The 288358-nt window shown below is 46.7% G+C and overlaps 5 protein-coding genes across 6 annotated transcripts in view; 2 read left to right on the top strand and 3 right to left on the bottom strand.

The window, feature by feature from the left end:
* Positions 1-91817: 91817 nt before the first annotated feature.
* Positions 91818-163022, top strand: LOC306760294 (uncharacterized protein; the record flags this gene model as incomplete). Its single annotated transcript, XM_079246094.1, has 45 exons — positions 91818-91970; positions 109274-109345; positions 121392-121526; positions 121655-121699; positions 121803-121919; positions 122020-122088; positions 122157-122192; positions 123817-123879; positions 123976-124011; positions 124184-124225; positions 128750-128830; positions 129133-129195; positions 129266-129310; positions 129410-129463; positions 129574-129634; positions 129726-129856; positions 130494-130632; positions 132325-132480; positions 132560-132649; positions 132817-132977; positions 133048-133120; positions 134332-134438; positions 136460-136643; positions 136738-136806; positions 136885-136992; positions 137090-137158; positions 137385-137534; positions 143031-143192; positions 143258-143455; positions 143524-143667; positions 143753-143820; positions 144251-144429; positions 144508-144571; positions 144648-144722; positions 144823-144979; positions 145027-145134; positions 146387-146458; positions 146666-146794; positions 146862-146969; positions 147048-147203; positions 147431-147676; positions 151959-152075; positions 152274-152462; positions 162362-162645; positions 162747-163022. The coding sequence occupies 45 exons, from the start codon at positions 91818-91820 to the stop codon at positions 163020-163022; spliced, it is 5241 nt and encodes a 1746-aa protein (XP_079102220.1).
* Positions 163023-171297: 8275 nt separating this feature from the next.
* LOC306760509 (exocyst complex component 3-like protein 2) lies at positions 171298-234320 on the bottom strand. Its single transcript, XM_079246380.1, is given in 16 exon segments — positions 171298-171720; positions 171844-171965; positions 172038-172193; positions 172273-172395; positions 172697-172832; positions 173076-173192; positions 173694-173794; positions 174613-174723; positions 174805-174919; positions 176103-176221; positions 176329-176535; positions 176538-176582; positions 176660-176922; positions 191078-191316; positions 191529-192029; positions 233940-234320. Coding segments are annotated over 15 exon segments (2604 nt in total). The 5' UTR covers positions 191993-192029; positions 233940-234320; the 3' UTR covers positions 171298-171434.
* A 9281-nt stretch (positions 234321-243601) lies between these two features.
* Positions 243602-247862, bottom strand: LOC306760293 (claudin-19-like; the record flags this gene model as incomplete). The annotated part of the gene is made up of 4 exons (XM_079246093.1): positions 243602-243722; positions 243882-243963; positions 247400-247564; positions 247646-247862. 4 exons carry the CDS (start codon positions 247860-247862, stop codon positions 243602-243604), a joined length of 585 nt encoding a protein of 194 aa, XP_079102219.1.
* Positions 247863-276119: 28257 nt separating this feature from the next.
* Positions 276120-282149, bottom strand: parlb (presenilin associated, rhomboid-like b). Of its 2 annotated transcripts, none has more exons than XM_079246297.1 (9): positions 281990-282149; positions 279939-280155; positions 279716-279856; positions 279588-279636; positions 277918-278013; positions 277623-277843; positions 277434-277535; positions 277262-277359; positions 276120-276359 (listed from the first exon to the last, which is right to left on the bottom strand). In XM_079246297.1, exons 1-9 carry the CDS (start codon positions 282088-282090, stop codon positions 276239-276241), a joined length of 1146 nt encoding a protein of 381 aa, XP_079102423.1. In that variant the 5' UTR covers positions 282091-282149; the 3' UTR covers positions 276120-276238. The 2 variants fall into 2 exon arrangements, with proteins under 2 accessions (XP_079102423.1, XP_079102422.1); XM_079246296.1 differs by having other exon boundaries at positions 279939-280158; positions 281990-282146.
* Positions 282150-283334: 1185 nt separating this feature from the next.
* The window catches only part of LOC306760456 (nucleotidyltransferase MB21D2), an 8561-nt gene continuing 3537 nt past the window's right edge, over positions 283335-288358 (top strand). The window contains exons 1-2 of the mRNA XM_079246295.1: positions 283335-283667; positions 286977-288358. The exon at positions 286977-288358 is cut by the window's right edge and continues 3537 nt beyond it. Of these exons, the coding sequence (XP_079102421.1) occupies positions 283424-283667; positions 286977-288241 (1509 nt within the window). The 5' untranslated portion in view covers positions 283335-283423 and the 3' untranslated portion in view covers positions 288242-288358. The remainder of the gene's footprint in view (positions 283668-286976) is intronic.

Below are 288358 nucleotides of genomic sequence, written 5' to 3'. Positions count from 1 at the left end.
TCATTCCATCATCACTCCATCATCACTCCATCATCATTCCATCATCACTCCATGATCATTTCATCATCACTCCATCATCACTCCATCATCATTCCATCATCACTCCATTATCACTCCATCATCATTCCATCATCATTCCATCATCACTCATTATCACTCCATTATCATTCCATCATCATTCCATCATCACTCCATCATCAATTTATTATCACTCCAATATCATTCCATCATCTTTCATCATCACTCCATCATCATTCCATCATCACTCCGTCATTCTGGATCCTCCATCATCACTCCACCATCACTCCATCATTCTGGATCCTCCATCATCACTCCATCATCATTCCATCATCACTCCATCATCACTCCATCATTCTGGATCCTCCATCATCACTCCATCATCACTCCATCATCATTCCATCATCACTCCATTATCACTCCATCGTCATTCCATCATCACTCCATCATCATTCCATCATCACTCCGTCATCATTCCATCATCACTCCATCATCATTCCATCATCACTCCATCATCATTCCATCATCATTCCATCATCACTCTATCATCATTCCATCATCACTCCATCATCATTCCATCATCACTCCGTCATCATTCCATCATCACTCCATCATCATTCCATCATCACTCCATCATCATTCCATCATCACTCCATCATCATTCCATCATCATTCCATCATCACTCTATCATCATTCCATCATCACTCCATCATCATTCCATCATCATTCCATCATCACTCCGTCATCATTCCATCATCACTCCATCATCACTCCATCATCATTCCATCATCATTCCATCATCACTCTATCATCATTCCATCATCACTCCATCATCACTCCATCATCATTCCATCATCACTCCATCATTCTGGATCCTCCATCATCACTCCATCATCATTCCATCATCACTCCATTATCACTCCATCATCACTCCATCATTCTGGATCCTCCATCATCACTCCATCATCACTCCATAATCATTCCATCATCACTCCATTATCACTCCATCATCACTCCATCATTCTGGATCCTCCATCATCACTCCATCATCACTCCATCATCATTCCATCATCACTCCATTATCACTCCATCATCATTCCATCATCACTCCATCATCACTCCATCATCATTCCATCATCACTCCATCATCATTCCATCATCATTCCATCATCACTCTATCATCATTCCATCATCACTCCATCATCACTCCATCATCACACCATCATCACTCCATCATCACTCCATTATCAGTCCATCATCACTCCATCATCAATCCATTATCACTCCATCATCATTCCATCATCACTCCATCATCACTCCATCATCACTCCATCGTCACTCCATCATCATTCCATCATCACTCCATCATCACTCTATTATCATTCCATCATCACTCCATCATCACTCCATCATCATTCCATCATCACTCCATCATCACTCCATCATCATTCCATCATCAATCCATTATCACTCCATCATCATTCCATCATCACTCCATCATCACTCCATCATCACGCCATCATCATTCCATCATCACTCCATCATCATTCCATCATCACGACATCATCACTCCATCATCATTCCATCATCATTCCATTACCATTCCATTATCACTCCATCATCACTCCATCGTCACTCCATCATCATTCCATGATCACGCCATCATCACGCCATCATCATTCCATCATCATTCCATCATCACGCCATCATCACTCCATCATCACTCCATTATCACTCCATCGTCACTCCATCATCACTCCATCATCATTCCATCATCACTCCATCATCACTCTATCATCATTCCATCATCACTCCGTCATCATTCCATCGTCACTCCATCATCATTCCATCGTCATTCCATCATCACTCCATCATCACTCCATCATCATTCCATCATCACTCCATCATCATTCCATCGTCATTCCATCATCACTCCATCATCATTCCATCATCACTCCATCATCACTCCATTATCATTCCATCATCACTCCATCATCACTCCATAATCATTCCATCATCACTCCATCATCACTCCATCATCATTCCATCATCAATCCATTATCACTCCATCATCATTCCATCATCACTCCATCATCACTCCATCATCACGCCATCATCACGCCATCATCATTCCATCATCACTCCATCATCATTCCATCATCACGCCATCATCACTCCATCATCACTCCATTATCACTCCATCATCACTCCATCATCATTCCATTACCATTCCATTATCACTCCATCATCACTCCATCGTCACTCCATCATCATTCCATGATCACGCCATCATCACGCCATCATCATTCCATCATCATTCCATCATCACGCCATCATCACTCCATCATCACTCCATTGTCACTCCATCGTCACTCCATCATCACTCCATCATCACTCCATTATCACTCCATCATCACTCCATCATCATTCCATCATCACTCCATCATCATTCCATCATCACTCCATCATCACTCCATCATCATTCCATCATCACTCCATCATCATTCCATCATCACGCCATCATCACTCCATCATCACTCCATTATCACTCCATCGTCACTCCATCATCACTCCATCATCACTCCATTATCACTCCATCATCACTCCATCATCATTCCATCATCACTCCATCATCATTCCATCATCACTCCATCATCACTCCATCATCATTCCATCATCACTCCATCATCATTCCATCATCACTCCATCATCACTCCATCATCATTCCATCATCACGCCATCATCATTCCATCATCACTCCATCATCACTCCATCATCACGCCATCATCATTCCATCATCACTCCATTATCATTCCATCATCACTCCATCATCACGCCATCATCATTCCATCATCACTCCATTATCACTCCATCATCATTCCATCATCATTCCATCATCACTCCATCATCATTCCATCATCACTCAATTATCATTCCATCATCATTCCATCATCACTCCATCTTCATTCCATCATCACTCCATCATCACTTCATTATCACTCCATTATCATTCCATCATCTTTCATCATCACTCCATCATCACTCCATCATCACTCCATCATCATTCCATCATCACTCCATTATCATTCCATGATCATTCCATCATCACTCCATCATCATTCCATCATCACTCCATCATCACTTCATTATCACTCCATTATCATTCCATCATCTTTCATCATCACTCCATCATCATTCCATCATCACTCCATCATCACTCCATCATCATTCCATCATCACTCCATGATCATTTCATCATCACTCCATCATCACTCCATCATCACTCCATCATCATTCCATCATCACTCCATTATCACTCCATCATCATTCCATCATCATTCCATCATCACTCATTATCACTCCATTATCATTCCATCATCTTTCATCATCACTCCATCATCATTCCATCATCACTCCATCATTCTGGATCCTCCATCATCACTCCACCATCACTCCATCATTCTGGATCCTCCATCATCACTCCATCATCATTCCATCATCACTCCATTATCACTCCATCATCACTCCATCATTCTGGATCCTCCATCATCACTCCATCATCACTCCATCATCATTCCATCATCACTCCATTATCACTCCATCGTCATTCCATCATCACTCCATCATCATTCCATCATCACTCCATCATCATTCCATCATCACTCCATCATCATTCCATCATCATTCCATCATCACTCCATCATCATTCCATCATCACTCCATCATCCTTCCATCATCACTCCGTCATCATTCCATCATCACTCCATCATCATTCCATCATCACTCCATCATCATTCCATCATCACTCCATCATCACTCTATCATCATTCCATCGTCACTCCATCATCATTCCATCGTCATTCCATCATCACTCCATCATCACTCCATCATCACTCCATCATCATTCCATCATCACTCCATCATCATTCCATCGTCATTCCATCATCACTCCATCATCATTCCATCATCACTCCATCATCACTCCATCATCACTCATTATCACTCCATCATCTCTCTATCATCATTCCATCATCACTGCGTCATCATTCCATCATCACTCCATCATCATTCCATCGTCATTCCATCATCACTCCATCATCACTCCATCATCATTCCATCATCACTCCATCATCATTCCAGGGTCATTCCGTCATCACTCCATCATCATTCCATCATCACTCCATCATCACTCATTATCACTCCATCATCATTCCATCATCACTCCATTATCATTCCATCATCATTCCATCATCACTCCATCATCATTCCATCATCACTCCATCATCACTTCATTATCACTCAATTATCATTCCATCATCTTTCATCATCACTCCATCATCACTCCATCATCAGTCCATTATCATTCCATCATCACTCCATCATCACTCCAACATCATTCCATCATCACTCCATTATCATTCCATCATCATTCCATCATCACTCCATCATCATTCCATCATCACTCCATCATCACTTCATTATCACTCCATTATCATTCCATCATCTTTCATCATCACTCCATCATCATTCCATCATCACTCCATCATCACTCCATCATCACTCCATTATCATTCCATCATCACTCCATCATCACTCCATCATCATTCCATCATCACTCCATGATCATTTCATCATCACTCCATCATCACTCCATCATCATTCCATCATCACTCCATTATCACTCCATCATCATTCCATCATCATTCCATCATCACTCATTATCACTCCATTATCATTCCATCATCATTCCATCATCACTCCATCATCAATTTATTATCACTCCAATATCATTCCATCATCTTTCATCATCACTCCATCATCATTCCATCATCACTCCATCATTCTGGATCCTCCATCATCACTCCACCATCACTCCATCATTCTGGATCCTCCATCATCACTCCATCATCATTCCATCATCACTCCATCATCACTCCATCATTCTGGATCCTCCATCATCACTCCATCATCACTCCATCATCATTCCATCATCACTCCATTATCACTCCATCGTCATTCCATCATCACTCCATCATCATTCCATCATCACTCCGTCATCATTCCATCATCACTCCATCATCATTCCATCATCACTCCATCATCATTCCATCATCATTCCATCATCACTCTATCATCATTCCATCATCACTCCATCATCATTCCATCATCACTCCGTCATCATTCCATCATCACTCCATCATCATTCCATCATCACTCCATCATCATTCCATCATCACTCTATCATCATTCCATCATCACTCCATCATCATTCCATCATCATTCCATCATCACTCTATCATCATTCCATCATCACTCCATCATCATTCCATCATCATTCCATCATCACTCCGTCATCATTCCATCATCACTCCATCATCACTCCATCATCATTCCATCATCATTCCATCATCACTCTATCATCATTCCATCATCACTCCATCATCACTCCATCATCATTCCATCATCACTCCATCATTCTGGATCCTCCATCATCACTCCATCATCATTCCATCATCACTCCATTATCACTCCATCATCACTCCATCATTCTGGATCCTCCATCATCACTCCATCATCACTCCATAATCATTCCATCATCACTCCATTATCACTCCATCATCACTCCATCATTCTGGATCCTCCATCATCACTCCATCATCACTCCATCATCATTCCATCATCACTCCATTATCACTCCATCATCATTCCATCATCACTCCATCATCACTCCATCATCATTCCATCATCACTCCATCATCATTCCATCATCATTCCATCATCACTCTATCATCATTCCATCATCACTCCATCATCACTCCATCATCACACCATCATCACTCCATCATCACTCCATTATCAGTCCATCATCACTCCATCATCAATCCATTATCACTCCATCATCATTCCATCATCACTCCATCATCACTCCATCATCACTCCATCGTCACTCCATCATCATTCCATCATCACTCCATCATCACTCTATTATCATTCCATCATCACTCCATCATCACTCCATCATCATTCCATCATCACTCCATCATCACTCCATCATCATTCCATCATCAATCCATTATCACTCCATCATCATTCCATCATCACTCCATCATCACTCCATCATCACGCCATCATCATTCCATCATCACTCCATCATCATTCCATCATCACGCCATCATCACTCCATCATCATTCCATCATCATTCCATTACCATTCCATTATCACTCCATCATCACTCCATCGTCACTCCATCATCATTCCATGATCACGCCATCATCACGCCATCATCATTCCATCATCATTCCATCATCACGCCATCATCACTCCATCATCACTCCATTATCACTCCATCGTCACTCCATCATCACTCCATCATCACTCCATTATCACTCCATCATCACTCCATCATCATTCCATCATCACTCCATCATCATTCCATCATCACTCCATCATCACTCCATCATCATTCCATCATCACTCCATCATCATTCCATCATCACTCCATCATCATTCCATCATCACTCCATCATCATTCCATCATCACTCCATCATCACTCCATCATCATTCCATCATCACTCCATCATCACTCCATCATCATTCCATCATCACTCCATCATCATTCCATCATCACTCCATCATCACTCCATCATCATTCCATCATCACGCCATCATCATTCCATCATCACTCCATCATCACTCCATCATCACGCCATCATCATTCCATCATCACTCCATTATCATTCCATCATCACTCCATCATCACGCCATCATCATTCCATCATCACTCCATTATCACTCCATCATCATTCCATCATCATTCCATCATCACTCCATCATTCTGGATCCTCCATCATCACTCCACCATCACTCCATCATTCTGGATCCTCCATCATCACTCCATCATCATTCCATCATCACTCCATCATCACTCCATCATTCTGGATCCTCCATCATCACTCCATCATCACTCCATCATCATTCCATCATCACTCCATTATCACTCCATCGTCATTCCATCATCACTCCATCATCATTCCATCATCACTCCGTCATCATTCCATCATCACTCCATCATCATTCCATCATCACTCCATCATCACTCCATCATCATTCCATCATCACTCCATCATCATTCCATCATCACTCCATCATCACTCCATCATCATTCCATCATCACGCCATCATCATTCCATCATCACTCCATCATCACTCCATCATCACGCCATCATCATTCCATCATCACTCCATTATCATTCCATCATCACTCCATCATCACGCCATCATCATTCCATCATCACTCCATTATCACTCCATCATCATTCCATCATCATTCCATCATCACTCCATCATCATTCCATCATCACTCAATTATCATTCCATCATCATTCCATCATCACTCCATCTTCATTCCATCATCACTCCATCATCACTTCATTATCACTCCATTATCATTCCATCATCTTTCATCATCACTCCATCATCACTCCATCATCAGTCCATTATCATTCCATCATCACTCCATCATCACTCCATCATCATTCCATCATCACTCCATTATCATTCCATGATCATTCCATCATCACTCCATCATCATTCCATCATCACTCCATCATCACTTCATTATCACTCCATTATCATTCCATCATCTTTCATCATCACTCCATCATCATTCCATCATCACTCCATCATCACTCCATCATCATTCCATCATCACTCCATGATCATTTCATCATCACTCCATCATCACTCCATCATCACTCCATCATCATTCCATCATCACTCCATTATCACTCCATCATCATTCCATCATCATTCCATCATCACTCATTATCACTCCATTATCATTCCATCATCTTTCATCATCACTCCATCATCATTCCATCATCACTCCATCATTCTGGATCCTCCATCATCACTCCACCATCACTCCATCATTCTGGATCCTCCATCATCACTCCATCATCATTCCATCATCACTCCATTATCACTCCATCATCACTCCATCATTCTGGATCCTCCATCATCACTCCATCATCACTCCATCATCATTCCATCATCACTCCATTATCACTCCATCGTCATTCCATCATCACTCCATCATCATTCCATCATCACTCCATCATCATTCCATCATCACTCCATCATCATTCCATCATCATTCCATCATCACTCCATCATCATTCCATCATCACTCCATCATCCTTCCATCATCACTCCGTCATCATTCCATCATCACTCCATCATCATTCCATCATCACTCCATCATCATTCCATCATCACTCCATCATCACTCTATCATCATTCCATCGTCACTCCATCATCATTCCATCGTCATTCCATCATCACTCCATCATCACTCCATCATCACTCCATCATCATTCCATCATCACTCCATCATCATTCCATCGTCATTCCATCATCACTCCATCATCATTCCATCATCACTCCATCATCACTCCATCATCACTCATTATCACTCCATCATCTCTCTATCATCATTCCATCATCACTGCGTCATCATTCCATCATCACTCCATCATCATTCCATCGTCATTCCATCATCACTCCATCATCACTCCATCATCATTCCATCATCACTCCATCATCATTCCAGGGTCATTCCGTCATCACTCCATCATCATTCCATCATCACTCCATCATCACTCATTATCACTCCATCATCATTCCATCATCACTCCATTATCATTCCATCATCATTCCATCATCACTCCATCATCATTCCATCATCACTCCATCATCACTTCATTATCACTCACTTATCATTCCATCATCTTTCATCATCACTCCATCATCACTCCATCATCAGTCCATTATCATTCCATCATCACTCCATCATCACTCCAACATCATTCCATCATCACTCCATTATCATTCCATCATCATTCCATCATCACTCCATCATCATTCCATCATCACTCCATCATCACTTCATTATCACTCCATTATCATTCCATCATCTTTCATCATCACTCCATCATCATTCCATCATCACTCCATCATCACTCCATCATCACTCCATTATCATTCCATCATCACTCCATCATCACTCCATCATCATTCCATCATCACTCCATGATCATTTCATCATCACTCCATCATCACTCCATCATCATTCCATCATCACTCCATTATCACTCCATCATCATTCCATCATCATTCCATCATCACTCATTATCACTCCATTATCATTCCATCATCATTCCATCATCACTCCATCATCAATTTATTATCACTCCAATATCATTCCATCATCTTTCATCATCACTCCATCATCATTCCATCATCACTCCATCATTCTGGATCCTCCATCATCACTCCACCATCACTCCATCATTCTGGATCCTCCATCATCACTCCATCATCATTCCATCATCACTCCATCATCACTCCATCATTCTGGATCCTCCATCATCACTCCATCATCACTCCATCATCATTCCATCATCACTCCATTATCACTCCATCGTCATTCCATCATCACTCCATCATCATTCCATCATCACTCCGTCATCATTCCATCATCACTCCATCATCATTCCATCATCACTCCATCATCATTCCATCATCATTCCATCATCACTCTATCATCATTCCATCATCACTCCATCATCATTCCATCATCACTCCGTCATCATTCCATCATCACTCCATCATCATTCCATCATCACTCCATCATCATTCCATCATCACTCTATCATCATTCCATCATCACTCCATCATCATTCCATCATCATTCCATCATCACTCTATCATCATTCCATCATCACTCCATCATCATTCCATCATCATTCCATCATCACTCCGTCATCATTCCATCATCACTCCATCATCACTCCATCATCATTCCATCATCATTCCATCATCACTCTATCATCATTCCATCATCACTCCATCATCACTCCATCATCATTCCATCATCACTCCATCATTCTGGATCCTCCATCATCACTCCATCATCATTCCATCATCACTCCATTATCACTCCATCATCACTCCATCATTCTGGATCCTCCATCATCACTCCATCATCACTCCATAATCATTCCATCATCACTCCATTATCACTCCATCATCACTCCATCATTCTGGATCCTCCATCATCACTCCATCATCACTCCATCATCATTCCATCATCACTCCATTATCACCCCATCATCATTCCATCATCACTCCATCATCACTCCATCATCATTCCATCATCACTCCATCATCATTCCATCATCATTCCATCATCACTCTATCATCATTCCATCATCACTCCATCATCACTCCATCATCACACCATCATCACTCCATCATCACTCCATTATCAGTCCATCATCACTCCATCATCAATCCATTATCACTCCATCATCATTCCATCATCACTCCATCATCACTCCATCATCACTCCATCGTCACTCCATCATCATTCCATCATCACTCCATCATCACTCTATTATCATTCCATCATCACTCCATCATCACTCCATCATCATTCCATCATCACTCCATCATCACTCCATCATCATTCCATCATCAATCCATTATCACTCCATCATCATTCCATCATCACTCCATCATCACTCCATCATCACGCCATCATCATTCCATCATCACTCCATCATCATTCCATCATCACGCCATCATCACTCCATCATCATTCCATCATCATTCCATTACCATTCCATTATCACTCCATCATCACTCCATCGTCACTCCATCATCATTCCATGATCACGCCATCATCACGCCATCATCATTCCATCATCATTCCATCATCACGCCATCATCACTCCATCATCACTCCATTATCACTCCATCGTCACTCCATCATCACTCCATCATCACTCCATTATCACTCCATCATCACTCCATCATCATTCCATCATCACTCCATCATCATTCCATCATCACTCCATCATCACTCCATCATCATTCCATCATCACTCCATCATCATTCCATCATCACTCCATCATCATTCCATCATCACTCCATCATCATTCCATCATCACTCCATCATCACTCCATCATCATTCCATCATCACTCCATCATCACTCCATCATCATTCCATCATCACGCCATCATCACTCCATCATCACTCCATTATCACTCCATCATCACTCCATCATCACTCCATCATCACTCCATTATCACTCCATCATCACTCCATCATCATTCCATCATCACTCCATCATCATTCCATCATCACTCCATCATCACTCCATCATCATTCCATCATCACTCCATCATCATTCCATCATCACTCCATCATCACTCCATCATCATTCCATCATCACGCCATCATCATTCCATCATCACTCCATCATCACTCCATCATCACGCCATCATCATTCCATCATCACTCCATTATCATTCCATCATCACTCCATCATCACGCCATCATCATTCCATCATCACTCCATTATCACTCCATCATCATTCCATCATCATTCCATCATCACTCCATCATTCTGGATCCTCCATCATCACTCCACCATCACTCCATCATTCTGGATCCTCCATCATCACTCCATCATCATTCCATCATCACTCCATCATCACTCCATCATTCTGGATCCTCCATCATCACTCCATCATCACTCCATCATCATTCCATCATCACTCCATTATCACTCCATCGTCATTCCATCATCACTCCATCATCATTCCATCATCACTCCGTCATCATTCCATCATCACTCCATCATCATTCCATCATCACTCCATCATCATTCCATCATCATTCCATCATCACTCTATCATCATTCCATCATCACTCCATCATCATTCCATCATCACTCCGTCATCATTCCATCATCACTCCATCATCATTCCATCATCACTCCATCATCATTCCATCATCACTCTATCATCATTCCATCATCACTCCATCATCATTCCATCATCATTCCATCATCACTCTATCATCATTCCATCATCACTCCATCATCATTCCATCATCATTCCATCATCACTCCGTCATCATTCCATCATCACTCCATCATCACTCCATCATCATTCCATCATCATTCCATCATCACTCTATCATCATTCCATCATCACTCCATCATCACTCCATCATCATTCCATCATCACTCCATCATTCTGGATCCTCCATCATCACTCCATCATCATTCCATCATCACTCCATTATCACTCCATCATCACTCCATCATTCTGGATCCTCCATCATCACTCCATCATCACTCCATAATCATTCCATCATCACTCCATTATCACTCCATCATCACTCCATCATTCTGGATCCTCCATCATCACTCCATCATCACTCCATCATCATTCCATCATCACTCCATTATCACTCCATCATCATTCCATCATCACTCCATCATCACTCCATCATCATTCCATCATCACTCCATCATCATTCCATCATCATTCCATCATCACTCTATCACCATTCCATCATCACTCCATCATCACTCCATCATCACACCATCATCACTCCATTATCAGTCCATCATCACTCCATCATCAATCCATTATCACTCCATCATCATTCCATCATCACTCCATCATCACTCCATCATCACTCCATCGTCACTCCATCATCATTCCATCATCACTCCATCATCACTCTATTATCATTCCATCATCACTCCATCATCACTCCATCATCATTACATCATCACTCCATCATCACTCCATCATCATTCCATCATCATTCCATCATCACTCCATCATCATTCCATCATCACTCCATCATCACTCCATCATCACTCCTTCATCATTCCATCATCACTCCATCATCATTCCATCATCATTCCATCATCACTCCATCATCATTCCATCATCACTCCATCATCACTCCATCATCATTCCATCATCAATCCATTATCACTCCATCATCATTCCATCATCACTCCATCATCACTCCATCATCACGCCATCATCATTCCATCATCACTCCATCATCATTCCATCATCACGCCATCATCACTCCATCATCATTCCATCATCATTCCATTACCATTCCATTATCACTCCATCATCACTCCATCGTCACTCCATCATCATTCCATGATCACGCCATCATCACGCCATCATCATTCCATCATCATTCCATCATCACGCCATCATCACTCCATCATCACTCCATTATCACTCCATCGTCACTCCATCATCACTCCATCATCACTCCATTATCACTCCATCATCACTCCATCATCATTCCATCATCACTCCATCATCATTCCATCATCACTCCATCATCACTCCATCATCATTCCATCATCACTCCATCATCATTCCATCATCACTCCATTATCATTCCATCGTCACTCCATCATCACTCCATCATCACTCCATTATCACTCCATCATCACTCCATCATCATTCCATCATCACTCCATCATCATTCCATCATCACTCCATCATCACTCCATCATCATTCCATCATCACGCCATCATCACTCCATCATCACTCCATTATCACTCCATCATCACTCCATCATCACTCCATTATCACTCCATCATCACTCCATCATCATTCCATCATCACTCCATCATCATTCCATCATCACTCCATCATCACTCCATCATCATTCCATCATCACTCCATCATCACTCCATCATCATTCCATCATCACGCCATCATCATTCCATCATCACTCCATCATCACTCCATCATCACGCCATCATCATTCCATCATCACTCCATTATCATTCCATCATCACTCCATCATCACGCCATCATCATTCCATCATCACTCCATTATCACTCCATCATCATTCCATCATCATTCCATCATCACTCCATCATCATTCCATCATCACTCATTGTCACTCCATCATCATTCCATCATCACTCCATTATCATTCCATCATCATTCCATCATCACTCCATCTTCATTCCATCATCACTCCATCATCACTTCATTATCACTCCATTATCATTCCATCATCTTTCATCATCACTCCATCATCACTCCATCATCAGTCCATTATCATTCCATCATCACTCCATCATCACTCCATCATCACTCCATCATCATTCCATCATCACTCCATTATCATTCCATCATCATTCCATCATCACTCCATCATCATTCCATCATCACTCCATCATCACTTCATTATCACTCCATCATCTTTCATCATCACTCCATCATCATTCCATCATCACTCCATCATCACTCCATCATCACCCCATTATCATTCCATCATCACTCCATCATCATTCCATCATCACTCCATGATCATTTCATCATCACTCCATCATCACTCCATCATCATTCCATCATCACTCCATGATCATTCCATCATCATTCCATCATCACTACATCATCATTCCATCATCACTCCATCATCAATTTATTATCACTCCATTATCATTCCATCATCTTTCATCATCACTCCATCATCATTCCATCATCACTCCATCATTCTGGATCCTCCATCATCACTCCACCATCATTCCATCATCACTCCATTATCACTCCATCATCACTCCATCATTCTGGATCCTCCATCATCACTCCATCATCACTCCATCATCATTCCATCATCACTCCATTATCACTCCATCGTCATTCCATCATCACTCCATCATCATTCCATCATCACTCCATCATCATTCCATCATCATTCCATCATCATTCCATCATCACTCCATCATCCTTCCATCATCACTCCGTCATCATTCCATCATCACTCCATCATCATTCCATCATCACTCCATCATCATTCCATCATCACTCCATCATCACTCTATCATCATTCCATCATCACTCCGTCATCATTCCATCGTCACTCCATCATCATTCCATCGTCATTCCATCATCACTCCATCATCACTCCATCATCACTCCATCATCATTCCATCATCACTCCATCATCATTCCATCGTCATTCCATCATCACTCCATCATCATTCCATCATCACTCCATCATCACTCCATCATCACTCATTATCACTCCATCATCACTCTATCATCATTCCATCATCACTCCGTCATCATTCCATCATCACTCCATCATCAATTTATTATCACTCCATTATCATTCCATCATCTTTCATCATCACTCCATCATCATTCCATCATCACTCCATCATTCTGGATCCTCCATCATCACTCCACCATCACTCCATCATTCTGGATCCTCCATCATCACTCCATCATCATTCCATCATCACTCCGTCATCATTCCATCATCACTCCATCATCATTCCATCATCACTCCATCATCATTCCATCATCATTCCATCATCACTCTATCATCATTCCATCATCACTCCATCATCATTCCATCATCACTCCATCATCATTCCATCATCATTCCATCATCACTCTATCATCATTCCATCATCACTCCATCATCATTCCATCATCATTCCATCATCACTCTATCATCATTCCATCATCACTCCATCATCATTCCATCATCATTCCATCATCACTCCGTCATCATTCCATCATCACTCCATCATCATTCCATCGTCATTCCATCATCACTCCATCATCATTCCATCATCACTCCATCATCACTCCATCATCATTCCATCATCATTCCATCATCACTCTATCATCATTCCATCATCACTCCATCATCACTCCATCATCATTCCATCATCACTCCATCATTCTGGATCCTCCATCATCACTCCATCATCATTCCATCATCACTCCATTATCACTCCATCATCACTCCATCATTCTGGATCCTCCATCATCACTCCATCATCACTCTATAATCATTCCATCATCACTCCATTATCACTCCATCATCACTCCATCATTCTGGATCCTCCATCATCACTCCATCATCACTCCATCATCATTCCATCATCACTCCATTATCACTCCATCATCATTCCATCATCACTCCATCATCACTCCATCATCATTCCATCATCACTCCATCATCATTCCATCATCATTCCATCATCACTCTATCATCATTCCATCATCACTCCATCATCACTCCATCATCACACCATCATCACTCCATCATCACTCCATTATCACTCCATCATCACTCCATCATTCTGGATCCTCCATCATCACTCCATCATCACTCCATCATCATTCCATCATCACTCCATTATCACTCCATCATCATTCCATTATCACTCCATTACCACTCCATCATTCTGGATCCTCCATCATCACTCCATCATCACTCCATCATCACTCCATTATCACTCCATCATTCTGGATCCTCCATCATCACTCCATCATCACTCCATCATCACTCCATTATCACTCCATCATTCTGGATCCTCCATCATCACTCCATCATCATTCCATCATCACTCCATTATCACTCCATAATCATTCCATCATCATTCCATCATCACTACATCATCATTCCATCATCACTCCATCATCACTTTATTATCACTCCATTATCATTCCATCATCTTTCATCATCACTCCATCATCATTCCATCATCACTCCATCATTCTGGATCCTCCATCATCACTCCAACATCACTCCATCATTCTGGATCCTCCATCATCACTCCATCATCATTCCATCATCACTCCATTATCACTCCATCATCACTCCATCATTCTGGATCCTCCATCATCACTCCATCATCATTCCATCATTACTCCATTATCACTCCATCGTCATTCCATCATCATTCCATCATCACTCCATCATCACTCCATCATCTTTCCATCATCACTCCATCATCATTCCATCATCATTCCATCATCATTCCATCATCACTCCATCATCATTCCATCATCACTCCATCATCACTCCATCATCATTCCATCATCATTCCATCATCACTCCATCATCATTCCATCATCATTCCATCATCACTCCATCATCATTCCATCATCATTCCATCATCACTCCATCATCATTCCATCATCACTCCATCATCACTCCATCATCACACCATCATCACTCCATCATCACTCCATTATCACTCCATCATCACTCCATCATTCTGGATCCTCCATCATCATTCCATCATCACTCCATTATCACTCCATCATCATTCCATCATCACTCCATTATCATTCCATCATCATTCCATCATCACTCCATCATCATTCCATCATCACTCCATTATCACTCCATCATCACTCCATCATTCTGGATCCTCCATCATCACTCCATCATTACTCCATCATCACTCCATCTTTCTAGATCCTCCATCATCACTCCATCATCACTCCATTATCATTCCATCATCACTCCATCATCATTCCATCATCACTCCATCATCACTCCATCATCATTCCATCATCACTCCATCATCACTCCATTATCACTCCATTATCATTCCATCATCATTCCATCATCACTCCATCATCATTCCATCATCACTCCATCATCATTCCATCATCACTCCATCATCACTCCATTATCACTCCATCATTCTGGATCCTCCATCATCACTTCATTATCACTCAATCATCACTCCATCATTCTGGATCCTCCATCATCACTCCATCATCATTCCATCATCACTCCATCATCACTCCATTATCATTCCATCATCACTCCATCATCATTCCATCATCATTCCATCATCACTCCATTATCACTCCATCATCACTCCATCATCACTCCATTATCACTCCATCATCACTCCATCATTTTGGATCCTCCATCATCACTCCATCATCACTCCATCATAAATCCATCATCACTCCATCATTCTGGATCCTCCATCATCACTCCATCATCACTCCATCATCACTCCATTATCATTCCATCATCACTCCATCATCATTCCATCATCACTCCATCATCATTCCATCATCACTCCATCATCATTCCATCATCACTCCATCATCACTCCATTATCACTCCATTATCATTCCATCATCATTCCATCATCACTCCATCATCATTCCATCAACACTCCATCATCATTCCATCATCACTCCATCATCATTCCATTATCACTCCATCATCACTCCATTATCACTCCATCATCACTCCATCATCACTCCATCATCACTCCATTATCATTCCATCATCACTCCATCATCATTCCATCATCATTCCATCATCACTCCATTATCACTCCATCATCACTCCATCATCACTCCATTATCACTCCATCATCGCTCCATCATTTTGGATCCTCCATCATCACTCCATCATCACTCCATCATAAATCCATCATCACTCCATCATTCTGGATCCTCCATCATCACTCCATCATAAATCCATCATCACTCCATCATTCTGGATCATCCATCATCACTCCATCATCACTCCATCATCACTCCATTATCACTCCATCATCACTCCATCATTCTGGATCCTCCATCATCACTCCATCATCACTCCATCATCATTCCATCATCACTCCATTATCACTCCATAATCATTCCATCATCATTCCATCATCACTCCATCATCACTCCATCATCATTCCACCATCACTCCATGATCACTCCATCATCACTCCATCATCATTCCATCATCACTCCATCATCATTCCACCATCACTCCATGATCATTCCATCATCACTCCATCATCATTCCATCATCACTCCATCATCACTCCATCATCACTCCATCATCATTCCATCATCACTCCATCATCATTCCATCATCACTCCATCATCACTCCATCATCACTCCATCATCATTCCATCATCACTTCGTCATCATTCCATCATCATTCCATCATCATTCCATCATCACTCCATCATCATTCCATCATCACTCCATCATCATTCCATCATCATTCCATCATCACTCCGTCATCATTCCATCATCACTCCATGATCATTGCATCATCACTCCATCATCACTCCATCATCACACCATCATCACTCCATCATCACTCCATTATCACTCCATTATCACTCCATCATTCTGGATCCTCCATCATCACTCCATCATCACTCCATTATCACTCCATCATTCTGGATCCTCCATCATCACTCCATCATCACTCCATTATCACTCCATCATTCTGGATCCTCCATCATCACTCCATCATCATTCCATCATCACTCCATTATCACTCCATAATCATTCCATCATCATTCTGGATCCTCCATCATCACTCCATCATCATTCCATCATCACTCCATTATCACTCCATAATCATTCCATCATCATTCCATCATCATTCCATCATCACTCCATCATCACTCCATTATCACTCCATAATCATTCCATCATCATTCCATCATCACTCCATCATCACTCCATCATCATTCCATCATCACTCCATCATCATTCCACCATCACTCCATCATCACTCCATCATCATTCCATCATCACTCCATCATCACTCCATTATCACTCCATCATCACTCCATCATCATTCCACCATCACTCCATCATCATTCCATCATCACTCCATCATCATTCCACCATCACTCCATCATCACTCCATCATCATTCCATCATCACTCCATCATCACTCCATTATCACTCCATCATCACTCCATCATCATTCCACCATCACTCCATGATCATTCCATCATCACTCCATCATTCTGGATCCTCCATCATCACTCCATCATCATTCCATCATTACTCCATTATCACTCCATCGTCATTCCATCATCACTCCATCATCATTCCACCATCACTCCATGATCATTCCATCATCACTCCATCATTCTGGATCCTCCATCATCACTCCATCATCATTCCATCATTACTCCATTATCACTCCATCATCATTCCATCATCACTCCATCATCATTCCATCATCACTCCATCATCACTCCATCATCATTCCATCATCACTCCATCATCATTCCATCATCATTCCATCATCACTCCATCATCATTCCATCATCACTCCATCATCATTCCATCATCACTCCATCATCACTCCATCATCATTCCATCATCATTCCATCATCACTCCATCATCATTCCATCATCATTCCATCATCACTCCATCATCATTCCATCATCATTCCATCATCACTCCATCATCATTCCATCATCATTCCATCATCACTCCATCATCATTCCATCATCACTCCATCATCACACCATCATCACTCCATCATCACTCCATTATCACTCCATCATCACTCCATCATTCTGGATCCTCCATCATCACTCCATCATCACTCCATCATCATTCCATCATCACTCCATTATCACTCCATCATCATTCCATCATCACTCCATTATCATTCCATCATCATTCCATCATCACTCCATCATCATTCCACCATCACTCCATGATCACTCCATCATCACTCCATCATCATTCCACCATCACTCCATGATCATTCCATCATCACTCCATCATCATTCCATCATCACTCCATCATCACTCCATCATCACTCCATCATAATTCCATCATCACTCCATCATCATTCCATCATCACTCCATCATCATTCCATCATCATTCCATCATCACTCCATCATCATTCCATCATCATTCCATCATCACTCCATCATCATTCCATCATCACTCCATCATCACACCATCATCACTCCATCATCACTCCATTATCACTCCATCATCACTCCATCATTCTGGATCCTCCATCATCACTCCATCATCACTCCATCATCACTCCATCATCATTCCATCATCACTCCATCATCATTCCATCATCACTCCATCATCATTCCATCATCATTCCATCATCACTCCATCATCATTCCATCATCATTCCATCATCACTCCATCATCATTCCATCATCACTCCATTATCACTCCATCATCCCTCCATCATCACTCCATCATTCTGGATCCTCCATCATCACTCCATCATTACTCCATCATCACTCCATCTTTCTAGATCCTCAATCATCACTCCATCATCACTCCATTATCATTCCATCATCACTCCATCATCATTCCATCATCACTCCATCATCACTCCATCATCATTCCATCATCACTCCATTATCACTCCATTATCATTCCATCATCATTCCATCATCACTCCATCATCATTCCATCATCACTCCATCATCATTCCATTATCGTTCCATCATCACTCCATTATCACTCCATCATCACTCCATCATCATTCCATCATCACTTCATTATCATTCCATCATCACTCCATCATCATTCCATCATCATTCCATCATCACTCCATTATCACTCCATCATCACTCCATCATCACTCCATTATCACTCCATCATCACTCCATCATTTTGGATCCTCCATCATCACTCCATCATCACTCCATCATAAATCCATCATCACTCCATCATTCTGGATCCTCCATCATCACTCCATCATCACTCCATCATCACTCCATCATCATTCCATCATCACTCCATTATCACTCCATCATCATTCCATTATCACTCCATTATCACTCCATCATTCTGGATCCTCCATCTTCACTCCATCATCACTCCATCATCACTCCATTATCACTCCATCATTCTGGATCCTCCATCATCACTCCATCATCACTCCATTATCACTCCATCATTCTGGATCCTCCATCATCACTCCATCATCATTCCATCATCACTCCATTATCACTCCATAATCATTCCATCATCATTCCATCATCACTACATCATCATTCCATCATCACTCCATCATCACTTTATTATCACTCCATTATCATTCCATCATCTTTCATCATCACTCCATCATCATTCCATCATCACTCCATCATTCTGGATCCTCCATCATCACTCCAACATCACTCCATCATTCTGGATCCTCCATCATCACTCCATCATCATTCCATCATCACTCCATTATCACTCCATCATCACTCCATCATTCTGGATCCTCCATCATCACTCCATCATCATTCCATCATTACTCCATTATCACTCCATCATCATTCCATCATCATTCCATCATCATTCCATCATCACTCCATCATCATTCCATCATCACTCCATCATCACTCCATCATCATTCCATCATCATTCCATCATCACTCCATCATCATTCCATCATCATTCCATCATCACTCCATCATCATTCCATCATCATTCCATCATCACTCCATCATCATTCCATCATCACTCCATCATCACTCCATCATCACACCATCATCACTCCATCATCACTCCATTATCACTCCATCATCACTCCATCATTCTGGATCCTCCATCATCATTCCATCATCACTCCATTATCACTCCATCATCATTCCATCATCACTCCATTATCATTCCATCATCATTCCATCATCACTCCATCATCATTCCATCATCACTCCATCATCATTCCATCATCACTCCATCATCACTCCATCATCACACCATCATCACTCCATCATCACTCCATTATCACTCCATCATCACTCCATCATTCTGGATCCTCCATCATCATTCCATCATCACTCCATTATCACTCCATCATCATTCCATCATCACTCCATTATCATTCCATCATCATTCCATCATCATTCCATCATCACTCCATTATCACTCCATCATCACTCCATCATCACTCCATCATTCTGGATCCTCCATCATCACTCCATCATTACTCCATCATCACTCCATCTTTCTAGATCCTCCATCATCACTCCATCATCACTCCATTATCATTCCATCATCACTCCATCATCATTCCATCATCACTCCATCATCACTCCATCATCATTCCATCATCACTCCATCATCACTCCATTATCACTCCATTATCATTCCATCATCATTCCATCATCACCCCATCATCATTCCATCATCACTCCATCATCATTCCATCATCACTCCATCATCACTCCATTATCACTCCATCATTGTGGATCCTCCATCATCACTTCATTATCACTCAATCATCACTCCATCATTCTGGATCCTCCATCATCACTCCATCATCATTCCATTATCGTTCCATCATCACTCCATTATCACTCCATCATCACTCCATCATCATTCCATCATCACTCCATTATCATTCCATCATCACTCCATCATCATTCCATCATCATTCCATCATCACTCCATTATCACTCCATCATCACTCCATCATCACTCCATTATCACTCCATCATCACTCCATCATTTTGGATCCTCCATCATCACTCCATCATCACTCCATCATAAATCCATCATCACTCCATCATTCTGGATCCTCCATCATCACTCCATCATCACTCCATCATCACTCCATTATCATTCCATCATCACTCCATCATCATTCCATCATCACTCCATCATCATTCCATCATCACTCCATCATCATTCCATCATCACTCCATCATCACTCCATTATCACTCCATTGTCATTCCATCATCATTCCATCATCACTCCATCATCATTCCATCAACACTCCATCATCATTCCATCATCACTCCATCATCATTCCATTATCACTCCATCATCACTCCATTATCACTCCATCATCACTCCATCATCACTCCATCATCATTCCATCACTCCATTTTCATTCCATCATCACTCCATCATCATTCCATCATCATTCCATCATCACTCCATTATCACTCCATCATCACTCCATCATCACTCCATTATCACTCCATCATCACTCCATCATTTTGGATCCTCCATCATCACTCCATCATCACTCCATCATAAATCCATCATCACTCCATCATTCTGGATCCTCCATCATCACTCCATCATCACTCCATCATAAATCCATCATCACTCCATCATTCTGGATCATCCATCATCACTCCATCATCACTCCATCATCACTCCATTATCACTCCATCATCACTCCATCATTCTGGATCCTCCATCATCACTCCATCATCACTCCATCATCATTCCATCATCACTCCATTATCACTCCATAATCATTCCATCATCATTCCATCATCACTCCATCATCACTCCATCATCATTCCACCATCACTCCATGATCACTCCATCATCACTCCATCATCATTCCATCATCACTCCATCATCATTCCACCATCACTCCATGATCATTCCATCATCACTCCATCATCATTCCATCATCACTCCATCATCACTCCATCATCACTCCATCATCATTCCATCATCACTCCATCATCATTCCATCATCACTCCATCATCATTCCATCATCACTTCGTCATCATTCCATCATCATTCCATCATCATTCCATCATCACTCCATCATCATTCCATCATCACTCCATCATCATTCCATCATCATTCCATCATCACTCCGTCATCATTCCATCATCACTCCATGATCATTGCATCATCACTCCATCATCACTCCATCATCACACCATCATCACTCCATCATCACTCCATTATCACTCCATTATCACTCCATCATTCTGGATCCTCCATCATCACTCCATCATCACTCCATTATCACTCCATCATTCTGGATCCTCCATCATCATTCCATCATCACTCCATTATCACTCCATCATTCTGGATCCTCCATCATCACTCCATCATCATTCCATCATCACTCCATTATCACTCCATAATCATTCCATCATCATTCTGGATCCTCCATCATCACTCCATCATCATTCCATCATCACTCCATTATCACTCCATAATCATTCCATCATCATTCCATCATCACTCCATCATCACTCCATCATCACTCCATTATCACTCCATAATCATTCCATCATCATTCCATCATCACTCCATCATCACTCCATCATCATTCCATCATCACTCCATCATCATTCCACCATCACTCCATCATCACTCCATCATCATTCCATCATCACTCCATCATCACTCCATTATCACTCCATCATCACTCCATCATCATTCCACCATCACTCCATCATCATTCCATCATCACTCCATCATCATTCCACCATCACTCCATCATCACTCCATCATCATTCCATCATCACTCCATCATCACTCCATTATCACTCCATCATCACTCCATCATCATTCCACCATCACTCCATGATCATTCCATCATCACTCCATCATTCTGGATCCTCCATCATCACTCCATCATCATTCCATCATTACTCCATTATCACTCCATCGTCATTCCATCATCACTCCATCATCATTCCACCATCACTCCATGATCATTCCATCATCACTCCATCATTCTGGATCCTCCATCATCACTCCATCATCATTCCATCATTACTCCATTATCACTCCATCATCATTCCATCATCACTCCATCATCATTCCATCATCACTCCATCATCACTCCATCATCATTCCATCATCACTCCATCATCATTCCATCATCATTCCATCATCACTCCATCATCATTCCATCATCACTCCATCATCATTCCATCATCACTCCATCATCACTCCATCATCATTCCATCATCATTCCATCATCACTCCATCATCATTCCATCATCATTCCATCATCACTCCATCATCATTCCATCATCATTCCATCATCACTCCATCATCATTCCATCATCATTCCATCATCACTCCATCATCATTCCATCATCACTCCATCATCACACCATCATCACTCCATCATCACTCCATTATCACTCCATCATCACTCCATCATTCTGGATCCTCCATCATCACTCCATCATCACTCCATCATCATTCCATCATCACTCCATTATCACTCCATCATCATTCCATCATCACTCCATTATCATTCCATCATCATTCCATCATCACTCCATCATCATTCCATCATCACTCCATTATCACTCCATCATCCCTCCATCATCACTCCATCATTCTGGATCCTCCATCATCACTCCATCATTACTCCATCATCACTCCATCTTTCTAGATCCTCAATCATCACTCCATCATCACTCCATTATCATTCCATCATCACTCCATCATCATTCCATCATCACTCCATCATCACTCCATCATCATTCCATCATCACTCCATTATCACTCCATTATCATTCCATCATCATTCCATCATCACTCCATCATCATTCCATCATCACTCCATCATCATTCCATCATCACTCCATCATCATTCCATTATCGTTCCATCATCACTCCATTATCACTCCATCATCACTCCATCATCATTCCATCATCACTCCATTATCATTCCATCATCACTCCATCATCATTCCATCATCATTCCATCATCACTCCATTATCACTCCATCATCACTCCATCATCACTCCATTATCACTCCATCATCACTCCATCATTTTGGATCCTCCATCATCACTCCATCATCACTCCATCATAAATCCATCATCACTCCATCATTCTGGATCCTCCATCATCACTCCATCATCACTCCATCATCACTCCATTATCATTCCATCATCACTCCATCATCATTCCATCATCACTCCATCATCATTCCATCATCACTCCATCATCACTCCATTATCACTCCATTATCATTCCATCATCATTCCATCATCACTCCATCATCATTCCACCATCACTCCATGATCATTCCATCATCACTCCATCATTCTGGATCCTCCATCATCACTCCATCATCATTCCATCATTACTCCATTATCACTCCATCGTCATTCCATCATCACTCCATCATCATTCCACCATCACTCCATGATCATTCCATCATCACTCCATCATTCTGGATCCTCCATCATCACTCCATCATCATTCCATCATTACTCCATCATCACTCCATCATCATTCCATCATCACTCCATCATCATTCCATCATCACTCCATCATCACTCCATCATCATTCCATCATCACTCCATCATCATTCCATCATCATTCCATCATCACTCCATCATCATTCCATCATCACTCCATCATCACTCCATCATCACACCATCATCATTCCATCATCATTCCATCATCACTCCATCATCATTCCATCATCATTCCATCATCACTCCATCATCATTCCATCATCATTCCATCATCACTCCATCATCATTCCATCATCATTCCATCATCACTCCATCATCATTCCATCATCACTCCATCATCACTCCATCATCATTCCATCATCATTCCATCATCATTCCATCATCATTCCATCATCACTCCATCATCATTCCATCATCATTCCATCATCACTCCATCATCATTCCATCATCATTCCATCATCACTCCATCATCATTCCATCATCACTCCATCATCACACCATCATCACTCCATCATCACTCCATTATCACTCCATCATCACTCCATCATTCTGGATCCTCCATCATCACTCCATCATCACTCCATCATCATTCCATCATCACTCCATTATCACTCCATCATCATTCCATCATCACTCCATTATCATTCCATCATCATTCCATCATCACTCCATCATCATTCCATCATCACTCCATTATCACTCCATCATCCCTCCATCATCACTCCATCATTCTGGATCCTCCATCATCACTCCATCATTACTCCATCATCAGTCCATCTTTCTAGATCCTCAATCATCACTCCATCATCACTCCATTATCATTCCATCATCACTCCATCATCATTCCATCATCACTCCATCATCACTCCATCATCATTCCATCATCACTCCATTATCACTCCATTATCATTCCATCATCATTCCATCATCACTCCATCATCATTCCATCATCACTCCATCATCATTCCATCATCACTCCATCATCATTCCATTATCGTTCCATCATCACTCCATTATCACTCCATCATCACTCCATCATCATTCCATCATCACTCCATTATCATTCCATCATCACTCCATCATCATTCCATCATCATTCCATCATCACTCCATTATCACTCCATCATCACTCCATCATCACTCCATTATCACTCCATCATCACTCCATCATTTTGGATCCTCCATCATCACTCCATCATCACTCCATCATAAATCCATCATCACTCCATCATTCTGGATCCTCCATCATCACTCCATCATCACTCCATCATCACTCCATTATCATTCCATCATCACTCCATCATCATTCCATCATCACTCCATCATAATTCCATCATCATTCCATCATCACTCCATCATCATTCCATCATCACTCCATCATCATTCCATCATCACTCCATCATCATTCCATTATCGTTCCATCATCACTCCATTATCACTCCATCATCACTCCATTATCACTCCATTATCACTCCATCATTCTGGATCCTCCATCATCACTCCATCATCACTCCATTATCACTCCATCATTCTGGATCCTCCATCATCACTCCATCATCACTCCATTATCACTCCATCATTCTGGATCCTCCATCATCACTCCATCATCATTCCATCATCACTCCATTATCACTCCATAATCATTCCATCATCATTCTGGATCCTCCATCATCACTCCATCATCATTCCATCATCACTCCATTATCACTCCATAATCATTCCATCATCATTCCATCATCACTCCATCATCACTCCATCATCACTCCATTATCACTCCATAATCATTCCATCATCATTCCATCATCACTCCATCATCACTCCATCATCATTCCATCATCACTCCATCATCATTCCACCATCACTCCATCATCACTCCATCATCATTCCATCATCACTCCATTATCACTCCATCATCACTCCATCATCATTCCACCATCACTCCATCATCATTCCATCATCACTCCATCATCATTCCACCATCACTCCATCATCACTCCATCATCATTCCATCATCACTCCATCATCACTCCATTATCACTCCATCATCACTCCATCATCATTCCACCATCACTCCATGATCATTCCATCATCACTCCATCATTCTGGATCCTCCATCATCACTCCATCATCATTCCATCATTACTCCATTATCACTCCATCGTCATTCCATCATCACTCCATCATCATTCCACCATCACTCCATGATCATTCCATCATCACTCCATCATTCTGGATCCTCCATCATCACTCCATCATCATTCCATCATTACTCCATTATCACTCCATCATCATTCCATCATCACTCCATCATCATTCCATCATCACTCCATCATCACTCCATCATCATTCCATCATCACTCCATCATCATTCCATCATCATTCCATCATCACTCCATCATCATTCCATCATCACTCCATCATCATTCCATCATCACTCCATCATCACTCCATCATCATTCCATCATCATTCCATCATCACTCCATCATCATTCCATCATCATTCCATCATCACTCCATCATCATTCCATCATCATTCCATCATCACTCCATCATCATTCCATCATCATTCCATCATCACTCCATCATCATTCCATCATCACTCCATCATCACACCATCATCACTCCATCATCACTCCATTATCACTCCATCATCACTCCATCATTCTGGATCCTCCATCATCACTCCATCATCACTCCATCATCATTCCATCATCACTCCATTATCACTCCATCATCATTCCATCATCACTCCATTATCATTCCATCATCATTCCATCATCACTCCATCATCATTCCATCATCACTCCATTATCACTCCATCATCCCTCCATCATCACTCCATCATTCTGGATCCTCCATCATCACTCCATCATTACTCCATCATCACTCCATCTTTCTAGATCCTCAATCATCACTCCATCATCACTCCATTATCATTCCATCATCACTCCATCATCATTCCATCATCACTCCATCATCACTCCATCATCATTCCATCATCACTCCATTATCACTCCATTATCATTCCATCATCATTCCATCATCACTCCATCATCATTCCATCATCACTCCATCATCATTCCATCATCACTCCATCATCATTCCATTATCGTTCCATCATCACTCCATTATCACTCCATCATCACTCCATCATCATTCCATCATCACTCCATTATCATTCCATCATCACTCCATCATCATTCCATCATCATTCCATCATCACTCCATTATCACTCCATCATCACTCCATCATCACTCCATTATCACTCCATCATCACTCCATCATTTTGGATCCTCCATCATCACTCCATCATCACTCCATCATAAATCCATCATCACTCCATCATTCTGGATCCTCCATCATCACTCCATCATCACTCCATCATCACTCCATTATCATTCCATCATCACTCCATCATCATTCCATCATCACTCCATCATCATTCCATCATCACTCCATCATCACTCCATTATCACTCCATTATCATTCCATCATCATTCCATCATCACTCCATCATCATTCCACCATCACTCCATGATCATTCCATCATCACTCCATCATTCTGGATCCTCCATCATCACTCCATCATCATTCCATCATTACTCCATTATCACTCCATCGTCATTCCATCATCACTCCATCATCATTCCACCATCACTCCATGATCATTCCATCATCACTCCATCATTCTGGATCCTCCATCATCACTCCATCATCATTCCATCATTACTCCATTATCACTCCATCATCATTCCATCATCACTCCATCATCATTCCATCATCACTCCATCATCACTCCATCATCATTCCATCATCACTCCATCATCATTCCATCATCATTCCATCATCACTCCATCATCATTCCATCATCACTCCATCATCATTCCATCATCACTCCATCATCACTCCATCATCATTCCATCATCATTCCATCATCACTCCATCATCATTCCATCATCATTCCATCATCACTCCATCATCATTCCATCATCATTCCATCATCACTCCATCATCATTCCATCATCATTCCATCATCACTCCATCATCATTCCATCATCACTCCATCATCACACCATCATCACTCCATCATCACTCCATTATCACTCCATCATCACTCCATCATTCTGGATCCTCCATCATCACTCCATCATCACTCCATCATCATTCCATCATCACTCCATTATCACTCCATCATCATTCCATCATCACTCCATTATCATTCCATCATCATTCCATCATCACTCCATCATCATTCCATCATCACTCCATTATCACTCCATCATCCCTCCATCATCACTCCATCATTCTGGATCCTCCATCATCACTCCATCATTACTCCATCATCACTCCATCTTTCTAGATCCTCAATCATCACTCCATCATCACTCCATTATCATTCCATCATCACTCCATCATCATTCCATCATCACTCCATCATCACTCCATCATCATTCCATCATCACTCCATTATCACTCCATTATCATTCCATCATCATTCCATCATCACTCCATCATCATTCCATCATCACTCCATCATCATTCCATCATCACTCCATCATCATTCCATTATCGTTCCATCATCACTCCATTATCACTCCATCATCACTCCATCATCATTCCATCATCACTCCATTATCATTCCATCATCACTCCATCATCATTCCATCATCATTCCATCATCACTCCATTATCACTCCATCATCACTCCATCATCACTCCATTATCACTCCATCATCACTCCATCATTTTGGATCCTCCATCATCACTCCATCATCACTCCATCATAAATCCATCATCACTCCATCATTCTGGATCCTCCATCATCACTCCATCATCACTCCATCATCACTCCATTATCATTCCATCATCACTCCATCATCATTCCATCATCACTCCATCATAATTCCATCATCACTCCATCATCACTCCATTATCACTCCATTATCATTCCATCATCATTCCATCATCACTCCATCATCATTCCATTATCGTTCCATCATCACTCCATTATCACTCCATCATCACTCCATCATCACTCCATCATCATTCCATCATCACTCCATTATCATTCCATCATCACTCCATCATCATTCCATCATCATTCCATCATCACTCCATTATCACTCCATCATCACTCCATCATCACTCCATTATCACTCCATCATCACTCCATCATTTTGGATCCTCCATCATCACTCCATCATCAGTCCATCATAAATCCATCATCACTCCATCATCACTCCATCATCATTCCATCATCACTCCATCATCATTCCATCATCACTCCATCATCATTCCATCATCATTCCATCATCACTCCGTCATCATTCCATCATCACTCCATGATCATTGCATCATCACTCCATCATCACTCCATCATCACACGATCATCACTCCATCATCACTCCATTATCACTCCATTATCACTCCATCATTCTGGATCCTCCATCATCACTCCATCATCACTCCATTATCACTCCATCATTCTGGATCCTCCGTCATCACTCCATCATCACTCCATCATCACTCCATTATCACTCCATCATTCTGGATCCTCCATCATCACTCCATCATCATTCCATCATCACTCCATTATCACTCCATAATCATTCCATCATCATTCTGGATCCTCCATCATCACTCCATCATCATTCCATCATCACTCCATTATCACTCCATAATCATTCCATCATCATTCCATCATTCCATCATCACTCCATCATCACTCCATCATCACTCCATCATCATTCCATCATCACTCCATTATCACTCCATAATCATTCCATCATCATTCCATCATCACTCCATCATCACTCCATAATCATTCCATCATCATTCCATCATCACTCCATCATCACTCCATCATCATTCCATCATCACTCCATCATCATTCCACCATCACTCCATCATCACTCCATCATCATTCCATCATCACTCCATCATCACTCCATTATCACTCCATCATCACTCCATCATCATTCCACCATCACTCCATGATCATTCCATCATCACTCCATCATCATTCCATCATCATTCCATCATCACTCCATCATCACTCCATCATCATTCCATCATCACTCCATGATCATTCCATCATCACTCCATCATCATTCCATCATCAATCCATCATCACTCCATTATCACTCCATCATCACTCCATCATTCTGGATCCTCCATCATCACTCCATCATCACTCCATCATTCTGGATCCTCCATCATCACTCCATCATCACTCAATCATCATTCCATCATCACTCCATCATCACTCCATCATCATTCCACCATCACTCCATGATCATTCTATCATCACTCCATCATCATTCCATCATCACTCCATCATCACTCCATCATCATTCCATCATCAGTCCATCATCATTCCATCTTTATTCCATCATCAGTCCATCATCATTCCATCATCACTTCGTCATCATTCCATCATCATTCCATCATCACTCCATCATCACTCCATCATGATTCCATCATCACTCCGTCATCATTCCATCATCACTCCATGATCATTGCATCATCACTCCATCATCACTCCATCATCACACCATCATCACTCCATCATCACTCCATCATTCTGGATCCTCCATCATCACTCCATCATCACTCCATCATCATTCCATCATCACTCCATTATCACTCCATCATCATTCCATCATCACTCCATTATCATTCCATCATCATTCCATCATCACTCCATCATCATTCCATCATCACTCCATTATCATTCCATCATTCCATCATCACTCCATCATCACTCCATCATCATTCCATCATCATTCCATCATCATTCCATTATCACTCCATCATCACTCCATCATCACTCCATTATCACTCCATCGTCACTCCATCATCATTCCATCATTCTGGATCCTCCATCATCACTCCATCATTACTCCATCATCACTCCATCATCACTCCATCTTTCTAGATCCTCCATCATCACTCCATCATCACTCCATTATCATTCCATCATCATTCCATCATCACTCCATCATCACTCCATCATCACTCTATTTTCACTCCATCATCACTCCATCATCACTCCATTATCACTCCATCATCGCTCCATCATTCTGGATCCTCCATCATCACTCCATCATAAATCCATCATCACTCCATCATTCTGGATCCTCCATCATCACTCCATCATCACTCCATCATCATTCCATCATCACTTCATTATCACTCCATTATCATTCCATCATCTTTATCATCACTCCGTCATCATTCCATCATCACTCTATCATCACTCCATCATCACTCCATCATTCTGGATCCTCCATCATCACTCCATCATCACTCCATCATCACTTCATTATCACTCCATTATCATTCCATCATCTTTATCATCACTCCATCATCATTCCATCATCACTCCATCATCACTCCATCATCACTCCATTATCATTCCATCATCATTCCATCATCATTCCATCATCTCTCCATCATCATTTCATAATCATTCCATCATCACTCCATTATCATTCCATCATCACTCCATCATCATTCCATCATCACTCCATCATCATTCCATCATCACTCATTATCACTCCATTATATTTCCATCATCATTCCATCATCACTCCATCATCATTCCATAATCACTCCATCATCACTTCATTATCACTCCATTATCATTCCATCATCTTTCATCATCACTCCATCATTCTGGATCCTCCATCATCACTCCATTATCATTCCATCATCACTCCATCATCATTCCATCATCACTCCATCATCACTCCATCATCATTCCATCATCACTCCATCATCATTCCATCATTCCATCATCACTCCATCATCATTCCATCATCATTCCATCATCACTCCATCACTCCATCATCATTCCATCATCACTCCATCATCATTCCATCATTCTAGATCCTCCATCATCACTCCATTATCATTCCATCATCATTCCATCATCACTCCATCATCACTCCATCATCATTCCATCATCACTCCATTATCACTCCATTATCATTCCATCATCATTCCATCATCACTCCATCACTCCATCATCATTCCATCATCACTCCATCATCACTCCATTATCACTCCATTATCATTCCATCATCATTCCATCATCACTCCATCATCATTCCATCATCACTCCATCATCATTCCATTATCACTCCATCTTCACTCCATCGTCACTCCATCATCACTCCATCATCACTCCATCATTACTCCATCATCACTCCATCATTCTGGATCCTCCATCATCACTCCATCATTACTCCATCATCACTCCATCATCACTCCATCATTCTAGATCCTCCATCATCACTCCATTATCATTCCATCATCACTCCATCATCATTCCATCATCATTCCATCATCACTCCATCATCATTCCATCATCACTCCATTATCACTCCATTGTCATTCCATCATCATTCCATCATCACTCCATCACTCCATCATCATTCCATCATCACTCCATCATCACTCCATTATCACTCCATTATCATTCCATCATCATTCCATCATCACTCCATCATCATTCCATCATCACTCCATCATCACTCCATTATCGTTCCATCATCACTCCATTATCACTCCATCATCACTCCATCATCACTCCATCATCATTCCATCATCACTCCATTATCATTCCATCATCACTCCATCATCATTCCATCATCATTCCATCATCACTCCATTATCACTCCATCATCACTCCAATATCACTCCATCATCACTCCATCATTTTGGATCCTCCATCATCACTCCATCATCACTCCATCATTCTGGATCCTCCATCATCACTCCATTATCACTCCATCATCACTCCATCATTCTGGATCCTCCATCATCACTCCATCATCACTCCATCATCATTCCATCATCACTCCATCATCATTCCATTATCATTCCATCATCACTCCATCATCATTCCATCATCACTCATTATCACTCCATTATATTTCCATCATCACTCCATCATCATTTCATCATCACTCCATCATCTCTCCATCATCATTCCATAATCATTCCATCATCACTCCATTATCATTCCATCATCACTCCATCATCATTCCATCATCATTCCATCATCACTCCATCATCATTCCATCATCACTCATTATGACTCCATTATATTTCCATCATCATTCCATCATCACTCCATCATCATTCCATCATCACTCCATCATCACTTCATTATCACTCCATTATCATTCCATCATCTTTCATCATCACTCCATCATCATTCCATCATCACTCCATCATCACTCCATCATCACTCCATTATCATTCCATCATCACTCCATCATCATTCCATCATCATTCCATCATCACTCCATCATCATTCCATCATCACTCATTATCACTCCATTATATTTCCATCATCATTCCATCATCACTCCATCATCATTCCATCATCACTCCATCATCACTTCATTATCACTCCATTATCATTCCATCATCTTTCATCATCACTCCATCATCATTCCATCATCACTCCATCATCACTCCATCATCACTCCATTATCATTCCATCATCACTCCATCATTCTGGATCATCCATCATCACTCCATCATCACTCCATCATCACTCCATTATCACTCCATCATCACTCCATCATTCTGGATCCTACATCATCACTCCATCATCACTCCATCATCATTCCATCATCACTCCATCATCATTCCATAATCATTCCATCATCACTCCATTATCATTCCATCATCACTCCATCATCATTCCATCATCATTCCATCATCACTCCATCATCATTCCATAATCACTCCATCATCACTCCATCATCATTCCATCATCATTTCATCATCACTCCATCATCTCTCCATCATCATTCCATCATCACTCCATCATCATTCCATCATCACTCCATTATCACTCCATTATCATTCCATCATCACTTCATCATCACTTCATTATCACTCCATTATCATTCCATCATCTTTCATCATCACTCCATCATCATTCCATCATCACTCCATCATCACTCCATCATCACTCCATTATCATTCCATCATCACTCCATCATCATTCCATCATCACTCCATTATCATTCCATCATCACTCCATCATCATTCCATCATCACTCCATCATCACTCCATCATCACTCCATCATCATTCCATCATCACTCCATCATCACTCCATCATCACTCCATTATCATTCCATCGTCACTCCATCATCATTCCATCATCACTCCATTATCATTCCATCATCACTCCATCATCATTCCATCATCACTCCATCATCACTCCATCATCATTCCATCATCACTCATTATCACTCCATTATATTTCCATCATCATTCCATCATCACTCCATCATAATTCCATCATCACTCCATCATCACTTCATTATCACTCCATTATCATTCCATCATCTTTCATCATCACTCCATCATCATTCCATCATCATTCCATCATCACTCCATCATCATTCCATCATCACTCCATCATCATTCCATCATCATTCCATAGTCATTCCATAATCATTCCATCATCACTCCATTATCATTCCATTATCATTCCATCATCACTCCATCATCATTCCATCATCACTCATTATCACTCCATTATATTTCCATCATCATTCCATCATCACTCCATCATCATTCCATCATCACTCCATCATCACTTCATTATCACTCCATTATCATTCCATCATCTTTCATCATGACTCCATCATCATTCCATCATCACTCCATCATCACTCCATCATCACTCCATCATCATTCCATCATCACTCCATTATCACTCCATCATCACTCCATCATTCTGGATCCTCCATCATCACTCCATCATCATTCCATCATCACTCCATCATTCTGGATCCTCCATCATCACTCCATTATCATTCCATCATCATTCCATCATTCTGGATCCTCCATCATCACTCCATTATCACTCCATTATCATTCCATCATCACTCCATCATCATTCCATCATCACTCCATTATCATTCCATCATCACTCCATCATCATTCCATCATCACTCCATTATCATTCCATCATCATTCCATCATTCTGGATCCTCCATCATCACTCCATCATCACTCCATTATCACTCCATCATCATTCCATCATCACTCCATCATTCTGGATCCTCCATCATCACTCCATTATTCTTGATCCTCCATCATCACTCCATCATCATTCCATCATCATTCCATCATCACTCCATCATCACTCCATTATCACTCCATCATCACTCATCATCATTCCATCATCACTCCATTATCATTCCATCATCATTCCATCATCACTCCATCATCACTCATCATCATTCCATCATCACTCCATTATCACTCCATCATCACTCCATCATCACTCCATTATCATTCCATCATCATTCCATCATCACTCCATCATCACTCCATCATCATTCCATCATCACTCCATTATAATTCCATCATCATTCCATCATCACTCCATCATCACTCCATCATCACTCCATTATCATTCCATCATCACTCCATTATCACTCCATTATCATTCCATCATCACTCCATTATCATTCCATCATCACTCCATCATCATTCCATCATCACTCCATCATCATTCCATCATCATTCCATCATCATTCCATCATTCTGGATCCTCCATCATCACTCCATCATTACTCCATCATCACTCCATCATCACTCCATTATCACTCCATCATCATTACATCATCACTCCATCATTCTGGATCCTCCATCATCACTCCATCACCATTCCATCATCACTCCATTATCACTCCATCATCATTCCATCATCACTCCATTATAATTCCATCATCATTCCATCATCACTCCATTATCACTCCATCATCACTCCATCATCACTCCATTATCACTCCATCATCACTCCATCATCATTCCACCATCACTCCATGATCATTCCATCATCATTCCACCATCACTCCATGTTCATTCCATTATCACTCCATCATCATTCCATCATCACTCCACCATCACTCCATCATCATTCCACCTTCACTCCATGATCATTCCATCATCACTCCATCATCATTCCATCATCACTCCATCATCATTCCATCATCACTCCATTATCACTCCATCATCACTCCATCATTCTGGATCCTCCATCATCACTCCATCATCATTCCATCATCACTCCACCATCACTCCATCATCATTCCACCTTCACTCCATGATCATTCCATCATCACTCCATCATCATTCCATCATCACTCCATCATCACTCCATCATCATTCCATCATCAGTCCATCATCATTCCATCATCATTCCATCATCACTTCGTCATCATTCCATCATCATTCCATCATCACTCCATCATCACTCCATCATCATTCCATCATCACTCCATCATCACTCCATCATCACTCCATCATCATTCCATCATGATTCCATCATCACTCCGTCATCATTCCATCATCACTCCATCATCATTCCATCATCACTCCATCATCATTCCATCATCACTCCATTATCACTCCATCATCACTCCATCATCATTCCATCATCACTCCATTATCATTCCATCATCACTCCATCATCACTCCATCATCACTCCATCATTCTGGATCCTCCATCATCACTCCATCATCATTCCATCATCACTCCACCATCACTCCATCATCATTCCACCTTCACTCCATGATCATTCCATCATCACTCCATCATTCTGGATCCTACATCATCACTCCATCATCACTCCATCATCATTCCATCATCACTCCATCATCATTCCATAATCACTCCATCATCATTCCATTATCACTCCATCATCATTTCATCATCATTTCATCATCACTCCATCATCTCTCCATCATCATTCCATAATCATTCCATCATCACTCCATTATCATTCCATCATCACTCCATCATCATTCCATCATCATTCCATCATCACTCCATCATCATTCCATAATCACTCCATCATCACTCCATCATCATTCCATCATCATTTCATCATCACTCCATCATCTCTCCATCATCATTCCATAATCATTCCATCATCACTCCATTATCATTCCATCATCACTCCATCATCATTCAATCATCATTCCATCATCACTCCATCATCATTCCATCATCACTCATTATCACTCCATTATATTTCCATCATCATTCCATCATCACTCCATCATCATTCCATCATCACTTCATCATCACTTCATTATCACTCCATTATCATTCCATCATCTTTCATCATCACTCCATCATCATTCCATCATCACTCCATCATCACTCCATCATCACTCCATTATCATTCCATCATCACTCCATCATCATTCCATCATCACTCCATTATCATTCCATCATCACTCCATCATCATTCCATCATCACTCCATCATCACTCCATCATCATTCCATCATCACTCATTATCACTCCATTATATTTCCATTATCATTCCATCATCACTCCATCATCATTCCATCATCACTCCATCATCACTTCATTATCACTCCATTATCATTCCATCATCTTTCATCATCACTCCATCATCATTCCATTATCATTCCATCATCACTCCATCATCATTCCATCATCACTCCATCATCTCTCCATCATCATTCCATAGTCATTCCATAATCATTCCATCATCACTCCATTATCATTCCATCATCACTCCATCATCATTCCATCATCACTCATTATCACTCCATTATATTTCCATCATCATTCCATCATCACTCCATCATCATTCCATCATCACTCCATCATCACTTCATTATCAATCCATTATCATTCCATCATCTTTCATCATGACTCCATCATAATTCCATCATCATTCCATTATCACTCCATCATCACTCCATCATCACTCCATTATCACTCCATCATCACTCCATCATTCTGGATCCTCCATCATCACTCCATCATCATTCCATCATCACTCCATCATTCTGGATCCTCCATCATCACTCCATTATCATTCCATCATCATTCCATCATTCTGGATCCTCCAGCATCACTCCATTATCACTCCATTATCACTCCATTATCATTCCATCATCACTCCATCATCATTCCATCATCACTCCATTATCATTCCATCATCACTCCATCATCATTCCATCATCACTCCATTATCATTCCATCATCATTCCATCATTCTGGATCCTCCATCATCACTCCATCATCACTCCATTATCACTCCATCATTATTCCATCATCACTCCATCATTCTGGATCCTCCATCATCACTCCATTATTCTTGATCCTCCATCATCACGCCATCATCATTCCATCATCACGTCATTATCACTCCATCATCACTCCATCATCACTCCATCATCATTCCATCATCATTCCATCATCACTTCATTATCACTCCATCATCACTCCACCATCACTCCATCATCATTCCACCTTCACTCCATGATCATTCCATCATCACTCCATCATTCTGGATCCTACATCATCACTCCATCATCACTCCATCATCATTCCATCATCACTCCATCATCATTCCATAATCACTCCATCATCATTCCATTATCACTCCATCATCATTTCATCATCATTTCATCATCACTCCATCATCTCTCCATCATCATTCCATAATCATTCCATCATCACTCCATTATCATTCCATCATCACTCCATCATCATTCCATCATCATTCCATCATCACTCCATCATCATTCCATAATCACTCCATCATCACTCCATCATCATTCCATCATCATTTCATCATCACTCCATCATCTCTCCATCATCATTCCATAATCATTCCATCATCACTCCATTATCATTCCATCATCACTCCATCATCATTCAATCATCATTCCATCATCACTCCATCATCATTCCATCATCACTCATTATCACTCCATTATATTTCCATCATCATTCCATCATCACTCCATCATCATTCCATCATCACTTCATCATCACTTCATTATCACTCCATTATCATTCCATCATCTTTCATCATCACTCCATCATCATTCCATCATCACTCCATCATCACTCCATTATCATTCCATCATCACTCCATCATCATTCCATCATCACTCCATTATCATTCCATCATCACTCCATCATCATTCCATCATCACTCCATCATCACTCCATCATCATTCCATCATCACTCATTATCACTCCATTATATTTCCATCATCATTCCATCATCACTCCATCATCATTCCATCATCACTCCATCATCACTTCATTATCACTCCATTATCATTCCATCATCACTCCATTATCACTCCATCATCATTACATCATCACTCCATCATTCTGGATCCTCCATCATCACTCCATCACCATTCCATCATCACTCCATTATCACTCCATCATCATTCCATCATCACTCCATTATAATTCCATCATCATTCCATCATCACTCCATTATCACTCCATCATCACTCCATCATCACTCCATTATCACTCCATCATCACTCCATCATCATTCCACCATCACTCCATGTTCATTCCATTATCACTCCATCATCATTCCATCATCACTCCACCATCACTCCATCATCATTCCACCTTCACTCCATGATCATTCCATCATCACTCCATCATCATTCCATCATCACTCCATCATCATTCCATCATCACTCCATTATCACTCCATCATCACTCCATCATTCTGGATCCTCCATCATCACTCCATCATCATTCCATCATCACTCCACCATCACTCCATCATCATTCCACCTTCACTCCATGATCATTCCATCATCACTCCATCATCATTCCATCATCACTCCATCATCACTCCATCATCATTCCATCATCAGTCCATCATCATTCCATCATCATTCCATCATCACTTCGTCATCATTCCATCATCATTCCATCATCACTTCGTCATCATTCCATCATCACTCCATCATCATTCCATCATCACTCCATCATCACTCCATCATCACTCCATCATCATTCCATCATGATTCCATCATCACTCCGTCATCATTCCATCATCACTCCATCATCATTCCATCATCACTCCATTATCACTCCATCATCACTCCATCATCATTCCATCATCACTCCATTATCATTCCATCATCACTCCATCATCACTCCATCATTCTGGATCCTCCATCATCACTCCATCATCATTCCATCATCACTCCACCATCACTCCATCATCATTCCACCTTCACTCCATGATCATTCCATCATCACTCCATCATTCTGGATCCTACATCATCACTCCATCATCACTCCATCATCATTCCATCATCACTCCATCATCATTCCATAATCACTCCATCATCATTCCATTATCACTCCATCATCATTTCATCATCATTTCATCATCACTCCATCATCTCTCCATCATCATTCCATAATCATTCCATCATCACTCCATTATCATTCCATCATCACTCCATCATCATTCCATCATCATTCCATCATCACTCCATCATCATTCCATAATCACTCCATCATCACTCCATCATCATTTCATCATCATTTCATCATCACTCCATCATCTCTCCATCATCATTCCATAATCATTCCATCATCACTCCATTATCATTCCATCATCACTCCATCATCACTCCATCATCATTCCATCATCACTCCATTATCATTCCATCATCACTCCATCATCATTCAATCATCATTCCATCATCACTCCATCATCATTCCATCATCACTCATTATCACTCCATTATATTTCCATCATCATTCCATCATCACTCCATCATCATTCCATCATCACTTCATCATCACTTCATTATCACTCCATTATCATTCCATCATCTTTCATCATCACTCCATCATCATTCCATCATCACTCCATCATCACTCCATCATCACTCCATTATCATTCCATCATCACTCCATCATCATTCCATCATCACTCCATTATCATTCCATCATCACTCCATCATCATTCCATCATCACTCCATCATCACTCCATCATCATTCCATCATCACTCATTATCACTCCATTATATTTCCATTATCATTCCATCATCACTCCATCATCATTCCATCATCACTCCATCATCACTTCATTATCACTCCATTATCATTCCATCATCTTTCATCATCACTCCATCATCATTCCATTATCATTCCATCATCACTCCATCATCATTCCATCATCACTCCATCATCTCTCCATCATCATTCCATAGTCATTCCATAATCATTCCATCATCACTCCATTATCATTCCATCATCACTCCATCATCATTCCATCATCACTCATTATCACTCCATTATATTTCCATCATCATTCCATCATCACTCCATCATCATTCCATCATCACTCCATCATCACTTCATTATCAATCCATTATCATTCCATCATCTTTCATCATGACTCCATCATAATTCCATCATCACTCCATCATCACTCCATCATCATTCCATCATCACTCCATTAACATTCCATCATCATTCCATTATCACTCCATCATCACTCCATCATCACTCCATTATCACTCCATCATCACTCCATCATTCTGGATCCTCCATCATCACTCCATCATCATTCCATCATCACTCCATCATTCTGGATCCTCCATCATCACTCCATTATCATTCCATCATCATTCCATCATTCTGGATCCTCCAGCATCACTCCATTATCACTCCATTATCACTCCATTATCATTCCATCATCACTCCATCATCATTCCATCATCACTCCATTATCATTCCATCATCACTCCATCATCATTCCATCATCACTCCATTATCATTCCATCATCATTCCATCATTCTGGATCCTCCATCATCACTCCATCATCACTCCATTATCACTCCATCATTATTCCATCATCACTCCATCATTCTGGATCCTCCATCATCACTCCATTATTCTTGATCCTCCATCATCACGCCATCATCATTCCATCATCACTTCATTATCACTCCATCATCACTCCATCATCACTCCATCATCATTCCATCATCATTCCATCATCACTTCATTATCACTCCATCATCACTCCACCATCACTCCATCATCATTCCACCTTCACTCCATGATCATTCCATCATCACTCCATCATTCTGGATCCTACATCATCACTCCATCATCACTCCATCATCATTCCATCATCACTCCATCATCATTCCATAATCACTCCATCATCATTCCATTATCACTCCATCATCATTTCATCATCATTTCATCATCACTCCATCATCTCTCCATCATCATTCCATAATCATTCCATCATCACTCCATTATCATTCCATCATCACTCCATCATCATTCCATCATCATTCCATCATCACTCCATCATCATTCCATAATCACTCCATCATCACTCCATCATCATTCCATCATCATTTCATCATCACTCCATCATCTCTCCATCATCATTCCATAATCATTCCATCATCACTCCATTATCATTCCATCATCACTCCATCATCATTCAATCATCATTCCATCATCACTCCATCATCATTCCATCATCACTCATTATCACTCCATTATATTTCCATCATCATTCCATCATCACTCCATCATCATTCCATCATCACTTCATCATCACTTCATTATCACTCCATTATCATTCCATCATCTTTCATCATCACTCCATCATCATTCCATCATCACTCCATCATCACTCCATCATCACTCCATTATCATTCCATCATCACTCCATCATCATTCCATCATCACTCCATCATCACTCCATCATCATTCCATCATCACTCATTATCACTCCATTATATTTCCATCATCATTCCATCATCACTCCATCATCATTCCATCATCACTCCATCATCACTTCATTATCACTCCATTATCATTCCATCATCTTTCATCATCACTCCATCATCATTCCATTATCATTCCATCATCTCTCCATCATCATTCCATAGTCATTCCATAATCATTCCATCATCACTCCATTATCATTCCATTATCATTCCATCATCACTCCATCATCATTCCATCATCACTTCATCATCACTTCATTATCACTCCATTATCATTCCATCATCTTTCATCATCACTCCATCATCATTCCATTATCATTCCATCATCACTCCATCATCATTCCATCATCATTCCATCATCACTCCATCATCATTCCATCATCATTCCATCATCACTCCATCATCATTCCATCATCACTCCATCATCACTTCATTATCACTCCATTATCATTCCATCATCTTTCATCATGACTCCATCATCATTCCATCATCACTCCATCATCACTCCATCATCATTCCATCATCACTCCATTAACATTCCATCATCATTCCATTATCACTCCATCATCACTCCATCATCACTCCATTATCACTCCATCATCACTCCATCATTCTGGATCCTCCATCATCACTCCATCATCATTCCATCATCACTCCATCATTCTGGATCCTCCATCATCACTCCATTATCATTCCATCATCATTCCATCATTCTGGATCCTCCAGCATCACTCCATTATCACTCCATTATCAATCCATTATCATTCCATCATCACTCCATCATCATTCCATCATCACTCCTTTATCATTCCATCATCACTCCATCATCATTCCATCATCACTCCATTATCATTCCATCATCATTCCATCATTCTGGATCCTCCATCATCACTCCATCATCACTCCATTATCACTCCATCATCATTCCATCATCACCCCATCATTCTGGATCCTCCATCATCACTCCATTATTCTTGATCCTCCATCATCACTCCATCATCATTCCATCATCACTTCATTATCACTCCATCATCACTCCATCATCACTCCATCATCATTCCATCATCATTCCATCATCACTCCATCATCACTCCATTATCACTCCATCATCACTCATCATCATTCCATCATCACTCCATTATCATTCCATCATCATTCCATCATCACTCCATCATCACTCATCATCATTCCATCATCACTCCATTATCACTCCATTATCATTCCATCATCACTCCATTATCATTCCATCATCACTCCATCATCATTCCATCATCACTCCATCATCATTCCATCATCATTCCATCATCATTCCATCATTCTGGATCCTCCATCATCACTCTATCATTACTCCATCATCACTCCATCATCAATCCATTATCACTCCATCATCATTACATCATCACTCCATCATTCTGGATCCTCCATCATCACTCCATTATCACTCCATCATCATTCCATCATCACTCCATTATCACTCCATCATCATTCCATCATCACTCCATTATAATTCCATCATCATTCCATCATCACTCCATTATCACTCCATCATCACTCCATTATCACTCCATCATCACTCCATCATCATTCCACCATCACTCCATGATCATTCCATCATCATTCCACCATCACTCCATGATCATTCCATCATCACTCCATCATCATTCCATCATCACTCCATCATCACTCCATCATCACTCCATGATTCTGGATCCTCCATCATCACTCCATCATCATTCCATCATCACTCCACCATCACTCCATCATCATTCCACCTTCACTCCATGATCATTCCATCATCACTCCATCATCATTCCATCATCACTCCACCATCACTCCATCATCATTCCACCTTCACTCCATGATCATTCCATCATCACTCCATCATCATTCCATCATCACTCCATCATCATTCCATCATCACTCCATTATCACTCCATCATCACTCCATCATTCTGGATCCTCCATCATCACTCCATCATCATTCCATCATCACTCCACCATCACTCCATCATCATTCCACCTTCACTCCATGATCATTCCATCATCACTCCATCATCATTCCATCATCACTCCATCATCACTCCATCATCATTCCATCATCAGTCCATCATCATTCCATCATCATTCCATCATCACTTCGTCATCATTCCATCATCATTCCATCATCACTCCATCATCACTCCATCATCATTCCATCATCACTCCATTATCACTCCATCATCACTCCATCATCATTCCATCATGATTCCATCATCACTCCGTCATCATTCCATCATCACTCCATCATCATTCCATCATCACTCCATTATCACTCCATCATCACTCCATCATCATTCCATCATCACTCCATTATCATTCCATCATCACTCCATCATCACTCCATCATCACTCCATTATCATTCCATCATCACTCCATCATCATTCCATCATCACTCCATCATCATTCCATCATCACTCCATCATCACTCCATCATCACTCCATTATCACTCCATCATCACTCCATCATTCTGGATCCTCCATCATCACTCCATCATCATTCCATCATCACTCCATCATTCTGGATCCTCCATCATCACTCCATTATCACTCCATTATCACTCCATTATCATTCCATCATCACTCCATCATCATTCCATCATCACTCCATTATCATTCCATCATCACTCCATCATTCTGGATCATCCATCATCACTCCATCATCATTCCATCATCACTCCATCATCACTCCATTATCACTCCATCATCACTCCATCATTCTGGATCCTCCATCATCACTCCATCATTCTGGATCCTCCATCATCACTCCATCATCACTCCATCATCATTCCATCATCACTCCATCATCAGTCCATCATCATTCCACCTTCACTCCATGATCATTCCATCATCACTCTATCATTACTCCATCATCACTCCATCATCAATCCATTATCACTCCATCATCATTACATCATCACTCCATCATTCTGGATCCTCCATCATCACTCCATTATCACTCCATCATCATTCCATCATCACTCCATTATCACTCCATCATCATTCCATCATCACTCCATTATAATTCCATCATCATTCCATCATCACTCCATTATCACTCCATCATCACTCCATTATCACTCCATCATCACTCCATCATCATTCCACCATCACTCCATGATCATTCCATCATCATTCCACCATCACTCCATGATCATTCCATCATCACTCCATCATCATTCCATCATCACTCCATCATCACTCCATCATCACTCCATGATTCTGGATCCTCCATCATCACTCCATCATCATTCCATCATCACTCCACCATCACTCCATCATCATTCCACCTTCACTCCATGATCATTCCATCATCACTCCATCATCATTCCATCATCACTCCATCATCATTCCATCATCACTCCATCATCATTCCATCATCACTCCATTATCACTCCATCATCACTCCATCATTCTGGATCCTCCATCATCACTCCATCATCATTCCATCATCACTCCACCATCACTCCATCATCATTCCACCTTCACTCCATGATCATTCCATCATCACTCCATCATCATTCCATCATCACTCCATCATCACTCCATCATCATTCCATCATCAGTCCATCATCATTCCATCATCATTCCATCATCACTTCGTCATCATTCCATCATCATTCCATCATCACTCCATCATCACTCCATCATCATTCCATCATCACTCCATTATCACTCCATCATCACTCCATCATCATTCCATCATGATTCCATCATCACTCCGTCATCATTCCATCATCACTCCATCATCATTCCATCATCACTCCATTATCACTCCATCATCACTCCATCATCATTCCATCATCACTCCATTATCATTCCATCATCACTCCATCATCACTCCATCATCACTCCATTATCATTCCATCATCACTCCATCATCATTCCATCATCACTCCATCATCATTCCATCATCACTCCATCATCACTCCATCATCACTCCATTATCACTCCATCATCACTCCATCATTCTGGATCCTCCATCATCACTCCATCATCATTCCATCATCAGTCCATCATTCTGGATCCTCCATCATCACTCCATTATCACTCCATTATCACTCCATTATCATTCCATCATCACTCCATCATCATTCCATCATCACTCCATTATCATTCCATCATCACTCCATCATTCTGGATCATCCATCATCACTCCATCATCATTCCATCATCACTCCATCATCACTCCATTATCACTCCATCATCACTCCATCATTCTGGATCCTCCATCATCACTCCATCATTCTGGATCCTCCATCATCACTCCATCATCACTCCATCATCATTCCATCATCACTCCATCATCAGTCCATCATCATTCCACCTTCACTCCATGATCATTCCATCATCACTCCATCATCATTCCATCATCACTCCATCATCACTCCATCATCTTTCCATCATCAGTCCATCATCATTCCATCATCATTCCATCATCATTCCATCATCACTTCGTCATCATTCCATCATCATTCCATCATCACTCCATTATCACTCCATCATCACTCCATCATTCTGGATCCTCCATCATCACTCCATCATCATTCCATAATCACTCCATCATCATTCCATCATCACTCCATCATCACTCCATCATTCTGGATCCTCCATCATCACTCCATTATCATTCCATCATCATTCCATCATTCTGGATCCTCCATCATCACTCCATTATCACTCCATTATCACTCCATTATCATTCCATCATCACTCCATCATCATTCCATCATCACTCCATCATCATTCCATCATCACTCAATCATCATTCCATCATCACTCCATCATCATTCCATCATCATTTCATCATCACTCCATCATCTCTCCATCATCATTCCATAATCATTCCATCATCACTCCATTATCATTCCATCATCACTCCATCATCACTCCATCATCACTTCATTATCACTCCATTATCATTCCATCATCTTTCATCATCACTCCATTATCACTCCATCATCACTCCATCATCATTCCATCATCACTCCATCATCACTTCATTATAACTCCATTATCATTCCATCATCTTTCATCATCACTCCATTATCACTCCATCATCACTCCATCATCACTCCATCATCATTCCATCATCACTCCATCATCACTTCATTATAACTCCATTATCATTCCATCATCATTCCATCATCACTCCATCATCACTCCATTATCATTCCATCATCACTCCATCATCACTCCATCATCATTCCATCATCACTCATTATCACTCCATTATATTTCCATCATCATTCCATCATTACTCCATCATCATTCCATCATCACTCCATCATCATTCCATCATCACTCCATCATCACTTCATTATCACTCCATTATCATTCCATCATCTTTCATCATCACTCCATCATCACTCCATCATCAATCCATCATCATTCTATCATCACTCCATCATCATTCCATCATCACTCCATTATCATTCCATCATCACTCCATCATCACTCCATTATCACTCCATCATCACTCCTTCATCATTCCTTCATCACTCCATCATCATTCCATCATCATTCCATCATCACTCCATCATCACTCCATCATCACTCCATTATCACTCCATCATCACTCCATCATTCTGGATCCTCCATCATCACTCCATTATCACTCCATTATCACTCCATTATCATTCCATCATCACTCCATCATCATTCCATCATCACTCCATTATCATTCCATCATCATTCCATCATCATTCCATCATCACTCCATTATCATTCCATCATCACTTCATCATCATTCCATCATCACTCCATCATTCTGGATCCTCCATCATCACTCCATCATCACTCCATTATTCTTGATCCTCCATCATCACTCCATCATCATTCCATCATCACTTCATTATCACTCCATCATCACTCCATCATCACTCCATCATCATTCCATCATCATTCCTTCCTCACTCCATTTTCACTCCATCATCACTCATCATCATTCCATCATCACTCCATCATCATTCCATCATCACTCCATCATCACTCCATCATCATTCCATCATCACTCCATCATCATTCCATCATCATTCCATCATCACTCCATCATCACTCCATCATCATTCCATCATCACTCCATCATCACTCCATCATTCTGGATCCTCCATCATCACTCCATCATCACTCCATTATCACTCCATTATCATTCCATCATCACTCCATCATCATTCCATCATCACTCCATTATCATTCCATCATCACTCCATCATCATTCCATCATCACTCCATTATCATTCCATCATCACTCCATCATCATTCCATCATCACTCCATCATCACTTCATTATCACTCCATCATCATTCCATCATCTTTCATCATCACTCCATTATCACTCCATCATCACTCCATCATCACTCCATCATCATTCCATCATCACTCCATCATCACTTCATTATCACTCCATTGTCATTCCATCATCATTCCATCATCACTCCATCATCACTCCATTATCATTCCATCATCTCTCCATCATCATTCCATCATCATTCCATCATCACTCCATCATCATTCCATCATCACTCATTATCACTCCATTATATTTCCATCATCATTCCATCATTACTCCATCATCATTCCATCATCACTCCATCATCATTCCATCATCACTCCATCATCACTTCATTATCACTCCATTATCATTCCATCATCTTTCATCATCACTCCATCATCACTCCATCATCAATCCATCATCACTTCATTATCACTCCATTGTCATTCCATCATCATTCCATCATCACTCCATCATCACTCCATTATCATTCCATCATCACTCCATCATCATTCCATCATCATTCCATCATCACTCCATCATCATTCCATCATCACTCATTATCACTCCATTATATTTCCATCATCATTCCATCATCACTCCATCATCATTCCATCATCACTCCATGATCACTTCATTATCACTCCATTATCATTCCATCATCTTTCATCATCACTCCATCATCACTCCATCATCACTCCATCATCATTCTATCATCACTCCATCATCATTCCATCATCACTCCATTATCATTCCATCATCACTCCATCATCACTCCATTATCACTCCATCATCACTCCATCATCATTCCTTCATCACTCCATCATCATTCCATCATCATTCCATTATCACTCCATCAACACTCCATTATCACTCCATCATCACTCCATCATTCTGGATCCTCCATCATCACTCCATTATCACTCCATTATCATTCCATCATCACTCCATCATCATTCCATCATCACTCCATTATCATTCCATCATCACTTCATCATCATTCCATCATCACTCCATCATTCTTGATCCTCCATCATCACTCCATCATCACTCCATTATTCTTGATCCTCCATCATCACTCCATCATCATTCTATCATCACTTCATTATCACTCCATCATCACTCCATCATCACTCCATCATCATTCCATCATCATTCCATCATCACTCCATTTTCACTCCATCATCACTCATCATCATTCCATCATCACTCCATTATCATTCCATCATCATTCCATCATCACTCCATCATCACTCCATCATCATTCCATCATCACTCCATCATCATTCCATCATCACTCCATCATCATTCCATCATCACTCCATCATCACTCCATCATTCTGGATCCTCCATCATCACTCCATCATCACTCCATTATCATTCCATCATCACTCCATCATCATTCCATCATCACTCCATTATCATTCCATCATCACTCCATCATCACTCCATTATCATTCCATCATCACTCCATCATCATTCCATCATCACTCCATCATTCTGGATCTTCCATCATGACTCCATCATCACTCCATTATTCTTGATCCTCCATCATCACTCCATCATCATTCCATCATCACTTCATTATCACTCCATCATCACTCCATCATTTTTCCATCATCATTCCATCATCACTCCATTTTCACTCCATCATCACTCATCATCATTCCATCATCACTCCATTATTATTCCATCATCATTCCATCATCACTCCATCATCATTCCATCATCACTCCATTATCACTCCATCATCATTCCATCATCACTCCATTATAATTCCATCATCATTCCATTATCACTCCATCATCACTCCATCATCACTCCATTATCATTCCATCATCACTCCATTTTCACTCCATCATCACTCCATCATCATTCCATCATCACTCCATCATCATTCCATCATCACTCCATCATCATTCCATCATCATTCCATCATTCTGGATCCTCCATCATCACTCCATCATCATTCCATCATCACTCCATCATCATTCCATCATCACTCCATCATCATTCCATCATCACTCCATCATTCTGGATCCTCCATCATCACTCCATCATTACTCCATCATCACTCCATCATCACTCCATCATTCTGGATTCTCCATCATCACTCCATCATCACTCCATCATTCTGGATCCTCCATCATCACTCCATCATCATTCCATCATCACTCCATTATCATTCCATCATCACTCCATCATCACTCCATTATCACTCCATCATCACTCCTTCATCATTCCTTCATCACTCCATCATCATTCCATCATCATTCCATCATCACTCCATCATCACTCCATTATCACTCCATCATCACTCCATCATTCTGGATCCTCCATCATCACTCCATTATCACTCCATTATCACTCCATTATCATTCCATCATCACTCCATCATCATTCCATCATCACTCCATTATCATTCCATCATCACTCCATCATCATTCCATCATCACTCCATTATCATTCCATCATCACTTCATCATCATTCCATCATCACTCCATCATTCTGGATCCTCCATCATCACTCCATCATCACTCCATTATTCTTGATCCTCCATCATCACTCCATCATCATTCCATCATCACTTCATTATCACTCCATCATCACTGCATCATCACTCCATCATCATTCCATCATCATTCCATCATCACTCCATTTTCACTCCATCATCACTCATCATCATTCCATCATCACTCCATCATCATTCCATCATCACTCCATCATCACTCCATCATCATTCCATCATCACTCCATCATCATTCCATCATCACTCCATCATCACTCCATCATCATTCCATCATCACTCCATCATCACTCCATCATCATTCCATCATCACTCCATCATCACTCCATCATTCTGGATCCTCCATCATCACTCCATCATCACTCCATCATCATTCCATCATCACTCCATTATCATTCCATCATCACTCCATCATCATTCCATCATCACTCCATTATCATTCCATCATCACTCCATCATCATTCCATCATCACTCCATCATCACTTCATTATCACTCCATTATCATTCCATCATCTTTCATCATCACTCCATTATCACTCCATCATCACTCCATCATCACTCCATCATCATTCCATCATCACTCCATCATCACTTCATTATCACTCCATTATCATTCCATCATCATTCCATCATCACTCCATCATCACTCCATTATCATTCCATCATCACTCCATCATCATTCCATCATCATTCCATCATCACTCCATCATCATTCCATCATCACTCATTATCACTCCATTATGTTTCCATCATCATTCCATCATTACTCCATCATCATTCCATCATCACTCCATCATCACTTCATTATCACTCCATTATCATTCCATCATCTTTCATCATCACTCCATCATCATTCCATTATCATTCCATCATCACTCCATCATCATTCCATCATCACTCCATCATCTCTCCATCATCATTCCATAATCATTCCATAATCATTCCATCATCACTCCATCATCATTCCATCATCATTCCATCATCACTCCATCATCATTCCATCATCACTCATTATCACTCCATTATATTTCCATCATCATTCCATCATCACTCCATCATCATTCCATCATCACTCCATCATCACTTCATTATCACTCCATTATCATTCCATCATCTTTCATCATCACTCCATCATCACTCCATCATCACTCCATCATCATTCTATCATCAGTCCATCATCATTCCATCATCACTCCGTCATCATTCCATCATCACTCCATCATCACTCCATTATCACTCCATCATCACTCCATCATCATTCCTTCATCACTCCATCATCATTCCATCATCATTCCATTATCACTCCATCATCACTCCATCATCACTCCATTATCACTCCATCATCACTCCATCATTCTGGATCCTCCATCATCACTCCATTATCACTCCATTATCACTCCATTATCATTCCATCATCACTCCATCATCATTCCATCATCACTCCATTATCATTCCATCATCACTCCATCATCATTCCATCATCACTCCATTATCATTCCATCATCACTTCATCATCATTCCATCATCACTCCATCATTCTTGATCCTCCATCATCACTCCATCATCACTCCATTATTCTTGATCCTCCATCATCACTCCATCATCATTCTATCATCACTTCATTATCACTCCATCATCACTCCATCATCACTCCATCATCATTCCATCATCATTCCATCATCACTCCATTTTCACTCCATCATCACTCATCATCATTCCATCATCACTCCATTATCATTCCATCATCATTCCATCATCACTCCATCATCACTCCATCATCATTCCATCATCATTCCATCATCACTCCATCATCATTCCATCATCACTCCATCATCACTCCATCATCATTCCATCATCACTCCATCATCACTCCATGATTCTGGATCCTCCATCATCACTCCATCATCACTCCATTATCACTCCATTATCATTCCATCATCACTCCATCATCATTCCATCATCACTCCATTATCATTCCATCATCACTCCATCATCATTCCATCATCACTCCACTATCATTCCATCATCACTCCATCATCATTCCATCATCACTCCATCATTCTGGATCCTCCATCATCACTCCATCATCACTCCATTATTCTTGATCCTCCATCATCACTCCATCATCACTTCATTATCACTCCATCATCACTCCATCATCATTCCATCATCATTCCATCATCACTCCATTTTCACTCCATCATCACTCATCATCATTCCATCATCACTCCATTATCATTCCATCATCATTCCATCATCACTCCATCATCATTCCATCATCACTCCATTATCACTCCATCATCATTCCATCATCACTCCATTATAATTCCATCATCATTCCATTATCACTCCATCATCACTCCATCATCACTCCATTATCATTCCATCATCACTCCATTTTCACTCCATCATCACTCCATCATCATTCCATCATCACTCCATCATCATTCCATCATCACTCCATCATCATTCCATCATCATTCCATCATTCTGGATCCTCCATCATCACTCCATCATCATTCCATCATCACTCCATCATTCTGGATCCTCCATCATCACTCCATCATTACTCCATCATCACTCCATCATCACTCCATTATCACTCCATCATCATTACATCATCACTCCATCATTCTGGATTCTCCATCATCACTCCATCATCACTCCATCATTCTGGATCCTCCATCATCACTCCATCATCATTCCATCATCACTCCATTATCACTCCATCATCACTCCATCATTCTGGATCCTCCATCATCACTCCATCATCACTCCTTCATTCTGGATCCTCCATCATCATTCCACCATCACTCCATGATCATTCCACCATCACTCCATGATCATTCCATCATCACTCCATCATCATTCCATCATCATTCCATCATCACTCCATCATCACTCCATCATCATTCCATAATCACTCCATCATCACTCCATTATCACTCCATCATCACTCCATCATCATTCCACCATCACTCCATCATCATTCCATCATCACTCCATCATCACTCCATTATCACTCCATCATCACTCCATCATCATTCCATCATCATTCCATCATCACTCCATCATCACTCCATCATCACTCCATTATCACTCCATAATCACTCCATGATTCTGGATCCTCCATCATCACTCCATCATCACTCCATCATTCTGGATCCTCCATCATCACTCCATCATCACTCCATCCTTCTGGATCCTCTGTCATCACTCCATCATCACTCCATCATCACTCCATTATCACTCCATCATCACTGCATCCTTACTCCATCATCACTCCATTATCATTCCATCATCACGCCATCATCACTCCATTATCATTCCATCGTCATTCCATCATCACTACATCATCACTCCATCATCACTCCATCATCATTCCATCATCATTCCATCATCACTCCATTATAATTCCATCATCACTCCATCATCACTCCATCATCACTCCATTATCATTCCATCATCACTCCATCATCACTCCGTCATCATTCCATCATCATTCCATCATCATTCCATCATCACTCCATTATCACTCCATCATCACTCCATCATCATTCCATCATCACTCCATCATCACTCCATTATCACTCCATCATCACTCCATCATCACTCCATCATCCTGGATCCTCCATCATCACTCCATCATTCTAGATCCTCCATCATCACTCCATCATCACTCCATTATCATTCCATCATCACTCCATCATTCTGGATCCTCCATCATCACTCCATCATCACTCCATTATTCTTGATCCTCCATCATCACTCCATCATCACTTCATTATCACTCCATCATCACTCCATCATCATTCCATCATCATTCCATCATCACTCCATTTTCACTCCATCATCACTCATCATCATTCCATCATCACTCCATTATCATTCCATCATCATTCCATCATCACTCCATCATCATTCCATCATCACTCCATTATCACTCCATCATCATTCCATCATCACTCCATTATAATTCCATCATCATTCCATTATCACTCCATCATCACTCCATCATCACTCCATTATCATTCCATCATCACTCCATTTTCACTCCATCATCACTCCATCATCATTCCATCATCACTCCATCATCATTCCATCATCACTCCATCATCATTCCATCATCATTCCATCATTCTGGATCCTCCATCATCACTCCATCATCATTCCATCATCACTCCATCATTCTGGATCCTCCATCATCACTCCATCATTACTCCATCATCACTCCATCATCACTCCATTATCACTCCATCATCATTACATCATCACTCCATCATTCTGGATTCTCCATCATCACTCCATCATCACTCCATCATTCTGGATCCTCCATCATCACTCCATCATCATTCCATCATCACTCCATTATCACTCCATCATCACTCCATCATTCTGGATCCTCCATCATCACTCCATCATCACTCCTTCATTCTGGATCCTCCATCATCATTCCACCATCACTCCATGATCATTCCACCATCACTCCATGATCATTCCATCATCACTCCATCATCATTCCATCATCATTCCATCATCACTCCATCATCACTCCATCATCATTCCATAATCACTCCATCATCACTCCATTATCACTCCATCATCACTCCATCATCATTCCACCATCACTCCATCATCATTCCATCATCACTCCATCATCACTCCATTATCACTCCATCATCACTCCATCATCATTCCATCATCATTCCATCATCACTCCATCATCACTCCATCATCACTCCATTATCACTCCATAATCACTCCATGATTCTGGATCCTCCATCATCACTCCATCATCACTCCATCATTCTTGATCCTCCATCATCACTCCATCATCACTCCATCCTTCTGGATCCTCTGTCATCACTCCATCATCACTCCATCATCACTCCATTATCACTCCATCATCACTGCATCCTTACTCCATCATCACTCCATTATCATTCCATCATCACGCCATCATCACTCCATTATCATTCCATCGTCATTCCATCATCACTACATCATCACTCCATCATCACTCCATCATCATTCCATCATCATTCCATCATCACTCCATTATAATTCCATCATCACTCCATCATCACTCCATCATCACTCCATTATCATTCCATCATCACTCCATCATCACTCCGTCATCATTCCATCATCATTCCATCATCATTCCATCATCACTCCATTATCACTCCATCATCACTCCATCATCATTCCATCATCACTCCATCATCACTCCATTATCACTCCATCATCACTCCATCATCACTCCATCATCCTGGATCCTCCATCATCACTCCATCATTCTAGATCCTCCATCATCACTCCATCATCACTCCATTATCATTCCATCATCACTCCATCATCATTCCATCATTCCATCATCACTCCATCATCATTCCATTGTCACTCCATTATCACTCCATTATCATTCCATCATCATTCCATCATCACTCCATCATCATTCCATCATCACTCCATCATCAGTCCATCATCACTCCATTATCGTTCCATCATCACTCCATTATCACTCCATCATCACTCCATCATTCTGGATCCTCCATCATCACTCCATCATCATTTCATCATCACTCCATCATCACTCCATCATCACTCCATTATCATTCCATCATCACTCCATTATCACTCCATCATCACTCCATCATTCTGGATCCTCCATCATCACTCCATCATCACTCCATCCTTCTGGTTCCTCCATCATCACTCCATCATCACTCCATTATCACTCCATCATCACTCCATCCTCACTCCATCATCACTCCATTATCATTCCATCATCACGCCATCATCACTCCATCATCACTCCATTATCATTCCATCGTCCTTCCATCATCACTACATCATCACTCCATCATCACTCCATCATCATTCCATCATCATTCCATCATCACTCCATCATCACTCCATTATAATTCCATCATCACTCCATCATCACTCCATCATCACTCCATTATCATTCCATCATCACTCCATCATCACTCCTTCATCACTCCATCATCACTCCATCATCATTACATCATCACTCCATCATCACTCCATTATCACTCCATCGTCACTCCATCATCACTCCACCATTCTGGATCCTCCATCATCACTCCATCATTACTCCATCATCACTCCATCATCACTCCATCATTCTAGATCCTCCATCATCACTCCATCATCATTCCATCATTCCATCATCACTCCATCATCACTCCATCATCATTCCATTGTCACTCCATTATCACTCCATTATCATTCCATCATCATTCCATCATCACTCCATCATCATTCCATTATCACTCCATCATCAGTCCATCATCATTCCATCATCACTCCATTATCACTCCATCATCATTCCATCATCACTCCATCATCATTCCATCATCACTCCATCATCAGTCCATCATCACTCCATTATCGTTCCATCATCACTCCATTATCACTCCATCATCACTCCATCATCACTCCATCATCATTCCATCATCACTCCATCATCAGTCCATCATCACTCCATTATCGTTCCATCATCACTCCATTATCACTCCATCATCACTCCATCATCACTCCATCATCATTCCATCATCACTCCATTATCACTCCATCATCACTCCATCATCACTCCATCGTCACTCCATCATCACTACATCATCACTCCATCATAAATCTATCATCACTCCATCATTCTGGATCCTCCATCATCACTCCATTATCATTCCATCATCATTCCATCATTCTGGATCATCCATCATCACTCCATCATCACTCCATCATTCTGGATCCTCCATCATCACTCCATCATCACTCCATCATTCTGGATCCTCCATCATCACTCCATCATCATTCCATCATCACTCCATTATCACTCCATCATCATTTCATCATCATTCCATCATCACTCCATCATCACTCCATCATTCTGAATCCTCCATCATCAGTCCATCATCACTCCATCATCATTCCATCATCACTCCATCATCACTCCATCATCATTCCATCATCACTACATCATCATTCCATCATCACTCCATCATCATTCCATCATTCTGGATCCTCCATCATCACTCCATTATCACTCCATCGTCATTCCATCATCACTCCATCATCACTCCATCATTCTGGATACTCCATCATCACTCCATTATCACTCCATCATCACTCATCATCATTCCATCATCATTCCATCATCACTCCATCATCACTCCATCATCATTCCATCATCACTCCATCATCACTCCATCATCATTCCATCATCACTCCATCATCACTCCATCATCATTCCATCATCACTCCATTATCATTCCATCATCACTCCGTCATCATTCCATCATCATTCCATCATCATTCCATCATCACTCCATCATTCTGGATCCTCCATCATCATTCCATCATCATTCCATCATCACTCCATCATCATTCCATCATCACTCCATCATCACTCCATCATTCTGGATCCTCCATCATCACTCCATCATCATTCCATCATTCTGGATCCTCCATCATCACTCCATTATCACTCCATTACCATTCCATCATCACTCCATCATCACTCCATCATTCTGGATCCTCCATCATCACTCCATCATCACTCCATCATCATTCCATCATCACTCCGTTATCACTCCATCGTCATTCCGTCATCATTCCATCATCACTCCATCATCACTCCATCATCATTCCATCATCACTCCATCATCACTCCATCATCATTCCATCATCACTCCATTATCATTCCATCATCACTCCATCATTCTGGATCCTCCATCATCACTCCATCATCACTCCATCATTCTGAATCCTCCATCATCAGTCCATCATCACTCCATCATCATTCCATCATCACTCCATCATCACTCCATCATCAATCCATCATCACTACATCATCATTCCATCATTCTGGATCCTCCATCATCACTCCATTATCACTCCATCGTCATTCCGTCATCATTCCATCATCACTCCATCATCACTCCATCATTCTGGATACTCCATCATCACTCCATCATCACTCCATTATCACTCCATCATCACTCCATCATCATTCCATCATCACTCCATCATCACTCCATCATCATTCCATCATCACTCCATTATCATTCCATCATCACTCCATCATTCTGGATCCTCCATTATCACTCCATCATCACTCCATCATTCTGGATCCTCCATCATCACTCCATCATCACTCCATCCTTCTGCATCCTCCATCATCACTCCATCATCACTCCATCATCACTCCATTATCACTCCATCATCACTCCATCCTCACTCCATCATCACTCCATTATCATTCCATCATCACTCCATCATCACTCCATCATCACTCCATTATCATTCCATCGTCATTCCATCATCACTCCATCATCATTCCATCATTCCATCATCACTCCATCATCACTCCATCATCATTCCATCATCACTCCATCATCACTCCATTATAATTCCATCATCACTCCATCATCACTCCATCATCACTCCTTCATCACTCCATCATCATTCCATCATCACTCCATTATCACTCCATCATCACTCCATTATCACTCCATCGTCACTCCATCATCACTCCATCATCACTCCATCATTCTGGATCCTCCATCATCACTCCATCATTCTAGATCCTCCATCATCACTCCATCATCACTCCATTATCATTCCATCATTACTCCATCATCACTCCATCATCACTCCATCATTCTAGATCCTCCATCATCACTCCATCATCACTCCATTATCATTCCATCATCACTCCATCATCATTCCATCATTCCATCATCACTCCATCATCACTCCATCATCATTCCATTATCACTCCATTATCACTCCATTATCATTCCATCATCATTCCATCATCACTCCATCACTCCATCATCACTCCATCATCACTCCATTATCACTCCATTATCACTCCATTATCACTCCATCATCACTCCATCATCATTCCATTATCACTCCATTATCACTCCATTATCATTCCATCATCATTCCATCATCACTCCATCACTCCATCATCACTCCATCATCACTCCATTATCACTCCATTATCATTCCATCATCATTCCATCATCACTCCATCACTCCATCATCACTCCATCATCACTCCATTATCACTCCATCATCACTCCATCATCACTCCATCATCACTCCATCATCATTCCATCATCACTCCATCATCACTCCATCATTCTGGATCCTCCATCATCACTCATCATCATTCCATCATCATTCCATCATCACTCCATCATCACTCCATCATCATTCCATCATCACTCCATTATCATTCCATCATCACTCCATCATTCTGGATCCTCCATTATCACTCCATCATCACTCCATCATTCTGGATCCTCCATCATCACTCCATCATCACTCCATCCTTCTGCATCCTCCATCATCACTCCATCATCACTCCATCATCACTCCATCCTCACTCCATCATCACTCCATTATCATTCCATCATCACTCCATCATCACTCCATCATCACTCCATTATCATTCCATCGTCATTCCATCATCACTACATCATCATTCCATCATCACTCCATCATCATTCCATCATTCCATCATCACTCCATCATCACTCCATCATCATTCCATCATCACTCCATCATCACTCCATCATCACTCCATTATAATTCCATCATCACTCCATCATCACTCCATCATCACTCCTTCATCACTCCATCATCATTCCATCATCACTCCATTATCACTCCATCATCACTCCATTATCACTCCATCGTCACTCCATCATCACTCCATCATTCTGGATCCTCCATCATCACTCCATCATTCTAGATCCTCCATCATCACTCCATCATCACTCCATTATCATTCCATCATTACTCCATCATCACTCCATCATCACTCCATCATTCTAGATCCTCCATCATCACTCCATCATCACTCCATTATCATTCCATCATCACTCCATCATCATTCCATCATTCCATCATCACTCCATCATCACTCCATCATCATTCCATTATCACTCCATTATCACTCCATTATCATTCCATCATCATTCCATCATCACTCCATCACTCCATCATCACTCCATCATCATTCCATCATCACTCCATTATCATTCCATCATTACTCCATTATCACTCCATCATCACTCCATCATTCTGGATCCTCCATCATCACTCCATCATCACTCCATCATTCTGGATCCTCCATCATCACTCATCATCTTTCCATCATCACTCCATTATCATTCCATCATCATTCCATCATCACTCCATCATCACTCCATCATCATTCCATCATCACTCCATTATCATTCCATCATCATTCCATCATTCTGGATCATCCATCATCACTCCATCATCACTCCATCATCAATCAATTATCACTCCATCATCACTCCATCATCATTCCATCATCACTCCATTATCACTCCATCATCATTCCATCATCACTCCATTATCATTCCATCATCATTCCATCATCACTCCATCATCACTCCATCATCACTCCATCATTTTGTATCCTCCATCATCACTCCATCATCACTCCATCATTCTGGATCCTCCATCATCACTCCATTATCATTCCATCATCATTCCATCATTCTGGATCATCCATCATCACTCCATCATCATTCCATCATCACTCCATTATCACTCCATCATCACTCCATCATTCTAGATCCTCCATCATCACTCCATCATCACTCCATCATCATTCCATCATCACTCCATTATCACTCCATCATCATTCCATCATCATTCCATCATCACTCCATCATCATTCCATAATCATTCCATCATCACTCCATTATCATTCCATCATCACTCCATCATCACTCCATCATTCTGGATCCTCCATCATCACTCCATCATCATTCCATCATCACTCCATCATCATTCCATCATCACTCCATCATTCTGGATCCTCCATCATCACTCCATCATCATTCCATCATCACTCCATCATTCTGGATCCTCCATCATCACTCCATCATCATTCCATCATCATTCCATCATCATTCCATTATCATTCCATCATCATTCCATCATCACTCCATCATTCTGGATCCTCCATCATCACTCCATCATCATTCCATCATCACTCCATCATCATTCCATCATCACTCCATCATCAGTCCATCATTCTGGATCCTCCATCATCACTCCATCATCATTCCATCATCATTCCATCATCACTCCATCATCATTCCATCATCACTCCATCATCACTCCATCATCACTCCATCATTCTGGATCCTCCATCATCATTCCATCATCATTCCATCATCACTCCATCATCATTCCATCATCACTCCATCATCACTCCATCATCACTCCATCATTCTGGATCCTCCATCATCACTCCATCATCACTCCATCATCATTCCATCATCACTCCATTATCACTCCAACATCATTCCGTCATCATTCCATCATCACTCCATCATCACTCCATCATCATTCCATCATCATTCCATCATAACTCCATCATCACTCCATTATCACTCCATCATCATTCCATCATCACTCCATTATCATTCCATCATCATTCCATCATCACTCCATTATCATTCCATCATCACTCCATCATCACTCCATCAGCACTCCATCATCATTCCATCATCACTCCATTATCATTCCATCATCACTCCATCATCATTCCATCATCATTCCATCATCACTCCATTATCACTCCATCATCACTCCATCATCATTCCATCATCACTCCATCATTTTGGATCCTCCATCATCACTCCATCATGAATCTATCATCACTCCATCATTCTGGATCCTCCATCATCACTCCCATCATCACTCCGTCATCATTCCATCATCACTCATTATCACTCCATCATCATTCCATCATCACTCCATCATCACTCCATCATCACTTCATTATCACTCCATTATCATTCCATCATCTTTCATCATCACTCCATCATCATTCCATCATCACTCCATCATCACTCCATTATCATTCCATCATCACTCCATTATCACTCCATCATCACTCCATCATCATTCCATCATCACTCCATTATCATTCCATCATCACTCCATCATCATTCCTTCATCACTCCATTATCATTCCATCATCACTCCATCATCACTCCATCATCACTCCATTATCACTCCATCATCACTCCATCATTCTGGATCCTCCATCATCACTCCATCATCACTCCATCATTCTGGATCCTCCATCATCACTCCATCATCATTCCATCATCACTCCATTATCATTCCATCATCATTCCATCATTCTGGATCCTCCATCATCACTCCATTATCACTCCATTACCATTGCATCATCACTCCATCATCACTCCATCATTCTGGATCCTCCATCATCACTCCATCATCATTCCATCATCACTCCATTATCACTCCATCGTCATTCCGTCATCATTCCGTCATCACTCCATCATCACTCCATCATCATTCCATCATCACTCCATCATCATTCCATCATCACTCCATTATCACTCCATCATTCTGGATCCTCCATCATCACTCCATCATCACTCCATCATTCTGGATCCTCCATCATCACTCCATCATCACTCCATCATCATTCCATCATCACTACATCATCACTCCATCATCATTCCATCATCACTCCATCATCATTCCATCATCACTCCATTATCACTCCATGATCATTCCATCATCACTACATCATCACTCCATCATCATTCCATCATCACTCCATCATCATTCCATCATCACTCCATTATCACTCCATCATCATTCCATCATCACTACATCATCACTCCATCATCATTCCATCATCACTCCATCATCATTCCATCATCACTCCGTTATCACTCCATCATCATTCCATCATCACTCCATTATCACTCCATCATTCTGGATCCTCCATCATCACTCCATCATCACTCCATCATTCTGGATCCTCCATCATCACTCCATCATCACTCCATCATCATTCCATCATCACTCCATTATCACTCCATCATCATTCCATCATCACTCCATTATCATTCCATCATCATTCCATCATCACTCCATCATCACTCCATCATCACTCCATCATTTTGTATCCTCCATCATCACTCCATCATCACTCCATCATTCTGGATCCTCCATCATCACTCCATTATCATTCCATCATCATTCCATCATTCTGGATCATCCATCATCACTCCATCATCATTCCATCATCACTCCATTATCACTCCATCATCACTCCATCATTCTAGATCCTCCATCATCACTCCATCATCACTCCATCATCATTCCATCATCACTCCATTATCACTCCATCATCATTCCATCATCATTCCATCATCACTCCATCATCATTCCATAATCATTCCATCATCACTCCATTATCATTCCATCATCACTCCATCATCACTCCATCATTCTGGATCCTCCATCATCACTCCATCATCATTCCATCATCACTCCATCATCATTCCATCATCACTCCATCATTCTGGATCCTCCATCATCACTCCATCATCATTCCATCATCACTCCATCATTCTGGATCCTCCATCATCACTCCATCATCATTCCATCATCATTCCATCATCATTCCATTATCATTCCATCATCATTCCATCATCACTCCATCATTCTGGATCCTCCATCATCACTCCATCATCATTCCATCATCACTCCATCATCATTCCATCATCACTCCATCATCAGTCCATCATTCTGGATCCTCCATCATCACTCCATCATCATTCCATCATCATTCCATCATCACTCCATCATCATTCCATCATCACTCCATCATCACTCCATCATCACTCCATCATTCTGGATCCTCCATCATCATTCCATCATCATTCCATCATCACTCCATCATCATTCCATCATCACTCCATCATCACTCCATCATCACTCCATCATTCTGGATCCTCCATCATCACTCCATCATCACTCCATCATCATTCCATCATCACTCCATTATCACTCCAACATCATTCCGTCATCATTCCATCATCACTCCATCATCACTCCATCATCATTCCATCATCATTCCATCATAACTCCATCATCACTCCATTATCACTCCATCATCATTCCATCATCACTCCATTATCATTCCATCATCATTCCATCATCACTCCATTATCATTCCATCATCACTCCATCATCACTCCATCAGCACTCCATCATCATTCCATCATCACTCCATTATCATTCCATCATCACTCCATCATCATTCCATCATCATTCCATCATCACTCCATTATCACTCCATCATCACTCCATCATCATTCCATCATCACTCCATCATTTTGGATCCTCCATCATCACTCCATCATGAATCTATCATCACTCCATCATTCTGGATCCTCCATCATCACTCCCATCATCACTCCGTCATCATTCCATCATCACTCATTATCACTCCATCATCATTCCATCATCACTCCATCATCACTCCATCATCACTTCATTATCACTCCATTATCATTCCATCATCTTTCATCATCACTCCATCATCATTCCATCATCACTCCATCATCACTCCATTATCATTCCATCATCACTCCATTATCACTCCATCATCACTCCATCATCATTCCATCATCACTCCATTATCATTCCATCATCACTCCATCATCATTCCTTCATCACTCCATTATCATTCCATCATCACTCCATCATCACTCCATCATCACTCCATTATCACTCCATCATCACTCCATCATTCTGGATCCTCCATCATCACTCCATCATCACTCCATCATTCTGGATCCTCCATCATCACTCCATCATCATTCCATCATCACTCCATTATCATTCCATCATCATTCCATCATTCTGGATCCTCCATCATCACTCCATTATCACTCCATTACCATTGCATCATCACTCCATCATCACTCCATCATTCTGGATCCTCCATCATCACTCCATCATCATTCCATCATCACTCCATTATCACTCCATCGTCATTCCGTCATCATTCCGTCATCACTCCATCATCACTCCATCATCATTCCATCATCACTCCATCATCATTCCATCATCACTCCATTATCACTCCATCATTCTGGATCCTCCATCATCACTCCATCATCACTCCATCATTCTGGATCCTCCATCATCACTCCATCATCACTCCATCATCATTCCATCATCACTACATCATCACTCCATCATCATTCCATCATCACTCCATCATCATTCCATCATCACTCCATTATCACTCCATGATCATTCCATCATCACTACATCATCACTCCATCATCATTCCATCATCACTCCATCATCATTCCATCATCACTCCATTATCACTCCATCATCATTCCATCATCACTACATCATCACTCCATCATCATTCCATCATCACTCCATCATCATTCCATCATCACTCCGTTATCACTCCATCATCATTCCATCATCACTCCATTATCACTCCATCATTCTGGATCCTCCATCATCACTCCATCATCACTCCATCATTCTGGATCCTCCATCATCACTCCATCATCACTCCATCATCATTCCATCATCACTCCATTATCATTCCATCATTACTCCATTATCATTCCATCATTACTCCATTATCACTCCATCATCACTCCATCATTCTGGATCCTCCATCATCACTCCATCATCACTCCATCATTCTGGATCCTCCATCATCACTCATCATCTTTCCATCATCACTCCATCATCATTCCATCATCACTCCATTATCATTCCATCATCATTCCATCATTCTGGATCATCCATCATCACTCCATCATCAATCAATTATCACTCCATCATCACTCCATCATTCTGGATCCTCCATCATCACTCCATCATCATTCCATCATCACTCCATTATCACTCCATCATCATTCCATCATCACTCCATTATCATTCCATCATCACTCCATCATCATTCCATCATCACTCCATCATCACTCCATCATTCTGGATCCTCCATCATCACTCCATCATCACTCCATCATCATTCCATCATCACTCCATCATCACTCCATCATTCTGGATCCTCCATCATCACTCCATCATCACTCCATCATTCTGGATCCTCCATCATCACTCATCATCTTTCCATCATCACTCCATCATCATTCCATCATCACTCCATTATCATTCCATCATCATTCCATCATTCTGGATCATCCATCATCACTCCATCATCACTCCATCATCAATCAATTATCACTCCATCATCACTCCATCATTCTGGATCCTCCATCATCACTCCATCATCACTCCATCATCATTCCATCATCACTCCATTATCACTCCATCATCATTCCATCATCACTCCATAATCATTCCATCATCACTCCATTATCATTCCATCATCACTCCATCATCATTCCATCATCACTCCATCATCACTCCATCATTCTGGATCCTCCATCATCACTCCATCATCACTCCATCATCATTCCATCATCACTCCATCATCACTCCATCATTCTGGATCCTCCATCATCACTCCATCATCATTCCATCATCACTCCATTATCACTCCATCATCACTCCATCATTCTGGATCCTCCATCATCACTCCATCATCACTCCACCAACATTCCATCATCACTCCATTATCACTCCATCATCATTCCGTCATCATTCCATCATCACTCCATCATCATTCCATCATCATTCCATCATCACTCCATTATCACTCCATCATCATTCCATCATCACTCCATTATCATTCCATCATCATTCCATCATCACTCCATTATCGTTCCATCATCACTCCATTATCACTCCATCATCACTCCATCATCACTCCATCATCATTCCATCATCACTCCATTATCATTCCATTATCATTCCATCATTACTCCATTATCACTCCATTATCACTCCATCATCACTCCATCATCACTCCATCATCATTCCATCATCACTCCATCATCATTCCATCATCACTCCATCATCATTCCATCATCACTCCATCATCACTCCATCATCATTCCATCATCACTCCATTATCATTCCATCATTACTCCATCATCACTCCATCATCACTCCATCATTCTGGATCCTCCATCATCACTCCATTATCACTCCATAATCACTCCATGATTCTGGTTCCTCCATCATCACTCCATCATCACTCCATCATTCTGGATCCTCCATCATCACTCCAATATCACTCCATCATCATTCCATCATCACTCCATTATCATTCCATCATCATTCCATCATCACTCCATCATCACTCCATCATCATTCCACCATCACTCCATTATCATTCCATTATCATTCCATCATTACTCCATTATCACTCCATTATCACTCCATCATCACTCCATCATCACTCCATCATCATTCCATCATCACTCCATCATCATTCCATCATCATTCCATCATCACTCCATCATCATTCCATCATCACTCCATCATCATTCCATCATCACTCCATCATCATTCCATCATCACTCCATTATCATTCCATCATTACTCCATCATCACTCCATCATCACTCCATCATTCTGGATCCTCCATCACCACTCCATTATCACTCCATAATCACTCCATGATTCTGGTTCCTCCATCATCACTCCATCATCACTCCATCATTCTGGATCCTCCATCATCACTCCATCATCACTCCATTATCACTCCATTATCATTCCATCATCATTCCATCATCACTCCATCATCACTCCATCATTCTGGATCCTCCATCATCACTCCATCATCATTCCATCATCACTCCATTATCACTCCATCATCACTCCATCATTCTGGATCCTCCATCATCACTCCATCATCACTCCACCAACATTCCATCATCACTCCATTATCACTCCATCATCATTCCGTCATCATTCCATCATCACTCCATTATCACTCCATCATCACTCCATCATTCTGGATCCTCCATCATCACTCCATCATCACTCCACCAACATTCCATCATCACTCCATTATCACTCCATTATCATTCCATCATCATTCCATCATCACTCCATTATCGTTCCATCATCACTCCATTATCACTCCATCATCACTCCATCATCACTCCATCATCATTCCATCATCACTCCATTATCATTCCATTATCATTCCATCATTACTCCATTATCACTCCATCATCACTCCATCATCACTCCATCATCATTCCATCATCACTCCATCATCATTCCATCATCATTCCATCATCACTCCATCATCATTCCATCATCACTCCATCATCATTCCATCATCACTCCATCATCACTCCATCATCATTCCATCATCACTCCATTATCATTCCATCATTACTCCATCATCACTCCATCATCACTCCATCATTCTGGATCCTCCATCATCACTCCATTATCACTCCATAATCACTCCATGATTCTGGTTCCTCCATCATCACTCCATCATCACTCCATCTTTCTGGATCCTCCATCATCACTCCAATATCACTCCATCATCATTCCATCATCACTCCATTATCATTCCATCATCACTCCATCATCACTCCATCATCACTCCATCATTCTGGATCCTCCATCACCACTCCATTATCACTCCATAATCACTCCATGATTCTGGTTCCTCCATCATCACTCCATCATCACTCCATCATTCTGGATCCTCCATCATCACTCCATCATCACTCCATTATCACTCCATTATCATTCCATCATCATTCCATCATCACTCCATCATCACTCCATCATTCTGGATCCTCCATCATCACTCCATCATCATTCCATCATCACTCCATTATCACTCCATCATCACTCCATCATTCTGGATCCTCCATCATCACTCCATCATCACTCCACCAACATTCCATCATCACTCCATTATCACTCCATCATCACTCCATCATTCTGGATCCTCCATCATCACTCCATCATCATTCCATCATCATTCCATCATCACTCCATTATCACTCCATCATCATTCCATCATCACTCCATTATCATTCCATCATCATTCCATCATCACTCCATTATCGTTCCATCATCACTCCATTATCACTCCATCATCACTCCATCATCACTCCATCATCATTCCATCATCACTCCATTATCATTCCATTATCATTCCATCATTACTCCATTATCACTCCATCATCACTCCATCATCACTCCATCATCATTCCATCATCACTCCATCATCATTCCATCATCATTCCATCATCACTCCATCATCATTCCATCATCACTCCATCATCATTCCATCATCACTCCATCATCACTCCATCATCATTCCATCATCACTCCATTATCATTCCATCATCACTCCATCATCACTCCATCATTCTGGATCCTCCATCATCACTCCATTATCACTCCATAATCACTCCATGATTCTGGTTCCTCCATCATCACTCCATCATCACTCCATCATTCTGGATCCTCCATCATCACTCCAATATCACTCCATCATCATTCCATCATCACTCCATTATCATTCCATCATCATTCCATCATCACTCCATCATCACTCCATCATCATTCCACCATCACTCCATTATCACTCCATCATCACTCCATTATCATTCCATCATTACTCCATTATCACTCCATCATCACTCCATCATTCTGGATCCTCCATCATCACTCCATCATCACTCCATCATTCTGGATCCTCCATCATCACTCCATCATCATTCCATCATCACTCCATCATCATTTCATCATCACTCCATCATCACTCCATCATCATTCCATCATCACTCCATTATCAATCCATCATCACTCCATCATTCTGGATCCTCCATCATCACTTCATCATCACTCCATCCTTCTGGATCCTCCATCATCACTCCATCATTCTGGATCCTCCATCATCACTCCATCATCACTCCATCCTTCTGGATCCTCCATCATCACTCCATCATCACTCCATTATCATTCCATCGTCATTCCATCATCACTACATCATCATTCCATCATCACTCCATCATCACTCCATCATCACTCCATTATCATTCCATCATCACCCCATCATCACTCCATCATCATTCCATCATCATTCCATCATCACTCCATCATTACTCCATCATCACTCCATTATAATTCCATCATCACTCCATCATCACTCCATCATTCTAGATCCTCCATCATCACTCCATCATCACTCCATCATCATTCCATCATCATTCCATCATCACTCCATCATCACTCCATTATCATTCCATCATCATTCCATCATCACTCCATCATCACTCCATTATCATTCCATCATCATTCCATCATCACTCCATTATCACTTCATCATCACTCCATCATCACTCCATCATTACTCCATTATCATTCCATCATCATTCCATCATCATTCCATCATCACTCCATCATCATTCCATCATCATTCCATCATCACTCCATTATCACTTCATCATCACTCCATCATCACTCCATCATTACTCCATCGTCACTCCATCATCACTCTATCATCATTCCATCATCACTCCGTTATCATTCCATCATCACTCCATCATCATTCCATCATCACTCCATTATCACTTCATCATCACTCCATCATCACTCCATCATTACTCCATCGTCACTCCATCATTACTCCATGATCACTCCATCATCACTCCATTATCACTCCATTATCACTCTATCATCATTCCATCATCACTCCATCATCACTCCATCATCACTCCATTATCACTCCATTATCATTCCATCATCACTCCATCATCATTCCATCATCACTCCATTATCATTCCATCATCACTCCATCATCATTCCATCATCACTCCATTATCTCTCCATCGTCACTCCATCATCACTCCATCATCACTCCATCATCACTCCATCATTCTGGATCCTCCATCATCACTCCATCATCACTCCATCATCATTCCATCATCACTCCATTATCACTCCATCATCACTCCATCATTCTGGATCCTCCATCATCACTCCATCATCACTCCATCATCACTCCATCATCATTCCATCATAATTGCATCATCACTCCATCATCACTCCATGATCATTCTGGATCCTCCATCATCACTCCATCATCACTCCATCATCATTCCATCATCACTCCATCATACTGGATCCTCCATCATCACTCCATCATCATTCCATCATCCCTCCATCATCACTCCATCATTCCGGATCCTCCATCATCACTCCATCATCATTCCGTTCATCACTCCATTATCACTCCATCGTCACTCCATCATCACTCCATTATCACTCCATCATCCCTCCATCATCACTCCATTATCACTCCATCGTCACTCCATCATCACTCCATTATCATTCCATCATCACTCCATCATCATTCCATCATCACTCCATCATCACTCCATTATCACTCCATCATCACTCCATCATCATTCCATCATCACTCCATTATCACTCCATCGTCACTCCATCATCACTCCATTGTCACTCCATCATCACTCCATCATCACTCCATCATTCTGGATTCTCCATCATCTCCATCATCACTCCATCATTCTGGATCCTCCATCATCACTCCAACATCACTCCATCATCATTCCATCATCACTCCATCATCACTCCATCATCATTCCATCATCACTCCATCATCATTCCATCATCACTCCCTCATCATTCCATCATCATTCCATCATCACTCCATCATCATTCCATCATCACTCCATCATCACTCCATCATCATTCCATCATCTCTCCATCATCACTCCATCATTCTGGATCCTCCATCATCATTCCATCATCATTCCATCATCACTCCATCATCATTCCATCATCACTCCATCATCATTCCATCATCTCTCCATCATCACTCCATCATCACTCCATCATCATTCCATCATCACTCCATCATCACTCCATTATCACTCCATCATCACTCCCTCATCATTCCATCATCATTCCATCATCACTCCATCATCATTCCATCATCACTCCATCATCACTCCATCATCATTCCATCATCTCTCCATCATCACTCCATCATTCTGGATCCTCCATCATCATTCCATCATCATTCCATCATCACTCCATCATCATTCCATCATCACTCCATCATCATTCCATCATCTCTCCATCATCACTCCATCATCACTCCATCATCATTCCATCATCACTCCATCATCACTCCATTATCACGCCATCGTCACTCCATCATCACTCCATTATCACTCCATCATCACTCCATCATCCCTCCATCATCACTCCATTATCACTCCATCGTCACTCCATCATCAATCCATCATTCTGGATCCTCCATCATCACTCCATCATCACTCCATCATTCTGGATCCTCCATCATCACTCCTTCATTATTCCATCATCATTCCATCATCACTCCATCATTCTGGATCCTCCATCATCACTCCATCATCACTCCATCATCATTCCATCAATACTCCATCATCACTCCATCATCACTCCATCATTCTGGATCCTCCATCATCATTCCATCATCACTCCATCTTCATTCCATCATCATTCCATCATCACTCCATCATCATTCCATCATCACTCCATCATCACTCCATCATTCTGGATCCCCCATCATCATTCCATCATCATTCCATCATCACTCCATCATTGTGGATCCTCCATCATCACTCCATCATCACTCCATCATCATTCCATCATCACTCCATCATCATTCCATCATTACTCCCTCATCATTCCATCATCATTCCATCATCACTCCATCATCACTCCATCATCATTCCATCATCACTCCATCATCACTCCATCATCATTCCATCATCTCTCCATCATCACTCCATCATTCTGGATCCTCCATCATCATTCCATCATCATTCCATCATCATTCCATCATCACTCCATTATCACTCCATCATCATTCCATCATCACTCCATTATCACTCCATCGTCACTCCATCATCACTCCATTGTCACTCCATCATCACTCCATCATCACTCCATCATTCTGGATCCTCCATCATCTCCATCATCACTCCATCATTCTGGATCCTCCATCATCACTCCAACATCACTCCATCATCATTCCATCAATACTCCATCATCACTCCATCATCACTCCATCATTCTGGATCCTCCATCATCACTCCATCATCACTCCATCATCACTCCATCATCATTCCATCATAATTGCATCATCACTCCATCATCACTCCATGATCATTCTGGATCCTCCATCATCACTCCATCATCACTCCATCATCATTCCATCATCACTCCATCATACTGGATCCTCCATCATCACTCCATCATCATTCCATCATCCCTCCATCATCACTCCATCATTCCGGATCCTCCATCATCACTCCATCATCATTCCGTTCATCACTCCATTATCACTCCATCGTCACTCCATCATCACTCCATTATCACTCCACCATCCCTCCATCATCACTCCATTATCACTCCATCGTCACTCCATCATCACTCCATTATCATTCCATCATCACTCCATCATCATTCCATCATCACTCCATCATCACTCCATTATCACTCCATCATCACTCCATCATCATTCCATCATCACTCCATTATCACTCCATCGTCACTCCATCATCACTCCATTGTCACTCCATCATCACTCCATCATCACTCCATCATTCTGGATCCTCCATCATCTCCATCATCACTCCATCATTCTGGATCCTCCATCATCACTCCAACATCACTCCATCATCATTCCATCATCACTCCATCATCACTCCATCATCACTCCATCATCATTCCATCATCACTCCATCATCATTCCATCACCACTCCCTCATCATTCCATCATCATTCCATCATCACTCCATCATAATTCCATCATCACTCCATCATCACTCCATCATCTCTCCATCATCACTCCATCATTCTGGATCCTCCATCATCATTCCATCATCATTCCATCATCACTCCATCATCATTCCATCATCACTCCATCATCATTCCATCATCTCTCCATCATCACTCCATCATCACTCCATCATCATTCCATCATCACTCCATTATCACGCCATCGTCACTCCATCATCACTCCATTATCACTCCATCATCACTCCATCATCCCTCCATCATCACTCCATTATCACTCCATCGTCACTCCATCATCACTCCATCATTCTGGATCCTCCATCATCACTCCATCATCACTCCATCATTCTGGATCCTCCATCATCACTCCTTCATTATTCCATCATCATTCCATCATCACTCCATCATTCTGGATCCTCCATCATCACTCCATCATCACTCCATCATCATTCCATCAATACTCCATCATCACTCCATCATCACTCCATCATTCTGGATCCTCCATCATCATTCCATCATCACTCCATCTTCATTCCATCATCATTCCATCATCACTCCATCATCATTCCATCATCACTCCATCATCACTCCATCATTCTGGATCCCCCATCATCATTCCATCATCATTCCATCATCACTCCATCATTCTGGATCCTCCATCATCACTCCATCATCACTCCATCATCATTCCATCATCACTCCATCATCATTCCATCATTACTCCCTCATCATTCCATCATCATTCCATCATCACTCCATCATCACTCCATTATCACTCCATCATCACTCCATCATCATTCCATCATCACTCCATTATCACTCCATCGTCACTCCATCATCACTCCATTATCATTCCATCATCACTCCATCATTCTGGATCCTCCATCATCACTCCATCATCACTCCATCATCACTCCATCATTCTGGATCCTCCATCATCACTCCATCATCACTCCATCATCATTCCATCATCATTCCATCATCACTCCTTCATCATTCCATCATCATTCCATCATCACTCCATCATTCTGGATCCTCCATCATCACTCCATCATCATTCCATCATCACTCCATCATTCTGGATCGTCCATCATCACTCCATCATCACTCCATCATCATTCCATCATCACTCCATCATCACTCCATCATTCTGGATCGTCCATCATCATTCCATCATCACTCCATCATCATTCCATCATCACTCCATCATCATTCCATCATCATTCCATCATCACTCCATCATCATTCCATCATCACTCCATCATCACTCCATCATTCTGGATCCTCCATCATCATTCCATCATCACTCCATCATCACTCCATCATCATTCCATCATCACTCCATCATCACTCCATCATCATTCCATCATCTCTCCATCATCACTCCATCATTCTGGATCCTCCATCATCATTCCATCATCACTCCATCATCATTCCATCATCACTCCATCATCATTCCATCATCTCTCCATCATCACTCCATCATCACTCCATCATCATTCCATCATCACTCCATTATCACGCCATCGTCACTCCATCATCACTCCATTATCACTCCATCATCACTCCATCATCCCTCCATCATCACTCCATTATCACTCCATCATCACTCCATCATCATTCCATCATCACTCCATTATCACTCCATTATCACTCCATCATCACTCCATCATCATTCCATCATCACTCCATTATCACTCCATCGTCACTCCATCATCACTCCATTATTACTCCATCATCACTCCATCATCACTCATTATCCCTCCATCATCACTCCATCATCACTCCATCATCACTCCATTATCACTCCATCATCACTCCATCATCATTCCATCATCACTCCATTATCACTCCATCGTCACTCCATCATCACTCCATTATCATTCCATCATCACTCCATCATTCTGGATCCTCCATCATCACTCCATCATCACTCCATCATCATTCCATCATAATTCCATCATCACTCCATCATCACTCCTTCATCATTCCATCATCATTCCATCATCCCTCCATCATTCTGGATCGTCCATCATCACTCCATCATCACTCCATCATCATTCCATCATCACTCCATCATCACTCCATCATTCTGGATCCTCCATCATCATTCCATCATCACTCCATCATCATTCCATCATCATTCCATCATCACTCCATCATCATTCCATCATCACTCCATCATCACTCCATCATTCTGGATCCTCCATCATCATTCCATCATCATTCCATCATCACTCCATCATCACTCCATTATCATTCCATCATCACTCCATCATCACTCCATCATTCTGGATCCTCCACCATCACTCCATCATCACTCCATCATCACTCCATCATCATTCCATTATCACTCCATCATCACTCCATCATCATTCCATTATCATTCCATCATCACTCCATCATCAATCCATCATCACTCCATTATCACTCCATCATCACTCCATCATCATTCCATCATCATTCCATCATCATTCCATCATCACTCCATCATTCTGGATCCTCCATCATCATTCCATCATCATTCCTTCATCATTCCATCATCATTCCATCATCACTCCATCATTCTGGATCCTCCATCATCATTCCATCATCATTCCATCATCATTCCATCATCACTCTATCATTCTGGATCCTCCATCATCATTCCATCATCATTCCATCATCATTCCATCATCACTCCATCATTCTGGATCGTCCATCATCACTCCATCATCACTCCTTCATCATTCCATCATCATTCCATCATCACTCCATCATTCTGGATCCTCCATCATCACTCCATCATCATTCCATCATCATTCCATCATCACTCCATCATTCTGGATCCTCCATCATCATTCCATCATCATTCCATCATCATTCCATCATCACTCCATCATTCTGGATCCTCCATCATCATTCCATCATCATTCCATCATCATTCCATCATCACTCCATCATTCTGGATCCTCCATCATCATTCCATCATCATTCCATCATCATTCCATCATCACTCCATCATTCTGGATCGTCCATCATCACTCCATCATCACTCCTTCATCATTCCATCATCATTCCATCATCACTCCATCATTCTGGATCCTCCATCATCACTCCATCATCATTCCATCATCATTCCATCATCACTCCATCATTCTGGATCGTCCATCATCACTCCATCATCACTCCATCATCATTCCATCATCACTCCATCATCACTCCATCATTCTGGATCCTCCATCATCATTCTATCATCACTCCATCATCATTCCATCATCACTCCATCATCATTCCATCATCATTCCATCATCACTCCATCATCACTCCATCATCATTCCATCATCACTCCATCATCACTCCATCATTCTGGATCCTCCATCATCATTCCATCATCACTCCATCATCATTCCATCATCACTCCATCATCATTCCATCATCATTCCATCATCATTCCATCATCACTCCATCATCATTCCATCATCACTCCATCATCACTCCATCATTCTGGATCCTCCATCATCATTCCATCATCATTCCATCATCACTCCATCATCACTCCATCATCATTCCATCATCACTCCATCATCACTCCATCATCACTCCATCATTCTGGATCCTCCATCATCACTCCATCATCACTCCATCATCACTCCATCATCATTCCATTATCACTCCATCATCACTCCATCATCATTCCATCATCACTCCATCATCACTCCATCATCATTCCATTAGCACTCCATCATCACTCCATCATCATTCCATTATCACTCCATCATCACTCCATCATCATTCCATTATCATTCCATCATCACTCCATCATCAACCCATCATCACTCCATTATCACTCCATCATCAATCCATCATCACTCCATCATCACTCCATCATCATTCCATCATCATTCCATCATCACTCCATCATCACTCCATCATTCTGGATCCTCCATCATCATTCCATCATCATTCCATCATCACTCCATCATCACTCCATCATCATTCCATCATCTCTCCATCATCACTCCATCATTCTGGATCCTCCATCATCATTCCATCATCTCTCCTTCATCACTCCATCATCACTCCATTATCACGCCATCGTCACTCCATCATCACTCCATTATCACTCCATCATCACTCCATCATCATTCCATCATCACTCCATTATCACTCCATTATCACTCCATCATCACTCCATCATCATTCCATCATCACTCCATTATCACTCCATCGTCACTCCATCATCACTCCATTATCACTCCATCATCACTCCATCATCACTCCATTATCCCTCCATCATCACTCCATCATCACTCCATCATCACTCCATTATCACTCCATCATCACTCCATCATCAGTCCATCATCACTCCATTATCACTCCATCGTCACTCCATCATCACTCCATTATCATTGCATCATCACTCCATCATTCTGGATCCTCCATCATCACTCCATCATCACTCCATCATCACTCCATCATTCTGGATCCTCCATCATCACTCCATCATCACTCCATCATCATTCCATCATAATTCCATCATCACTCCATCATCACTCCTTCATCATTCCATCATCATTCCATCATCACTCCATCATTCTGGATCGTCCATCATCACTCCATCATCACTCCATCATCATTCCATCATCACTCCATCATCACTCCATCATTCTGGATCCTCCATCATCATTCCATCATCACTCCATCATCATTCCATCATCACTCCATCATCATTCCATCATCATTCCATCATCACTCCATCATCATTCCATCATCACTCCATCATCACTCCATCATTCTGGATCCTCCATCATCATTCCATCATCATTCCATCATCACTCCATCATCACTCCATCATCATTCCATCATCACTCCATCATCACTCCATCATCACTCCATCATTCTGGATCCTCCATCATCACTCCATCATCACTCCATCATCACTCCATCATCATTCCATTATCACTCCATCATCACTCCATCATCATTCCATTATCATTCCATCATCACTCCATCATCAATCCATCATCACTCCATTATCACTCCATCATCACTCCATCATCATTCCATCATCACTCCATCATTCTGGATCCTCCATCATCATTCCATCATCATTCCATCATCACTCCATCATCACTCCATCATCATTCCATTATCACTCTATCATCACTCCATCATCACTCCATCATCATTCCATTATCACTCCATCATCACTCCATCATCATTCCATTATCATTCCATCATCACTCCATCATCAATCCATCATCACTCCATTATCACTCCATCATCAATCCATCATCACTCCATCATCACTCCATCATCATTCCATTATCACTCCATCATCACTCCATCATCACTCCATCATCATTCCATTATCACTCCATCATCATTCCATTATCATTCCATCATCACTCCATCATCAATCCATCATCACTCCATTATCACTCCATCATCACTCCATCATCATTCCATTATCACTCCATCATCACTCCATCATCATTCCATTATCATTCCATCATCACTCCATCATCAATCCATCATCACTCCATTATCACTCCATCATCACTCCATCATCATTCCATTATCATTCCATCATCACTCCATCATCAATCCATCATCACTCCATTATCACTACATCATCACTCTATCATCAATCCATCATCACTCCATCATTCTGGATCCTCCATCATCATTCCATCATCACTCCATCATCACTCCATCATCACTCCATCATCATTCCATTATCACTCCATCATCACTCCATCATCACTCCATCATCATTCCATTATCACTCCATCATCACTCCATCATCAATCCATCATCACTCCATTATCACTCCATCATCATTCCATCATCACTCCATCATCACTCCATCATCACTCCATCATCATTCCATTATCACTCCATCATCACTCCATCATCATTCCATCATCACTCCATCATCACTCCATCATCATTCCATTATCACTCCATCATCACTCCATCATCACTCCATTATCACTCCATCATCACTCCATCATCATTCCATCATCACTCCATCATCACTCCATCATCACTCCATCATCAATCCATCATCACTCCATTATCACTCCATCATCATTCCATCATCATTCCATTATCACTCCATCATCATTCCATCATCACTCCATTATCACTCCATCATCACTCCATCATCATTCCATTATCACTCCATCATCACTCCATCATCAATCCATCATCACTCCATTATCACTCCATCATCATTCCATCATCATTCCATTATCACTCCATCATCACTCCATCATCATTCCATTATCACTCCATCATCACTCCATCATCATTCCATTATCACTCCATCATCACTCCATCATCATTCCATTATCATTCCATCATCACTCCATCATCACTCCATTATCACTCCATCATCACTCCATCATCATTCCATCATCACTCCATCATCATTCCATCATCATTCCATCATCACTCCATCATCACTCCATCATCATTCCATCATCACTCCATCATCACTCCATCATCATTCCATCATCAATCCATTATCACTCCATCATCATTCCATCATCACTCCATCATCACTCCATCATCACTCCATCGTCACTCCATCATCATTCCATCATCATTCCATCATCACTCCATCATCACTCCATTATCATTCCATCATCACTCCATCATCACTCCATCGTCACTCCATCATCATTCCATGATCACGCCATCATCACGCCATCATCATTCCATCATCACTCCATCATCATTCCATCATCACGCCATCATCAATCCATCATCACTCCATTATCACTCCATCGTCACTCCATCATCACTCCATCATCATTCCATCATCACTCCATCATCACTCCATCATCATTCCATCATCAATCCATTATCACTCCATCATCATTCCATCATCACTCCATCATCACTCCATCATCACGCCATCATCACGCCATCATCATTCCATCATCACTCCATCATCATTCCATCATCACGCCATCATCACTCCATCATCACTCCATTATCACTCCATCGTCACTCCATCATCACTCCATCATCACTCCATCATCACTCCATCATCATTCCATCATCACTCCATCATCATTCCATTATCACTCCATCATCATTCCATCATCACTCCATCATCATTCCATTATCACTCCATCATCACTCCATCATCACTCCATCATCACTCCATCATCATTCCATCATCACTCCATCATCACTCCATCATCTTTCCATCATCACGCCATCATCACTCCATCATCACTCCATTATCACTCCATCGTCACTCCATCATCACTCCATCATCACTCCATCATCACTCCATCATCATTCCATTATCACTCCATCATCACTCCATCATCACTCCATCATCACTCCATCATCATTCCATCATCACGCCATCATCACTCCATCATCACTCCATTATCACTCCATCGTCACTCCATCATCACTCCATCATCACTCCATCATCATTCCATTATCACTCCATCATCATTCCATCATCACTCCATTATCACTCCATCATCATTCCATCATCACTCCATCATCATTCCATCATCATTCCATCATCACTCCATCATCATTCCATCATCACTCCATCATTCTGGATCCTCCATCATCATTCCATCATCATTCCATCATAACTCCATCATCACTCCATCATTCTGGATCCTCCATCATCACTCCATCATCACTCCATCATCATTCCATCATCACTCTATCATCACTCCATCATCACTCCATCATCATTCCATCATCACTCCATCATCATTCCATCATCACTCCATCATCATTCCATCATCACACCATCATCACTCCATCATCACTCCATCATCACGCCATCATCATTCGATCATCACTCCATTATCATTCCATCATCACTCCATCATCACTCCATTATCATTCCATCATCACTCCATAATCATTCCATCATCATTCCATCATCATTCCATCATCACTCCATCATTCTGGATCCTCCATCATCACTCCATCATCACTCCATCATCATTCCATCATCACTCCATCATCACTCCATCATCACTCCATCATCATTCCATCATCACTCCATCATCATTCCATCATCATTCCATCATCAGTCCATCATCACTCCATCATTCTGGATCCTCCATCATCACTCCATCATCACTCCATCATCATTCCATCATCACTCCATCATCACTCCATCATCACTCCATCATCATTCCATCATCACTCCATCATCATTCCATCATCACTCCATCATCATTCCATCATCACACCATCATCACTCCATCATCACTCCATCATCACGCCATCATCATTCCATCATCACTCCATTATCATTCCATCATCATTCCATCATCACTCCATCATCACTCCATTATCATTCCATCATCACTCCATCATCATTCCATCATCATTCCATCATCATTCCATCATCACTCCATCATTCTGGATCGTCCATCATCACTCCATCATCACTCCATCATCATTCCATCATCACTCCATCATCACTCCATCATCACTCCATCATCATTCCATCATCACTCCATCATCATTCCATCATCATTCCATCATCACTCCATCATCACTCCATCATTCTGGATCCTCCATCATCACTCCATCATCACTCCATCATCATTCCATCATCACTCCATCATCACTCCATCATCACTCCATCATCATTCCATCATCACTCCATCATCATTCCATCATCACTCCATCATCATTCCATCATCACACCATCATCACTCCATCATCACACCATCATCACTCCATCATCACTCCATCATCACGCCATCATCATTCGATCATCACTCCATTATCATTCCATCATCACTCCATCATCACTCCATTATCATTCCATCATCACTCCATAATCATTCCATCATCATTCCATCATCATTCCATCATCACTCCATCATTCTGGATCCTCCATCATCACTCCATCATCACTCCATCATCATTCCATCATCACTCCATCATCACTCCATCATCACTCCATCATCACTCCATCATCACGCCATCATCATTCCATCATCACTCCATTATCATTCCATCATCACTCCATCATCACGCCATCATCATTCCATCATCACTCCATTATCACTCCATCATCATTCCATCATCACTCCATTATCACTCCATCATCATTCCATCATCACTCCATCATCATTCCATCATCATTCCATCATCATTCCATTATCACTCCATCATCACTCCATCATCACTCCATCATTCTGGATCCTCCATCATCACTCCATCATCACTCCATCATCATTCCATCATCACTCCATCATCACTCCATCATCACTCCATCATCATTCCATTATCACTCCATCATCACTCCATCATCATTCCATCATTGCTCCATCATCATTCCATCATCACTCCATCATCATTCCATCATCACTCCATCATCAATCCATCATCACTCCATTATCACTCCATCATCACTCCATCATCATTCCATCATCACTCCATCATTCTGGATCCTCCATCATCATTCCATCATCATTCCATCATCACTCCATCATCATTCCATCACCACTCCATCATCATTCCATCATCACTCCATCATCATTCCATCATCACTCCATCATCAATCCATCATCACTCCATCATCATTCCATCATCACTCCATCATTCTGGATCCTCCATCATCATTCCATCATAACTCCATCATCACTCCATCATTCTGGATCCTCCATCATCACTCCATCATCACTCCATCATCATTCCATCATCACTCCATCATCATTCCATCATCACTCCATCATCATTCCATCATCACTCCATCATCATTCCATCATCACACCATCATCACTCCATCATCACTCCATCATCACGCCATCATCATTCCATCATCACTCCATTTTCATTCCATCATCACTCCATCATCACGCCATCATCATTCCATCATCACTCCATTATCACTCCATCATCATTCCATCATCACTCCATCATCATTCCATCATCATTCCATCATCACTCCATCATCACTCCATCATCACTCCATCATTCTGGATCCTCCATCATCACTCCATCATCACTCCATCATCATTCCATCATCACTCCATCATCACTCCATCATCACTCCATCATCATTCCATTATCACTCCATCATCACTCCATCATCATTCCATCATCGCTCCATCATCATTCCATCATCACTCCATCATCATTCCATCATCACTCCATCATCAATCCATCATCACTCCATTATCACTCCATCATCACTCCATCATCATTCCATCATCACTCCATCATTCTGGATCCTCCATCATCATTCCATCATCATTCCATCATCACTCCATCATCATTCCATCACCACTCCATCATCATTCCATCATCACTCCATCATCATTCCATCATCACTCCATCATCAATCCATCATCACTCCATTATCACTCCATCATCACTCCATCATCATTCCATCATCACTCCATCATTCTGGATCCTCCATCATCACTCCATCATCACTCCATCATCACTCCATCATCATTCCATTATCACTCCATCATCACTCCATCATCATTCCATTATCACTCCATCATCACTCCATCATCAATCCATCATCACTCCATCATCATTCCATCATCACTCCATCATCACTCCATCATCATTCCATCATCAATCCATCATCACTCCATAATCATTCCATTATCATTCCATCATCACTCCATCATCATTCCATCATCACTCCATCATCATTCCATCATCACTCCATCATCATTCCATCATCACTCCATCATCATTCCATCATCACACCATCATCACTCCATCATCACTCCATCATCACGCCATCATCATTCCATCATCACTCCATTTTCATTCCATCATCACTCCATCATCACGCCATCATCATTCCATCATCACTCCATTATCACTCCATCATCATTCCATCATCACTCCATCATCATTCCATCATCATTCCATCATCACTCCATCATCACTCCATCATCACTCCATCATTCTGGATCCTCCATCATCACTCCATCATCACTCCATCATCATTCCATCATCACTCCATCATCACTCCATCATCACTCCATCATCATTCCATTATCACTCCATCATCACTCCATCATCATTCCATCATCGCTCCATCATCATTCCATCATCACTCCATCATCATTCCATCATCACTCCATCATCAATCCATCATCACTCCATTATCACTCCATCATCACTCCATCATCATTCCATCATCACTCCATCATTCTGGATCCTCCATCATCATTCCATCATCATTCCATCATCACTCCATCATCATTCCATCACCACTCCATCATCATTCCATCATCACTCCATCATCATTCCATCATCACTCCATCATCAATCCATCATCACTCCATTATCACTCCATCATCACTCCATCATCATTCCATCATCACTCCATCATTCTGGATCCTCCATCATCACTCCATCATCACTCCATCATCACTCCATCATCATTCCATTATCACTCCATCATCACTCCATCATCATTCCATTATCACTCCATCATCACTCCATCATCAATCCATCATCACTCCATCATCATTCCATCATCACTCCATCATCACTCCATCATCATTCCATCATCAATCCATCATCACTCCATCATCATTCCATTATCATTCCATCATCACTCCATCATCAATCCATCATCACTCCATTATCACTCCATCATCAATCCATCATCACTCCATCATCACTCCATTATCACTCCATCATCACTCCATCATCACTCCATCATCACTCCATCATCATTCCATTATCACTCCATCATCACTCCATCATCATTCCATTATCATTCCATCATCACTCCATCATCATTCCATCATCACTCCATTATCACTCCATTATCACTCCATCATCAATCCATCATCACTCCATCATCACTCCATCATCAATCCATCATCTCTCCATTATCACTCCATCATCAATCCATCATCACGCCATCATCACTCCATCATCATTCCATTATCACTCCATCATCACTCCATCATCACTCCATCATCATTCCATTATCACTCCATCATCACTCCATCATCATTCCATTATCATTCCATTATCACTCCATCATCACTCCATCATCATTCCATTATCACTCCATCATCACTCCATCATCATTCCATTATCATTCCATCATCACTCCATCATCACTCCATCATCACTCCATCATCATTCCATTATCACTCCATCATCACTCCATTATCATTCCATCATCACTCCATCATCAATCCATCATCACTCCATTATCACTCCATCATCACTCCATCATCATTCCATTATCACTCCATCATCACTCCATCATCATTCCATTATCATTCCATCATCACTCCATGATTCTGGATCCTCCATCATCACTCCATCATCACTCCATCATCACTCCATCATCATTCCATTATCACTCCATCATCACTCCATCATCACTCCATCATCATTCCATTATCACTCCATCATCACTCCATCATCAATCCATCATCACCCCATTATCACTCCATCATCATTCCATCATCACTCCATCATCACTCCATTATCACTCCATCATCACTCCATCATCATTCCATCATCATTCCATCATCATTCCATTATCATTCCATCATCACTCCATCATCAATCCATCATCACTCCATTATCACTCCATCATCACTCCATCATCATTCCATCATCACTCCATCATCACTCCATCATCATTCCATCATCACTCCATCATCATTCCATCATCACTCCATCATCACTCCATCATCATTCCATCATCACTCCATCATCACTCCATCATCATTCCATCATCAATCCATTATCACTCCATCATCATTCCATTATCACTCCATCATCACTCCATCATCATTCCATTATCATTCCATTATCACTCCATCATCACTCCATCATCACTCCATCATCATTCCATTATCACTCCATCATCACTCCATCATCATTCCATTATCATTCCATCATCACTCCATCATCACTCCATCATCACTCCATCGTCACTCCATCATCATTCCATCATCCTTCCATCATCACTCCATCATCACTCCATTATCATTCCATCATCACTCCATCATCACTCCATCATCATTCCATCATCACTCCATCATCATTCCATCATCAATCCATTATCAGTCCATCATCATTCCATCATCACTCCATCATCACTCCATCATCACGCCATCATCACGCCATCATCACTCCATCATCACTCCATTATCACTCCATCATCACTCCATCGTCACTCCATCATCATTCCATGATCACGCCATCATCACGCCATCATCATTCCATCATCACTCCATCATCATTCCATCATCACGCCATCATCACTCCATCATCACTCCATTATCACTCCATCGTCACTCATCATCACTCCATCATCACTCCATTATCACTCCATCATCACGCCATCATCATTCCATCATCATTCCATCATCACTCCATCATCACTCCATCATCACGCCATCATCATTCCATCATCATTCCATCATCACTCCATCATCACTCCATCATCACTCCATTATCACTCCATTATCACTCCAGAAAATATTAGAAAAATTGAAACGTGTAGGAGTGGGAATAATACATGTGCATTAAGAAAGGTTGATGTTTTGAAATAAATGCATGAATTAAGATGTGAATTGAATTAATCGATGCGGGAATTTAAACAATCGACATAGAATACATAAATGTGTGACAAAAACACGTTAATATAAAAATACTTATAAATAAATCTAAATTTCGGAATGAAGTTTGTGGAAAAATAGATGACCACATGGACAACATAATCAAAAACCTACAATATTACACATGTTTAATGATTTAATTTCTCATTATTTGATGTATTTAGTCTTTAATTTTGACAGGCTTGGCCATCCACACTTAGATATCTCGTCTTATTTGTCTCTTTGCATCTCTGAAGTCTTTCAGTCTTTTGTGTCTCTCTTCCTGGTAATTCTGGTCTATATTTGGTGTTGTGGTTTTCAGATCATTGTATGTCTTGTCGGAGTCCTCTGACCTACTTTCCTACAATAACATGAACTGCTTCACACAGGGGCCCCTAACCCTCGGGGTTAGGGGCCTGTGTCCATCTGACTCATTCAGTAATCCCTCCTGGACAAAGAGATGGTAACCTGTATGTGTAAAACACAAGAATCAAAACAAGCAGGTCTGGTCCAGATCCAGGAACTTGTTCAGTCTGGTTTTCTTCCTGAGTAAAATTGATGTGTCCGTGTTTATGAAACAAAGGTATTTTCTGGACACACTATGAGGCATTCAAGGTCCTCTCATTCTGTCGTAACACTGATGACTGACCAAACTGGTTTTTAAGTTTGATGGCAGCATGATTGTCCACTATCGCCCGTCTTCATCCTCTGTGTGTGTCTCTGCAGGACGACACCAACGCGGGAGCGCGCTCAGAAGTGGCTGGAGGCGGAGTCAGAGTGATGTGGAAGTCCAGAGCACAGATGAAGATGCTGCTGAGTTCCTTCTATGGGTAATTGTAACCTGAACGCACCACTATGTGAAATCACGATGTCCATTATCTCTGATGTTCTGGAGAGACTTCCTGTCTCCAGAACATCAATGTGCTGCTGGAAGGAACTGTTTATTCAATCATTCATTCATTTATTCATTCATTCATTTTTCAAACCGCTTAATCCAATTCAGGGACGCCGGGAAGCTGCAGCCTATCCCATTAGTCTTTGGGCGAAAGGCAGGGTAAACCCTGGACAGCAACAGTCCATTGCAGGGCCTGTTTACCCAATCAGAACCTTAATTTAAAGGTTCAAATTAGTTTTTATAGATTTTATTAAACAGAAATAGATGGATGGATGGATGAACGGACGGACGGACGGATGTATGCATGAATGGGTGGATGGATGGACGAATGGGTGGATGGATGGATGAACGGATGGATAGATAGATGGATGAATAGGTGGATGGATGGATGGACGGATGGATGGATGGTGGGTGGATGGGTGGACGGATGAGTAGATGGATGGTAGATGGATGAATGGGTGGGTGGATGAATGGATGGATGGACGATGGATGGGCAAATGAATGGATGGATGGATGGATGGATGGATGGACGGATGGATGGATGGTGGGTGGATGGGTGGACGAATGAGTAGATGGATGGTAGATGGATGAATGGGTGGATGGTCGATGGATGGACAAATGAGTAGATGGATGGATGGACGGATGGACGGACGGACGGACAGATAGACAAATGAGTGGATGGACGGACGGACAAACAGATGGACGGATGGACGGACGGACGGATGGATGGACGGACGGACGGATGGATGGATGGAGCAGTACAAATCACATCTGGATATGTTACCATGGAAACACCCATTTGATTGACCTTATATGACTGTAGAATTCAGCTGTAAGATTCTGTCTCATCTGTTATCTCACCTGCCTGTCTCATCCTCCAGTTGCCTCCTGACATTGCTCCTCCTTCCTCCAGCAGCTTCTGGGGTGAGTTCCTTCTTTCTGATGTCTCTGACCAAAAATTGGGACAATCAGTTAAATTAGTTAGTTATCATAATCAATATACATCTGGGTCAGTGATTGGTAGGTGAAGTTAGAACAAAGAGTTTGAAAATTTACAATGTCATTTATTATTGTTCCTTTTAATAATCCCAGCTAGTTTCCTTTTGAGTCACTGATGAGGAAATTCTTTATGACTATTTATTGATATGAATAATTGCATTAATGTGAAGACAGATGTCCATGGAAATGATCAGTTTTTGTCTTCCATATCTATAGCTACATTTATGTAGCTATAGAATTATTCAATTATGCACAACCTACGTATTGCATTAAAACACTGGTAAAGGAAACACATTTTAAAAACTTCTCAGTTGTTGCAAAGTGATTTTTAATGTGGAAGCATGTGGTCTTAGCATAAGCTGCTCATGTGGGAGCAGTTGGTCTTAGCATTAGTTGTTGATGCTGGAGCATGGGGTCTTAGCATTAGCTGTTCATGTGGGAGCATGGGGTCTTAGCATTAGCTGTTCATGTGGGAGCATGTGGTTTTAGCATTAGCTGCTAATGTGGGAGCATGTGATCCTTGTTAATAATGTGGGAGCATGTGATCCTTGTTAATAATGTGGGAGCATGTGATCCTTGTTAATAATGTGGGAGCATGTGATCCTTGTTAATAATGTGGGAGCATGTGGTCTTGGCATTAGCTGCTACTGTGGAACTGAGGCTTGTTGTATCTAAAAAAAAACATGGAACTTTATATCCACGTGCAGTTATATCAATTGGTTCTTATTAATTCAAATATATCTCATGAATCTGAAATGCCAGCTGAACTAAATGGTTTCGGAGGATACTTCACCATCAACGTTCTATTGCATCACTATGGTGTTGCTATTCCCTCTACCTCATCCCACAAAATGAGCACAAAACCAGGAATTTTTTCTTATAACTATGAAACGTCACCATGAGAGCTGATTTTGTTTCTTTGGCACAAACAGGTTAAAAGTGTTCCAGACCACTGGACAAATGGGTGACCACACATCTAAATGTGCAGACAGTTAGATCCTGATAGATCCTCCTGCTGGTGTTGACGCTGGTTCCAAGTGGACAGAGGAAAGAGACAGAGGGGAAGATGGAGGACGGATGGAGGTCAGATGGAAGATGGATGGAGGATGGATGGAGGACAGATGGAAGACAGACGGAGGATGGATGGATGGACAGATGAAGGACGGATGGAGGATGGATGGATGGACAGATGAAGGACGGATGGAGGATGATGGAGGACGAATGGAAGAGAGATGGAGGACGGATGGAATACGGATGGAGGACGGATGGACAACAGACGGAGGATAGACGGAAGACAGATGGAGGACGCATGGAGGACGGATGGAAGACAGATGGAGGACGGATGGAAACAGATGGAGGACGGATGGAAACAGATGGAGGACAGATGGAAGACAGATGGAGGACGGACAGAGGACGGATGGAAGACAGATGGAGGACAGATGGAAGACAGACGGAGGATGGATGGAGGACAGACGGAAGACAGATGGAGGATGGATGGAGGACAGACGGAAGACAGATGGAGGACGGATGGAGGACAGATGGGGGATGGATGGACGGATGGAGGATGGATGGAGGACAGACGGAAGACAGACGGAAGACAGATGGAAGACAGATGGAAGACAGACGGAGGACGGATGGATGGACGGATGGAATACAGATGGAGGACGCACATAGGATGGATGGAAGACAGATGGAAACAGATGGAAGACAGATGGAGGACAGATGGAGGACGGATGGAAGACAGATGGAGGACGCATGGAGGACGAATGAAATACGGATGGAGGATGGATGGAGGACAGACGGAAGACAGATGGAGGACGGATGGAGGACAGATGGGGGATGGATGGACGGATGGAGGATGGCTGGAGGACAGACGGAAGACAGACGGAAGACAGATGGAAGACAGATGGAAGACAGACGGAGGACGGATGGATGGACGGATGGAATACAGATGGAGGACGCACATAGGATGGATGGAAGACAGATGGAAACAGATGGAAGACAGATGGAGGATGGATGGAAGACAGATGGAGGACGCATGGAGGACGAATGAAATACGGATGGAGGATGGATGGAGGACAGACGGAGGATGGATGGAAGACAAATGGAAACCAGATGGAAGACGGATGGAGGACGGATGGAAGACAGATGGAGGACAGACGGAAGACAGATGGAGGACGGATGGAAACAGATGGAGGACAGATGGAAGACAGATGGAGGACGGACAGAGGACGGATGGAAGACAGATGGAGGACAGATGGAAGACAGATGGAGGATGGATGGAGGACAGACGGAAGACAGATGGAGGATGGATGGAGGACAGACGGAAGACAGATGGAGGATGGATGGAGGACAGACGGAAGACAGATGGAGGACGGATGGAGGACAGACGGAAGACAGATGGAGGATGGATGGAGGACAGACGGAAGACAGATGGAGGACGGATGGAGGACAGATGGGGGATGGATGGACGGATGGAGGATGGATGGAGGACAGACGGAAGACAGACGGAAGACAGACGGAAGACAGATGGAAACAGATGGAAGACAGATGGAGGACAGATGGAGGATGGATGGAAGACAGATGGAAAACAGATGGAAGACAGACGGAGGACGGATGGAAGACAGATGGAAAACAGATGGAAGACAGATGGAAGACAGACCGAGGACGGATGGAAGACAGATGGAAAACAGATGGAAGACAGATGGAAGACAGACCGAGGACGGATGGAAGACAGATGGAAAACAGATGGAAGACAGACGGAGGACGGATGGAAGACAGATGGAAAACAGATGGAATACAGATGGAGGACGGATGGAAGACAGATGGAGGACGGATGGATGGACGGATGGAGGATGGATGGAGGACAGATGGAAGACAGATGGAAGACAGACGGAGGACGGATGGATGGACGGATGGAAGACAGATGGAGGACGCACAGAGGATGGATGGAAGACAGATGGAAACAGATGGAAGACAGATGGAAGACAGACCGAGGACGGATGGAAGACAGATGGAAAACAGATGGAAGACAGACGGAGGACGGATGGAAGACAGATGGAAAACAGATGGAATACAGATGGAGGACGGATGGATGGACGGATGGAGGATGGATGGAGGACAGATGGAAGACAGATGGACGGACGGAGGATGGATAGAGGACAGATGGAAGACAGATGGAAGACATACGGAAGCCAGATGGTGGACGGATGGAGGACAGATGGAAGACAGATGGAGGATGGATGGAGGACAGACGGAAGACAGATGGAAGACAGATGGAGGATGGATGGAGGACAGACGGAAGACAGATGGAAGATAAATGGAGTATGGATGGATGGAGGACAGACGTAAGACAGATGGAGGACAGATGGAGGACAGACGTAAGACAGATGGAAGACATATGGAGGACAGATGGAGGACAGACCTAAGACAGATGGAGGACAGACCTAAGACAGATGGAAGACAGATGGAGGAGGGATGGAGGACAGATGGAAGACAGATGGAGGATGGATGGAGGACAGATGGAAGACAGATGGAAGACGGATGGAGGACAGATGGATGGACAGATGGAGGATGGATGGAGGACAGACGGAAGACAGATGGAAGACAGATGGAAGACAGATGGAGGACGGGTGGAGGACAGATGGATGGACAGATGGAGGATGGATGGAAGACAGACGGAAGACAGATGGAAGACAGATGGAGGATGGATGGATGGAGGGACAGATGGAGGACGGATGGAGGATGGATGGGGGACGGATGGAGGATGGATGGAGGACAGACGGAGGATGGATGGAGGACAGACGGAGGATGGATGGAGGATGGATTGGGGACGAATGGAGGACAGATGGAGGATGGATGGGGACGGATGGAGGACAGATGGTAGACAGATGGAGGATGGATGGATGGACGGATGGAAGACAAATGGAAAACAGATGGAAGACAGACGGAGGATGGATGGATGGACAGATGGAGGATGGATGGAGGACAGATGGAAGACAGATGGAGGATGGATGGATGGACGGATGGAGGACGGATGGAAGACAAATGGAAAACAGATGGAAGACAGACGGAGGATGGATGGATGGACAGATGGAGGATGGATGGATGGACGGATGGAAGACAGATGGAGGACGGATGGAGGACAGATGGGGGATGGAGGACGGATGGAGGATGGATGGAGGACAGATGGAAGACAGACGGAAGACAGATGGAAGACAGACGGAGGACGGATGATGGACGGATGGAATACAGATGGAGGACGCACAGAGGATGGATAGAAGACAGATGGAAACAGATGGAAGACAGATGGAAGACAGATGGAGGACGGATGGAAGACAGATGGAGGACGGATGGATGGACGGATGGAGGATGGATGGAGGACAGATGGAAGACAGATGGAAGACAGACGGAGGATGGATGGATGGACGGATGGAATACAGATGGAGGACGCACAGAGGATGGATGGAAGACAGATGGAAGACAGACGGAGGACGGATGGAAGACAGATGGAAAACAGATGGAATACAGATGGAGGACGGATGTAAGACAGATGGAGGACGGATGGATGGACGGATGGAGGATGGATGGAGGACAGATGGAAGACAGATGGACGGACGGAGGATGGATAGAGGACAGATGGAAGACAGATGGAAGACATACGGAAGCCAGATGGTGGACGGATGGAGGACAGATGGAAGACAGATGGAGGATGGATGGAGGACAGACGGAAAACAGATGGAGGACAGATCGAAGACAGATGGAGGACAGACGTAAGACAGATGGAAGACATATGGAGGACAGATGGAGGACAGATGTAAGACAGATGGAAGACAGATGGAGGACAGACGTAAGACAGATGGAGGACAGAGCTAAGACAGATGGAAGACAGATGGAGGACAGATGGAAGACAGATGGAAGACAGATGGAGGACAGACCTAAGACAGATGGAAGACAGATGGAGGAGGGATGGAGGACAGATGGAAGACAGATGGAGGACAGACGTAAGACAGATGGAAGACAGATGGAGGATGGATGGAGGACAGATGGAAGACAGATGGAGGACGGATGGAGGACAGATGGAAGACAGATGGAGGACAGACGTAAGACAGATGGAAGACAGATGGAGGATGGATGGAGGACAGACGTAAGACAGATGGAAGACAGATGGAGGATGGATGGAGGACAGATGGAAGACAGATGGAGGAGGGATGGAGGACAGATGGAGGACAGATGGAGGACAGACGTAAGACAGATGGAAGACAGATGGAGGATGGATGGAGGACAGACGTAAGACAGATGGAAGACAGATGGAGGATGGATGGAGGACAGATGGAAGACAGATGGAGGACAGACCTAAGACAGATGGAAGACAGATGGAGGAGGGATGGAGGACAGATGGAAGACAGATGGAGGACAGACGTAAGACAGATGGAAGACAGATGGAGGATGGATGGAGGACAGATGGAAGACAGATGGAGGACGGATGGAGGACAGATGGATGGACAGATGGAGGATGGATGGAGGACAGACGGAAGACAGATGGAAGACAGATGGAGGATGGATGGATGGAGGGACAGATGGAGGACGGATGGAGGATGGATGGATGGAGGGACAGATGGAGGACGGATGGAGGATGGATGGAGGACAGACGGAGGATGGATGGAGGACAGACGGAGGATGGATGGAGGATGGATTGGGGACGAATGGAGGACAGATGGAGGACGGATGGGGACGGATGGAGGACAGATGGTAGACAGATGGAGGATGGATGGATGGACGGATGGAAGACAAATGGAAAACAGATGGAAGACAGACGGAGGATGGATGGATGGACAGATGGAGGATGGATGGAGGACAGATGGAAGACAGATGGAGGATGGATGGATGGACGGATGGAGGACGGATGGAAGACAAATGGAAAACAGATGGAAGACAGACGGAGGATGGATGGATGGACGGATGGAAGACAAATGGAAAACAGATGGAAGACAGACGGAGGATGGATGGATGGACAGATGGAGGATGGATGGAGGACAGATGGAGGATGGATGGAGGATGGATGGATGGACGGATGGAGGACGGATGGAAGACAAATGGAAAACAGATGGAAGACAGACGGAGGATGGATGGATGGACGGATGGAAGACAAATGGAAAACAGATGGAAGACAGACGGAGGATGGATGGATGGACAGATGGAGGATGGATGGAGGACAGATGGAAGACAGATGGAGGATGGATGGGGACGGATGGAGGACAGATGGTAGACAGATGGAGGATGGATGGATGGACGGATGGAAGACAAATGGAAAACAGATGGAAGACAGACGGAGGATGGATGGATGGACAGATGGAGGATGGATGGAGGACAGATGGAAGACAGATGGAGGATGGATGGATGGACGGATGGAGGACGGATGGAAGACAAATGGAAAACAGATGGAAGACAGACGGAGGATGGATGGATGGACGGATGGAAGACAAATGGAAAACAGATGGAAGACAGACGATGGATGGATGGACAGATGGAGGATGGATGGAGGACAGATGGAAGACAGATGGAGGATGGATGGATGGACGGATGGAGGACGGATGGAAGACAAATGGAAAACAGATGGAAGACAGACGGAGGATGGATGGATGGACGGATGGAAGACAAATGGAAAACAGATGGAAGACAGACGGAGGATGGATGGATGGACAGATGGAGGATGGATGGAGGACAGATGGAAGACAGATGGAGGATGGATGGATGGACGGATGGAGGACGGATGGAAGACAAATGGAAAACAGATGGAAGACAGACGGAGGATGGATGGATGGACGGATGGAAGACAAATGGAAAACAGATGGAAGACAGACGGAGGATGGATGGATGGACAGATGGAGGATGGATGGATGGACAGATGGAGGATGGATGGATGGACGGATGGAGGACGGATGGAAGACAAATGGAAAACAGATGGAAGACAGACGGAGGATGGATGGATGGAGAGATGGAGGATGGATGGAGGACAGACGGAAGACAGACGGAGGACGGATGGATGGAGGGACGGAGGATGGATGGAGGACGGATGGGGGGATGACGGTCAGCTGATCCAGAATGGAAGGATACAGAGATATGAAGACAGTTTTTTTGACGTCTCCGTCACATGGAGGTCATCTGGTTCGCCCAATTATCTGCTCTGCTTTCCAATCAGCCAATCAGTGGCAGCGTGGTGTAGCAGATGGAGGGAGGAGGAAAGGATGGACCATGATGAACAGCAGATGCTGGAAGCTGGTGTGAGTGCAGGTGACGGAAAGATGGAGGGAGCAGAGACAGCATGCAGGACAGTGATGGAAGATAAACTGGTGGAAGCTGGTGGACGGTGAGGGACTGCCAGCAAGCAGATTACAGCAGATTAGGATCATTTTTGCCTCGATCCACTGGCTGCTTGTGCACTTTAAAGTTAATTTCAGATCATTTTTAAAGTTTGAAGCGGTCTTGCTCCGTCTTATCTGTGGGAGCTTCTTCACCGCTACACTCCCTCTCGTCAGCTAACCCCAAAGCCAAACAGAAGCTTAAATGGCCTTTTCTGGAGGTGCACCTGAACTGTGGAAATGTTTATTCATTATCCAGTCTTCATTTTTAAATCTCATTTTAAGACTCATCGGCTTTTAATCCATCTGAGAATTTATCAAAGTTTTTTTTATATTTCCTTATATTTTGTTTTTATTTGTTTGTATTGAGTCATTTATTTCATTTTGTTACTTTATATTTTATGCATTTTTTCCTCCTATTAGATATATTGTACAGTCATTTGTGTAGCTATGGCTGGTTTTGAAAGGGCTTTATAAATAAAGTGATTTAGAGCAATAGCAGGGGCTTTCCGGCTTATTGGCTGGTTTACACAATGCTACAGGAATGTGGTGCTACACAAACACTAACCGTCTGGGAAAAAAAACACAACCACATCAACATGGACACTCAATGTGGATTTAGCTAGGTGACGTGGGGGGACGGAGGTCAGGGAAGTATTCCAGAAAACGAGATTAATGAAAACATCAATATGAGTTGACTCATCTCTCTTTGCCTGGTGACCTTCTTTAAATTCACGCAGTGAACACACTAGCATCGACATGTGGCCGTTCGCTATCCTCTACATGGAGCCGCTAGTCTCTACATGGAGCCGCTAGTCTCTACATGGAGCCGATAGCCTCTACATGGAGCCGCTAGTCTCTACATGGAGCCGCTAGTCTCTACATGGAGCCGCTAGTCTCTACATGGAGCCGCTAGCCTCTACATGGAGCCGCTAGTCTCTACATGGAGCCGCTAGTCTCTACATGGAGCCGATAGCCTCTACATGGAGCCGATAGCCTCTACATGGAGCCGCTAGTCTCTACATGGAGCCGCTAGTCTCTACATGGAGCCGCTAGTCTCTACATGGAGCCGCTAGTCTCTACATGGAGCCGCTAGTCTCTACATGGAGCCGCTAGTCTCTACATGGAGCCGCTAGTCTCTACATGGAGCTGCTAGCCTCTACATGGAGCCGCTAGTCTCTACATGGAGCCGCTAGTCTCTACATGGAGCCGCTAGTCTCTACATGGAGCCGCTAGCCTCTATATGGAGCCGCTAGCCTCTACATGGAGCTGCTAGCCTCTACATGGAGCCGCTAGTCTCTACATGGAGCCGCTAGTCTCTACATGGAGCCGATAGCCTCTACATGGAGCCGCTAGTCTCTACATGGAGCCGCTAGTCTCTACATGGAGCCGATAGCCTCTATATGGAGCCGCTAGCCTCTACATGGAGCTGCTAGCCTCTACATGGAGCCGCTAGTCTCTACATGGAGCCGCTAGTCTCTACATGGAGCCGATAGCCTCTACATGGAGCCGCTAGTCTCTACATGGAGCCGCTAGTCTCTACATGGAGCCGATAGCCTCTACATGGAGCCGCTAGTCTCTACATGGAGCCGCTAGTCTCTACATGGAGCCGCTAGTCTCTACATGGAGCCGCTAGTCTCTACATGGAGCCGCTAGTCTCTACATGGAGCCGCTAGTCTCTACATGGAGCCGCTAGTCTCTACATGGAGCCGATAGCCTCTACATGGAGCCGCTAGTCTCTACATGGAGCCACTAGACTCTACATGGAGCCGCTAGTCTCTACATGGAGCCGCTAGTCTCTACATGGAGCCGTTCATCTCTACATGGAGCCACTAGACTCTACATGGAGCCGCTAGCCTCTACATGGAGCCGCTAGCCTCTACATGGAGCCGATAGCCTCTACATGGAGCCGCTAGCCTCTACATGGAGCCGCTAGTCTCTACATGGAGCCGTTCACCTCTACATGGAGCCACTAGCCTCTACATGGAGCCGCTAGCCTCTACATGGAGCCGATAGCCTCTACATGGAGCCGCTAGTCTCTACATGGAGCCGTTCACCTCTACATGGAGCCACTAGCCTCTACATGGAGCTGCTACCGTCTACATGGAGCAGCTAGTCTCTACTTGGAGCCGATAGCCTCTACATGGAGCCGCTAGTCTCTACATGGAGCCGCTAGTCTCTACATGGAGCCGATAGCCTCTACATGGAGCCGCTAGTCTCTACATGGAGCCGCTAGTCTCTATATAGAGCCGGTAGCCTCTACATGGAGCCGCTAGCCTCTATATGGAGCCGGTAGGCTCTACATGGAGCTATTAGCCCCTACATGGAGCTGTAAGCCTCTACATGGAGCCGTTCGCCTCAACATGGAGTCGCTAACCTCTACATGGAGCCGCTAGCTCCTACATGGAGCCGCTAGCCTCTACATGGTGCCGCTAGCCTCTACATGGAGTTGTTAGCCCCTACATGGAGCTGTTAGCCTCTACATGGAGCCGCTAGCCTCTACATGGAGCCGTTCGCCTCAACATGGAGTTGCTAACCTCTACATGGAGCCGCTAGCTCCTACATGGAGCCGGTAGCCTCTACATGGACCTGGTAGCCTCTACATGGAGCCGGTAGCCTCTACATGGAGCCGGTAGCCTCTACATGGAGCCGGTAGCCTCTACATGGAGCCGGTAGCCTCTATATGGACCTGGTAGCCTCTACACGGAGCTGGTAGCCTCTACATGAAGCCGGTAGCCTCTATATGGAGCTGCTAGCCACTACATGGAGCTGGTAGCCTCTATATGGAGCTGGTAGACTCTATATGGAGCTGGTAGCCTCTATATGGAGCTGCTAGCCTCTATATGGAGCTGGTAGACTCTATATGGAGCTGGTAGCCTCTATATGGAGCTGGTAGCCTCTATATGGAGCTGCTAGCCTCTATATGGAGCTGGTAGACTCTATATGGAGCTGGTAGCCTCTATATGGAGCTGCTAGCCTCTATATGGAGCTGGTAGACTCTATATGGAGCTGGTAGACTCTATATGGAGCTGGTAGCCTCTATATGGAGCTGGTAGCCTCTGTATGGAGCTGCTAGCCGCTATATGGAGCTGGTAGCCTCTATATGGAGCTGGTAGCCTCTATATGGAGCTGGTAGCCTCTATATGGAGCCCGTAGCCTCTACATGGAGCCGGTAACCTCTATATGGAGCTGGTAGCCTCTATACAAATCACCAGGGAAGATTCCACTGTTTGGCAATTGACACACAAAGAGCATGAATGCTCAACATTTGGAACGTAAAGTTACTTCCTTAAAACATACAAACAAAGCCTTTTTTCACGGTTGTCCAGACCTGTGATATGTGGAATGTGATGGTTACAGTAACCATGGAGGTCAATTTTACAGCATATTTACTGTGCGGCCCTAATGATATCTAAATTGTTTAATTTTATTGTAATTTCAAATACTAATCTCATTTAAGGAGGTTGTTTTACTTTGAAATGTTCTGAAACCTTGTATTTTTTTTTTCTTTTAATATTCTGTGTTTTTTTTCCGTTGTGCTCTAATTTTCCACCTCAGCACTGCCTGATCTTTTTTAACAGACAGAAGTAAACAAATCTTGTCATTGCTGTTGTGGCTTCAGTCTCCGATAAAATCTAGATCGGCTATAGATTTCTGCTCAATGTCTGGGTCACATAAAATGGAGCATGATTGTAACTGAGATAATAAAGGCTCTGCAGGGTGTTTACATTCTTCAGTCTTCAATCAGTAGCACTAAACCTTGAGCCAGGTGTTAACACATGTCCCACCAGGTAAAGGATCCCAAAAATCCCTGTCAGTCTGGTTCTATGCCGTTCCTGCACGAGCTGACACAGGTTCAGGTGGATGAGCTGAATGTGTCACAACGCCAAATTGGCTGGAACACTGGCTACATGGAGCTAAAGACTCCTCGTACCTCCTCGACAGATTCTACCACAAAGGCTGAGGAGTCTGATCACTCTGTGGTCCCAGTCTTCAAGTGGTTGACTGCCACCGTAGTCAATCCAGTCTAGAGTATCCACTTGATGCTGCAGAAACTTAAAAACATTTACAAATCATATCACCAAAGCTGTTCAAATAAGCATCAAAATTAGATATCTGGGAGTAATCAGATTACTCAAATAATCTGATGTGTCTACATGTACTTCTGAAATATCATATTCTGATGATTATCATCTACGTTTACCACCCATTATTGGAATATTTACAGTACAAATGTGCCCGGTGATGTCACTTCCTGTTATATTTAAAACATTCAATGTTTGTTCAACATAGTGAGTCCACATTGTTAGCATTAGTTGCTAATGTGGGAGCCAGAGCCCACGGTCTTAGCAGTTTCTGCTAATGTCGGGAACAAATCAATTCAGTTCAGCTTTATTTGTACAGCGCCACTTCACAACAATGTTGTCACAGGACATTTTACATCCACATCATTTCAGGCCAGTTCATACATATCCTATAACAGAAACCAACTGATTGCATCGAGTCATGACTTGGATCCAATCCCCCATCCTGAGCTGCACGAGGCGACAGTGGGAAGGAAAAAACTCCCCTTTAACAGGAAGAAAACCTCCGGCAGAACCCGGCTCAGGGAGGGCAGCCATCTGCCTCGACTGGTTGGGGTGGAGAGGACAGGAAAGACAGATCAACATGTACAACTGCACTTATTCAGGAAGACCTGCGGAAAAAAGGAGAAATAAGTTAGAGACGCAATATTGTCATATATTTATACATTAATATATTAGAGAAATAGAGCGAGGTACTTCTCAGTGCATCAGGTAACATCCCCATTGCTACATAAGTAATGGATGGCTAGACTACCCATAACTATAAGAGCAATGAGCAGAACCTGGACAGTTGGGTCCCGTACATGCAGACTCCAACTCAGGAGATACTCATATCCTAACTATAAGAATCATGGAAAAGGAAGGTTTTCAGCTCCATCTTAAAGGTGTGGAGGGAGTCTGCCTCCTGAACCCACGGTGGGAGCTGGTTCCATAAGAGAGGAGCCTGATGGCTAAAGGCCCTTCCTTCCATAGTACTCTTTGAGACTCTGGGAACCACCAGTAAACCTGCAGTCTGAGAGCCAAGTGCTCTATTTGGAATATATGGAACTATAAGATCTTTTATGTACAATGGAGCTTGGTCATGGAGAGCTTTATATGTGAGGAGAAGAATTTTAAACTTTATCCTGGATTTAACAGGGAGCCAGTGTAGAGAGGCTAAAACTGGTGAAATATGATCTCTCCTGCTAGTCCTCATCAGAACCCTCGCTGCAGCATTTTGGATCAGATGGAGACTTTTCAGGGCTTATTTGGGACAATATTTGCACTTTGTTAAGTTCAGACAGATACTCTGGGGCTTCAGACGCTTAAAGACAAAAGAATCTTAAAATCAACCCGGTACTTGACTTGAAGCCAGAGAAGTGAAGAGAGTGCTGGAATTATGTGCTCACGTTTGCTTGTTTGTATTTATTTCTCTTTGGATCACCTCCATCACCTGAGATAGATCTTTACCTGAACAGAATAAAGTTGTGTTGTCTGCAAACAGAATGCATTTCAGTTCTTTAGAAACCTGTACTTTATCATTCACGTACAATATAAACTATTTTGGTCCAAGAACTGATCGTTCAGGTACTCCACATGTTATACTATTCATGTCTGATATCACATTTTGCATCTGAACAAATTGTTTTCTGTTTGCGATATAGCTAGCCATCCATTTCAGTGTCACCTCTGAAACCAAAACCCTCAAGCTTCTCAAGCAGAATGGAATAGTCAGTGGTGTCAAACACTTTCTTTAGGTCTATAAAATACTTATAAGATCATTTTTTCATCCATTGCAGTTGATATTTCTTCAGTCAGATTGCTGTTCAGCGTTCCTTCCAAAATCCATCCTGACTGTTACTTAATATGTTATATTTATCTAAGAACTTTTCTAATCTTGTCATAAATAACTTTTCTCAATTTTTCAAGAATTGTGGTAATAATGGCCGTCAGATGTTTGTCACTGTTTTTATGAAGTAGAATAACTTTGGCTGTTTTCATTTTATCAAAAAAAAACTCCTGATCAAAATAGTAAATTACATATATATATATATATATATATATATATATATATATATATATATATATAAATATCCAAATGGGTCAATTACCGCTTCAATTATATATTTTATAAATACCACATCTTATTCTTTACAATCTGTTGATTTTTTATTCTCATAGGTTTTTACTATTTCTTTTTTCTCAGTCTTAGTAGGAAAAAAACTATGCATCTTTCTACTATTCCCAGTAGCTACATGGATTTTATCCATTTCTGGTATTTTTGTAGCAAGACTGGGACCTGCATTTACAAAGTAGTTAAAATTATCCACTATTTCTTTTAAGTCAGTAACTTCTAACCCTTCTTTCATGAAGTAATTTGGAAGATGCGGTTTTACCTTATTCGTGTCTATTACTGTATTTATAATTCCTGTTTCAGTTATTTTGCTATTACCAACAGCATAGGAAACCAGAGTACATGCAGGTAAATGGTCACTTACATCCGTCTTTTAGATTCCACCAGTTATATGTTCTTTTTAAAAGTGTGTAAAATATTATCAGTACTAGTTGCACTTTGCACCATTACTCTTGTTGCTTTAGTCATTAAAGGAATTAAATTTAAACCATAAATAGAGTTCATAAAATCACTAGATGACCTTAATCCCTCTGGATTGTCAAGGTCAATATTGAAATCTCCACATACAAGGATACTCTCGTTATTAATTTTGTCAAATATCTCAACCAGTATATCATTAAATAACTCTACACAAGATCCCGGTGTTCTATAAACAAAACTAATAATATTTTTAACATTTTCATGTTATTTTAACCATGATTATCTCCATAATATCATTTAAGGTTGTCGAAATTTCATCCAAAACCTTACATTTTAATATAGAATTCATCTACAAACTCCTTTTTATTTTTCCTGTTTAGATAGAACATCTCATATCCCTATATCTGTATATCGCCCACATTATCATCTTTTAAATAGGTTTCTGTTGCCTCTATTTTACCTTTTCTTTAATTTTTTAAATACTCTTTCATCTTCAATATATTGCAGTTTAAACTTCTAATGTTGAAATGTATGCTTGATAAATGGCCTTCTATCATCATCATGTCATCGAGTTGCTTCTCTGTATAATGCTCACAGTTTGACAACATCACTTAGAGTTTCTTTGTCTAGATCATAGATCTTATAGTCAGAATCCTCCTGATAGTGTTTAGATATGTACATGATAGCAAAAATACAGTTTGGACATTGTGGTCATAGCTAGTAGTGGTCATAGCTAGTTCTTGATTCCTTATTCTGTTAACTAGCTTTTTCATCCCCTTCTGTATTTTTCCAACTCTTTTATGTCCCTTATATATCCTCTTGTTCTTGATCCATACTTGAGCATTTCTTATCCAAGTAGCTGTGATTTTTTTCTTTCCTTAATAATCTTTCAATATCCCCATTTTTGTTAAATGTTCATTAGTATACACATTTGACCCCATCAATTGTTTTGCTTGCATCAATATTTCATTCCTTTGCTTCCTTCCAATGAATTTTACGATTGCTGACTTTGCTTTTTCCGACGTTCTGGGTAAAGTGTGACAAAGGGAAATTGCTTCGGGCTTAATGTATATGACTTCACAATGTAAAAATCTGACCACTTGTTCTCGTGATTGCAGCTCTTCTCATGAATCATCTTCATTCGTTTCCGAAGTTGTTGTTACCCAAGTCATTTAGTAGAAAAGTTTTTTTGCCAAGGAGCTTGCAGGTGGCAGAGATAAATTCAAAGTGAGTGTCAGATGAGGGCAGAGCACGCTTCAACGAGCGGAGGTTCCAATGGTTCCTGCCGCGTTTTCCAGATCGGACACGACAGATGACAGGACATAGCAACAGCTGATCCACCAAAGAGTCGGAACTGTCGTAGCCTTCAATGTCTTGGAACACCAGCTGGATCCATCTGTCCCTGATCTTCCATGTGGAAAAAGCAGAACTGTCCAGATTAATCAAATTTCTCCAGCAATCAGAGACGGAGACGGATTCCAAGTGATCCTCTATCTTTTGTCGAACACCTCCACGGTTACCACATCTTCTGCGGCGCTTCTTGCAGGTGAGGTAGAGTGAAGAATGCCTCAGGAAGGGTGGGACTTCCTCGATACACGGAGGAGATCTTGCCAAAGGATTATGTTTCACAAAATAGCACCCGATTTTTATCAGAGTTTGTCGGTCATACGCAAGAAACAAACAAATAAAAGAATTTCAAAATCAATCCGGTATTTGACCGGAAGCCAAAGAAGTGAAGAGAGCATCGGAGTTATGTGCTGACGTTTCTTTGTACCAGTGCAAAGTTGGACTGCTGCATTCTGAACCTCTTGGCAGGTCATGCAGTACAGTGAACACACAACGAGTGACAGACGGCAAAAACATCTTGGTGCCATCTTGGAGACACTCAAACTGGACAAATGGACAAACATGCTTGTTAACTGCAGTTTGATTGGAGATAGAGCACCGTTTGGGATAACACCTTAAAACTACCATTGAAGAAAAAGTAATTACCTGTAGTGCATCATGGCTGCACACATACATGAAAACATTGAACATTCACTACATAGTATACCCATCTTTCAGCTAATACCCCGCCTAGCAAGTAAAGGTACGGTTGCTGTGGAAACGCACCAGAAATCAGGGTTTACTGAAACAAACTAGGCCAGCTAGTTGAAACCAAAACGTGCTGTCTGGGAAAATGACAAATTTTATAAACATTTGTTCTGGATGAGCCTCATAGTGATCTCACTGCAATGAATTTTTTTGATGTGGTTTCCAGGGCGACCAGACGGAGCAGTGCGGTGGGCGGGACTGCACCAACCGTCGATGTTTTGCAGCCAAAGGAGCAAGGGTGAGACTCCGCCCACAAACACAGTCATTGACAACAGCCAATCGTACCTTGACTGCTACAGCGTCATATTGCCCCCCTCCCCCCCGACATTAGCAGACTTGTGACAACTTAACTGGCAGCTCGTAAAACACAAACACTGTGAAAGGAGGAGCTGTTGGATGGAATGTGTTGGAGTGAAATTAGCCAATGTTTACCTTGAACTTAGTCAGCAGATTCCACACAAGCACACACAAAGCGACTTGCAGATAGTTCCTCTGAGCTTCTGTTTCCAGAAACATCTTTCAGCACAGATAAACACCCGCCGACCTTGGAAAGATGTTTCCAGTCACAAGGCAGTCCGGGTGTCCTCAGAAAAGGTTCAAGGAATCAGAACAAAAGCAGTTCTGCTGTCGCTAATGTGTGACTTTATCACATGATTATTTTCAGCTTTTAGAAAATAAACATGGCCGACACTGACATTAAAAACTAACCAGGTTTCATATTTTCAAGTGCTTCCTGTTAGGAATCTGGGTTCTGTTGACCTATGTCTAGTACAACATGTTCTGCTGCAAGCAGAATTACCAATGCTAACATGTAGCATAGTAGCATGGGTCAACTGAGCTGCATGACTCAGCTAAAAGACCAAATTCAATAAATTTCAATTCAACTTTATTTATATAGCGTGAAATCACGGCAATGCCATCTCAAGATGCTTTACAGACAGAGGGGAAAACATAATGAAGGCCAATTCATAACAGCCTATATAAGGAAACCAACAGATTGAGTTGAGTCCAACTCAATCTCCCATCCTGAGCAAGCACACTGGCGACAGTGGGAAGGAAAAAACTCCCTTTTAACAGGAAGGAAACCTCCGGCAGAACCCGGCTCAGGACAGGCAGCCATCTGCCTCTGCTGTGTGGGGGGAAGAGGACAGAAAGACAACAGACAACAGGAACTGCTACTCCCGGCCAGGGAGACCTGCTGAGACAGGAGACATACATGTTAATGATGCAACACTGTCATTGGGGGGGGGGGGGGGGGTAAAAGAGAGAGATAAAGAGAAAGAAGCTCAGTGTATCAGGAAATGTCCCTCAGCAGTCTAAACCTATAGCAGCATAACTAAGGGATGCTAACCATCCCTAGCTATAGGACTTATCAAAAAGATAAGTCTTCAGCCTAGTCTTAAAGGTGGGGAGGGTGTCTGCTTCCCTAACACTAACTGGGAGCTTATTCCATAAGAGAGGGGCCTGATAACCAAAGGCTCTGCCTCCTGCTCGGCTCTTTGAGACTCTAGGAACCACAAGTAAGCCTGCAGTCTGCGAACGAAGTACTCTGCTTGGTATATAAGGAACTATGAGGTCTTTGATATATAGTGGTGCCTGGTTGTGGAGGGCTTTATATGTAAGGAGAAGGATTTTAAATTCTATTCTAGATTCAACAGGCAGCCAATGAAGAGAGGCTAAAACTGGAGAAATATGATCTCTCCTGCTGGTTCTGGTCAGGACTCTGGCTGCAGAAGTCTGGATCAGCTGAAGGCTTTTCAGGGCATATTTAGGACAGCCCAGTAATAGAGAGTTACAGTAATCTAGTCTCGAAGTAACAAAAGCATGAACCAGTTTTTCTGCATCACTCTGAGACAGAATGTCCCTAATTTTGGCTATATTACGTAAATGAAAGAAGGCTGTTTTAGTAACCTGCTTAACATGTGGGCCAAAGGACAGGTCCGAGTCAAATATTACTCCAAACACAGTTCAGGAAGAAAGCACCAATACTAACATTTAGCATAACAGCATGACTCAACTAAAAGACCAAACACAGTTCAAAACAGTATTTTATATAAGGACACGTTGTTTATGTCTTATTGGGAATAAGATGTGTTAATAAGATTTGGGAATCATTGAATTATGGTTCTATTAAGTTTATTTGGCCAGAACTTGTACATTACTGTTTGCATCGGGGATCCTCCAAGGTACAGTGCTGCAGAACCAGGATGAGACTCTATCAAAACTGAAAACAAAGTGGTCACTGATTTAGAATAATGAGTGTTTTCTTTGTTTTCTTTTTGCTGCATTCTGGAGAGGATAGCTGTCAGAAAGCATACACGCAGCCTGAAATGTTCAACAAGTGATGGGAGCCAATGGAACCAAGTTAGCTGGAGCAGGTGAAGACTGTGTATGGCTAGCCGGATCGGGTGGAGACTGCGTATGGCTAGCCGGAGCGGGTGGAGATTACGTAAGGCTAGTTGGAGCGGGTGGAGGCTGCGTACGGCTAGTTGGAGCGGGTGGACACTGAGTATGGCTAGCTGGAGCGGGTGGAGACTGCGTACGGCTAGCTGGAGCAGGTGGAGGCTGCATAACGCTAGCTGTAATAGGTGGAGGCTGCGTATGGCTAGTTGGAGTGGGTGGAGACTGCGTACGGCTAGCTGGAGTGGGTGGAGGCTGCGTACGGCTAGCTGTAATGGGTGGAGACTGCATACGGCTAGCTCGAGCGGGTTGAGACTGCGTACGGCTAGCTGGAGCAGGTTGAGACTGTGTACGGCTAGCTGGAGTGGGTTGAGACTGTGTACGGCTAGCTGGAGTGGGTGGAGACTGCGTATGGCTAGCTGGAGTGGGTGGAGACTGCGTATGGCTAGCTGGAGCGGGTGGAGGCTGCGTACAGCTAGCTGGAGCGGGTGGAGACTGCCTACGGCTAGCTGGAGTTGGTGGAGACTGCCTACGGCTAGCTGGAGTTGGTGGAGACTGCATACGGCTAGCTTGATTGGGTGGAGGGTGTGTATGGCTAGCTTGATTGGGTGGAGGGTGCGTATAGCTGTAGCGGGTGGAGACTGCGTATGGCTGGCTGGACCAGGTGGAGATTGCGAAAGGCTAGTTGGAGCGGGTGGAGGCTGCGTACGGCTAGTTGGAGCGGGTGGACACTGAGTACGGCTAGGTGGAGCGGGTGGAGACTGCGTACGGCTAGCTAAAGCGTGTGGAGACTGCGTAAGGCTAGTTGGAGCGGGTGGAGGCTGCGTACGGCTAGTTGGAGCGGGTGGACACTGCGTATGGCTGGCTGGACCATGTGGAGATTGCGTAAGGCTAGCTGGAGCTGGTGGAGACCGCGTACGGCTAACTGGAGCGGGTTGAGACTGCGTACGGCTAGCTGGAGCTGGTGGAGGGTGCGTATGGCTAGCTTGATTGGGTGGAGGGTGCGTATAGCTGTAGCGGGTGGAGACTGCGTATGGCTGGCTGGACCAGGTGGAGATTGCGTAAGGCTAGTTGGAGCGGGTGGAGGCTGCGTACGGCTAGTTGGAGCGGGTGGACACTGAGTATGGCTAGCTGGAGCGGGTGGAGACTGCGTACGGCTAGCTAAAGCGTGTGGAGACTGCGTAAGGCTAGTTGGAGCGGGTGGAGGCTGCGTACGGCTAGTTGGAGCGGGTGGACACTGCGTATGGCTGGCTGGACCATGTGGAGATTGCGTAAGGCTAGCTGGAGCGGGATGAGACTGCGTACGGCTAGCTGGAGCTGGTGGAGACCGTGTACGGCTAACTGGAGCGGGTTGAGAATGCGTACGGCTAGCTGGAGCTGGTGGAGACAGCGTATGGCTAGCTGGAGCGGGTTGAGACTGCGTATGGCTAACTGGAGAGGGTAAAGACTGCGTACGGCTAACTGGAGCGGGTGGAGACTGCGTACGGCTAGCTGGAGTTGGTGGAGACCGCGTACGGCTAACTGGAGCGGGTTGAGACTGCGTACGGCTAGCTGGACCGGGTAAAGACTGCGTACGGCTAACTGGAGCGGGTGGAGACTGCGTACGGCTAGCTGGAGTTGGTGGAGACTGTGTACGGCTAACTGGAGCGGGTGGAGACTGCGTACGGCTAACTGGAGAGGGTAAAGACTGCGTACGGCTAACTGGAGCGGGTGGAGACTGCGTACGGCTAGCTGGAGCGGGTGGAGACTGTGTACGGCTAGCTGGAGCTGGTGTAGACTGCGTGCGGTTAGCTGGAGCGGGTGGAGACTGCGTACGGCTAGCTGCAGTTGGTTGAGACTGCCTACAGCTAGCTGGAGTTGGTGGAGACTGCGTAAGGCTAGCTGGAGTGGGTGGAGGCTGCGTATGGCTAGCTTGATTGGGTGGAGGGTGCGTATGGCTAGCTTGATTGGGTGGAGGATGCGTATAGCTGTAGCGGGTGGAGACTGCGTATGGCTGGCTGGACCAGGTGGAGATTGCGTAAGGCTAGTTGGAGCAGGTGGAGACTGCGTATGGCTAGCTGGAGCGGGTGGAGACTGCGTAGGCTAGCTGGAGTGGGTGGACACTGAGTATGGCTAGCTGGAGCGGGTGGAGACTGCGTACGGCTAGCTGGAGCGGGTGGACACTGACTATGACTAGCTGGAGCGGGTGGAGACTGCGTACGGCTAGCTGGAGCAGGTGGAGACTGCGTATGGCTAGCTGGAGCGGGTGGAGACTGCGTAGGCTAGCTGGAGTGGGTGGAGACTGCCTACGGCTAGCTGGAGTTGTTGGAGACTGCATACGGCTAGCTGGAGTGGGTGGAGACTGTGTACGGCTAGCTTGATTGGGTGGAGGGTGCGTATAGCTGTAGCGGGTGGAGACTGCGTAGAGCTAGCTGGAGCGGGTGGAGACTGCGTACGGCTAGCTGGAGTTTGTTGAGACTGCCTACGGCTAGCTGGAGTTGTTGGAGACTGTGTACGGCTAGCTGGAGTGGGTGGAGGCTGTGTATGGCTAGCTTGATTGGGTGGAGGGTGCGTATAGCTGTAGCGGGTGGAGACTGCGTAGAGCTAGCTGGAGCGGGTGGAGACTGCGTACGGCTAGCTGGAGTTGGTTGAGACTGCCTACGGCTAGCTGGAGTTGGTGGAGACCGCGTACGGCTAGCTGGAGCGGGTGGAGACTGCGTACGGCTAGCTGGAGCAGGTGGAGACTGCGTACGGCTAGCTGGAGCGGGTGGAGACTGCGTACGGCTAGCTGGAGTTGGTTGAGACTGCCAACGGCTAGCTGGAGTTGGTGGGGACTGCGTATGGCTAGCTGGAGTGGGTAGAGGCTGCGTATGGCTAGCTTGATTGGGTGAAGGGTGCGTACAGCTGTAGCGTGTGGAGACTGCGTAGAGCTAGCTGGAGCAGGTGGAGGCTGCGTACGGCTAGCTTGATTGGGTGGAGGGTGCGTATAGCTGTTGCGGGTGGAGACTGCGTAGAGCTAGCTGGACCAGGTGGAGACTGCGTAAGGCTAGTTGGAGCAGGTGGAGACTGCGTACGGCTAGCTGGAGCGGGTGGAGACTGCGTAGGCTAGCTGGAGTGGGTGGACACTGAGTATGGCTAGCTGGAGCGGGTGGAGACTGCGTACGGCTAGCTGGAGCGGGTGGAGACTGCATACGGCTAGCTGGAGTTGGTTGAGACTGCCTACGGCTAGCTGGAGTTGGTGGAGACCGCGTACGGCTAGCTGGAGCGGGTGGAGACTGCGTAGGCTAGCTGTAGCGGGTGGAGACTGCGTAGAGCTAGCTGGACCAGGTGGAGACTGCGTAAGGCTAGTTGGAGCGGGTGGACACTGAGTATGGCTAGCCGGAGCGGGTGGAGACTGCGTACAGCTAGCTGGAGCGGGTGGAGACTGCGTAGGCTAGCTGGAGTGGGTGGAGACTGCGTACGGCTAACTGGAGCTGGTTGAGACTGCGTACGGCTAACTGGACCGGGTGAAGACTGCTTATGGCTAGTTGGAGTGGGAAGAGGCTGCATATGGCTAGCTGGATTTGGTGGAGACAGCGTACAGCTAGCTGGAGTGGGTGGAAACTGCGTACGGCTAGCTGGAGTGGGTGGAGGCTGCGTATGGCTAGCTTGATTGGGTGGAGGGTGCGTATAGCTGTAGCGGGTGGAGACTGCGTAGAGCTAGCTGGACCAGGTGGAGACTGCGTAAGGCTAGTTGGAGCGGGTGGACACTGAGTATGGCTAGCCGGAGCGGGTGGAGACTGCGTACGGCTAGCTGGAGCAGGTGGAGACTGCGTACGGCTAGCTGGAGCTGGTGGAGACTGTGTAGGCTAGCTGGAGCGGGTGGAGACTGCGTACGGCTAACTGGAGCTGGTTGAGACTGCGTAATGGCTAACTGGACCGGGTGAAGACTGCTTATGGCTAGTTGGAGTGGGAAGAGGCTGCATATGGCTAGCTGGATTTGGTGGAGACAGCGTACAGCTAGCTGGAGTGGGTGGAAACTGCGTACGGCTAGCTGGAACACATGGAGACTGCTTACGGCTAGCTGGAGCGGGTGGAGGCTGCGTACGGCTAGCTGGAGCGGGTGGAGACTGCGTACGGCTAGCTGGAGCGGGTGGAGACTGCGTACGGCTAGCTGGAGCGGGTGGAGACTGCGTACGGCTAGCTGGAGCGGGTGGAGACTGCGTACGGCTAGCTGGAGCGGGTGGAGACTGCGTATGGCTAGCTGGAACGGGTGGAGACTGCGTAGGCTAGCTGGAGCGGGTTGAGACTGCGTACGGCTAGTTGGAGTGGGTGGAGGCTGCATAACGCTAGCTGTAACGGGTGGAGGCTGCGTATGGCTAGCTGGAGTGGGTGGAGACTGAGTACGGCTAACTGGAGTGGGTACAGACTCCGTACGGCTAGCTGGAGCGGGTGGAAACTGCGTACGGCTAGCTGGAGCGGGTGGAGACTGCGTACGGCTAGCTGGAGCGGTTGGAGACTGCGTACGGCTAGCTGGAGCGGGTGGAAACTGCTTACGGCTAACTGGAGTGGGTACAGACTCCGTACGGCTAGCTGGAGCGGTTGGAGACTGCCTACGGCTAGCTGGAGCGGGTGGAAACTGCTTACGGCTAACTGGAGTGGGTACAGACTCCGTACGGCTAGCTGGAGCGGTTGGAGACTGCGTACAGCTAGCTGGAGCGGGTGGAAACTGCTTACGGCTAACTGGAGTGGGTACAGACTCCGTACGGCTAGCTGGAGTGGTTGGAGACTGCGTACGGCTAGCTGGAGCGGGTGGAAACTGCTTACGGCTAACTGGAGTGGGTACAGACTCCGAACGGCTAGCTGGAGCGGTTGGAGACTTCCTACGGCTAGCTGGAGTTGGTGGGGACTGAGTATGGCTAGCTGGAGTGGGTGGAGGCTGCGTATGGCTAGCTTGATTGGGTGGAGGGTGCGTACAGCTGTAGCGGGTGGAGACTGCGTAGAGCTAGCTGGAGCAGGTGGAGGCTGCGTATGGCTAGCTTGATTGGGTGGAGGGTGCGTATAGCTGTTGCGGGTGGAGACTGCGTAGAGCTAGCTGGACCAGGTGGAGACTGCTAAAGGCTAGTTGGAGCAGGTGGACACTGCGTACGGCTAGCTGGAGCGGGTGGAGACTGCGTAGGCTAGCTGGAGTGGGTGGACACTGAGTATGGCTAGCTGGAGCGGGTGGAGACTGCGTACGGCTAGCTGGAGCGGGCGGAGACTGCGTACGGCTAGCTGGAGTTGGTTGAGACTGCCTATGGCTAGCTGGAGCGGTTGGAGACTGCCTACGGCTAGCTGGAGCGGGTGGAAACTGCTTACGGCTACCTGGAGTGGGTACAGACTCCGTACGGCTAGCTGGAGCGGTTGGAGACTGCCTACGGCTAGCTGGAGCGGTTGGAGACTGCGTACGGCTAGCTGGAGCGGGTGGAAACTGCTTACGGCTAACTGGAGTGGGTACAGACTCCGTACGGCTAGCTGGAGCGGTTGGAGACTGCGTACGGCTAGGTGGAGCGGGTGGAAACTGCTTACGGCTAACTGGAGTGGGTACAGACTCCGTACGGCTAGCTGGAGCGGGTGGAGACTGCGTACGGCTAGCTGGAGCGGGTGGAAACTGCGTACGGCTAGCTGGAGCGGGTGGAGACTGCGTATGGCTAGCTGGAGCGGGTGGAGACTGCGTATGGCTAGCTGGAGCGGGTTGAGACTGCGTACGGCTAGTTGGAGTGGGTGGAGGCTGCATAACGCTAGCTGTAACGGGTGGAGACTGCGTATGGCTAGCTGGAGTGGGTGGAGACTGAGTACGGCTAACTGGAGTGGGTACAGACTCCGTACGGCTAGCTGGAGCGGGTGGAGACTGCGTACGGCTAGCTGGAGCGGTTGGAGACTGCGTCCGGCTAGCTGGAGCGGTTGGAGACTGCGTCTGGCTAGCTTGATTGGGTGGAGGGTGCGTATAGCTGTAGCGGGTGGAGACTGCGTAGAGCTAGCTGGACCAGGTGGAGACTGCGTAAGGCTAGTTGGAGCGGGTGGACACTGAGTATGGCTAGCCGGAGCGGGTGGAGACTGCGTACGGCTAGCTGGAGCAGGTGGAGACTGCGTACGGCTAGTTGGAGCGGGTGGAGACTGCGTAGGCTAGCTGGAGTGGGTGGAGACTGCGTACGGCTAACTGGAGCTGGTTGAGACTGCGTAATGGCTAGGTGGAGCGGGTGGAAACTGCTTACGGCTAACTGGAGTGGGTACAGACTCCGTACGGCTAGCTGGAGCGGGTGGAGACTGCGTACGGCTAGCTGGAGCGGGTGGAAACTGCGTACGGCTAGCTGGAGCGGGTGGAGACTGCGTATGGCTAGCTGGAGCGGGTGGAGACTGCGTATGGCTAGCTGGAGCGGGTTGAGACTGCGTACGGCTAGTTGGAGTGGGTGGAGGCTGCATAACGCTAGCTGTAACGGGTGGAGACTGCGTATGGCTAGCTGGAGTGGGTGGAGACTGAGTACGGCTAACTGGAGTGGGTACAGACTCCGTACGGCTAGCTGGAGTTGGTGGAGACTGCCTACGGCTAGCTGGAGTTGGTGGAGACTGCATACGGCTAGCTTGATTGGGTGGAGGGTGTGTATGGCTAGCTTGATTGGGTGGAGGGTGCGTATAGCTGTAGCGGGTGGAGACTGCGTATGGCTGGCTGGACCAGGTGGAGATTGCGAAAGGCTAGTTGGAGCGGGTGGAGGCTGCGTACGGCTAGTTGGAGCGGGTGGACACTGAGTACGGCTAGGTGGAGCGGGTGGAGACTGCGTACGGCTAGCTAAAGCGTGTGGAGACTGCGTAAGGCTAGTTGGAGCGGGTGGAGGCTGCGTACGGCTAGTTGGAGCGGGTGGACACTGCGTATGGCTGGCTGGACCATGTGGAGATTGCGTAAGGCTAGCTGGAGCTGGTGGAGACCGCGTACGGCTAACTGGAGCGGGTTGAGACTGCGTACGGCTAGCTGGAGCTGGTGGAGGGTGCGTATGGCTAGCTTGATTGGGTGGAGGGTGCGTATAGCTGTAGCGGGTGGAGACTGCGTATGGCTGGCTGGACCAGGTGGAGATTGCGTAAGGCTAGTTGGAGCGGGTGGAGGCTGCGTACGGCTAGTTGGAGCGGGTGGACACTGAGTATGGCTAGCTGGAGCGGGTGGAGACTGCGTACGGCTAGCTAAAGCGTGTGGAGACTGCGTAAGGCTAGTTGGAGCGGGTGGAGGCTGCGTACGGCTAGTTGGAGCGGGTGGACACTGCGTATGGCTGGCTGGACCATGTGGAGATTGCGTAAGGCTAGCTGGAGCGGGATGAGACTGCGTATGGCTAGCTGGAGCTGGTGGAGACCGTGTACGGCTAACTGGAGCGGGTTGAGACTGCGTACGGCTAACTGGAGAGGGTAAAAACTGCGTACGGTTAACTGGAGCCGGTGGAGACTGCGTACGGCTAGCTGGAGCGGGTTGAGACTGCGTATGGCTAACTGGAGAGGGTAAAAACTGCGTACGGTTAACTGGAGCCGGTGGAGACTGCGTACGGCTAGCTGGAGCGGGTGGAGGTTGCGTAAGGCTAGCTGGAGCGGGATGAGACTGCGTACGGCTAGCTGGAGCTGGTGGAGACCGCGTACGGCTAGCTGGAGTTGGTGGAGACTGCGTACGGCTAGCTTGATTGGGTGGAGGGTGCGTATGGCTAGCTTGATTGGGTGGAGGGTGCATATAGCTGTAGCGGGTGGAGACTGCGTATGGCTGGCTGGACCATGTGGAGATTGCGTAAGGCTAGCTGGAGCGGGATGAGACTGCGTACGGCTAGCTGGAGCTGGTGGAGACCGTGTACGGCTAACTGGAGCGGGTTGAGAATGCGTACGGCTAGCTGGAGCTGGTGGAGACAGCGTATGGCTAGCTGGAGCGGTTGGAGACTGCGTCCGGCTAGCTGGAGCAGTTGGAGACTGCGTCTGGCTAACTGGAGTGGGTGGAGGCTTCTATAGGAAAATATATAGGAAAATGAAGAATATTATCCGGTGGAGTTCTGAGCTGATCTTATGTTAAAGGAGCTCAGACCTCAAGGATCAGGAGAAGGTCTTCCAGTCTAGCTGGTTCAAGTGTTGGTTTGGATGCCTCCAAGAGTCTCAGACCTGTGACACTCAGTGAGGCCTCAAGACACGGGCCTTCTGGGAATCCTGGTTGGAGCCAGTCCTGGATTTTGACCAGCAAATACATGGATGGTGGATCTGGTTTTCACACAATGTGGTCCAGACCACTGACCCCAGTAAACCACAGGACCTGGACCATATTGTGAGTATACCGGGGAAGGAATCACTGGTCCAGCTGTTCAACATCTGGCCAGACTGGGGCCAGATGTTGAACAGCTGTAATTTTACTTTGGCTCATGTGACGCTGATTTCATTCTGGAGCCAATCAAACAGCTGATGAAGCATCAGATGACTTTTCTGCAAACAGCTGATCGGGTGAAGGATGGCGGCAGCATGTGTCCGCTAAACGGTCGCCGTGGTGACAGACATAACCCGGCCTCCTGTGTGTGAGTCTGTGTGTGTGTGTGTGTGTGTGTGTGTGTGTGTTTGTACAGCTGGGGGCAGCAGACGGGATTGTGGGTCGACGTCCGTCTCGGCGATTTCACAGCTGAGCAGCTTCAGAGAAAGGAGGACAGACAGAGGACTAACAGAGATCACAGCTGTCACATCACATCACACACACACACACACACACACGTCGCTGGTTCACACACACACACACACACGTCGCTGGTTCACACACACACACACACACGTCGCTGGTTCACACACACACACACACACACACACACAGAGCCAGCTTATTGATCAGGGTTTTATGGTCATATTTTGCGACCTGCTGACGACTGTATGAAACCTGCTGCTGTTCAGCATCGCTAAAACGCTGTAAACATCTGGAACTAAACATAATCACTGTAAGATAAAAAACACATTGCATGACAACACGTCACATGACAACATGTCACATGATGATAAACAACTTGAAGGTAACATGAGTGGTTTAACTGGGAACAGGTCAGTAACCTGACTGGTTTATGAAAGGGACAAGGCTGGACATGATTCTCTACTGGAAACCAGTGCATGGACTCAGGAAGATTCCAGAAACCAGTCTGAACACAGTTCACCCTGAGATTACCAGAATCTGAAGGAATCTCTGTACGCTGGCCCCTTGCCGACACCGGCGCCTGGACATAAACATGCAGAGCTGAGTCGGGATTTTGGAAGTAAAACGAGTCCAGTTCATTCTGATGTAATATAATTAATAAGGATAATAAAATAACTGATCAAACATAAACATCAACCAGGTTCAAAGGAAAATAAAAAAAAAAAAATCAGCAGCGCCGTCATCATTCTTTCTTTCGCTGTCTTTGTGCAGGTTGTTGTGTAACACTGCCCTCTGGTGGTCAGGCAGAATATTACAGCTTCCTGCAGCAGCGCCCCCTGCAGGCTGCAGAGTTCATTACAGCGTCAGTCAGGACAACCAGCATCTGCGCTGACCACGTGACTCGTATTTAAAGTTGCTGTGAACCAACAGGGCCCCCATGATGCCCCAGATGTTCTCGTGGGGTCTAACCCACCACCAGGTTTTATCAGCTGCAGTTGGAATCCTGCATCTTTTAGGGTTCCTCTCTGACGGTCCAGTTCTACTCAGCTCTCTTAATTCTGTTTTTCTTTTCCATAATTGGTTCAATCAGGTTTCACCAAGTAGACGTCAGGGTCTGAGTCTAACTGGGGAGGCTCTCGTTTTCGGTTTTTGCAGGTTCCCCATATGCGAGTCTGCATTCTTGTGCTCAAGTTCTGACAGGTCTGATAAGGTCAGCCCAGGTTCTGTCAGGTTCTCAGCTTCTGATGTTCACTGCCTTCTGCAGGGTGCTCCGGGTCCCCTGGGTCCGCAGGGCCCGCTGGGCCCCCAAGGCTTCCCAGGTCCTGTGGGACCTCCAGGACAGAAGGGGCAGAGAGGAGACGAGGGGCCAGCAGGAACTCCTGGACTTCAAGGGAGTGTTGTGAGTAAAACCGGTTCTGCTGTAAAGGAAAATGGCCGACTGACCAATCACAGCTCTGAGAGTTGTCACATGGTCTCGAACCTAACACACACACTTATTTTTTACTTTGTGGCCGTTTGTGGTTTCAGGGATCGATAGGTGTTCCTGGCTTTCCAGGTTTAGATGGAGTACCGGTAAGAAGCCCCTCCCCCTATGAGACCATTTCAGCTCTTCTGATTGGTCCAACAAAGAAGCATCAATTTCACTCCCAACATCTGTTTACATTTCCTGGTTCAGGGTCACCCGGGACCTGCTGGCGGTCCCGGTATTCCAGGTCTGGATGGATGTAACGGAACGAGAGGAGACCTGGGAAATCCCGGGCTTCAAGGAGAGCGAGGACCCAAAGGAGAACCGGTAAAATACAAAGCTGTACACATATATGAGTATGTCTCGTACGCAGTGTGTGGGAATTACAAACGGTTTCCATTATGTCATCGCCATGGTAACTCCACAGGGACTTGAAGGACCAAAGGGATATCCCGGAGACCCAACGGTCTTTTCCATACAGTACCCTGGACCACCTGTAAGTATTCTGCAGCAGATGAGGCTCGGCATGTTGGTCAGACTGATCTCAGTGTGTCCATCTTACAGGGGGACGTCGGGCCCAGAGGACTTCCAGGTCTGCAGGTGAGCAGAGACACTAAAGGCCTTTACGTTCCAGCGCCGCAGCAAATAATGACACGAAATTACAGATAATTCAGAGGTGAAATATCAACGTTTTTGTCTCTGAACACCGCGCTCAATGTGAAACTGCAAACAAATGATGAAAATTGTAAAACAAACTGCAAGTTGGCAAAAACAAAGATGGACTCCACATCAAGCGGGGACAATATCCTTCTGATGCTGCCGAAGAACTGGGTCCTGATCCACCCAGACCGCCAGGACCTGATCCACCCAGACCGCCAGGTCCTGATCCACCCAGACCGCCAGGACCTGATCCACCCAGACCGCCAGGACCTGATCCACCCAGACCGCCAGGACCTGATCCACCCAGACCGCCAGGTCCTGATCCACCCAGACCGCCAGGTCCTGATCCACCCAGACCGCCAGGACCTGATCCACCCAGACCGCCAGGACCTGATCCACCCAGACCGCCAGGACCTGATCCACCCAGACCGCCAGGTCCTGATCCACCCAGACCGCCAGGACCTGATCCACCCAGACCGCCAGGTCCTGATCCACCCAGACCGCCAGGACCTGATCCACCCAGACCGCCAGGTCCTGATCCACCCAGACCGCCAGGTCCTGATCCACCCAGACCGCCAGGACCTGATCCACCCAGACCGCCAGGTCCTGATCCACCCAGACCGCCAGGACCTGATCCACCCAGACCGCCAGGACCTGATCCACCCAGACCGCCAGGACCTGATCCACCCAGACCGCCAGGTCCTGATCCACCCAGACCGCCAGGACCTGATCCACCCAGACCGCCAGGTCCTGATCCACCCAGACCGCCAGGACCTGATCCACCCAGACCGCCAGGACCTGATCCACCCAGACCGCCAGGTCCTGATCCACCCAGACCGCCAGGTCCTGATCCACCCAGACCGCCAGGACCTGATCCACCCAGACCGCCAGGTCCTGATCCACCCAGACCGCCAGGACCTGATCCACCCAGACCGCCAGGTCCTGATCCACCCAGACCGCCAGGTCCTGATCCACCCAGACCGCCAGGTCCTGATCCACCCAGACCGCCAGGACCTGATCCACCCAGACCGCCAGGACCTGATCCACCCAGACCGCCAGGTCCTGATCCACCCAGACCGCCAGGTCCTGATCCACCCAGACCGCCAGGACCTGATCCACCCAGACCGCCAGGACCTGATCCACCCAGACCACCAGGACCTGATCCACCCAGACCGCCAGGTCCTGATGCAGATCCATGTTTTCTTTCCTCTGGAAATGAAACCTCCCTTTGAGTCTGGGTCAAGACAAGATTGGTCCTGAAGACCAGGACCTGAACCAATGACACCACAGAGCTGGTGTCTGTTAAACAAATCAAATCAAACGTTATCACACATAACATGCAACTCACAGTGCTTTACATATAAACCCCCCCTTCCCTATCCAATCTACATGACCAGAAATGTATCATTGTAACATAAACATGGTTATATCGACACATATGGACATAAATATACCTGCACTGATGCAACAGAAACACACACACGACCATGTACATAAAACAATGTCTTGTAGCATGGAGAGGTCGTAGAGGTTCACCTTCAGATGTCTGTCTCCACGGCTGCAGGGGGAACAGGGTCCTCCAGGTAAACATGGAGCTCTTGGTCCTCAAGGACCAGATGGGAGAAATGTGAGTCCTAATAAAGCAGAAACACCTTTCAGTCGTTCCTCAGGGAGTTCAGATCCCATCAGATCCAGTGCTGAATGTTTTTCTGCTTCTCTGCAGGGCATCCCTGGTTCCCCTGGTTTCAGAGGCCCACCGGTAAGCGAAGCTGTAGTATCCTGGATTTCATATCAACTGCCTTCAAACAACTAACCAAATCAGTGTTACTTCACAGAGAACCAGAAATCTATCAGCTGATTTCTTGATTAGGAATCAGTGTTGTTAGCAGTGGTGTGAAATCTCACAGCTGGTGGTTGTGTCTGTGTTTCAGGGAGAAAGAGGGCGGTCTTTACCCGGCCAGAAAGGAGAAGAGGTACGAGCACACCATCAGCTTGCTTCCTTACTAATACTAAACCAGACGGGCTGGAGGAGGACCAGGTCTCAGGGTGGTCCAGTCAGGGTCCAGACCTCATCCTGACTGCTGGAACCAGACGGGCTAGAGGAGGACCAGGTCTCAGGGTGGTCCAGTCAGGGTCCAGACATCATCCTGACTGCTGGAACCAGACGGGCTGGAGGAGGACCAGGTCTCAGGGTGGTCCAGTCAGGGTCCAGACATCATCCTGACTGCTGGAACCAGACGGGCTGGAGGAGGACCAGGTCTCAGGGTGGTCCAGTCAGGGTCCAGACCTCATCCTGACTGCAGGAACCAGACAGGCTGGAGGAGGACCAGGTCTCAGGGTGGTCCAGTCAGGGTCCAGACCTCATCCTGACTGCTGGAACCAGACGGGCTAGAGGAGGACCAGGTCTCAGGGTGGTCCAGTCAGGGTCCAGACATCATCCTGACTGCTGGAACCAGACGGGCTGGAGGAGGACCAGGTCTCAGGGTGGTCCAGTCAGGGTCCAGACCTCATCCTGACTGCAGGAACCAGACAGGCTGGAGGAGGACCAGGTCTAAGTGTGGTCCAGTCAGGGTCCAGACCTCATCCTGACTGCAGGAACCAGACGGGCTAGAGGAGGACCAGGTCTCAGGGTGGTCCAGTCAGGGTCCAGACCTCATCCTGACTGCTGGAACCAGACGGGCTGGAGGAGGACCAGGTCTCAGGGTGGTCCAGTCAGGGTCCAGACCTCATCCTGACTGCTGGAACCAGACGGGCTAGAGGAGGACCAGGTCTCAGGGTGGTCCAGTCAGGGTCCAGACATCATCCTGACTGCTGGAACCAGACGGGCTAGAGGAGGACCAGGTCTCAGGGTGGTCCAGTCAGGGTCCAGACATCATCCTGACTGCTGGAACCAGACGGGCTGGAGGAGGACCAGGTCTCAGGGTGGTCCAGTCAGGGTCCAGACATCATCCTGACTGCTGGAACCAGACGGGCTGGAGGAGGACCAGGTCTCAGGGTAGTCCAGTCAGGGTCCAGACCTCATCCTGACTGCAGGAACCAGACAGGCTGGAGGAGGACCAGGTCTAAGTGTGGTCCAGTCAGGGTCCAGACCTCATCCTGACTGCAGGAACCAGACGGGCTGGAGGAGGACCAGGTCTCAGGGTGGTCCAGTCAGGGTCCAGACATCATCCTGACTGCTGGAACCAGACGGGCTGGAGGAGGACCAGGTCTCAGGGTGGTCCAGTCAGGGTCCAGACATCATCCTGACTGCTGGAACCAGACGGGCTGGAGGAGGACCAGGTCTCAGGGTGGTCCAGTCAGGGTCCAGACATCATCCTGACTGCTGGAACCAGACGGGCTGGAGGAGGACCAGGTCTCAGGGTGGTCCAGTCAGGGTCCAGACATCATCCTGACTGCAGGAACCAGACGGGCTGGAGGAGGACCAGGTCTAAGTGTGGTCCAGTCAGGGTCCAGACCTCATCCTGACTGCAGGAACCAGACGGGCTAGAGGAGGACCAGGTCTCAGGGTGGTCCAGTCAGGGTCCAGACCTCATCCTGACTGCTGGAACCAGACGGGCTAGAGGAGGACCAGGTCTCAGGGTGGTCCAGTCAGGGTCCAGACATCATCCTGACTGCTGGAACCAGACGGGCTGGAGGAGGACCAGGTCTCAGGGTGGTCCAGTCAGGGTCCAGACATCATCCTGACTGCAGGAACCAGACGGGCTGGAGGAGGACCAGGTCTAAGTGTGGTCCAGTCAGGGTCCAGACCTCATCCTGACTGCAGGAACCAGACGGGCTGGAGGAGGACCAGGTCTCAGGGTGGTCCAGTCAGGGTCCAGACCTCATCCTGACTGCTGGAACCAGACGGGCTAGAGGAGGACCAGGTCTCAGGGTGGTCCAGTCAGGGTCCAGACATCATCCTGACTGCTGGAACCAGACGGGCTGGAGGAGGACCAGGTCTCAGGGTAGTCCAGTCAGGGTCCAGACATCATCCTGACTGCTGGAACCAGACGGGCTAGAGGAGGACCAGGTCTCAGGGTGGTCCAGTCAGGGTCCAGACATCATCCTGACTGCTGGAACCAGACGGGCTAGAGGAGGACCAGGTCTCAGGGTGGTCCAGTCAGGGTCCAGACATCATCCTGACTGCTGGAACCAGACGGGCTGGAGGAGGACCAGGTCTCAGGGTGGTCCAGTCAGGGTCCAGACATCATCCTGACTGCTGGAACCAGACGGGCTGGAGGAGGACCAGGTCTCAGGGTAGTCCAGTCAGGGTCCAGACCTCATCCTGACTGCAGGAACCAGACAGGCTGGAGGAGGACCAGGTCTAAGTGTGGTCCAGTCAGGGTCCAGACCTCATCCTGACTGCAGGAACCAGACGGGCTGGAGGAGGACCAGGTCTCAGGGTGGTCCAGTCAGGGTCCAGACATCATCCTGACTGCTGGAACCAGACGGGCTGGAGGAGGACCAGGTCTCAGGGTGGTCCAGTCAGGGTCCAGACATCATCCTGACTGCTGGAACCAGACGGGCTGGAGGAGGACCAGGTCTCAGGGTGGTCCAGTCAGGGTCCAGACATCATCCTGACTGCTGGAACCAGACGGGCTAGAGGAGGACCAGGTCTCAGGGTGGTCCAGTCAGGGTCCAGACATCATCCTGACTGCTGGAACCAGACGGGCTAGAGGAGGACCAGGTCTCAGTGTGGTCCAGTCAGGGTCCAGACATCATCCTGACTGCTGGAACCAGACGGGCTAGAGGAGGACCAGGTCTCAGGGTGGTCCAGTCAGGGTCCAGACATCATCCTGACTGCAGGAACCAGACGGGCTGGAGGAGGACCAGGTCTCAGTGTGGTCCAGTCAGGGTCCAGACATCATCCTGACTGCTGGAACCAGACGGGCTGGAGGAGGACCAGGTCTCAGGGTGGTCCAGTCAGGGTCCAGACATCATCCTGACTGCTGGAACCAGACGGGCTAGAGGAGGACCAGGTCTCAGGGTGGTCCAGTCAGGGTCCAGACATCATCCTGACTGCTGGAACCAGACGGGCTAGAGGAGGACCAGGTCTCAGGGTGGTCCAGTCAGGGTCCAGACCTCATCCTGACTGCAGGAACCAGACAGGCTGGAGGAGGACCAGGTCTAAGTGTGGTCCAGTCAGGGTCCAGACCTCATCCTGACTGCAGGAACCAGACAGGCTGGAGGAGGACCAGGTCTCAGGGTGGTCCAGTCAGGGTCCAGACCTCTTCCTGACTGCAGGAACCAGACGGGCTGGAGGAGGACCAGGTCTCAGGGTGGTCCAGTCAGGGTCCAGACCTCATCCTGACTGCAGGAACCAGACAGGCTGGAGGAGGACCAGGTCTCAGGGTGGTCCAGTCAGGGTCCAGACCTCATCCTGACTGCAGGAACCAGACAGGCTGGAGGAGGACCAGGTCTCAGGGTGGTCCAGTCAGAGTTCAGACCTCATCCTGACTGGAGGAACCAGACGGGCTGGAGGAGGACCAGGTCTAAGTGTGGTCCAGTCAGGGTCCAGACCTCATCCTGACTGCAGGAACCAGACGGGCTGGAGGAGGACCAGGTCTAAGTTTGGTCCAGTCAGGGTCCAGACCTCATCCTGACTGCAGGAACCAGACAGGCTGGAGGAGGAACAGGTCTAAGTGTGGTCCAGTCAGGGTCCAGACCTCTTCCTGACTGCAGGAACCAGACGGGCTGGAGGAGGACCAGGTCTCAGGGTGGTCCAGTCAGGGTCCAGACATCATCCTGACTGGAGGAACCAGACGGGCTGGAGGAGGACCAGGTCTAAGTGTGGTCCAGTCAGGGTCCAGACCTCATCCTGACTGCAGGAACCAGACGGGCTGGAGGAGGACCAGGTCTCAGGGTAGTCCAGTCAGGGTCCAGACCTCATCCAGACTGCAGGAACCAGACGGGCTGGAGGAGGACCAGGTCTCAGGGTAGTCCAGTCAGGGTCCAGACATCATCCTGACTGCAGGAACCAGACGGGCTGGAGGAGGACCAGGTCTAAGGGTGGTCCAGTCAGAGTCCAGACATCATCCTGACTGCTGGAACCAGACGGGCTGGAGGAGGACCAGGTCTCAGGGTGGTCCAGTCAGGGTCCAGACATCATCCTGACTGCTGGAACCAGACGGGCTGGAGGAGGATCAGGTCTAAGGGTGGTCCGTCAGGGTCCAGACCTCATCCTGACTGCTGGAACCAGACAGGCTGGAGGAGGACCAGGTCTAAGGGTGGTCCAGTCAGGGTCCAGACCTCATCCTGACTGCAGGAACCAGACGGGCTGGAGGAGGACCAGGTCTAAGGGTGGTCCAGTCAGGGTCCAGACCTCATCCTGACTGGAGGAGGACCAGGTCTAAGGGTGGTCCAGTCAGGGTCTAGACCTCATCCTGACTGGAGGATCCAGTAAGATTCGAGACGAACCAGGTTTTTTAATGGGGTCCAGTCCAGACCAGGGAGCTACAGGATTGAAGCCACAGAACTCTGATCATCTCTGAACCACTACCGTTCTGTGTGATCCACAGGGAGAGCAGGGAAACCAAGGACCTCCAGGACCCTTTGAGTATGTGGACCCTCCAGAGGATCTGTACATCAAAGGAGAAAAGGTTGGTGAGACTTGGTCTGATTGGTCGGTTCTACAGAGGTTCTACTTACTTCTTACGGTTTTGGTTCTTACTGGAGCTCAAACATTAGGTTCTGTTGTGGACTTATCAGGGGCCTATGATGGGTTCTTTTGGTTCTGGTTCTGATGGGACATTCTGCTGGTTTTTCAGGGTCTTCCAGGGATTAAAGGAGTCTGTGGCATTCAGGGACAGTCGGTAGGTATTCTGATTAAACCTGTCAGCAGCAGTCATCTCATGGATATTTATTGATCTGCATTAATGAGGAAGAATATATGTGGTTCTAGGGCCCCGATGGTCTTCCTGGGATCAAAGGAGAGAAGGGGATTGTGGGTTTTCCTGGACTCAGGGTAAGACTCCTGCCTTAGTTCAGAAGCTGGATCACTGATGGGGCTTCAGTCTGGTTGTCTTTTGTTTCAGGGTGAATCGGGTTCCCCTGGTCCACCCGGAGAGAAAGGGGACAAAGTGAGTGAAACTTCCCATTTTAATACGTTTTTATCTGCCGCTCTTTGGGGGTTTTGATTTGGTCCTCATCTGAACTGATGAGTGATTTTGGTTTTTCAGGGAATACAAGGAAGTGCGGGCCTCCCAGGTCTGATTGGACGAGAAGGTCTTCAGGTAAGTTCTCTGACGTTGATCCTGATCCAGATTCTGGAGGGTTTTCCAGAACCTTCTTTAGGAAATGAGGGACTTTGTGTTTGATGAGACATAATCCTCTCTTTTCCCAGGGCATGACCGGAGATCAGGGCCCAAAAGGGCTTCCTCGGAGCTCTGAAATCGTTTACACGGGTACAGATTAAACCACAGATCAATCGGTTAATTGATGATCGATTGATGTCACATTTATGTTTGGATGTCATCACTGTTTCTGCTATTCCAGGTGAGGTCGGGGACCCCGGCATCCCTGGAGAGCGAGGTCCTCCTGGAGACATGGGTCTGATGGGGATAAATGGCACACAAGGATTCCCAGGGAGATCAACACAAGGTCAGGGCCTGCAGCCCTTGAGCAAGGCAGCATTTAATGTGGCAGCTTGTTTCCAATAGAATTCACCAAATTTAGGGTGGTATTCTATTCTCCATCCATCCATCTTACTGCTTATGTGGGGTCGGGTCGCGGGGGCAGCAACCTAAGTAGGGAAGCCCAGACTTCCCTCTCCCCAGCCACATCTGCCAACTCTGTGGGGGGATCCCGAGGCGTTCCCAGGCCAGCCGAGAGATGTAATCCCTCCAGCGTGTCCTGGGTCTTCCCCGGGGTCTCCTCCCAGAGGGACGTGCCTGGAACACCTCACCAGGGAGGTCCAGGAGGCATCCTGACCAGATGCCCGAGCCACCTCAACTGGTTCCTCTCGATGTGGAGGAGCAGCGGCTCTACTCTGATCTCCTCCCGGATGACCGAGCTCCTCACCCTATCTCTAAGGGAGAGCCCGGCCACCCTGCAGAGGAAACTCATTTCAGCCGCCTGTATACGAGATCTCCTTCTTTCATCCTTCCCTCACTCGTGAACAAGACCCCGAGATATTTAAACTCCTCCACTTGAGGCAGGACCTGACTCCCGACCCGGAGAGGGCAATCAAACAAAGTGAAATCCTGGAAACAAATCCGGCATACTGCCAGAAATGTGGACCAAGCTCTGACACCTGTTGTATAGGGACCGTACAGCTCGTACAAGGGGGTCCGGTACCCCATACTCCTGCAGTACCCCTCAGAGGAGTCCCCGTGGTACACGGATGAATGCCCTCTCCAGGTCAACAAAGCACAAAGCACAGCCCCCAGAGGGTATAGAGCTGGTCCACTGTTCCGCGACCAGGACAAAAACCACACTGCTCCTCCTCAATCCGAGATTCGACTATCCGGCGGACCCTCCTCTCCAGGACCCCTGAATAGACCTTACCAGGGAGGCTGAGGAGTGTGAGTCCCCTGTAATTGGAACACACCCTCCGGTCCCCCTTCTTAAAAAGGGGGACCACCCCCCCAGTCTGCCAATCCAGCGGTACTGTCCCCGATGACCACGCGATGCTGCAGAGGCGTGTCAGCCAGGACAGCCCCACAGCATCCAGAGCCTTAAGGAACTCCGGGCGGATCTCATCCACCCCCGGGGCCTTGCCACCAAGGAGCTTTTTGACCACCTCAGTGACTTCAACCCCAGAGATATGAGAGTCCACCCCTGAGTCCCCCAGTTCTGCTTCCTCATCGGAAGACGTGTTGGTAGGATTGAGGAGGTCTTCGAAGTATTCCTTCCACCGACCGACAATGTCCCGAGTTGAGGTCAGCAGCTCCCCACCTCCACTGTACACAGTGTTGATGGAGCACTGCTTCCCCCTCCTAAGCTGCCAGATGGTGGACCAGAATCACCCCAAAGCCATCCAGATGGTTCTGATTGGTAGCAGTGCTTATGCACCGAACAGCAGTTCAGAGTACCCACCCTTTCTGGAGTCCTTGGAAGGAGTGTTGTAAGGTGCTCCCTCTGGGGACTCTCTTGTTCTGCTGGGGGACTTCAGTGCTCACGTAGGCAATAACAGTGAGACCTGGAGGGAAGTGATTTGGAGGCATGACCTTTGTTGTTCGACTTGTTGGACAGTTTAAAAAATATTCCACTTTTTCCTGTTGACGAAAAGTTGCCCTCCCGTAGGCTCACCATCTGCGGGAGGAGCCGTAGGGGTCGGCTTCAGAGTACCCACCCTTTCTGGAGTCCTTGGAGGGAGTGCTGGAGGGTGCTCTTTCTGGGGACTCCATTGTTCTGCTGGGGGACTTCAATGCTCACGAGGCATGGTCCCCCCCCTCTGAACCAAAATGGTGTTTTGTTATTGGACTTCTGTGCTCGTCATGGATTGTCCATAACGAACACCATGTTCCAACCTAAGAGTGTCCATATGTAAACCTGGCATCAGGACTCCCTGGGCCGCAGTTCGATGATCGATTTTGTAGTCGTATCATCAGACCTGCGGCCACATGCCTTGGACACTCAGGTGAAGAGGGGGGCGGAGCTTCAACTGATCACTACCTGGTGGTGAGTTGGCTCAGATGGTGGGGGAGGAAGCCTATCAGATATGGTATTCTATTCTATTTAGTCTTTTCTATTGTGATTTGACTTACATACACAGAAACTTACACACTCGAAAGGCACATCAGGAGGCAATTTGGGGTTTTTAGTGTCCTGCCTGAGGACACTTCGGCTAGTCAGGGGAAGCCTAGAATCGATCTCCCAACTTCCCAGTTGGACTGCTCTTCCTGCTGAGCTACTGCCGCCCCCTATGGTATGTGGGTGTCGGGTCAGATTTAAGGCGGTACAAGTGACATAATCCCTTTTTAGTTGATATAAAGCTGATTTAAGGTGGTGTGTGGATGTGGGGGGTGATGTGGTCAGATTTAAGGCGGTATCCTAAAAGTAAGTTTTACTCATATTTAAGGTGGTATTATGGTCAGATTTGAAGTGGTATTGACTGAAATTTAAGGCGGTATGATGCATTGTTTTTCTTCAGGACCACCAGGTGCTGTTGGTCGGACTGGAGCGCTGGGTGTCAAAGGAGACAAAGGAGGTCCAGGTCAGATGTTCACAGAGGGACTGACACCTGGAAAACCTGGAAAACCTGGAATACCTGGAGTCAGAGGGCCAAAGGGAGAGCCGGGTATTCCAGGTAATTACAGTGTTTCTGTAGCTGAGGTGTCAAACCTGTGATTCAGACACACCTGCTGACGTCTAGTTTTTTCTCATAGGAACGTATTGTGGTCCTGGGGACCCGGGACTCCCTGGAAACCCTGGAGGACAGGGGCCCCCAGGGTCCACAGGGTACAGAGGGATCAAAGGTCAGTGATAGGAGATTAAAAACTTTCTAAAGCGATGCTTAAAACACGTTTAAATAATTTATTTCTGTATTTATGATTGACTATGGCTTTAATTTTTGTACTCTGATCCTCTAAAGTTCCTAAACGGCTCGTTAGCTTCTTTATGCTAACATTAACTCCTGTTTCAGGGAACAGTGGCAACTGTTCTTGTGGCTCTCCACTTGACCTGCGAGGCCTTTCTGGTGCTATGGGTGAAAGGGGGGCTCAGGGGGACCCAGGAGACCCAGGGGCCCCTGGCCAAAGAGGAGAGAGGGGCTCACCTGGAGATAGAGGGGAGGGCGGTGAAGAGGTGAGTCCAAAGGTTACAAAGTCAGAGTTGGACTCGGTGAATCAGGACTGAGGGTGTCGCATGTTTTCAGGGTCTGGTTGGATTTCAAGGTGTCAGCGGCCTGAAAGGTCGGAAAGGAGACTTTACCGTGGTGGATTTTAAAGGTGAGTTCAAAGTCAACAACCTCCACTCCCCAAAAGTTGGGATGGTATGTAACAGGCTACAAATATCTTAATCTCATTGTGGTATTTTATCCCCAGTAGGAGATAAACAACACATCAGGTGTTGAAACTGAAAGATTTTGTGATTTGGTGGAAAATATGGGCTGATTCAGCCAGTTCAGCAGCCGGACTCTCCTGTTTACCGTGCTGTTGCTGAAATCTGCAAGATGTTGTCTGGATGGATCTGTAGTCTGCAGGACACGCCGTCCATGCTGTCCACAAACTATTCCACATCTTCATCCAGGTTTCCACTCAGAACATTTTAAATGAGCTTTGGTCCAGAGAAGACGGCGTGTTTCTGGATCCTCTTCACATATGGCTCCATGCCTGCTTTTAATGCAGAAGATCACCAGCGTCCAGCCTTTTCCCATGCATACAGAGATTCCTCCTAATTCTCGGAATCTTCTGATGATATTGTTACGTCCCGGCTCGCTATGGGTGACGGTCGCAACATAAATTAAAGCGTGCCAGATTTAATTGGAGTTTTAGGGAATTTTATTGTCCCACACAAAAAGGAAAAACAATATTCACCCGAGAGGGAGGGGCAGGTGGTGCAGCTTAAGTACAATCAAAGCAAACCCAAAACAAAAAGCACAAACTACTGTCAGTTAACCATCCAAAACAATCATGACAGAAAAACACAAGGCTAAGCCCAAAACTATACACACAAAAAAACAAGAATGCATTCAAAGAGCACAAAACACGAACAAGCACCACCAGCTACCCAGATAACAAAACCAACCAAAACTACACAAAAAGCCAACAGCAAGATGCACAACAAGGCTTAATATTTTCACACAAAACAGCAACCAGTCTGCGAGGGCAAGCTGTATCCAGAACCACAGCTGCCGCGGAATGAATAAGTTGCAGGTCCTTTATACTGGAGTGGAGATGTGTTGAGTCTTGATTGGTTCTGAAGGCAGCCAATCAGCAATACAGATGAATGGGGTGTGATGAGGAGGTGCCAATCTGAGCCAGGTGATGCTAGTGGAGGTTGTCCATGCTGTGAGAGAGGATTTATTAAAGGAAAGTGGTGGCAGCTGTAACAATATACAGTGAACATTTTTCTGAACCAGTTTTTTCTGATCCAGTTTGTGTCAGACTGGTGAACAACTGGGTCCAATGATGGTTCTGATTCTGACTTCTGTCTCCAGGACAGAAGGGAACCCGGGGCCAGCCGGGTCTTGTAGGCCCACAGGGTTTCTCAGGGAGAAATGGATTTGGTGGGTCTCCAGGGGCCCTTGGAAACCAGGGTCCACAGGTCAGTTACATCCTGAGCAGAACAAGCAGAACCGAGTTGGTTCTGAGAGTTCCCGATGACGTTCAGCGATTGTAAAACTTTATTCATCCATCTTCACCTCCTGTTTTCTGATGTTCCTCCATTTCTCCTGTCCAGCTTCAGCATTCTATTCTATTCTATTCTATTCTATTCTATTCTATTCTATTCTATTCTTCATCCATCTCCTCCATCCATGCAGAGATATCAGCAAGGCAAGCTGATATTCTCAGTGAAACGTTGTATCGTCTGGTGGGAGGGAGAGGAAACCTGAGTGTCATCTGCATAGCAGTGGTAGGAGAAGCCATGAGAGCTTCTAACTGCACCGAGTGAGGAGGTGTATGGTGGAAAGAGAAGAGGGCCGAGAACTGATCCCTGAGGCTCCCCTGTTTTCATGTGATCTGGACACTTCTCCTCACCAGAATACTCTGAAGGATCTTCCTGAGAGGTAGGAGGTGGACCAGGAGAGGACAGATCCAGGTTGACCAATGGATCTGGTCCAGCAGGACCAGCACCAGGACTGACCAGTGGATCTGGTCCAGCAGGACCAGGACCAGGACTGACCGGTGGATCTGGTCCAGCAGGACCAGCACCAGGACTGACCAGTGGATCTGGTCCAGCAGGACCAGGACCAGGACTGACCGGTGGATCTGGTCCAGCAGGACCAGGACCAGGACTGACCAGTGGATCTGGTCCAGCAGGACCAGCACCAGGACTGACCAGTGGATCTGGTCCAGCAGGACCAGGACCAGGACTGACCGGTGGATCTGGTCCAGCAGGACCAGCACCAGGACTGACCAGTGGATCTGGTCCAGCAGGACCAGGACTGACCGGTGGATCTGGTCCAGCAGGACCAGCACCAGGACTGACCAGTGGATCTGGTCCAGCAGGACCAGGACTGACCAGTGGATCTGGTCCAGCAGGACCAGCACCAGGACTGACCAGTGGATCTGGTCCAGCAGGACCAGGACCAGGACTGACCGGTGGATCTGGTCCAGCAGGACCAGCACCAGGACTGACCAGTGGATCTGGTCCAGCAGGACCAGGACCAGGACTGACCGGTGGATCTGGTCCAGCAGGACCAGCACCAGGACTGACCAGTGGATCTGGTCCAGCAGGACCAGGACTGACCAGTGGATCTGGTCCAGCAGGACCAGCACCAGGACTGACCAGTGGATCTGGTCCAGCAGGACCAGGACCAGGACTGACCAGTGGATCTGGTCCAGCAGGACCAGCACCAGGACTGACCAGTGGATCTGGTCCAGCAGGACCAGGACCAGGACTGACCAGTGGATCTGGTCCAGCAGGACCAGCACCAGGACTGACCAGTGGATCTGGTCCAGTAGGACCAGGACTGACCAGTGGATCTGGTGGTAGGGAACCAGTAGCAGACAGGAGACCAGTTCCAGACTGATGTGGATCTAACTGGTTTCTATCATGGAGGAACTGGGAGACTGAAGACGACCCACTCCAGTAGTGTGAACATGAGTGGCACCAGTGGGACCAGCCGGTAGTTTCCAACCTGGACTGGGTTGAGTGTGGGTTTCTTCAGCGGCGGGGTGACCCGAGCTTGCTGGAAGACAGAGGGAAAGACAGCGGATTCCAGCACCTGTTCTGGGCAAACCTACATAGTCTAGCCTCTGTTTCCAAACCGTCCAGGACCAGCTTTCCCTCCAGCATCCTCATCCCCAATCCCATCTACCCCCATGCACTAATCCCAATCTCATCCATCCTTGTTCCTGTTGCCATGTGTCCTCATCCTGATCCTGTACGTCCTCATTCCTCATCCAATCATCTTCATTCTCAGTCCGATACATTCTCACCCCCAACCCGCCTACCCGTCCACCTTTCCCGTCCATGATCATGGTCCATCCCATCCCCCGCCTTCCTCTTCCGCCTGTCTGGTCGGAACGCTTCAGGAACTCCCAGTCAGACGTTGTGATTGTAGGAACTTTTCCAGCCTACAGGAGGCACCGTTCTCCCATCTCTCAATCTGTTTTTCTCAGGGTGAAAGTTTACCGAGTCCTCCAGGAGACAGAGGCTTCCCGGGATTGTCCGGACCAAAGGGATTATTGGGACCTTCTGGCCCTCTGGGACCGGGTGTGATTGGAGCCATAGGACAGCGTGGGGACCCTGGGGAGCCAGGAGTTCCTGGAATTTCTGGTTTTCCGGGGCCGAGGGGTCTTAAAGGTACCGATCCGTATTATTTAGATTTGGTACTGGACCGTTTTTCTGGGGGTTCGCGAAGTCTGATCTCTTGTGTCCTGTTTGACTCCTGCTACAGGCGACCCTCTGCCATGTGTACCTCAAAGTCCCGGAGCTCCCGGGGAGAAAGGAGACTCTGGGAATCCAGGTAATCCCATCTGTCTGTTCAACTGTCCGACTTCCTGTTCGCCTGTCTCACCTCCTCCTCACCTGTCTGCATCTTCAGGTTCTCCAGGTGCCCCAGGTCCTCGAGGTTACCGAGGCATCACAGGGTTGGAGGGTCTTAAAGGAGACAAAGGGCAGCATGGATTTCCAGGAAAACCGGGAAGACCAGGTAGTGTCTCTCAGATCACCAGAGGTTCAGCAGTCTGAGAAAAAAACTGGGTACCCCATAGATGTTCTGGATTTTACATACCGCTCTCTTCCTGCAGGACCTCAAGGTTTGATTGGAGATACGGGAGATGAAGGGCCCGAGGGCTTCAGCTTTGTTGGAGAACCAGGTAAAATCATCATAAATCATTTTCATTCATAAAATTTAGCACAAAACGTCAGTAAATGAGTGTTCAGCGGAGGTTTTAGCTCGGGAAATTGGCAAGAACGGGTTGTGGTCCACACTCCATCAGAGAATCAATAAGTTCAACAAATTTCCCAAAGCAACTTGAAAGACTAGAAAAACCGTTGGGGAGGTTCACCTGAGCCCATTTTACAATGTGTTCTGTGTACCAGGCTCTCCAGGGCCCCCAGGCCCTCCTGGACTCCAAGGACCAGCTGGGGATTCTGAGCCAGGGCCTCCAGGAGCGGTTGGTTTGCCAGGACGTCTGGGGTCTCCAGGACCTAAAGGAGTGCCTGGTGCACCCGGTCAGGAAGGAGAACCAGGTGAGTTGTTGTTGGTTGTCTGCACACGAGGCTGATTGTTAGTTTCTGCTGGAAGCAATGTTGAGGCCAAAGCTCCAGTTCACATGGAGGTTTTACAGAAAGACCGGATGAGTTTTCAGTCACCTGCAGAGCAACGGAACGATTCAATCCAGCTTTATTTCAACAGTGTTGCTTCACAACCAAGTCATGACAGCGTACAGCCCGATTCATTCCACTTCATTTTAGTCCAATTCTAATCCAAATGAAACAAATCCGTCAAATGGCCCACACCAGTCCCGTTTTATGACCGGGCTCATAAAAACCAAACCATGAGGAGACTGTGACGCCACCTGAAACCATCAGGCAGTGTTGAGCAGTTTACCTGAGATGCAACCAGCGAAAGGAGCCACCTGCAATGTTTTAATGACCTCTCAGACCACCGCGTCTATGGCGTCTACAGTCTTTCTGAGAACGGAACCTTGAGGTTCTAAGACGTCACAGAGCAGGTCTCAGGCCAGCAGAAAGAAAAGAAGTCCCTGACTTGTCAGAGTCCCAGCAGAACCTCTCAGTCTTCGCATCCAGCCTGACGGCTGCCAACATAGACTTTTATCAGAACCAGATCCACAATGCTCCCAACACACGGCAGCTGTTCATGGCCTGTTCATCTAAAATGGCAAATGGGGGGGGGGGCTTAAGAAGGGATTAAAAAAAAACTGAACAGTGATGAAGCCTGGTCCCACCACAGAAAAGGCCCCTCGGACTCGGTTGGGGACTTGGTCCGGTTGGGGACTCGGTCCGGTTGGGGTCTCAGTGCGGTTGGGGACTCGGTGCGGTTGGGGTCTCGGTCCGGTTGGGGACTCGGTGCGGTTGGGGTCTCGGTCCAGTTGGGGACTCGGTGCGGTTGGGGTCTCAGTGCGGTTGGGGACTTGGTCCGGTTGGGGACTCGGTGCGGTTGGGGTCTCAGTGCGGTTGGGGACTTGGTCCGGTTGGGGACTCGGTGCGGTTGGGGTCTCAGTGCGGTTGGGGTCTCAGTGCGGTTGGGGACTTGGTCCGGTTGGGGACTCGGTCCGGTTGTAAGGGGGTGTATTCATGCGGACTGAGATTGTGTTTACGCTGCACTTTGGTCAAACAAGTCAGGCGCTGCAGGAGCTGCAAACTGCAGAAACTGCATGCACTGCGGTCACCACCTCGCAGGCGGAGCAACACAGAGACACGTCTCCGGACGCTGATCGATGGAGCCAGGAACATGAAGAAGCCAAGGCGTCTTTGGCAGCCTACAGAGCGCGGAGGAAGCTTCAGGAGTTTAAGAGGAGTCTAAAACATTACCACTCAGACGGACGGGGGTTCTCGACCATTTAGTGATGAATAATCAGCCTATATGTCTGGGAGTATTGATCTGTTTATAATGTCCCACTGGTCTCATAGAATGTAGTTAAACTCAGCAACCATTTGGGCCATCCCCCCCCCCCACCTCGACCTTCCAACGGGGTCACTGTAGAGAGACAAGAGCTCCCCCTACTGATGGAAGTTCTTTCTTGTTCTTGTTCCTTTGTTCCAAACCTTTGTGTTTATTTTAAGTTGAGAGAAGCTGCTTACAAAGTTCTGTCCAGGAAAGGTCTTGATAGTTTTGCGTAACATCAAAGTAGCATCCTGTAAATGGATCAGCTAATCCAGTAAGGAAGAGTGAAGCTTTTGCAAGGATCAAGAAAGAAAAGGGCCAAATAGCATGTTTACAGGAAACCACCTATCTGAACAAGCATACATAAAAAATGGGAAAGTTTGGGTTCTCCAGCAGCTATTTTAGCTCCTGTGTGAATAACTGCAGAAGGAAAGTCATCATTCTTTTAGCTGAGTCTGTAAACTTTGAATTCATAAAGCAGTCAAAGTAAAAAGAAGGCAGGTTTGTCATAGCTGAAGGTAAAAACGACAACATGTTGTAACATTAGCAAATGTTTGTGTTCTCCCGAGAGTGACGCCAAATTCCTCGGCTTCCTGGTTGACACAATAATTCCAGAAAACAAAGGAATTGTTAGATACTCAGGTGACTGTAATACAATATTAAATCATTCATTAGATACAACAAGCTTAAAAGTAAATAAACAGCAAAGATCAAGACTTCTGAATAGGATGATGATGTGTGGAAAGACAGGATGGAAAAAGATTTCACACATTTCTGGTTTGCACATCAGATCCACTGCCGGATTGACTCCTTCCAGATAAACATGACAGGGTGATCGACTGCAGCAAAAGGACCTCAGATGTCTCAGATCATAGTCTTAGAGGTTTGAATCTTCGTTAAGAAAAGGGGTAAGAAATACTGTTTGAAGGATGAATAAAAGTATAATGAATGATAAAACTCAGATCAAAGAGATAGACAAAGAAATGAAAGGGGGCCTGGAAGAAAATAACACAGTTGAGCCAACTGATGAGTCAGTGTGTGGTGTTTGCAGGTTTTATTATGGTCGGCTGTTACAAACAGAAATGAGGGGACAGTAGGCATGACGATCCACCATTTTCAGAAGCACTGAAGACTGTGGCGCGCTGAGTTCTCATTACATGAGACACTCCCTCTTGTGGCCAAACGGAGCAATTACACACTGTTCAAAGTCTGCGAGAACAAGATAAAATAAATAACCAAATAATCAAGGGAGGTATCTTGTGTCAATCTCCTATACTCCCACACAACCATAATATGGAACACAATCAAGGCATTAATGAGCGGGAAACTCATCTCATGCTCAGCTTACACTCCTAAGAAAAAGAGACAGAAATATGAGTTTTTTTCTTTTTATTTTGTACTTTAGTTGTTCTTCCTCTTCTTGTTGACAAATATATATATATGATTGTTGTAAGATGTCTTAAAGTATGCCTCGCATGAAATACAAATATTTTTAAAAAAGCCCTCAGCAGAGCCGACTCTGTGCTATGAAGAGACTTAAAACCAGGCTGAAGAACCTCAAAAACATGAATTATTTCTAAAAAAAACAAACAAAAAAAAAAACTCTAATCCGTGTATAAACAATCATCTCTTAGACTTCTGAAATGAAATGAAGTTTGGAAATTGGGCAAAAATGACACAGAACAGCAGGTTCCAGGCTGGTTTTTTCCAGCAATGGTTGGACTACGGCATGTTTAGAAACCAGACCTGAGGACAGGCTGCTGTTAACAGCAGCAAGAACTGATGGTCCTGAAGAGGAAATAAACTGAGTGGTGGTGTTGGGAGAGAATCTGTAGGGGAAACATGAGGGCTTTAGATGCCCAACAATCTCACAAACTGGTTCAAACTGGTAAAAAGCAGAAGAACGGGGAGCAGAGACTGATGGGTCATGCAGATATTTCCTCGTATTTCTCACAGTTTTCTGATTTTCTCATTTCCTTTAAAACCTGGAACGATACCTGGAGTTTGTCTCTCTTCCATTTTCATTCTGCTTTTTTTCATCTGACAGCATGAGTGGTTTCATCCAACCACAACTCAGATTTTGTTTTAGGGAGCCTCGGTTTTAGAGGAGCCACAGCATCCAAAATTGTTCGGCAGGTGGAGTGGAGCCAAGACCGGAGTTCATTTGTATCCCAACTCACAGGAAAGACGTAATCTGTGAGGAATGATGAGGGAGCAGGAGGTTTATGATGTTGAAACTCACCGGTGAATGATCAGAGAAGACTGCATCACAGATGAGATACAGTCAAACAAGAGGCTAAAACCAGGTCCAGTGTGCGACCCTGGTCATGTGTGGGTCCACACACAAGCTAAAAGTGTCAACAAGGCTGAAGAAGTCCTGGTGGCCTTCCTCATGTCAACATACATGTAGATTAAAATCCACAATAATAAGGACTCAATCATATTTAGACATGATGTCAGTCAAAAGATCAGTAAAAAGTCCTAGTGGTGTTTAGGAGGCAGATATATGACAAGAGGAACCAGCTCAAAGACATGAAGTTCAGAGCTGGAGAAAGAAAAGAAAGCACGCTACTTGCATTTCCTGTACACAGTCGCCGTTCACCATCAGGTGGCAAACGTTCAGAGAAGATGCTAGACTCACCAGCAGTTCCCCAGGTCTTTGTCACAGTGTTCAAGTCCAGTTCATTAGAGACCTGGCGTTGACCATGCCGAACTGGACATCAGCAGGAAGCACCAATGGCTTGACGGTCCTGCAGGCCCAACAGAGAGACCACAAGTTCCCTGCATTTACCCTGCGCCGCCAGAGGTGAGAGTAACGGGGAGAGCGGAGGTGACATGACCCATCCAGGCCAACAACAGGACCAGCCAGGCATCGATGGGCCTTAGTGTGTGCTGGGAAGGAAAGAAGCTACATAAAAACTCCAGATGTAGACAGCAATTCTACAGAACAGTGTACTAGAAGTCTCTTGAGTTTCAGCAGCCATCCGCTGTGTGTACCACAGCGACGATGCAGTTTTCTCCTCCGTAGTGGCATTGGGGACCTGACAGAACACACGACTCAGCTTCTGGTTCAGGTTCTGGTCTTTCACACATGGATTACTGCAGTTCCCTACTGGCAGGTCTGCCTGCATGCTGGTTAAACCTCTGCAGATGATCCAGAACCAGCAGCACGTCTGGTCTACAACCAGCCCAAACGAGTTCATGTCACTCCGCTGCTAATCACACTTTACTGGTTTCCAGTTGCAGAGCATCAAATTCAAAGTTCTGCTTCTGGTTTCCACAACAATAAGTCAAACGTCTCCCGTCTACCTTCACTCCTTCATCCAGAGCTGCACTCCCTCTCCACAGTTACGCTCCACCAGTGGAAGACGCCTAGCGTTACCATGACTACTTGGGACTGAATCACCAGCCAGACTCTTTTCCTCTGTTGTTCCAGGATGGTGGAATGACCTGCCGAACTCTGTCCGCTCTGCAGAGTCCTGATCTGCTTTATGCTGCAGACTCAGCTGTTCAGTTCTGCTTTTAGCTGAACTGTTTGTCAGACCAGATGGAGAACCTGGTCTAGTTCTCTGCAGCAAATATTGTTGGATTCATTGTTTCTGTGTTTTCACAAAGAGACTGTTGCAGGGAGGGAACAGTATAGATCTGCCTCCAGCTCTACCTGGCAACACCTGCACCCAACTGGACTCTGACCAGCACTGATCTGTGATGTTCCTACTGTTTGATGTCCTGCTTGTGTTGTTCTCAATCTCAGATGTACGTCGCTTTGGATAAAAGTGTCTGTCAATGACAATAGAATAGAATAGAATGACTCTACACTGCCCTCTGGCAGATGAACTCGCTAACAACCATGACACTATCATTGGATCAGTACATTTCTGGGACAGAGGCATGATCTGGTTTATGGTAGTCCAGTCTGGAAGGTACAAATCCATGGACTAGTCCTTCGCTCAGAGCGGAAATCTGCCTTATTACAGCAGGACAGGAACAGAATTCTTGAGCTTGTTAGACACATAAAGAAACCTCACGTTGAAGGAGACGAATGAAACTTCAGGTAAACGTTGGAAGAAACGAGGGAACATCAGGACGGGTTGAAGTAGATTTCATTTTCTCTGCAGGAACTTTCGGTCTGCCAGGCGTCCTTGGAAAAAAGGGCCAGAGGGGAGAAGATGGGGCCCCAGGTGTAACCGGTCTCCAAGGACTGGCACCTGAGCAATGTGATGCAGGAAAACCTGGTGAAATGGGCCTGATGGGCCCTGAGGGACCAAATGGGCCACAAGGTAAATAAACTTTTCTTTAATTTCCATTTTCTTGGTGTGATTCTATTCCTTTTCTCGTTCATTAGAATTCTCTGATTTCATCGAGTTCCTTTCAGGCTTTTTAGGTGATAGAGGTGAAACTGGGGTCAGAGGTCCTCCGGGTAATGGCTTTCCAGGTCCTAAGGGCATACAAGGACCTGCAGGTTTTTCTGGGGACCCTGGGCTTCAGGGCCCTCCTGGACTCAAGGGAGACCCAGGACAACCAGGTCCCACCGGTCAGAAAGGTGAGCTGCTGCTTCAAACATGGAAAACGTTCCCTGAAAACACAGTTTCACCAAAATGCTGCTTTCAGGTCTGGCTGGGGTCAAGGGCCGCCCCGGACTTCCAGGGTTCCAAGGACAGATGGGGCATATTGGAGCCCCTGGCAGAACCGGATTGAGGGGCCTCAGCGGACAAGATGGAGCTCAGGGATATGAAGGGCCCAAGGGTCAGAAAGGTAACAGTAACCATGGTAACACAGCCATCTTACAATCTACAGACGGATATCTGAGGCTGACCCACTTCTGATTTGTCCCCTGCAGGCCTTAAAGGGGCCCAGGGGCATCCAGGATTAACCAACTATCTCCCCATCAAAGGCCAAAGAGGAATAGTAGGACCTGCTGGAGAAAGCGGATTACCCGGACAACGAGGTCAGAGTGGTTGTGATGTTACCATGAAGACCACAGGCTGTTCTGCTCATGAACTCATTGCTTTTTAGCATCTTAGCTGCATTCAAAAGCTGTGGGAATTTCCATTTTTCCTTCAGTAACATCAGGAGAAGGAAGTTCTTCACTTTCTTCACAGTTAAAAAAATATTCCACTTTTTCTTGTTTACGAAAAGTTGTCAGCAAAACCTGCAAAAACCTCGTAAAGTCGTCAAAAATTCCAGTGTCGAATAAAACTCCTCAACTCTGAGGATTCCTGAGAATAAGTTCACACTTTTCCTATGAAAACATTCTCTCGTGTGATGTCTGTGGGATTCTTCATCCGTTCAATCTACACTTTCACCCTTTTAACCTCAGAAACATGTTTCTCCACAGGAGATAAAGGGATGCATGGTGATACGGGTAGGCCTGGGAATCCAGGGTCTGATGGACCTCGGGGCATTAAGGGACTTCAGGGGCCCCGAGGCCCACAAGGCAAACAAGGACCTCCAGGAAGGCCTGGACTTTCAGGGCATCCAGGATACCGTGGTTTTCCTGGACAGACCGGAGACCCTGTAAGATGAAATCAGATTCTGTTTTCAGAATGTGGATCACAATCAGAAAAAAATATTTGTCCTTGTTTGTGAGTGCAGGGTGAACCAGGATGTCCAGGGAACCTTGGAGAACCTGGTCAACCAGGATGTCCAGGACCTCAAGGTACAAGGCCACCAGGAAATTCATGACAACATGCTGGTTTGATATAGTATCTACTCTGCATGTCTTTGTGTTCCAGGGGACAAAGGAGAGTCTCTTACTTGTCCAGGTCCACCTGGAGACAAAGGGCATCCTGGACTCACAGGATCCACTGGTAACAGTCTGGTTCCGGTTGAGCAATTGGAAGAAACTCCGGATGTTTAAAAGCTTTGACACTTATGTAGGCCTATGCATCATTTGTTTTTATGTCTTAGGTTTTGATGGGTCGAAGGGAGAACCTGGACGACAAGGCTTTCCTGGAGCTCCAGGACAGAAAGGATGTAAAGGACATCAAGGTTTCAATGGAAACCCTGGTGAAAGAGGTACATGTGCCCAAATTAACCAGCACCATCAGCGTTAATGAGGTAGGATGTCATTTATTGTCTGCAACTCATTCCGATCCATTGTGTTTCCAACAGGTGTGATCGGTCCTGTAGGTCCAAGAGGTCAACCAGGTGACCCAGGTCTTCCCGGTAGGGCAGGAGCTGATGGGCCTCCAGGACCACAGGGCTGCCCTGGACTCCAAGGTAAGAACTTACTATCACAGTAGGGAAAATGTAGACATCATGATCCAGGCTCAACAAACACGTTATCCATTTCCAGAGTAGTACAGTCAAAGATCTGGTCCAGAGTCAGAACCAGGTTGGCAGTCCAAATCCACAATCTTAGTCAGAAAACGTTCACATATCAAAACTCATGATATCCAGAGGGTCCAGAAGCAGAGATAGGGGTCAGGTCCAAACTAGGTCAGACAAGTGTGGCTGGAAAGCCGCTAGCTGAAAGGCAGGTTTGCAACCTGGCGAAGAACCAGAGACCATCCTGCTTGCAAGCAAAGACGACCAGGTGAAGCAGGTTGGGTTATGTAGAGCTGCTTATTGTGAGCGGGGTGGAGACGGTGACGGTGAATAGGGTCACGGAAACCATGACGGTCTTGCTGCATCAGATTCACAGTCAGCTCATATTTTCCATCAAATGATAAAATTTTGTTTGTCTTCAATTGAAAATAAATATGAATTGATTAAATGTGGAAATTATTGCATCTGTTTTCAGTTTGCAGTAGTTTTTCATTACAGTTTTCAGCTAAATAGGAGTGATATTTCTAGATTTAACAAATCACAGGTTTTTCCATTCAACACTGTTTAGCAATACGCCGTAATTCTGGTCAAATCGTCCCGTGAGACTCCACTTTGAGGATAGAGGTACGACACCCTTCATCTCTTAGCTTCACTGCCACAGCTGCAGCTGAAGAAAGCAGCAGGTGATACAAGCAAAGTTCGTTTGTACGGGGATAACATGAATAAGAGATTTTTGTGAAAAGATCATCAATTAGAAATTCACATTTTACAATTATTTGTAAAACGTCCAACGTACTGTTCCATCTTTACTTGAAAGGAACTGGTCCTGCGACCACCTACACCATGTCCAGTTACATGTAAATGGGGAGGTGTTTTATGACAGTTTTGCAATATGCTGCTGTATCAAAACGTCTGAAAAACCATCTCATACGAGCGGAAAAACTGTTTAGCAATATTGGAGAAGTTTTTCGAATACACACGTTACCAGCTTTTATTGTAATATGTAGGTTCTGTGCCGTTGTTAGGGCAATGGAAACGCAGCTACTGTGCCAGCTTTGGCTTTTATTTGACAACTCAGCTGTACTAAAGACAGGCGCCTGAAGTAAAAACTGAAGAGTAGTGGAGCTAACACGGAGCCCTGAGGTACTCCAATGTGAAAGACTTGTGTTCCTAATTCTGTTTTTGAATGATTTTCATGGATTAGGTCCTCCGGGACCACTGGGACTTCATGGACTGGACGGACTGAAAGGAGTGAAAGGAGACATGGGGACCAGAGGTATGAAAATTGCTGCCCACCGTTTCTGACACAATGCATAACGTCAGCCAATTTCCAGAACGGGAAGTTGGCTGATATTGAGATCAAGTCATTTGACTGATTGTCATTTTCAGACATGTTTTCAATGTATACATGTTCATTTACTGTCATTCTAACAGACTCAGGTGTGTTTTCACATATTTCATAGAAATCGTCCGTTTTCTTTAGGTCTGGGTAGAAAAGGTCTTCCTGGTTCCACTGGCCACCCAGGATATAAAGGTCCTCCAGGCCCTCCAGGTCCTTGTGGTCCATCTCAGCCTGGGCCACCAGGACCCAAAGGCCCCCAAGGACCCAAAGGTCTGCATCACTTAAAAGGTCAATAATGGGATTTAGTAGAGGGGTAATGGCTTCCTTGTCCCTGCAGGCCCACCAGGTGGCGGTGGACCTCCAGGTACACCTGGACCAGACTGTAAAAACCCTTCTCCAGGGCTTTGTGGATATCCTGGATGTCAGGGCCCAGATGGAGACCCAGGTTGTCTTTTTTTCTTGAGGTTTAATATAATTCTTCAGACAAGTCTTGTTGTTCACTGACGTGGGAGTAATGTTTTAGGGTGCATCGGTGAAATTGGGGATCCAGGTCCAAACCCCCCAATTCCTGGGGATGCAGGGGATGATGGCCATCCAGGATGCCCAGGGCCAAAGGGGACAAGGGGATGTGATGGACACCCAGGATTCCCAGGCATCCCTGGGAACCCTGGACTGAAAGGTTAGACTTCCTCTTTAGTCTGAGGTGCCTTTAGAGGAAGATGTTGACCTGCTTGGTTCTGTTAACATGTTAACATAAGAAGGTCAGAATGGAGGTCAGTGGACGTGATGATCTGCAGAAGTCATACGTTGGATCTTAAAATAGTTTTGGTGCCGAGGCTCCTCACATCTAAGACAATTTGGAAAACTGTGCAATATCCATCTGTATTTGCGTGTTCCTGCAATCAGGCATGAGAGGAGACCACGGTTTATTGGGAGTACCGGGAATTAAGGGTCATCGAGGTCCCCCAGGTCCTCAAGGACCTCCAGGGCCAAAGGGATCTGTTGGACCAGTGGGACCAAAAGGAGAGAAGGGACACCTCTATCCCTGTGTCCCTCACCCAGCGCCACCGGGCCTCAAGGGAATGGTGGGCCCGTCTGGCCCAGAGGGAGATCTTGGCCTACAGGGAGAAAATGGCCAAATGGGGCCGAAAGGTGAGAATATGGCGGTGGAGCATCTCTTAACTCAGTTGTCCTGATAAGAATCAAACCTAAAATCGTCTTATGAAGCATCTACATGGTGTTAAAGTGGAACTATTCTGTGCATTTCAGGCTAATTTATTTTTATTTCTGAGCCCAGAAGGGCTGGGATTGATGGAGTTATTGTCACAAATGGCTTTATTTACTTCAGACCGACCCTCTCCGTAGGCTGTCAGATCAGCCTGTGGGCAAAACGAGTGGATTGAGACTCTTCCGCATTAAGCCCCGCCTCCCGCCACAGCGCTACATCGGGAGCGCGCACCGCACCTGCTTTCACCGTCATTGTAACATCTCATAAACAGAAGGATTAGGCTCATATGAACTCAATAAAAAAAACAAAATACAATGTCAACACATAGCATACAGCCCTACATGTTGGAACCTGAATCAGAGCCTGAAAACGAAGTGGAAAACAGCAACCTACAGCAACGAATGCAGCAGGATGTCTCTCTTTGGTAAACTCACCAGCCTCCATCTCCATCTCCATCTTCTGCCGCTTATCCGGGGTCGGGTCGCAGGGGCAGCAGCCTAAGCAGGGAAGCCCAGACTTCCCTCTCCCCAGCCACATTTGCCAACTCTGCGGGGGGATCCCGAGGCGTTCCCAGGCCAGCCGAGAGATATAATCCCTCCAGCGTGTCCTGGGTCTTCCCCGGGGTCTCCTCCCAGAGGGACGTGCCTGGAACACCTCACCAGGGAGGTCCAGGAGGCATCCTGACCAGATGCCCGAGCCACCTCAACTGGTTCCTCTCGATGTGGAGGAGCAGCGGCTCTACTCTGATCTCCTCCCGGATGACCGAGCCCCTCACCCTATCTCTAAGGGAGAGCCCGGCCACCCTGCGGAGGAAACTCATTTCAGCCGCCTGTATACGAGATCTCCTTCTTTCAGTCACGACCCACAGCTCATGACCATAGGTGAGGGTAGGAACGTAGACCGACTGGTAAATCGAGAGCTTCGCCTTCTGGCTCAGCTCCTTCTTCACCACGACAGACCGGCGCATTGTCCGCATTACTGCAGACGTCGCACCGATCCATCTGTCGATCTCACGCTCCATCCTTCCCTCACTCGTGAACAAGACCCCGAGATATTTAAACTCCTCCACTTGAGGCAGGACCTGACTCCCGACCCGGAGAGGGCAATCCACCCTATTCCGGCTGAGGACCATGGTCTCAGATTTGGAGGTGCTGATTCTCATCCCAGCCGCTTCACACTCGGCTGCGAATCGCTCAAGTGAGAGCTGGAGATCACGACCAGATGAAGCCAACAGGACCATATGGACTCAGGTCCATATAAGTTATGAACAGAATCGGTGATAAAGGGCAGCCTTGGTGGAGTCCAACCCTCACCGGAAACGAATCCAACTTACTACCGGCAATGTGGACCAAGCTCTGACACCTGTCGTACAGGGACCGGACAGCTCGTACAACGGGGTCCGGTACCCCATACTCCCGGAGTACCCCCCACAGGAGCCCCCGGGGGACACGGTCGAACGCCTTCTCCAGGTCCACAAAGCACATGTAGACTGGTTGGGCAAACCCCCATGCCCCCTCCAGGACCCCAAAGAGGGTATAGAGCTGGTCCACTGTTCCGCGACCAGGACGAAAACCACACTGCTCCTCCTCAATCTGGGATTCGACTATCCGGCGGACCCTCCTCTCCAGGACCCCTGAATAGACCTTACCAGGGAGGCTGAGGAGTGTGATTCCCCTGTAATTGGAACACACCCTCCGGGGGGACCACCACCCCAGTCTGCCAGTCCACAGACACTGTCCCCGATGTCCACGTGATGCTGCGTGTCAGCCAGGACAGCCCCACAGCATCCAGAGCCTTAAGGAACTCTGGGCGGATCTCATCCACCCCCGGGGCCTTGCCACCAAGGAGCTTTTTGACCACCTCAGCGACTTCAGCCCCAGAGATAGGAGAGTCCACCCCTGAGTCCACCAGCTCTGCTTCCTCATCGGAAGACATGTTGGTAGGATTGAGGAGGTCTTCGAAGTATTCCTTCCACCAACCCACAACGTCCCGAGTTGAGGTCAGCAGCTCCCCACCTCCACTGTACACAGTATTGATGGAGCACTGCTTCCCCCTCCTGAGCCGCCGGATGGTGGACCAGAATCTCCTCGAAGCCATCCGGAAGTCTTTCTCCATGGCCTCGCCGAACTCCTCCCATGCCCGAGTTTTTGCCTCGGCAACAGCTGAGGCCGCATGGCGCTTAGCCCGCCGGTACCCATCAGCTGCCTCCAGAGTCCCACAGGCCAAGAAGGCCCGATAGGACTCCTTCTTCAGCTTGACGGCATCCCTCACTGCTGGTGTCCACCGAGTCCTGGGATTACCGCCACGACAGGCACCAACGACCTTACAGCCACAGCTCCGGCTGGCCGCCTCAACACAGCCCATTCAGACTCAATGTCCCCCGCCTCACTCGGGACATGTTCGAAGCTCTGCTGAAGGTGGGAGTTGAAGCTCGCTCTGACGGGGGACTCAGCCAGACGTTCCCAGCAGACCCTCACAACACGTTTGGGCCTGCCAGCTCTGACCGGCTTCCTCCCCCACCATCTGAGCCAACTCACCACCAGGTGGTGATCAGTTGACAGCTCCGCCCCCCTCTTCACCCGAGTGTCCAAGGCATGTGGCCGCAGGTCCGACGATACGACTACAAAATCAATCATCAAACTGCGGCCCAGGGAGTCCTGATGCCAGGTGTACATATGGACACTCTTATGCTGGAACATGGTGTTCGTTATGGACAATCCATGACTAGCACAGAAGTCCAATAACAAAACACCATTTGGGTTCAGAGGGGGGGGGGGGGGCATGCCTCCCAATCACTCCCCTCCAGGTAAATGGACTTGTACTTCTATAACGCTTTTCTAGTCATACAGACCACTCAAAGCGCTTTACACTACTTGTCACATTCACCCATTCACACACACACTCATTCTACACACTTATACCCCGATAGGCAGTTTGGGGTTCAGTGTCTTGCCCTAGGACACTTTGGCATTTCAGGGGAAGCCTGGAATTGATCCCTCAACTTACCTGTTGAAGGACAACTGCTCTTCCTCCTGAGCTACAGCCGCCCAGGTTGTTCCAGGTCTCACTGTCATTGCCCACATGCGCATTGAAGTCCCCCAGCAGAACAATGGAGTCCCCAGAACCCTCCAGCACTCCCTCCAAGATCTCCAGAAAGGGTGGGTACTCTGAACTGCTGTTCGGCGCATAAGCACAGACAACAGTCAGGACCCGTCCCCCCACCCGGAGGCGGAGGGAAACTACCCTTTCATCCACCAGGGTAAACCCCAACGTGCAGGCACCAAGCTGGGGGCTGATGAGAATGCCCACACCTGCTCGGTGCCTCTCACCATGAGCAACTCCAGAGTGGAAGAAGGTCCAGCCCCTCTCGAGGGTTCTGGTTCCAGAGCCCAAGCCATGCGTCGAGGTGAGTCCAACTATATCTAGCCGGAACCGCTCAACCTCGCGCACAAGCTCAGGCTCCTTCCCCACCAGAGAGGTGACGTTCCATGTCCCTAGAGCCAGCTTCTGCAGCCGGGGTCCCCGCCCCTTGCTGCCGCCCAGCTCACACTGGACCCGACCCCTACGGCTCCTCCTACAGATGGTGAGCCCACGGGTGGTGGGACCCATGTAACCCTTTCGGGCTGAGCCCGACCGGGCCCCATGGGCGAAGGCCCGGCCACCAGACGCTCGCTCTCGTACCCCACCTCCAGGCCTGGCTCCAGAGGGGGTCCCGGTAACCCGCGTCCGGGCAAGGGAACATTTATGCCCAGGTTGGTCATCATCATAGAGGTCTATGAGCCGTGCTTGGTCTCCTCCTGGAAACTCACCAGCCATCGTTGGAAATGACTTTATCCCACGTTTTCCACCCGCCTGATGTATTTGTACATGCCCTTGTTAACCAGTAGAAGGTAACCAATCACCGAACCTTATCCCCCGGGACGTCACAAGGATTTAAAACCACGCGTTTTTCGTCGCCATGGAAACCGAGCGGAGAGCGTGCTGGAACTCAAACTCAAACGCAAACATGCGTTTAGGTGATAAAAAACAGTGTCGTTCACATGTCTGATGAGGATTCAACACTGTAACACTGTAGAAAGCTCAGAAAACTCCAAATACCATCATAGGAACCCTTTAAGATCACAAATGAAAGCTCAGGGTGAGAGAAAATGATCCGTTCTTGTGTTGATACAGCTGATTATCATGACGCTCGATGATTTGTTTCAGGTGACAATGGGGAGGCTGGGGAGAAAGGCATGCAAGGTCCTGACGGGTCTGATGGTCCAGTAGGAGAATTAGGACTTGAAGGCCCACCAGGAGTGAATGGTACGGTGGGAAAACCAGGTGAGTCCTTACCTCATATGTCTGAAACTTATTTTAGGAAAGTCTTCCAACTTTGTTGAACATTGAATAAATGTTTGATATTTCATCCCTAAAGTCAGCATCATCACTACCAGGAAATCTGGGTTTTCTGTGTTGATTTCACATCGGAAGAATTTGTTTTGATGATTTAACTTCCCATCATTGCTCTTCATCTCTCAGGTAAAAAGGGAAAAAAGGGTGCCCCGGGTCCTCCTGGAATTAGCCGACAGATAAACATGGGATTCCTGTTAGTGAAGCACAGCCAGTCAACAAAAGTTCCCAGCTGTCCAGAGAACATGACATCCTTATGGGAAGGATACAGTCTGCTCTACCTGGAGGGTCAAGAGAGGGCCCACACTCAGGATCTGGGTAAAAAAACATACATGTAGTATGCCTTTTATTTCGAAGCTCTTTACATGTGAGCATCATTAACGAGTCAGTGCTTCTGCCAACAGAAGTGTATCTGGAGTACATTTGATCAAGGTCCAGTGGCTCTGGTACCCTAACTGGTAGCAACCATGACTGCATGCAGTATGCCATGTGATCTGTGACTGACACGATTCTAGAACCGATGACGTGGAAGTGGTTCAGCGATGAACCGAGAAAGTCACATTTAGCTGCAAAAATTTACTGGAAATCTGTTCAAAATTCAGTTCAACTCAAACACAGCATATACATAGATCAGTATGGTCACAGATATACACAGGACCAAATCTGACAAATTAGTGTTTTAAAACTAAGAATGTATACAGAGGCAAATGGAGCCCTGTCTGTGACATTTCAGTGTGAGTAGGGAGGACATCCAGTGGATGGTCGTTGTGATCCAGAAGCCTACACCTCTCTACTGTTAGTGTTGGAACTGGATGGAAAGCGATTGATCTGATTTTACAGCACATTTCAAGTCATCATCAGGTGTTCCGCATCCTGCCCAGGAACACTTCGGCATAGAGTCTGGAGCAAACAGGAGTCGATAAAGTTCCTCCAGCTGCCCTGCATGAATAGATGAGCGCACCAGCTGACTTCTGAGTTGATGTTGGTACCGGTGGCACAAGCTCCATATCCTGCTACTCCCGTATGCATTTGAGGGATGTTTGTTGTAGGATCAGTCTTACCTGCTCGTCTCAGGGAAGAATCAAGCGACTCTTACCTCAAACCTTCACATGGATCAAGTTCCTCTGAACCAGTATAGACAGAACCCATATCCGGTAGCACCGGTCCCCTGGATCTTGTCATAAACTGATGTGTTCATGTAATCTGTTGTGGAAATTTCATGTTCTAGCGTTAGGTACTCGTATACTTCATAATCCTTAGTATATACTTATTTATGATGACTGCTTTGTGGGGTTTCTGAAGAGGTCATGGTGAACTCAGGAACTTAAAGGGATGCTATGATGGTATTTGGAGTTTTCTGAGCTTTCTACAGTGTTAAAGTGTTGAATCCTCATCAGACATGTGAACGACACTGTTTTTTTATCACCTAAACACATTCCACTTTAAGCTTAGCGACCCAGAATCTGCTTATTTACTCTGACTGACATAAATATTGTGTAGAGGCGCTGAGATGTGGTTCTTCAGACATCTGGTTGATATCAGCCGCTCTCTCACCCCATGGGGGGGGTTTGTTGTCAGGGGTCAGATAGCCGAGGCCCAGAGAGAAGATTTCCATTTCGTGTTCAGGTCCACCGAACATTTCACAACAAACCATCCTTTGTTTTGATTAACAAAGATTTATGACACGCAGTGGACCTCCAGACCTCTACCAGACCAGACCTCTACCAGACCAGACCTCTACTGGAACAGACCTCTACCAGACCAGACCTCTACTGGAACAGACCTCTACCAGACCAGACCTCTACCAGACCAGACCTCTACTGGAACAGACCTCAACCAGACCAGACCTCTACCAGACCAGACCTCTACTGCAACAGACCCCTACCAGACCAGACCTCTACTGGAACAGACCTCTACCAGACCAGACCTCTACTGGAACAGACCTCTACCAGACCAGACCTCTACCAGACCAGACCTCTACTGGAACAGACCTCTACCAGACCAGACCTCTACTGGAACAGACCTCTACCAGACCAGACCTCTACCAGACCAGACCTCTACTGGAACAGACCTCAACCAGACCAGACCTCTACCAGACCAGACCTCTACTGCAACAGACCCCTACCAGACCAGACCTCTACTGGAACAGACCTCTACCAGACCAGACCTCTACTGGAACAGACCTCTACCAGACCAGACCTCTACCAGACCAGACCTCTACTGCAACAGACCCCTACCAGACCAGACCTCTACCAGACCAGACCTCTACTGGAACAGACCCCTACCAGACCAGACCTCTACCAGACCAGACCTCTACCGGACTAGACCTCAACCAGACCAGACCTGTACTGGAACAGACCCCTACCAGACCAGACCTCTACCAGACCAGACCTCTACTGGAACAGACCTCAACCAGACCAGACCTGTACTGGAACAGACCCCTACCAGACCAGACCTCTACCAGACCAGACCTCTACCGGACTAGACCTCAACCAGACCAGACCTGTACTGGAACAGACCCCTACCAGACCAGACCTCTACCAGACCAGACCTCTACTGGAACAGACCTCAACCAGACCAGACCTGTACTGGAACAGACCCCTACCAGACCAGACCTCTACCAGACCAGACCTCTACCGGACTAGACCTCTACCAGACCAGATGTCTACCGGACTAGATCTCTACCAGACCAGACCTCTACCAGACCAGATGTCTACCGGACTAGATCTCTACCAGACCAGACCCCTACCAGACCAGACCTCTGTTAGACCAGACCTCTACTGGACTAGACCCCTACCAGACCAGACCTCTACCAGACCAGACCTCTACCGGACTAGACCTCTACCAGACCAGATGTCTACCGGACCAGATGTCTACCGGACTAGACCCCTACCAGACCAGACCTCTAACAGACCAGACCTCTACTGGACTAGACCCCTACCAGACCAGACCTCTACCGGACTAGACCTCTTCCAGACCAGACCTCTACCAGACCAGACCCCTACCAGACAAGACCTATACTAGACCAGACCAGACCTCTACCAGACCAGACCTCTGTTAGACCAGACCTCTACTGGACTAGACCCCTACCAGACCAGACCTCTACCGGACTAGACCTCTTCCAGACCAGACCAGACCTCTACCAGACCAGACCTCTGTTAGACCAGACCTCTACTGGACTAGACCCCTACCAGACCAGACCTCTACCAGACCAGACCTCTGTTAGACCAGACCTCTACTGGACTAGACCCCTACCAGACCAGACCTCTACCAGACCAGACCTCTACTGGACTAGACCCCTACCAGACCAGACCTCTACCGGACTAGACTTCTTCCAGACCAGACCAGACCTCTACCAGACCAGACCTCTGTTAGACCAGACCTCTACTGGACTAGACCCCTACCAGACCAGACCTCTACCAGACAAGACCTCTACCAGACCAGACCAGACCTCTACCAGACCAGACCTCTGTTAGACCAGACCTCTACTGGACTAGACCCCTACCAGACCAGACCTCTACCAGACCAGACCTCAACCAGACCAGACCCCTACCAGACCAGACCTCTACCAGACCAGACCCCTACCAGACCAGACCTCTACCGGACTAGATCTCTACCAGACCAGACCCCTACCAAACCAGACCTCTACCAGACTAGACCTCTACCAGACCAGACCTCTGTTAGACCAGACCTCTACCAGACCAGAAGTCTACCGGACTAGATCTCTACCAGACCAGACCTCTACCAGACCAGACCTTTACCGGACTAGACCTCTACCACACCAGACCTCTGTTAGACCAGACCCCCACCAGACCAGACCTGTGTTAGACCAGACCTCTACCAGACCAGACCTCTGTTAGACCAGACCCCTACCAGACCAGACCTCTACCAGACCAGACCTCTGTTAGACCAGACCTCTGTTAGACCAGAGCCCTACCAGACCAGACCTCTACCAGACCAGACCCCTACCAGACCAGACCTCTACCAGACCAGACCTCTGTTAGACCAGACCCCTACCAGACCAGACCTCTGTTAGACCAGACCTCTGTTAGACCAGACCCCTACCAGATCAGACCTCTACCAGACTAGACCTCTGTTAGACCAGACCTCTACCAGACCAGACCTCTACCAGACCAGATCTCTACTGGAACAGACCTCTACCAGACCAGACCTCTACCAGACAAGACCTCCACCAGACCAAACCTCTACCAGACCAGACCTCTATCGGACCAGACCTCTACTGGAACAGACCCCTACCAGACCAGACCTCTACCAGACCATACCTCTGTTAGACCAGACCTCTACCAGACCAGACCTCTGTTAGACCAGACCCCTACCAGACCAGACCTCTGTTAGACCAGACCTCTACCAGACCAGACCTCTGTTAGACCAGACCTCTACCAGACCAGACCTCTGTTAGACCAGACCCCTACCAGATCAGACCTCTACCAGACTAGACCTCTGTTAGACCAGACCTCTACTGGACTAGACCCCTACCAGAGCAGACCTCTACCAGACCAGACCTCTACTGGACTAGACCCCTACCAGACCAGACCTCTACCGGACTAGACCTCTTCCAGACCAGACCAGACCTCTACCAGACCAGACCTCTGTTAGACCAGACCTCTACTGGACTAGACCCCTACCAGACCAGACCTCTACCAGACCAGACCTCTGTTAGACCAGACCTCTACTGGACTAGACCCCTACCAGACCAGACCTCTACCGGACTAGACTTCTTCCAGACCAGACCAGACCTCTACCAGACCAGACCTCTGTTAGACCAGACCTCTACTGGACTAGACCCCTACCAGACCAGACCCCTACCAGACCAGACCTCTACCGGACTAGACCTCTTCCAGACCAGACCAGACCTCTACCAGACCAGACCCCTACCAGACCAGACCTCTACCAGACCAGACCTCTACTGGACTAGACCCCTACCAGACCAGACCTCTACCGGACTAGACTTCTTCCAGACCAGACCAGACCTCTACCAGACCAGACCTCTGTTAGACCAGACCTCTACTGGACTAGACCCCTACCAGACCAGACCTCTACCAGACAAGACCTCTACCAGACCAGACCAGACCTCTACCAGACCAGACCTCTGTTAGACCAGACCTCTACTGGACTAGACCCCTACCAGACCAGACCTCTACCAGACCAGACCTCAACCAGACCAGACCCCTACCAGACCAGACCTCTACCAGACCAGACCCCTACCAGACCAGACCTCTACCGGACTAGATCTCTACCAGACCAGACCCCTACCAAACCAGACCTCTACCAGACTAGACCTCTACCAGACCAGACCTCTGTTAGACCAGACCTCTACCAGACCAGAAGTCTACCGGACTAGATCTCTACCAGACCAGACCTCTACCAGACCAGACCTTTACCGGACTAGACCTCTACCACACCAGACCTCTGTTAGACCAGACCCCCACCAGACCAGACCTGTGTTAGACCAGACCTCTACCAGACCAGACCTCTGTTAGACCAGACCCCTACCAGACCAGACCTCTACCAGACCAGACCTCTGTTAGACCAGACCTCTGTTAGACCAGAGCCCTACCAGACCAGACCTCTACCAGACCAGACCCCTACCAGACCAGACCTCTACCAGACCAGACCTCTGTTAGACCAGACCCCTACCAGACCAGACCTCTGTTAGACCAGACCTCTGTTAGACCAGACCCCTACCAGATCAGACCTCTACCAGACTAGACCTCTGTTAGACCAGACCTCTACCAGACCAGACCTCTACCAGACCAGATCTCTACTGGAACAGACCTCTACCAGACCAGACCTCTACCAGACAAGACCTCCACCAGACCAAACCTCTACCAGACCAGACCTCTATCGGACCAGACCTCTACTGGAACAGACCCCTACCAGACCAGACCTCTACCAGACCATACCTCTGTTAGACCAGACCTCTACCAGACCAGACCTCTGTTAGACCAGACCCCTACCAGACCAGACCTCTGTTAGACCAGACCTCTACCAGACCAGACCTCTGTTAGACCAGACCTCTACCAGACCAGACCTCTGTTAGACCAGACCCCTACCAGATCAGACCTCTACCAGACTAGACCTCTGTTAGACCAGACCTCTACTGGACTAGACCCCTACCAGAGCAGACCTCTACCAGACCAGACCTCTACTGGACTAGACCCCTACCAGACCAGACCTCTACCGGACTAGACCTCTTCCAGACCAGACCAGACCTCTACCAGACCAGACCTCTGTTAGACCAGACCTCTACTGGACTAGACCCCTACCAGACCAGACCTCTACCAGACCAGACCTCTGTTAGACCAGACCTCTACTGGACTAGACCCCTACCAGACCAGACCTCTACCGGACTAGACTTCTTCCAGACCAGACCAGACCTCTACCAGACCAGACCTCTGTTAGACCAGACCTCTACTGGACTAGACCCCTACCAGACCAGACCCCTACCAGACCAGACCTCTACCGGACTAGACCTCTTCCAGACCAGACCAGACCTCTACCAGACCAGACCTCTGTTAGACCAGACCTCTACTGGACTAGACCCCTACCAGACCAGACCTCTACCAGACCAGACCTCTACTGGACTAGACCCCTACCAGACCAGACCTCTACCGGACTAGACTTCTTCCAGACCAGACCAGACCTCTACCAGACCAGACCTCTGTTAGACCAGACCTCTACTGGACTAGACCCCTACCAGACCAGACCTCTACCAGACCAGACCTCAACCAGACCAGACCTCTACCAGACCAGACCCCTACCAGACCAGACCTCTACCGGACTAGATCTCTACCAGACCAGACCCCTACCAAACCAGACCTCTACCAGACTAGACCTCTACCAGACCAGACCTCTGTTAGACCAGACCTCTACCAGACCAGAAGTCTACCGGACTAGATCTCTACCAGACCAGACCTCTACCAGATCAGACCTTTACCGGACTAGACCTCTACCACACCAGACCTCTGTTAGACCAGACCCCCACCAGACCAGACCTCTACCAGACCAGACCTGTGTTAGACCAGACCTCTACCAGACCAGACCTCTGTTAGACCAGACCCATACCAGACCAGACCTCTACCAGACCAGACCTCTGTTAGACCAGACCTCTGTTAGACCAGACCCCTACCAGACCAGACCTCTACCAGACCAGACCTCTGTTAGACCAGACCCCTACCAGACCAGACCTCTACCAGACCAGACCTCTGTTAGACCAGACCCCTACCAGACCAGACCTCTGTTAGACCAGACCTCTGTTAGACCAGACCCCTACCAGATCAGACCTCTACCAGTCTAGACCTCTGTTAGACCAGACCTCTACCAGACCAGACCTCTACCAGACCAGATCTCTACTGGAACAGACCTCTACCAGACCAGACCTCTACCAGACAAGACCTCCACCAGACCAAACCTCTACCAGACCAGACCTCTATCGGACCAGACCTCTACTGGAACAGACCCCTACCAGACCAGACCTCTACCAGACCATACCTCTGTTAGACCAGACCTCTACCAGACCAGACCTCTGTTAGACCAGACCCCTACCAGACCAGACCTCTGTTAGACCAGACCTCTACCAGACCAGACCTCTGTTAGACCAGACCTCTACCAGACCAGACCTCTGTTAGACCAGACCTCTACCAGACCAGACCTCTGTTAGACCAGACCTCTACCAGACCAGACCTCTGTTAGACCAGACCCCTACCAGATCAGACCTCTACCAGACTAGACCTCTGTTAGACCAGACCCCTACCAGACCAGACACCTACCAGACCAGACCTCTACCAGACCAGACCTCTCTTAGACCAGACCCCTACCAGACCAGACCTCTACCAAACCAGACCTCTACCAGACTAGACCTCTTCCAGACCAGAACTCTGTTAGACCAGACCTCTGTTAGACCAGACCTCTACCGGACTAGACCTCTTCCAGACCAGACCCCCTACCGGACTAGACCTCTGTTAGACCAGACCTCTACCAGACCAGACCTCTACCAGACCAGACCTCTGTTAGACCAGACCTCTACCAGACAAGACCTCTACCAGACCAGACCTCTGTTAGACCAGACCCCTACCAGACCAGACCCCTACCAGACCAGACCTCGACCAGACCAGACCTCTACCAGACTAGACCTCTGTTAGACCAGACCTCTGTTAGACCAGACCCGTACCAGACCAGACCTCTACCAGACCAGACCTCTACCGGACTAGACCTCTTCCAGACCAGACCCCCTATCGGACTAGACCTCTACCAGACCAGACCTCTACCAGACCAGACCTCTGTTAGACCAGACCTCTACCAGACCAGACCTCTACCGGACTAGACCTCTACTAGACAAGACCTCTACCAGACCAGACCTCTGTTAGACCAGACCCCTACCAGACCAGACCTCTACCAGACCAGACCTCTGTTAGACCAGACCTCTACCAGACAAGACCTCTACCAGACCAGACCTCTACCAGACAAGACCTCTACCAGACCAGACCTCTACCAGACCAGACCTCTGTTAGACCAGACCTCTACCAGACCAGACCTCTACCGGACTAGACCTCTACTAGACAAGACCTCTACCAGACCAGACCTCTGTTAGACCAGACCCCTACCAGACCAGACCTCTACCAGACCAGACCTCTGTTAGACCAGACCTCTACCAGACAAGACCTCTACCAGACCAGACCTCTACCAGACAAGACCTCTACCAGACCAGACCTCTACCAGACCAGACCTCTGTTAGACCAGACCCCTACCAGACTAGACCTCTACCAGACCAGACCTCTACCGGACTAGACCTTTTCCAGACCAGACCTTTGTTAGACCAGACCCCTACCAGACAAGACCCCTACCGGACTAGACCTCTACCAGACCAGACCTCTACCAGACCAGACCTCTACTGGAACAGACCCCTACCGGACCAGACCTCTACCAGACCAGACCTCTACTGGAACAGACCTCTACCAGACCAGACCTCTACTGGAACAGACCCCTACCGGACCAGACCTCTACCAGACCAGACCTCTACTGGAACAGACCTCTACCAGACCAGACCTCTACCAGACAAGACCTCTACCAGACCAGACCTCTACCAGACCAGACATCTGTTAGACCAGACCCCTACCAGACTAGACTTCTACCAGACCAGACCACTACCGGACTAGACCTCTTCCAGACCAGACCTCTGTTAGACCAGACCCCTACCAGACAAGACCCCTTCCGGACTAGACCTCTACCAGACCAGACCTCTGTTAGACCAGACCTCTACCAGACCAGAGCCCTACCAGACCAGACCTCTACCGGACTAGACCTCTACCAGACTAGACCTCTACCAGACCTGACCTCTACCAGACTAGACCTCTACCATACCAGACCTCTGTTAGACCAGACCTCTGTTAGACCAGACCCCGACCAGGCCAGACCTCTACCAGACCAGACCTCTGTTAGACCAGACCCCTACCAGACTAGACCTCTACCGGACTAGACCTCTACCAGACCAGACCTCTACCAGACGAGACCCCTACCAGACCAGACCCCTACCAGACCAGACCTCTACCAGACCAGACCCCTACCAGACCAGACCTCTGTTAGACCAGACCTCTACCAGACCAGAGCCCTACCAGACCAGACCTCTACCGGACTAGACCTCTACCAGACTAGACCTCTACCAGACCTGACCTCTACCAGACTAGACCTCTACCATACCAGACCTCTGTTAGACCAGACCTCTGTTAGACCAGACCCCGACCAGGCCAGACCTCTACCAGACCAGACCTCTGTTAGACCAGACCCCTACCAGACTAGACCTCTACCGGACTAGACCTCTACCAGACCAGACCTCTACCAGACGAGACCCCTACCAGACCAGACCCCTACCAGACCAGACCTCTACCAGACCAGACCCCTACCAGACCAGACCTCTGTTAGACCAAACCCGTACCAGACCAGACCCCTACCAGACCAGACCTCTGTTAGACCAGACCCCTACCAGACCAGACCTCTGTTAGACCAGACCCCTACCAGACCAGACCTCTACCAGACCAGACCCCTACCAGACCAGACCTCTGTTAGACCAGACCTCTACCAGACCAGACCCCTTCCAAACCAGACCTCTGTTAGACCAGACCTCTACCAGACCAGACCTCTTCCAGACCAGACCTCTACCAGAACCATCTTCGTTGCCAGACTGGTCTCTGTGTTTCCAGGTCAGGCCGGGTCCTGCGTGCCCGTCTTCTCCACCATGCCCTTCTCCTCCTGTGACATCAACGGCTGCTCTTACGCCAATCGCAACGATAAATCCTATTGGCTGTCGACGATGACGGAAGTGCCGAGATTACCTGTGGAGGGTCCGTCAATCGGGGATTACATCAGCCGCTGTGTGGTGTGTGAAGCCCCCTCATCGGCCATCGCCATTCACAGCCCGGAAGACAAACCGCCAGAGTGCCCCCCCAACTGGAGCACCCTGTGGGTTGGATACTCCTTCCTCATGGTGAGCCAGCGGCACCGACTGCTGCCGATGCCGCAGACACGTTGCATGTGCGACACACAGCTGCTGATGATGTCACTTCCTGTGTGTGATGTCATTTCCAGCATACAGGTGCAGGTGACGAGGGCGGAGGCCAGTCGCTCACCTCGTCAGGAAGCTGCCTGACCGAGTTCAAGCACCAGCCCTTCGTGGAGTGTCAGGGTCCTCGAGGAACCTGCCAGTTCTTCTCCAACATCTACAGTTTCTGGCTGACCAAGCTGCAGAACTCCTTCTCCTCTTCCTCATCCTCTTCCTCCGCCGACGCCTCCTCCATCACTTTCACTGATGTTGAGGAGCAAAGGAGGCGCATCGCCCAGTGCAAAGTCTGCATGAAGATGTGAGGGGAGCGCTCCTCCCCCTGCTTGAGGGAGAGGAGGTACTGCTCCTGCTCCATGTTCAGAGGAACAGAAAGTAACGTTTCACCTCCTCCTGGGAGGAATGAGGCAACGTTTCACCTCCTCCTGGGAGGAATGAGGCAACGTTTCACCTCCTCCTGCTCCTGCTGGGAGGTGGGAACATGTGACCAGCCTGGACTGGTCGGAGCAGACCAGTCTCCATCATGTTAAAAGCTTTCAGTATTAAATAATTATTCATATTTTAAATTTGGAATATTTTAGTTCAGCTTTATTGGTACAAAACTACTTCACAACATCTCAGAGACGTCTCAAGGCACTTTTACAGTCATTCCAGGTCGGCCCAGGTCATTCCAGGTTATTCCAGGTATAATCCATTATGTCGTCCACATAAGTTCGTTATATAAAGCCTGTTTATATAAACTTCATCAGAGTAATTAGCGATGATTGTTTTTTTTTATCTTGTCCAGCACTAAAGCAGCAGAATGATGGTCGGGATGCTGTTCTGCAGAACAAATTCACTTTACCAAGAGGAGCTTTGTAGATATAATAATCCCCTTGATATCCTGGATTCTTTTTTTTTTTTTTTTTTTTTTTTTGTCATAATTGTTTGTATTACAGAGGTTTTTCTGCTGGACCGGACCACAGAAGATTAAAACAGGATAGAAAAAAAAAACAGAAAATAAAATACGTCTTCCTACGTCTGCTGCCTGGAATCTGGGTGTCATGGTGGATGACCAGCTGACCTTTAAGGTCCATGTTGCCTCGGTTGCCCGTACCTGCCGATATGCTCTCTACAACATCAAGAGAATCAGACATACCTGACAGAACACACGACTCAGCTTCTGGTTCAGGTTCTGGTCATCTCACACATGGATTACTGCAGTTCCCTACTGGCAGGTCTGCCTGCATGCTGGTTAAACCTCTGCAGATGATCCAGAACCAGCAGCACGTCTGGTCTACAACCAGTCCAAACTGGTTCATGTCACTCCGCTGCTAATCGGACTTCACTGGTTTCCGGTTGCAGCACGCATCACATTTAAAGCTTTGCTTCTGGTTTACAAAACAATAACTACCTTCACTCCCTAATCCAGACCTACACTCCCTCTCCACAGCTATGTTCCACCAGTGAAAGACGCCTCGTGTTACCACCACAACGTGGGACTAAATCACCAGCCAGACTCTTTCCTCTGTTGTTCCACGATGGTGGAATGATCTCCCAAACTCTGTCCGCTCTGCAGAGTCCCTGTCTACTTTTAAGACCCAGCTGAAGACTCAGCTTTTCAAGCAGCACTTCACCACTTAGTTTAGCTGTATTTAGTGGAAAGTTGGAGAACTTAGTCCAGTTCTTTGTGACAAACTTTATGATATTAATTCTTTGTATTATAACATAGGTGGTATTATGGGGTGGAAAGGGAGTAAACAAAAAGAAAAAAAAAAGCCTGTAGCTTCATGGAAGGACCTGCGTCCAACTGGACAGTCCACCAGCATCTTCCTACCATGTCCTCTACTGTCTGATTTCCTGCTTGTGTTGTTCTCACTCATATGTAGGTCACTTTGGATAAAAGCGTCTAAATGACTGTAGAATAGAATAGTAATAATAATAATAGAATAAGTAAACTAAAAAAAAAGAGTGAAGACAATAGACAAAAAAAACTTTGTGGAGAGAGACAGAGACATAAAGAGAAAGACATACAAATACACACATAAACACATCCAAGCCAGCCACAGAGTCATGTTCCCTCGGCAGGAGGAGGAAGCCAAAAACTGTCAGGAGCACCAGAAACTAACCAGTTAAACCAGAAAGATAGAAAGAAAACCAGCTGCTGTTAGTAAATAAACCTGCAGACGACTCAGTGACTGTGTCACATGCAGAACAAACCTAGTGGAACGTGTTCAGAGAAGAGAAGAGGCCAGGAGAACCCCCAAGACCTTGGTGGGCGGCAGCCACCCCCAAGCACAGACCCAACCACCCAACCCCGGAGCCAGCCATGCACCCAACCAGGAGGTGGCAGGGGGGGGGACCAGAGTCAGGAGGAACAGGCCCCACCGGCCACCCAGGGCAGACCGAGCGCAGACCCCAGGGCCTGCAGGCAGAGGGCCCACACCTATGGAGAGCCAGGAAACCCCTTCATTAGAGTAACTAGCTATGAGACCGACAGATTGCATCCTTTGTCACCTCCGGTGTGTCGAGCCCATAATGGCGAGGTTCTGATGACAAACACAACTCAGAAGGAGTTGGACGTTGGACATTCTGCCAGTTGTCGTCTTGCTTGCTGTTTTCTGGCTTTAAACCGTAAAAAATCCAGCAGATGTTTAAACACGACGGTGTTCCTGCTTTTGTTCTGATCGCTGAGTCACACAGGAAGTGATGAGTATGTCAACCATTCAGTGGATTGCAGTACATTAAGCTCCGCCCATTAGGGTCGGCATCCCAACAGAAGGATCATAAAGTCCTACCACGGCTGGGATTCGATATTCCAGAAGCCTTTTGGGTTTTTAGCTGTGGGAATGTAAAACAGCGTACCTGCCCTGCTCAGACCGGTTGGATTATCAATACCTGCATGATCAGATCACTCACTTCCTGTTTAACCGTTCTCACAAATCAATATTTAACTGTATTGATCAGAATTGACTTGGATACTATGAGCTGACAGTATTAATTTTTGAAAAGTGCTTTGAGACTCGTCTTGTTCATGAGATGTTGCCTAGCAACACGATTGAACTGAATCCATACCACAGAAAATCTTCAACTACAGGTTCAATTTAGAGAAATTATGATTTTTATTGATGATTCTGAATGAAAATCATAAATCTGGTGACAGCTGATTGGTCCCTGTGACCCCTCCTTTAGCCCCGCCTCTAGCTTCCCAGAACGGCACTGAGACTCATTCTGATTGGCCGGCGTTGCGGCAGTAACTGTTCGTCATTGGACAGTCAGCAGGAAAAGACTTAAGAAGCTGTTGGAGGCAACGCCTTGAAATGAGTTTTTGTTCCAGTTTTTCTTTAAGGTGAAACATGTTTGGAGCTACTCCCCCCCCTTCAGAGCTCCTCCCCCCTCCTTCAGAGCTCCTCCCCCAGCCCAGAGCTCCTCCCCCCGACTTCCTGTCTTTTATTCATGTTTGCCTGTAAAATCCAGTGGTTCCGACCACAATCTATCCTCATTCTGCGTTGTGCGACTAACAAGGTGAGCCGCGACCTGGAACCAGAACCAAAACCTTCTTTGTGTTCCATATTCATCTGTGAACATGCGTGTTTGATATTTGCTGCATTTATAGTCGTAGATCTTTATGACTGTCACCATTTAAATTCTGTTTAGTCTCCAGTTGGTTTCTTTGCTGCTGGTTCTGGTTCTGGTTTGTGGGTCATTTCTCTGGTTTGTAAATATGTTTGAACTCAGCTGTTTTATATTTTTACTGTAAATGTCATCAGAATATTTATTTAGCCAGAATTTAAATTTTTTCTTGTGAAGCCCCGCCCACAACCATGTTTATCCAATCCCTGATCAGAATCGCAGCTCATGTAAAAACTTGTGATTTGTGCGGTTAGACTTCGTGTGAACATCCGGATACAAGAAAACAAAACACAATGGGGATGCAACTCCCATGATGCTTTTAGACAAGGAAGAGGAGGAGCAACTGCATCTTCATTCAGTTTGTGTTGTATTTGCCGATGTAACTGCTGTAGAAACAAACTTCCCACCAACGTTTTCCTCTCTGTGGACGGACGATTCTTTAATAAAGCGCATCAAACCTTCACTCAGACTCTGAACTTTAAATACTGAAATATCAGAGGCGAAGAAGCCCCGCGCTTTACATCATCATCATCATCATCATCCCGCTGTTCCTGTCAGGGAGTAACGACTGGTTCCAACAAGCTCACTGGAAATCTAGAATCCCATCAGAACATTCCCAGTAGGAGACCAGCCACATGTCAGCTGGTGAAATCCAGGTCTGATCCACCGGGCCGCTGCGATGCGTTCAAACGTTCCGTTCCAGCAGAAAACAGAACATCTTCTGTCAAACATTACAGCAGGGGTGTCCAAAGTCGGTCCTCGAGGGCCGCTGTCCTGCAGGTTTCCCATGTATTCCTGTTCCAACACATCTAGCTTCCACTAAATGGATCAAACAGCCAATGACGTGCACAACTGATTAAGCTCTACTACTAATTAATTTGAATCAGGTGTGTCTGAGCAGGGATACATAGAAAACCTGCAGGATTCTGGCCCTCGAGGACCGGAGCTGGACACCTCTGCATTACAGGATGGATTTTATCAGTGTTTCTGCGCGAACATTTTTCCTTTTGGACTAAAATTGTCTCCAGCGCCGACACGACCAACACGTCCGACTCGTCCGACACGACCGACTCGTCCGACACGACCGACACGTCCGACTCGACCGACACGTCCGACACGACCGGCACGTCCGGCACGTCCGGCACGACCGACACGACCGGCACGTCCGGCACGACCGACACGACCGACTCGTCCGACTCGACCGACACGTCCGACACGACCGGCACGTCCGACACGACCGACACGACCGACACGACCGACACGTCCGACTCGTCCGACACGACCGACACGTCCGACTCGACCGACACGTCCGACACGTCCGACTCGTCCGACTCGTCCGACACGACCGACACGTCCGGCACGTCCGACTCGTCCGACACGACCGACACGTCCGACTCGTCCGACTCGACCGACACGTCCGACACGACCGACACGTCCGACACGTCCGACTCGACCGACACGTCCGACACGACCGGCACGTCCGGCACGTCCGGCACGACCGACACGACCGGCACGTCCGGCACGTCCGGCACGACCGACACGACCGGCACGTCCGGCACGACCGACACGACCGACACGTCCGACTCGTCCGACACGACCGACACGTCCGACTCGACCGACACGTCCGACACGTCCGACTCGTCCGACTCGTCCGACACGACCGACACGTCCGGCACGTCCGACTCGTCCGACACGACCGACACGTCCGACACGACCGACACGTCCGACACGGCACGTCCGACACGTCCGGCACGTCCGACACGACCGACTCGTCCGACACGACCGACACGTCCGACTCGTCCGACACGACCGACACGTCCGACTCGACCGACACGACCGACACGTCCGACACGTCCGGCACGACCGGCACGTCCGGCACGACCGACACGTCCGACACGACCGACACGTCCGACACGTCCGACACGTCCGGCACGTCCGACACGACCGACTCGTCCGACACGACCGACACGTCCGACTCGTCCGACACGTCCGGCACGTCCGACTCGTCCGACTCGTCCGACACGACCGACACGACCGACACGACCGACACGTCCGACTCGTCCGGCACGTCCGGCACGTCCGACACGTCTGACACGACCGACACGTCCGACTCGTCCGACACGTCCGACTCGTCCGACACGACCGGCACGTCCGACACGTCCGGCACGTCCGACTCGTCCGACTCGTCCGACACGACCGACACGACCGACACGTCCGACTCGTCCGGCACGTCCGGCACGTCCGACACGACCGGCACGTCCGACTCGTCCGACTCGTCCGACACGTCCGACTCGTCCGACACGACCGGCACGTCCGACTCGTCCGACTCGTCCGACACGTCCGACTCGTCCGACTCGTCCGACTCGTCCGACACGTCCGACTCGTCCGACTCGTCCGACACGTCCGACTCGTCCGACACGACCGGCACGTCCGACTCGTCCGACTCGTCCGACACGTCCGACTCGTCCGACTCGTCCGACTCGTCCGACACGTCCGACACGTCCGACTCGTCCGGCACGTCCGACTCGTCCGACACGTCCGACACGTCCGACTCGTCCGACTCGTCCGACACGTCCGACTCGTCCGACTCGTCCGACACGACCGGCACGTCCGACTCGTCCGACTCGTCCGACACGACTGACACGTCCGGCACGTCCAACTCGTCCGACACGACCGACTCGTCCGACACGACTGACACGTCCGGCACGTCCGACTCGTCCGACTCGTCCGACACGACCGACACGTCCGATACAAAAAAGACAAAAATGTCCCAAGGAGGAAAAGAAGGCTTTTTTTATTTGTAAAAATCAGTGTTTTGGTGCTGAATATCCTTTTAAATGAAGTGATTGACAGACGGACAGACTGGTTGGTTGATTCTGTCTGTTTTATTTCCAGTTTTCCAAGATTTAAATGTCCAAATGGACACGAGACACAAAGACAAGCAGCTCCGGAAGGATCCGACTAAACCTGCAGGAACTTTAATGTGTTTTTAAAGTGACCAGTTTAAACATTAAGGCTTGAAATGCTGAGAAAACCTTTAAATAACGAACAGAGTGAGACCTCTTCTGTTATTCCGCTGCATCTAAACCATGACTCAACAGATTCTTCTCACATTCATGTTAGACATCGTCCCGTCCGAAGCTCCCATCGCCGTCGTACCTTTGATTAAATTCAGACTCTTCGTCTCAAACTGTCACCTGATCCTCAGACCCGACCGAGCCGCGGGTCTGGTCTTCATCCAGGATGAAGTCCAGCAGACCCGCAGGAACTGATACGGACCAGGAGGTCTACTGGATCTGGTTCTGGTTGGCATCTCCGACCTGCTGGAGGTCTCGCGTCTGGGTCCATCATTTAGAGACTTAAACCAGAATCAGATCAAACAAGAATCAAAGTTTCAGATCAGAAATGTTCCTATCAAGTCCTCAGATCTCCTCTTCCTCCTCTTCTTCCTCACCCTCCTCATCCTCACCTTCATCAGTTCCTTCCTTAAAGGTTTTTATGTCCTTACAAGACGAGCTGCAGGGATTAGACAACGTCCCATTTCTGTCAACAAATCGCAAAGCGGCAGAAAACTGGATCCATGTTAGTAAGACCAGAACCAGAACCAGGTCCTGCATCGTCAGCGGGTTGGGCTTTAGGACCAGAACCAGAACCAGGTCCTGCATCGTCAGCGGGTTGGGCTTTAGGACCAGAACCAGAACCAGGTCCTGCATCGTCAGCGGGTTGGGCTTTAGGACCAGAACCAGAACCAGGTCCTGCATCGTCAGCGGGTTGGGCTTTAGGACCAGAACCAGAACCAGGTCCTGCATCGTCAGCGGGTTGGGCTTTAGGACCAGAACCAGAACCAGGTCCTGCATCGTCAGCGGGTTGGGCTTTAGGACCAGAACCAGAACCAGGTCCTGCATCGTCAGCGGGTTGGGCTTTAGGACCAGAACCAGAACAAGTTCCTGCATCGTCAGCGGGTTGGGCTTTAGGACCAGAACCAGAACCAGGTCCTGCATCGTCAGCGGGTTGAGCTTTAGGACCAGAACCAGAACCAGGTCCTGCATCGTCAGCGGGTTGGGCTTTAGGACCAGAACCAGAACCAGGTCCTGCATCGTCAGCGGGTTGGGCTTTAGGACCAGAACCAGAACCAGGTGCTGCATCGTCAGCGGGTTGGGCTTTAGGACCAGAACCAGAACAAGTTCCTGCATCGTCAGCGGGTTGGGCTTTAGGACCAGAACCAGAACCAGGTCCTGCATCGTCAGCGGGTTGGGCTTTAGGACCAGAACCAGAACCAGGTCCTGCATCGTCAGCGGGTTGGGCTTTAGGACCAGAACCAGAACCAGGTGCTGCATCGTCAGCGGGTTGGGCTTTAGGACCAGAACCAGAACCAGGTCCTGCATCGTCAGCGGGTTGGGCTTTAGGACCAGAACCAGAACCAGGTCCTGCATCGTCAGCGGGTTGGGCTTTAGGACCAGAACCAGAACCAGGTCCTGCATCGTCAGCGGGTTGGGCTTTAGGACCAGAACCAGAACCAGGTCCTGCATCGTCAGCGGGTTGAGCTTTAGGACCAGAACCAGAACCAGGTCCTGCATCGTCAGCGGGTTGGGCTTTAGGACCAGAACCAGAACCAGGTGCTGCATCGTCAGCGGGTTGGGCTTTAGGACCAGAACCAGAACAAGTTCCTGCATCGTCAGCGGGTTGGGCTTTAGGACCAGAACCAGAACCAGGTCCTGCATCGTCAGCGGGTTGGGCTTTAGGACCAGAACCAGAACCAGGTCCTGCATCGTCAGCGGGTTGGGCTTTAGGACCAGAACCAGAACCAGGTGCTGCATCGTCAGCGGGTTGGGCTTTAGGACCAGAACCAGAACCAGGTGCTGCATTGTCAGCGGGTTGGGCTTTAGGACCAGAACCAGAACCAGGTCCTGCATCGTCAGCGGGTTGGGCTTTAGGACCAGAACCAGAACCAGGTCCTGCATCGTCAGCGGGTTGGGCTTTAGGACCAGGGAGTCCTGGTTCTGGTTTCTTCCAGGAAACGGGTCGATGAGCTGAAACAAAGTAAAGTTATTGCTGAAACGAGGAAAGGTTCTGGTTCTCAGACTGGATCCGGATCCGGATTCTGGTCACAGAACATCGTCCGGGTTCTCCTGAACCGGCGTTCTGGTTTTACGTCTGCGGGGTCTCAGCGTGGTGAAGCAGGACGAGGCGGTGAGGGCGATCCGGCTCAGACCCACGTTCAGGCAGTGGACCTCGGAGGTGACCGGAACCTCGGCGAACAGGGCCCGGTCCCGGGACAGCGGGCTCGGACCGACGTCGCTCTCCAAGTCCTTCACCACGTTCAGGATCTCCTGGCGCTCGCTCTGCCGGGTCGTCCCCCGGATGTTCAGGATGGCCGACACGTGCTTCTTCCTGCGAGACGGGAGGAAACGTCACGAAGCAACAAACAAACAAACAAAAGCAGAAAACGAACAACGTTTCAGGTCAGAAAAGAGACAATGAGGAGTGATGAGACGGAGCACGAGGAGGAGGCACCTGACGTCGGGGAACTCTCGGACCAGAACCCCGACCTCCATCTGGACGGATGGGACGTCCTCCAGCTGGATGATCTCGGAGATGTGGGCCAGAGCGCCGTCCAGCCATCCCGACGGAGACGCCTGACGGACAGACAGCAGATCAGTGACCGCTCGGACCGCTCACACCGGCACAACCACGATGCCTTCACTGACCAGGTCTTTGAAGAGGACTTTGATGCGTTTGCCTTCGTCCCTGAGCCGGCCGGCCATCCTCTTCCTCATCTTCATGGAGCTGCAGATGATTCGTCCTCTCATGACGGAGCGGAGGTACTCCATCACCACCCGCCGGTGGACCTCGGCCGCCAGCAGCTGAGGACGGAGACGAGTCACGTCAGCGCCAGGGAGTCATGTGACCGCCCGCGGCGTCGGCCTGCGTTGCCATGGTTACCTGATAGGGAGGATTCTCCATCTTCTCGTACTTCCTGAAGTCCTCCTTGATGAGCGCCTCGATCTGGTCGTACGGCTCCGTGTTGCTCAGCCACTTCCTCTTCACCAAACGTTCGAAGAACGGCTGCAAAACAAACAATGATTACACTCTGCCCCGAGTCTCGTCTGTCAGGCTGCAAACACCCTTCCTGGTGCAGGTTTCCCCCCTAGTTCTGGTCCTGGTGCAGGTTTCCCCCCTAGTTCTGGTCCTGGTGCAGGTTTCCCCCCTAGTTCTGGTCCTGATGGAGGTTTTCCATCGCTTTACAGGTTTCAGGCTCCAGAGCTATGTGTGTGTGTGTGTGTGTGTGTGTGTGTGTGTGTGTGTGTGTGTGTGTGTGTGTGTGTGTGTGCGCGCGTGTGCGTGTGTGCGTGTGTGCGTCTAGTACCCGAATGTGCACGTAGAGCCGATCAGAAAGGATCCGGACCCCCTGCTGAACGATGTGGTCCAGAGACCGACTGGCTCTGCGTAGAGAGTCCTCGCTGACCGACGGGTCACACTGAGCGCAGCGCTGCACGAAGTTTCTAAACACACACAACCATGTGCATGACAACGTGCACGTCAGGTTTCATGTTTCAGTTGACGACTTTAAATGTTCTGTTGCCTAGCAACATCTTTCACACTGGAGGCCCCCAGGGGCCCGAAGGTTCAGGAGTTTTTCCCTGCAGGTTGAAATTAAATACCGGTTTTGGGCCTTCAGGGGCCCCACAGGAGTCCGATACAGCTCTGGGTGGAACCGGACCAGTGCTGGACGTCTGCGGTCGTACCTGAACGGCGGGCAGCAGTTGACCAGAGCGACGGTTCTGGAGACGTAGGCGTCCTCGTGGCCCCCCAGCATGCCGCTCTGCATCCCTTCATGGAACATGTCCACTTTCCGCTGGAAGCTGCAAATAAAACCGATAGAATTCACAGAATCACAGTTGGATTTCCACAGCACCGTTTTCTGCTTCCAGGTGAGAAAACGGAGTCCCACAGGGATCAACACCAAGACCACCATTTAGTTCAACATCACGCGATTCAGTTTCTAAACCGAGCTGGACTCTCTGGTCTGGTGCTGAACTGGTTCAGGTTTGGTCCTGCAGGTTTCACATGTTTTCAACACGTCTGACCCAGGTTTCATCAGGATCAGGTGTGCTGAACCAGAAGCTTGACGGCCTGTGGCCCCCCAGGACCAAACCTCCCCAAGGCCTCGCGTTGGGGCCCCTGTTGCTCGGCACGTTCCACGGCTGCATCCACCGTCCTGGACAGTCCCAGCGGCCTCGTGGGGGTTTTAGTAAAATAGTTTGTGGCCCAGAAACCGGGTCCCAGCTGGACCTCCAGAACAGATCCAGATGTGGTTTTTAGATTCTGAACGAGACCTGATACGAGCAGCAAAGCGGGTTTACCTGAACAGGAAGTCGGCCAGGCCGTTGAGGCTGCACTGCGCCACTCTGGAGCCCAAACTGCAGTTGATGGAGGCGGAACGTTCCAGATCCACCTGCAGCCTCTGAGGTGAAAAGACAGGAGTCACACCTGGATTCAGATTTTACATGTAAACACACCTGAGGTCAGAAGTTTGAGACAAATTCCTGCAGAACGACATGATGAACACGTAGAGCGAGGGAAACAGCCGGAGCAGAACGAGACGCGACGACCGGCAGGGTCGTTGCTGCAGCTCCATTCCACACGACGTGTTCGACCTGCGGGCGTCACCGTAACCCGACTCAGTCCGGGTTTCAGGTCACATGGCTGGTTCTGGTGGTCTGGCTGGATCTGGTCTACGTGCACATGTGGTTCAGAATCCGGCTGTGCGACTTTCCCAGAACCGGGACTCGGATCAACGCGGCGCTGTGAGCGACGTTTCCTGACTCGTGGTTTTGTAGGAGGACAAAGCGGGTCTGCAGGTCTGTCTGGGAACGTTGTGAGGTCTTTTCCAGACTATCTGGAGTCCATCATCCTGCAGGGGGCAAGACCATTCTCCAGGGGTGGACGTCCCAGTAAGACCAGTCCAAGATCAGACCATGAGATCCACGTCCCAGACTGTCCAGTTAAACTTTCTGACAGACCAGTTAGAACCAGACCGATCCAAACTTTCCAGACTCCCACATGAGTTTGGTCCAACGGCCAGCAGAGGGCGCTGAAAGTGTGTGTGTGTGTGTGTGTGTGTGTGTGTGTGTGTGTGTGTGTGTGCAGCTGAAAAGCCAAAAAAGCCAATCAGAACAGTAGAAACAGCAGAATGAACCACGATGTGAAACTTTGCTCTGATTCAGCGTCTGTATGTAGACTGACAGGCCCGTAACCATGGTGACGGCGTGTTTGGGTCACCTGGATGACGGTTTCAGCCAGACTGATGTGGAACTCTTCAACATGCAGAGTCTCCATCCATCTCTTCTCCTCCTCCTCCAGGACCTGACTCAGCTCCGTGGTGACTTTAGCCTGAACAGGGAGGAGCCGCAAATCGAATCAAACACGCCTCACTGGGAACCAGTAAAAACCTTCATCATGCTGGTTTGTTACCCGGACAGAGTTGAGACAGTCCAGCTCCAGTCTGTCCACGGTGTCGGCGGGCAGCAGAGGACCGAGCTGGGAGCGGCTGAATGGACTGGTGATGGACACCGTCCCCAGAACGTCTCTGAAGACACAGGAAGACAAAAAACGAGGAAGATGATGCTGCTTCATCAGCAGGATGTCGACCCCTCCTTTGTTTACTACGTTCATGATAAATAGATTAAAACATCACATTATTTTTCTCCCTGATCTTCACTATCCATCCATGCATCTTCTGCCGCTTATCCGGGGTCGGGTCGCGGGGGCAGCAGCCTAAGCAGGGAAGCCCAGACTTCCCTCTCCCCAGCCACATTTACCAACTCTGCGGGGGGGATCCCGAGGTGTTCCCAGGCCAGCCGAGAGATATAATCCCTCCAGCGTGTCCTGGGTCTTCCCCGGGGTCTCCTCCCAGAGGGACGTGTCTGGAACACCTCACCAGGGAGGTCCAGGAGGCATCCTGACCAGATGCCCGATGCGGCCGAGTGTGAAGCGGCTGGGATGAGAATCAGCACCTCCAAATCTGAGACCATGGTCCTCAGCCGGAATAGGGTGGATTGTCCTCTCCGGGTCGGGAGTCAGGTCCTGCCTCAAGTGGAGGAGTTTAAATATCTCGAGGTCTTGTTCACGAGTGAGGGAAGTATGGAGCGCGAGATGGACAGACGGATCGGTGCGGCGTCTGCAGTAATGCGGACTCTGCGCCGGTCTGTAGTGGTGAAGAAGGAGCTGAGCCAGAAGGTGAAGCTCTCCATTTACCAGTCGATCTACGTTCCTACCCTCACCTATGGTCATGAGCTGTGGGTCGTGACCGAAAGAACGAGATCTCGTATACAGGCGGCTGAAATGAGTTTCCTCCGCAGGGTGGCCGGGCTCTCCCTTAGAGATAGGGTGAGGAGCTCGGTCATCCGGGAGGAGATCAGAGTAGAGCCGCTGCTCCTCCGCATCGAGAGGAACCAGTTGAGGTGGCTCGGGCATCTGGTCAGGATGCCTCCTGGACCTCCCTGGTGAGGTGTTCCAGGCACGTCCCTCTGGGAGGAGACCCCGGGGAAGACCCAGGACACGCTGGAGGGATTATATCTCTCGGCTGGCCTGGGAACGCCTCGGGATCCCCCCGCAGAGTTGGCAAATGTGTCTGGGGAGAATGAAGTCTGGGCTTCCCTGCTTAGGCTGCCGCCCCCGCGACCCGACCCCGGATAAGTGGTAGAAGATGGATGGATCTGTCTGATCAGCTAAATGTTTGTACCAGTCTGAGTTCTGGTTCTGGTTCTGACCTGTTGTAGATGTTGTGCAGGAAGTCCAGCAGGGAGTAGATGTCTGAGATCTGCAGCTGCGTCTCGGTGATGGACTTCAGACGGCTGGAGACGGCCTGGTGGTAACTCTCCACGTACACCTGGAAGGAGGAGGAGGAGGAAGAGGAGGAGACAGGTAAGACGGAGGAGGTGGATCTCCCCCAGTAGAACCAGTCCAGCAGCAGAAACCAGTAAGTGGTCTTCCCACCTGGAAGGGCTGGAAGTCTTCTGGGTAGACGGAGACCACGTTCCTGTTGGCGGCCATCAGGTCCTCCACCATCTGGGCCCGCAACCGGTCCAGGTACTTTCCCAGCTCTCCTTCCCTGAACTGGTCTTTGGGGGGCAGGGAGCAGTGGGCCGTCTCCTCCACCGCCGCCCTCCACCGCTGCTTCAGGCGGCGAGGCCTCGGGCCCCCCAGGGCCGCCCCCGCCCTGAGGGCCCAGTCCCGTCGGCCTGCTCCTCCTGCCTGCAGCACCTGAGACAAACACAGCGACTCCTCGTCGGTTTCTCCTCCTGGAACCGACGCCGCTCTCCAGAACCTTCTGCCTCACCTGAACCACCAGACCCAGGTTGGGCCCCGCCGTCGGGGCCCGCAGCGACTCCCGGACCACGGCCCACAGCTCCTCCTGCAGCTCCTCATACAGCAGCTCCACGTCCTTCGCCTTCCTGCGGCCGCCGTCTTTCACGCCGCCGCCGCGCTCCTCCGGCTCCGCCGACCCGCTGCACTCCTCCTCCAGCTCCAGGATGTGGGAGTCGGCCAGGAGGAGGTCCCGCTTCTTCACCAGCTGCAGGATCTCTAGGACTGGAGGAGGAGTAGGAGGAAAAGAGGAGAGGAGGAGCAGAGGAGAGGAGGAGGAGCAGGAGGAAGAGGAGGAGGAGCAGGAGGAAGAGGAGGAGGAGCAGGAGGAAGAGGAGGAGGAGGATGAAGAGGAGGAGGAGCAGGAGGAAGAGGAGTAGGAGCAGGAGGAAGAGGAGGAGGAGCAGGAGGAAGAGGAGGAGGAGCAGGGAGGAAGAGGAGGAGGAGCAGGAGGAAGAGGAGGAGGAGCAGGAGGAAGAGGAGGAGGAGGATGAAGAGGAGTAGGAGCAAGAGGAAGAGGAGGAGGAGCAGGAGGAAGAGGAGGAGGAGCAGGGAGGAAGAGGAGGAGGAGCAGGAGGAAGAGGAGTAGGAGCAGGATGAAGAGGAGGAGGAGCAGGAGGAAGAGGAGGAGGAGCAGGATGAAGAGGAGGAGGAGCAGGAGGAAGAGGAGGAGGAGCAGGAGGAAGAGGAGGAGGAGCAGGAGGAAGAGGAGGAGGATGAAGAGGAGGAGGAGCAGGAGGAAGAGGAGTAGGAGCAGGATGAAGAGGAGGAGGAGCAGGAGGAAGAGGAGGAGGAGCAGGAGGAAGAGGAGGAGGAGCAGGAGGAAGAGGAGTAGGAGCAGGATGAAGAGAGGAGGAGCAGGAGGAAGAGGAGGAGGAGCAGGATGAAGAGGAGGAGGAGCAGGAGGAAGAGGAGTAGGAGCAGGAGGAAGAGGAGTAGGAGCAGGAGGAAGAGGAGGAGGAGCAGGAGGAAGAGGAGGAGGAGCAGGATGAAGAGGAGGAGGAGCAGGAGGAGGAGAAGGATGAAGAGGAGGAAGAGCAGGAGGAAGAGGAGGAGGAGCAGGAGGAAGAGGAGTAGGAGCAGGATGAAGAGGAGGAGGAGCAGGATGAAGAGGAGTAGGAGCAAGAGAAGAGGAGGAGGAGCAGGAGGAAGAGGAGGAGTGAGCAGGAGGAAGAGGAGGAGGAGCAGGATGAAGAGGAGGAGGAGCAGGAGGAAGAGGAGGAGGAGCAGGAGGAAGAGGAGGAGGAGCAGGATGAAGAGGAGGAGGAGCAGGAGGAAGAGGAGGAGGAGCAGGATGAAGAGGAGGAGGAGCAGGAGGAAGAGGAGGAGGAGCAGGAGGAAGAGGAGTAGGAGCAGGAGGAAGAGGAGGAGGAGCCAGGAGGAAGAGGAGGAGGAGCAGGATGAAGAGGAGGAGGAGCAGGAGGAAGAGGAGGAGGAGCAGAGGAGGAGAAGGATGAAGAGGAGGAAGAGCAGGAGGAAGAGGAGTAGGAGCAGGATGAAGAGGAGGAGGAGCAGGAGGAAGAGGAGGAGGAGCAGGAGGAGGAGAAGGATGAAGAGGAGGAAGAGCAGGAGGAAGAGGAGGAGGAGCAGGAGGAAGAGGAGTAGGAGCAGGATGAAGAGGAGGAGGAGCAGGATGAAGAGGAGTAGGAGCAAGAGGAAGAGGAGGAGGAGCAGGAGGAAGAGGAGGAGGAGCAGGAGGAAGAGGAGGAGGAGCAGGATGAAGAGGAGGAGGAGCAGGAGGAAGAGGAGTAGGAGCAGGAGGAGAGGAGTAGGAGCAGGAGGAAGAGGAGGAGGAGCAGGATGAAGAGGAGGAGGAGCAGGAGGAAGAGGAGTAGGAGCAGGAGGAAGAGGAGGAGGAGCAGGAGGAAGAGGAGGAGGAGCAGGAGGAAGAGGAGTAGGAGCAGGAGGAAGAGGAGGAGGAGCAGGAGGAAGAGGAGTAGGAGCAGGAGGAAGAGGAGGAGGAGCAGGATGAAGAGGAGGAGGAGCAGGAGGAAGAGGAGTAGGAGCAGGATGAAGAGGAGGAGGAGCAGGAGGAAGAGGAGGAGGAAGAGGAGTAGGAGCAGGAGGAAGAGGAGGAGGAGCAGGATGAAGAGGAGGAGGAGCAGGAGGAAGAGGAGTAGGAGCAGGAGGAAGAGGAGGAGGAGCAGGAGGAAGAGGAGGAGGAGCAGGAGGAAGAGGAGTAGGAGCAGGATGAAGAGGAGGAAGAGCAGGAGGAAGAGGGAGGAGGAGCAGGATGAAGAGGAGGAGGAGCAGGAGGAAGAGGAGTAGGAGCAAGAGGAAGAGGAGGAGGAGCAGGAGGAAGAGGAGTAGGAGCAGGAGGAGGAGCAGGAGGAGGAGGTATGAAGAGGAGGAGGAGCAGGAGGAGGAGAAGGATGAGGAGGAGTAGGAAGCAGGAGGAAGAGGAGGAGGAGCAGGATGAAGAGGAGTAGGAGCAGGAGGAAGAGGAGGAGGAGCAGGAGCAGGAGGATGAAGAGAGAGTAGGAGCAGGATGAAGAGGAGGAGGAGCAGGAGGAGGAGGATGAAGAGGAGTAGGAGCAGGAGGAAGAGGAGGAGGAGCAGGAGGAAGAGGAGGAGGAGCAGGAGGAGGAGAAGGATGAAGAGGAGGAGGAGCAGGAGGAAGAGGAGGAGGAGAGAAGGATGAAGAGGAGGAGGAGAAGGATGAAGAGGAGGAGGAGCAGGAGGAGGAAGAGGAGGAGGAGCAGGAGGAAGAGGAGGAGGAGCAGGAGGAAGAGCAGTAGGAGCAGGAGGAAGAGGAGTAGGAGGAGGAGGAGGGAAGAGGAGGAGGAGCAGGATGAAGAGGAGGAGGAGCAGGAGGAAGAGGAGGAGGAGCAGGAGGAAGAGGAGTAGGAGCAGGAGAAGAGGAGGAGAGCCAGGAGGAAGAGGAGGAGGAGCAGGAGGAAGAGGAGGAGGAGCAGGAGGAAGAGGAGTAGGAGCAGGATGAAGAGGAGTAGGAGCAGGATGAAGAGGGAGGAGGAGCAGGAGGAAGAGGAGGAGGAGCAGGAGGAAGAGGAGTAGGAGCAGGAGGAAGAGGAGGAGGAGCAGGAGGAAGAGGAGTAGGAGGCCAGGAGGAAGAGGAGGAGGAGCAGGAGGAAGAGAGTAGGAGCAGGAGGAAGAGGAGGAGGAGCAGGATGAAGAGGAGGAGGAGCAGGAGGAAGAGGAGGAGGAGCAGGAGGAAGAGGAGGAGGAGCAGGATGAAGAGGAGTAGGAGCAGGAGGAAGAGGAGGAGGAGCAGGAGGAAGAGGAGGAGGAGCAGGAGGAAGAGGAGGAGGAGGAGGATGAAGAGGAGTAGGAGCAGGAGGAAGAGGAGGAGGAGCAGGAGGAAGAGGAGGAGGAGCAGGATGAAGAGGAGGAGGAGCAGGAGGAAGAGGAGGAGGAGCAGGAGGAAGAGGAGTAGGAGCAGGAGGAAGAGGAGGAGGAGAAGGATGAAGAGGAGTAGGAGCAGGATGAAGAGGAGTAGGAGCAGGAGGAAGAGGAGGAGGAGCAGGATGAAGAGGAGGAGGAGCAGGAGGAAGAGGAGGAGGAGCAGGAGGAAGAGGAGGAGGAGCAGGAGGAGGAGCAGGATGAAGAGGAGGAGGAGCAGGAGGAAGAGGAGGAGGAGCAGGAGGAGGAGAAGGATGAAGAGGAGTAGGAGCAGGATGAAGAGGAGGAGGAGCAGGAGGAAGAGGAGGAGGAGCAGGAGGAAGAGGAGGAGGAGCGGGAGGAAGAGGAGGAGGAGCAGGAGGAGGAGCAGGATGAAGAGGAGGAGGAGCAGGAGGAAGAGGAGGAGGAGCAGGAGGAGGAGAAGGATGAAGAGGAGTAGGAGCAGGAGGAAGAGGAGGAGGAGCAGGAGGAAGAGGAGTAGGAGCAGGAGGAAGAGGAGGAGGAGCAGGAGGAAGAGGAGGAGGAGCAGGAGGAAGAGGAGGAGGAGCAGGAGGAAGAGGAGGAGGAGGAGGAGGAGCAGGAGGAAGAGGAGGAGGAAGAGGAGGAGGAGCAGGAGGAAGAGGAGGAGGAGCAGGAGGAAGAGGAGGAGGAGGAGCAGGAGGAAGAGGAGGAGGAGCAGGAGGAAGAGGAGGAGCAGCAGGAGGAAGAGGAGTAGGAGCAGGAGGAAGAGGAGGAGGAGCAGGAGGAAGAGGAGGAAGAGGAGGAGGAGCAGGAGGAAGAGGAGGAGGAGCAGGAGGAAGAGGAGTAGGAGCAGGAGGAAGAGGAGGAGGAGCAGGATGAAGAGGAGGAGGAGCAGGAGGAAGAGGAGGAGGAGGAGGAGGAGCAGGAGGAAGAGGAGGAGGAGCAGGAGGAAGAGGAGGAGCAGCAGGAGGAAGAGGAGTAGGAGCAGGAGGAAGAGGAGGAGGAGCAGGAGGAAGAGGAGGAGGAGCAGGAGGAAGAGGAGTAGGAGCAGGAGGAGGAGCAGGAGGAAGAGGAGGAGGAGCAGGAGGAAGAGGAGGAGGAGCAGGAGGAAGAGGAGGAGGAGCAGGAGGAAGAGGAGGAGGAGCAGGAGGAAGAGGAGGAGGAGCAGGAGGAAGAGGAGGAGGAGCAGGAGGAAGAGGAGGAGGAGCAGTGTTCAGATGTTTCATCAGGAAAAAACATGAATTTAATCATCAAAAACGATGATGATGATGATGATGATGAGGGGTTAGGCTCCGCCCACCACCGCGTGATCCTCCAGGCTGCTCTGATGTCATACGGGGAGGTTCTTTCTGTCAGGCAGTGATGTCATCAGATGATGACATCATCCAGACAGTCGTCACTCCTGAACAGAACCACACCGGGTCCCACGGGACCGTGTGTGTGTGTGTGTGTGTGTGTGTGTGTGTGTGTGTGTGTGTGTGTGTGTGTGTGTGTGTGTGTGTGCGCAGCATCATCATCATCATCATCTTCATCATGGGGAAAAACACAGCAGCACAAACAGGAAATGAAATCTTCTGTAGAACGAACGACTTGCTGAAAGTGAAGCCGTCCAGATGTTTTCATCATCCTCAGAGGAAGAGGTGATCACACACACACACACACACACACACACACACACACACACACACACACACACACACTCACTCACTCACTCACTCACTCACTCACTCACTCACTCACTCACTCACTCAGCGGCTTTGGGAGGAAACTGAAAACATTTTGTTCATCAGAGTCTTTAAATCCAATCAGTTTTCATTCATCCCATACTTTCCTCCTGACACTGAACGCAGCACAGAGGTCAGCACAAACGTTACCAAAACAAACAAACAAACAAACAAATAAAACAAACAAACAGGTGTGTGAGAAGGCACATGACAACATTCACTTACCGGGAGACGCGGTTACCAGGGCAACGTGCTGATGTCTCTGGTTGCCCCGGTAACCGCCTCCCTCGGTAGGAGAGTATTGTTTGTTCTTACTGACACCTGAACTCAGACCTGAACCAGGACTATGAAGGGGGTCTGGCCTGGAACTGGTCCTGCTGCAGGACCATTCTGGTGTCTTTCCTCCTGGTTCCAGCGCCTGAACAGCGCGGGACATCAGAGACACGGCTTCCTCACACACACACACACACACACACACACACACTGCATGTTAAACATGCCATACATCACGGCATCCTCTCACACACACACACACACACACACACACACTGCATGTTAAACATGCCATACATCACGGCATCCTCTCACACACACACACACACACACACACACACACACACACACACACACATACACACTGCTCTCATTGTTTCCTTTCAGACCCAACAGGAAATCTGTTCCAGCTGGAGGCATTTAGCCCCGCCCACCACACCCTCTTCTTCATACCAGCATCACCATCGTCACCTCCTCCCTGAGGTGAACCAATCACAACTCTCCGTTTGCCGGAGCAGGTGGAGGTTTTGGGGTTTGCAGCTGAGCAGAGCGCCCGACCCTCCCGAGTCTCCTGGGTCCCTGAACGCCTCACGGCTCCAGTTTGCTGAACTGGCTGAACTCTGAGTGAAACCCAAGAAGGTGCTGAGTCAGAACATCTACCTGCCTGTACACACCTGGACGGGAAGTGCAGCCCTTGCCATGCGTGTGCGTGAACAGTAGCAGCATTGTGCGAGCGTGTACAGGCTGGAACTCACATCTTTCTGCTCCGCAGGCGTTCAGAGGGAAACAAGCGGGTCACATGACAGATCAGCTGTTTCTGGCCGACATGGAAGACTCCTGCTGAACCAAAGATCCTGTAGAGGGAAGATGCTCACACTTTCCACTGATCTGAGGCTGAAATAGACCCGGACCTGGACCAGACGGCGGGTGGATGCAGATGCCGCCGCGTCGTGCTGGAGGCGGAGCTAAGAGTATGCCGCTGATTGCTGAGGCAGCAAATCAGGACCCCGACCCTCCGGGACTGGAACCGAGGATCCCTGCTGGTGGTCTGTGATTCAGTCGGGTAGAGGGGATTCAATCCGCCTGGAGGTCCAAATCCAGAACTTCTTCTGATTCCACACAAACGACTCAGTTTTATTCCTCTTCAGACTCAGACATGAATAATCTGCAGGAAGAACTGGTCCAGGATCATGTCCTCCTCCTCTCTGAACCCAGGTTTAACAGAAAAACCGGAGTTTTCTTGACCAGGTTTCTTTCCGGTCCTGGTCCTGCCTGTCGTTAACCTGTTGTGTAAAAATAAAGCTGAATTGAAGCCGTTTCCTGCAGAACCAGGATGTGACATGTTCCATGATTCTGCTTCAGACTCGACTGCGGTCCCTGACAGGAAGTCCGCCGACTGCAGATAGCAGCTCAGAGACGGTCCCGGCTCCTCAGACCTGTCAGCTGGCGGACCGGTACAGGATGTGGTTCTGACAGTCCTGAATGTGAACCTCTTATCTGAGTCTGACGGAACCGACACTGCAGTCCTGAACTGCACTACGGCTTTCCGGCTGGAGATGTGGACCAGGGTCTGGCTGGTCAACTGGTCCAGGTTTCAGAGTAGGATGAGGCAAACAGATCTGGTCATGGTAAATCCCACACGCTAGTCATGCTCTGCAACATGTCACATTCTGAAACATGCTAGTCATGTAATCATGTTCTGCAACACCCTAGTCATGTTCTGCAACACGCCAGTCATTTTCTGCAACACGCTGGTCATCTTCTGAACCACGTCACGTTCTGCAACACGCTAGTCACCCTCTGCAACACGCTAGTCATGTTCTGCAACACACTAGTCACCTTCTGCAACACGCTAGTCAAGTTCTGCAACACGCTAGTCACGCTCTGCAACACACTAGTCACGCTCTGCAACACACTAGTCACGCTCTGCAACACGCTAGTCACGTTCTAAAACATGCTAGTCATGTAGTCATGTTCTGTAACACGCTAGTCACATTCTGCAACACGCTAAACACATTCTGCAACACGCTAGTCACTTTTTACAACACGCTAGGTTTTCTCTGCAACACGCTAGTCATGCTCTGCAACACGGTAGCCACGCTCTGCAACACGCTAGCCACGCTCTGCAACACGCTAGTCACGCTCTGCAACACGCTAGTCATGCTATGCAACACACTAGTCACACTCTGTAACACGCTAGTCATGCCTTGCCACACGCTAGTCACCCTCTACAACACGCTAGTCATGCCTTGCCACACGCTAGTCACCCTCTGCAACACGCTAGTCACGCTCTGCAACACGCTAGTCACGTTCTGCAACACGCTAGTCACGTTCTGCAACACGCTAGTCACGTTCTGCAACACGCTAGTCACGCTCTGCAACACACTAGCCACGCTCTGCAACACACTAGCCACACTCTGCAACACGCTAGTCACACTCTGCAACACGCTAGTCACACTCTGCAACACGCTAGTCACACTCTGCAACATGCTAGTCATGCTATGCAACACACTAGTCACACTCTGTAACACGCTAGTCATGCCTTGCCACACGCTAGTCACCCTCTACAACACGCTAGACATGCTCTGCAACACGCTAGTCACGTTCTGCAACACGCTAGTCACGTTCTGCAACATGCTAGTCACGTTCTGCAACACGGCAGTCATGCTCTGCAACACTCTAGTCACGTTCTGCAACACTCTAGTCACGTTCTGCAACACTCTAGTCACGTTCTGCAACACTCTAGTCACGTTCTGCAACACACTAGCCACGCTCTGCAACACACTAGTCACACTCTGTAACACGCTAGTCATGCCTTGCCACACGCTAGTCACCCTCTACAACACGCTAGACATGCTCTGCAACACACTAGTCACGTTCTGCAACACGCTAGTCACGCTCTGCAACACGGCAGTCACGCTCTGCAACACGGCAGTCACTTTCTGCAACACTCTAGTCACGTTCTGCAACACTCTAGTCACGTTCTGCAACACTCTAGTCACGTTCTGCAACACTAGTCACGTTCTGCAACACTAGCCACGCTCTGCAACACACTAGCCACGCTCTGCAACACGCTAGCCACGCTCTGCAACACGCTAGCCACGCTCTGCAACACGCTAGCCACGCTCTGCAACACGCTAGCCACGCTCTGCAACACGCTAGCCACGCTCTGCAACACGCTAGCCACGCTCTGCAACACGCCAGTCATGTTCTGCAACACGCCAGTCATGCTCTGCAACACGCTAGCCACGCTCTGCAACACGCTAGCCACGCTCTGCAACACGCTAGCCACGCTCTGCAACACGCTAGCCACGCTCTGCAACACACTAACCACAATCTGCAACATGCTAGTTATGCTATGCAACACTCTAGTCACGTTCTGTAACACGCTAGTCATGCCTTGCCACACGCTAGTCACCCTCTACAACACGCTAGTCATGCTCTGCAACACGCTAGTCACGTTCTGCAACACGCTAGTCACGTTCTGCAACACGCTAGTCACGCTCTGCAACACGCTAGTCACGCTCGGCAACACGCTAGTCACGTTCTGCAACACTCTAGTCACGTTCTGCAACACTAGTCACGTTCTGCAACACTAGTCACGTTCTGCAACACTAGTCACGTTCTGCAACACTCTAGTCACGTTCTGCAACACTCTAGTCACGTTCTGCAACACTCTAGTCACGTTCTGCAACACTCTAGTCACGTTCTGCAACACTCTAGTCACGTTCTGCAACACACTAGCCACGCTCTGCAACACACTAGTCACACTGTAACACGCTAGTCATGCCTTGCCACACGCTAGTCACCCTCTACAACACGCTAGACATGCTCTGCAACACGCTAGTCACGTTCTGCAACACGCTAGTCACGTTCTGCAACACGCTAGTCACGTTCTGCAACACGCTAGTCACGTTCTGCAACACGCTAGTCATGCTCTGCAACATGGCAGTCATGCTCTGCAACACGGCAGTCACGTTCTGCAACACTCTAGTCACGTTCTGCAACTCTAGTCACGTTCTGCAACACTCTAGTCACGTTCTGCAACACTCTAGTCACGTTCTGCAACACTCTAGTCACGTTCTGCAACACACTAGCCACGCTCTGCAACACACTAGCCACGCTCTGCAACACACTAGCCACGCTCTGCAACACACTAGCCACGCTCTGCAACACGCTAGTCACGCTCTGTAACACGCTAGTCATGCCTTGCCACACGCTAGTCACCCTCTACAACACGCTAGACATGCTCTGCAACACGCTAGTCACGTTCTGCAACACGCTAGTCACGTTCTGCAACACGCTAGTCACGTTCTGCAACACGCTAGTCACGTTCTGCAACACGCTAGTCATGCTCTGCAACATGCTAGTCACGCTCTGCAACACGGCAGTCACGCTCTGCAACACGGCAGTCACGCTCTGCAACACTAGTCACGTTCTGCAACACTCTAGTCACGTTCTGCAACACTCTAGCCACGCTCTGCAACACACTAGCCACGCTCTGCAACACACTAGCCACACTCTGCAACACGCTAGTCACACTCTGCCACATGCTAGTCATGCTATGCAACACACTAGTCACACTCTGTAACACGCTAGTCATGCCTTGCCACACGCTAGTCACCCTCTACAACACGCTAGACATGCTCTGCAACACGCTAGCCACGTTCTGCAACACGGCAGTCATGCTCTGCAACACGGCAGTCATGCTCTGCAACACTCTAGTCACGTTCTGCAACACTCTAGTCACGTTCTGCAACACTCTAGTCACGTTCTGCAACACACTAGCCACGCTCTGCAACACACTAGTCACACTCTGTAACACGCTAGTCATGCCTTGCCACACGCTAGTCACCCTCTACAACACGCTAGACATGCTCTGCAACACACTAGTCACGTTCTGCAACACTAGTCACGTTCTGCAACACTCTAGTCACGTTCTGCAACACTAGTCACGTTCTGCAACACTCTAGTCACGTTCTGCAACACGCTAGCCACGCACTGCAACACGCTAGCCACGCTCTGCAACACGCTAGTCACGCTCTGCAACATGCTAGTCATGCTATGCAACACACTAGTCACACTCTGTAACACGCTAGTCATGCCTTGCCACACGCTAGTCACCCTCTACAACACGCTAGACACGCTCTGCAACACACTAGTCACGTTCTGCAACACGCTAGTCACGTTCTGCAACACGCTAGTCACGTTCTGCAACACGCTAGTCATGCTCTGCAACACTCTAGTCACGTTCTGCAACACTCTAGTCACGTTCTGCAACACTCTAGTCACGTTCTGCAACACTCTAGTCACGTTCTGCAACACACTAGTCACACTGTAACACGCTAGTCATGCCTTGCCACACGCTAGTCACCCTCTACAACACGCTAGACATGCTCTGCAACACGCTAGTCACGTTCTGCAACACGCTAGTCACGTTCTGCAACACGCTAGTCACGTTCTGCAACACGCTAGTCACGTTCTGCAACATGGCAGTCACGTTCTGCAACACTCTAGTCACGTTCTGCAACACTCTAGTCACGTTCTGCAACACTCTAGTCACGTTCTGCAACACTCTAGTCACGTTCTGCAACACTCTAGTCACGTTCTGCAACACTCTAGTCACGTTCTGCAACACTCTAGTCACGTTCTGCAACACTCTAGTCACGTTCTGCAACACTCTAGTCACGTTCTGCAACACTCTAGTCACGCTCTGCAACACGCTAGCCACGCTCTGCAACACGCTAGCCACGCTCTGCAACACGCTAGCCACGCTCTGCAACACGCTAGCCACGCTCTGCAACACGCTAGTCACGCTCTGTAACACGCTAGTCATGCCTTGCCACACGCTAGTCACCCTCTACAACACGCTAGACATGCTCTGCAACACGCTAGTCACGTTCTGCAACACGCTAGTCACGTTCTGCAACACGCTAGTCACGTTCTGCAACACGCTAGTCACGCTCTGCAACACGCTAGTCACGCTCTGCAACACTCTAGTCACGCTCTGCAACACTCTAGTCACGCTCTGCAACACTAGTCACGTTCTGCAACACTAGTCACGTTCTGCAACACTCTAGTCACGTTCTGCAACACTCTAGTCACGTTCTGCAACACTCTAGTCACGTTCTGCAACACTCTAGTCACGTTCTGCAACACTCTAGTCACGCTCTGCAACACGCTAGCCACGCTCTGCAACACGCTAGCCACGCTCTGCAACACGCTAGCCACGCTCTGCAACACGCTAGCCACGCTCTGCAACACGCTAGCCACGCTCTGCAACACGCTAGCCACGCTCTGCAACACGCTAGCCACGCTCTGCAACACGCTAGCCACGCTCTGCAACACGCTAGCCACGCTCTGCAACACGCTAGCCACGCTCTGCAACACGCTAGCCACGCTCTGCAACACTCTAGCCACGTTCTGCAACACTCTAGTCACGTTCTGCAACACTCTAGTCACGTTCTGCAACACACTAGTCACGTTCTGCAACATGCTAGTCATGTTAGTCTTGGATGTGCAAGCTGCTAATATGGACGAGTTACCATGGTAACCATGCAAAAACATGTTTTGACCTTCGGTAGTGATTTTATGTCCCAACCCAGGCACTAAGAAAGTAAAAACGAATGACTGCTACAATAGAAGCTGCTGGACTCCGATCAGACCGGCGACGCTTCATCAAGAATTACTGTTTTAATTAAGAGTTGTTTTCCACTTTTTTTAACCAGTTTGAAAAAAAATAAGGAATCTGTTGTTAATCTAAAATTTGAGAAAATTCTAGAAAACGTTCCTGAATACCAGCCTATGCAGATTTTATAACTTCCATCAACTATAGAACATTAAATCATCAACCGATTCAGGAATTTGAAGGAGACTCTGTAAACTGGGGACAAGGCGCCATGCTGGTGATCTTCTCCTGGTTTGGGGTTGCAGATGGTGCAGGACTGAACTTAGCAGTGGTGATGATGGGTTGTTCTGTATCAGCAAACAGACCCACACACATACGGGTCAGATCCTCTGAACCAACACACAAATATCTGATTTCACAACAGGAGTGTTCTCTGCATTGGTCCGCTGAGCCTTAAAAGACTCCAGCTGTTTCTAGCACGGACGGAAGGTTCCGGATAGACATCAGCACTGCTTGTTTGGATGTGTTGTAACCAAACTGTGGAGAGAAGACAAATGTTTACCACTAAATCTTTTCTCACTTCATTCTCTCAGAGTTTATGGTTTATCAGTCTGATCATGCAGAAAACATCCATCTGGGAGGAGGTCTGAGGCAGCGTTGACTCTGTATTGTCCTCTGAATGGGGGGTTTGCAGGACCAGGCAGGTCCACGCAGCAGCACTGCTCACCTGCAGCATGCTGGGCCTCAACTCGGCTCGCTTCTCTTCAGAACGCATGACAACAGCGATCAGCCGCCAAACAGCGAGTCCTGCTGAGTTCAGTCTGCAGGGATTCCTTCAAATGTAGGCGGTGGTAGGAGAATCGTTACGTCTTACCACTGTGTTCCAGGTGAATTTACTCTGTAACACGTATGATGACTCTGACACGTGTGTCATCTTTCTGCAGAGACCAGATTAAACACGCAGCAGTAGAAGATCTGGACCAGAGTCTGGCAGCAGACAGAGTCGCTTTGTTTCACTGATAAACAGGATTAGAGGTGTCAGAGCTGTTTGTACCAGCATCATCTTCATCACCATCATCACACGCCTGAGTGGAATCCGACCTGCTGATGTGCTGAAAACAAGCCCTCATCTGAGCCTGCAGGACTTCACGGTCCGACTAGAACCCACAAAGACGCCGCCGTGCAGAAACGTTCTCCAGGTAGCATCCGTCTTTCTGCGTGGAGTTAGCATGAATGCAGGGCTTCTCTCTGGGGTCTCTCTCCAGCTTTTCCCTCGGGTTCTCCGGGTTCTCTCTGGGTTCTTCCACCAGCCAGGATCATGATGTTTTGTTAACAGATCACTTCTCAGATGTGGGTTGCTTTGGATAAAGGCCGTATGGCTGCAGAACTGTTGGCAGTTAGGCTAACTGTTAGCAGTGAGGCTAACTGTTAGCTGCGAGGCTAACTGTTAGCTGTGACGCTAACTGTTAGCTTGGCATATGTCAGCACGGTGGCAGAAACTGTACAGAAGAAAAATCTAGATAAAAAAAAAAGATCCAGCAGGTTCCGTCCCATTTAGCAGAAATATGAAAATTTCTGATTATTTCAAGCTAAATGATCAACAGACTGAAATAACAACGTAAACAACAGTTCTGATGGAGCAGAATAACAGTGTGAACATGTAAACAAGGGTGTGGAGGGACTCTAATCGTTTATTAAGACCAGCAGAGTAAACAATAGAGTTTCCACATGTTTACAGTATCACACACACCAGACGGGAGAGTAACCTCGAGTCAACCAAGCCCCGATTCACAATCTAACATGGACCAGGAAGGACTTTCCGGCCTCATCAGGACCAGGTTTCAGTCCCAATAACCTCCCACAAGGACAACTGGTCTCAGTAAGGCCAGCGATTAAACCAAGAGAGCTCCTAATGAGGAAACAGGAACACTTCCCAATCAGATATCAGCGCCTGAGTGGAAACTGGGAGAATTCCAGGATCTCCCCGTAACTCTGTCACCTTCACCGAGTCCCAGTCTTTCTGCCGGTCACTGTCAGCGTCCTGCAGACGGTGGACAGGCGCTGATAAGGTCAGCTGTGTGGTATGACAACAAACTGGATGGAAAATACCTGCAGACGGGAACTGCATCATAATCTGATTTACCGCGACACAAGCAGCATTTTCAACACATTTCATCCCAACCAAGTCCCTCCAAGTACCTGACAGGTACCATTTTATCCCAACGAGTTCCTCCAAGTACCTGATAGGTACCATTTTATCCCAACGGCGTCCCTCCAAGTACCTGATTGGTATCATTTTATCCCAACTGATTACCTCCACATGTGACAATTTATTTGATAGAATTGACCACTTTTGCACAGTGGCCATGTGTTTAAGACGCATACAGAGCCTGAAATCGATAACAGCATCCAGATCCAGGTGTAGTTCTCTTACCTGACAGAGGCTCTCTGGGTTTGACCTCCTCCACCACCTCCTCCTGCACCGGCTGGTCCTCTGGGCCCTGTGACGAGCGGTCGGCCATTGACTCCCTTTTCAGCTTCCCCAGGTTCATCATCTTCTTGAGGGACAAGCGAAGGCTGACGGAGTCGCCGTCGTTCTCCAAACCGTTCAGTTCGCTGTTGGTGAGCGAATCCTTACGGGAGCTGAGGGAGTCGCGATATTTCCCAGCAAACCTGGAAGACAAACCACAGATGAAACCAGTCTTTCTGAACCAAAGCCTTTAATGTCTGGCTACTTCAGCAACACCTGTAAAAACATCTTGTACTTTGTCATGGTCACGTTTTCCCTTCCAACCAATAAGGAGTCCCGCTTTCACAGCAGCATTTCTGGCGAACCGGAACCGTCAGGTCATAGGTTCAGCCCTCTTCCCATCACCCCCACCTACCTGAGCAGACTTCCCTCAGAGCTCCTCCGTCCCCTCCTCTTCTTCTGTGAAGGTGACGGCGTTCCCTGCATGGATCCCTGGGGCGACGGCGTGCCGCTGTCCTTGCTCCTCCCCGACATTCTCAGGTTCTTCCTCAGCTTGTCTAAGCTCTTCAGTGGCGACTTGAAGGTGAAGGAACCCTTCCCCGAAGCTCGTCCTCCGCCTCCCTTCTTCCCCTCGTTGGCCTCGTTCTCGTCCTCCTCATCTTCGAAAGGGTTGCGGTCACGGGGCGCATCGCCATCCAGCAGGGAGCTGCCGGGTGACCAGTGGTGGCCATGGCTGCCATTGCCATGGACACCGTCATCGTCGTTTTCGAAGGGGTTGTGGCGGGGTGTGATGTTGAGACTCATCCTGCGGATGAAGAGGGCGTTGTCTAAAGTCGGACCGCCTTTCAAGCGGACTGGGAGGTTCTTGAGGATGGGCATGATCGAGCCGGGGGAGGGGGGGCGGGGAGGGAGGAACCTGTGGAGGGAGGGTGGAGAGAGCCGTCAATCAAAGATCTGTCAGCTGCACCCTCTGGTGGGTGAATGCTGGTACTACAGCCTGTCTCCATTTACATCCGAACAGAACAATTGTTAATAATCAAATTGATCAATAAATAAAATAAAAATGCATTTTTTTTAAAAAGACCAGAAGTAGTTTAGTGTAAACTGGTGAGAACAGATGTGAAGGGTTAACTCTGTTCCATCTTCACCAGCTCTGACACCTTGAACAGCAGCTGGTCGCCATAGCAACACATCCGCCGCCTCCAGGAAGCAAGCCTGGTTCACCTCAGGTCACAGATGACATGAAGTTTCCAGTAAAATCTCCCATCATTCCCAGTTTGATGTAGAAAATCACAAACTGGGTAACTGGTTTGTCTAAACCACAGACGGAGGGTTCGTATCTGACCTTCGTCTGTTGGACGTCTTCTCAGAGCGTCCACGTCGTGTTTAATGGGGATTTTCCAGCAGGACAGGTGTGTGAAGGTGTGTCCACACACAAACACACACCTGCTGTGTGTTTGTGTGTGGACACACCAAACAGCCCCTTTACACACCTCGCTTTATTGTCAAACCTCATTCACGTCCAACACCGAGAGCTCAGCAGGACAAAGTCTGATCGGTAATCCATCGTCTGACTTGGCACCATGGCAACAGGGAGTGCTCCCTTCTGATTAGCTGGAAGCCATCAGTAAGTTTCCACTGGGTCCAGATTTACAACCACAGGTAATAAATAGAGAGACGGAAGATTTCTTCTTTAATATTAAGGTTAATCTGAGGTTGAATCAACCAATGGAACATCAGAACGTCTTCTGGGACTAAATGAAGAACCGAACCGACCTCAGAGTTAGCGACTGAACATGAGGTGAGATTCCCTCCAGCCATAAAGCAGCAGGAGATGCCTGGACAGAAAACAGGAAGAAAAACTCATAAAGTCTTCAAACATTAACAGACGGTCGGCATTACCGAGCAGAGATCAGCTTTGTGACGACCTAATGATTCACAGGAAACCTTTAATCATTAAATCTGCTTCAGGAGTTTCTGTAAACCTGAAGAGGACGAGCTGGTACCAGGAGGTGGTACCAGGAGGTGGTACCAGGAGGTGGTCCCAACCAAGAAGACGACGGCTGCAAACGTCATCCAATTAAATGTCCATAAGCAAAGCAGCTTCGCCAGAGTTGCAGTTTCAGGCTACAACCAACCAGCGGAAGTTTAGCTGGTTTCCATGAAAAGGTCTTGAAGCTCCGACTGGGTGTCGAGGATCTGAATGGAAGTCCGAGGGACGTCCTCTGAAATGAAGGAAACACATCAGAGGAGGTGGACTGGGAGCGGATGTTGTTCAAGTTGTTGGTTTCCAGTTTGGCCAGCTCAGAACACACTGCTGCCAGAAATAACCTCACACAAACACACACACACACACACACAACAGACACACACAGCAGCGTTGCAGAGCAAAGTGGGAAGTGATTCAGAGCTGGTGCGTTTCCATAAATACCCAGCAGCCCCAGTGGCGCTCACACACAGCCTGTTTTCTTCAAGAGGGTCGCAGGGCATCGTGGAAGCTGCCGGACACAAACAATGGAGCGGAAAGGACACCGATAGTGTGACAGACTCCTGGGTCTCATGCTGGCCCCGGGTGTGGTGCAGGGGGCCAGGCTGGCAGGATGATGAGGGGCCCCTGGGCACTCACACATCAAAGCCCCCCCCGCCTCTACAATGAAATGGCCGGAACACAAGCTGGAGCATCAGTGTTTTATCTCTGAGCGTTTGACGAGTTCCACCATGTCGGAGACCTCCGGAGCACCACAGGGAACCGTATCTTCACCACTCTTCATCACATCGCTCTTCTTCCTCCATTCAGCTTTATGTGTATCGAGCCACTTCACAACAATGTTGTCACTAGGCTTTTTACACACACAAGTCAACGGACACATCAAACTTCTACACCTCTGACGTCCCAAGTTCACACGGTCTTCTCAGTTCAATCACTCTAAAGGGTTCTCTTTGTAACACACACTCTGACCTACATTTAGTCCTCCCCCCATCCGGGATGAGGTTTCCTGTGACACACCGGACCAAACAACGTAGTTTTCTGTTCTTATGGAATATGTTACGAGCTTTAAGACAGTGGTTCCCAAACTGAGGGGGGGTCCAGAGTCATGGGTCAAAATGTCTTCTCATCCCGATTGCTTCAGGAATAAGCGACAGTGGTGAAGAGCAAAGTTTTTTTCTCCCAGCAGGATCTCATCTGATGCTCAGCTCAGCGGAACGTTTCCTGGGTTCATACTTCCCCCAACACGGACATATACTCTGTATTATATTTCATATATATAGTTCGTCTCAGACTGGTGAAGCTCTGTCTATCTTTCCATCTGAGAGACTCTGCCTCTCTGAAATGCTCCCAGTCATGCTACAGACCTGTTGCCAGCTAACCTGATTAGTCTCAGTTTCAGCATCTCACGTTATGTTTTTGTTCTGTTAGTATGACTTTATGGGTTGATGAGGTCTGGAAATGGGTTGCTTGCAATTTTTGTCTTTTGTAATTTTGTGACGTTTATAGAAGTTTCCTATTTACAGCGTCTCTGTATGTCTCTTGGGGAACCCCACGTGTAGATCCTACCAACCAGGGGCCCAACATGGAGCCTTGTGGAACTCCACATGAAGAGGCTACCAACCAGGGGCCCAACATGGAGCCTTGTGGAACTCCACATGAAGAGGCTACCAACCAGGGGCCCAACATGGAGCCTTGTGGAACTCCACATGAAGAGGCTACCAACCAGGGGCCCAACATGGAGCCTTGTGGAACTCCACATGAAGAGGCTACCAACCAGGGGCCCAACATGGAGCCTTGTGGAACTCCACATGAAGAGGCTACCAACCAGGGGCCCAACATGGAGCCTTGGGTCACAGGTCTAATTTTTTAAGAATGTCTAACCGTTTAGGTTATCCAGCATTTTGATCCATCCAGGAGGTTTACATTCTAGCCACAACATGAAGTGTTCATTCAGAGATTCTTTTTTTTTTTTTTTTTTCACTTAAATTTTATTGTAACATTTTGCACATTTTACAACACCAAAACAAAACAAAACAAACAAAAGAAAAAGTTACAAATCAGTGTTGGTTGACATAATATACATTGTCCACTTTTCCCATCGATCTTCATATTCATGTTGTTGAAGTCTCAAGATATATGTAAGTCTCTCCATGTTGTGAATTTCTTCTACAATTTTTTACTGTTGGGGGCTCTTCTTTGCACCATTTCCTTGTGATAGCTTTTTAAGATGCTGCTAGCAATATTTTTATCAAATATTTGTCTTTACATGGTATTTGTTTTCCTGATAAAGATCCAAAGTACAGAGTTGAACATGACATGGGTAATTTGTATCCAAGTATTTTTCCCAACTCCTCCCAAATATTATTCCAGAACTGTGTTATTTTTGTGCACTGCCAAAAAATATGTGCATGTCCCACATCCTGTTCGCCACACAACCTCCAGCAAGGCTGATGTGTCGATAATGAAGCCTTTTTGATCTTTGGTGTAATGAAAAATCGTACAATGTTTTTCCAACAAAATATTTTCCAATTTCTGGAACTAGTTGTAGTCAGTTGAGTTTCACATAAATCATACCATACTTCATCACTCATTTCTACCGATAATTCTTTTTCCCATTTATCTCTTATATAAAGAGTTGAGTTCTTCCTATTGGAAACCAATGCCTGATACAATTTGGATAACACCTTTTCCCCTTTGTTCTTATATCCATTATCGAGGATTTCCGTAAGTTTATTTGTTTCACCCGGGAGGTCCGGTTTAATTACCTTCTGATAGAAATCTCTAACCTGAAGGTACATGTAGAAGTCTTTGTGATCTAAGTTGTAGTTCTCTTGTAAATTCTGAAAACTTAAAATTTGACCTTTTTTAACAAAAGCGTTAAATATATTTAAACCCTTATTTGCCCAGTCTTTAAATTTACTGTTCATAGTTCCTGGTTTGAAATTTGAATCATAAGCCATCCATCTAAATATCTGTATTTGCTTCTCTAATTTACATTTTTTGACTATTTTGAACCAGACCTCCAGAGTGAATTTGGTGATAGAGTCTAATTTGTTTTCATTTTCTTTAAACATATTTTTATTAGCAATCATTGCCTGCACGTTGTACTCATTATTTAACTCTATTTGTTTCCACTTTGGAAAATAATCAGGAATACACCAATAGATAACAGATCTGAGTTGAGCAGCATAAAAATATTCTTCAAAGTTTGGCAATGCCAATCCCCCCTCTTTTTTAGGAATTTGAAGTGTTGAATATTTGGTTCTTGGTCTAGCCCCATTCCAAATGAATCTTGAAATTTTTTTGTTCCATTCCACGAACTGTAGCATTGGTATTGGCACTGGCAAAGATTGAAATAGATATAGAACTCTTGGCAGCACATTCATTTTTACAATTTCAATTCTTGCACCTAAATCTAACAATAATACCTCCCACTTTTCCATATCTTTGTACAGTTTTTGATTCAAAGCTTTGTAATTCATTTTATACAATTTAGAAAGGTCACTTGAAATGTTTATTCCCAAATAGTGGATTGACTTTTTGTTCCATTTAAAATTGTATTTCTGTCTCATTTCTGTAGATGGAGTAAAATTTAAAGACAGAACCTGTGTTTTCCCAATGTTTAATTTGTACCCTGACAGATATCCGTAATATTGCAGTAGATTTATCAATTTTGGCAGACCCTTATCTGGTTGCTTCAAGCACATTAATATATCATCTGCGAATAAACCAACTTTGTGTTCAACATCACTAATTTTGATTCCTTCAATTTCCTTATTTTGTTTTATCGCTTGTGCCAAAGGCTCAATAAAAATAGCAAAGAGGGTGGGAGATAAACTACATCCTTGTCTTGTGGATCTTTCTAATTTAAACCAGTTTGAAAGGCTACCGTTTATTTTTATTCTAGCTATAGGGTCTTGGTACAACGTTTTAACACATCTAATTGATTGTGAATTAAATTCCAATTTTTCTAAAGTAAGATACAGAAACCTCCAACTGACACAGTCGAAAGCTTTCTCCGCGTCTAAGCTTAGCAGAATACAATTTTCCTTTTTGTTTGGGCTTCTTGTACTACATGTAGGGTTCTCCTAATATTATCATGGGTTTGTCGCCCCTTGATAAAGCCTGACATGAACGTCTGGAATCTATTGGACAAAATTGATGTGTATATCTTGTAATCACAATTTAGTATAGATATTGGTCTATATTTTTCACAAAATTCTTTGTCTTTGCCCTCTTTATGTATAACAGTAATAATGGCTTCTCTCCATGATGGAGGGGGTATACCATATTTAAGTGTCTGACTGAGTGATGCCAGCAACATTGAGTTTAACTCTTTTTTTAAAGATCTTATACCATTCTATGGGAAACCCGTCACTTCCTGGGGCTTTATTAGACTTCATTCTTTTGATGGCATTTTCTAATTCTTTGTCAGTAATCGATGCACAAATCAAATCATTTTGTGATTCACCTATATTTGGAAGCTCCAGTGAATCCAAGAATGATTTGATAGTCTCTTCGTCTGCTGCTGCAGGTTGGGAATAGAGATTTGTGTAGTATTCTTCAAATGCTTTTTCAATCTCCTCTGGTGAATGAACTAATATTTTTAAATTGGGTTCTCTAATTTTGTGAATAGTATTAAGTTGTTGTTTATTCCTTAAGCGTCTGGCTAAAGATTTGGTAAATTTGGAACCTCCTTCGTAATATGTTTGTTTTAAATATTGAATTTTCTTTTCTACTTCTTTTGTTAATATATCATCAATTTTTTTTCTTGTTTGCTTTACTTTGTCTAAAGTTTCTGAGTCATTATGGATTTTATGTAAATGTTCTAAGTTTTCCAGTTAGTATAAAGAACAGTGGTCAGATGTGTCAGCTGTTCCTATCTTGCATTCTATAATTCTAAAGCGGTCTTCAACATTCATGAAGAAATAGTCGATTCTTGTATGAACAGAGTGTGGAGCCGAGTAGAATGTGTAGTCCCTTTCCAAAGGATGACATTCTCTCCATACATCAATTATCCCTAGTTCTTTCAAATTTGTGTTGATGTATCTAGACAAATGTGTTTTACTGTTCCTTTTGGAGCTAGTAGAGTCCAAAATAGAATTCAATACAACATTCCAATCGCCTCCACAGATCAATATTCCCTCAGTTTCTCCTGAGATCATATCAAACACTTTTTTATAAAATGATTTATCAGATTCCGGTGGGGCATAAATATTGAATAATGTTACCATTTGTTCCTCCAGTTTTCCTCTTACCATTACATTTGTGCCATTTTTGTCCTTAATTTCCTTTAAGCATTCAAACTTGATTCTATTAGCAATTAAAATAGCTACTCCTTTTTTACAGCCCCCTCTGAAAGAACTATAAAAAGTATTACTAAATCCAAACTTTTTTAGCTTTCCATGTTCTATTTCAGAGAGGTGAGTTTCCTGTAGGTAAATAATCTCTGCCTTTTCATTTTTTAATTTAGAGAGCATTTTCCCCCTTTTTATCGGATTATTTAACCCATTCACATTAAGAGAGATACATTTCAGAAGATTACGTTGCATCTTTTTCACATTGTACCTGTGTCAACCTCACACAAACAACACTGAGAACTGTATGAACCAAAATTGCTTTAACATATAACATAAACCAAAGAACATGTTGCCGGTAACCAGGGCCTTCTTTTAGCCCCAAAGTCCTGTTGGAAGGGGAGGGGAGATGCCCTCTAATGAAGAAGGGCCCCTCTGTAGATGTAGGTGGTGACTCACTGATGAGCCTTGCCTCCTTTCTACATAAGTCCAACATGTTTAAGTTTGCATTTGCCAGTCCATTCTTTGGAAAGGACGATTTGGTTTAGAAGGTTAACTGCTTCCTGCCACCATCAGTTATGGTTATAATGACTGAGATCTCAAATTATTATTTTTTTATACTTTTTTTTTCCCCTTTTCCCTTATCTTAGTGCAATAAAGAAATAACTTCTCTTATGCGTCCCTGAGCCGTTGTCTTCACTTATCTTCACTTTGTCTCCGAAACTCCTGTAGCCTCTCCTTTGCTCTTTGGCCGGCCTCGCCCCGCGGCGATGACACCGGTATTAGCTCCCACGGGCAAGCCTCACGAATCCGCTTCTCCAGCGCGTCCGCCTGCTCCACGGGCTTAGTCGCGACTTCGTAGCCCCTCTTCCGCAGCTCCTTCGCTGCGTCCTGGGGGCTGCCATAGGTAGCGGGACCGTCTGGCCACTGGATCCTGATTCTTGTTAGAGGCGTTTGGAATTTGATTCCGTTTTGCTTTAGAACGCTCTTGATACTGCCATATGCTTTACGCTTTTGGACCACTTCGTTGGCATAATCGTGATCAAAAAACAAAGGTTTTTCATCCAATTTCGGGCGTTTTTGCCAGGCTTTTTGTAGTATCTTCTCTTTTACACTGAATTGGAGAAAGTTGACAACGATGGATCTCGGTGGTGCTCCTTCACTGAATCTGCTTGTTGTCGCTCTGTGTGCGCGCTGTATCCCAAGGGACATCTCCGCCGGCAGATCAAGTTCTTCTCGCAACAACTTTTCCACAAACTGAGGTACTGAGTCCTTTCCATAAGTCTCTGGGACCCCAAAGATCCGGATGTTGTTCCTACGTGATCTTGATTCAAGGTCTGTTACCTTCTCTTTCAGGTGTTTCTGTTCCTTCAGGACAGCCAGTATTGCTTCTTTTGCTTCTATATTCCATTCTTCAATGTCTCCAATGCGGGTTTGCGCGTCTGTCAGTGTTTCCCTCTGAGCCTGTAGTTCCTTGTTATTATCAGAAAGCTTTTTGTCAATTTCCTCTTTGAATGCAATAAACTCCTTCTTCATTTCAGTCTTAAATTCTTCTATCAGTGTGTCAAACTGCTTGTTAATGTCTCGTTGCAGTTCTTCTATTTTGTTAGTTAGGCCAAGAAATCCTTCCTGCCATGCTGCGGTGTTAGCCGTTAGCATAGCTTCGTCGACATGGACTGAATTATCAGTCATTTCAGGGTTTTTCAAAGTTTTCTTTTGGCTTTGTCGTGTTTGTCGTCCTGCACGCTTCTCTTCCCCACTCATCCCACCTTTAAATTAGTGAATTTTGATATCTTAGTTGTTTTGTGGGGGTTAAATCAAAATTTTACTGGCAAGAACCGGAACCCATTCAGAGATTCTTGATGATAAATCCACAAGGATCACAAAATTTCTCATTTTTGTTTAAAAAAAAAAAAAAAAAAAAAAGCTGACCATTACTACCATGTTGCTAAGAGAGCTCAGAAATGATGAATAAGCCCCTTCCTTGTCAAACTTTCCACCAATCAGATGGGTTGGTAAGTAGGTAACTGGGATTAAAAGGGTTCAGCCTCTACAGACTGGTTCAGATTTAACATTTCTTGTGTATTAAATGTTAATGTGAGCCGATGTTTCAGTAATGAGACCAGATTTGATTCTGGTCTGTGTCCATCAGACATTCAGACAGACCAGAACATGGACCCATCAGGAGTCAGTAAAACGTGTCATGTGTTGTGTGTGTGTTTGTTTTGTTCACACTGTTTCTGTCCAACATGACATTTAAGCACCATGTGAAGGTGGTGAGGCCGAGACCTTTCAGCCTCACAAAATGCAAACAGGAAGCCAGGAAGCGGAGCAGATATCCAATCAGACAGAGGCCGAACCCTCAGCCTTGACCTTCACGGTGTGCGTTTGTAACTAATGGCCGCACTGATAATCAGCTGATGGATGTCTGAAGGAGGAAACAGTCAGAACATTCTCTGAAAATAACAACCGGAATCATTTCATTGGGTAAATGATGACTTCCTGCTCCAACTTCAACATCAGCTTCATCTGCTGAGGCACAAACCTCCATCACATTTCTGACCATCTAAAAGATCGGATAAAATAACAGATTTATCATTATGAAGACAAATTTCTAAAGAATCAACTTTAAAATCATATTAACTTAAATAGAAGCGAGAAGCCGGGCGGCGAGAGGCCGGGCGGCGAGAGGCCGGGCGGGGAGAGGCCGGGCGGCGAGAAGCCGGGCGGCGAGAGGCCGGGCGGGGAGAGGCCGGGCGGCGAGAGGCCGGGCGGCGAGAGGCCGGGCGGCGAGAAGCCGGGCGGGGAGAAGCCGGGCGGGGAGAAGCCGGGCGGGGAGAAGCCGGGCGGGGAGAAGCCGGGCGGCGAGAGGCCGGGCGGCGAGAGGCCGGGCGGCGAGAAGCCGGGCGGGGAGAAGCCGGGCGGGGAGAGGCCGGGCGGGGAGAGGCCGGGCGGCGAGAGGCCGGGCGGGGAGAAGCCGGGCGGGGAGAAGCCGGGCGGCGAGAGGCCGGGCGGCGAGAGGCCGGGCGGGGAGAAGCCGGGCGGGGAGAAGCCGGGCGGCGAGAGGCCGGGCGGCGAGAGGCCGGGCGGCGAGAAGCCGGGCGGGGAGAAGCCGGGCGGGGAGAGGCCGGGCGGGGAGAGGCCGGGCGGCGAGAGGCCGGGCGGGGAGAAGCCGGGCGGGGAGAAGCCGGGCGGCGAGAGGCCGGGCGGCGAGAGGCCGGGCGGCGAGAGGCCGGGCGGGGAGAGGCCGGGCGGGGAGAGGCCGGGCGGCGAGAGGCCGGGCGGCGAGAGGCCGGGCGGCGAGAGGCCGGGCGGCGAGAGGCCGGGCGGGGAGAGGCCGGGCGGCGAGAGGCCGGGCGGCGAGAGGCCGGGCGGCGAGAGGCCGGGCGGCGAGAGGCCGGGCGGGGAGAGGCCGGGCGGGGAGAGGCCGGGCGGGGAGAGGCCGGGCGGCGAGAGGCCGGGCGGGGAGAAGCCGGGCGGGGAGAAGCCGGGCGGGGAGAGGCCGGGCGGCGAGAGGCCGGGCGGCGAGAGGCCGGGCGGGGAGAGGCCGGGCGGGGAGAGGCCGGGCGGCGAGAGGCCGGGCGGCGAGAGGCCGGGCGGGGAGAGGCCGGGCGGGGAGAGGCCGGGCGGCGAGAGGCCGGGCGGGGAGAAGCCGGGCGGGGAGAAGCCGGGCGGAGAGAGGCCGGGCGGGGAGAGGCCGGGCGGGGAGAGGCCGGGCGGGGAGAGGCCGGGCGGCGAGAGGCCGGGCGGCGAGAGGCCGGGCGGGGAGAGGCCGGGCGGAGAGAGGCCGGGCGGAGAGAGGCCGGGCGGCGAGAAGCCGGGCGGCGAGAAGCCGGGCGGCGAGAGGCCGGGCGGCGAGAGGCCGGGCGGGGAGAGGCCGGGCGGGGAGAGGCCGGGCGGCGAGAGGCCGGGCGGCGAGAGGCCGGGCGGGGAGAGGCCGGGCGGGGAGAGGCCGGGCGGCGAGAGGCCGGGCGGGGAGAAGCCGGGCGGGGAGAAGCCGGGCGGGGAGAGGCCGGGCGGCGAGAGGCCGGGCGGCGAGAGGCCGGGCGGGGAGAGGCCGGGCGGGGAGAGGCCGGGCGGCGAGAGGCCGGGCGGCGAGAGGCCGGGCGGGGAGAGGCCGGGCGGGGAGAGGCCGGGCGGCGAGAGGCCGGGCGGGGAGAAGCCGGGCGGGGAGAAGCCGGGCGGAGAGAGGCCGGGCGGGGAGAGGCCGGGCGGGGAGAGGCCGGGCGGGGAGAGGCCGGGCGGCGAGAGGCCGGGCGGCGAGAGGCCGGGCGGGGAGAGGCCGGGCGGGGAGAGGCCGGGCGGGGAGAAGCCGGGCGGCGAGAGGCCGGGCGGCGAGAGGCCGGGCGGCGAGAGGCCGGGCGGCGAGAGGCCGGGCGGCGAGAGGCCGGGCGGGGAGAAGCCGGGCGGGGAGAAGCCGGGCGGCGAGAGGCCGGGCGGCGAGAGGCCGGGCGGCGAGAGGCCGGGCGGGGAGAGGCCGGGCGGGGAGAGGCCGGGCGGCGAGAGGCCGGGCGGCGAGAGGCCGGGCGGCGAGAGGCCGGGCGGCGAGAGGCCGGGCGGGGAGAGGCCGGGCGGCGAGAGGCCGGGCGGCGAGAGGCCGGGCGGGGAGAGGCCGGGCGGGGAGAGGCCGGGCGGCGAGAGGCCGGGCGGCGAGAGGCCGGGCGGGGAGAGGCCGGGCGGGGAGAGGCCGGGCGGCGAGAGGCCGGGCGGGGAGAAGCCGGGCGGGGAGAAGCCGGGCGGGGAGAGGCCGGGCGGCGAGAGGCCGGGCGGCGAGAGGCCGGGCGGGGAGAGGCCGGGCGGGGAGAGGCCGGGCGGCGAGAGGCCGGGCGGCGAGAGGCCGGGCGGGGAGAGGCCGGGCGGGGAGAGGCCGGGCGGGGAGAGGCCGGGCGGCGAGAGGCCGGGCGGGGAGAAGCCGGGCGGGGAGAAGCCGGGCGGAGAGAGGCCGGGCGGGGAGAGGCCGGGCGGGGAGAGGCCGGGCGGGGAGAGGCCGGGCGGCGAGAGGCCGGGCGGCGAGAGGCCGGGCGGGGAGAAGCCGGGCGGAGAGAGGCCGGGCGGAGAGAGGCCGGGCGGCGAGAAGCCGGGCGGCGAGAAGCCGGGCGGCGAGAGGCCGGGCGGCGAGAAGCCGGGCGGCGAGAAGCCGGGCGGGGAGAAGCCGGGCGGGGAGAAGCCGGGCGGGGAGAAGCCGGGCGGGGAGAAGCCGGGCGGCGAGAGGCCGGGCGGCGAGAAGCCGGGCGGCGAGAAGCCGGGCGGCGAGAAGCCGGGCGGGGAGAAGCCGGGCGGCGAGAAGCCGGGCGGGGAGAAGCCGGGCGGAGAGAAGCCGGGCGGCGAGAAGCCGGGCGGCGAGAGGCCGGGCGGCGAGAAGCCGGGCGGCGAGAAGCCGGGCGGCGAGAAGCCGGGCGGGGAGAAGCCGGGCGGCGAGAGGCCGGGCGGCGAGAGGCCGGGCGGCGAGAAGCCGGGCGGCGAGAAGCCGGGCGGCGAGAAGCCGGGCGGGGAGAAGCCGGGCGGCGAGAAGCCGGGCGGCGAGAGGCCGGGCGGCGAGAAGCCGGGCGGCGAGAAGCCGGGCGGGGAGAGGCCGGGCGGCGAGAAGCCGGGCGGGGGAGAGGCCGGGCGGCGAGAAGCCGGGCGGCGAGAGGCCGGGCGGCGAGAAGCCGGGCGGCGAGAGGCCGGGCGGCGAGAGGGCCGGGCGGCGAGAAGCCGGGCGGCGAGAGGCCGGGCGGCGAGAAGCCGGGCGGGGAGAGGCCGGGCGGCGAGAGGCCCGGGCGGCGAGAAGCCGGGCGGGGAGAGGCCGGGCGGCGAGAAGCCGGGCGGCGAGAAGCCGGGCGGCGAGAAGCCGGGCGGCGAGAAGCCGGGCGGGGAGAAGCCGGGCGGGGAGAAGCCGGGCGGCGAGAAGCCGGGCGGCGAGAGGCCGGGCGGGGAGAGGCCGGGCGGGGGAGAGGCCGGGCGGGGAGAGGCCGGGCGGAGAGAAGCCGGGCGGCGAGAAGCCGGGCGGCGAGAAGCCGGGCGGAGAGAAGCCGAGCGGAGAGAAGGCGGGCGGAGAGAGGCCGGGCGGCGAGAAGCCGGGCGGAGAGAAGGCGGGCGGAGAGAAGCCGGGCGGGGAGAAGCCGGGCGGCGAGAAGCCGGGCGGCGAGAAGCCGGGCGGCGAGAAGCCGGGCGGCGAGAAGCCGGGCGGGGAGAAGCCGGGCGGGGAGAGGCCGGGCGGGGAGAGGCCGGGCGGGGAGAAGCCGGGCGGCGAGAAGCCGGGCGGCGAGAAGCCGGGCGGGGAGAAGCCGGGCGGGGAGAAGCCGGGCGGAGAGAAGCCGGGCGGCGAGAAGCCGGGCGGAGAGAGGCCGGGCGGGGAGAGGCCGGGCGGGGAGAGGCCGGGCGGGGAGAGGCCGGGCGGCGAGAGGCCGGGCGGCGAGAAGCCGGGCGGCGAGAAGCCGGGCGGCGAGAAGCCGGGCGGAGAGAAGCCGGGCGGCGAGAAGGCGGGCGGAGAGAAGCCGGGCGGCGAGAAGCCGGGCGGCGAGAAGCCGGGCGGCGAGAAGCCGGGCGGAGAGAAGGCGGGCGGAGAGAAGCCGGGCGGGGAGAAGCCGGGCGGCGAGAAGCCGGGCGGAGAGAGGCCGGGCGGCGAGAAGCCGGGCGGGGAGAAGCCGGGCGGAGAGAAGCCGGGCGGGGAGAAGCCGGGCGGGGAGAAGCCGGGCGGAGAGAAGCCGGGCGGCGAGAAGCCGGGCGGAGAGAGGCCGGGCGGGGAGAGGCCGGGCGGGGAGAGGCCGGGCGGCGAGAAGCCGGGCGGCGAGAGGCCGGGCGGCGAGAAGCCGGGCGGCGAGAAGCCGGGCGGCGAGAAGCCGGGCGGCGAGAAGCCGGGCGGCGAGAGGCCGGGCGGGGAGAGGCCGGGCGGGGAGAGGCCGGGCGGGGAGAGGCCGGGCGGGGAGAGGCCGGGCGGCGAGAGGCCGGGCGGCGAGAAGCCGGGCGGCGAGAAGCCGGGCGGAGAGAAGGCGGGCGGAGAGAAGCCGGGCGGCGAGAAGCCGGGCGGCGAGAAGCCGGGCGGCGAGAAGGCGGGCGGAGAGAAGCCGGGCGGCGAGAAGCCGGGCGGCGAGAAGCCGGGCGGAGAGAAGCCGAGCGGAGAGAAGGCGGGCGGAGAGAAGCCGGGCGGAGAGAAGCCGGGCGGCGAGAAGCCGGGCGGAGAGAAGCCGGGCGTTGTGTTGACAAAGTGGCTCGGACCGGGTGGAATTTTCCTGGGAATCTGCTGGTAAACAGCTGGAATGATAAGTGAGTCAGGGAGGAGAAGTTTCCCGTCTACAGGGAAAACCCGTGTGACCGTTAGCGGCGTGTGCAGAACAAGCCGAGGAATTGTTTATTCACATGGATGATGGATTATTGCTTCTCTGATCATGTGAAGCTGGAAGCAGGCAGAAGTCATGGGACGGAACGCTGGGAACGCCGTCTGCTTGCTAGAATTTGAAGTCGGCAGCATTCCTGTGTGAACAGCTGCTTTTCCTCCAGATGATGCTGAACAGGCAGTTTTTAATGAGAGACAGATGCATGATGGGTAACGGCGAGCTCACATGGCTGCAGAGACGTCCAGCCTGAAGCTGTTTTCCTCCTGCTGCCGCCGTCCTTCGTCTGCCTGCTGGCAATCTTATGCAACACGTTTGGCCTTTGTCCTTTTAGACATCTGTCTCCAAACTGCATGTCCATCTGTCTCCAAACTGCATGTCCATCTGTCTCCAAACTGCATGTCCATCTGTCTCCAAACTGCATGTCCATCTGTCTCCAAACTGCATGTCCATCTGTCTCCAAACTGCATGTCCATCTGTCTCCAAACTGCATGTCCATCTGTCTCCAGGCTGCATGTCCATCTGTCTCCAGGCTGCATGTCCATCTGTCTCCAAACTGCATGTCCATCTGTCTCCAAACTGCATGTCCATCTGTCTCCAAACTGCATGTCCATCTGTCTCCAGGCTGCATGTCCATCTGTCTCCAGGCTGCATGTCCATCTGTCTCCAAACTGCATGTCCATCTGTCTCCAAACTGCATGTCCATCTGTCTCCAGGCTGCATGTCCATCTGTCTCCAAACTGCATGTCCATCTGTCTCCAAACTGCATGTCCATCTGTCTCCAAACTGCATGTCCATCTGTCTCCAAACTGCATGTCCATCTGTCTCCAAACTGCATGTCCATCTGTCTCCAAACTGCATGTCCATCTGTCTCCAGGCTGCATGTCCATCTGTCTCCAGGCTGCATGTCCATCTGTCTCCAAACTGCATGTCCATCTGTCTCCAAACTGCATGTCCATCTGTCTCCAGGCTGCATGTCCATCTGTCTCCAAACTGCATGTCCATCTGTCTCCAGGCTGCATGTCCATCTGTCTCCAGGCTGCATGTCCATCTGTCTCCAAACTGCATGTCCATCTGTCTCCAGGCTGCATGTCCATCTGTCTCCAAACTGCATGTCCATCTGTCTCCAAACTGCATGTCCATCTGTCTCCAAACTGCATGTCCATCTGTCTCCAGGCTGCATGTCCATCTGTCTCCAAACTGCATGTCCATCTGTCTCCAGGCTGCATGTCCATCTGTCTCCAGAGGACGAAGCGTGGACGAGTCGCATCGCTCGTCCCAGCGTGGCCGTAGCGGCCATGTTTACACGGGTCGTCAGAGAAAACCGCCAATCAGAAGAGCCGGAGGCGTGGTCTTCAGCGAGGTCCGATCTGGCACGGCGAACTTTTACCACTTTCCTGAATCGATTCTTTACAGATATTTATGTAACAACACACGAGCTGAGTTTCCATGACAACTGGAATTGACCAAAAAAAAGTCTTAAATATGGATAAAAAGTTTTAAGCCCTCAAGAGGAGGTTTTTCAGACGTTTAGATGTTGGAAACATTTTTATCGCATTTACGTTTCCCCAGAGCAGCAGGTAGAAAACCCCGAACTCCCGCTACGTGGCGACCTCGCATACACCGCAGTTAAAATCGAGATTTCGAGATTTTACGAGATTCGATGCTAACGCGCTAAACCTGTAAATCAGTTGTTTGTCAAAACTTTGCTTTTAAACATAGCTTTTATTTTGCAAACAGCTACCGACGTTCTCGGACGAGAACTTTTATAAAACAACGAACCTGTTTTCATCGTCAGACGCGAAAGTAGAAAGTGTTTCTATCAGAATTTTTCTGCATGGAAACGCGAAAATCCACCCGATGAGCGAAACTTTGCCAAATTTTAGTTTTTCTAAACGTAGTTTTCTAAACGTGCCGTTTGCGTGTGAAGTCTGCATGTTCTCCCGGTGTTCTCTCCGTGTTCTCTGGTTTCCCCCTGACGAGACATTCCTGTCGGGTTGATTGATCACTGATCACATGTAAGCGCAGAGAGAGACTGACTGGAAGAGACCGGAAACATTTAGTCGGAATAAGTGTGGAGAGTTTTATTCAGCAATCCGGCTTAATTTCATTTCAATCTGTCCCACTGTCTTTAAACTCATCGCCAGCTCTTCTTCTGTGGTGGAGTGTTATTATGGGATGCTATTCTATCCAGAAGTGGGTGAAAAGAGCAAACAGATGAATCTACGCAGAAACATGAAATACAGAAAATGTTTCAGGATAAACTGATTTTCACAACTGATCGTCATGATTGATCATGTGATCCAGCAGAATCACTTCTTTTCTGGTTCAGGTCCTTTTAGTTTGTAAAAGTAAAGTTCATGTTGTTTACAGGAAGAGAAGCGCTCCGTCGTCTCCAGCACAAAGGTCAAAAGTCTGAGCATCTTTTACTGTTTAGAGAGGACGAAGAGCGTCTCTGGAGCCGGAATCAATCGTCTGAAGGCTGGCGGGACTTTGGAGCCAATAAAAAGGTTTTTTCTTTTTATCAGCGAGTCTGGGCTGGTTCTGGATCCTGATCAGGTTCCTGATTCCATCAGGACACCTGAGGACAGTCTGTCCCGCTTTCCACTGCATTTCACTTCCTGGAAATTCAGGGAAAATTCCAGGAAATTCCAGGAAATAACGAGAAACTTCAGGGTTCAGATGGAGCTCGATCTAAATCAGCAGCGAGGAAAACCTGGTCCTCGAGGTCCTAATGCAGGTTTTGCTTGTTTTAACCCAGTCCTGCTGGTTTTAGGCGCGTCCTGCAGGTTTTAGACGTGTCCTGCAGGTTTTAGGCGTGTCCTGCAGGTTTTAGGCGCGTCCTGCAGGTTTTAGACGTGTCCTGCAGGTTTTAGGCGAGTCCTGCAGGTTTTAGGCGAGTCCTGCAGGTTTTAGACGTGTCCTGCAGGTTTTAGGCGCGTCCTGCAGGTTTTAGACGTGTCCTGCAGGTTTTAGACGTGTCCTGCGGGTTTTAGACGTGTCCTGCGGGTTTTAGACGTGTCCTGCGGGTTTTAGACGTGTCCTGCAGGTTTTAGACGTGTCCTGCAGGTTTTAGACGTGTCCTGCAGGTTTTAGGCGTGTCCTGCAGGTTTTAGGCGTGTCCTGCAGGTTTTAGACGTGTCCTGCGGGTTTTAGACGTGTCCTGCAGGTTTTAGACGTGTCCTGCAGGTTTTAGACGTGTCCTGCAGGTTTTAGACGTGTCCTGCAGGTTTTAGGCGTGTCCTGCAGGTTTTAGGCGTGTCCTGCAGGTTTTAGGCGTGTCCTGCAGGTTTTAGACGTGTCCTGCAGGTTTTAGACGTGTTCTGCGGGTTTTAGGCGTGTCCTGCGGGTTTTAGACGCGTCCTGCGGGTTTTAGACGCGTCCTGCGGGTTTTAGACGCGTCCTGCGGGTTTTAGGCGCGTCCTGCGGGTTTTAGGCGCGTCCTGCGGGTTTGAGACGCGTCCTGCGGGTTTTAGACGCGTCCTGCGGGTTTTAGACGCGTCCTGCGGGTTTTAGACGCGTTCTGCAGGTTTTAGGCGTGTCCTGCAGGTTTTAGACGTGTCCTGCAGGTTTTAGACGTGTTCTGCAGGTTTTAGGCGTGTTCTGCAGGTTTTAGGCGTGTCCTGCAGGTTTTAGACGTGTCCTGCAGGTTTTAGACGCGTCCTGCAGGTTTTAGACGCGTCCTGCAGGTTTTAGACGTGTCCTGCAGGTTTTAGACGTGTCCTGCAGGTTTTAGGCGTGTCCTGCAGGTTTTAGACGTGTCCTGCAGGTTTTAGACGTGTCCTGCAGGTTTTAGACGTGTCCTGCAGGTTTTAGGCGTGTCCTGCAGGTTTTAGACGTGTTCTGCAGGTTTTAGGCGTGTCCTGCAGGTTTTAGACGTGTTCTGCAGGTTTTAGACGTGTCCTGCAGGTTTTAGACGTGTCCTGCAGGTTTTAGACGTGTTCTGCAGGTTTTAGGCGTGTCCTGCAGGTTTTAGACGTGTTCTGCAGGTTTTAGGCGTGTCCTGCAGGTTTTAGACGCGTCCTGCAGGTTTTAGACGTGTCCTGCAGGTTTTAGACGTGTCCTGCAGGTTTTAGGCGTGTCCTGCAGGTTTTAGACGTGTCCTGCAGGTTTTAGACGTGTCCTGCAGGTTTTAGACGTGTCCTGCAGGTTTTAGGCGTGTCCTGCAGGTTTTAGACGTGTCCTGCAGGTTTTAGACGTGTCCTGCAGGTTTTAGACGTGTCCTGCAGGTTTTAGGCGTGTCCTGCAGGTTTTAGACGCGTCCTGCAGGTTTTTGACGTGTTCTGCAGGTTTTAGACGTGTCCTGCAGGTTTTAGACGTGTCCTGCAGGTTTTAGACGTGTCCTGCAGGTTTTAGGCGTGTCCTGCAGGTTTTAGACGCGTCCTGCAGGTTTTAGACGTGTCCTGCAGGTTTTAGACGTGTCCTGCAGGTTTTAGACGTGTCCTGCAGGTTTTAGACGTGTCCTGCAGGTTTTAGGCGTGTCCTGCAGGTTTTAGACGTGTCCTGCAGGTTTTAGACGTGTCCTGCAGGTTTTAGACGTGTCCTGCAGGTTTTAGGCGTGTCCTGCAGGTTTTAGACGCGTCCTGCAGGTTTTTGACGTGTTCTGCAGGTTTTAGACGTGTCCTGCAGGTTTTAGACGTGTCCTGCAGGTTTTAGACGTGTCCTGCAGGTTTTAGGCGTGTCCTGCAGGTTTTAGACGCGTCCTGCAGGTTTTAGACGTGTCCTGCAGGTTTTAGACGTGTCCTGCAGGTTTTAGGCGTGTCCTGCAGGTTTTAGACGTGTCCTGCAGGTTTTAGGCGTGTCCTGCAGGTTTTAGACGCGTCCTGCAGGTTTTAGGCGTGTCCTGCAGGTTTTAGACGCGTCCTGCAGGTTTTAGACGTGTCCTGCAGGTTTTAGACGTGTCCTGCAGGTTTTAGGCGTGTCCTGCAGGTTTTAGACGTGTCCTGCAGGTTTTAGACGTGTCCTGCAGGTTTTAGACGTGTCCTGCAGGTTTTAGGCGTGTCCTGCAGGTTTTAGACGCGTCCTGCAGGTTTTTGACGTGTTCTGCAGGTTTTAGACGTGTCCTGCAGGTTTTAGACGTGTCCTGCAGGTTTTAGATGTTTTATTCTTTAATATACTAAATGGATCCAACAGCTTAGCTCTCAGACTCAGATTTAGATCACGGTGTTGGAGCAGGAAACACCTAAAACCTGCTTGACCAGAGCCGAGATGGTTCGGAACATTCCCCACCACTGTCCCACACGGTGATGTTTTGTCCTAAACAGGGACTTAAATCCGGTTTTCTGCGGCTTGGCTGCAGCTGACACCTGAGACTCCGGGACCCGCATCCCCCGCAGGTTTACCTGTAAAGTCTGACCCAGGTTGTGGTCCAACCTGTTTGACTTCTGTGCCCGGCAGCTGAAATGAAGTCATGTCAGTCATTTCTGATGCATTTCAGATCTTCATCAGTTCTTCTCCAGATGTGGGAAACTAAGAGGCTTTAAAGCCGGATTAAATCTTTGATGTGACGCTGATCTTTGTCAACTTGCAGGCTGATGATGTTTCCATGTCGGCGTTCAGGTGAATCCAAACAGATCAACCCAGCTGTGAAGCCTGAAACTGTTCATGTGTTGAATCATGTCGACTCCTTCAGCTCCACCACACCAACGTCCTGGATCGCATCAGCCAATCACAGAGCAGCATGTAGACACGCTGAGGTCCACGGTCGGTTGAGGATTTGGCAGAAGAATCATAAAACGAGGATGAATCCTGTCTTGGATCATCATGAACACCAACAATCTGATTTCTGGAGTTAAATGATCTCGTACAGCATAAACAGATTCATCTAACGCTGAGAATTAGATTAAAACATCAAGATTCGTCCAAAATATTCCTCTGTCTTCAGACAGCCTCCACACTGGCAGCTAACGCTAAGACAGAGGGCTTCAGGACGGGGGACAGTATGCACAGGATGGGGGATGGTACGGACAGGGGACGGTATGGACAGGACGGGGGACGGTATAGATGGGGACAGTATGGATGGGGACGGTATGGACAGGATGGGGGACGGTATGGACAGGATGGGGGACGGTATGGATGGGGACGGTATGGACAGGATGGGGGACGGTATGGACAGGATGGGGGACGGTATGGATGGGGACGGTATGGACAGGATGGGGGACGGTATGGATGGGGACGGTATGGACAGGATGGGGGACGGTATGGATGGGGACGGTATGGACAGGATGGGGGACGGTATGGACAGGATGGGGGACGGTATGGATGGGGACGGTATGGACAGGATGGGGGACGGTATGGATGGGGACGGTATGGACAGGATGGGGGACGGTATGGATGGGGACGGTATGGACAGGATGGGGACGGTATGGATGGGGACGGTATGGACAGGATGGGGGACGGTATGGACAGGACGGGGGACGGTATAGATGGGGACGGTATGGATGGGGACGGTATGGACAGGATGGGGGACGGTATGGATGGGGACGGTATGGACAGGATGGGGGACGGTATGGATGGGGACGGTATGGACAGGATGGGGGACGGTATGGACAGGACGGGGGACGGTATAGATGGGGACGGTATGGATGGGGACGGTATGGACAGGATGGGGGACGGTATGGATGGGGACGGTATGGACAGGACAGGGGACGGTATAGATGGGGACGGTATGGATGGGGACGGTATGGACAGGACAGGGGACGGTATAGATGGGGACGGTATGGATGGGGACGGTTATACTAACTTCTAAACGTCTCTATGCAGATGACACCCTGCTGTATTAGAGACTTTTCTGGTGTTTTGGCGACAGACTTGAAGGCACATATTGTTCTGCAGTTACTGTAAGGAAGGAGCAGCGGGAGCCTCTCCCGTCCTAAAGCACTCCCAGGCGGCCAGTCTCAGTCGGCTCCGGCTGCAGGTCAATGTAGAATAACTGCAGTAGGTTGTGGAAGTTCACCTAAACAATAGAATAGATTCTGGACTCCGAACGTCTCCCCAGCGAGGCGTCTCCCAGCGAGGCGTCTCCAAAGTCTGGACGAAACAGAACCAAATGTCTTTTCCAACACCGAAAGTTTAATTTCTCATCAAACTGCTCAAAAAAAAAAACAGCCAATCAGAGACAGAGGCGGCAGCGTGACGTAATCAGCGAGTTGGGACGCCAATGGGACGGGGGTCAAAGGACGACGACATCTCCGAGATGAGATCTGCCAGATCTGTCTTCATTTTCCTCCGCTAGAACTTACAGCTGGGTTTAGTCTGACTGTATGAGGAAGACGAGGTAGAAGAGGAAGACGAGGATGAAGAGGCAGGAAACACTGTGGTGAAGAAATAAAAAGAAAGGATGAAGACTGATGATGATGATGGATGGATGAAGAGTCGAGTCTCTCCGTTCCAATCAGCAAGACGTCCATATTTTCATCATCAGGAAAACGTAACGTGTTGATATCCAGTTGCTAGTGCGTAACATGGAGCCGTAAAGCAAAACGTTGCTGAAACATGACTCAGCATTCAACAAGTATCTCGTCTTTATGTCTTTTTAGCGTCTTAATGAGGACGGCCAGGACCGAAGGGTTAAAATGTTTCTGATTAGAAGAAACCTGAGGAGAGTTCATCACATCCGGCCTTGATGTGGTAAAACAAAGAAAAGATGCTTTATAGATGGTTTACATGACTGGAGTGTCAGTGAATGCACTGCTGCAAAACAAAAAGAAGAAAAGAAGCTCCGCCTCCAGTTGTACATGTCAACACCTGTCAACACCTGCATCCAACTGGTCTCACACCAGTCTGACCAGCACTCATCTAAGATGTTCCCTGCTTGTGTTGTTCTCACTCTGTAGAACAGAGTAGAGTAGAGTAGAGTAGAGTAGAGTAGAGCAGAGTATAGTAGAGTACAGTAGAACAGAGTAGACCAGAGTAGAGAATAGTAGATTAGAACAGAGTAGAGCAGAGTAGAACAGAGTACAGTAGAACAGTGTAGAGTAGAACAGTGTAGAACAGAGTAGAGTAGAACAGAGTAGAGTAGAACAGTGTAGAACAGAGTATAGTAGATTAGAACAGAGTAGAGTGGAGCAGAGTATAGTAGAACAGTAGAGTATAACAGTGTAGAAAAGAGTACAGTAGAACAGAGTAGAATACAGTGGAGCAGAGTGGAGTAGAACAGGGTAGAGTAGAACAGTGTAGAACCGACTAGAACAGAGTACAGTAGAACAGAGTAGAGTACAGTGGACCATAGTAGATTAGAACAGAGTACAGTAGAACAGAGTAGAGTAGAACAGTGTAGAACAGAGTACAGTAGAACAGAGTAGAGTAGAACAGAGGAGAACAGAGTACAGTAGAACAGAGTAGAGTAGAACAGAGGAGAACAGATTACAGTAGAACAGAGTACAGTAAAACAGAGTAGAGTAGAACAGAGTAGAGTACAGTGGAGCAGAGTAGATTAGAACAGAGTACAGTAGAACAGAGTAGAGTAGAACAGTGTAGAACAGATTACAGTAGAACAGAGTACAGTAAAACAGAGTAGAGTAGAACAGAGTAGAGTACAGTGGAGCAGAGTAGATTAGAACAGAGTACAGTAGAACAGAGTAGAGTAGAACAGTGTAGAACAGAGTACAGTAGAACAGAGTAGAGTAGAACAGTGTAGAACAGAGTACAGTAGAACAGAGGAGAACAGATTACAGTAGAACAGAGTACAGTAAAAGAGAGTAGAGTAGAAGAGAGTAGAGTACAGTGGAGCAGAGTAGAGTAGAACAGGGTAGAGTATAACAGAGTAGAGTAGAACAGGGTAGAGTATAACAGAGTAGAGTAGAACAGAGTAAAGTAGAACAGAGTAGAGTAGAACAGAGTAGAGTATAACAGTACAGTGGAGCAGAGTAGAGTAGAACAGAGTAGAGTGTAGTAGAACAGAGTACAGTAGAACAGAGTAGACCAGAGTATAGTAGATTAGAACAGAGTAGAGTGGAGCAGAGTAGTGCAGGGTAGAAGAGAGTACAATAGAACACAGTAGAGTAGAACAGAGTAGCGTAGAGTAGAACAGAGTACAGTAGAACAGAGTAAAGTAGAACAGTGTAGAACAGAGTACAATAGAGTGGAGTATAACAGAGTATAGTAAAACAGTGTAGAGTAGAACAGTGTAGAACAGAGTAGAGTAGAACAGAGTACAGTACAACAGAGTAGAGTAGAACAGAGTAGAGTATAGTAGAACAGAGTAGAACAATAGAGTAGAACAGTGTAGAACAGAGTAGAGTAGAACAGTGTAGAACAGGGTAGAGTAGAACAGAGTACAGTAGAACAGAGTAGAATACAGTGGAGCAGAGTAGAGTAGAACAGTGTAGAGTAGAACAGTGTAGAACAGAGTAGAGTACAACAGAGTAGAGTAGAACAGAGTAGAGTATAGTAGAACAGGGTAGAGTAGAACAGAGTAGAGTAGAACAGGGTAAACAAGAGTAGAGTAGAACAGAGTGGAACAGTGTAGAACAGAGTAGAACAGGGTAGAGTAGAACAGGGTAGAGTAGAACAGAGTACAGTAGAACAGAGTAGAACAGAGTAGAGTAGAACAGGGTAGAACAGAGTAGAACAGTGTAGAACAGAGTACAGTAGAACAGAGTAGAGTTGAACAGAGTAGAACAGAGTACAGTAGAACAGAGTAGAGTAGAACAGGGTAGAACAGAGTAGAGTAGAACAGAGTAGAACAGGGTAGAGTAGAACAGAGTACAGTAGAACAGAGTAGAACAGAGTAAAGTAGAACAGGGTAGAACAGAGTAGAGTAGAACAGAGTAGAACAGGGTAGAACAGAGTACAGTAGAACAGAGTACAGTAGAACAGAGTAGAACAGTGTAGAACAGAGTACAGTGGAGCAGAGTAGAGTAGAACAGAATAGAGTAGAACAGTGTAGAACAGAGTACAGTGGAGCAGAGTAGAGTAGAACAGTGTAGAACAGAGTACAGTGGAGCAGAGTAGAACAGAGTAGAACAGGGTAGAGTAGAACAGAGTACAGTAGAACAGAGTAGAGTAGAACAGGGTAGAACAGAGTAGAGTAGAACAGTGTAGAACAGAGTAGAGTAGAACAGGGTAGAACAGAGTAGAGTAGAACTGAGTAGAACAGTGTAGAACAGAGTAGAACAGAGTAGAGTAGAACAGGGTAGAACAGAGTAGAGTAGAACTGAGTAGAACAGTGTAGAACAGAGTACAGTAGAACAGAGTAGAGTAGAACAGTGTAGAACAGAGTAGAACAGAGTACAGTAGAACAGAGTAGAGTAGAACAGTGTAGAACAGAGTACAGTGGAGCAGAGTAGAGTAGAACAGAGTAGAGTAGAACAGAGTAGAGTATAGTAGAACAGAGTAGAGTAGAACAGGGTAGAACAGTAGAGTAGAACAGTGTAGAACAGAGTAGAGTAGAACAGTGTAGAACAGGGTAGAGTAGAACAGAGTACAGTAGAACAGAGTAGAATACAGTGGAGCAGAGTAGAGTAGAACAGTGTAGAACAGAGTAGAGTACAACAGAGTAGAGTAGAACAGAGTAGAGTATAGTAGAACAGGGTAGAGTAGAACAGAGTAGAGTAGAACAGGGTAAACAAGAGTAGAGTAGAACAGAGTAGAACAGTGTAGAACAGAGTAGAACAGGGTAGAGTAGAACAGAGTAGAACAGGGTAGAGTAGAACAGAGTACAGTAGAACAGAGTAGAACAGAGTAGAGTAGAACAGGGTAGAACAGAGTAGAACAGTGTAGAACAGAGTACAGTAGAACAGAGTAGAGTAGAACAGAGTAGAGTAGAACAGAGTAGAACAGAGTACAGTAGAACAGAGTAGAGTAGAACAGGGTAGAACAGAGTAGAGTAGAACAGAGTAGAACAGGGTAGAGTAGAACAGAGTACAGTAGAACAGAGTAGAACAGAGTAGAGTAGAACAGGGTAGAACAGAGTAGAGTAGAACAGAGTAGAACAGGGTAGAACAGAGTACAGTAGAACAGAGTAGAGTAGAACAGAGTACAGTAGAACAGTGTAGAACAGAGTACAGTGGAGCAGAGTAGAACAGAGTACAGTAGAACAGAGTAGAACAGAGTAGAGTAGAACAGGGTAGAACAGAGTAGAGTAGAACAGTGTAGAACAGAGTAGAGTAGAACAGGGTAGAACAGAGTAGAGTAGAACTGAGTAGAACAGTGTAGAACAGAGTAGAACAGAGTAGAGTAGAACAGGGTAGAACAGAGTAGAGTAGAACTGAGTAGAACAGTGTAGAACAGAGTACAGTAGAACAGAGTAGAGTAGAACAGTGTAGAACAGAGTAGAACAGAGTACAGTAGAACAGAGTAGAGTAGAACAGTGTAGAACAGAGTAGAACAGAGTACAGTGGAGCAGAGTAGAGTAGAACAGAGTAGAGTAGAAATGAGTACAGTGGAGCAGAGTAGAACAGAGTACAGTAGAACAGAGTACAGTAGAACAGAGTAGAGTAGAACAGAGTAGAGTAGAACAGTGTAGAACAGAGTAGAACAGAGTAGAGTAGAACAGGGTAGAACAGAGTAGAGTAGAACTGAGTAGAACAGTGTAGAACAGAGTACAGTAGAACAGAGTAGAGTAGAACAGTGTAGAACAGAGTACAGTAGAACAGAGTAGAGTAGAACAGTGTAGAACAGAGTAGAACAGAGTACAGTAGAACAGAGTAGAGTAGAACAGTGTAGAACAGAGTAGAACAGAGTACAGTGGAGCAGAGTAGAGTAGAACAGTGTAGAACAGAGTAGAGTAGAACAGGGTAGAACAGAGTAGAGTAGAACAGTGTAGAACAGAGTAGAACAGAGTAGAGTAGAACAGTGTAGAACAGAGTAGAACAGAGTACAGTGGAGCAGAGTAGAGTAGAACAGAGTAGAGTAGAACAGAGTACAGTAGAACAGTGTAGAACAGAGTACAGTGGAGCAGAGTAGAACAGAGTACAGTAGAACAGAGTAGCGTAGAACAGTGTAGAACAGAGTACAGTGGAGCAGAGTAGAACAGAGTACAGTAGAACAGAGTAGCGTAGAACAGTGTAGAACAGAGTACAGTGGAGCAGAGTAGAGTAGAACAGAGTAGAGTAGAACAGAGTACAGTAGAACAGTGTAGAACAGAGTACAGTGGAGCAGAGTAGAACAGAGTAGAGTAGAACAGAGTACAGTAGAACAGTGTAGAACAGAGTACAGTGGAGCAGAGTAGAACAGAGTACAGTAGAACAGAGTAGCGTAGAACAGTGTAGAACAGAGTACAGTAGAACAGTGTAGAACAGAGTACAGTGGAGCAGAGTAGAGTAGAACAGAGTAGAGTAGAACAGAGTACAGTAGAACAGTGTAGAACAGAGTACAGTGGAGCAGAGTAGAACAGAGTACAGTAGAACAGAGTAGCATAGAACAGTGTAGAACAGAGTACAGTGGAGCAGAGTAGAGTAGAACAGAGTACAGTAGAACAGAGTAGCGTAGAACAGTGTAGAACAGAGTACAGTGGAGCAGAGTAGAGTAGAACAGAGTAGAGTAGAACAGAGTACAGTAGAACAGTGTAGAACAGAGTACAGTGGAGCAGAGTAGAACAGAGTACAGTAGAACAGAGTAGCATAGAACAGTGTAGAACAGAGTACAGTGGAGCAGAGTAGAGTAGAGTAGAACAGTGTAGAACAGAGTAGAGTAGAACAGTGTAGAACAGAGTAGAACAGAGTACAGTGGAGCAGAGTAGAGTAGAACAGAGTAGAGTAGAACAGAGTACAGTGGAGCAGAGTAGAGTAGAACAGAGTAGAGTAGAACAGAGTACAGTAGAACAGTGTAGAACAGAGTACAGTGGAGCAGAGTAGAACAGAGTACAGTAGAACAGAGTAGCGTAGAACAGTGTAGAACAGAGTACAGTGGAGCAGAGTAGAACAGAGTACAGTAGAACAGAGTAGCGTAGAACAGTGTAGAACAGAGTACAGTGGAGCAGAGCAGAGTAGAGTAGAACAGAGTACAGTAGAACAGTGTAGAACAGAGTACAGTGGAGCAGAGTAGAACAGAGTACAGTAGAACAGAGTAGCGTAGAACAGTGTAGACCAGAGTACAGTGGAGCAGAGCAGAGTAGAGTAGAACAGAGTACAGTAGAACAGTGTAGAACAGAGTACAGTGGAGCAGAGTAGAACAGAGTACAGTAGAACAGAGTAGCGTAGAACAGTGTAGAACAGAGTACAGTGGAGCAGAGCAGAGTAGAGTAGAACAGAGTACAGTAGAACAGTGTACAGTGGAGCAGAGTAGAGTAGAACAGAGTAGAGTAGAACAGAGTACAGTAGAACAGTGTAGAACAGAGTACAGTGGAGCAGAGTAGAACAGAGTACAGTAGAACAGAGTAGCGTAGAACAGTGTAGACCAGAGTACAGTGGAGCAGAGTAGAGTAGAGTAGAACAGGGTAAAACGTAAAAACATGAAAGTCGTGCAGGAAGACGGGGTGAGTTTAGAAGACGAAGACAGAGGAGACATGAGGGACATTTGTGGGCGGAGCCTGAAACTTTCCACCAATCAGAGAGCTGGGTGTTAACGTCCAATGAGGAGCGGCCAAAGACCAACAGGTGAGCGGGAGGAGAATGGTGGTCCTGTGAGGCCATGAAGACGTTTCTGATGCAGGTTTATGGAAAAATATGTAAATTTTCTGGTTTTCGACGTTAAACAAACAAATGTTCCTACCGCCCCAAACGAACCACCAAAGTCACCAGAGTCCATCTGGAGACTTCAGTCCGAACCGGACCGAACAGAGCTGGACCATGTCAGAACCACCAGAACCAAAACCGGTTCTGCTCCATTTGTTTTAAAACTTTCTGCTGCTCAGATTAGACAAACTCTACTTTTATTTACTTTTTATTCCAATAAACACAAAAAAAATTCTGTCTTCCAGAATAATCCGCTTTAATCCGGATTCAATGATTCAGCAAACTGGAAACTTTTTCTTAATTGATGTTTAATTCCTGCTGGAGCTGCGCGCGCCGCCGCGGTGTACTCACCGCACGAGGACATGTCTGCGGACCGGTCGGGACCAGAATCCGGGATGTACGCGTCCTGGGCGGCGAGACCGGTTCGAGGTTCGGCTGAAGTCCGGAGCTCCGTGCAGACCGGGATCCACCAGCTGACTGCTGCAGCACACACACGGACACACACATCTGACGGGTGCGCGCGCCTGCGTGCGCGCGTGGAGGCGTGTCAGCGCGCCGCGTTCACGTACAGACGGAAATGTCGGGATGAATGAGGAGATTTTAATTAGTGGAAATAATGAGATCGCGCGCGACACGACACGCAGTTTGTTCGGAAGAAAAGATGGAAGAAAGTTCCAGAAAACTTCTGATTCAGTGTTTTTAGTAAAAACAGTCAAATTATTTTACTGCATCATTAATAACCATTTGTTCATTTTGAATAAATAAATCAGGAAAAGGCTGAAATATAATGCAAACTCTTAATAACAATAAATTAATCAAAAGGAACATCATAAAAATAGAACAAATAAATAAATTAATGACATAAAATACAATTAAAAGGCAAATATATTGAAAATTATATAAAAACAAAATAAATTCTGAAAACAAGCGAAGGAAAAAAGGAATATAATGCAATTAAAAGTTGAATAAACTGATAAAAAAAATGAACAAACAATAATACATAAACAGTAAATAAAAGGAAGAGACGAAGAGGTTTACATCCAGACAGATAAATATTATCACCATGGAGACGGAAGCTGGCACGATGCAGATCTGGAACATCTAGAACACGGCTCAGTTTGGTCAGCAGGTTTTCTACGTATTCCTGCTTCAACGCATCTGAATCTAATGAAATGAATCCAACAGCCTATCAGGTTCTGAATAAATTCTCCACCGCTTATCCGGGGTCGGGTCGCGGGGGCGGCAGCCTAAGCAGGGAAGCCCAGACTTCCCTCTCCCCAGCCACATTTGCCAACTCTGCGGGGGGGATCCCGAGGCGTTCCCAGGCCAGCCGAGAGATGTAATCCCTCCAGCGTGTCCTGGGTATTCCCCGGGGTCTCCTCCCAGAGGGACGTGCCTGGAACACCTCACCAGGGAGGTCCAGGAGGCATCCTGACCAGATGCCCGAGCCACCTCAACTGGTTCCTCTCGATGCGGAGGAGCAGCGGCTCTACTCTGATCTCCTCCCGGATGACCGAGCTCCTCACCCTATCTCTAAGGGAGAGCCCGGCCACCCTGCGGAGGAAACCCATTTCAGCCGCCTGTATACGAGATCTTGTTCTTTCGGTCACGACCCACAGCTCATGACCATAGATGAGGGTAGGAACGTAGATCGACTGGTAAATCGAGAGCTTCGCCTTCTGGCTCAGCTCCTTCTTCACCACGACAGACCGGCGCAGAGTCCGCATTACTGCAGACGCCGCACCGATCCGTCTGTCGATCTCACGCTCCATCCTTCCCTCCACCGCGAACAAGACCCCGAGATATTTAAACTCCTCCACTTGAGGCAGGACCTGACTCCCGACCCGGAGAGGGCAATCCACCCTATTCCCGGTTGTGAACGAAGGCTCATTAGTTTTATTTGACCTTGTTCTGGTCCTGATGGAGGTTTTCCTTCCTGGTTCTGGTCCTGATGGAGGTTTTCCTTCCTGGTTCTGGTCCAGATGGAGGTTTTCCTTCCTGGTTCTGGTCCAGATGAAGGTTTTCCTTCCTGGTTCTGGTCCAGATGGAGGTTTTCCTTCCCAGTTCTGGTCCTGATGGAGGTTTTCCTTCCTGGTTCTGGTCCAGATGGAGGTTTTCCTTCCTGGTTCTGGTCCAGATGGAGGTTTTCCTTCCTGGTTCTGGTCCTGGTGGAGGTTTTCCTTCCTGGTTCTGGTCCAGATGGAGGTTTTCCTTCCTGGTTCTGGTCCTGGTGGAGGTTTTCCTTCCTGGTTCTGGTCCTGATGGAGGTTTTCCTTCCTGGTTCTGGTCCAGATGGAGGTTTTCCTTCCTGGTTCTGGTCCAGATGAAGGTTTTCCTTCCCGGTTCTGGTCCAGATGGAGGTTTTCCTTCCTGGTTCTGGTCCTGATGGAGGTTTTCCTTCCCAGTTCTGGTCCAGATGGAGATTTTCCTTCCCGGTTCTGGTCCAGATGGAGGTTTTCCTTCCTGGTTCTGGTCCTGATGGAGGTTTTCCTTCCCAGTTCTGGTCCAGATGGAGATTTTCCTTCCCGGTTCTGGTCCAGATGGAGGTTTTCCTTCCTGGTTCTGGTCCTGATGGAGGTTTTCCTTCCCGGTTCTGGTCCAGATGGAGGTTTTCCTTCCCGGTTCTGGTCCTGATGGAGGTTTTCCTTCCTGGTTCTGGTCCTGATGGAGGTTTTCCTTCCTGGTTCTGGTCCAGATGGAGGTTTTCCTTCCTGGTTCTGGTCCAGATGAAGGTTTTCCTTCCTGGTTCTGGTCCAGATGGAGGTTTTCCTTCCCAGTTCTGGTCCTGATGGAGGTTTTCCTTCCTGGTTCTGGTCCAGATGGAGGTTTTCCTTCCTGGTTCTGGTCCAGATGGAGGTTTTCCTTCCTGGTTCTGGTCCTGGTGGAGGTTTTCCTTCCTGGTTCTGGTCCAGATGGAGGTTTTCCTTCCTGGTTCTGGTCCTGGTGGAGGTTTTCCTTCCTGGTTCTGGTCCTGATGGAGGTTTTCCTTCCTGGTTCTGGTCCAGATGGAGGTTTTCCTTCCTGGTTCTGGTCCAGATGAAGGTTTTCCTTCCCGGTTCTGGTCCAGATGGAGGTTTTCCTTCCTGGTTCTGGTCCTGATGGAGGTTTTCCTTCCCAGTTCTGGTCCAGATGGAGATTTTCCTTCCCGGTTCTGGTCCAGATGGAGGTTTTCCTTCCTGGTTCTGGTCCTGATGGAGGTTTTCCTTCCCAGTTCTGGTCCAGATGGAGATTTTCCTTCCCGGTTCTGGTCCAGATGGAGGTTTTCCTTCCTGGTTCTGGTCCTGATGGAGGTTTTCCTTCCCGGTTCTGGTCCAGATGGAGGTTTTCCTTCCCGGTTCTGGTCCTGATGGAGGTTTTCCTTCCTGGTTCTGGTCCTGATGGAGGTTTTCCTTCCTAGTTCTGGTCCTGATTAAGGTTTTCCCTCCTGGTTCGGGTCCTGATGGAGGTTTTCCTTCCTGGTTCGGGTCCTGATGGAGGTTTTCCTTCCTGGTTCGGGTCCTGATGGAGGTTTTCCATCCTGGTTCTGGTCCTGATGGAGGTTTTCCTTCCTGGTTCGGGTCCTGATGGAGGTTTTCCATCCTGGTTCTGGTCCTGATGGAGGTTTTCCCTCCTGGTTCTGGTCCAGATGGAGGTTTTCCTTCCTGGTTCTGGTCCAGATGAAGGTTTTCCTTCCTGGTTCTGGTCCAGATGGAGGGTTTTCCTTCCCAGTTCTGGTCCAGATGGAGGTTTTCCTTCCTGGTTCTGGTCCAGATGGAGGTTTTCCTTCCTGGTTCTGGTCCTGATGGAGGTTTTCCTTCCTGGTTCTGGTCCAGATGGAGGTTTTCCTTCCTGGTTCTGGTCCAGATGGAGGTTTTCCTTCCCGGTTCTGGTCCAGATGGAGGTTTTCCTTCCTGGTTCTGGTCCTGATGGAGGTTTTCCTTCCTGGTTCTGGTCCTGGTGGAGGTTTTCCTTCCTGGTTCTGGTCCTGATGGAGGTTTTCCTTCCTGGTTCTGGTCCTGATGGAGGTTTTCCTTCCTGGTTCTGGTCCAGATGGAGGTTTTCCTTCCTGGTTCTGGTCCTGATGGAGGTTTTCCTTCCCAGTTCTGGTCCTGATGGAGGTTTTCCTTCCCGGTTCTGGTCCAGATGGAGGTTTTCCTTCCTGGTTCTGGTCCTGGTGGAGGTTTTCCTTCCTGGTTCTGGTCCAGATGGAGGTTTTCCTTCCCGGTTCTGGTCCAGATGGAGGTTTTCCTTCCTGGTTCTGGTCCTGATGGAGGTTTTCCTTCCTGGTTCTAGTCCAGATGGAGGTTTTCCTTCCCGGTTCTGGTCCTGATGGAGGTTTTCCTTCCTGGTTCTGGTCCTGATGGAGGTTTTCCTTCCTGGTTCTGGTCCTGATGGAGGTTTTCCTTCCTGGTTCTGGTCCTGATGGAGGTTTTCCTTCCTGGTTCTGGTCCAGATGGAGGTTTTCCTTCCTGGTTCTGGTCCTGATGGAGGTTTTCCTTCCCAGTTCTGGTCCTGATGGAGGTTTTCCTTCCCGGTTCTGGTCCAGATGGAGGTTTTCCTTCCTGGTTCTGGTCCTGGTGGAGGTTTTCCTTCCTGGTTCTGGTCCAGATGGAGGTTTTCCTTCCTGGTTCTGGTCCAGATGAAGGTTTTCCATCCTGGTTCTGGTCCAGATGGAGGGTTTTCCTTCCCAGTTCTGGTCCAGATGGAGGTTTTCCTTCCCGGTTCTGGTCCAGATGGAGGTTTTCCTTCCTGGTTCTGGTCCTGATGGAGGTTTTCCTTCCTGTTTCTGGTCCAGATGGAGGTTTTCCTTCCTGGTTCTGGTCCAGATGGAGGTTTTCCTTCCCGGTTCTGGTCCAGATGGAGGTTTTCCTTCCTGGTTCTGGTCCTGATGGAGGTTTTCCTTCCTGGTTCTGGTCCTGATGGAGGTTTTCCTTCCTGTTTCTGGTCCAGATGGAGGTTTTCCTTCCTGGTTCTGGTCCAGATGGAGGTTTTCCTTCCCGGTTCTGGTCCAGATGGAGGTTTTCCTTCCTGGTTCTGGTCCTGATGGAGGTTTTCCTTCCTGGTTCTAGTCCAGATGGAGGTTTTCCTTCCCGGTTCTGGTCCAGATGGAGGTTTTCCTTCCTGGTTCTGGTCCTGATGGAGGTTTTCCTTCCTGGTTCTGGTCCTGATTAAGGTTTTCCCTCCTGGTTCGGGTCCTGATGGAGGTTTTCCTTCCTGGTTCGGGTCCTGATGGAGGTTTTCCTTCCTGGTTCGGGTCCTGATGGAGGTTTTCCATCCTGGTTCTGGTCCTGATGGAGGTTTTCCTTCCTGGTTCGGGTCCTGATGGAGGTTTTCCATCCTGGTTCTGGTCCTGATGGAGGTTTTCCCTCCTGGTTCTGGTCCAGATGGAGGTTTTCCTTCCTGGTTCTGGTCCAGATGAAGGTTTTCCTTCCTGGTTCTGGTCCAGATGGAGGGTTTTCCTTCCCAGTTCTGGTCCAGATGGAGGTTTTCCTTCCTGGTTCTGGTCCAGATGGAGGTTTTCCTTCCTGGTTCTGGTCCTGATGGAGGTTTTCCTTCCTGGTTCTGGTCCAGATGGAGGTTTTCCTTCCTGGTTCTGGTCCAGATGGAGGTTTTCCTTCCCGGTTCTGGTCCAGATGGAGGTTTTCCTTCCTGGTTCTGGTCCTGATGGAGGTTTTCCTTCCTGGTTCTGGTCCTGGTGGAGGTTTTCCTTCCTGGTTCTGGTCCTGATGGAGGTTTTCCTTCCTGGTTCTGGTCCTGATGGAGGTTTTCCTTCCTGGTTCTGGTCCAGATGGAGGTTTTCCTTCCTGGTTCTGGTCCTGATGGAGGTTTTCCTTCCCAGTTCTGGTCCTGATGGAGGTTTTCCTTCCCGGTTCTGGTCCAGATGGAGGTTTTCCTTCCTGGTTCTGGTCCTGGTGGAGGTTTTCCTTCCTGGTTCTGGTCCAGATGGAGGTTTTCCTTCCTGGTTCTGGTCCAGATGAAGGTTTTCCATCCTGGTTCTGGTCCAGATGGAGGGTTTTCCTTCCCAGTTCTGGTCCAGATGGAGGTTTTCCTTCCCGGTTCTGGTCCAGATGGAGGTTTTCCTTCCTGGTTCTGGTCCTGATGGAGGTTTTCCTTCCTGTTTCTGGTCCAGATGGAGGTTTTCCTTCCTGGTTCTGGTCCAGATGGAGGTTTTCCTTCCCGGTTCTGGTCCAGATGGAGGTTTTCCTTCCTGGTTTTGGTCCTGATGGAGGTTTTCCTTCCTGGTTCTGGTCCTGATGGAGGTTTTCCTTCCTGTTTCTGGTCCAGATGGAGGTTTTCCTTCCTGGTTCTGGTCCAGATGGAGGTTTTCCTTCCCGGTTCTGGTCCAGATGGAGGTTTTCCTTCCTGGTTCTGGTCCTGATGGAGGTTTTCCTTCCTGGTTCTAGTCCAGATGGAGGTTTTCCTTCCCGGTTCTGGTCCTGATGGAGGTTTTCCTTCCTGGTTCTGGTCCTGATGGAGGTTTTCCTTCCTGGTTCTGGTCCTGATGGAGGTTTTCCTTCCTGGTTCTGGTCCTGATGGAGGTTTTCCTTCCTGGTTCTGGTCCAGATGGAGGTTTTCCTTCCTGGTTCTGGTCCTGATGGAGGTTTTCCTTCCCAGTTCTGGTCCTGATGGAGGTTTTCCTTCCCGGTTCTGGTCCAGATGGAGGTTTTCCTTCCTGGTTCTGGTCCTGGTGGAGGTTTTCCTTCCTGGTTCTGGTCCAGATGGAGGTTTTCCTTCCTGGTTCTGGTCCAGATGAAGGTTTTCCATCCTGGTTCTGGTCCAGATGGAGGGTTTTCCTTCCCAGTTCTGGTCCAGATGGAGGTTTTCCTTCCCGGTTCTGGTCCAGATGGAGGTTTTCCTTCCTGGTTCTGGTCCTGATGGAGGTTTTCCTTCCTGTTTCTGGTCCAGATGGAGGTTTTCCTTCCTGGTTCTGGTCCAGATGGAGGTTTTCCTTCCCGGTTCTGGTCCAGATGGAGGTTTTCCTTCCTGGTTCTGGTCCTGATGGAGGTTTTCCTTCCTGGTTCTGGTCCTGATGGAGGTTTTCCTTCCTGTTTCTGGTCCAGATGGAGGTTTTCCTTCCTGGTTCTGGTCCAGATGGAGGTTTTCCTTCCCGGTTCTGGTCCAGATGGAGGTTTTCCTTCCTGGTTCTGGTCCTGATGGAGGTTTTCCTTCCTGGTTCTAGTCCAGATGGAGGTTTTCCTTCCCGGTTCTGGTCCAGATGGAGGTTTTCCTTCCTGGTTCTGGTCCTTATGGAGGTTTTCCTTCCTGGTTCTGGTCCTGATGGAGGTTTTCCTTCCTGGTTCTGGTCCTGATGGAGGTTTTCCTTCCTGGTTCTGGTCCAGATGGAGGATTCTCTGTTCTTGTGTTTGTCATTTTCTCCCTCACGCTGAATGCGTCTCTCCTGAAACCCGAGGCCCGGTTCCAGGGTAAAAACCAGTCCGACCTTCTTCTTCCTGTTTCTCAGGATTTTCACTTCTTCACCCACATTTTCTCCTTCACTCTTCATTCAGCAGCAGCTTTATTACAACATGCTGTCTGTGTGTGTGTGTGTGTGTGTGTGTGTGTGTGTGTGTGTGTGTGTGTGTGTGTGTGTGTGTGTGTGTGTGTGTGTGTGTGTGTGTGTGTGTGGTGTGTGTGTGTGTGCTGTATGACTCAGTTTACACAGTGCCGTGGTGAAGATGTAAATCATTAGATCTTAAACCTCGGCCTGGTGGCGCTGAAGGTCGTGTTGAGTTTAAAGCCTGACAGGAAAGTAGGAAAAATGTTTCTTTATTCCACAAAGTTCCACTTCAGCCTCCAGCTGAGACGTTTTCAGGATCTGAAATGATGATCTGAGCACGACATCCCACTGGAACACACCCCGAGGACCGCGGCGGCCCACCACGATGAATTGTGTGTGTTCATCCAGCAGTGTGACAGTGAACACACCCCGTCAAGAGCTGCTGCGATAATCATTAACTGTTCCGAGTGCAGGATCAGCACCTCTGTATCCCGGCAACCAGTGGACTGACAGAAGCTGTCGTGGGTCAGAACCTGGTGAAGGTATGCAGTCTCATCACACACGTGGATCCAGAAACACCACATAAAGGTCCAGTTGACCCGGTTCTCCCAGCGTTTGAGAAGAGAAATAAAACTATGACTTATGTGTTTTTATTTTCCTTGTTAATCACAGAGGAAGTTCTGAACCGCTATCCTGTCTGATCGCTCTGAAGGCTGTTTGTGACCCGCTCTGTTGGGCCTCCGCCGGAGCTGGCTGCTGACAAACAGGGACAGGACGTTGAAAGACAAAGGCCACAGAGCTGAGGGAAGCCAAACGTCGTCCCCGTCCAGCCTGAACCCGCTCACATGAAAAATAAACCCACTAGCGCCATCAAACACCAGATGTAGTGTTTATGTAGCATAACTACTACAGTCAGAAGCATCACTAAGATACTTCAGCCTTAAATGTACTGAGAAACAGACCATGAAGAGAAAAACTCAGATTAATCACGGCTGTGTACAGTAAACAAGAAGCTACGTAGCAGGTTAGCTTGCTAGCAAAGTCACAGTTTCCACCACAACACTAAATCTATGTTTTACTCTGAGTTTGAGAAAAATCCAAATACCTCTCATGTTTAGTGAGAAAACATTTTGACCCTGAGCTTCAGAGCTCCTGTAGCTAGGCTACTTAGCAGGTTAACTTGCTAGCAAAGTAATTTGTTTTTATTTTGACCACAACACTGAACTGGTTCAATTAAAATCAACAAGAATTTGTTGATTTTACTGACTTTGATCAAACTGGTGAGAAAAAACATTTTGACTTGCTGCTGTTGGATGCTAAGCTAAGCTAACAACCTGTAGCAGCAAGAGTGAAGTATTTTCAGTGTATTTCTGGGCTGTCACCACAGCACTAGGTTTCAGATGCTAAGTTAATGTAAATGAAGGAAAATGTTGAAATTTCACAAATGTTTGTCCCAAAATTGAAGCTATTATTATTATTATTGTTGTTGTTGTTGTTATTATTATTATTAATATTAATAACTTCTTGATAATGTATTTGTATTTCTTTGTACTAAAATAACAGGGTATATTAAGAGCTTTTATCATTTAAAGGTTTAATGTAAAATGTTTGTAAAAAGTTTTCGTTTTAATAGATAAACTTGGATATCATCACAACAATGGAAAATTATTAGTTTTCTTGAAGTTTTCAGAGGATTTGTCCCAAAGGAAGCTGTGGACTCTAAAGTGGTCTGAGAGTAGGACCCTGAGGAACACCGTCGCTCACTTGGGAGTGGGATTTAAACCAGTTTGAACCAGATCCCTGGATCTAGATGAGGCGTTCAAGTCCCTGCGATCACATAAAAGCCCATGATGAAGATGTTTCTGGTTTCAGGGCTGTGCTGGTGTCGGCGTGCCCCACCGGGCTGCGGGGAGGCATAACAATGTGGAATAAGTTCCTGAGCAGAAGGGTGAAGCTCTGACTCAGCAGCCGTGGATTTATTAAAAGCATGTTTGTTGTTTAGTGGGGTCAGTGGGTGAAAAAACCAGAAGTTGTTACAGTCAGAAAGCTGAGAGAGGATTTTTATTCTGCTGCTGTCGTCGCTTTTTATCAGGTTTCACAAGAGAAAGCATGAAGAGACTGATTCAACCCAGAGGTCACAAACAGGATTTTCTGCCTCTCGTTTGTAGAAAACGATGGAAATGAAACGTTTTCTGTGTTTCCTGCAGGATGTCGGCAGAGATTTCATCGACGCTAAAACTGGCCAGAATGCTCATGAAGGAATCAAACACCAGATGTAGAATCATGAAGGATGTGTGATGAAAAGCTCTGCTCAACGTTTATACAGGTCAAGGCGTGGGGAAGGGGCGGAGCCTCAAAGTTTGACGTGTCGCCGTGAGAAACAGATTAATTAAACATGAAACAACAAATCTGGTCCTGAAGTTAGCCCCGCCCACTGGTGGCAGGAAGTGACCCGGTTTAAAGCCTAAATGACCTGATGTGCAGCCCTGGCGGCAGATGAGGGCGGGAGGAGCGTGGGGAGGTCGCTGGGGAGGCGGGGTCAACCGGCCGAGCGGCGCCGTTGGTAGGATGGCCTTCACAGCCGCCTGCAGCTTTAATTGGTTTAATTTTTTATCAGGATTAAAGTTTATTGGAAGATTTAAAAAAGTGGAGAAAAGTTTCAGAGACGTTTTGTAGCAGATTTTTTTGCCGTTTTGTCCAAATCTTGTAACCGCTGCCAGCACGAAGACGACAACCTGCTGCAGGTCCCAGTTCTGCTCCCACTGGTTTCCAGTTGCTTCCTTTCCAGCAGCACTGGCTCAGCTTCTGGTCTGTTGTCAGAAGATTCACAAAACGGAATCTCTGTATGCTGGGGACGAGGCTGGTTGCTGGTGATCCAGAAACACGCCGTCTTTTCTGGACCAAAGCTTGTTTTAAATGTTCTGAAACCTGAGTGAAGATGTGGAATTGCTTGTGGACAGCATGGACGGCGTGTCCTGCAGACTACAGACCCGTCCAGACAACGTCTTGCAGATTTCAGCAGGACCATGCTGAACCACATCCTGCTTCACCACAGCAGCATGGTGGATCAGGAGAATCCGGCTGATGGACCAAACCAGAATGGTAAAACCTGGAGCTCCCAACTGCTCCATGTTGGAGGTAGACGAGGACCTCCACAAGGCTCTGTATTGGACCCCCTGTTCGTCGGCAGGTTCACGAAGAGCTCCACGAGGCTCCGTGTTGGAACCCCGGTTCTGCAGGTTTTACATGTTTCCTGAACCTGATACTTATTTAACTACAAGCAACATTCCATGTGAATCAAATGTGTTGGAGCAGTGAAACACATAAAACCTGCAGGACCACAACCCCTCAGGATGGAAGCAAAGACCAGTTCTCACATCTCTACTCTGATGGACTTTCACTGGAACTAATTCTGGTCACTGGTTCTGGTTCTGGTCTAGATTATAGATCGGATCTGCTGACACCACATGAGCCACCGAGACTTTCAAGGTCATCTGGGTCCCGTTTGGTCTGATCCAGACCTGGGGGTCCTGGAAACCCTGAAGTCTGATCCAGACCTGGGAGTCCTGGAAACCCTGAAGTCTGATCCAGACCTGGGAGTCCTGGAAACCCTGAAGTCTGATCCAGACCTGGGGGTCCTGGAAACCCTGAAGTCTGATCCAGACCTGGGAGTCCTGGAAACCCTGAAGTCTGATCCAGACCTGGGAGTCCTGGAAACCTCGAAGTCTGATCCAGACCTGGGGGTCCTGGAAACCTCGAAGTCTGATCCAGACCTGGGAGTCCTGGAAACCCTGAAGTCTGATCCAGACCTGGGAGTCCTGGAAACCTCGAAGTCTGATCCAGACCTGGGAGTCCTGGAAACCCTGAAGTCTGATCCAGACCTGGGAGTCCTGGAAACCTCGAAGTCTGATCCAGACCTGGGGGTCCTGGAAACCCTGAAGTCTGATCCAGACCTGGGGGTCCTGGAAACCCTGAAGTCTGATCCAGACCTGGGAGTCCTGGAAACCTCGAAGTCTGATCCAGACCTGGGGGTCCTGGAAACCTCGAAGTCTGATCCAGACCTGGGGGTCCTGGAAACCTCGAAGTCTGATCCAGACCTGGGAGTCCTGGAAACCTCGAAGTCTGATCCAGACCTGGGAGTCCTGGAAACCTCGAAGTCTGATCCAGACCTGGGAGTCCTGGAAACCTCAAAGTCTGATCCAGACCTGGGGGTCCTGGAAACCCTGAAGTCTGATCCAGACCTGGGAGTCCTGGAAACCCTAAAGTCTGATCCAGACCTGGGGGTCCTGGAAACCCTGAAGTCTGATCCAGACCTGGGAGTCCTGGAAACCCTGAAGTCTGATCCAGACCTGGGGGTCCTGGAAACCCTGAAGTCTGATCCAGACCTGGGGGTCCTGGAAACCTCGAAGTCTGATCCAGACCTGGGGGTCCCGGAAACCCTGAAGTCTGATCCAGACCTGGGAGTCCTGGAAACCTCGAAGTCTGATCCAGACCTGGGGGTCCTGGAAACCTCGAAGTCTGATCCAGACCTGGGAGTCCTGGAAACCCTGAAGTCTGATCCAGACCTGGGAGTCCTGGAAACCTCGAAGTCTGATCCAGACCTGGGAGTCCTGGAAACCTCGAAGTCTGATCCAGACCTGGGGGTCCCGGAAACCCTGAAGTCTGATCCAGACCTGGGAGTCCTGGAAACCCTGAAGTCTGATCCAGACCTGGGAGTCCTGGAAACCTCGAAGTCTGATCCAGACCTGGGGGTCCTGGAAACCTCGAAGTCTGATCCAGACCTGGGAGTCCTGGAAACCTCGAAGTCTGATCCAGACCTGGGGGTCCTGGAAACCCTGAAGTCTGATCCAGACCTGGGGGTCCTGGAAACCCTAAAGTCTGATCCAGACCTGGGGGTCCTGGAAACCCTGAAGTCTGATCCAGACCTGGGAGTCCTGGAAACCCTAAAGTCTGATCCAGACCTGGGGGTCCTGGAAACCCTGAAGTCTGATCCAGACCTGGGAGTCCTGGAAACCCTGAAGTCTGATCCAGACCTGGGGGTTCAGGAAACCCTGAAGTCTGATCCAGACCTGGGAGTCCCGGAAACCTCGAAGTCTGATCCAGACCTGGGGGTCCTGGAAACCCTGAAGTCTGATCCAGACCTGGGGGTCCTGGAAACCCTGAAGTCTGATCCAGACCTGGGGGTCCTGGAAACCTCGAAGTCTGATCCAGACCTGGGAGTCCTGGAAACCTCGAAGTCTGATCCAGACCTGGGAGTCCCGGAAACCTCGAAGTCTGATCCAGACCTGGGGGTCCTGGAAACCCTGAAGTCTGATCCAGACCGGGGAGTCCTGGAAACCCTGAAGTCTGATCCAGACCTGGGAGTCCTGGAAACCCTGAAGTCTGATCCAGACCTGGGGGTCCTGGAAACCCTGAAGTCTGATCCAGACCTGGGGGTCCTGGAAACCTCGAAGTCTGATCCAGACCTGGGAGTCCTGGAAACCTCGAAGTCTGATCCAGACCTGGGAGTCCTGGAAACCCTGAAGTCTGATCCAGACCTGGGAGTCCTGGAAACCCTGAAGTCTGATCCAGACCTGGGAGTCCTGGAAACCTCGAAGTCTGATCCAGACCTGGGGGTCCTGGAAACCCTGAAGTCTGATCCAGACCTGGGAGTCCTGGAAACCTCGAAGTCTGATCCAGACCTGGGAGTCCCGGAAACCTCGAAGTCTGATCCAGACCTGGGAGTCCTGGAAACCCTGAAGTCTGATCCAGACCTGGGAGTCCTGGAAACCCTGAAGTCTGATCCAGACCTGGGAGTCCTGGAAACCCTGAAGTCTGATCCAGACCTGGGGGTCCTGGAAACCTCGAAGTCTGATCCAGACCTGGGGGTCCTGGAAACCCTGAAGTCTGATCCAGACCTGGGGGTCCTGGAAACCTCGAAGTCTGATCCAGACCTGGGAGTCCTGGAAACCTCGAAGTCTGATCCAGACCTGGGGGTCCTGGAAACCTCGAAGTCTGATCCAGACCTGGGGGTCCTGGAAACCCTGAAGTCTGATCCAGACCTGGGGGTCCCGGAAACCCTGAAGTCTGATCCAGACCTGGGAGTCCTGGAAACCCTGAAGTCTGATCCAGACCTGGGGGTCCTGGAAACCCTGAAGTCTGATCCAGACCTGGGGGTCCTGGAAACCTCGAAGTCTGATCCAGACCTGGGGGTCCCGGAAACCTCGAAGTCTGATCCAGACCTGGGGGTCCTGGAAACCCTGAAGTCTGATCCAGACCTGGGGGTCCCGGAAACCCTGAAGTCTGATCCAGACCTGGGAGTCCTGGAAACCCTGAAGTCTGATCCAGACCTGGGGGTCCTGGAAACCTCAAAGTCTGATCCAGACCTGGGGGTCCTGGAAACCCTGAAGTCTGATCCAGACCTGGGAGTCCTGGAAACCTCGAAGTCTGATCCAGACCTGGGGGTCCTGGAAACCCTGAAGTCTGATCCAGACCTGGGGGTCCCGGAAACCCTGAAGTCTGATCCAGACCTGGGGGTCCTGGAAACCCTGAAGTCTGATCCAGACCTGGGGGTCCTGGAAACCCTGAAGTCTGATCCAGACCTGGGAGTCCTGGAAACCTCGAAGTCTGATCCAGACCTGGGGGTCCTGGAAACCCTGAAGTCTGATCCAGACCTGGGGGTCCTGGAAACCCTGAAGTCTGATCCAGACCTGGGAGTCCCGGAAACCCTGAAGTCTGATCCAGACCTGGGGGTCCTGGAAACCCTGAAGTCTGATCCAGACCTGGGGGTCCCGGAAACCCTGAAGTCTGATCCAGACCTGGGAGTCCTGGAAACCCTGAAGTCTGATCCAGACCTGGGGGTCCTGGAAACCTCAAAGTCTGATCCAGACCTGGGAGTCCTGGAAACCCTGAAGTCTGATCCAGACCTGGGAGTCCTGGAAACCTCGAAGTCTGATCCAGACCTGGGGGTCCTGGAAACCCTGAAGTCTGATCCAGACCTGGGAGTCCCGGAAACCCCGAAGTCCGATTCGTCTTGGACATGAAGAGTCCAGATTAACGTCTCTAAGAAATCATCCCTGCGGTCCCGTTTGTGGACACGAGGACTCGGTGAACCGCCTGTCCACAGACTCTCAGAGCAAAGACGACGTCCTCACCTTTGTCTTCTTCAGGAGTTTCAGAACGATCCGTCAGGACATCTCTGACCGTCCTCTGGTCCTTCTGGATCAGATCCACCAAGACTGCATTTTCATCCCAATGTTCCCAGTTGCTTAAGTCCAGCTGGTTCTGCTGGCTTGTCCTCCAGACTGGCTTCTGTTCTCCACTGGTTTCTGTTCTCCGTACTGGTTTCTGTCCTCTCCACTGGTTTCTGTTCTCCGTACTGGTTTCTGTCCTCTCCACTGGTTTCTGTTCTCCGTACTGGTTTCTGTCCTCTCCACTGGTTTCTGTTCTCCGTACTGGTTTCTGTCCTCTCCACTGGTTTCTGTTCTCCGTACTGGTTTCTGTCCTCTCCACTGGTTTCTGTTCTCCGTACTGGTTTCTGTCCTCTCCACTGGTTTCTGTTCTCCGTACTGGTGAGACTCTCCGGCTTCTCTGCTCCTTTTTTCCTGTTTGTTTTATTTTTGAGCTGCAGCAGGAAATGGTCATCTTTTCCTCTTCCTCCCCCCGCCCCCACCACCCTCCCATCACTGACGACCCCCGTCAACACACACACACCAAGGTCCTCCGTGAAAACCAAGGTCTTCCGTTGACACCCAGTCCTCTGTAGACACCGAAGTCCTCCACAGAGCAAAGTCCTCCGTGGAAACTGAGGTCCTCCGTGGACATCGCAGATTTCTCTGGTAACAAGCTGAATGGTTTCTAATTCAGCTAATCTTTCTTTATGAACTCTTTAAGTTCATCTTTCCTCCATGTGAAGTCCAGTTTCAGGTTCTGGGTGCAGTGGTGGACTCTGTGGATTTTCAGCCCGGTTTCTGTCCTTTCTGCTCTGTAGACGCTGGAAGATCAGGACCAGGTGATGGACCAGATGGTGGACCAAGTAGTGGACCAGGTAGTGGACCAGATGGTGGACCAGGTAGTGGACCAAGTAGTGGACCAGGTAGCGGACCAGATGGCGGACCAGGTAGTGGACCAAGTAGTGGACCAGGTAGTGGACCAGGTAGTGGACCAGGTAGTGGACCAGGTGGTGGGCCAGGTAGTGGACCAGGTGGTGGACCAGATGGTGGACCAGGTAGTGGACCAGGTAGTGGACCAGGTAGTGGACCAGGTGGTGGGCCAGGTAGTGGACCAGGTAGTGGACCAGATGGTGGACCAGGTAGTGGACCAAGTAGTGGACCAGGTAGTGGACCAGGTAGTGGACCAGGTAGCGGACCAGATGGCGGACCAGGTAGTGGACCAAGTAGTGGACCAGGTAGTGGACCAGATGGTGGACCAGGTAGTGGACCAGGTAGCGGACCAGATGGTGGACCAGGTAGTGGACCAGGTAGTGGACCAGATGGTGGGCCAGGTAGTGGACCAGGTAGTGGACCAGATGGTGGACCAGGTAGTGGACCAGGTAGTGGACCAGATGGTGGACCAGGTAGTGGACCAAGTAGTGGACCAGGTAGCGGACCAGATGGCGGACCAGGTAGTGGACCAAGTAGTGGACCAGGTAGTGGACCAGGTAGTGGACCAGGTAGTGGACCAGGTGGTGGGCCAGGTAGTGGACCAGGTGGTGGACCAGATGGTGGACCAGGTAGTGGACCAGGTAGTGGACCAGGTAGTGGACCAGGTGGTGGGCCAGGTAGTGGACCAGGTAGTGGACCAGATGGTGGACCAGGTAGTGGACCAAGTAGTGGACCAGGTAGTGGACCAGGTAGTGGACCAGGTAGCGGACCAGATGGCGGACCAGGTAGTGGACCAAGTAGTGGACCAGGTAGTGGACCAGATGGTGGACCAGGTAGTGGACCAGGTAGCGGACCAGATGGCGGACCAGATGGCGGACCAGGTAGTGGACCAAATAGTGGACCAGGTAGTGGACCAGGTAGTGGACCAGGTAGTGGACCAGATGGTGGACCAGGTAGTGGACCAGATGGTGGACCAGGTGGTGGACCAGGTAGTGGACCAGATGGTGGACCAGGTAGTGGACCAAGTAGTGGACCAGGTAGTGGACCAGGTAGTGGACCAGGTAGTGGACCAGGTAGTGGACCAGATGGTGGACCAGGTAGTGGACCAAGTAGTGGACCAGGTAGTGGACCAAGTAGTGGACCAGGTAGTGGACCAGGTAGTGGACCAGGTAGTGGACCAGATGGTGGACCAGGTAGTGGACCAGGTAGTGGACCAGGTAGCGGACCAGGTGGTGGGCCAGGTAGTGGACCAGGTAGTGGACCAAGTAGTGGACCAGGTAGTGGACCAGATGGTGGACCAGGTAGTGGACCAAGTAGTGGACCAGGTAGTGGACCAGGTAGTGGACCAGGTAGTGGACCAGGTAGTGGACCAGATGGTGGACCAGGTAGTGGACCAAGTAGTGGACCAGGTAGTGGACCAAGTAGTGGACCAGGTAGTGGACCAGGTAGTGGACCAGGTAGTGGACCAGGTAGTGGACCAGATGGTGGACCAGGTAGTGGACCAGATGGTGGACCAGGTGGTGGACCAGGTAGTGGACCAGATGGTGGACCAGGTAGTGGACCAAGTAGTGGACCAGGTAGTGGACCAGGTAGTGGACCAGGTAGTGGACCAGGTAGTGGACCAGATGGTGGACCAGGTAGTGGACCAAGTAGTGGACCAGGTAGTGGACCAAGTAGTGGACCAGGTAGTGGACCAGGTAGTGGACCAGGTAGTGGACCAGATGGTGGACCAGGTAGTGGACCAGGTAGTGGACCAGGTAGCGGACCAGGTGGTGGGCCAGGTAGTGGACCAGGTAGTGGACCAAGTAGTGGACCAGGTAGTGGACCAGATGGTGGACCAGGTAGTGGACCAAGTAGTGGACCAGGTAGTGGACCAGGTAGTGGACCAGGTAGTGGACCAGGTAGTGGACCAGATGGTGGACCAGGTAGTGGACCAAGTAGTGGACCAGGTAGTGGACCAAGTAGTGGACCAGGTAGTGGACCAGGTAGTGGACCAGGTAGTGGACCAGATGGTGGACCAGGTAGTGGACCAGGTAGTGGACCAGGTAGTGGACCAGGTGGTGGGCCAGGTAGTGGACCAGGTAGTGGACCAGATGGTGGACCAGGTAGTGGACCAAGTAGTGGACCAGGTAGTGGACCAGGTAGTGGACCAGATGGTGGACCAAGTAGTGGACCAGGTAGTGGACCAGGTAGTGGACCAGGTAGTGGACCAGGTGGTGGACCAGGTAGTGGACCAGATGGTGGACCAGGTAGTGGACCAGGTAGTGGACCAGGTGGTGGGCCAGGTAGTGGACCAGGTAGTGGACCAGATGGTGGACCAGGTAGTGGACCAGGTAGTGGACCAGGTTGTGGGCCAGGTAGTGGACCAGGTGGTGGACCAGGTAGTGGACCAGGTAGTGGACCAGGTAGTGGACCAGGTAGTGGACCAGATGGTGGACCAGGTGGTGGACCAGGTAGTGGACCAGATGGTGGACCAGGTAGTGGACCAGGTAGTGGACCAGGTGGTGGGCCAGGTAGTGGACCAGGTAGTGGACCAGATGGTGGACCAGGTAGTGGACCAGGTAGTGGACCAGGTAGTGGGCCAGGTAGTGGACCAGGTTGTGGGCCAGGTAGTGGACCAGGTGGTGGACCAGGTAGTGGACCAGGTAGTGGACCAGGTGGTGGGCCAGGTAGTGGACCAGGTAGTGGACCAGATGGTGGACCAGGTAGTGGACCAAGTAGTGGACCAGGTAGTGGACCAGGTAGTGGACCAGGTAGCGGACCAGATGGCGGACCAGGTAGTGGACCAAGTAGTGGACCAGGTAGTGGACCAGATGGTGGACCAGGTAGTGGACCAGGTAGTGGACCAGATGGCGGACCAGATGGCGGACCAGGTAGTGGACCAAGTAGTGGACCAGGTAGTGGACCAGGTAGTGGACCAGGTAGTGGACCAGATGGTGGACCAGGTAGTGGACCAGATGGTGGACCAGGTAGTGGACCAGGTAGTGGACCAGATGGTGGACCAGGTAGTGGACCAAGTAGTGGACCAGGTAGTGGACCAGGTAGTGGACCAGGTAGTGGACCAGATGGTGGACCAGGTAGTGGACCAAGTAGTGGACCAGGTAGTGGACCAAGTAGTGGACCAGGTAGTGGACCAGGTAGTGGACCAGGTAGTGGACCAGATGGTGGACCAGGTAGTGGACCAGGTAGTGGACCAGGTAGCGGACCAGGTGGTGGGCCAGGTAGTGGACCAGGTAGTGGACCAAGTAGTGGACCAGGTAGTGGACCAGATGGTGGACCAGGTAGTGGACCAAGTAGTGGACCAGGTAGTGGACCAGGTAGTGGACCAGGTAGTGGACCAGGTAGTGGACCAGATGGTGGACCAGGTAGTGGACCAAGTAGTGGACCAGGTAGTGGACCAAGTAGTGGACCAGGTAGTGGACCAGGTAGTGGACCAGATGGTGGACCAGATGGTGGACCAGGTAGTGGACCAGGTAGTGGACCAGGTTATGGACCAGGTGGTGGGCCAGGTAGTGGACCAGGTAGTGGACCAGATGGTGGACCAGGTAGTGGACCAAGTAGTGGACCAGGTAGTGGACCAGGTAGTGGACCAGATGGTGGACCAAGTAGTGGACCAGGTAGTGGACCAGGTAGTGGACCAGGTAGTGGACCAGGTAGTGGACCAGATGGTGGACCAGGTAGTGGACCAGATGGTGGACCAGGTAGTGGACCAGGTAGTGGACCAGGTGGTGGGCCAGGTAGTGGACCAGGTAGTGGACCAGATGGTGGACCAGGTAGTGGACCAGGTAGTGGACCAGGTTGTGGGCCAGGTAGTGGACCAGGTGGTGGACCAGGTAGTGGACCAGGTAGTGGACCAGGTAGTGGACCAGGTAGTGGACCAGGTAGTGGACCAGATGGTGGACCAGGTGGTGGACCAGGTAGTGGACCAGATGGTGGACCAGGTAGTGGACCAGGTAGTGGACCAGGTGGTGGGCCAGGTAGTGGACCAGGTAGTGGACCAGATGGTGGACCAGGTAGTGGACCAGGTAGTGGACCAGGTTGTGGGCCAGGTAGTGGACCAGGTTGTGGGCCAGGTAGTGGACCAGGTGGTGGACCAGGTAGTGGACCAGGTAGTGGACCAGGTAGTGGACCAGGTAGTGGACCAGATGGTGGACCAGGTGGTGGACCAGGTAGTGGACCAGATGGTGGACCAGGTAGTGGACCAGGTAGTGGACCAGGTGGTGGGCCAGGTAGTGGACCAGGTAGTGGACCAGATGGTGGACCAGGTAGTGGACCAGGTAGTGGACCAGGTTGTGGGCCAGGTGGTGGACCAGGTTGTGGGCCAGGTAGTGGACCAGGTGGTGGACCAGGTAGTGGACCAGGTAGTGGACCAGGTGGTGGGCCAGGTAGTGGACCAGGTAGTGGACCAGATGGTGGACCAGGTAGTGGACCAGGTAGTGGACCAGGTAGTGGACCAGGTAGTGGACCAGGTAGCGGACCAGATGGCGGACCAGGTAGTGGACCAAGTAGTGGACCAGGTAGTGGACCAGATGGTGGACCAGGTAGTGGACCAGGTAGTGGACCAGATGGCGGACCAGATGGCGGACCAGGTAGTGGACCAAGTAGTGGACCAGGTAGTGGACCAGGTAGTGGACCAGGTAGTGGACCAGATGGTGGACCAGGTAGTGGACCAGATGGTGGACCAGGTAGTGGACCAGGTAGTGGACCAGATGGTGGACCAGGTAGTGGACCAAGTAGTGGACCAGGTAGTGGACCAGGTAGTGGACCAGGTAGTGGACCAGATGGTGGACCAGGTAGTGGACCAAGTAGTGGACCAGGTAGTGGACCAAGTAGTGGACCAGGTAGTGGACCAGGTAGTGGACCAGGTAGTGGACCAGATGGTGGACCAGGTAGTGGACCAGGTAGTGGACCAGGTAGCGGACCAGGTGGTGGGCCAGGTAGTGGACCAGGTAGTGGACCAAGTAGTGGACCAGGTAGTGGACCAGATGGTGGACCAGGTAGTGGACCAAGTAGTGGACCAGGTAGTGGACCAGGTAGTGGACCAGGTAGTGGACCAGATGGTGGACCAGGTAGTGGACCAAGTAGTGGACCAGGTAGTGGACCAAGTAGTGGACCAGGTAGTGGACCAGGTAGTGGACCAGGTAGTGGACCAGATGGTGGACCAGGTAGTGGACCAGGTAGTGGACCAGGTAGTGGACCAGGTGGTGGGCCAGGTAGTGGACCAGGTAGTGGACCAGATGGTGGACCAGGTAGTGGACCAAGTAGTGGACCAGGTAGTGGACCAGGTAGTGGACCAGATGGTGGACCAAGTAGTGGACCAGGTAGTGGACCAGGTAGTGGACCAGGTAGTGGACCAGATGGTGGACCAGGTAGTGGACCAGATGGTGGACCAGGTAGTGGACCAGGTAGTGGACCAGGTGGTGGGCCAGGTAGTGGACCAGGTAGTGGACCAGATGGTGGACCAGGTAGTGGACCAGGTAGTGGACCAGGTTGTGGGCCAGGTAGTGGACCAGGTGGTGGACCAGGTAGTGGACCAGGTAGTGGACCAGGTAGTGGACCAGGTAGTGGACCAGATGGTGGACCAGGTGGTGGACCAGGTAGTGGACCAGATGGTGGACCAGGTAGTGGACCAGGTAGTGGACCAGGTGGTGGGCCAGGTAGTGGACCAGGTAGTGGACCAGATGGTGGACCAGGTAGTGGACCAGGTAGTGGACCAGATGGTGGACCAGGTGGTGGACCAGGTAGTGGACCAGATGGTGGACCAGGTAGTGGACCAGGTAGTGGACCAGGTGGTGGGCCAGGTAGTGGACCAGGTAGTGGACCAGATGGTGGACCAGGTAGTGGACCAGGTAGTGGACCAGGTTGTGGGCCAGGTAGTGGACCAGGTTGTGGGCCAGGTAGTGGACCAGGTGGTGGACCAGGTAGTGGACCAGGTAGTGGACCATGACCCATTCTTGATGGATATTCTAAATGTTTGGTTGATTCTGCTTTTATAGCTAACTGTGACACCCTCACTGGTCACCAGTTTCTAAGTATTTATGAAGCTTATATTTAGCCTAAAATAGATGTTTGTTTTGCTTTCAAACCAAAGAGAAAAACAAACAGAAGACTGGAGCCTGGACGCGTGTTGACAAATCACATTTATGTAATAAATAACAGGCTTCATTCAGAGTGGAGCCACCTGCTGGACGAACACAGTACTGCACACACATTTCTCTACAACACGTTAGGATGAGATTTTTCCACGTTTCTCGGGCGGAGGGAAGCTCCTCGTCTTTTTCTCATCCTCAGGTGGATCCGAGGGAGTCCTCGGGTTCAGACGTAAGCTTTAGAGCCGCTGCTGTCGGTGGATGGAGCTCTGTAGAAACTCTGCTCTCCTCTTGCGGTGGAATAATGTGAAAACTGCCTGCTGGAGAGGAAAACAGACGTTAGGGGTCGACATGGCTACAGCTTCATCCTGATACATCTGCAATCACCTGGAAACAGAGCTCACATTGGTCACTCTTCCATATCTGACCCAAGAAATGTCTCATTTCTGGAATCTGATGTTTTTATTTGACCAATAATTCTGTTGAATGTGATGTCAGAATGATTGTAGTTCAAACGGTGTCCACCAGGGGGCAAAGGAGAAGAAGCAGGGTTGGAGGAAAGTTCAGACCACGTGGGTTGATGTAGGTCTCAGAAACAGTCTGATACGTTAAACCTACGTCACGAGCAGCAGAAATGTCTGCCAAACAATGGTTTTTAACTTTCTACAGACTTTTACATAATTTTATGAGTAAAAACTCCTTTTCCTTCCCATCGCAACGATGAGCAGGTTGGATGGAGGCCAGATCAAATCTGTAGACACGAGAGAAGTTTGTTTCAGGATGTTCATGCTTCAGGATCACATGTAGAGCATGATGTCACACACAAGTCCAGGTCCAGACATAGACCTGGACCTGGATCTGGATCTGAACCTAAGAGCAAGTGTGATGTCATGTTGGAGTAAGAAGCATCTGCGGATGATTTTTCATAAAACTTACAAGCATGAAAGCCTGATAACGTCTTAATGATCCGTTTGAGTTTTAAATGACCTTTCTATATGAAATAATGAAAAGCTCCAAAGTGGGCGGGGTTTATCGCTTCTATTGCAGTCGGACAAAAATCGTAGTTTTTTTACGATATTTGTAGAAACTGATAAACTGACTGAGACGCATGTTTTGATAGAACTTGCAGTTTAAATCAAATATCAGTGACAAATTAGATACTGGAGATTCTGAAGGGGAATAAACGCAAAACGTGGCGGTGGGCTTCTTGTGATGTCATCACCAGTGGAAAACAGGCGTTCCCGACACGCTAAGATAAGCAGTTATGCTTCCTAAAAGGAGAATTTCACAAAGCAGATGTCAAACCATGAACCATACCTGCATTTTTGTCACTTTTTCTCCAAATAAAAGCAACATTTATGACATTTTGACAAAATACAATTAAGATTTACAGTTTTGTAAATTAAATGGTGTTTGGGTGCAGTTCTCACACCCTACGCCAGGTAACCAGGTAAGTAGGTAACCAGGTGAGCAGATAACCAGATAACCAGGTAACCAGGTAACCAGGTGAGCAGATAACCAGGTAAGCACGTAACCAGGTGAGCAGATAACCAGGTGAGCAGGTAACCATGTTTCAGGGGTTCACATTTAAAATCTCTGCAACGTACTTCTCCTTTATTTCTTTTTAATTCCTTGTAAAACTACATTTTGCTGTTCGTTATCATCAATGGAGGTTTTGGGTTTTGCTTTTCTCTCTGTCGGCTCTGTCCAGACCATAGACTGTACATAAAAGATGGGCGGAGCCTCCGTGACGTCACCCGCAGGTTTCTGAAGAGCTGAATTGAAGCTCAGTGGGCGGTTCCTACCATCACCATCTTGGCAGGGGCATGCGTGTCATTTCTCGGTTAGCGAGCTAACCTGGAGATAACAGGAGCTAACCAGCTAACAGAGGTAAGTGGGCTAAAGCTAAGTCACGTTGTTAACCGGCTAAAAACCGCGGTTGTTCTATGTTCTTCTGACTTGAAGCAGGAGATCGGGTACCTGTCAATCAAAAGGACACGCCCCTAAATATGCCGAATATAATGTTAGTACAGATTTACACAACATTTCACAGATAATTTCACTGTAACCACGTGATTTTCCAGAAAATCTGGACCATCTTCAGATCTGCAGTCTTATGATTCTCTGTAAGTTACGAGTTTCTCGCTCCAAAAGACAAATTTCTGGCAAATTTCTGGCAACAAAAAAAAAACAAAAAAAAACCTGGGAGGACAAGTGGAAGACATTGTAAATCTGCTTTAAGCTTCCAGCACCGACAGCCAGAAAAATACACGGAAATAAAGTCGGTAAATAAATACAATCATTTAAAATATATTCATAGAAACAAACAAATAAATAACAAATAAATAATGATTAATTTATGTTTTGTTACCTGCATTTTTCTTCATTTTTTTGTCTTTATATTTCCACATTTACATAAATTTCTGTTTATTATTCTTTAGATTTTTGTTTTCTAACTATTTTTTCCTTCATGTTTTCTTTTCTCCTTTCATGTGGTCTCCCATCATTCTACACCCAGGCACCTGATTCCGCCTGACAGGCTGAACTCAGGGCAACAACACGCTCCAGTTTAAGTGTCACAGCGAACCCTGCTGGACAAACTCTGCTACTGCAGCCATGTTGGGTTTACCGAGGAGGAGGAGGGGCAGAGCTGCACCTCCTGCAGGAGCAACAGAGCATCGAGCCGCCCAGTATGGCCAGACCGGCGGCCCCCCAGCCCAGATACAGGCCAGTACCGAGCTCGAACCTGTAACACACACATAGTTCAGACCAGGGTCTCACACACACACACACTCACACACACACACACACACACACACACACACACACACACACACACACACACACACACACTCACACACACACACACACACACACACACACACAAATCCAGTGTGTCACTGACCTCGGACCTCCATACAGAGGTTCATAGAAGTCATGGATGACCCTGGCGGCGTACCAGGAGACGGCGGTCAGAGTGAAGACACCTGCGGACGGAAACACACCGAGCATCACCAGCAGCTTGCTGGTTTCCATCTGAATGTTGCCATGGTAACAGACAGCCAACCAGAAGAGCTGAACCAACTGCAACGCCACGTGCAGCCCTGAAGTGTCACACCTGTACACCAATCCACTGTTGCCATGGCAACCTGATATCATCAACCACATGCAGAACACAACGAAGATGGCGACTGTATGAGCTACGTCGATTAGTTATCGGCGATCACCTGAGGTATGAAATATTTCTATGTTTACTTCACAACTACAGGCCTCACCAAGGGACAAAAAGCCTCGGCTCTGGATGGGCGGGACACATGATGTTCATGTCAGACAGAAACTCTGACGTCACCGACCAGCCATGTGACCTGAGCGAATCATGGCGTCACCTGCCCGCACACACTGAAACTCTGCGTTCAGGTGAGTTTTACTCCTCATCCCGTCGCTGCGGTTTTGCCAGATTCACGTCCGTCTGCTGAAAATGAACACGATACATCTGAACGGCGGGGAGAAAAAAGTTACATTTAATGTCCGACATTATCACCACATCCAACGTGTTTCAGCAGAACATCTCCACGACTCAGCAAAATGTCACCATGACCCAGCAAAATGTTACCATGACTCAGCAGAACATCGCCATGACTCAGCAGAACGTCGCCACGACTCAGCAAAATGTCACCATGACCCAGCAGAACATCGCCACGACTCAGCAAAATGTCACCATGACCCAGCAAAATGTTACCATGACTCAGCAGAACATCGCCATGACTCAGCAGAACGTCGCCACGACTCAGCAAAATGTCACCATGACCCAGCAGAACATCGCCACGACTCAGCAAAATGTCACCATGACCCAGCAAAATGTTACCATGACTCAGCAGAACATCGCCACGACTCAGCAAAATGTCACCATGACCCAGCAAAATGTTACCATGACTCAGCAGAACATCGCCATGACTCAGCAGAACGTCGCCACGACTCAGCAAAATGTCACCATGACCCAGCAAAATGTTACCATGACTCAGCAGAACATCGCCATGACTCAGCAGAACGTCGCCACGACTCAGCAAAATGTCACCATGACCCAGCAGAACATCGCCACGACTCAGCAAAATGTTACCATGACTCAGCAGAACATCGCCATGACTCAGCAAAATGTTACCATGACTCAGCAGAACATCGCCATGACTCAGCAAAATGTTACCATGACTCAGCAGAACATCGCCATGACTCAGCAGAACATCTCCACGACTCAGCAAAATGTCACCATGACCCAGCAGAACATCGCCATGACTCAGCAAAACGTCACCATGACTCAGCAGAACATCGCCATGACTCAGCAAAACGTCACCATGACTCAGCAGAACATCGCCACGACTCAGCAAAATGTCACCATGACTCAGCAGAACATCGCCACGACTCAGCAAAATGTCACCATGACTCAGCAGAACATCGCCATGACTCAGCAAAATGTCACCATGACCCAGCAAAATGTTACCATGACTCAGCAGAACATCGCCATGACTCAGCAGAACGTCGCCACGACTCAGCAAAATGTCACCATGACCCAGCAGAACATCGCCACGACTCAGCAAAATGTCACCATGACCCAGCAAAATGTTACCATGACTCAGCAGAACATCGCCATGACTCAGCAGAACGTCGCCACGACTCAGCAAAATGTCACCATGACCCAGCAGAACATCGCCACGACTCAGCAAAATGTCACCATGACCCAGCAAAATGTTACCATGACTCAGCAGAACATCGCCACGACTCAGCAAAATGTCACCATGACCCAGCAAAATGTTACCATGACTCAGCAGAACATCGCCATGACTCAGCAGAACGTCGCCACGACTCAGCAAAATGTCACCATGACCCAGCAAAATGTTACCATGACTCAGCAGAACATCGCCATGACTCAGCAGAACGTCGCCACGACTCAGCAAAATGTCACCATGACCCAGCAGAACATCGCCACGACTCAGCAAAATGTTACCATGACTCAGCAGAACATCGCCATGACTCAGCAAAATGTTACCATGACTCAGCAGAACATCGCCATGACTCAGCAAAATGTTACCATGACTCAGCAGAACATCGCCATGACTCAGCAGAACATCTCCACGACTCAGCAAAATGTCACCATGACCCAGCAGAACATCGCCATGACTCAGCAAAACGTCACCATGACTCAGCAGAACATCGCCATGACTCAGCAAAACGTCACCATGACTCAGCAGAACATCGCCACGACTCAGCAAAATGTCACCATGACTCAGCAGAACATCGCCACGACTCAGCAAAATGTCACCATGACTCAGCAGAACATCGCCATGACTCAGCAAAATGTCACCATGACCCAGCAGAACATCGCCATGACTCAGCAAAATGTCACCATGACTCAGCAGAACATCGCCACGACTCAGCAAAATGTCACCATGACTCAGCAGAACATCGCCATGACTCAGCAAAATGTCACCATGACTCAGCAGAACATCGCCATGACTCAGCAAAATGTCACCATGACCCAGCAAAATGTTACCATGACTCAGCAGAACATCTCCACGACTCAGCAAAATGTCACCATGACTCAGCAGAACATCGCCATGACTCAGCAAAATGTCACCATGACTCAGCAGAACATCGCCATGACTCAGCAAAATGTCACCATGACCCAGCAGAACATCGCCATGACTCAGCAAAATGTCACCATGACTCAGCAGAACATCGCCACGACTCAGCAAAATGTCACCATGACTCAGCAGAACATCGCCATGACTCAGCAAAATGTCACCATGACTCAGCAGAACATCGCCATGACTCAGCGAAATGTCACCATGACTCAGCAGAACATCGCCATGACTCAGCGAAATGTCACCATGACTCAGCAGAACATTGCCATGAATCAGCAGAACATTTTCATGACTCAGCAAAACATTGCTATCACTCCACAGAATCTCTCCATGACTCAGCAGATCTGGAGGTCTCAGACAGGGAAACACTTCATGAATTAAAGGTCTGTGTTCGTCGCATTCAGCTGCTGTAGAACAGCCAGTAAACATCCCTCCCGATCTCCTTCACATTGTGAAGCAACAAGCAGCATCAAGCATCTTCTTATGCTGCTTCTCCTCAGGACTCAGGATGTTCCAGACACGTACGTACCACCGCGAACATGGCGGACTGTCTGGTGTCCGTCTGTGTGAACACCACAGCTGCAACAACAGTTTGCTCTAAATGAGCTAATGGCAGATCACAGTCAACATTTCTAATAGCAATTTTGTTTTGAAAATATCTTGCTTTTAATCCCATAAACTCTGGAAAAACTCAGCCTATGCGGGAATGTTGCAGCTTCCGTTTGGCTGTGACACTTCAGGACCACTGTGTCCTTCAGCCGGCTTGGATTTCATCAGAACTTCGTACCAGACAAGATGAACATGATCCCTCCGCTCAGGATGATCCGCTCCTTTACCTCCACCGTCATCCTGCTGATGTTGGTGCATTTGAGTCCGAGAGCCGAGATGATGATGGAGGCCAGGCCGAGCAGCAGAGACAGAACAATCAGAGCTCTGCAGACCTGCAGGTGAGCTGAAACACACGTCGTTTTCAGCTTCATCTACAGCCGACGGCAGGAGAGCTCACACACAAAAGAGGAAACCGGTTTCTCACCTGGCAGACCCAGGACCGTCTTGAAGCGGCTACACTGGATGGACCCCAGCGAGTTGGCGGCACAGCTCATCCACAGGCCTTCGAACTGCGACTGACTGGTGGTGACTGACTCGGCGTGACTCGACACCTTCCATGTCTTAGAGGAGGTGCAGCTGGACTGCAGACACCAGGACAGAACCCCCAGAACCAGACCCACGACCTGCAAACCCACCGCCATGCTGCTGCACGTGCACCTACACAGCCGGAATCACCTGGAAGCATGAAGACATGGAGGTTGTTCATGCCTGAGCCAATCAGCAGCTGCGTCTTCCTCGTACGTTCCTCAGGTCTCAGCCTCAGCCGACAAGTCGCTCGTCTTACAGAGCTCACAGCGACGACTTCAGATCAGTCAGAAGAACAGATAAATCACCTGCATGGGATCCATAAACAACAAAATAACGTGCAGAATCTGTAAACAAAAGGAACAAAAACTGTAAACAAAAAGAAGGTCCTGAACCAGAACCAGGACCACGACCTGGACCTGTACCTGTACCTGTACCTAGACCAGGACCTGGACCAGATGTAATTCCACGGCATGTTTTATCCATCCACATGTAAACATGGAAAGCGTTTCAACTCCAGGTCTTCCAGGAGCCTCAGGGTTTGGATTTTAGTCCAAATCCTGACTGAAAGTCGTCCTTCGTCTCGGTTTCTTACCTTCAGCTCGGACGTCTCCGTGTTGGCTGCTGCTCCAGCAGCCTCCGTGTCTGATCTGAGGGTGAATGAACTGCGGGACGTCCAGAGTGCTTCGTTGTTTACCACCTGAGACCAGACCTGGTTGGACGGCTTTCAGCCCAGTAACCAACTGGTCCAGGTTCCACATACAGAACCAGCTGGTGGACCGGACCAGGACAACAACACAAGACTGCAGATAAGACAAATAAAATTCAATTCATTGAATGCAAATACATGATGAACATGTTTATATTTAATGACTGATCCCTAAAAATAAAAGTTTAAACTTTTTTTTCTCATTGACATAAAAATTCTATAATTTTATTTATAGAAATTCATAAAAATAATTTCTGTTTTTTTTAAGGGACTCAGGTTAATTTTTTATTTTATATAAAACATTTTTATTTTGATAAAACATGTATATGTAAAATATTTCCATTTTTGATTAAATTTAAGATGAGAGGATTTTTTTTCTATGTTAAGGCAGTTTATTAAATTAATATTAGAATTATTGTTACATGGCCTTTGTAGATGTTTACTGCCAGATCCATAAAAATATAAAAAGTTTTTTTTGCCTCATTTACATATTGATATTTATATAATTTGATTTTCTAAATTTCATAACTTTATATGTAGAAAATTCATATATTTTCAAAGGGTCTCAAATTTATGTAAACAGACACAAAAGATGTTTGTAATGAAAATAAATGATATGATAAATGATGAAATTAAAAAATAATCTGCGTTTAAACATTTGAAATTTCCTTATAAAATTTGACGATTACATGTTTCCATGTTTATTGAAGGTCGAACTGACTGAACGGAAGAAGAATATTTAATTTCGGCTGTGTGGAAGGAAAAACTCCAGGATGTCACGTTTCGACACGAACCACGTTGTTGGACTTCAGACTCCGTCAGACCGACTCATGTTTGCTCATCATCTGCTTCATCCTGACCATGGAGCGCATATGAAAGTGAGATGCAGCCTCTGGCGGTTAAGAGTGAAGCCTACGTGGAAGTGCATAAAACTGCAGTTCCCCCTTCATCCACTAGGGGCTGCAAATCACCATAGACTCCCATGTTAAAAAGACCAACTTCACAGCAGAAATAAACATGTTTACAGCAGAAATACACATGTTAACAGCAGGAATGCTGTAAACATGTTTATTCCTGCTGTAAACGTGTTTATTTCTGCTGTAAACATGTTTATTTCTGCTGTAAACATGTTTATTTCTGCTGTGAACTTGTTTATTCCTGCTGTAAACGTGTTTATTCCTGCTGTAAAAATGTTTATTTCTGCTGTAAACATGTTTATTCCTGCTGTAAACGTGTTTATTCCTGCTGTGAACGTGTTTATTTCTGCTGTAAACGTGTTTATTTCTGCTGTGAACATGTTTATTCCTGCTGTAAACGTGTTTATTTCTGCTGTTAACATGTTTATTTCTGCTGTAAACATGTTTATTTCTGCTGTGAACGTGTTTATTCCTAGTGTAAACATGTTTATTCCCGCTGTAAACATGTTTATTTCTGCTGTAAACATGTTTATTTCTGCTTTAAACATGTTTATTTCTGCTGTAAAGTTGTTTATTTCTGCTGTAAACGTGTTTATTTCTGCTGTTAACATGTTTATTTCTGCTGTGAACGTGTTTATTCCTAGTGTAAACATGTTTATTCCTGCTGTAAACATGTTTATTTCTGCTGTAAACATGTTTATTTCTGCTTTAAACATGTTTATTTCTGCTGTAAACATGTTTCTTTCTGCTGTAAACATGTTTAGTCCTGCTGTAAACATGTTAATTCCTTCTGTAAACGTGTTTATTTCTGCTGTGAACATGTTTATTCCTGCTGTAAACATGTTTATTTCTGCTGTAACGTGTTTATTCCTGCTGGGAACGTGTTTATTTCTGCTGTAAACATGTTTATTTCTGCTGTGAACATGTTTATTCCTGCTGTAAACGTGTTTATTTCTGCTGTTAACATGTTTATTTCTGCTGTGAACGTGTTTATTCCTAGTGTAAACATGTTTATTCCTGCTGTAAACATGTTTATTCCTGCTGTAAACATGTTTATTTCTGCTGTAAACATGTTTCTTTCTGCTGTGAACGTGTTTATTCCTAGTGTAAACATGTTTATTCCTGCTGTAAACATGTTTATTCCTGCTGTAAACATGTTTATTTCTGCTGTAAACATGTTTCTTTCTGCTGTAAACATGTTTGGTCCTGCTGTGACTATGTTAAGTCCTGCTGTAAACATGTTTATTTCTGCTGTAACGTGTTTATTTCTGCTGTAAACATGTTTATTCCTTCTGTGTACTTGTTTTTTTTCTGCTGTGAACTTATTCATATCTGCTGTAAACATTACTTTTTTTTCTGCAGTAAACATGTTTATTCCTGCTGTAAACATGTTTATTCCTGCTGTGAACGTGTTTTTTTCTCCTGCTGTAAAGATGTTTTTTCTGCAATAAACATGTTTATTTCTGCTGTGAACATATTTAGTCCTACTGTAAACGTGTTTATTTCTGCTGTAAACATGTTTTTGTCTGCTCTGCACATGTTTATTTCTGCTGTAAACATGTTTAGTCCTGCTGTGAACGTGTTTATTTTTGCTGTAAACATGTTTATTCCTGTTGTGAACGTGTTTATTTGTGCTGTCAATATGTTTATTCTTGCTGTAAACCTTTGTTCCTGCTGTAAACATGTTTATTCCTGCTGTAACTGTGTTAATTTCTGCTGTAAACATGTTTATTTATGCTGTGAACGTTTTAATTTATGCTGTAAACATGTTTATTTATGTTGTGAACGTGTTTGTTCCTGCAGTGAACGTATTTATTCCTGCTGTAAACATGTTTTTTCTGCAGTAAACATGTTTATTCGTGCTGTAAACGTATTTGTTCCTGCTGTCATCATGTTTGGTCCTGCTGTAAACGTGTTGATTTCTGCTGTAAACATGTTTATTCATGCTGTAAAAGTGTTTTTTCCTACTGTAAACATGTTTATTCCTGCTGTGAACATGTTGATTTCTGCTGTCAACATGTTTATTCCTGCTGTAAACGTGTTTGTTTCTGTTGTAAACATGTTTATTCTTGCTGGGAACGTCTTTTTCTCTGCTGTATACATGTTTATTTCTGCTGTGAACATGTTTGTTCTTGGTATGAACGTATTTATTCCTGTGGTAAACATGTTTTGTCCTGCTGTAAAAGTGTTTGTTCCTGCTATAAACATGTTTAGTCCTGCTGTAAACATGTTTATTTCTGCTGTAAACATGTTTAGTCCTGCTGTGAACGTGTTTATTTTTGCTGTAAACATGTTTATTCCTGCTGTTAACGTGTTTGTTCCTGCTGTAAACATGTTTAGTCCTGCTGTAAACATGTTTATTTCTGCTGTAAACATTTTTATTTTTTCTGTAAACATGTTTATTCCTGCTGTTAACGTGTTTGTTCCTACTGTAAACATGTTTATTCTTGCTGGGAACGTCTTTTTCTCTGCTGTATACATGTTTATTTCTGCTGTGAACATGTTTGTTCTTGGTATGAACGTATTTATTCCTGTGGTAAACATGTTTTGTCCTGCTGTAAAAGTGTTTGTTCCTGCTATAAACATGTTTAGTCCTGCTGTAAACATGTTCATTTTTGCTGTAAACATGTTTATTCCTGCTGTTAACGTGTTTGTTCCTGCTGTTAACGTGTTTGTTCCTACTGTAAACATGTTTATTCCTGCTGTGAACATGTTTATTTATGCTGTAAACATGTTTAGTCCTGCTGTGAACGTGTTTATTCCTGCTGTAAACATGTTTATTCCTGGTGTAAACATGTTTATTTTTGCGGCGAACGTGTTTATTTCTGGTGTAAACTTGTTTATTCCTTCTATAAACATGTTTATTCCTGCTGTAAACATGTTTGGTCCTGCTGTGAACGTATTTATTCCTGCTGTAAACATGTTTGGTCCTGCTGTGAACATGTTTATTTATGCTGTAAACATCTTTATTACTGCTGTAAACGTGTTGATTTCTGCTGTAAAATTTTTTATTCCTGCTGTAAACATGTTTGTTCTTGGTGTAAACATGTTTATTTCTACTGTGAACGTGTTTATTTCTGCTATAAACATGTTTATTCCTGATGTAAACATGTTTATTTATGCTGTAAACATGTTTAGTCCTGCTGTGAACGTGTTTATTTGTGCTGTAAAAATGTTTATTTACGCTGTGAACATGTTTATTCCTGCTGTAAACGTGTTTATTTCTGCTGTTAACATGTTTATTTCTGCTGTGAACGTGTTTATTCCTAGTGTAAACATGTTTATTCCTGCTGTGAACATGTTTTTTTCTGCTTTAAACATGTTTATTTCTGCTGTAAACATGTTTCTTTCTGCTGTAAACATGTTTAGTCCTGCTGTAAACATGTTAATTCCTTCTGTAAACGTGTTTATTTCTGCTGTGAACATGTTTATTCCTGCTGTAAATGTGTTTATTCCTGCTGTAAACATGTTTATTTCTGCTGTAAACATGTTTATTCCTTCTGTGAACTTGTTTTTTTTCTGCTGTGAACTTATTCATATCTGCTGTAAACATTACTTTTTTTTTCTGCAGTAAACATGTTTATTTCTGCTGTAAACATGTTTATTCCTGCTGTAAACGTGTTTATTCCTGCTGGGAACGTGTTTATTTCTGCTGTAAACATGTTTATTTCTGCTGTGGACATGTTTATTCCTGCTGTAAACGTGTTTTTTTCTGCTGTTAACATGTTTATTTCTGATGTGAACGTGTTTATTCCTAGTGTAAACATGTTTATTCCTGCTGTAAACATGTTTATTTCTGCTTTAAACATGTTTATTTCTGTTGTAAACATGTTTCTTTCTGCTGTAAACATGTTTAGTCCTGCTGTAAACATGTTTGGTCCTGCTGTGACTATGTTAAGTCCTGCTGTAAACATGTTTATTTCTGCTGTAACGTGTTTATTTCTGCTGTAAACATGTTTATTACTTCTGTGAACTTGTTTTTTTTCTGCTGTGAACTTATTCATATCTGCTGTAAACATTACTTTTTTTTTCTGCAGTAAACATGTCTATTTCTGCTTTAAACATGTTTATTTCTGCTGTAAACATGTTTATTTCTGCTGTGAACTTGTTTATTCCTGCTGTAAACGTGTTTATTCCTGCTGTAAACATGTTTATTTCTGCTGTAAACATGTTTATTCCTGCTGTAACGTGTTTATTTCTGCTGTAAACATGTTTATTCCTTCTGTGAACTTGTTTTTTTTCTGCTGTGAACTTATTCATATCTGCTGTAAACATTACTTATTTTTTTCTGCAGTAAACATGTTTATTTCTGCTGTAAACATGTTTATTCCTGCTGTAAACGTGTTTATTCCTGCTGGGAACGTGTTTATTTCTGCTGTAAACATGTTTATTTCTGCTGTGAACATGTTTATTCCTGCTGTAAACGTGTTTATTTCTGCTGTTAACATGTTTATTTCTGCTGTGAACGTGTTTATTCCTAATGTAAACATGTTTATTCCTGCTGTAAACATGTTTATTTCTGCTTTAAACATGTTTATTTCTGCTGTAAACATGTTTCTTTCTGCTGTAAACATGTTTAGTCCTGCTGTAAATGTGTTTATTCCTGCTGTAAACATGTTTATTTCTGCTGTAAACATGTTTATTCCTGCTGTAAACATGTTTATTTCTGCTGTAAACATGTTTATTCCTGCTGTAAACGTGTTTATTCCTGCTGTAAACATGTTAATTCCTTCTGTAAACGTGTTTATTTCTGCTGTGAAAATGTTTATTCCTGCTGTAAATGTGTTTATTCCTGCTGTAAACATGTTTATTTCTGCTGTAAACATGTTTATTCCTGCTGTAAACATGTTTGGTCCTGCTGTGACTATGTTAAGTCCTGCTGTAAACATGTTTATTTCTGCTGTAACGTGTTTATTTCTGCTGTAAACATGTTTATTTCTGCTGTGAACGTGTTTATTCCTAATGTGAACATGTTTATTCCTGCTGTAAACATGTTTATTTCTGCTTTAAACATGTTTAATTCTGCTGTAAACATGTTTCTTTCTGCTGTAAACATGTTCAGTCCTGCTGTTAACATGTTAATTCCTTCTGTAAACATGTTTATTTCTGCTTTGAACATGTTTATTTCTGCTGTAAACATGTTTATTCCTGCTGTGAACATGTTTATTTCTGCTGTAAACATGTTTATTTCTGCTTTGAACATGTTTATTTCTGCTGTAAACATGTTTATTCCTGCTGTGAACATGTTTTTTTCTGCTGTGAACATGTTTATTCCTGCTGTCAACGTGTTATTTCTGCTAGAAACATGTTTATTTCTGTTCTGAACGTGTTTATTTCTGCTGTAAACATGTTTAGTCCTGCTGTAAACATGTTAATTTCTGCTGTAAACATGTTTATTTCTGCTGTAAACATGTTTATTCCTGCTGTAAACGTATTTGTTCCTGCTATATACATGTTTTTTCCTGCTGTAAACGTGTTTGTTCCTGGTGTAAAAATGTTTAGTCCTGCTATGAACATGTTTATTTCTGCTGTAAACATGTTTTTTCTGCTGTAAAGATGTTTATTTCTGCAGTAAACAAGTTTAGTTCTACTGTAAACCTGTTAATTTTTGCTGTAAACGTGTTTATTTCTGCTGTACACATGTTTATTTCTGCTGTAAACATGTTTATTCCTGCTGTAAACGTGTTTGTTCCTGCAATATACATGTTTATTCCTGCTGTAAACGTGTTTATTACTGCTGTAAACATGTTTAGTCCTGCTGTACACATGTTTATTCCTGCTGTCAACGTGTTACTTCTGCTGGAAACATGTTTATTTCTGTTCTGAAGATGTTTATTTCTGCTGTAAACATGTTTATTTCTGCTCTGCACATGTTTATTTCTGCTGTAAACATGTTTGTTCCTGCTGTGAACGTGTTTATTTTTGCTGTAAACATGTTTATTTCTGCTGTGAACATGTTTATTTCTTCTGTAAACATCTTTATTCCTGCTATAAACATGTTAATTTCTGCTGTAAACATGTTTATTTCTGCTGTGAACATGTTTATTTCTGCTGTAAACATGTTTATTCCTGCTGGAAACATGTTAATTTCTGCTGTAAACATGTTTATTTCTGCTGTGAACATCTTTAGTCCTGCTATAAACATGTTAATTTCTGCTGTAAACATGTTTATTTCTGCTGTGAACATGTTTATTTCTGCTGTAAACATGTTTATTCCTGCTGGAAACATGTTAATTTCTGCTGTAAACATGTTTATTTCTGCTGTGAACATCTTTAGTCCTGCTGTAAACATGTTAATTTCTGCTGTAAACATGTTTATTTCTGCTTTGAACATGTTTATTTCTGCTGTAAACATGTTTATTCCTGCTGTGAACATGTTTATTTCTGCTGTGAACATGTTTATTTCTGCTGTAAACGTGTTTATTTCTGCTGTACACATGTTTATTCCTGCTGTCAACGTGTTATTTCTGCTAGAAACATGTTTATTTCTGTTCTGAACGTGTTTATTTCTGCTGTAAACATGTTTATTCCTGGTGTCAACGTGTTATTTCTGCTAGAAACATGTTTATTTCTGTTCTGAACGTGTTTATTTCTGCTGTAAACATGTTTATTTCTGCTGTGAACATATTTAGTCCTACTATAAATGTGTTTATTTCTGCTGTAAACATGTTTATTTCTGCTCTGAACGTCTTTATTTTTGCTGTAAACATGTTTATCCCCGCTGAAAACGTGTTTATTTCTGCTTCTAAACATGTTTAGTCCTGCTGTGAACGTGTTTATTTATGCTGTAAACATGTTTAGTCCTGCTGTGAACGTGTTTATTTTTGCTATAAACATGTTTATTCCTGCTGTAAAAATGTTTGTTTCTGCTGTAAACGTGTTTATTTTTGCTGTAAACATGTTTAGTCCTGCTGTAAACGTGTTTATTCCTGCTGGGAACGTGTTTATTTCTGCTGTAAACATGTTTATTTCTGCTGTGAACATGTTTATTCCTGCTGTAAACGTGTTTATTTCTGCTGTTAACGTGTTTATTTCTGCTGTGAACGTGTTTATTCCTAGTGTAAACATGTTTATTCCTGCTGTAAACATGTTTATTTCTGCTTTAAACATGTTTATTTCTGCTGTAAACATGTTTCTTTCTGCTGTAAACATGTTTAGTCCTGCTGTAAACATGTTAATTCCGTCTGTAAACGTGTTTATTTCTGCTGTGAACTTGTTTATTCCTGCTGTAAATGTGTTTATTCATGCTGTAAACATGTTTATTTCTGCTGTAAACATGTTTATTCCGGCTGTAAACATGTTTATTTCTGCTGTAACGTGTTTATTTCTGCTGCAAACATGTTTATTCCTTCTGTGAACTTGTTTTTTTTCTGCTGTGAACTTATTCATATCTGCTGTAAACATTACTTTTTTTTCTGCAGTAAACATGTTTATTTCTGCTGTAAACATGTTTATTCCTGCTGTAAACGTGTTTATTCCTGCTGGGAACATGTTTATTTCTGCTGTAAACATGTTTATTTCTGCTGTGAACATGTTTATTCCTGCTGTAAACGTGTTTATTTCTGCTGTTAACATGTTTATTTCTGCTGTGAACGTGTTTATTCCTAGTGTAAACATGTTTATTTCTGCTTTGAACATGTTTATTTCTGCTGTAAACATGTTTATTCCTGCTGTGAACATGTTTATTTCTGCTGTAAACATGTTTATTTCTGCTTTGAACATGTTTATTTCTGCTGTAAACATGTTTATTCCTGCTGTGAACATGTTTTTTTCTGCTGTGAACATGTTTATTCCTGCTGTCAACGTGTTATTTCTGCTAGAAACATGTTTATTTCTGTTCTGAACGTGTTTATTTCTGCTGTAAACATGTTTAGTCCTGCTGTAAACATGTTAATTTCTGCTGTAAACATGTTTATTTCTGCTGTAAACATGTTTATTCCTGCTGTAAACGTATTTGTTCCTGCTATATACATGTTTTTTCCTGCTGTAAACGTGTTTGTTCCTGGTGTAAAAATGTTTAGTCCTGCTATGAACATGTTTATTTCTGCTGTAAACATGTTTTTTCTGCTGTAAACATGTTTATTTCTGCAGTAAACAAGTTTAGTTCTACTGTAAACCTGTTAATTTTTGCTGTAAACGTGTTTATTTCTGCTGTACACATGTTTATTTCTGCTGTAAACATGTTTATTCCTGCTGTAAACGTGTTTGTTCCTGCAATATACATGTTTATTCCTGCTGTAAACGTGTTTATTACTGCTGTAAACATGTTTAGTCCTGCTGTAAACGTGTTTATTTCTGCTATACACATGTTTATTCCTGCTGTCAACGTGTTACTTCTTCTGGAAACATGTTTATTTCTGTTCTGAACATGTTTATTTCTGCTGTAAACATGTTTATTTCTGCTCTGCACATGTTTATTTCTGCTGTAAACATGTTTGTTCCTGCTGTGAACGTGTTTATTTTTGCTGTAAACATGTTTATTTCTGCTGTGAACATGTTTATTTCTTCTGTAAACATCTTTATTCCTGCTATAAACATGTTAATTTCTGCTGTAAACATGTTTATTTCTGCTGTGAACATGTTTATTTCTGCTGTAAACATGTTTATTCCTGCTGGAAACATGTTAATTTCTGCTGTAAACATGTTTATTTCTGCTGTGAACATCTTTAGTCCTGCTATAAACATGTTAATTTCTGCTGTAAACATGTTTATTTCTGCTGTGAACATGTTTATTTCTGCTGTAAACATGTTTATTCCTGCTGGAAACATGTTAATTTCTGCTGTAAACATGTTTATTTCTGCTGTGAACATCTTTAGTCCTGCTGTAAACATGTTAATTTCTGCTGTAAACATGTTTATTTCTGCTTTGAACATGTTTATTTCTGCTGTAAACATGTTTATTCCTGCTGTGAACATGTTTATTTCTGCTGTGAACATGTTTATTTCTGCTGTAAACGTGTTTATTTCTGCTGTACACATGTTTATTCCTGCTGTCAACGTGTTATTTCTGCTAGAAACATGTTTATTTCTGTTCTGAACGTGTTTATTTCTGCTGTAAACATGTTTATTCCTGGTGTCAACGTGTTATTTCTGCTAGAAACATGTTTATTTCTGTTCTGAACGTGTTTATTTCTGCTGTAAACATGTTTATTTCTGCTGTGAACATATTTAGTCCTACTATAAATGTGTTTATTTCTGCTGTAAACATGTTTATTTCTGCTCTGAACGTCTTTATTTTTGCTGTAAACATGTTTATCCCCGCTGAAAACGTGTTTATTTCTGCTTCTAAACATGTTTAGTCCTGCTGTGAACGTGTTTATTTATGCTGTAAACATGTTTAGTCCTGCTGTGAACGTGTTTATTTTTGCTATAAACATGTTTATTCCTGCTGTAAAAATGTTTGTTTCTGCTGTAAACGTGTTTATTTTTGCTGTAAACATGTTTAGTCCTGCTGTAAACGTGTTTATTCCTGCTGGGAACGTGTTTATTTCTGCTGTAAACATGTTTATTTCTGCTGTGAACATGTTTATTCCTGCTGTAAACGTGTTTATTTCTGCTGTTAACGTGTTTATTTCTGCTGTGAACGTGTTTATTCCTAGTGTAAACATGTTTATTCCTGCTGTAAACATGTTTATTTCTGCTTTAAACATGTTTATTTCTGCTGTAAACATGTTTCTTTCTGCTGTAAACATGTTTAGTCCTGCTGTAAACATGTTAATTCCTTCTGTAAACGTGTTTATTTCTGCTGTGAACATGTTTATTCCTGCTGTAAATGTGTTTATTCCTGCTGTAAACATGTTTATTTCTGCTGTAAACATGTTTATTCCTGCTGTAAACATGTTTGGTCCTGCTGTGACTATGTTAAGTCCTGCTGTAAACATGTTTATTTCTGCTGTAACGTGTTTATTTCTGCTGCAAACATGTTTATTCCTTCTGTGAACTTGTTTTTTTTCTGCTGTGAACTTATTCATATCTGCTGTAAACATTACTTTTTTTTTCTGCAGTAAACATGTTTATTTCTGCTGTGAACATGTTTATTCCTGCTGTAAACGTGTTTATTTCTGCTGTTAACATGTTAATTCCTTCTGTAAACATGTTTATTTCTGCTTTGAACATGTTTATTTCTGCTGTAAACATGTTTATTCCTGCTGTGAACATGTTTATTTCTGCTGTGAACATGTTTATTTCTGCTGTAAACGTGTTTATTTCTGCTGTACACATGTTTATTCCTGCTGTCAACGTGTTTTTTCTGCAAGAAACATGTTTATTTCTGTTCTGAACGTGTTTATTTCTGCGGTAAACATGTTTAGTCCTGCTGTAAACATGGTAATTTCTGCTGTAAACATGTTTATTTCTGCTGTAAACATGTTTATTTCTGCAGTAAACAAGTTTAGTTCTACTGTAAACCTGTTAATTTCTGCTGTAAACGTGTTTATTTATGCTGTACACATGTTTATTTCTGCTGTAAACATGTTTATTCCTGCTGTCAACGTGTTACTTCTGCTGGAAACATGTTTATTTCTGTTCTGAACATGTTTATTTCTGCTGTAAACATGTTTATTTCTGCTCTGCACATGTTTATTTCTGCTGTAAACATGTTTGTTCCTGCTGTGAACGTGTTTATTTTTGCTGTAAACATGTTTATTTCTGCTGTGAACATGTTTATTTCTTCTGTAAACATCTTTAGTCCTGCTATAAACATGTTAATTTCTGCTGTAAACATGTTTATTTCTGCTGTAAACATGTTTATTCCTGCTGGAAACATGTTAATTTCTGCTGTAAACATGTTTATTTCTGCTGTGAACATGTTTATTTCTGCTGTGAACATGTTTATTTCTGCTGTAAACGTGTTTATTTCTGCTGTACACATGTTTATTCCTGCTGTCAACGTGTTATTTCTGCTAGAAACATGTTTATTTCTGTTCTGAACGTGTTTATTTCTGCTGTAAACATGTTTATTCCTGCTGTCAACGTGTTATTTCTGCTGTAAACATGTTTATTTCTGCTCTGAACGTCTTTATTTTTGCTGTAAACATGTTTATCCCCGCTGAAAACGTGTTTATTTCTGCTTCTAAACATGTTTAGTCCTGCTGTGAACGTGTTTATTTATGCTGTAAACATGTTTAGTCCTGCTGTGAACGTGTTTATTTTTGCTATAAACATGTTTATTCCTGCTGTAAAAATGTTTGTTTCTGCTGTAAACGTGTTTATTTTTGCTGTAAACATGTTTAGTCCTGCTGTAAACATGTTTATTCCTGCTGTGAACATGTTTATTCCTGCTGTAAACGTGTTTATTTCTGCTGTTAACGTGTTTATTTCTGCTGTGAACGTGTTTATTCCTAGTGTAAACATGTTTATTCCTGCTGTAAACATGTTTATTTCTGCTTTAAACATGTTTATTTCTGCTGTAAACATGTTTCTTTCTGCTGTAAACATGTTTAGTCCTGCTGTAAACATGTTAATTCCTTCTGTAAACGTGTTTATTTCTGCTGTGAACATGTTTATTCCTGCTGTAAATGTGTTTATTCCTGCTGTAAACATGTTTATTTCTGCTGTAAACATGTTTATTCCTGCTGTAAACATGTTTGGTCCTGCTGTGACTATGTTAAGTCCTGCTGTAAACATGTTTATTTCTGCTGTAACGTGTTTATTTCTGCTGCAAACATGTTTATTCCTTCTGTGAACTTGTTTTTTTTCTGCTGTGAACTTATTCATATCTGCTGTAAACATTACTTTTTTTTTCTGCAGTAAACATGTTTATTTCTGCTGTAAACATGTTTATTCCTGCTGTAAACGTGTTTATTCCTGCTGGGAACGTGTTTATTTCTGCTGTAAACATGTTTATTTCTGCTGTGAACATGTTTATTCCTGCTGTAAACGTGTTTATTTCTGCTGTTAACATGTTTATTTCTGCTGTGAACGTGTTTATTCCTAGTGTAAACATGTTTATTCCTGCTGTAAACATGTTTATTTCTGCTTTAAACATGTTTATTTCTGCTGTAAACATGTTTCTTTCTGCTGTAAACATGTTTAGTCGTGCTGTAAACATGTTAATTCCTTCTGTAAACATGTTTATTTCTGCTTTGAACATGTTTATTTCTGCTGTAAACATGTTTATTTCTGCTGTGAACATGTTTATTTCTGCTGTGAACATGTTTATTTCTGCTGTGAACATGTTTATTTCTGCTAGAAACATGTTTATTTCTGTTCTGAACGTGTTTATTTCTGCTGTAAACATGTTTAGTCCTGCTGTAAACATGTTAATTTCTGCTGTAAACATGTTTATTTCTGCTGTAAACATGTTTATTTCTGCAGTAAACAAGTTTAGTTCTACTGTAAACCTGTTAATTTCTGCTGTAAACGTGTTTATTTCTGCTGTACACATGTTTATTTCTGCTGTAAACATGTTTATTCCTGCTGTAAACGTGTTTATTACTGCTGTAAACATGTTTAGTCCTGCTGTAAATGTGTTTATTTCTGCTGTAAACATGTTTATTCCTGATGTAAACATGTTTATTCCTGCTGTGAACATGTTTAGTCCTACTGCAAACGTGTTTATTTCTGCTGTAAACATGTTTATTCCTGCTGTAAACGTGTTTGTTCCTGGTGTAAACATGTTTATTTCTGCTGTAAACGTGTTTATTTCTGCTGTACACATGTTTATTCCTGCTGTCAACGTGTTATTTCTGCTAGAAACATGTTTATTTCTGTTCTGAACGTGTTTATTTCTGCTGTAAACATGTTTAGTCCTGCTGTAAACATGTTAATTCCTGCTGTAAACATGTTTATTTCTGCTGTAAACATGTTTATTTCTGCAGTAAACAAGTTTAGTTCTACTGTAAACCTGTTCATTTCTGCTCTAAACGTGTTTATTTCTGCTGTACACATGTTTATTTCTGCTGTAAACATGTTTATTCCTGCTGTAAACGTGTTTGTTCCTGCAATATACATGTTTATTCCTGCTGTAAACGTGTTTATTACTGCTGTAAACATGTTTAGTCCTGCTGTCAACGTGTTATTTCTGCTAGAAACATGTTTATTTCTGTTCTGAACGTGTTTATTTCTGCTGTAAACATGTTTAGTCCTGCTGTAAACATGGTAATTTCTGCTGTAAACATGTTTATTTCTGCTGTAAACATGTTTATTTCTGCAGTAAACAAGTTTAGTTCTACTGTAAACCTGTTCATTTCTGCTGTAAACGTGTTTATTTCAGCTGTAAACATGTTTATTCCTGCTGTAAACGTGTTTGTTCCTGCAATATACATGTTTATTCCTGCTGTAAACGTGTTTATTACTGCTGTAAACATGTTTAGTCCTGCTTTAAATGTGTTTATTTCTGCTGTAAACATGTTTATTCCTGATGTAAACATGTTTATTCCTGCTGTGAACATGTTTAGTCCTACTGCAAACGTGTTTATTTCTGCTGTAAACATGTTTATTCCTGCTGTAAACATGTTTAGTTCTACTGTAAACGTGTTTATTTTTGCTGTAAACATGTTTTTTTCTGCAGTAAACATCTTTATTTCTGCTGTAAACATGTTTGTTCCTGCTGTAAATATATTTACTCCTGCAGTAAAGATGTTTTTTCTGCAGTAAACATGTTTAGTCCTGCTGTGAACATGTTTAGTCCTACTGCAAACGTGTTTATTTCTGCTGTAAACATGTTTATTCCTGCTGTAAACATGTTTATTTCTGCTGTAAACGTGTTTATTTTTGCTGTAAACATGTTTAGTCCTGCTGTAAACATGTTTATTTCTGCTGTAAACATGTTTAGTTCTACTGTAAACGTGTTTATTTCTGCTGTAAACATGTTAATTTCCGCTGTAAACGTGTTTGTTCCTGCAATATACATGTTTATTCCTGCTGTAAACGTGTTTATTACTGCTGTAAACATGTTTAGTCCTGCTGTAAATGTGTTTATTTCTGCTGTAAACATGTTTATTCCTGATGTAAACATGTTTATTCCTGCTGTGAACATGTTTAGTCCTACTGCAAACGTGTTTATTTCTGCTGTAAACATGTTTATTCCTGCTGTAAACATGTTTAGTTCTACTGTAAACGTGTTTATTTTTGCTGTAAACATGTTTTTTTCTGCAGTAAACATCTTTATTTCTGCTGTAAACATGTTTGTTCCTGCTGTAAATGTATTTACTCCTGCAGTAAAGATGTTTTTTCTGCAGTAAACATGTTTAGTCCTGCTGTGAACATGTTTAGTCCTACTGCAAACGTGTTTATTTCTGCAGTAAACAAGTTTAGTTCTACTGTAAACCTGTTCATTTCTGCTGTAAACGTGTTTATTTCTGCTGTAAACATGTTTATTCCTGCTGTAAACGTGTTTGTTCCTGCAATATACATGTTTATTCCTGCTGTAAACGTGTTTATTACTGCTGTAAACATGTTTAGTCCTGCTTTAAATGTGTTTATTTCTGCTGTAAACATGTTTATTCCTGATGTAAACATGTTTATTCCTGCTGTGAACATGTTTAGTCCTACTGCAAACGTGTTTATTTCTGCTGTAAACATGTTTATTCCTGCTGTAAACATGTTTAGTTCTACTGTAAACGTGTTTATTTTTGCTGTAAACATGTTTTTTTCTGCAGTAAACATCTTTATTTCTGCTGTAAACATGTTTGTTCCTGCTGTAAATATATTTACTCCTGCAGTAAAGATGTTTTTTCTGCAGTAAACATGTTTAGTCCTGCTGTGAACATGTTTAGTCCTACTGCAAACGTGTTTATTTCTGCTGTAAACATGTTTATTCCTGCTGTAAACATGTTTATTTCTGCTGTAAACGTGTTTATTTTTGCTGTAAACATGTTTAGTCCTGCTGTAAACATGTTTATTTCTGCTGTAAACATGTTTAGTTCTACTGTAAACGTGTTTATTTCTGCTGTAAACATGTTAATTTCCGCTGTAAACGTGTTTGTTCCTGCAATATACATGTTTATTCCTGCTGTAAACGTGTTTATTACTGCTGTAAACATGTTTAGTCCTGCTGTAAATGTGTTTATTTCTGCTGTAAACATGTTTATTCCTGATGTAAACATGTTTATTCCTGCTGTGAACATGTTTAGTCCTACTGCAAACGTGTTTATTTCTGCTGTAAACATGTTTATTCCTGCTGTAAACATGTTTAGTTCTACTGTAAACGTGTTTATTTTTGCTGTAAACATGTTTTTTTCTGCAGTAAACATCTTTATTTCTGCTGTAAACATGTTTGTTCCTGCTGTAAATGTATTTACTCCTGCAGTAAAGATGTTTTTTCTGCAGTAAACATGTTTAGTCCTGCTGTGAACATGTTTAGTCCTACTGCAAACGTGTTTATTTCTGCTGTAAACATGTTTATTCCTGCTGTAAACATGTTTATTTCTGCTGTAAACGTGTTTATTTCTGCTGTAAACATGTTTAGTCCTGCTGTAAACATGTTTATTTCTGCTGTAAACAAGTTTAGTTCTACTGTAAACGTGTTTATTTCTGCTGTAAACATGTTAATTTCCGCTGTAAACGTGTTTATTTCTGCTGTAAACGTGTTTCTTCCTGGTGTAAACATGTTTATTCCTGCTGTAAACATGTTTATTTCTGCTGTAAACATGTTTAGTCCTGCTGTAAACATGTTAATTTTTGCTGTAAACATGTTTATTCCTGCTGTAAACTTGTTTGTTTCTGCTGTGAGCTTGTTTATTCCTGCTGTGAACGTATTTATTCCTGCTGTAAACGTGTTTATTTCTGCTGTAAACGTGTTTATTTCTGCTGTTAACATGTTTATTCCCGCTGAAAATGTGTTTATTTCTGCTGTAAACATGTTTATTCCTGCTGTAAACGTGTTTATTTCTGCTTTTAACATGTTTATTCCCGCTGAAAACGTGTTTATTTCTGCTGTAAACATGTTTAGTCCTGCTGTATACATGTTTGCTTCTGCTGTCAACATGTTTATTTCTTCTGTGAACGTGTTTATTTCTGCTGTAAACATGTTTGTTCTTGCTGTAAATGTATTTACTCCTGCAGTATAGATGTTTTTTCTGCAGTAAACATGTTTAGTCCTACTGTAAACGTGTTTATTTCTGCTATAAACATGTTTATTCCTGCTGTAAACATGTTTGTTCCTGGTGTAAACATGTTTATTCCTGCTGTAAACATGTTTATTTCTGCTGTAAACATGTTTAGTCCTGCTGTAAACATGTTAATTTCTGCTGTAAACATGTTTATTTCTGCTGTAAACATGTTTATTCCTGCTGTAAACGTGTTTGTTCCTGCTATATACATGTTTATTCCTGCTGTAAACGTGTTTGTTCCTGGTGTAAAAATGTTTAGTCCTGCTATGAACGTGTTTATTTCTGCAGTAAACATGTTTAGTTCTACTGTAAATGTGTTTATTTCTGCTGTAAACATGTTTTTTTCTGCAGTAAACATCTTTATTTCTGCTGTAAACATGTTTGTTCCTGCTGTAAATGTATTTACTCCTGCAGTAAAGATGTTTTTTCTGCAGTAAACATGTTTAGTCCTGCTGTGAACATGTTTAGTCCTACTGCAAACGTGTTTATTTCTGCTGTAAACATGTTTATTCCTGCTGTAAACATGTTTATTTCTGCTGTAAACATGTTAATTTCTGCTGTAAACGTGTTTCTTTCTGCTGTCCACATGTTTATTCATGCTGTCAACGTGTTATTTCTGCTGGAAACATGTTTATTTCTGTTCTGAACATGTTTATTCCTGCTGTAAACATGTTTTTTTCTGCAGTAAACATCTTTATTTCTGCTGTAAACATGTTTGTTCCTGCTGTAAATGTATTTACTCCTGCAGTAAAGATGTTTTTTCTGCAGTAAACATGTTTAGTCCTACTGTAAACGTGTTTATTTCTGCTATAAACATGTTTATTCCTGCTGTAAACGTGTTTGTTCCTGCTGTAAACATGTTTATTCCTGCTGTAAACATGTTTATTTCTGCTGTAAACATGTTTAGTCCTGCTGTGAACATGTTAATTTCTGCTGTAAACATGTTTATTTCTGCTGTAAACATGTTAATTTCTGCTGTAAACGTGTTTCTTTCTGCTGTAAACATGTTTATTCATGCTGTCAACGTGTTATTTCTGCTGTGAACATGTTTATTTCTGTTCTGAACATGTTTATTTCTGCTGTAAACATGTTTATTTCTGCTGTGAACATGGTTATTTCTGCTGTAAACATGTTTATTCCTGCTGTGAACGTGTTTATTTCTGCTGTAAACATGTTTATTCCTGCTGTAAACATGTTTATTTCTGCTGTAAACATGTTTAGTCCTGCTGTGGACATGTTTATTCCTGCTGTGAACATGTTTATTTCTTCTGTAAACATCTTTAGTCCTGCTGTAAACATGTTTATTTCTGCTGTACACATGTTTATTCCTGCTGTCAACATGTCATTTCTGCTGGAAACATGTTTAGTCCTGTTGTGAACATGTTTAGTCCTGCTGTAAACATGTTTGCTTCTGCTGTCAACATTTTTATTCCTTCTGTGAACGTGTTTATTTCTGCTATAAATATGTTTATTCTTGCTGTGAACGTCTTTTTTTTCTGCTGTATACATGTTTATTTCTCCTGTGAACATGTTTGTTCCACCTATGAACGTATTTATTCCTGCTGTAAACATGTTTATTTCTGCAGTAAACATGTTTAGTCCTGCTGTAAACATGTTAATTTCTGCTGTAAACATGTTTATTTCTGCTGTACACATGTTTATTCCTGCTGTCAACATGTCATTTCTGCTGGAAACATGTTTAGTCCTGCTGTAAACATGTTTGCTTCTGCTGTCAACATTTTTATTCCTTCTGTGAACGTGTTTATTTCTGCTATAAATATGTTTATTCTTGCTGTGAACGTCTTTTTTTTCTGCTGTATACATGTTTATTTCTCCTGTGAACATGTTTGTTCCACCTATGAACGTATTTATTCCTGCTGTAAACATGTTTTTTTCTGCAGTAAACATCTTTATTTCTGCTGTAAACATGTTTGTTCCTGCTGTAAATGTATTTACTCCTGCAGTAAAGATGTTTTTTCTGCAGTAAACATGTTTAGTTCTACTGTAAACGTGTTTATTTCTTCTGTAAACATGTTTATTCCTGCTGTAAACATGTTTATTTCTGCTGTAAACATGTTTAGTCCTGCTGTAAACATGTTAATTTCCGCTCTAAACGTGTTTATTTCTGCTATAAACATGTTTATTCCTGCTGTAAACGTGTTTGTTCCTGGTGTAAACATGTTTATTCCTGCTGTAAACATGTTTATTTCTACTGTAAACGTGTTTATTTCTGCTGTAAACGTGTTTTTTCTGCTGTAAAGATGTTTATTTCTGCAGTAAACATGTTTAGTTCTACTGTAAACGTGTTTATTTCTGCTGTAAACATGTTTAGTCCTGCTGTGAACGTATTTATTCCTGCTGTAAACGTGTTTATTTCTGCTGTTAACATGTTTATTCCCGCTGAAAATGTGTTTATTTCTGCTGTAAACATGTTTATTCCTGATGTAAACATGTTTATTCCTAAACATGTTTATTCCTGCTGTAAACGTGTTTATTTCTGCTGTTAACATGTTTATTCCCGCTGAAAACGTGTTTATTTCTGCTGTAAACATGTTTAGTCCTGCTGTATACATGTTTGCTTCTGCTGTCAACATGTTTATTTCTTCTGTGAACGTGTTTATTTCTGCTATAAATATGTTTATTCTTGCTGTGAACGTCTTTTTTTTTCGGCTGTATACATGTTTTTTTCTCCTGTGAACATGTTTGTTCCACCTATGAACGTATTTATTCCTGCTGTAAACATGTTTTTTTCTGCAGTAAACATCTTTATTTCTGCTGTAAACATGTTTGTTCCTGCTGTAAATGTATTTACTCCTGCAGTAAAGATGTTTTTTCTGCAGTAAACATGTTTAGTCCTACTGTAAACGTGTTTATTTCTGCAATAAACATGTTTATTCCTGCTGTAAACGTGTTTGTTCCTGGTGTAAACATGTTTATTCCTGCTGTAAACATGTTTATTTCTGCTGTAAACATGTTTAGTCCTGCTGTGAACATGTTAATTTCTGCTGTAAACATGTTTATTTCTGCTGTAAACATGTTAATTTCTGCTGTAAACGTGTTTCTTTCTGCTGTCCACATGTTTATTCATACTGTCAACATGTTATTTCTGCTGTGAACATGTTTATTTCTGTTCTGAACATGTTTATTTCTGCTGCAAACATGTTTATTTCTGCTGTGAACATGGTTATTTCTGCTGTGGACATGTTTATTCCTGCTGTGAACGTGTTTATTTCTGCTGTAAACATGTTTATTCCTGCTGTAAACATGTTTATTTCTGCTGTAAACATGTTTAGTCCTGCTGTGGACATGTTTATTTCTGCTGTGAACATGTTTATTTCTTCTGTAAACATCTTTAGTCCTGCTGTAAACATGTTAATTTCTGCTCTAAACATGTTTATTTCTGCTGTAAACATGTCATTTCTGCTGGAAACATGTTTAGTCCTGCTGTAAACATGTTTGCTTCTGCTGTCAACATTTTTATTCCTTCTGTGAACGTGTTTATTTCTGCTATAAATATGTTTATTCTTGCTGTGAACGTCTTTTTTTTCTGCTGTATACATGTTTATTTCTCCTGTGAACATGTTTCTTCCACCTATGAACGTATTTATTCCTGCTGTAAACATGTTTTTTTCTGCAGTAAACATCTTTATTTCTGCTGTAAACATGTTTGTTCCTGCTGTAAATGTATTTACTCCTGCAGTAAAGATGTTTTTCTGCAGTAAACATGTTTAGTTCTACTGTAAACGTGTTTATTTCTTCTGTAAACATGTTTATTCCTGCTGTAAACATGTTTATTTCTGCTGTAAACATGTTTAGTCCTGCTGTAAACATGTTAATTTCCGCTCTAAACGTGTTTATTTCTGCTATAAACATGTTTATTCCTGCTGTAAACGTGTTTGTTCCTGGTGTAAACATGTTTATTCCTGCTGTAAACATGTTTATTTCTACTGTAAACGTGTTTATTTCTGCTGTAAACGTGTTTTTTTCTGCTGTAAAGATGTTTATTTCTGCAGTAAACATGTTTAGTTCTACTGTCAACGTGTTTATTTATGCTGTAAACATGTTTAGTCCTGCTGTGAACGTATTTATTCCTGCTGTAAATGTGTTTATTTCTGCTGTTAACATGTTTATTCCCGCTGAAAATGTGTTTATTTCTGCTGTAAACATGTTTATTCCTGATGTAAACATGTTTATTCCTAAACATGTTTATTCCTGCTGTAAACGTGTTTATTTCTGCTGTTAACATGTTTATTCCCGCTGAAAACGTGTTTATTTCTGCGATAAACATGTTTAGTCCTGCTGTATACATGTTTGCTTCTGCTGTCAACATGTTTATTTCTTCTGTGAACGTGTTTATTTCTGCTATAAATATGTTTATTCTTGCTGTGAACGTCTTTTTTTTTCGGCTGTATACATGTTTATTTCTCCTGTGAACATGTTTGTTCCACCTATGAACGTATTTATTCCTGCTGTAAACATGTTTTTTTCTGCAGTAAACATCTTTATTTCTGCTGTAAACATGTTTGTTCCTGCTGTAAATGTATTTACTCCTGCAGTAAAGATGTTTTTTCTGCAGTAAACATGTTTAGTCCTGCTGTAAACGTGTTTATTTCTGCAATAAACATGTTTATTCCTGCTGTAAACGTGTTTGTTCCTGGTGTAAACATGTTTATTCCTGCTGTAAACATGTTTATTTCTGCTGTAAACATGTTTAGTCCTGCTGTGAACATGTTAATTTCTGCTGTAAACATGTTTATTTCTGCTGTAAACATGTTTATTCCTGCTGTAAACGTGTTTGTTCCTGCTATATACATGTTTATTCCTGCTGTAAACGTGTTTGTTCCTGGTGTAAAAATGTTTAGTCCTGCTATGAACGTGTTTATTTCTGCTGTAAACATGTTTTTTCTGCTGTAAACATGTTTATTTCTGCTGTAAACATGTTTAGTTCTACTGTAAATGTGTTTATTTCTGCTGTAAACATGTTTTTTTCTGCAGTAAACATCTTCATTTCTGCTGTAAACATGTTTGTTCCTGCTGTAAATGTATTTACTCCTGCAGTAAAGATGTTTTTTCTGCAGTAAACATGTTTAGTCCTGCTGTGAACATGTTTAGTCCTACTGCAAACGTGTTTATTTCTGCTGTAAACATGTTTATTCCTGCTGTAAACGTGTTTCTTTCTGCTGGAAACATGTTTATTTCTGTTCTGAACATGTTTATTTCTGCTGTAAACATGTTAATTCCTGCTGTGAACATCTTTATTTCTGTTCTGAACATGTTTGTTCCTGCTGTAAATGTATTTACTCCTGCAGTAAAGATGTTTTTTCTGCAGTAAACATGTTTAGTCCTACTGTAAACGTGTTTATTTCTGCAATAAACATGTTTATTCCTGCTGTAAACGTGTTTGTTCCTGCTGTAAACATGTTTATTCCTGATGTAAACATGTTTATTTCTGCTGTAAACATGTTTAGTCCTGCTGTGAACATGTTAATTTCTGCTGTAAACATGTTTATTTCTGCTGTAAACATGTTTATTCCTGCTGTAAAAGTGTTTGTTCCTGCTATGAACGTGTTTATTTCTGCTGTAAACATGTTTTTTCTGCTGTAAACATGTTTATTTCTGCTGTAAACATGTTTAGTTCTACTGTAAATGTGTTTATTTCTGCTGTAAACATGTTTTTTTCTGCAGTAAACATCTTCATTTCTGCTGTAAACATGTTTGTTCCTGCTGTAAATGTATTTACTCCTGCAGTAAAGATGTTTTTTCTGCAGTAAACATGTTTAGTCCTGCTGTGAACATGTTTAGTCCTACTGCAAACGTGTTTATTTCTGCTGTAAACATGTTTATTCCTGCTGTAAACGTGTTTCTTTCTGCTGTCCACATGTTTATTCATGCTGTCAACGTGTTATTTCTGCTGGAAACATGTTTTTTTCTGTTCTGAACATGTTTATTTCTGCTGTAAACATGTTTATTTCTGCTGTAAACATGTTTAGTCCTGCTGTAAACATGTTAATTTCTGCTGTAAACGTGTTTCTTTCTGCTGTCCACATGTTTATTCATGCTGTCAACGTGTTATTTCTGCTGTGAACATGTTTATTTCTGTTCTGAACATGTTTATTTCTGCTGTAAACATGTTTATTTCTGCTGTGAACATGGTTATTTCTGCTGTAAACATGTTTATTCCTGCTGTGAACGTGTTTATTTCTGCTGTAAACATGTTTATTCCTGCTGTAAACATGTTTATTTCTGCTGTAAACATGTTTAGTCCTGCTGTGGACATGTTTATTTCTGCTGTGAACATGTTTATTTCTTCTGTAAACATCTTTAGTCCTGCTGTAAACATGTTAATTTCTGCTGTAAACATGTTTATTTCTGCTGTACACATGTTTATTCCTGCTGTCAACATGTCATTTCTGCTGGAAACATGTTTAGTCCTGCTGTAAACATGTTTGCTTCTGCTGTACACATGTTTATTCCTGCTGTCAACATGTCATTTCTGCTGGAAACATGTTTAGTCCTGCTGTAAACATGTTTGCTTCTGCTGTCAACATTTTTATTCCTTCTGTGAACGTGTTTATTTCTGCTATAAATATGTTTATTCTTGCTGTGAACGTCTTTTTTTTCTGCTGTATACATGTTTATTTCTCCTGTGAACATGTTTGTTCCACCTATGAACGTATTTATTCCTGCTGTAAACATGTTTTTTTCTGCAGTAAACATCTTTATTTCTGCTGTAAACATGTTTGTTCTTGCTGTAAATGTATTTATTCCTGCAGTAAAGATGTTTTTTCTGCAGTAAACATGTTTAGTCCTACTGTAAACGTGTTTATTTCTGCTATAAACATGTTTATTCCTGCTGTAAACGTGTTTGTTCCTGGTGTAATCATGTTTATTCCTGCTGTAAACATGTTTATTTCTACTGTAAACGTGTTTATTTCTGCTGTAAACGTGTTTTTTTCTGCTGTAAAGATGTTTATTTCTGCAGTAAACATGTTTAGTTCTACTGTAAACGTGTTTATTTCTGCTGTAAACATGTTTTTTTCTGCTGTGAAAGTGTTTATTTATGCTGTAAACATGTTTAGTCCTGCTGTGAACGTGTTTATTTTTGCTGTAAACATGTTTATTCCTGCTGTAAACTTGTTTGTTTCTGCTGTGAGCTTGTTTATTCCTGCTGTGAACGTATTTATTCCTGCTGTAAACGTGTTTATTTCTGCTGTTAACATGTTTATTCCCGCTGAAAATGTGTTTATTTCTGCTGTAAACATGTTTATTCCTGATGTAAACATGTTTATTCCTGCTGTGAACATGTTTAGTCCTACTGCAAACGTGTTTATTTCTGCTGTAAACATGTTTATTCCTGCTGTAAACGTGTTTATTTCTGCTGTTAACATGTTTATTCCTGCTGAAAACGTGTTTATTTCTGCTGTAAACATGTTTAGTCCTGCTGTAGACATGTTTATTTCTGCTGTAAACATGTTTATTTCTGCTGTAAATGTATTTACTCCTGCAGTAAAGATGTTTTTTCTGCAGTAAACATGTTAATTTCTGCTGTAAACATGTTTATTTCTGCTGTAAACATGTTTATTCCTGCTGTAAACGTGTTTGTTCCTGCTATATACATGTTTATTCCTGCTGTAAACGTGTTTGTTCCTGGTGTAAAAATGTTTAGTCCTGCTATGAACGTGTTTATTTCTGCTGTAAACATGTTTTTTCTGCTGTAAAGATGTTTATTTCTGCAGTAAACATGTTTAGTTCTACTGTAAATGTGTTTATTTCTGCTGTAAACATGTTTTTTTCTGCAGTAAACATCTTTATTTCTGCTGTAAACATGTTTGTTCCTGCTGTAAATGTATTCACTCCTGCAGTAAAGATGTTTTTTCTGCAGTAAACATGTTTAGTCCTGTTGTGAACATGTTTAGTCCTACTGCAAACGTGTTTATTTCTGCTGTAAACATGTTTATTCCTGCTGTAAACATGTTTATTTCTGCTGTAAACATGTTAATTTCTGCTGTAAATGTGTTTCTTTCTGCTGTCCACATGTTTATTCATGCTGTCAACGTGTTATTTCTGCTGTAAACATGTTTATTTCTGCTGTAAGCATGTTTATCCCCGCTGAAAACGTGTTTATTTCTGCTGTAAACATGTTTAGTCCTGCTGTAAACATGTTAATTTCCACTGTAAACATGTTTATTCATGCTGTCAACGTGTTATTTCTGCTGTAAACATGTTTATTTCTGCTGTAAGCATGTTTATCCCCGCTGTAAACATGTTTATTTCTGCTGTAAACATGTTTAGTCCTGCTGTAAACATGTTAATTTCCACTGTAAACATGTTTATTCATGCTGTCAACGTGTTATTTCTGCTGTGAACATGTTTATTTCTGTTCTGAACATGTTTATTTCTGCTGTAAACATGTTTATTTCTGCTGTGAACGTGTTTATTTCTGCTGTAAACATGTTTATTCCTGCTGTGAACGTGTTTATTTCTGCTGTAAACATGTTTATTCCTGCTGTAAACATGTTTATTTCTGCTGTAAACATGTTTAGTCCTGCTGTAAACGTGTTTATTTCTGCTGTGAACATGTTTATTTCTTCTGTGAACATCTTTAGTCCTGCTGTAAACATGTTTGCTTCTGCTGTCAACATTTTTATTCCTTCTGTGAACGTGTTTATTTCTGCTATAAATATGTTTATTCTTGCTGTGAACGTCTTTTTTTTCTGCTGTATACATGTTTATTTCTCCTGTGAACATGTTTGTTCCACCTATGAACGTATTTATTCCTGCTGTAAACATGTTTTTTTCTGCAGTAAACATCTTTATTCCTGCTGTAAACATGTTAATTTCTGCTGTAAACGTCTTTCTTTCTGCTGTACACATGTTTATTCCTGCTGTCAACGTGTTATTTCTGCTGGAAACATGTTTATTTCTGTTCTGAACATGTTTATTTCGTCTGTAAACATGTTTATTTCTGCTGTGAACATGGTTATTTCTGCTGTAAACATGTTTATTCCTGCTGTAAACGTGTTTGTTCCTGCAATATACATGTTTATTCCTGCTGTAAACGTGTTAATTACTGCTGTAAACATGTTTAGTCCTGCTGTAAACATGTTTATTTCTGCTGTAAACATGTTTAGTCCTGCTGTAAACATGTTAATTTCTGCTGTAAACGTGTTTATTTCTGCTGTACACATGTTTATTCCTGCTGTCAACGTGTTACTTCTACTGGATACATGTTTATTTCTGTTCTGAACATGTTTATTTCTGCTGTAAACATGTTTATTTCTGCTGTGAACATATTTAGTCCTACTGTAAACGTGTTTATTTCTGCTGTAAACATGTTTATTTCTGCTCTGCACATGTTTATTTTTGCTGTAAACATGTTTGTTCCTGCTGTCAACGTGTTTATTTTTGCTGTAAACATGTTTATTTCTGCTGTGAACATGTTTATTTCTTCTGTAAACATCTTTAGTCCTGCTGTAAACATGTTAATTTCTGCTGTAAACATGTTTATTCCTGCTGTAAACATGTTAATTTCTGCTGTAAACATGTTTATTTCTGCTGTGAACATCTTTAGTCCTGCTGTAAACATGTTAATTTCTGCTGTAAACATGTTTATTTCTGCTTTGAACATGTTTATTTCTGCTGTAAACATGTTTATTCCTGCTGTGAACATGTTTATTTCTGCTGTAAACGTGTTTATTTCTGCTGTACACGTTTATTCCTGCTGTCAACGTGTTATTTCTGCTAGAAACATGTTTATTTCTGCTCTGAACATGTTTATTTCTGCTGTAAACATGTTTAGTCCTGCTGTGAACGTGTTTATTTTTGCTGTAAACATGTTTAGTCCTGCTGTAAACAAGTTTAGTTCTACTGTAAACGTGTTTATTTCTGCTGTAAACATGTTAATTTCCGCTGTAAACGTGTTTATTTCGGTTGTAAACGTGTTTGTTCATGGTGTAAACATGTTTATTCCTGCTGTAAACATGTTTATTTCTGCTGTAAACATGTTTATTTCTGCTATAAACATGTTTATTCCTGCTGTAAACATGTTTAGTCCTGCTATGAACGTGTTTATTTCTGCTGTAAACATGTTTTTTTATGCTGTAAAGATGTTTATTTCTGCAGTAAACATGTTTAGTTCTACTGTAAACGTGTTTATTTCTGCTGTAAACGTGTTTTTTTCTGCTGTAAAGATGTTTATTTCTGCAGTAAACATGTTTATTTCTGCTGTGAACGTGTTCATTTATGCTGTAAACATGTTTAGTCCTGCTGTGAACGTGTTTATTTTTGCTGTAAACATGTTTATTCCTGCTGTAAACTTGTTTGTTTCTGCTGTGAACGTGTTTATTTCTGCTGTTAACATGTTTATTTCTGCTGTAAACATGTTTATTTCTGCTGTAAACATGTTTATTTCTGCTGTAAACATGTTTATTCCTGCTGTGAAGTTGGTCTTTTTAACATGGGAGTCTATGGGGATTTGCTCTGTTTTGCAGCCCCTAGTGGATGAAGGGGGAACTGCAGTTTTATGCACTTCTGCATAGACTTCACTTTTAACCGCCAGAGGCTGCATCTAACTTTCATATAAGCTCTTTGGTCAGGATGAACCAGATGATGAGCAAACATGAGGCGGTCTGACAGAGTAGGGAGTACAGGGATTCCTTCTGATTGTTGTCAGCCAATGAAACGAGGTCGTTCTGCTTCTGGTTACTGTTTTATTTAAAAGAAAAACAAACATAAAAATCTGACACAATAAATTGGACTCTTTCCGGATCCTTCCATTCTGTCTATACATTTTATACAACATTCACTTCCAGAGTCTAAATGGAGCCTCCTGCTGCTCCTCCTCCTCCTCCTCCTCGCGTCCTCAGGCCATGCCAGAACTTGACGAAAGGTTCTCGGTTCTTCCAGATGAGCTCGTGTCCAAACAGGATGTACCATCTGAGGAGAGACAACCCGCATCAGTCCTGGACCGGTCCACTACCAGAACCAGGACCAGAACCAGAACCAGGACCAGAACCAGGTCCAGGTCCAGGTCCAGGACCAGAACCAGGTCCAGGTCCAGGTCCAGGACCAGGACCAGGACCAGGACCAGGACCAGGACCAGAACAAGGTCCAGGACCAGAACCAGAACCAGAACCAGGTCTAGGTCCAGGACCAGGACCAGAACAAGGTCCAGGACCAGGACCAGGACCAGAACCAGAACCAGAACCAGAACCAGGACCAGGACCAGGACCAGGACCAGAACAAGGTCCAGGACCAGGACCAGAACCAGAACCAGAACCAGAACCAGGACCAGGTCCAGGACCAGGACCAGAACAAGGTCCAGGACCAGGACCAGAACCAGAACCAGAACCAGAACCAGGACCAGGACCAGAACAAGGTCCAGGACCAGGACCAGAACCAGAACCAGAACCAGGACCAGGACCAGGACCAGAACAAGGTCCAGGACCAGGACCAGAACAAGGTCCAGGACCAGAACCAGAACCAGAACCAGGTCTAGGTCCAGGACCAGGACCAGAACAAGGTCCAGGACCAGGACCAGAACCAGAACCAGAACCAGAACCAGAACCAGGACCAGGACCAGAACCAGAACCAGAACCAGGTCTAGGTCCAGGACCAGGACCAGAACAAGGTCCAGGACCAGGACCAGAACCAGAACCAGAACCAGGACCAGGACCAGGACCAGGACCAGAACAAGGTCCAGGACCAGAACCAGAACCAGAACCAGAACCAGGACCAGAACCAGAACCAGGACCAGGTCCAGGACCAGGACCAGAACAAGGTCCAGGACCAGAACCAGAACCAGGACATGGTCCAGAACCAGGACCAAATGGACTCACATCCCAAATAAGGCTCCTCCTAGATGCGCGGCGTGGTCGAAGAACTTCCATCCCAGCAGCAGACCAGCGGTATCCATGGCGACGATGGCCTTCAGAGCCTGCAGACAGACACGGAAACAGACGAGGATGACGGTGGCGGGAACAGGAGACGGACGCAGGAGGCGGGGCTTACGTTGGCGGCGGTGAAGGTGAACATGGGGAGAAAGATGATGGCCAACTTGGCTTCGGGCATTTTGGTGCAGACGGCGGCCAGGATGGCCATGATGGCGCCCGACTGGAAACACAAACAGGTTGTGATGGACCAATGAGATGCAGAGGAAGAGCTGAGTCTCATTGGTGGACGGGTTCAGGAGACGCTCACCGCTCCGAGAGACGGACCGAACCTCCCCGTTGCCATCTTGCTGGTGTAGCTGAGGAAGGAGGCGACGACACCTGCCGACAGGTAGACGGCCAGGAACTGCTCGCGGCCCAACATGGAGACGGCGCTGGAGGAGAAGCTCCACAGGACGTACATGTTGGCCGCCATGTGGAAGAAGGAGAAGTGGCTGAAGGTGGAGAGCAGCATCGGCAAGCACAGCGTCTCTGCAGGGACAACCACACGTCAGGAGGGGTTCTCTCGCAGCGCCTAAACGCATCGCGGGGGGGAAGGGACTCACTGGAGGCCGGGTTGGCGGTGAAGTATCTCATCATGATGCGCTGCAGCGATGGGACTCTCCAGCAGGCGAAGACCAGGGCGTTGATGGCGATGATGCCTGGAGACACGACCGCGGCGTTTACAGCAGGGAACGGGACAAGCTCCGCCTCCAGAGTCCACATCCGCAGTTTCCATCCATCATCCATCCATCCACCTGTCATCTATCCATCCATCTGTACGTCCATCATCCATCCATCATCCATCTGTACGTCCATCATCCATCCATCCATCATCCACCCATCTGTACATCCATCCATCATCCATCCACCCATTTGTACGTCCATCATCCATCCATCTATCATTCATCCACTCATCATCCATCCACCAACCATCCATCATCCATTCATCCATCCATCTTTCAACCATCATCCATCCAAACCATCATCCATCTATCTATCTATCTATCTATCCATCCATCCATCCATCCATCCATCCATTAATCATCCCTGTAGTAAAATCTGCTTGAAACTTTATTTTCTGAATAATTTTCAGGGTCAGTAATGAAAAACATGTCTGGACCCGTCAGAGACCAGTCTGGACCCAACGGACACCAGTCTGGACCATCAAAGACCAGTCTGGACCATCACAGACCAGTCTGGACCCAACGGACACCAGTATGGACCATCACAGACCAGTCTGGACCAACCAGAAACCAGTCTGGACCCAACGGACACCAGTATGGACCATCAAAGACCAGTCTGGACCAACCAGAAACCAGTCTGGACCCAACGGACACCAGTATGGACCATCAAAGACCAGTCTGGACCCATCAGAGACCAGTCTAACTCATCAGAGACCAGGTGTGGACCCATCAGAGACCAGTCTGGACCCATCAGAGACCAGTCTGGACCCAGCAGAGACCAGTCTGGACCCAGCAGAGACCAGTCTGGACTAACCAGAGACCAGTCTGGACCCAGCAGAGACCAGTCTGGACCCAACAGAGACCAGTCTGGACCAACCAGAAACCAGTCTGGACCAACCAGAGACCAGTTTGGACCCAGAAGAGACCAGTCTGGACCCAACGGACACCAGTCTGGACCATCAAAGACCAGTCTGGACCCATCAGAGACCAGTCTGGACCCATCAGAGACCAGCCTGGACCAACCAGAGACCAGTCTGGACCCAGCAGAGACCAGTCTAACCCATCAGAGACCAGGTCTGGACCCATCAGAGACCAGTCTGGACCCATCAGAGACCAGTCTGGACCATCATAGACCAGTCTGGACTAACCAGAGACCAGTCTGGACCCATCAGAGACCAGTCTGGACCCAACAGAGACCAGTCTGGACCAACCAGAAACCAGTCTGGACCAACCAGAGACCAGTTTGGACCCAGCAGAGACCAGTCTGGACCCAACGGACACCAGTCTGGACCATCAAAGACCAGTCTGGACCCATCAGAGACCAGTCTGGACCCATCAGAGACCAGCCTGGACCAACCAGAGACCAGTCTGGACCCATCAGAGACCAGTCTTGACCCAACAGACACCAGTCTGGACCATCAGAGACCAGTCTGGACCCATCAGAGAGCAGTCTGGACCCATCAGAGACCAGTCTGGACCCATCAGAGAGCAGTCTGGACTGGACTAAAATTTCAGCCCTTTCATCAACTCCAAGGATAGACGTGTCTCACCTGAGACGGTCTTCTGACCTTCACTCAAGCTGTTCCACCATTGGTTGATCTGAAACACAATCAGACAAACAGGGATGGTTCTGAACGTTTGTTTAGTTTCCAGCGCGGATAAAGTTTTGCGTCTTCACCTCTTTACGGACGTCCCCTCGTTTCTGAGGTCGGACTTTCTCCAGCCAGTCGGCTCGGATCTCATCGAAGTAGCTCTGGACTCGAGACTTCAGGGACTCGTACTGCCAGATGGCCGCTGAGCCGAAGGAGCAGCCTGTAAACTGACATGGAGTTAACAACTGTCCCTAACATTGCTGATGACATATCATTACCTGCCTGAGGTAGCAGGTAAACCCCACCTACCCCCACAGTGAAGACGAATGGCCTAAAGAGCCGGCGGAAGGCCTGAGGGGAGCTGGGGGTGGGCGGAGCTTGCTGGTTCCAGGTGGGGGCGGAGCGCCGCACTGCTGGTTCAGAGGACTCCAACTGGGCGGAGCCAAGCTCCTCCTCCACTTTCTTGGCTTCTGGTTTTCTGGCAGCTTTCTTGAAGCCGCATCTCTGCTGGAAGCTGTGAGGCCACCTGCTGGACAGACAGAGAACTACAGCCTGAGGCAGACCAATAAACGGCAACACTCTTTTTTCTGCTTTTCTTCCAAAGTCAGAACTTTAAACCAAACTGTCATCGTCACATTTTATTCCCAGTAGGATGTGGTTTAGCATTGTCTGGCTGAAATCTAGAAGACATTGTCTGGATGGGTCTTTAGTCTGCAGGACATGCCGTGCAGAAAGAAATCCACATTTTCATCCAGTTGTCCTCTTTGCCTCAGACCATTCAATTCTATTCTATTCTATAGTCATTTAGCAGACGCTTTCATCCAAAGCGACTTACATATGAGAGTGAGAACAACACAAGCACGAAATCAAACAGTAGAGGACATGGTAGGAAGGTGCTGGTGGACTGTCCAGGTGGATGTAGATCCTTCCGTGAAGTGCTACAGGTTTGTTTTGTTTGTTTACTCTCTTTCCACCCCATAATACCATCTATGTTATAATACAAAGAATTAATACCACAACGTTTGTTGCAAAGAACTGGACTAAGTTCTCCAACTTTCCACTAAATACAGCTAAACTAAGTGGTGAAGTGCTGCTTGAAGAGCTGAGTCTTCAGCTGGGTCTTAAAAGTAGACAGGGACTCTGCAGAGCGGACAGAGTTTGGGAGATCATTCCACCATCGTGGAACAACAGAGGAAAAGAGTCTGGCTGGTGATTTAGTCCCACGTTGTGGTGGTAACACGAGGCGTCTTTCACTGGTGGAACATAGCTGTGGAGAGGGAGTGTAGGTCTGGATTAGGGAGTGAAGGTAGTTATTGTTTTGTAAACCAGAAGCAAAGCTTTAAATGTGATGCGTGCTGCAACCGGAAACCAGTGAAGTCCGATTAGCAGCGGAGTGACATGAACCAGTTTGGACTGGTTGTAGACCAGACGTGCTGCTGGTTCTGGATCATCTGCAGAGGTTTAACCATCATGCAGGCAGACCTGCCAGTAGGGAACTGCAGTAATCCATGTGTGAGATGACCAGAACCTGAACCAGAAGCTGAGTCGTGTGTTCTGTCAGGTATGTCTGATTCTCTTGATGTTGTAGAGAGCATATCGACAGGTACGGGCAACAGAGGCAACATGGACCTTAAAGGTCAGCTGGTCATCCACCATGACACCCAGATTCCAGGCAGCAGACGTAGGAACAAGTGTGATAGAGTGGAGCTTCATACTTAATTGCAAATGTAATTGAGATTTGGTCCAGACAAGACAGCGATGTTCCTGCAGCGCTTTGTCCCAGGCGTACAGAGATTCCTTTTAAATCTCAAATGTCTCAGTTTCAACATATGTTGTTTATCTTCTACTGGGAATAAAATATGTTGATGTGATTCTGCTTTTATTTACATTTTATACAACATGCTAACTTTTCTGGATGCTGAAGCTGGATTTTAGGACATAAAAACATGATTTCAGTCAACTTTTCCATCACTTCTCCAGGTTTCTTTCACATGATGAGGCAGAAAAATGCCTTCCATCTTCAGCAGACTTCCCATTCCCTGTCAGACATCCAGGAAGCTCTGAGAGGATTTTATTTCCTCATTTTCAGCTGATAATGATGAAAAATGACCCTTTTCTGCAGAGAAACAGGGCTGACCTGAATGCTACCAACAAACCACACTTACTGTGGATAATTTTATTCATAAAATGCAATAATGTAACTTAATAACCGAAAATTAAATAGTGTAAATTTAATAAAATCCACAATAATGACAAACAGCAGTTAGCATTAGCCTGCTAACAGAGCTAGCTCCAACCAGCGGAGGTTTGTCCCAAAGTCAGCCCGAACAGGCAGCTTCCGTTCGGCTGCGGGGACTGACCTGCCTCCCCTCACGGAGTTCCGTAACATGTCCTCCCCGGTCAGCCTGAACAGGACGGAGCAGCTCCTCCACGCCATGTTGGAGCCCGGTGACCCCGGCATCCAGAGCCGGCCGGAGAGCCGTTCATGACCGGGTCAGAGTTTAGCTAACCCCGCAGCGCAGCCATGAGGCCGGAGGCTGGTACTGCACTCCTGCAATAACAACATGTAAACAAACAAATCAATAAAAATCAGCAACAATCACAACATCCGGCTGGAACTTCCAAAACAACCTCAGTTGTTTTTAGATTATTTATTTTCTTCACACATTTATTAGAATAAAACACTTAATTATGTTCTAGTCATGTTTAGAATAAATAAAGTTAATTTTGTGCATCACTAATACGTTTAGACATACTATCATCTTATTTTCATAAATATTTACATATATATGATCCTGTTCAATGGAAATATTTTTCCTTCCAGGGCCATACAGATTACTGCAGGGCCATCTCAGGGATTTATTTTATTTGTATTATAAACATGCTTCATGTAATCTCTACAAGTATGTCTCATTTCATAGTAAGCAGAAGCTCACCGGCTATTACATAAAAAAGAAAATTAAATAGACCTAATAATAATAATAATAATAATAATAATAATAATAATAATTCATCTTCATGCCGCTTATCCGGGGTCGGGTCGTGGGGGCAGCAGCCTAAGCAGGGAAGCCCAGACTTCCCTCTCCCCAGACACATTTGCCAACTCTGCGGGGGGATCCCGAGGCGTTCCCAGGCCAGCAGAGAGATATAATCCCTCCAGCGTGTCCTGGATCTTCCCCGGGGTCTCCTCCCAGAGGGACGTGCCTGGAACACCTCACCAGGGAGGTCCAGGAGGCATCCTGACCAGATGCTCGAGCCACCTCAACCAGTTCCTCTCGATGCGGAGGAGCAGCGGCTCTACTCTGACCTCCAATATGGGTATAAAAAAAAATGAAAATTTAATAATAATAATAATAATAATAATAATAATAATAATAGTTGACTTCAGGACGAACGCAGCTCCACCCTGTTTGACTCCCCAGTCAGTACTCTGGAGCACCAGAGAGCTACTGCTTTGCAGCCACAGAGCTACTGGCTTGCGGCCAGTCGGCTCTATGGGAGGGATTCTCACACACTGGGGCTTTACAGTAGATAAAACACAGTCTCCCTCCACCCTGCGTCCCGCCAGATGTACTGGGAGAGACTCCAGTTTCCCCGCCAACCTTTACTGGGAAGAAACTGAATGAACATCTCGGTGCTTTTATTTTGAAGGCAGCGCTGACCAGCTGAAGTGGCGCGGCTGTTTCCGGTGGTTGTGTTTGGTGCGGCTCGGCTCGGTTCGGCCCAGAACAGCAGCAGCAGCAGTGTGAGTGGCGGGGATCCAGGCAGAGCAGCAGGCAGAGCAACCAGCAACCATGGCGGCCCCTGCTCTCTCCGGCCGGGCTGGCTCTGCGGGCAGCCTCGGGAACAGCCCCACCGCGGCCGCCGGGAGGCTGCCGCACGGCGGCGGAGGGCCCGAGCTCGACTTCAGGTCCGCGGCCCGCATGGAGGACCTGAACCGGCTCATCCAGGAGTTCAGCAAGCACGACCAGCGGGAATACGACGACCAGCGGGCCCTGGAGATCCACACGGCCAAGGACTTCATCTTCTCCATGCTGGGTGAGGACACACACACACACACACACACACACACACACACTGCAGGGGGTAAACAGACCCTCCACCTCCACCCAGCTCCACCTGGACCGGGTCCAGCAGGTTCACATTAAACCCTTTCAGTTTCCACATAAAGCTGCAGGCTGCGGTTCAGAAGCACAGATTATAACTTCCCATCAGATAATCTGCAGAATTCCCACTTTAATCCTGGAATTATTCAGCGGAAAACTGCAGGAAGAGGACCGCTGGACCACAGGACACGTCCCGTCCTGTGGTCCAGCGGGAGTCCCGATGAGGAAACTGGTTTCCAGTCGGAGTCCCGATGAGGAAACTGGTTTCCAGTCGGAGTCCCGATGAGGAAACTGGTTTCCAGTCGGAGTCCCGATGAGGAAACTGGTTTCCAGTCGGAGTCCCGATGAGGAAACTGGTTTCCAGTCGGAGTCCCGATGAGGAAACTGGTTTCCAGTCGGAGTCCCGATGAGGAAACTGGTTTCCAGTCGTCCTGGACCGGGTCGTCCTGGACCGGGTCGTCCTGGACCGGGCCGTCCTGGACCGGGCCGTCCTGGACCGGGTCGTCCTGAACCGGGCCCTCCTGGACCGGGTCGTCCTGGAACGGGCCCTCCTGGACCGGGCCGTCCTGGACCGGGCCCTCCTAGACCGGGTCGTCCTGGAACGGGCTGTACTGGACCGGGCCCTCCTGGACCGGGCCGTCCTGGACCGGGTCGTCCTGAACCGGGCCCTCCTGGACCGGGTCGTCCTGAACCGGGCCCTCCTGGACCGGGTCGTCCTGGAACGGGCCCTCCTGGACCGGGCCGTCCTGGACCGGGCCCTCCTAGACCGGGCCGTCCTGGACCGGGCTGTCCTGGACCGGGCCCTCCTGGACCGGGTCGTCCTGGACCGGGTCGTCCTGGACCGGGTCGTCCTGGAACGGGCCCTCCTGGACCGGGTCGTCCTGGACCGGGTCGTTCTGGACCGGGCCCTCCTGGACCGGGTCGTCCTGGAACGGGCCCTCCTGAACCGGGTCGTTCTGGAACGGGCCCTCCTGAACCGGGTCGTCCTGGAACGGGCCCTCCTGAACCGGGTCGTTCTGGAACGGGCCCTCCTGGACCGGGTCGTCCTGGAACGGGCCCTCCTGAACCGGGTCGTCCTGGAACGGGCCCTCCTGAACCGGGTCGTTCTGGAACGGGCCCTCCTGGACCGGGTCGTCCTGGACCGGGTCGTTCTGGAACTGGCCCTCCTGGACCGGGTCGTCCTGGACCGGGTCGTCCTGGAACGGGCCCTCCTGAACCGGGTCGTTCTGGAACGGGCCCTCCTGGACCGGGTCGTCCTGGAACGGGCCCTCCTGAACCGGGTCGTCCTGGAACGGGCCCTCCTGAACCGGGTCGTCCTGGAACGGGCCCTCCTGGACCGGGTCGTCCTGGACCGGGTCGTTCTGGAACGGGCCCTCCTGGACCGGGTCGTTCTGGAACGGGCCCTCCTTGACCGGGTCGTTCTGGAACGGGCCCTCCTTGACCGGGTCGTCCTGGACCGGGTCGTTCTGGAACGGGCCCTCCTGGACCGGGTCGTCCTGGACCGGGTCGTTCTGGAACGGGCCCTCCTTGACCGGGTCGTTCTGGAACGGGCCCTCCTTGACCGGGTCGTTCTGGAACGGGCCCTCCTGGACCGGGTCGTCCTGGACCGGGTCGTTCTGGAACGGGCCCTCCTTGACCGGGTCGTCCTGGACCGGGTCGTTCTGGAACGGGCCCTCCTGGACCGGGTCGTCCTGGACCGGGTCGTTCTGGAACGGGCCCTCCTTGACCGGGTCGTTCTGGAACGGGCCCTCCTTGACCGGGTCGTTCTGGAACGGGCCCTCCTGGACCGGGTCGTCCTGGACCGGGTCGTTCTGGAACGGGCCCTCCTGGACCGGGTCGTCCTGGACCGGGTCGTTCTGGAACGGGCCGTCCTGGACCGGGTCGTTCTGGAACGGGCCCTCCTTGACCGGGTCGTTCTGGAACGGGCCCTCCTTGACCGGGTCGTTCTGGAACGGGCCCTCCTGGACCGGGTCGTCCTGGACCGGGCTGTCCTGGACCGCGCCCTCCTGGACCGGGCCCTCCTGGACCGGGTCGTCCTGGACCGGATTAGCAGTGTCCATGGTAACAAGTTCTGGATTGGTTACCGTGGTGACGCAGCAGGTTAAAAGACAGTCAGTGTTTCTCAGGAAGCTGTCTTCAGGATGACTTGTCCCAACATCAGCAGAACTTCATGGAGTCGATGTCGTCATGACATCATGATGATGTCACAGTGATGTCAGAATGGTGTCTGGTGCAGATTTTCATAGATTATAAGTGTGTGTATGTATATATATATATATATATATATATATATATATATATATATATATATACTTAATATTGTCCTGGTAGATTGTTAACAAGTGGTGCAATAAAACTGTGTTTTTCCAGACACAATGAATAATCATGATGAATAATAATGATTACAGTATTGATCAAAATAATAAATGTTAATGTTATAATTGTGCAGCCCTAATTTGAGGCAGCCTAAGAATTGGGACATAACTTGGTGTGGGTGTAATCTGGGTGCGCTAGTTTTGCCTCCCGTGTTCGGTGGTCTATCTTTCTTCTCCTTCTCAGTTGCTGCAGAAAGTGAAGTAGTATGCTGGTGTTGAGCTGCTACTTCACATTTATAATAAAACTGGAACTTATTATGTAGTTTTTACAAGTTATGACTGAAACGACGAGAAGCAGGGAGACAACTTTGTTTATTTCTGGTATACGTCATACGTCACGTGCACCCTCTGTCCAATCAGAACCATTGCATTGTGATCAATCTATTAACACCCCCCCCCCCCATGATTTTGTTGTGCATGTAAATGGAGCCAGTAAACTAGGTTATTACTGTCTTCATCTTCACGTTTCGGCTGAAACTCGTCGGTATTCATGTCTTTGTGCACATGCACTGTTTTTGCTAGCTGTGTTAGCATCCAGGATGTAGCGTCAGACCGTGTTCTTTCTGTATGAAGACGCATTTACAAACATAAAAACATAGTTTCTCCAACATACTTCTATCCTTCACATTTTCTTGGAGCTTTACAGAATCAGTCATATCCAGTTTTTAGCTGTGAAGCTCTGGTGTTATCCGTCTTCGTGCCGGTTTTCGGACATGGATTTATTTGTAACTAACAAGCAGTGGTATGTGCGTTCATGCTGCCTTCACTGTCAGTTACGAGCAGTTTATAGTATGTTTTATTTGATCTGGACTTTACGGAGTAAAAATGTCGTCATCTAACTGTGTCTCTCTTCTTCTGTGTCTCAGGAATGGTCCAGAAGTTGGACCAGAAGCTTCCGGTAGCCAATGAGTACCTCCTGCTGTCGGGAGGTGTTCGGGAGGGCGTGGTGGACATGGACCTGGACGAGCTGAGCGTTTACGCCCGGGGAACAGACTACGACATGGACTTCACCTTGTTGGTACCAGCGCTCAAACTCCACGACCGCAATCAGCCGGTGACGCTGGACATGAGGCACTCAGCGCTGGGACACTCCTGGCTCAGCCTCCGTCTATTTGATGAAGGGACCATCAACAAGTGGAAGGACTGCTGCACCATCATAGACCACATCAACGGGACCACCAACTACTTCTTCTCTCCGACGCTGGTGGCAGACTGGTTCTACCAGTCCATTTCTCTGGTTCTGCTGGAGGTGCAGAAGAAGCCGCAGAGAGGTATGCCGAGGGTGGAGAAGGTGGAGCGTAATGGAACCATCATCTCCGTCATCCTGGGGGTCGGCAGCAGCCGGATGCTGTACGACATCGTCCCTGTGGTGTCGTTTAAAGGCTGGCCTGCCGTCGCCCAGAGCTGGCTGATGGAGAACCACTTCTGGGATGGGAAGATCACAGAGGAGGAGGTGATCAGCGGCTTCTACCTCGTCCCCGCCTGCTCCTACAAAGGTCGCAAGGAGAATGAGTGGCGCTTGTCGTTTGCCCGCAGCGAGGTACAGCTGAAGAAGTGCATCTCGTCCAGTCTGATGCAGGCATACCAGGCCTGCAAGGCCATCATCATCAAGCTGCTGTCCCGCCCCAAAGCCATCAGCCCCTACCACCTGCGCAGCATCATGCTGTGGGCATGCGACCGCCTCCCCGCCAACTACCTGGCGCAGGACGACTTTGCCGCCCACTTCCTGTTGGGCCTGATCGACGACCTTCAGCACTGCCTCGTCAACAAGACGTGTCCCAACTACTTCATTCCTCAGTGCAACATGCTGGAGCACCTGTCAGACGAGACGGCCATGCTGCACGCCCGCAAACTCTCCTCCGTTCGCTCTGACCCAGCTGAGCACCTGCGCACGACCATCGAGCACGCCAAGGCTGCCAACAGGCTGACGGTGGAACTGCAGTGGCGAGGCAGCTCCACCAACCTGCCGTCGCCGCAGTCTGATGCCGGCGGCGAGAACCAGCCTGATGACCGACTGGCCAAGAAGCTTCAGCAGCTCGTCACGGAGAATCCGGGGAAGTCCATCTCGGTCTTCATCAACCCGGACGACGTCACGCGGCCACACTTTCGCATCGACGACAAGTTCTTCTGAGACTGAAAGCGCCCCCACCCTCAGACCTCGTCTTTTTTTGTCCCTGCCTCCTCTGAAACTTTTTTTCTACTTCTCTTATGTTGGCCACAGAGTGACGTGAGGTGATCGTCTCGTTGT

The sequence above is a fragment of the Telmatherina bonti genome, assembly GCF_933228915.1.
Source record: "Telmatherina bonti genome assembly, chromosome: 9".
In the NCBI taxonomy this organism is placed as follows: Eukaryota; Metazoa; Chordata; class Actinopteri; order Atheriniformes; family Telmatherinidae; genus Telmatherina; species Telmatherina bonti.
The sequence above is the reverse complement of the archived record's forward strand: the minus strand, read 5'-3'. Positions and strand labels throughout refer to the sequence as shown.

Bases quoted from the DNA above. Each gene is read 5' to 3' on its own strand.
- parlb (XM_079246296.1), bottom strand. From the start codon at position 282,090: ATGCCGGGGTCACCGGGCTCCAACATGGCGTGGAGGAGCTGCTCCGTC. The intron at 280,159-281,989 runs GTCAGTCCCCGC...CTGTCTGTCCAG, and splicing joins AACTCCGTGAGGGGAGGCAG to CAGGTGGCCTCACAGCTTCC. The intron at 277,844-277,917 runs GTGAGTCCCTTC...TTGTCCCTGCAG, and splicing joins CACCGCCAACCCGGCCTCCA to AGACGCTGTGCTTGCCGATG.